The sequence below is a fragment of the Ranitomeya variabilis genome, chromosome 3 (assembly GCF_051348905.1).
Source record: "Ranitomeya variabilis isolate aRanVar5 chromosome 3, aRanVar5.hap1, whole genome shotgun sequence".
Taxonomy (NCBI): domain Eukaryota; kingdom Metazoa; phylum Chordata; class Amphibia; order Anura; family Dendrobatidae; genus Ranitomeya; species Ranitomeya variabilis.
In genome coordinates, this window is record NC_135234.1 from 555,201,493 (window position 1) to 555,489,850 (window position 288,358).

Below are 288,358 nucleotides of genomic sequence, written 5' to 3' on the forward strand. Positions count from 1 at the left end.
ATATATATATATATACATACTTATGTATAAACACTTATATGTGTTTTGTGTGTGTAAACATTATATTTGAACATCGTATGTAATGATATTATGGTCTTCAATGGAGAATGAAAAAGAAGAGGTTGAACAAGGAACTGACATCTCATTTTTTAAAAAGTAATATATCTTTATTTATCTTACAAATCCGCATATAAAGCCACATGAAAAACCGCATGAAAATCCGTATCAAATTTGCATAAAAAACTCATCAAATCCGCACAAAATTTCAGCTGCGTATTCTGCAACGAGAGTCAGAAACTGTGCAGATTTCCACAAGCAAATCTGTAACGTGCGCACATAGCCTTAGCGAAGTTATTGACACCAGTTTGTTGTTAAGGGTATGTTCACTCTGGGTGTTTTTATTGTGTTTTTTTCAGCAGCAAAAACTGACTTCTTGACAGGAAAGACACTGCAGCAAAACAGCAGGTTTAGGTGCGTTTTTGTTGCATTTTTCAATGTGTTTTTTTGCGGTTTTGGTGCATTTTTTGGGTGCATTCTTTGGCTTACTTGTGTCTCTTTTTGCATGCTAATAAAGTTGAGTTGCTGTCCATGACTTTTCTTCAGCAAAATGCTGCAAATAGTGATATCTGTGCAATTTGCTGCATTTTTTTTCTAGAAGACAGAAGGGGGAAATGGGTAAAAAAAAACAAAATAACGACCATGATGTCCTCAACTTATAATAAAATATAAATAATCTTTATAAGATACAGTACAGAAAACAGGTGAGGACACAGTGCCACATTAAGTACAAACCTCCGCATAAACGCATGACTGCACCAGGGGACCATGGCTGCCTATATTTCAATAAAGTTATCAAAACCATTCCCTCCCTAATAAGGGGGTATAGAAAAATAGTGAAAAATAAGTAAATTACGTATTGTAATAAATTATTATATCTACACCTGTGTGGCATATGGAATCTAACAAAATTCTAAATTAGACAAACAAATTGCTTATAGTATAAGAGACCCAGTGCCACTAAAGGCAGAAATTCTAACCACAGGGGAATGAATGTTATTACCTTTAGATAGAAAGCAGCCATCCAGGTTCCCGGGGTCTGTGTGCCCACCCCGATGCACGTTTCGGAATCACTCCTTATTCAGGGGGATATTTATTCTCCTTTCTACCTGTAGTAATAACTCTGTAGTTGGTAGCTTTGCTTATTAAAGTCGTGATTTTGCTTATTCATTGCATTTTTTTTCTGCAGCAAACCCTGATTTCTTGGCAGGAAAAAGAAGCTGCACCAAAAACACAGGTTTAGGTAAATTTTTGGTGCATTTTTCATTGCGGTTTGGTTGCGGTTTTTATGTGCATTTTTGAGCTAACTTGAGTCTCTTTGTACATGCTAATAAAGTTGAGTTGCTGTCCATGACTTGTCTTCAGCAAAAGGCTGCAAATAATGATACCAGGGTTTTGGCTGCGTTTTTTATCGCTAATTTTCAGCTGCTTTTTAGGGTATGTTCACACTGGGCATAAGTAACAGCAACGGAGCCAGTCAGCTGATACACCGTGGGGGCGATTAGCTCCTGTCAGTGTATCACCTGTCGGGTAGAGCGGTCACATCTCCCGATGTGACTGTTCTACACGTGAGATCGCTGAGGTACAATCTGGATAACCTTGCACTATGACAGACAGGGAGTATAAGTTTGGTTTATTATTGTTCGTTATTTCTATGAGACGAAGGCGTCGGGTATTTGGTGTGCGGTCAGTATAATGTGTTTTTGTTTGTATGTGAATATGTATGTATTGTGTGGATAATGAATATGTATGTAATTTTACTTTTTTTAACAGTGAGCATAGGTGCTGGCCGATTATACTACTCTCCCATAAGTGGCACCTGATGTCACTTTCATCAGTGACACCAGAGACAACCCGATGTGAGCAGTAGTCTCATCGTCCCAGGCGCCGACAGATTATACTACTCTCCCATCAGCGGCACCTGCTACACCACACATAGCCCTATGGGAGCAGTAGTCTCATCGGGCCAAGCCTGCTTCACTGCTGCCGGTCACAGTCAGCTGCGGAATCATGCTGACATTTGCCAGCATGATCCCACAGCGCTGTGACAGACAGTACCGGCAGTAGCGTTACCGCACACAAAGACACCCGCACACTCCTGCAGACACATGCACACACAGACAGACACCCGCACGCACACACAGACACCCGCACGCACACACAGACACCCACACACAGCCGCACACACATGCAGACACCTGCACGAAGCCGCACACACAGACCCAGCATGTGATGAGCATGGCAGTGCCAGGTCTCAAATAGACCTGATGATGCTGTGCGGCCAGCCAGTCACTGTAATGCCACAACCAACATGGCTGCAGCATTACAGTGTGTGGCAGACAATCCCTGCATGTTCATTGGCTCTCTAAAGAGCACCAAACATGCAGGGCGGGGACCCGAGCTCCAGCCGAGCAACCACTTTAAAGGGAACCTGTCACCTGAATTTGGCGGGACCAGTTTTGGGTCATATGGGCGGGGTTTTCGGGTGTTTGATTCACCTTTTCCTTACCCGCTGGCTGCATGCTGGCCGCAATATTGGATTGAAGTTCATTCTCTGTCCTCCGGAGTACATGCCAGCGCATGGCAATATTGCCTTGCGCAGGCGTGTACTCCGGAGGAGAAAGAATGAACTTAAATCCAATATTGCGGCCAGCATGCAGCCAGCGTGTAAGGAAAGGGTGAATCAAACACCCCAAAACCCCGCCCATATAACCCAAAACTGGTCCCGCCAAATTCAGGTAACAGGTTCCCTTTAATTCATGGCGCGCTCTGAGCATCGCGAGCACCGAATAGTGGCAAGCATGCTCACTTATCACTAGTCCTCACGCTTGCGAGTCCTAAAAAAATCCTTCAAAAATACTGCTGAAAAAGGGCAGCACCACTTACCTGCCCAGGTCTCTGACCAAATGAACTACAGGATGCAGCCAACCCATGTAGCAAAGATGTTGCAAAACACAGGTGCAAAATACTAAATAGACAGCCACTCACAAACTACCAGTTCATGGAAGGTGTGACTTCTTAGTATACAGCCCAGGCAGCCTCGACCAATCAGAGACGCGGGATTTCCAGGACAGACAGACAGACAATAAACCCTTAGACAATTATATATATAGATATATGTACCTATACTATGTGTATACAGTTATTTTATCTATTCTATTTTAACCTGTCAGTGTGATTTTACATTACAGCTCCCTGAATTGCCAGCTTTTCTAAAGGACACCGGTACACATTTCTCAAAAATCACACTGATGGTCCATGTGTTCTTCATGTTTTTCTCGCACCCATAGACTTGTATTGGTGAGTCACGGCCGATATATGGTGTAAATCGCAGCATGCTGCAATTTCACTCACACATATAATACGGATGAGAAAAAAATGGATAACGGGAGCTACCCCATAGATTAACATTGGGCCGAGTGCTATGCGATTTATTCTCACGTAGCACTCATCCGTATTCCTCTCTAGTGTGACTCCGGCCTCAGAAGTAAATTCAGAATACTGTGTATGCAAGCTAGAGCCTGTATTGTGGTCAGTCTGTCAGGCCTGAAACCCATGTCAGGAACATGTGAAAGCCTCATTTTAGTTGGAAGCAGACTCCTCAAATGAAAGAGCCAGGAGTGCCATTGAAGAATCTGCACAAGCCTACACTCTTCTTCTGGAAACTACACAACCAGACAGAATGTTTTTTCTCATGGTTTTAAGTAACAATGGATAAATTACTGAATATGTCCCAGAGAGTGTTGAGGTACTGTATGTGGAGTGTATTTCTCATGTGACAGGCAGTGCTACAGAGCTCAGGTAAAGGTCTTAGCGTGGCATTGACCATGTTCCAATATGTGTAAGGATGTGACCTGAATAGATCTGTGGGGCATATTAACCCAGTCTCTTAGACGTGCTTAAAATATACAGAAATTGTCCAATACGCCATCAGCATTTTTTTGTAAGGACCCAAGTTATAAAAATGGAAACAACAGTTTAATAAAGAGACACAAGTCTAATTTAGGAGCCTGTTAAAGTCAGAATTGGTATTTGTCCAGCATCAGGCAATGTAAATTGCTAACGAATATGTATGCCCTATCTAACTAACAATTTGTGAAAAGTCGTATACCGTATATACTCGAGTATAAGCCAACCCGAATATAAGCCGACCCCCCTAATTTTGCCACAAAAAACTGGGAAAACTTATTGACTCGAGTATAAGCCTAGGGTGGAAAATGCAGCAGCTACCGGTGAATTTCAAAAATAAAAATAGATGCTCCATACCATTCATTATTGCCCCATAGATGCTCCATATAAAGCTGTGCCATATATAATGCTCCATACCATTGATTATTGCCCCATATATTATCCATATATAGCTGTGCCATATATACAATGCTCTGCACCATTCATTATGGCCCTACAGATGCTCCATATAAAGCTGTGCCATATATGCTCTGCACTGTCCATTATTGCCCCATAGATGCTCCTTATAAAGCTGTGCCATATATGCTCTGCACCGTTCATTGCCCCATAGATGCTCCTTATAAATCTGTGCCCTATATGCTCTGCACCGTTCAGTTTGGCCCCATAGATGCTCATTATAAATCTGTGCCCTATATGCTCTGCACCGTTCAGTTTGGCCCTATAGATGCTCCTTATAAATCTGTGCCCTATATGCTCTGCACCGTTCAGTTTGGCCCCATAGATGCTCATTATAAATCTGTGCCCTATATGCTCTGCACCGTTCAGTTTGGCCCCATAGATGCGCCACATAAATCTGTGCCATATATAACGCTGCTGCTGCAATAAAAATAATAAAACACATACTCACCTTTCTTGCTTGCAGCTCCCCAGCGTCCGGTCCCGGCGTCTCTCTGCACTGACTGATCAGGCAGAGGGCGCCGCACACACTATATGCGTCATCGCGCCCTCTGACCTGCACAGTCAGAGCGGAGAGACGCCGGGAAGATGGAGCGGCGTGTGGATCGTGGACAGGTGAATATGCGATACTTACCTGCTCCCGGCGTCCCGCTCCTTCCCCCGGACAGCTGGTCTCCGGTGCCGCAGCTCTTCCTCTGTCAGCGGTCACCGGCACCGTGCTGATTAGAGAAATGAATAGGCGGCTCTGCCCCTATGGGAGTGGAGTCCATATTCATTTCTCTAATGAGCGGTCCCACGTGACCGCTGTACAGGGGAAGAGCTGTGGCACCCGGAGACAGTGTGACGGGCAGGGGGAGCGTCAGGATCGCCGGGACTAGATAAGTATGCCTCAGCGCCCTCTCCCCCGCACCCGCCGACCCTGCCACAGACCGTGACTCGAGTATAAGCCGAGAGGGGCACTTTCAGCCCAAAAATTTGGGCTGAAAATCTCGGCTTATACTCGAGTATATACGGTATGCTGACAAGGGACAACTGAACGCTATGCTGGGACAACAAACTGAACGTGGTTGCTGACTGTTGTGTCTGTGCAACTGCAGGTTGTGGACAGGAGACCTCAGCGCCTCCTTCCTTGTCAGCAGAGTGGGAAAGACGTAACACAGGGGAAAGGTCAGTGGTTTCACTCTCAGTCACATATTTTATAAAAAAAAACAACAACTCATGAAATAGGCCAGGACAGAAATGATGGTACCCTTAACTTAATATTTTGTTGCACAATCTTTTGAGGCAATCACTGCAATTAAACAATTCCTGTAACTGTCAGTGAGATTTGTGCACCACTTGACAGGTATTTTGGCCCACTCCTCAAGAGCAAACTGCTTCAGTTGTCTCATTTTTTAAGCTTACCTTTTCCAGACGTCATGTTTCAGCTCTTTCCAAAGATGCTCAATAGGATTTAGGTCAGGGATCATAGAAGGCCACTTCAGAATAGTGCAATGTTTTCCTATTAGCCATTCTTCGGTGTTTTTAGCTGTGTTTTTTTAAGTCTTTATAGACCCATGAATTGCAACTGAGACCAAGTTTTCTTACACTGGGCAGCACATTCCTCTCTAGAATCCCTTGATAGTCTTGAGATTTCATTGTACCCTGCACAGATTCCAGACACCCTTTGCCATATGCAGCAAAGCAGCCCCAGAACAAATTCCAGTCTGGGTTTTTTATGATTTTTTTTTAACAATGGTGTCCTCCTTGGTCGTCTCCCATGAAGTCCACTTTGGCTCAGACAACGATGGATGGTGCAATCTGACACTGATGTTCTTGAGCTTGAAGTTCACCTTTAATCTGTTTAGAAGTTTTTTTCTGGACACTTTTGTTACCATTTGTATTATCCGTCTCTTTGATTTGTCATCAATTTTCCACCTGAGGCCTCATCCAGGGAGGCTGGCTACAGTCACATGGATCTTAAATTCTTAATAATAAGTGCAACTGTAGTCACAAGAACATCAAACTCCTTGGAGATGGTCTTATAACTTTTACCTTTAACATGTTTGTCTATAATTTTCTTTCTAATCTCCTGAGTAGTGTTGAGCATTCCGAAACCGCAAATATCGGGTATCGGCCGATATTCTCGGTATCGGAATTCCGATACCGAGTTCCGATACTTTCAGTATATCGGATACCGGAATCGGAAGTTCCCATAATTCAAAGAGCCAGAATTCAGCCAATGAGGAATCATTAGAAGTGTGGGCACATCCTGTTCTGCGTGTTAGGCATGTAACTACTGGCATGGCTGTGATTGGCTGCTGAAATGATGTCATGATGCACTATAAAAGTCGCCGCTGCCATTTTGGGTTCACTCTGCTGTGAATTCAGTTAGGGACAGGACGCTGTGTTCTGACTTAGGGCCAGTTTAGAGATAGCGATTTGCTTCATTGTGCTTTACCCAGGCTAATTTAGCAACCGCTGTGTGAGAACCTTGTTGTTGCCTTGCAGCGCTGTTCACGGCTGTCTGCAAGGTCTCTGTGTGAGTGCAGCTCACTCTGTAGTCTGGTCTGCAGCCACCACTGGTTGTAGTCAGCTCAGGGTGCGTCACTGCCTCATACTGTTCCATTGTCCTTTTTTTCAATTAGTGCTGCCTGCTGCACATTTTTTCAAATTTATCCTATTAGTGGCTTTCCATCCGTATCCTGTTAGATTGTGGAAAAACACTATATAGGAGTACATAGAGGAGCTTATTTCTGCTGAGGATGATGAAGAAGAAAGTGTGGGAGAAGTCAAAAAGAAGGTGAAGAGCAAGGAAGTAGTGAAACATAAATATCTGACAAAACATAAAAAATCTTAACATAGTAAATATCTTTGTAACTCCGAACGTCTTAAAAAAATTATCCCTGCTATTCCATTTGATTTGCCTAAACCTCTATGCCTTTAATGTTTCCTCCACCTCCCCCAATACATCCTACATTATTCTTAGTTGTTTTCCTTCATGTAGAATTAACCTACAAGGAAAAAAAGGGTTTATTTTAATTCCAATATTTTTGTCCCATTGACTTGCATTGGTATCGGGGATTGGTATTGGCGATATCCGATATTTTTTGAATATCGGCCGATCCAATCCGATACCGATACTTCTGGATATCGGAAGGTATCGCTTAACAGTACTCCTGAGACAACTCTTTCCTCTGCTTCCTCTGGTCCATGTTGAGTGTGATACACACCATGTCACCAAACAGCACAGTGAGTATCTGTAGCCCTATATACAGGCCCACACACTGATTCCAAGATTGTAGACACCTTTGAGGCTAGTTAGTGGACACACCTTGAGTTAACATGTCCCTTTTGTCACATTATTTTCAAGGGTTCCATCATTTCTGTCCAGGCCTTTTTCATGAGATTTTTTTAAATTTCGTGGAAGCATGGTTGAAAGAGCAATGTCTGACTTTCATTTGTTCATTTTCATAGATTTTTAATTTATTATTACTTTTGTCAGATTGAAGTTATTTCAGTGACAACTGTTGGTTTTTCTGCCACTAACCCCTCCATTAAGTGAGGTGTACCATCAATTTTGCGCACGTGTGTATAAGATAAAAAATTGTCCAACAAGTTGTTGTCCCATTTGAGGAATTTACAAGAAGGAAATCATTTTTTTCAAAACACATAGGTTTGCCTTCTGTTTTGTGCTTCTGCACAAAGAACCATTGTGATGTCACATAACACTGTGTCTGGAAACTCTAGTGTAGAACCCATGGACAGTCTAATTTTGTTCTTCACATGGGAATAAAACTTGACAGACTCTCACATTTTTTATTCTATCTGCTTCCTGACAGTAAGGAGACAAAAGACACTGAACTGACCATCGATTACAAAATATTAAACTGTTGCAATCAGAAACACAGGCTGGAGTATATACAACCTTGAGATTAATTGAAATAACTCTTGGAGATTTATTGCAAAACACAGGATTATACCACACTGTAATGTTATTTATTTACAAATTATATCACTAATGCACCATTTGTTATCCCAAATGTATAAACAACAATTTTATAATTAGTTGATTGTTTTGCATTTGGTAGATTAATGCTTGATATTATGCAGCATTAATGATTCTACTGACAGCAGTGCCCAGTATGGTTTTGCTTGATGTCATTATGCCACTCTACCTCCATCTCAGACTATACTGAATTATTATAATATTATTATAATATAAAAAAAATCAACAAGTTGTCTAAAGAACAATGAAAATGAGAATACATAAGGTTTCCTTACTACTGTTGTCTCTATGTTGTATATGACTGAAATACTTATCTAGAGTTCTGAACACAGTCCATTTTTTAGTTTCTAAATTATGGCAATTTTTTCTACTGGATAATTAAGTAAAACACAGACTTGTAGATTTATTAACCCCTTCCCGACATCGGACGTACTATACCGTCCGATGTCGGGTCCCCTCCTTTGATGTGCGCTCCGGCGGTGAGCGCATATCAAAGTCGCGACATGTCAGCTGTTTTTTACAGCTGACATGTGCGCGCAATAGCGGCAGGTGAAATCGCGATCAACCGCCGCTATTAACTAGTTAAATGCCGCTGTCAAACGCAGACAGCGGCATTTAACTACCGCATCCGGCCGGGCAACCGGAAATGAGCGCATCGCTGACCCCCGTCAAATGATCGGGGGTCGGCGATGAGTCAGAAAGGTAACCATAGAGGTCCTTGAGACCTCTATTGTTACTGATCGCCGGTGGCTGTGAGCGCCCCCCTGTGGTCGGCGCTCACAGCACACCTGCATTTTAGCTACATAACAGCGATCTGATGATCGCTGTTATGTAGCAGAGCCGATCGGGCTGTGCCTGCTTCTAGCCTCCCGTGGAGGCTATTGAAGCATGGCAAAAGTAAAAAAAAAAAGTTTAAAAAAATTAAAAAAAAAAAAATATATAAAAAAGTTTAAATCACCCCCCTTTCGCCCCAATCAAAATAAATCAATAAAAAAAAATCAAATCTACACATATTTGGTATCGCCGCGTTCAGAATCGCCCGATCTATCAATAAAAAAAAGCATTAACCTGATCGCAAAACGGCGTAATGAGAAAAAAAATCGAGACGCCAGAATTACGTTTTTTTGGTCGCCACGACATTGCATTAAAATGCAATAACGGGCGATCAAAAGAACGTATCTGCACCTAAATGCTATTATTAAAAACGCCAGCTCGGCACGCAAAAAATAAGCCCTCACCTGACCCCAGATCACTAAAAATGGAGACGCTACGGGTATCGGAAAATGGCGCAATTTTATTTATTTATTTTTTTGCAAAGTTTGGAATTTTTTTTCACCACTTAGGTAAAACATAACCTAGACATGTGAGGTGTCTTTGAACTCATACTGACCTGGAGAATCATAATGGCAGGTCAGTTTTAGCATTTAGTGAACCTAGCAAAAAAACAAACAAAAAACAAGTGTGGGATTGCACTTTTTTTGCAATTTCACCGCACTTGGAATTTTTTTCTTGTTTTCTAGTACATGCCATGGTAAAACCAATGATGTCATTCAAAAGTACAACTCGTCCCGCAAAAAATAAGCTTTCACATGGCCAAATTGACGGAAAAATAAAAAAGTTATGGCTCTGGGAAGGAGGGGAGTGAAAAACGAAAATGGAAAAACGAAAAATCCCACGGTCATGAAGGGGTTAATAATGATGGAATTGCATAAGATGTATCTTTATTTAGAAAATTGTCCTATGTGACATTTATAATTAATCTGAAATAACAGAGTGACTGACAATCATGTTTAGTAAACAGCACATTGTGTTCCTCTTATTAATTATACACGTAAGTATATAAGTGGTAGAATTCATTTTTTTGCTTGTAATGCGGCACCACGTTTGCAGTCGGCCTGTTTTATTAAGCAAAACTTAACCTGTGTATAAAAATTCTGTTAATGTACATCATGAAACAAAACTCAGCTTTATTATTTTATTTTCTCCAGGGATTACTGAATGAAAATCAGCATTTCAGGGCTAAAGATTAATTTAAATCATTCATGAACTCGCTGATGAATATTGGGTCTTTAAAGAGAACTACTGTGGATCTTAAATACAATTCTTTAATTGTGGTTACTAATTTCTGGCTAGGAGCTTATCAGTTTTTGAGATTACCTTAGGCAAATAGCAGTAATTGCTTTGAAATAATTTATCTTAAAGATTTTAAAAGTCACTTGAAGGTTAAACAAAAATGGTAATATAGTGTTTCTTGTCTACCAGCTACTAACATTATCACTCTGCACAAAGTTAAAAGGTGTCTAGAGATTCTGCTAAAACTGAAATCCTCTGCATCTCCTGGGAATGTTTTTATGGATCTGAGCTGCCATGTAAGCATGTACACAGCAGTATGAGGTTTAAATATATATTGAAACATATTGCTAAGTTTATATCTTTAATTTCATATAGATATTATTTTTATCATTTAATTTTTTATTTTCTTTCCATCCATATTAGATGATATTGAACAGTCACTCACAACCTTATCACCACTCAAAATCCCATATTATTTTTTCTTTATTTCTTGATGTATACCTACTCAAAATCACATTCACTTCTGTTTCCTAGTTAACCCTAATCAGCTTACAAGGATCTCCATGGTTGGAGGAAAACCTGAGAAAAATGCAAGTCAAAGGATGCAAATACAGGAAAGTAAATCATCTTCATAGTATTCTACTCTTCTCATTTTTCCATACAAACACTCTTGGGCTCCTTCTATAAACTCCGAGCTTTATTTACCATACTTCCATACATTTTTTCTTGGATTTAGGTCAGGTAATTGGCTGAGTCATTACCAACTTTAAATTATTTTTCTGAAATCAATTGAGAGTTTCCTTACCCGTGTTTTTTGGATCATTGTCTTGCTGAACTGTCCACTCTCATTTCATCTTCATCATCCTAGAAGACGGCAGCAGATTTTTATAAAGAATATCTCAGTACATTTGTCCATTAATCCTTTCTTCAAATATCTAAAATTTTCCAGTGTCATATGCTAAAAAACAGCCAAAAATCATTACGTACCCAGCTTCAATCTTCACTGTTGTGATGGTGTTTTTGGGATGGTCTGCAGTGCATATTGGCATCCAAGCACAGCGTGTATTATGGCATACAAAGAGTTTAATTTTGGTCTCATATGACCTGACTATATTCTCCCAATATTTAACAGGCTTGTCCTTGGCTCTTGGACAACTCTTCTGATTTTTTTTACTCCTTTGTCTTAAATCTTACAGGGGACACCTATAGAATGATGGCCCCAGAACTCACTGGAACCTTAAGTAATGTAGAAATTCTTCTGTAACCAATGCCATCAGTATGTTTTGCAACAATAAGGTTTAGTAGATCTTGAGACAGTTCACTGGTTTAAGATTTTTTTGTGTGGCAGCTTGTTAAAGAGACACATTTTTAAAGGGAATCAGTTGAACCAGTTGATATTATTTTTCCGAAGTTGCAGTGTCATGCTGTGACCATAGGAATGCAGGGAAGAGAGACCCTATGCTGTCATTAACCTAGAGAAGCCCTAGTCTATCCCTAACCCTTTGGTTAATCTTAAAGGTGGAGATGCCCGATTCTCCTACCTCTCTGTGCTGTTACAAAATCCTATGCAGCTCCCACCCTCCCACCAGGGAGGAAAGTGGCAGGAGTAAAACGGTTTTCACAGGCTGGACAGACAAAGGAAAACCAAGGTACAATCAAATGAAAGGAACACAGGATAAAATGTAAAGGGAAGATGGGAACACAGAAAAGCAACACAAAAGAATGTCAAGAAAGGGAAGGAAGAGGTATTCATAACAAACAGCATGCGACAATCACAAAGAAACAAGAGAGACTCTCCAGACGACCTTTGCTAATGCAACCAAGAAAATAAAGAAGATTATTTTGCTCCCATAGAGGGAAGACAGGCACTGGTTTATATAATTGAAGGGTGTGGTTCCAATAAGAGATGAGTGAACATGTTTGTAAAACTTTCACCAATCTCAAACGCTGCACAAATGTAGCACATTCGGATTTGTGTTCGCTTTCAGGAGCATTTTTACTCAAAGTCGGCAAAAGTCGGGTATATCATCGCCTTTCCACTAATGATTTTGAATGACTTTGGCTAGGATAGTGGTGCTGTAAAATGAGGGTGGGACGGGATTATGTGTTTGATGAGGGGAGCAGGTGTGGAGAAGTTAGAGAAGTGTCTGAAGAGATTACAGGAGCTTTTTTTTCCTTATACTTAACTTTATGGTGTTGATTCCAGAAACCAATCAATATGCATAAACCATCCACAACATCATGACACGAATATAGATGAGCGGTGTTCGAGTCGAACTGTTCGCCAGTTTCAAATTCGAGCTGTTTTGGGCGGTGTTCGAGTCGTTCGACGAACCCGAACAATTTGCTTAAAATTCGTCTGTTCGAGTCTCTGTTCAATAACTGTTCGTTCACCAAAAGCCCAGCTTCACTTGCACATTAAAACTGTTTATCATTGTTAATGGACTGTTTCAGTGTATAGTGGGCGGGGGGGGGGGTCGGGGGATAGATCTGTGCTGAAATAACGCCGATCTCCATTTTTTTTTCTTTCCCGCATTTACAGAGGGGCGGTGCAGTCTCTCAGCCTATCAGCAGTGCGCACACACACAGCAATGTGCATGTGATGCACACAAGCAAGGGCATGTGTCATTGGCTGTGTATCTCACATGTTCTTGCCCTTTAAGAACCAGCCATTTGCCCCGTCATCACCATTTCCTCACTGCTGCAGCTTAGTGTTAGACAGCACTGCTGCTGCTGTGGGCGCTATACAGTCAAAGATTCTTTTTTTGCCAGCGAATTATCTGAGAGATAGGCTTAGGGAGTCGGGAGTTGGGACTAGTTATAATATCAGCCCTTTTCAGGGTAGGTTACAGCAGTTCATAGCACTGTTTGCCAGGAAGGTCTGAGCCAGTGCTGTGCAAGTGTTAGTCACAGCATTTGGTGTAATCTAGCACAGCCAATCCTTTTGGGCTAGTAGCATTGTCTCATAGTCATCTGAGTAGCCCGCCTGTGAAGCTAGCTACACTGCCTGTATATCTCAACTTTTACTGCATCAAACCCAGTAAATCATTTTGGGGTTTTGGGCTTAAGGTACCTTCACACTAAACGATATCGCTAGCGATCCGTGACGTTGCAGCATCCTGGCTAGCGATATCATTTAGTTTGACACGCAGCAGCGATCAGGATCCTGCTGTGATATCGCTGTTCGTTGAATAAAGTTCAGAACTTTATTTGGTCGTCAGACCGGCGTTTATCGTCAGGTTTGACACCAAAAGCAACGATACCAGCGATGTTTTATGCTGGTAACCAGGGTAAATATCGGGTTACTAAGCGCAGGGCCGCGCTTAGTAACCCGATGTTTACCCTGGTTACCAGCGTAAAAGTAAAAAAAACAAACAGTACATACTCACCTGCGCGTCCCCTGCCGTCCGCTTCCTGCACTGTCAGCGCCGGCCCTAAAGTGAAAGTAAAAGCACAGCGGTGACGTCACCGCTCTGCTGTTAGGGCCGGCGCTCACACAGTGTAGGAAGCGGACGCCGGGGGACGCGCAGGTGAGTATGTACTGTTTGTTTTTTTTTTACTTTTACGATGGTAAAGCGGCCCTGCGCTTAGCAACCCGATGTTTACCCTGGTTACCCGGGGACCTCGGCATCGTTGGTCGCTGGAGAGTGGTCTGTGTGACAGCTCTCCAGCGATCAAACAGCGATGCTGCAGCGATCGGCATCGTTGTCGCTATCGCTGCAGCGTCGCTTAATGTGAAGGTACCTTTAGTAGCAGTGTTTGCACGTCAGCAGAGTAGCCCGCCTGTGAAACAAACTGTACCGCCTGTGTATCTCAATTTTTACTGCATCTAATTCAGTTAATAGTTTAGCACCTAGGAGCAGTGTTTGCCCATCAGCAGAGTAGCCCGCCTGTGAAACTAACTATACCGCCTGTGTATCTCAATTTTTACTGCATCTAATCCAGTTAATAGTTTTGGGGTTTTGGGCTTAGTAGCAGTGTTTGCACGTCAGCAGTGTAGCCCGCCTGTGAAACTAACTACACCGCCTGTGTATCTCTATTTTCACTGCATCTAATCCAGTTAGCAGTTTTGGGCCTAGGAGCAGTGTCTGCATGTCTGCAGAGTAGCTCGCCTGTCAAACAAACTATACTGCCTATGTATCTCAATTTTTACTGCATCTAATCCAGTTAATATTTTTGGGCCTAGGAGCAGTGTCTGCACGTCAGCAGAGTAGCCCGCCTGTGAAACAAACTATACCGCCTGTGTATCTCAATTTTTACTGCATCTAATCCAGTTAATAGTTTTGGGGTTTTGGGCTTAGTAGCAGTGTTTGCACGTCAGCAGAGTAGCCCGCCTGTTAAAGTAACTACACCGCCTGTGTATCTCAATTTTGACTGCATCTGATCCAGTTAATAGTTTTGGAGCTAGGAGCAGTGTCTGCACGTCAGCAGAGTAGCCTGCCTGTGAAACAAGCTATACCGCCTGTGTATCTCAATTTTAACTGCATCTAATCCAGTTAATAGTTTGGGCCTAGTACCACAGTTTGGCCACTCAGTTCTGCTCGATTTTCATCCATCGGTTGTTGTGCCAACAACTACAGATACAGAGTTGCCAATTAGTTAAGCACTAAAAAGAGTGGCAAAAGGCCTGCTGCTGGTGGAATGGGGAATAGGTGTGTTGGAAAGGGAAAAAAAGGTTGTGTCCGTGGGGTAGGTGGAAAAGCAACAGTAACATCTGCAGAAGAAAGATCATCTTCCAGCCAAAGTAAGATACATGAACAACATCCAATAGTGGACTTGCCACCTCCAAATATACTAAATATATCAAAAATACACCCAAATGATAAAAGGTGAAGAAAAAGAGGCATAAACAATTATATTAAGACATGATATTTTTATTAAACAAAAACAAATTGTAAAAACACAAGACAAGGAAATTCAAGGAAAATACTGATGGAACATAATCAGAAGAAAAAAGGAGGAAACAACTGCATGGCACTATATAACCCTTTAAGAGATTTAATTACATTTATGGGAACCAGCCCTATATATAAATATAAACATAAAGTGGAACGTGCACACTAGGAAGTTTATGACTGAAAAAATCACATCACTATGATGTCAATAGCACCCAATGACTAGCCTGCAGCTTAGTATATATCAGGTTATAAGCTGCACAATGTCTAATGCTATAGTAATACTGTGTTCAAAAAAGTATTATTAATTTAGTTTTATGTGGTTATGACTAGGGTTGAGCGACTTTCATTTTTTTAAGATCGAGTAGGGTTTTGGGAAACCCGATTTTGTCCAGAGTCGAGTCGAGTGCAGTCGGCCGATTATCGCTAAAAGTCGGGGATCGACCGAAACACGAAACCCAATGCAAGTCAATGGGGAAGCATAGTCGGCAGTGAGTGGAGGCCAGGAAAACACCTACAGTGCCCATTTTAATGCCAAAAACATCCATTCTTGTTTCTGAAGCTTGTCAATCTTAATTAACTTTATAATAATAGTTGGGCATAGGGAATTGGGGGTCATTTGGCAAAAGTTGTGGGGGGAGTAGGGCCGGCTCAAGTTTTTCGTGGGCCCAGGAAATGCGGACTACGTCACGGCGGTGTTGCAGGGAAAGGTAAGTATTTAAAAGTTGCAAGTGCTGTGATCCTGAGCAAGCAGGGGGGGGGCCCACTCGTTCGCATTGCCACTGGCACAGGGCCCCTCAAAGTACGGCGGTGTGTTTGCATGGCGGGGGCGCCTCCCACCAGCAGCGACACTTTTGCGTACTCTGAGGGGCCCTGTGCCAGTGACGTCGCCAACGAGTATGCCCCCCCACCTGATGAAGGAACCTGCACTTTCATCTGCACCTTCCTCTTTGTCCCTGTGTAAGGTGGTATAACATGCGGGAAGGGGAACCTTACTTTCAGCAGGGACAGATTCTGGCTGTGTAGAGTACAAGGGGAATGTAGTGGTCTAGGTCAATGTACCAGCAGACTCATTTAGCAGTGGCTGGGCAATGGGCAGGATGAGGAGGAAACAGATATAGGGCCAAAGAATAAAGTAGGCTACATGCAGTTCAAAATTGGTAACAGGACTAAACAGGCGGCATTGCTTTGTTCAGTGGAGTAGCAAACCCAAGAGCAGCAGACACTGTTTCAAGGGCCTAACCACACTAGTAGGCCAAATGCAGTTTAATATCTGATAGTATAGGGCGAAAGCCAGAATGTGGAAGCTCAGCTTTGTTCAGTTGAGGACAACACCAGGGAGGGGCAGACACCTTTAGTAGGCCGGAAAAGCCTATTGCATTTTTTAAAATGGTAATTTGGAGCAGAAGGTTGAAGCTCAGCTTTATTTAGTTGAGGGCAACACCAGGGAGGGGCAGAAGCCGTTAGTAGGCCCTAACCACCTTTTTTTTTTTTAAAACCACATAATGAGAGCCGGAAGGTTGAAGCTCAGCTTTATTTAGTTGAGGACAACACCAGGGAGGGGCAGAAGCCGTTAGTAGGCCCTAACCACCATTTTTTTTTTTAAAACCACATAATGAGAGCCGGAAGGTTGAAGCTCAGCTTTATTTAGTTGAGGACAACACCAGGGAGGGGCAGAAGCCGTTAGTAGGCCCTAACCACCATTTTTTTTTTTAAAACCACATAATGAGAGCCGGAAGGTTGAAGCTCAGCTTTATTTAGTTGAGGACAACACCAGGGAGGGGCAGAAGCCGTTAGTAGGCCCTAACCACCATTTTTTTTTTTTAAACCACATAATGAGAGCCGGAAGGTTGAAGCTCAGCTTTATTTAGTTGAGGACAACACCAGGCAGGGGCACACAGACAGACTCCTTTAGTAGGCCTGAAAAGCCTATTGCATTTTTCAAAATGGTAATTTGGAGCAGAAGGTTGAAGCTCAGCTTTATTTAGTTGAGGGCAACACCAGGGAGGGGCAGAAGCCGTTAGTAGGCCCTAACCAAAGTTGAAGGCCAAATGCAGTTTAATTTCTGATACTATAGGCCGAAAGCCAGAAGGTGGAAGTTCCGATTTAGACAGTGGAGGACAATTTGAATTAGGGACTGCAGACAGACTTAGTAGGCTGTCCCCTGTGGACCATGCATCCACCACATTAACCCATTGCGCCGTAATGGACACGTAATCTTCCGTGGCCATGCCTACAGGTCCATGCGTCTGTTGTCAGGTGCACCTTTGTACTCACAGATTGCCAGAGTGCATGGACAATGCGGTCTTCTACATGCTGGTGGAGGGTTGGGATGGCTTTTCTCGCAAAAGAAGTGTCGACTGGTTAGCTTGTAGCGTGGTACAGCGTAGTCCATCATGGCCTTATTAATAGTAAATAAAATATATAACTAGGCTCTATGAACTTTTAAATAGGTTCCAGGGGTACACGGGCAGCATTGGTGTGGTCAGTGGAGGAGTATTGCAAGTAGGGGCTGCAGACAGGCTATCAAAGGCCTAAAATAACAAACAGTAGGCAGTCATGGCAGTTTTACATCGGTTACATGGATACACAGGCAGGCACTCCAGGCAGCATTGTGGTCAGTGGAGGAGTATTGCAAGTAGGGGCCGCAGACAGGCTATCAAAGGCCTAAAATAACAAACAATAGGCTCATGGCAGTTTTACAGCGGTTACATGGATACACGGGCAGGCAGCTTGGTGGTGGTGAGTGGAGGAGTATTTAAAGTAGGGACCGCAGACAGGCTATCAAAGGCCTAACATAACAAACAATAGGCTCATGGCAGTTTCACAGCGGTTACATGGATACACGGGCAGGCAGCTTGGTGGTCAGTGGAGGAGTATTTAAAGTAGGGACCGCAGACAGGCTATCAAAGGCCTAAAATAACAAACAATAGGCTCATGGCAGTTTTACAGCGGTTACATGGATACACAGGCAGCTTGGTGGTGAGTGGAGGAGTATTTAAAGTAGGGACCGCAGACAGGCTATCAAAGGCCTAAAATAACAAACAATAGGCTCATGGCAGTTTTACAGCGGTTACATGGATACACAGGCAGCTTGGTGGTGAGTGGAGGAGTATTTAAAGTAGAGACCGCAGACAGGCTATCAAAGGCCTAAAATAACAAACAATAGGCTCATGGCAGTTTCACAGCGGTTACATGGATACACGGGCAGGCAGCTTGGTGGTGGTGAGTGGAGGAGTATTTAAAGTAGGGACCGCAGACAGGCTTCAAAGGCCTAACATAAGAAAATGGGCTGGCTGTAGGCACTTTATAATTGGTTCCAGGGGTACACGGGCAGCAGTGGTCTGGTCAGTGGAGGAGTATTTAAAGTAGGGACCGCAGACAGGCTTCAAAGGCCTAACATAAGAAAATGGGCTGGCTGTAGGCACTTTATAATTGGTTCCAGGGGTACACGGGCAGCAGTGGTCTGGTCAGTGGAGGAGTATTTAAAGTAGGGACCGCAGACAGGCTATCAAAGGCCTAACATAACAAACAATAGGCTCATGGCAGTTTCACAGCGGTTACATGGATACACGGGCAGGCAGCTTGGTGGTGAGTGGAGGAGTATTTAAAGTAGGGACCGCACACAGGCTATCAAAGGCCTAAAATAACAAACAATAGGCTCATGGCAGTTTCACAGCGGTTACATGGATACACGGGCAGGCAGCTTGGTGGTGGTGAGTGGAGGAGTATTTAAAGTAGGGACCGCAGACAGGCTTCAAAGGCCTAACATAAGAAAATGGGCTGGCTGTAGGCACTTTATAATTGGTTCCAGGGGTACACGGGCAGCAGTGGTCTGGTCAGTGGAGGAGTATTTAAAGTAGGGACCGCAGACAGGCTTCAAAGGCCTAACATAAGAAAATGGGCTGGCTGTAGGCACTTTATAATTGGTTCCAGGGGTACACGGGCAGCAGTGGTCTGGTCAGTGGAGGAGTATTTAAAGTAGGGACCGCAGACAGGCTATCAAAGGCCTAACATAACAAACAATAGGCTCATGGCAGTTTCACAGCGGTTACATGGATACACGGGCAGGCAGCTTGGTGGTCAGTGGAGGAGTATTTAAAGTAGGGACCGCAGACAGGCTATCAAAGGCCTAAAATAACAAACAATAGGCTCATGGCAGTTTTACAGCGGTTACATGGATACACAGGCAGCTTGGTGGTGAGTGGAGGAGTATTTAAAGTAGGGACCGCAGACAGGCTATCAAAGGCCTAAAATAACAAACAATAGGCTCATGGCAGTTTCACAGCGGTTACATGGATACACGGGCAGGCAGCTTGGTGGTGGTGAGTGGAGGAGTATTTAAAGTAGGGACCGCAGACAGGCTTCAAAGGCCTAACATAAGAAAATGGGCTGGCTGTAGGCACTTTATAATTGGTTCCAGGGGTACACGGGCAGCAGTGGTCTGGTCAGTGGAGGAGTATTTAAAGTAGGGACCGCAGACAGGCTTCAAAGGCCTAACATAAGAAAATGGGCTGGCTGTAGGCACTTTATAATTGGTTCCAGGGGTACACGGGCAGCAGTGGTCTGGTCAGTGGAGGAGTATTTAAAGTAGGGACCGCAGACAGGCTTCAAAGGCCTAACATAAGAAAATGGGCTGGCTGTAGGCACTTTATAATTGGTTCCAGGGGTACACGGGCAGCAGTGGTCTGGTCAGTGGAGGAGTATTTAAAGTAGGGACCGCAGACAGGCTATCAAAGGCCTAACATAACAAACAATAGGCTCATGGCAGTTTCACAGCGGTTACATGGATACACGGGCAGGCAGCTTGGTGGTGAGTGGAGGAGTATTTAAAGTAGGGACCGCACACAGGCTATCAAAGGCCTAAAATAACAAACAATAGGCTCATGGCAGTTTCACAGCGGTTACATGGATACACGGGCAGGCAGCTTGGTGGTGGTGAGTGGAGGAGTATTTAAAGTAGGGACCGCAGACAGGCTTCAAAGGCCTAACATAAGAAAATGGGCTGGCTGTAGGCACTTTATAATTGGTTCCAGGGGTACACGGGCAGCAGTGGTCTGGTCAGTGGAGGAGTATTTAAAGTAGGGACCGCAGACAGGCTTCAAAGGCCTAACATAAGAAAATGGGCTGGCTGTAGGCACTTTATAATTGGTTCCAGGGGTACACGGGCAGCAGTGGTCTGGTCAGTGGAGGAGTATTTAAAGTAGGGACCGCAGACAGGCTATCAAAGGCCTAACATAACAAACAATAGGCTCATGGCAGTTTCACAGCGGTTACATGGATACACGGGCAGGCAGCTTGGTGGTCAGTGGAGGAGTATTTAAAGTAGGGACCGCAGACAGGCTATCAAAGGCCTAAAATAACAAACAATAGGCTCATGGCAGTTTTACAGCGGTTACATGGATACACAGGCAGCTTGGTGGTGAGTGGAGGAGTATTTAAAGTAGGGACCGCAGACAGGCTATCAAAGGCCTAAAATAACAAACAATAGGCTCATGGCAGTTTCACAGCGGTTACATGGATACACGGGCAGGCAGCTTGGTGGTGGTGAGTGGAGGAGTATTTAAAGTAGGGACCGCAGACAGGCTTCAAAGGCCTAACATAAGAAAATGGGCTGGCTGTAGGCACTTTATAATTGGTTCCAGGGGTACACGGGCAGCAGTGGTCTGGTCAGTGGAGGAGTATTTAAAGTAGGGACCGCAGACAGGCTTCAAAGGCCTAACATAAGAAAATGGGCTGGCTGTAGGCACTTTATAATTGGTTCCAGGGGTACACGGGCAGCAGTGGTCTGGTCAGTGGAGGAGTATTTAAAGTAGGGACCGCAGACAGGCTTCAAAGGCCTAACATAAGAAAATGGGCTGGCTGTAGGCACTTTATAATTGGTTCCAGGGGTACACGGGCAGCAGTGGTCTGGTCAGTGGAGGAGTATTTAAAGTAGGGACCGCAGACAGGCTATCAAAGGCCTAACATAACAAACAATAGGCTCATGGCAGTTTCACAGCGGTTACATGGATACACGGGCAGGCAGCTTGGTGGTCAGTGGAGGAGTATTTAAAGTAGGGACCGCAGACAGGCTATCAAAGGCCTAAAATAACAAACAATAGGCTCATGGCAGTTTTACAGCGGTTACATGGATACACAGGCAGCTTGGTGGTGAGTGGAGGAGTATTTAAAGTAGGGACCGCAGACAGGCTATCAAAGGCCTAAAATAACAAACAATAGGCTCATGGCAGTTTCACAGCGGTTACATGGATACACGGGCAGGCAGCTTGGTGGTGGTGAGTGGAGGAGTATTTAAAGTAGGGACCGCAGACAGGCTTCAAAGGCCTAACATAAGAAAATGGGCTGGCTGTAGGCACTTTATAATTGGTTCCAGGGGTACACGGGCAGCAGTGGTCTGGTCAGTGGAGGAGTATTTAAAGTAGGGACCGCAGACAGGCTTCAAAGGCCTAACATAAGAAAATGGGCTGGCTGTAGGCACTTTATAATTGGTTCCAGGGGTACACGGGCAGCAGTGGTCTGGTCAGTGGAGGAGTATTTAAAGTAGGGACCGCAGACAGGCTATCAAAGGCCTAACATAACAAACAATAGGCTCATGGCAGTTTCACAGCGGTTACATGGATACACGGGCAGGCAGCTTGGTGGTGAGTGGAGGAGTATTTAAAGTAGGGACCGCACACAGGCTATCAAAGGCCTAAAATAACAAACAATAGGCTCATGGCAGTTTCACAGCGGTTACATGGATACACGGGCAGGCAGCTTGGTGGTGGTGAGTGGAGGAGTATTTAAAGTAGGGACCGCAGACAGGCTTCAAAGGCCTAACATAAGAAAATGGGCTGGCTGTAGGCACTTTATAATTGGTTCCAGGGGTACACGGGCAGCAGTGGTCTGGTCAGTGGAGGAGTATTTAAAGTAGGGACCGCAGACAGGCTTCAAAGGCCTAACATAAGAAAATGGGCTGGCTGTAGGCACTTTATAATTGGTTCCAGGGGTACACGGGCAGCAGTGGTCTGGTCAGTGGAGGAGTATTTAAAGTAGGGACCGCAGACAGGCTATCAAAGGCCTAACATAACAAACAATAGGCTCATGGCAGTTTCACAGCGGTTACATGGATACACGGGCAGGCAGCTTGGTGGTCAGTGGAGGAGTATTTAAAGTAGGGACCGCAAACAGGCTATCAAAGGCCTAAAATAACAAACAATAGGCTCATGGCAGTTTTACAGCGGTTACATGGATACACAGGCAGCTTGGTGGTGAGTGGAGGAGTAGTGCAAGGAGTGTCTGTCCCAGTACTCCCAAAATATAAATAGATGTTAATGTCTCGCAAAACAACCAAAACAAAAAAAAAAGGTGGCATACTTAGGTACAGGGGTGGGCTCATCTACTGAGTTTCTGACATAGTAATTTGGCAGTAACTATTTAATGGTGCCAATATAGGACACAGACACAGACTACTTTAAGTTGCATCATAGATGTCTACAAATTTGTATTGTCAGTGCCAGACATTGAATGATGTCAGCGAATAGACTAAAGATTGGTGGAGCTGTGCGACATAATTTTGCACGTGGTAGAGCACATTTTGAGCTGGGGTAGGGGGGAACTCTCTTGAGGCCGGCGGGACCGCCCCAGGGCCCCTCATGTTACAACGGTGTGTCTGACGTTGGGTGCGCACCACCACCGCCAGAGACACTACATTGTACTATGAGGGACCCAGTAGCAATGCCGTCAACCAAAAGCGAGCACACCCACCTCTTCAGACAAACAGCAGTCTCACGGGTGCTTGCGCCAAGTCGCGATACCACGGCCCCGTGTGGGGAGTTTTGCCATTTAGGGAGGTGTAAACATGTCGTATGCTGTACAATCAGCTGCAGCAAATTAGACATTAGAAAAGTAATTCACAGGCAAGAGCTTTTCATAGGAAAGCTAGGTGTCGGCCGGGCAAGGTGGGGCAAAAGATTTCGAAATCCAGTTGTGGTTCATTTTAATGAATGTTAGATCGTCAACATTTTGGGTAGCCAGACGAGTCCTTTTTTCGGTTAATATTGAACCTGCAGCACTGAATACTCTTTCTGATAGGACACTTGCTGCCGGGCAAGCAAGCTCCTGCAATGCATATTCTGCCAATTCTGGCCAGGTGTCTAATTTGGAGGCCCAGTAATCAAATGGGAATGACGGTTGAGGGAGAACATCGATAAGGGATGAAAAATAGTTAGTAACCATACTGGACATATGTTGTCTCCTGTCACTTTCAATTGATGCAGCAGTACCTGTCCTGTCTGCGGTCATAGCAAAATCACTCCACAACCTGGTCAGAAAACCCCTCTGTCCAACGCCACTTCTGATGTGTGCACCCCTAACACTCCTAGTCTGCTGCCCCCTGGAGCTTGTGTGAGAACGATCACGTGCGCTGTGTGCTGGGAATGCCTGAAGCAAACGGTCAACAAGAGTTGATTGTTTGGTTGCTAATATTAGTTCCAAGTTCTCATGTGGCATAATATTTTGCAATTTGCCTTTATAGCGTGGATCAAGGAGGCAGGCCAACCAGTAATCGTCATCGTTCATCATTTTCGTAATGCGTGTGTCCCTTTTTAGGATACGTAAGGCATAATCCGCCATGTGGGCCAAAGTTCCAGTTGTCAAATCTCCGGTTGTGATTGGTTGAGGGGCAGTTGCAGGCAAATCTACGTCACTTGTGTCCCTCAAAAAACCAGAACCCGGCCGTGACACGCAACCAATTTCCTGTGCCCCCGTGAAAGTTTCCGCATTAAAAATATACTCATCCCCATCATCCTCCTCGTCCTCCACCTCCTCTTCGCCCGCTACCTCGTCCTGTACACTGCCCTGACCAGACAATGGCTGACTGTCATCAAGGCTTCCCTCTTCCTCTGGTGCAGACGCCTGCTCCTTTATGTGCGTCAAACTTTGCATCAGCAGACGCATTAGGGGGATGCTCATGCTTATTACGGCGTTGTCTGCACTAACCAGCCGTGTGCATTCCTCAAAACACTGAAGGACTTGACACATGTCTTGTATCTTCGACCACTGCACACCTGACAACTCCATGTCTGCCATCCTACTGCCTGCCCGTGTATCCTCCCACAAATAAATAACAGCACGCCTCTGTTCGCACAGTCTCTGAAGCATGTGCAGTGTTGAGTTCCACCTTGTTGCAACGTCTATGATTAGGCGATGCTGGGGAAGGTTCAAAGACCGCTGATAGGTCTGCATACGGCTGGCGTGTACAGGCGAACGTCGGATATGTGAGCAAAGTGCACGCACTTTGAGGAGCAGGTCGGAGAACCCAGGATAAGTTTTCAATAAGCACTGCACCACCAGGTTTAAGGTGTGAGCCAGGCAAGGAATGTGTTTCAGTTGGGAAAGGGAGATGGCAGCCATGAAATTCCTTCCGTTATCACTCACTACCTTGCCTGCCTCAAGATCTACTGTGCCCAGCCACGACTGCGTTTCTTGTTGCAAGAACTCGGACAGAACTTCCGCGGTGTGTCTGTTGTCGCCCAAACACTTCATAGCCAATACAGCCTGCTGACGCTTGGCAGTAGCTGGCCCATAATGGGACAACTGGTGTGCAACAGTGTCATCTGCCGATGGAGTGGTTGGCCGACTGCGTTCTGTGGAAGAGCTGTAGCTTCTGCAGGAGGACGAGGAGGAGGAGGAGGGGGTGCGAACGCCTACAGCCAACTGTTTCCTAGACCGTGGGCTAGGCACAACTGTCCCTAAATTGATGTCGCCTGTGGACCCTGCATCCACCACATTCACCCAGTGTGCCGTGATGGACACATAACGTCCCTGGCCATGCCTACTGGTCCATGCATCTGTAGTCAGGTGCACCTTTGTACTCACAGATTGCCTGAGTGCATGGACGATGCGCTGTTTAACATGCTGGTGCAGGGCTGGGATGGCTTTTCTGGAAAAAAAGTGTCGACTAGGTAGCTCGTATCGTGGTTCAGCGTACTCCATCAGGGCTTTAAAAGCTTCGCTTTCAACTAAACGGTAGGGCATCATCTCTAACGAGATTAGTCTAGCTATGTGGGCGTTAAAACCCTGTGTACGCGGATGCGAGGATAAGTACTTCCTTTTTCTAACCAGAGTCTCATGTAGGGTGAGCTGGACTGGAGAGCAGGAGATCGTGGAACTTTCGGGTGTGCCGGTGTACATGGCAGACTGAGAGACGGTTGGAGACGGTATTGTTTCCGCCGGTGCCCTAGATGCAATATTTCCTCCTACTAAACTGGTGATTCCCTGACCCTGACTGCTTTTGGCTGGCAAAGAAACCTGCACAGATACTGCCGGTGGTGCGGAAAATGGTGGCCTTACAGTGACGGAAGGGATGTTGCGTTGCTGACTAGCTTCATTGGCCGAGGGTGCTACAACCTTAAGGGACGTTTGGTAGTTAGTCCAGGCTTGAAAATGCATGGTGGTTAAGTGTCTATGCATGCAACTAGTATTTAGACTTTTCAGATTCTGACCTCTGCTTAAGCTAGTTGAACATTTTTGACAGATGACTTTGCGCTGATCAGTTGGATGTTGTTTAAAAAAATGCCAGACTGCACTCTTCCTAGACTCGGATCCCTTTTCAGGGATTGCAGACTGAGCTTTAACCGGATGGCCACGCTGTCCTCCAACAGGTTTTGGCTTTGACACGCGTTTTGGGCCAGATACGGGCCCGGCAGATGGAACCTGTTGCGATGTTGATGCCTGCTGCGGCCCCTCCTCCACCTCCGCTTCTGAACTACTGCCGCCTGCACCCTGTTCCCCCAATGGCTGCCAATCAGGGTCAATAACTGGGTCATCTATTACCTCCTCTTCGAGCTCGTGTGCAACTTCGTCTGTGTCACTGTGTCGGTCGGTGGTATAGCGTTCGTGGCGGGGCAACATAGTCTCATCAGGGTCTGATTGTGGATCTGTACCCTGAGAGGGCAATGTGGTGGTCTGAGTAAAAGGAGCAGCATAGTACTCTGGCTGTGGCTGTGCATCAGTGCACTCCATGTCAGAATCTACTTGTAATGGGCATGGCCTGTTAAATGTTTCACTTTCTAAGCCAGGGACGGTATGTGTAAAGAGCTCCATGGAGTGACCCGTTGTGTCGCCTGCTGCATCCTTCTCTCTTGTTGTAGTTTTTGCTGAGGAGGACAAGGAAGCGACTTGTCCCTGACCGTGAACATCCACAAGCGACGCGCTGCTTTTACATTTACCAGTTTCGGAAGAGGAGGCAAAAGAGCTAGAGGCTGAGTCTGCAATGTAAGCCAAAACTTGCTGTTGCTGCTCAGCCTTTAAAAGCGGTTTTCCTACTCCCAGAAAAGAGAGCGTTCGAGGCCTTGTGTAGCCTGACGACGAAACTGGCTCCACAGCTCCAGACTTAGGTGGAATATTTTTATCCCCACGACCACCTGATGCTCCACTACCACTACCATCATTACCAGCTGACAATGAACGCCCACGACGACCTCTTGCACCAGACTTCCTCATTGTTTTAAAATCTTAACCAAAGTAACTTTATTTGTTGCTGTCAAACAACTTACACGGTGAGCTATAACTTCAGTATGATTTCAATATCCCTTAACAGGTTGGTGAGACCACAAGGAAAATCAGGCACAATGTTACACACTCTGTTTTCTGTGACACCAAATCACAGAGATGACACACACGCAGGACTGTCACTCAAGCACTAATGTCAATATTAATCTCCCACCTAATTTATTTTTTTTTTTTTCTCTGTGAGACTTTAGAAACCAAATAATATTTAAAAAAAAAACAAAAAAACAAGGCTTTCTATGGCCCACTGAATGAGAGATGGCACGCACAGGAGTGGCACACAAGCCCTGACTGAGGCCAATATTTTTCTCCCACTGATTGATGTAGTGTTTTTGTGTTGAGGTTGATTTTAAAACACAAATGAAGGAAAAAAATAAAAAGGCTTTCTATGGCCCACAATTAGAGAGAGAGGTGGCACACCCAGGAGTCAAGACTGGCACACAAGCTGAAATGGCAATATTACTCTCCCACTGTTTTTTTATGTATTTTTTTTTTATTTTCAGGGAGACTTTAGAAACCAAATAATATTAAAAAAAAAACAAAAAAACAAGGCTTTCTATGGCCCACTGAATGAGAGGGACAGAGGTGGCACACCCAGGAGTCAAGACTGGCACACAAGCTGAAATGGCAATATTACTCTCCCACTGTTTTTTTATGTATTTTTTTTTTATTTTCAGGGAGACTTTAGAAACCAAATAATATTAAAAAAAAAACAAAAAAACAAGGCTTTCTATGGCCCACTGAATGAGAGGGACAGAGGTGGCACACCCAGGAGTCAAGACTGGCACACAAGCTGAAATGGCAATATTACTCTCCCACTGTTTTTTTATGTATTTTTTTTTTATTTTCAGGGAGACTTTAGAAACCAAATAATATTAAAAAAAAAAAAAAAACAAGGCTTTCTATGGCCCACTGAATGAGAGGGACAGAGGTGGCACACCCAGGAGTCAAGACTGGCACACAAGCTGAAAGGGCAATATTACTCTCCCACTGTTTTTTTATGTTTTTTTTTTTTTTATTTTCAGGGAGACTTTAGAAACCAAATAATATTAAAAAAAAAACAAAAAAACAAGGCTTTCTATGGCCCACTGAATGAGAGGGACAGAGGTGGCACACCCAGGAGTCAAGACTGGCACACAAGCTGAAATGGCAATATTACTCTCCCACTGTTTTTTTATGTATTTTTTTTTTTTATTTTCAGGGAGACTTTAGAAACCAAATAATATTAAAAAAACCAAAAAATAAATAGGCTTTCTATGGCCCACTGAATGAAAGGGAGAGAGGTGGCACACCCAGGAGTCAAGACTGGCACACAAGCTGAAAGGGCAATATTACTCTCCCACTGTTTTTTTATGTATTTTTTTTTTTTATTTTCAGGGAGACTTTAGAAACCAAATAATATTAAAAAAACCAAAAAATAAATAGGCTTTCTATGGCCCACAATTAGAGAGAGAGGTGGCACACCCAGGAGTCAAGACTGGCACACAAGCTGAAATGGCAATATTACTCTCCCACTGTTTTTTTATGTATTTTTTTTTTATTTTCAGGGAGACTTTAGAAACCAAATAATATTAAAAAAAAAACAAAAAAACAAGGCTTTCTATGGCCCACTGAATGAGAGGGACAGAGGTGGCACACCCAGGAGTCAAGACTGGCACACAAGCTGAAATGGCAATATTACTCTCCCACTGTTTTTTTATGTATTTTTTTTTTATTTTCAGGGAGACTTTAGAAACCAAATAATATTAAAAAAAAAAAAAAAAACAAGGCTTTCTATGGCCCACTGAATGAGAGGGACAGAGGTGGCACACCCAGGAGTCAAGACTGGCACACAAGCTGAAAGGGCAATATTACTCTCCCACTGTTTTTTTATGTTTTTTTTTTTTTTATTTTCAGGGAGACTTTAGAAACCAAATAATATTAAAAAAAAAAAAAAAAAACAAGGCTTTCTATGGCCCACTGAATGAGAGGGACAGAGGTGGCACACCCAGGAGTCAAGACTGGCACACAAGCTGAAATGGCAATATTACTCTCCCACTGTTTTTTTATGTATTTTTTTTTTTTATTTTCAGGGAGACTTTAGAAACCAAATAATATTAAAAAAACCAAAAAATAAATAGGCTTTCTATGGCCCACTGAATGAAAGGGAGAGAGGTGGCACACCCAGGAGTCAAGACTGGCACACAAGCTGAAAGGGCAATATTACTCTCCCACTGTTTTTTTATGTATTTTTTTTTTTTATTTTCAGGGAGACTTTAGAAACCAAATAATATTAAAAAAACCAAAAAATAAATAGGCTTTCTATGGCCCACAATTAGAGAGAGAGGTGGCACACCCAGGAGTCAAGACTGGCACACAAGCTGAAATGGCAATATTACTCTCCCACTGTTTTTTTATGTATTTTTTTTTTATTTTCAGGGAGACTTTAGAAACCAAATAATATTAAAAAAAAAACAAAAAAACAAGGCTTTCTATGGCCCACTGAATGAGAGGGACAGAGGTGGCACACCCAGGAGTCAAGACTGGCACACAAGCTGAAATGGCAATATTACTCTCCCACTGTTTTTTTATGTATTTTTTTTTTATTTTCAGGGAGACTTTAGAAACCAAATAATATTAAAAAAAAAAAAAAAAACAAGGCTTTCTATGGCCCACTGAATGAGAGGGACAGAGGTGGCACACCCAGGAGTCAAGACTGGCACACAAGCTGAAAGGGCAATATTACTCTCCCACTGTTTTTTTATGTTTTTTTTTTTTTTATTTTCAGGGAGACTTTAGAAACCAAATAATATTAAAAAAAAAAAAAAAAACAAGGCTTTCTATGGCCCACTGAATGAGAGGGACAGAGGTGGCACACCCAGGAGTCAAGACTGGCACACAAGCTGAAATGGCAATATTACTCTCCCACTGTTTTTTTATGTATTTTTTTTTTTTATTTTCAGGGAGACTTTAGAAACCAAATAATATTAAAAAAACCAAAAAATAAATAGGCTTTCTATGGCCCACTGAATGAAAGGGAGAGAGGTGGCACACCCAGGAGTCAAGACTGGCACACAAGCTGAAAGGGCAATATTACTCTCCCACTGTTTTTTTATGTATTTTTTTTTTTTATTTTCAGGGAGACTTTAGAAACCAAATAATATTAAAAAAACCAAAAAATAAATAGGCTTTCTATGGCCCACTGAATGAAAGGGAGAGAGGTGGCACACCCAGGAGTCAAGACTGGCACACAAGCTGAAAGGGCAATATTACTCTCCCACTGTTTTTTTATGTATTTTTTGTTTTTTCAGGGAGACTTTAGAAACCCAATAATATTTAAAAAAAAAAATAAATAGGCTTTCTATGGCCCACTGAATGAGAGGGAGAGAGGTGGCACACCCAGGAGTCAAGACTGGCACACAAGCTGAAAGGGCAATATTACTCTCCCACTGTTTTTTTATGGTTTTTTTTTTTTTTCAGGGAGACTTTAGAAACCAAATAATATTAAAAAAAAAAAAAAAAAAAAAAATAGGCTTGCTATAGCCCACTGAATGAGAGATAGCACACACAGCAGTGGCACACAAGCCCTGACTGAGGCCAATATTTTTCTCCCACTGATTGATGTAGTGTTTTTGTGTTGAGGTAGATTTTAGAACACAAATCACGGAAAAAATAAATAGGCTTTCTATGGCCCACTCAGTGAGAGATGGCACACACAGGGATGGCACTGTAGCAGAAATGCCAATCTTAATCTCCCACAAAAAAAAAAACAAAAAAAAAAAAAAAACTGTCCTACAATTACTATCTCCCTGCAGTAATGTAAGCCAGGTATGGCAGGCAGCAATAGGAGTGGACTGATGCACAAATTAAATAAAAAGTGTGGACAAACAGAAAAGATAGCTGTGCAGAAAGGAAGGAACAAGAGGATATGTGCTTTGAAAAAAGCAGTTGGTTTCCACAGTGGCGTACACACAGCAATACAGCTATCACGGAGCCTTCTAGGGCAGCCCAATGAGCTACAGCGCTGAGGGGAAAAAAAAAAAAAAATAGCTTCCACAGTCCCTGCACACCGAAGGTGGTGTTGGACAGTGGAAATCGCTGCAGCACAAGCGGTTTGGTGGTTAGTGGACCCTGCCTAACGCTCTCCCTGCTTCTGATGAAGCGGCAGCAACCTGTCCCTAAGCTCAGATCAGCAGCAGTAAGATGGCGGTCGGCGGGAACGCCCCTTTATAGCCCCTGTGACGCCGCAGACAGCAAGCCAATCACTGCAATGCCCTTCTCTAAGATGGTGGGGACCAGGATCTATGTCATCACGCTGCCCACACTCTGCGTTCACCTTCATTGGCTGAGAAATGGCGCTTTTCGCGTCATTGAAACGCGACTTTGGCGCGAAAGTCGCGTACCGCATGGCCGACAAGCACAGGGGTCGGATCGGGTTTCATGAGACGCCGACTTAGCCAAAAGTCGGCGACTTTTGAAAATGATCGACCCGTTTCGCTCAACCCTAGTTATGACAGTAATCCAACCTATCATAACATAGAATGCTGATATACCTGCACCATATAGGCTAAACTAAAAGTGCCCAGTGCAGGGATAATATACAAATCTAATAGTGGATAGCAGCAATTTAGAAAAAGTGCTAAGTGCTGCGTTAATGCGATAATTTAAACAGAGTCAATACCATAATGGTCTTAAAAATCTTTTTTCCAAAAATCAAAGTGTCAATGTGCCGGTACCACATCATATCACCCAAAGGTGTCTAGTGCACGAGGTAGTTAACAAGTAAAGTAAATTGTAACAGCAGAGAACCTATGTACTCCCATATATATGCGCCTTTTCTCTGTATGCCCATCAGTGACCCCGACAGCGCCGTTTCGCTATAATAGCTTCTTCAAATGGGGGCAATAGCCCTTCCATTTGACCAGATACTGAAGTTTCCTTCTCGAGATACGAGAATCTAAAATCTTCTCCACCACAAACTCCAATTCTCCCTCGACCAACACCGGAGCAGGAGGGTCAACGGAAGGAACCATAGGCACCACATATCTCTGCAACAACGACCTATGGAACACATTATGGAAGGCAAAAGAAGCTGGAAGGTCCAAACGAAATGACACAGGATTGAGGATTTCAGAAATCTTATAAGGCCCAATAAAACGAGGCTTAAACTTAGGAGAAGAAACCTTCATAGGAACATAACGAGATGACAGCCAAACCAGATCCCCAACACGAAGTCGAGGACCAACACGGCGACGGCGGTTAGCGAAACGTTGAGCCTTCTCCTGTGACAATGTCAAATTGTCCACTACATGAGTCCAAATTTGCTGCAACCTGTCCACCACAGAATCCACACCAGGACAGTCCGAAGGCTCAACCTGCCCTGAAGAGAAACGAGGATGGAAACCAGAATTACAATAAAAAGGTGAAACCAAAGTAGCCGAACTGGCCCGATTATTAAGGGCGAACTCAGCCAATGGCAAGAAGGTCACCCAATCATCCTGATCAGCAGAAACAAAGCATCTCAGATAGGTCTCCAAAGTCTGATTGGTTCGCTTAGTTTGGCCATTTGTCTGAGGATGGAAAGCAGAAGAAAAAGACAAATCAATGCCCATCTTAGCACAAAAGGACCGCCAAAACCTCAAAACAAACTGGGAACCTCTGTCCGACACAATGTTCTCCGGAATGCCATGCAAACGAACCACATGCTGGAAAAACAACAGAACCAAATCAGAGGATGAAGGCAACTTAGGCAAGGGTACCATATGGACCATCTTAGAGAAGCGATCACAAACCACCCAGATGACCGACATCCTTTGAGAGACAGGGAGATCTGAAATAAAATCCATGGAAACATGCGTCCAGGGCCTCTTCGGGACCGGCAAGGGCAAAAGTAACCCACTGGCACGAGAACAGCAGGGCTTCGCCTGAGCACAAGTCCCACAGGACTGCACAAAAGCACGCACATCCCGGGACAAGGAAGGCCACCAAAAGGACCTAGCCACCAAATCTCTGGTACCAAAAATTCCAGGATGACCAGCCAACACCGAACAATGAACCTCCGAGATAACCCTACTAGTCCATCTATCAGGGACAAACAGTCCCTCTGCAGGACAGCGGTCAGGTCTATCCACCTGAAACTCCTGCAGAACCCGCCGCAAATCAGGGAAGATGACAGACAAAATCACCCCCTCTTTGAGAATACCAGCCGGCTCAGAAACTCCCGGAGAATCAGGCACAAAACTCCTTGAAAGGGCATCAGCCTTCACATTCTTAGAACCCGGAAGGTATGAAACCACGAAATCGAAACGGGAGAAAAACAGTGACCATCGAGCCTGTCTAGGGTTCAACCGCTTAGCAGACTCGAGATAAGTCAAATTCTTGTGATCCGTCAAGACCACCACGCGATGCTTGGTGCCCTCAAGCCAATGTCGCCACTCCTCGAATTCCCACTTCATGGCCAACAGCTCCCGATTGCCAACATCATAATTACGCTCAGCGTGCAAAAACTTTCTAGAAAAGAAAGCACATGGCTTCATCACAGAGCCATCAGAACTTCTCTGAGACAAAACAGCCCCTGCTCCAATCTCAGACGCATCAACCTCGAGCTGAAAAGGGAGCGAAACATCTGGCTGACACAACACAGGAGCCGAAGAAAAACAACGTTTCAGCTCCTGAAACGCCTCAACGGCCGCAGAGGACCAATTGACCACATCCGCACCTTTCTTGGTCAAATTAGTCAGTGGTTTGACAACACTAGAAAAATTAGCGATAAAGCGACGGTAAAAATTCGCAAAGCCCAGGAATTTCTGAAGGCTCTTTACAGATGTAGGCTGAGTCCAATCATAAATGGCCTGGACTTTAACTGGATCCATCTCGATAGTAGAAGGGGAAAAAATGAAGCCCAAAAAGGAAACCTTCTGAACTCCGAAGAGACACTTAGACCCCTTCACAAACAAAGAATTAGCACGAAGGACTTGGAACACCATTCTGACCTGCTACACATGAGACTCCCAATCATCCGAAAAGACCAAGATATCATCCAAATATACTATCATGAATCTATCCAGATACTTTCGGAAGATGTCATGCATAAAGGACTGGAATACAGATGGCGCATTAGAAAGCCCGAATGGCATCACCAGATACTCAAAATGGCCCTCGGGCATATTAAATGCGGTTTTCCATTCATCGCCCCACTTAATACGCACAAGATTATAAGCTCCTCGAAGATCTATCTTGGTAAACCAACTAGCCCCCTTAATCCGAGCAAACAAATCAGACAATAGAGGCAAAGGGTACTGAACTTTGACCGTGATTTTATTAAGAAGGCGGTAATCTATACAAGGTCTCAGAGAACCATCCTTCTTGACCACAAAAAAGAACCCTGCTCCCAACGGTGACGATGATGGGCGAATATGCCCTTTCTCCAAGGACTCCTTTATATAGCTCCGCATAGCGGCGTGTTCTGGCACCCATAAATTGAAAAGTCGGCCTTTAGGAAACTTACTACCAGGAATCAAATTAATAGCACAATCACAATCCCTATGAGGAGGCAGGGCACTGGGCTTGGGCTCATCAAATACATCCTGGTAATCCGACAAAAACTCAGGTACTTCAGAAGGAGTGGAAGAAGAAATTGACAACGCTGGAACATCACCATGGGCCCCTTGACAACCCCAACTGGACACAGACATATATTTCCAGTCCAATACTGGATTATGGACCTGTAGCCATGGCAAACCCAACACGACCACATCATGCAAATTATGCAACACCAAAAAGTGAATATCTTCCCGATGTGCAGGAGCCATGCACATGGTCAACTGGGTCCAGTACTGAGGCTTATTCTTGGCCAAAGGCGTAGCATCAAATCCCCTTAATGGAATAGGATGCTGCAAGGGCTCCAAGAAAAACCCACAGCGCCTGGCATACTCTAAGTCCATCAAATTCAGGGCTGCGCCTGAATCCACAAACGCCATAACAGAGTAGGATGACAAAGAGCAAATAAAAGTAACGGACAGAAGAAATTTAGGCTGTATAGTACCAATGGTGACAGACCTAGCGGACTGCTTAGTGCGCTTAGGACAATCAGAGATAGCATGAGTGGAGTCACCACAGTAAAAACACAGCCCATTCTGACGTCTGTGCTCTTGCCGTTCAGTTCTGGTCAAAGTCCTATCACATTGCATAGGCTCAGGCCTCTGCTCAGAGGACACAGCCATATGGTGCACAACTTTCCGCTCCGGCAAACGCCGATCGATCTGCATAGCCAAGGACATTGATCCATTCAGACCAGCAGGCGTGGGGAACCCCACCATAACATCCTTAAGGCCCTCAGAAAGACCCTTTCTGAAAATCGCTGCCAGAGCACACTCATTCCATTGAGTAAGCACAGACCACTTTCTAAACTTCTGACAATACATTTCAGCATCATCCTTACCCTGACGTCTGCCTGATCCACAGAATTTGGTTCGTCATAGAGCAATCCAAGCGCCAGAAAAAACGCATCTACATTAAGCAATGCAGGATCTCCTGGCGCAAGGGAGAATGCCCAGTCTTGAGGGTCACCACGCAACAAGGAAATAATGATTTTTACTTGCTGACTAGAGTCACCAGAGGAGCGAGGTTTCAGGGCAAGAAACAGTTTACAATTATTAAACAATAAGAGATATGGCGCTACAGGTGACTAAAAGCTGACCGTATCTACAGTCCTGTTAAAAATATATAAATATATAAACACAACTTCCCTGCATGCGTGTTAAACCTATTCCTGGCTGCGTCAATCCAGCCTCCGTATACTAGCGCAATATTAAACAATAGTCGGTACTAATGGCATAAAATCACCTACTGTGTGTGAGACCTTGATCAGCTCGGCCGCCTGCTGGAGATTCAGATATCCGGTTTACACGCATAGATGTGCGTTCAGATTTGAGGTAATTCCTGTCCACATGAGGAGTGGTTGTGTCGATATCAGCGTTAGCCAAGGTAGATGGCTACGGGTGCTAGCGGCGAAGGTAACAAGCTACGTGTATGTAACAGAGACGTCCCGGCCGGTGGCGTCCCTGGATACACGTGAAGGAAAGGCTGACACTGCAAAGCAGTGAGTGACGTCACTAGCCTATGGAGGCTTGTTGGAGCCAATTCTAACCTACGCGTTTCAAAGTGTCACGCACTTCTTCATCAGGGTTACCGCTCACTGTCTTCAACCGCATATATAGGCACCTTGCTTACACCCCGCTGTGTGTTACCACTCCCATGAGATTAAATGCCTATCGATCACAGGTTACCCCACAGTATATGAACACACAGTGGATCGCTATGTTCCGGTATTTATAGGCAATTGTTTGCTAGAATATTAATTTGACCTATTCTTGTGTGGATATAATATCACCCCAGTTATTTCTATGTGTGGAAAATAATTTTAAAAGACTATGTCGTACCAAAATTAAAACTTGACTTTTATTAAGACCATATAAAACCATATGTAAATATACAAAGTAGAACCTAACAGTTTTGATATTGTTAAAAACTAATATAACTATATGCCTATGGCATTACAGTGTCTTACATCTTAGGCTAATATATAAAAAAATTTTCCTTTTAAAAACATTTATTGATTAATAACTCACTGGTTGGGAAACCATAAAATTATACCCGTACTGTAGGCTAGTTCTTATCAACAAAGTACGGCTATATATAAATAAAATTAGGTGGGCTATAGATGTATGGTAATTAACCCTACATGGCCAATATATTTAGGGATACAGAAAGAATGAGGGGCATTCCCACTATGTGTCGATTCCTGTTACTAAAGTGCGGCAATACAGCAACAGAATAGGGCTATACATCGAATAGTTATCCCTAAATAGTCAATACACTTAGGGGTTAGAATGCAAATATTTCTAGTTCAGAATTTAAGCCTTTCGGTTTAAGACTGTCTAGTGTGTAAATCCACTGGGATTCTACTCTAGACATGGTTTTTATAAAGTCGCCCCCCCTTTTGTTTGGATGTACAACCTGAATGCCATAGAATATAATACCTTTTGGGGATTGCCCATGTGTCTCCTTAAAATGTCGTGAGAGGGGATGCCCTAGAAAACCCTTCTTAATATTTTTAAAATGTTCCTGTATGCGTATCTTTAATTGCCTTTTAGTGCGCCCCACATACATCTTATTGCAAGGGCATTGGATTATATAGATCACCCCAGTGGTATGGCAGGATATATTATCCTTAATGGGGAATTCTTTCATGCCATCCATGTCTTGAAATATTGATTTTTTAACCTTCCTAAAGGTGGTTTGTGTACATCCATAACACCCACCGCATGGTACAAATCCCCCTTGGGGAGTATTCCCAACGGGGTTCCCATTCATCACCCCTGTAAGTGTCATTTTTGTAGTAGGGGCTATTAGATGACCCAAAGACTGAGCTTTTTTGTACACAAATCTAGGATTTTTTGGAAGTAATTCCCCTATTACCTTATCATTTTGCAGGACTGGCCAATGTTTGTGTATAATGTTAACAAATTTATGGTGCCCTGTATGAAATTGCGTGATAAAGGGTAAATTCCGAATCTGCTCGGCTATGGGGTCCTCTTTGGACTCGGTGAATTTATTCTTGCTTTGTAGTAGGGAGTTTCTTGGTACATTAATTATTTCGTTACGGGCTTTCGTTAATAGTAGTTCAGGATACCCTTTTTCTAGGAATTGCTCCGTCAGATACTCGGCTTCCTCATTAAAATCAGCCAGATTAGTGCAATTACGGCGTATTCTGGTGTATTGGCTCTTCGGGATATTAGTTAACCAGACTGGTAAATGGCAACTGGTTATATCAATGAAGCTATTGGAGTCGACCTCCTTATGGTAGCATTTCGTGTATAATTGATCTTGCTCTATAAAAATATTTAAATCCAGAAAATTTACATTACTAGTGCTGATGTTAGCGGTAAATTCCAGGCCATAACAATTATTGTTCAGCCCTGAAATGAATGTATTTAAATTTTCATGTGACCCCTCCCACACAAAGAAGATGTCGTATATAAAGCGACGCCAGACGACTAGGCCTGGAAGTAATAGCCCATCTCTATAGATGTTTAGATCTTCCCACCTCCCCACATACATGTTTGCGTAACTGGGCGCAAAACGCGTACCCATCGCGGTGCCCCACGTTTGGATGTAGTATTGATCCTCGTATAGGAAATAATTATGATGCAGAATAAATTGAATGCATTCAAGGATAAACTGAATCTGCGTTTCCATATGCATCCCCAGATTTCGGAGGAAGTACTCCGCTGCCTGACATCCCTTTTCGTGATTGATGACTGTATATAATGACTTGATATCCATTGTGCCCATTATATAATTATGTTTCCACTTAATTGCTCCCAGACATTCCAAAGTATGCCCCGTGTCTTTCAGATATGCTGGGATTAATTTCATGCATTTCTGTAAATGCACATCAACATATCTGGATAAATTGGTTGTTAGACTGTTAATTCCAGATATGATCGGTCGACCCGGGGGATTGGTGAGATTCTTGTGGAGTTTCGGTATGTGATAAAAAATTGCTCTACTTGGGTTTTTGTTAACAATATACGCGTACTCTTTTTTGTCTAAAATTCCTTTAAATTTGCCCTTTTGGGCCAGGAGATCTAATTTCCTGACAAAATGGCTAGTAGGATCATAGCTCAATTGTTTATAGGTGATATCATCACCCAATAAACGCATAGATTCCTGATGGTACATCATATGACTAAGTATTACAATCCCCCCGCCCTTATCAGCGGGTCGCACGACAATGTCATTATTGGATTGCAGATCTTTTATTGCTCCTCGTTCCTCATTCAATTTATTCTGCATCATAATTATTTCCTATACGAGGATCAATACTACATCCAAACGTGGGGCACCGCGATGGGTACGCGTTTTGCGCCCAGTTACGCAAACATGTATGTGGGGAGGTGGGAAGATCTAAACATCTATAGAGATGGGCTATTACTTCCAGGCCTAGTCATCTGGCGTCGCTTTATAGACGACATCTTCTTTGTGTGGGAGGGGTCACATGAAAATTTAAATACATTCATTTCAGGGCTGAACAATAATTGTTATGGCCTGGAATTTACCGCTAACATCAGCACTAGTAATGTAAATTTTCTGGATTTAAATATTTTTATAGAGCAAGATCAATTATACACGAAATGCTACCATAAGGAGGTCGACTCCAATAGCTTCATTGATATAACCAGTTGCCATTTACCAGTCTGGTTAACTAATATCCCGAAGAGCCAATACACCAGAATACGCCGTAATTGCACTAATCTGGCTGATTTTAATGAGGAAGCCGAGTATCTGACGGAGCAATTCCTAGAAAAAGGGTATCCTGAACTACTATTAACGAAAGCCCGTAACGAAATAATTAATGTACCAAGAAACTCCCTACTACAAAGCAAGAATAAATTCACCGAGTCCAAAGAGGACCCCATAGCCGAGCAGATTCGGAATTTACCCTTTATCACGCAATTTCATACAGGGCACCATAAATTTGTTAACATTATACACAAACATTGGCCAGTCCTGCAAAATGATAAGGTAATAGGGGAATTACTTCCAAAAAATCCTAGATTTGTGTACAAAAAAGCTCAGTCTTTGGGTCATCTAATAGCCCCTACTACAAAAATGACACTTACAGGGGTGATGAATGGGAACCCCGTTGGGAATACTCCCCAAGGGGGATTTGTACCATGCGGTGGGTGTTATGGATGTACACAAACCACCTTTAGGAAGGTTAAAAAATCAATATTTCAAGACATGGATGGCATGAAAGAATTCCCCATTAAGGATAATATATCCTGCCATACCACTGGGGTGATCTATATAATCCAATGCCCTTGCAATAAGATGTATGTGGGGCGCACTAAAAGGCAATTAAAGATACGTATACAGGAACATTTTAAAAATATTAAGAAGGGTTTTCTAGGGCATCCCCTCTCACGACATTTTAAGGAGACACATGGGCAATCCCCAAAAGGTATTATATTCTATGGCATTCAGGTTGTACACCCAAACAAAAGGGGGGGCGACTTTATAAAAACCATGTCTAGAGTAGAATCCCAGTGGATTTACACACTAGACAGTCTTAAACCGAAAGGCTTAAATTCTGAACTAGAAATATTTGCATTCTAGCCCCTAAGTGTATTGACTATTTAGGGATAACTATTCGATGTATAGCCCTATTCTGTTGCTGTATTGCCGCACTTTAGTAACAGGAATCGACACATAGTGGGAATGCCCCTCATTCTTTCTGTATCCCTAAATATATTGGCCATGTAGGGTTAATTACCATACATCTATAGCCCACCTAATTTTATTTATATATAGCCGTACTTTGTTGATAAGAACTAGCCTACAGTACGGGTATAATTTTATGGTTTCCCAACCGGTGAGTTATTAATCAATAAATGTTTTTAAAAGGAAAAATTTTTTATATATTAGCCTAAGATGTAAGACACTGTAATGCCATAGGCATATAGTTATATTAGTTTTTAACAATATCAAAACTGTTAGGTTCTACTTTGTATATTTACATATGGTTTTATATGGTCTTAATAAAAGTCAAGTTTTAATTTTGGTACGACATAGTCTTTTAAAATTATTTTCCACACATAGAAATAACTGGGGTGATATTATATCCACACAAGAATAGGTCAAATTAATATTCTAGCAAACAATTGCCTATAAATACCGGAACATAGCGATCCACTGTGTGTTCATATACTGTGGGGTAACCTGTGATCGATAGGCATTTAATCTCATGGGAGTGGTAACACACAGCGGGGTGTAAGCAAGGTGCCTATATATGCGGTTGAAGACAGTGAGCGGTAACCCTGATGAAGAAGTGCGTGACACTTTGAAACGCGTAGGTTAGAATTGGCTCCAACAAGCCTCCATAGGCTAGTGACGTCACTCACTGCTTTGCAGTGTCAGCCTTTCCTTCACGTGTATCCAGGGACGCCACCGGCCGGGACGTCTCTGTTACATACACGTAGCTTGTTACCTTCGCCGCTAGCACCCGTAGCCATCTACCTTGGCTAACGCTGATATCGACACAACCACTCCTCATGTGGACAGGAATTACCTCAAATCTGAACGCACATCTATGCGTGTAAACCGGATATCTGAATCTCCAGCAGGCGGCCGAGCTGATCAAGGTCTCACACACAGTAGGTGATTTTATGCCATTAGTACCGACTATTGTTTAATATTGCGCTAGTATACGGAGGCTGGATTGACGCAGCCAGGAATAGGTTTAACACGCATGCAGGGAAGTTGTGTTTATATATTTATATATTTTTAACAGGACTGTAGATACGGTCAGCTTTTAGTCACCTGTAGCGCCATATCTCTTATTGTTTAATACTGTTTTTTCTATGATCGGATTGGGCACATAATCCGTTTGTGATATTGGCAGCACTTGTGAAGCATAAAATAGCAGTTATAGCGCCAGTGTATATATCTTTTAACGAGTTTACAATTATTCTTGAAATTCAGAAACTTTGATCTATCCCCAGAAAACAAATCAGGAATTGGGATTCTAGGCTCTAACATAGTATTCTGAACTATATAATCCTGAATGCCTTGTACCCTCACAGTGAGATTATCCACACAAGAGGACAGACCTTGAATGTCCATATCTACACCTGAGTCCTGAACCACCCAGAGGTTTAGGGGAAAAAAAGACTAAACACACTGCAGAGAAAAAAAAAATGGTCTCAGAACCTCTCTTATCCCTCTATTGAGATGCATTAACATTTTTTGGCCAGTTGTACTGTTATGGCTGGACCTGGTGGTTAGGAGCACCGGGAATGACCTGATAGTCAAAACTGCAAAATAGAGCGAGCTCTGGGAAGTGGGAGCTCTGCTGACCGCAGCCCTAATCTATTATCACACACACTAGAATTAGCCGTGGATCGTACCTGACTCTGCCTAGACGACTCTTCACAGCCTGAGAGGTAACTACCCCTAAAGAGAAATATAGCCTCACCTTGCCTCAGAGAAATTCCCCAAAGGAAAAGAGCAGCCCCCCACATATATTGACTGTGAGTTAAGAGAAAGGCACAAACATAGGAATGAGACAGGTTTCAGCAAAGGAGGCCCGACTTACTAAATAGACAGAAGATAGATAAAGGGATCTTTGTGGTCAGCACAAAAAAACTACAAAAGCCACGCAGAGTGAGCAAGAAACCCCCCGCGCCGACTCACGGCGCGGTAGGTGCCACTCTGCAACCCAGAGCTTCCAGCTAGCGAGACAATATCATGATAGCCAGCTGGACAAAACTTAGCAAGTACTAAGAAATATATTCAGCACACAAATGAACAACAAATGAGCTTAACAGGGACTTAGCTTCTGCTAAAGTAGACAGGTTATCAGGAGATCCAAGTGAGATCTGAACCAGTACAGATACATTGACAACTGGCATCAGGTAACGATCTGAGCAGAGTTAAATAGAGGAACCAGCCCAGTCTTAAACGATGCAGCTGAGGAAGCCACCTCCAGACCAGCAGCTCCACTTTCAGCCACCAGAGGGAACCCACGGACAGAACTCACAGAAATACCATTCCTGACCACAGGAGGGAGTTCGAGAACAGAGTTCACAACACAACCCCTAGTCCGCCAGTCCATGAGGTCAGCAGAGGAGGTGGAGGAGGATGCTAATGACGAGTCTGATGACGAGGTAACGGTGCGCCTTCCTGGACATAGACGGAGTACTGGAAGCACGTCATTAACTGCATCCTCAACCCCAACTGTGGCTCAGACCAGAAGTCGTGGTGGCTCTTCAGGTCACACAGGCTCTAAGCCTTGCAGAGCCTGGGCATTTTTTGACATTGCAAAGGATGACCCAACTCATGTTGTCTGTAAGATTTGTCAACAAAATCTCAGTAGAGGCCAAAAAATCACTAGCTTGAGTACTTCATGCATGAATCGTCACATGGATATGAGGCATAAGTTGCAGTGGGAAGCTCACTATGCTACAATGTGGCCTAGTGGGCCGGGTCAACCACCGTCTGCCCCATCAAGTGCATCCGCATCCTCTTCATCCTCTGTGACTGTGGGGAAAGCAGTCGCACTTGGTTTTGGATGCAGACTTTCCACCTCTTTACCCGCAACAGCCTGTGTGATTGGCAGGTCATCAGGAAATTTGCAAGTGGAAACACCTGCTGGTGTTGAGCGCTCTCCGACATAGACACCACATTTTGATCAAGGCAACATAACATCTCCGCCTGCACCTTCCTCACAGACCAGCAGTTTGCTGGGGACACCCTATTCAACTCCGTCTAAGCACAGCTGCCAGCCCTCAGTCCCTCAGATGTGGACAAGTAAAAGACCATTTCCTCCTAGCCATGACAAAGCTAAGAGGTTGAATTTTTCCATCTGCAAGCTGTTAGCTACAGAAATGCTGCCTTTCCACCTGGTGGACACAGAGGATTTTTGAGACCTTATGTCCATTGCAGTGCTCCAGTACCAGATGCCAAGTCGCCACTACCTCTCAAAGAAAGCTGTGCCTGCGCTACACCAGCATGTCACACAAAACATTACCACTTCCTTGAGAAACTCTGTGTGTGACAGGGTGCATTTCACCACAGACGCTTGGATGAGTAGACATGGACAGGGGCGTTACATGTCGGTGACTGGGCACTGGGTAACTACGGCGACATCAGGAGAAGGGGCTGCTGCCCAAGTCTTGCCGTCCCCACGTGTTGCTCATCGATTCTCTGCATCTAGAAGTTCCTCCACTGCTTCTGCCTCCTCAACCTCCTCTCAGGCCTCCATCTGCACCCAAAGCCTGTCTGGTAATGCCACCCGCGTTGTATCTGGGGAGAAGGAATCCTGCACACCTCCTCACTATGCTGTCACCAGGGCTCAACGGCATCAGGCAGTGTTTACATTGAAATGTCTGGGAAATGTGAGTCACACAGCTGAGGAGTTGTGGTCAGCTCTGGAGACCGAGTTCCATCAATGGTTGTCTCCACTCAACCTGCAGCCAGGGAAGGCTGTGTGCGACAATGCTGCAAAACTGGGTGCGGCCCTTCGCCGGGGCAATGTCACACACATGCCTTGTATGGCTCACATTTTGAACCTGGTTGTCCAGCAATTTTTATCCCACTATCTTGGACTAGATGGGCTTTGGCAGAGGGCACGGTCACTGTGTGCTCACTTCCGCCGTTCGCATCCCACAGCTCAACGACTTGCATCCCTACAGAAGTCGTTGGGCCTGCCAGTTCACCGGCTGAAATGCGATGTGCCCACATGGTGGAATTCAACTCTGCACATGTTGCAGCGACTGTGGCAGTAACAATCAGCCCTGGTGCAATACGTTATGACGTATGTTATAGACCTGGTGGTTAGGTGCACCTGGAATGACCTGATGGTTAAACTAGAAGACAGGACGAGCTCTGGGAAGTGGGAACTCTGCTGACCGCAAATCCTAATCCTATAACAAACACACTAGAAATAGCTGTGGAGCGCACCTAACTCTCCCTAGACGCCTATTCACAGCCTAAGAGCTAACTACCCCTAAAGATAGGAAAATATGCCTTACCTTGCCTCAGAGAAATTCCCCAAAGGTAAAGGCAGCCCCCCACATATATTAACTGTGAGTTAAGAGGAAAGTCACAAACACAGGGATGAAACAAGTTTCAGCAAAGGAGGCCAGACTTACTAGATAGACTGAGGATAGGACAAGGATCTATGCGGTCAGCACAAAAAACTACAAAAAGCCATGCAGAGTGTGCAAAAAGACCCCCGCACCGACTCACGGTGCGGAGGTGCCACTCTGCAACCCAGAGCTTCCAGCTAGCAAGGCAATATCATGTTATCAAGCTGGACTAGAACTTAGCAAGTACTAAGAAATATATTCAGTACAAAATGAACAACAAAATGAACTAGCAGGGACTTAGCTTCGCTGGAGTAGACAAGTCATCAGAAAGATCCGAGAGAGATCTGAACCAGTGCTAATACATTGACAGCTGGCATGGAGTAACGATCTGTGGAGTTAAATAGAGAAGCCAGCCTAGCCGCAAATGAGGGCAGCTGAGGGAGCAACCTCAGAACCAGCAGTTCCACTTACAGCCACCAGAGGGAGTCCACGGACAGAACTCGCCGAAGTATCATTCATGACCACAGGAGGGAGTTCAAGAATGGAATTCACAACAGTACCCCCCCTTGAGGAGGGGTCACCGAACCCTCACCAGAGCCCCCAGGCTGATCAGGACGAGCCAAATGAATGGCACGAACCAAATCGGCCGCATGGACATCGGAGGCAAAAACCCAGGAATTATCCTCCTGACCATAGCCCTTCCATTTGACCAGGTACTGAAGTTTCCGTCTCGAAATACGAGAATCTAAAATCTTCTCCACCACATACTCCAACTTCCCCTCGACCAACTCCGGAGCAGGAGGGTCAACAGAGGGAACCATAGGCGCCACATATCTCCGCAACAACGACCTATGGAACACATTATGGATGGCAAAAGAAGCTGGAAGGGCCAAACGAAACGACACAGGATTGAGAATTTCAGAAATCTTATAAGGACCAATGAAACAAGGCTTAAACTTAGGAGAAGAAACCTTCATAGGGACATGACGAGACGACAACCAAACCAAATCCCCAACACGAAGTCGGGGACCAACACAGCGACGGCGGTTGGCAAAATGTTGAGCCTTCTCCTGGGACAATGTCAAATTGTCCACTACATGAGTCCAAATTTGCTGCAACCTGTCCACCACAGAATCCACACCAGGACAGTCCGAAGGCTCAACCTGCCCTGAAGAAAAACGAGGATGAAAACCAGAATTACAAAAAAAAGGCGAAACCAAAGTAGCCGAACTGGCCCGATTATTAAGGGCGAACTCAGCCAATGGCAAGAAGGTCACCCAATCATCCTGATCAGCAGAAACAAAGCATCTCAGATAGGTCTCCAAAGTCTGATTAGTTCGTTCGGTTTGGCCATTTGTCTGAGGATGGAAAGCCAAAGAGAAAGACAAATCAATGCCCTTCTTAGCACAAAAGGACCGCCAAAACCTTGAAACAAACTGGGAACCTCTGTCCGACACGATGTTCTCCGGAATGCCATGCAAACGAACCACATGCTGGAAAAATAGTGGAACCAAATCAGAGGAGGAAGGTAACTTAGGCAAGGGTACCAAATGGACCATCTTAGAGAAGCGATCACAAACCACCCAGATGACCGACATCCTTTGAGAGACAGGGAGATCTGAAATAAAATCCATGGAAACATGCGTCCAAGGCCTTTTCGGGACTGGAAAGGGCAAAAGTAACCCACTGGCATGAGAACAGCAGGGCTTGGCCCGAGCACAAGTCCCACAAGACTGCACAAAAGAAGGCACATCCCGTGACAAGGAAGGCCACCAAAAGGACCTAGCCACCAAATCTCTGGTACCAAAAATCCCAGGATGACCAGCCAACACCGAACAATGAACCTCAGAGATAACCCTACTAGTTCATCTATCAGGGACAAACAGTTTTTCTGCTGGACAACGGTCAGGTCTATCAGCCTGAAACTCCTGCAGCGCCCACCGCAAATCAGGTGAGATGGCAGACAGAATTACCCCCTCTTGGAGAATACCAGCCGGCTCAGGAACTCCCGGGGAATCAGGCACAAAACTCCTTGAAAGGGCATCGGCCTTCACATTCTTAGAACCCGGAAGGTACGAAACCACAAAATTGAAACGGGAGAAAAACAGCTACCATCGAGCCTGTCTAGGATTCAACCGCTTAGCAGACTCGAGATAAGTCAGATTTTTGTGATCCGTTAAGACCACTACGCGATGCTTGGCTCCCTCAAGCCAATGTCGCCACTCCTCGAAGGCCCACTTCATAGCCAACAACTCCCGATTGCCAACATCATAATTACACTCAGCAGGCGAAAACTTTCTAGAAAAGAAAGCACATGGCTTCATCACAGAGCCATCAGAAGATCTTTGAGACAAAACAGCCCCTGCTCCAATCTCAGAAGCATCAACCTCGACCTGAAAAGATAGCGAAACATCTGGCTGACACAACACAGGGGCCGAAGAGAACCGACGTTTCAACTCCCGAAAAGCCTCAATGGCCGCAGAGGACCAATTCACCACATCAGCACCTTTCTTGGTCAAATCAGTCAACGGTTTAACAACACTAGAAAAATTAGCGATGAAGCGACGGTAAAAATTAGCAAAGCCCAAGAATTTCTGAAGGCTCTTCACAGATGTAGGCTGAGTCCAATCATAAATGGCCTGAACTTTAACAGGATCCATCTCGATAGTAGAAGGGGAAAAAATGAAACCCAAAAATGAAATCTTCTGAACTCCGAAGAGACATTTAGATCCCTTCACAAACAAAGAATTAGCACGAAGAACCTGGAACACCATTCTGACCTGCTTCACATGAGACTCCCAATCATCCGAAAAGACCAAAATATCATCCAAATATACAATAATGAATCTATCCAAATACTTTCGGAAGATGTCATGCATAAAGGACTGAAACACAGATGGAGCATTAGAAAGCCCGAATGGCATCACCAGGTACTCAAAATGGCCCTCGGGCGTATTAAATGCTGTTTTCCATTCATTGCCCTGTTTAATACGCACAAGATTATACGCCCCTCAAAGATCTATCTTGGTGAACCAACTAGCCCCCTTAATCCGAGCAAACAAATCAGACAGTAGAGGCAAAGGGTACTGAAATTTGACCGTGATTTTATTGAGAAGGCAGTAATCTATACAAGGTCTCAGAGAACCATCCTTCTTGGCCACAAAAAAGAACCCTGCTCCCAACGGTGATGACGACGGGCGAATATGCCCTTTCTCCAAGGACTCCTTTATATAACTCCGCATAGCGGCGTGTTCCGGCACAGATAAATTGAAAAGTCGTCCCTCAGGAAATTTACTACCAGGAATCAAATTAATAGCACAATCACAATCCCTATGAGGAGGTAGGGCACTGGATTTGGGCTCATCGAATACATATCGGTAATCCGACAAAAACTCAGGGACTTCAGGAGGAGTAGAAGGAGAAATTGACAACAACGGAACGTCACCATGTACCCCCTGACAACCCCAACTGGACACAGACATTGATTTCCAATCCAATACTGGATTATGGACCTGTAGCCATGGCAAACCCAACACGACCACATCATGCAAATTATGCAACACCAAAAAGCGAACATCTTCCTGATGTGCAGGAGCCATGCACATGATCAACTGAGTCCAGTACTGAGGCTTATTCTTGGCCAAAGGCGTAGCATCAATTCCCCTTAATGGAATAGGATACTGCAAGGGCTCCAAGAAAAAACCACAGCGCCTGGCAAACTCCAAGTCCATCAAATTCAGGGCAGCGCCTGAGTCCACAAATGCCATAACAGAGTAGGACGACAAAGAGCAAATCAGAGTAACGGACAAAAGAAATTTAGGCTGTACAGTACCAATGGTGACGAACCTAGCGAACCGCTTAGTGCGCTTAGGACAATCAGAGATAGCATGAGTGGGGTCACCACAGTAAAAACACAGCCCATTCTGACGTCTGTGTTCTTGCCGTTCAGCTCTGGTCAAAGTCCTATCACATTGCATAGGCTCAGGCCTCTGCTCAGAGGACACCGCCAAATGGCGCACAACCTTGCGTTCACGCAAGCGCCGATCGATCTGAATGGCCAAGGACAATGATTCATTCAGACCAGCAGGCGTGGGAAACCCCACCATAACATCCTTAAGGGCTTCAGAAAGACCTTTTCTGAAAATTGCTGCAAGGGCACACTCATTCCATTAAGTAAGCACAGACCACTTTCTAAACTTCTGGCAATATACCTCCGCTTCATCCTGACCTTGACACAAAGCTAGCAAGATTTTCTCTGCCTGATCCACAGAGTTAGGTTCGTCATAAAGCAATCCAAGCGCCAGAAAAAACGCATCTACATTAAGCAATGCAGGATCTCCTGGCGCAAGGGAGAATGCCCAGTCCTGTGGGTCGCCACGTAACAAAGAAATAATGATTTTTACTTGCTGAATGGGGTCACCAGAGGAGCGGGGTTTCAAAGAAAGAAACAGTTTACAATTATTTTTGAAATTCAGAAATTTAGATCTATCTCCAAAAAACAAATCAGGAATTGGAATTCTAGGCTCTAACATAGGATTCTGAACTACATAATCTTGAATGCTTTGTACCCTCGCAGTGAGGTGATCAACACAAGAGGACAGACCTTGAATGTCCATATCTACACCTGAGTCCTGAACCACCCAGAGGTTAAGGGGAAAAGAAAGACAAAACACACTGCAGAGAAAAAAATGGTCTCAGAACTTCTCTTATCCCTCTATTGAGATGCATTAACACTTTGCGGGCCAGCTGTACTGTTATGGACCTGGTGGTTAGGTGCACCTGGAATGACCTGATGGTTAAAATAGAAGACAGGACGAGCTCTGGGAAGTGGGAACTCTGCTGACCGCAAATCCTAATCCTATAACACACACACTAGAAATAGCTGTGGAGCGTACCTAACTCTCCCTAGACGCCTCTTCACAGCCTAAGAGCTAACTACCCCTAAAGATAGGAAAATAAGCCTTACCTTGCCTCAGAGAAATTCCCCAAAGGTAAAGGCAGCCCCCCACATATATTAACTGTGAGTTAAGAGGAAAGTCACAAACACAGGGATGAAACAGGTTTCAGCAAAGGAGGCCAGACTTACTAGATAGACTGAGGATAGGAAAGGGATCTATGCGGTCAGCACAAAAAACTACAAAAAGCCACGCAGAGTGTGCAAAAAGACCCCCGCACCGACTCACGGTGCGGAGGTGCCACTCTGCAACCCAGAGCTTCCAGCTAGCAAGGCAATATCATGTTAGCAAGCTGGACTAGAACTTAGCAAGTACTAAGAAATATATTCAGTACAAAATGAACAACAAAATGAACTAGCAGGGACTTAGCTTCGCTGGAGTAGACAGGTCATCAGAAAGATCCGAGAGATCTGAACCAGTGCTAATACATTGACAGCTGGCATGGAGTAACGATCTGAGTGGAGTTAAATAGAGAAGCCAGCCTAGCTGCAAACGAGGGCAGCTGAGGGAGCAACCTCAGAACCAGCAGTTCCACTCACAGCCACCAGAGGGAGTACACGGACAGAACTCACCGAAGTATCATTCATGACCACAGGAGGGAGTTCAAGAACGGAATTCACAACAGACGTATAGCCTGGGCCAAGGAGATCAAGAGGTGGGGCAAATCACGCTGCAGGATTGGTCTCAGATCAGGGACCTATGCACCCTTCTGCACAGTTTTGAAATAGCAACAAAGATGTTTAGTGCTGACGATGCCATTATCAGCATGACCATTCCGGTGATTTACATGCTTGAGCACAACTTACACAGTGTCCGGAGTCAGGTGGTTTAACAAGAGGAGGAGGAGAAACAGAAGGAATCATATGTGGAAGGGATCATATCTCCAAGGTCAAGAATGGCAGCACCCAGGCGGCTGGCATTGGAGGCTGCGGGAGAGGGATTACCGAGGGCGCATGGTAGCAGCTAAACTGTTGAGGAAAGTGCAGGAGGCGAGGAAGAAGTGGAGGACGAACTGGCGCTGGGCATGGAAGACTCATCAGATGAGGGAGACCTTGATCAAATTTATGTTGTGCGAGGTTGGGGGGAGAGGGCAGACAAAGGAAGCATGATTCTCACTGCGCCACCACCAAGACAACAAGGACTTCGTCCTCCTGGATGCGCAAGACACATGAGTGTCTTCTTGCTGCACTACCTGCAACATGACCCTCGGATTGTCAGAATCCGAAGTAATGCCAACTACTGGGTTGCCACACTCTTAGATCCCTGGTACAAAAGCAAATTTGGTGAAATAATTCCTGCCATAGAAAGGATTCACGCATGCAGGAGTATCAGCAGAGACTGTTACAGAATCTATCATCTGCTTTTCCACAAAACACCAGTGCTGCACGTAGTCAATCTCTGAGTTCTAACTTGCCAACCATGGGACTATCGAGTCATCACTCTAACCGTAACAGTAACATCGTATCTGGTGGTAACAGCAATTTTTTCCAATCATTTCAAGATTTTTTTAGACCATCCTTTGCAAGGCCACAGGAGACAAGAAGTCTGACGCACAGCCAACGCCTAGAGAGGATAGTACAAGAGTATCTCCAAGTTAACATCAATGCCATGACTGTGGAACTGGACCCTTGCTCATTTTGGGCTTCCAATCTTGAAAAATGGCCTGAGCTCGCCACTCACACCTTGGAGATCTTGTCGTTCCCAGCAGCCAGCGTTCTCTCTGAACGTGTGTTCAGCGCTGCTGGTAACATTTGCTGGCGAAATTGATGCCACTTAAGTGGTGTCTGCAGCTGAAAAAATGGAGACTCTTTTATTTAGTCCCCTTGCTGAGATTTACATGACGTTGCCATCGTCAGTTCCAGGTGGGTAGGGTCGTCTGCAGAGTTGTTTACTCATACTATGGCCTGGGATTCAGAGGTCTGCTCCAAAGCTTCAGTGTCTGCTAGTCAGCAGAGTAGACGAGCCAACCACCGCCTGTTTACCTAAGTACTATTTTTAATGGCATCTGGCCCAGGAAATCGTCTTGGGCCTAGTAGAATTTGGTGCAACTCAGCAGCGTACCCCACCCATGAAGCAAGCTACACCGCCTGTTTACCTAACTACTATTTTGCAACGGCATCTAGCCCGGGAAATCCTTTTGGGCATAGTAGAATTTAGTGCTACCCAGAAGCGTACCCCATCCATGAAGCAAGCTACACCGCCTGTTTACCTAAGTACTATTTTGTAATGGCATCTAGCCCTGGAAATCATTTTGGGACTAGTAGAATTTAGTGCTACTCAGCAGCGTACCCCACCCATGAAGCAAGCTACACCACCTGTTTACTTAAGTACTATTTTGTAACGGCATCTAGCCCTGGAAATTCTTTTGGGCCTAGTAGAATTTAGTGCTACTCAGCAGCGTACCCCACCCATGAAGCAAGCTACACCGCCTGTTTACCTAAGTACTATTTTTAATGGCATCTAGCCCAGGAAATCCTTTTGGGCCTAGTAGAATTTTGTGCTACTCAGCAGTGTACCCCACCCATGAAGCAAGCTACACCGCCTGTTTACCTAACTACTATATTGTAACGGCATCTAGCCCTGCCAATCCTTTTGGGCCTAGTAGAATTTTGTGCTACTCAGCAGCGTACCCCACCCATGAAGCAAGCTACACCACCTGTTTAACTAAGTACTATTTTGTAACAACGGCATCTAACCCGGGAAATCATTTTGGGCCTAGTAGAATTTAGTGCTACTCAGCAGCGTACCCCACCCATGAAGCAAGCTACAGCGCCTGTTTACCTAAGTACTATTTTGTAACGGCACCTAGCCCAGAAAATCCTTTTGGGCCTAGTAGAATTTAGTGCTACTCAGCAGCATACCCCACACATGAAGCAAGCTACACCGCCTGTTTACCTAAGTACTATTTTGTAATGGCATCTAGCCCTGGAAATCCTTTTGGGCCTAGTAGAATTTAGTGCTACTCAGCAGCGTACCCCACCCATGAAGCAAGCTACACCGCCTGTTTAACTAAGTACTATTTTGTAACGTCATCTAGCCCAGGAAATCCTTTTGGGCCTAGTAAAATTTAGTGCTAATCAGCAGCATACCCAACCCATGAAGCAAGCTACACTGCCTGTTTACCTAAGTACTATTTTGTAATGTCATCTAGCCCTGGAAATCCTTTTGGGCCTAGTAGAATTTAGTGCTACTCAGCAGCGTACCCCACCCATGAAGCAAGCTACAATGGCTGTTTACGTAAGTACTATTTTTGTAACGGCATCTAGCCCTGGAAATCCTTTTGGGCCTAGTAGAATTTAGTGCTACTCAGCAGCGTACCTAACCCATGAAGCAAGCTACACTGCCTGTTTACCTAAGTACTATTTTTTAACGGCATCTAGCCCAGGAAATCCTTTTGGGCCTAGTAGAATTTAGTGCTACTCAGCAGCGTACCCCACCCATGAATCAAGCTACACCGCCTGTTTACCTAAGTACATTTTTGTAAAGGCATCTAGCCTGGGAAATCCTTTTGGGCCTAGTAGAATTTAGTGCTACTCAGCAGCGTACCCCACCCATGAAGCAAGCTACACCGCATGTTTACCTAACTACTATTTTGTAACGGCATCTAGCCCTGGAAATCCTTTTGGGCCTAGTAGAATTTAGTGCTTCTCAGCAGCGTACCCCACCCATGAAGCAAGCTACACCAGCTGTTTACGTAAGTACTATTTTGTAACGGCATCTAGCCCAGGAAATCCTTTTGGGCCTAGTAGAATTTAGTGATACTCAGCAGCGTACCCCACCCATGAAGCAAGCTACACTGCCTGTTTACCTAAGTGCTATTTTTTAACGGCATCTAGCCCACAAAATCCTTTTGGGCCTAGTAGAATTTTGTGCTACTCAGCAGTGTACCCCTCCCATGAAGCAAGCTACACCGTCTGTTTACCTAAATACTATTTTGTAATGGCATCTGGCCCAGGAAATCCTTTTGGGCCCAGTAGAATTTAGTGCTACTCAGCAGCGTACCCCACCCATGAAGCAAGCTACACCACCTGTTTACCTAACTACTACATTGTAATGGCATCTAGCCCTGGAAATCCTTTTGGGCCTAGTAGAATTTAGTGCTACTCAGCAGCGTACCCCACCCATGAAGCAAGCTACACTGCCTGTTTACCTAAGAACTATTTTTTAACAGGATCTAGCCCACGAAATCCTTTTGGGCCTAGTAGAATTTAGTGCTACTCAGCAGCGTACCCCACCCATGAAGCAAGCTACACCGCCTGTTTACCTAAGAACTAATTTTTAACGGCATCTAGCCCAGGAAATCCTTTTGGGCATAGTAGAATTTAGTGCTACTCAGCAGCGTACCCCACCCATGAAGCAAGCTACACTGCCTGTTTACCTAAGTATTATTTCGTAACGGCATCTAGCCCTGGAAATCCTTTTGGGCCTAGTAGAATTTAGTGCTACTTAGCAGCATACACCACCCATGAAGCAAGCTACACAGCCTGTTTACCAAACTACTATCTTGTAATGGCATATGGCCCAGGAAATCCTTTTGGGCCTAGTAAAATTTAGTGCAACTCAGCAGCGTACCCCACCCATGAAGCAAGCTGCACCACCTGTTTGCCTAAGTACTATTTTGTAACGGCATCTAGCCCTGGAAATCCTTTTGGGCCTAGTAGAATTTAGTGCTACTCAGCAGCGTACCCCACCCATGAAGCAAGCTACACTGCCTGTTTACCTAAGTGCTATTTTTTAACGGCATCTAGCCCAGGAAATCCTTTTGGGCCTAGTAGAATTTTGTGCTACTCAGCAGTGTACCCCTCCCATGAAGCAAGCTACACCGTCTGTTTACCTAACTACTATTTTGTATTGGCATCTGGCCCAGGAAATCCTTTTGGGCCTAGTAGAATTTAGTGCTACTCAGCAGCGTACCCCACCCATGAAGCAAGCTACACTGCCTGTTTAACTAAGTACTATTTTGTAATGGCATCTAGACCTGGAAATCCTTTTGGGCCTAGTAGAATTTAGTGCTACTCAGCAGCGTACCCCACTCATGAAGCAAGCTACACCGCCTGTTTACCTAAATACTATTTTGTAATGTCATCTAGCCCAGGAAATCCTTTTGGGCCTAGTAAAATTTATTGCTACTCAGCAGCATACCCAACCCATGAAGCAAGCTACACCGCCTGTTTACCTAAGTACTATTTTGTAATGGCATCTAGCCCTGGAAATCCTTTTGGGCCTAGTAGAATTTAGTGCTACTCAGCAGCGTACCCCACCCATGAAGCAAGCTACAATCCCTGTTTACCTAAGTATTATTTTGTAACGGCATCTAGCCCTTGAAATCCTTTTGGGCCTAGTAGAATTTAGTGCTACTTAGCAGAATACCCCACCCACGAAGCAAGCTACACCGCCTGTTTACCTAACTACTATTTTGTAACGGCATCTAGCCCAGGAAATCCTTTTGGGCCTAGTAGAATTTAGTGCTACTCAGCAGCATACCCCACCCATGAAGCAAGCTACACCGCCTGTTTACCTAACTACTATTTTGTAACAGCATCTTGCTCAGAAAATCCTTTTGGGCCTAGTAAAATTTAGTGCTACTCAGCAGCGTACCCCACCCATGAAGCAAGCTACACCACCTGTTTACCTAAGTACTATTTTATAATGGCATCTAGCCCTGGAAATCCTTTTGGGCCTAGTAGAGTTGAGTGCTACTCAGCAGCGTACCCCACCCATGAAGCAAGCTACACCACCTGTTTACCTAAGTACTATTTTGTAACGGCATCTAGCCCTGGAAATCCTTTTGGGCCTAGTAGAATTTAGTGCTACTCAGCATCGTACCCCACCCATGAAGCAAGCTACACTGCCTGTTTACCTAAGTACTATTTTGTAATGGCATCTAGCCCTGGGAATCCTTTTGGGCCTAGTAGAATTTAGTGCTACTCAGCAGCATACCCCACTCATGAAGCAAGCTGCACCACCTGTTTACCTAAATACTATTTTTTAACGGCATCTAGCCCAGGAAATCCTTTTGGGCCTAGTAGAATTTAGTGCTACTCAGCAGCGTACCCCACCCATGAATCAAGCTACACCGCCTGATTACCTAAGTACATTTTTGTAAAGGCATCTAGCCTGGGAAATCCTTTTGGGCCTAGTAGAATTTAGTGCTACTCAGCAGCGTACCCCACCCATGAAGCAAGCTACACCGCATGTTTACCTAACTACTATTTTGTAACGGCATCTAGCCCTGGAAATCTTTTTGGGCCTAGTAGAATTTAGTGCTTCTCAGCAGCGTACCCCACCCGTGAAGCAAGCTACACCAGCTGTTTACGTAAGTACTATTTTGTAACGGCATCTAGCCCAGGAAATCCTTTTGGGCCTAGTAGAATTTAGTGATACTCAGCAGCGTACCCCACCCATGAAGCAAGCTACACTGCCTGTTTACCTAAGTGCTATTTTTTAACGGCATCTAGCCCACAAAATCCTTTTGGGCCTAGTAGAATTTTGTGCTACTCAGCAGTGTACCCCTCCCATGAAGCAAGCTACACCGTCTGTTTACCTAAATACTATTTTGTAATGGCATCTGGCCCAGGAAATCCTTTTGGGCCCAGTAGAATTTAGTGCTACTCAGCAGCGTACCCCACCCATGAAGCAAGCTACACTGCCTGTTTAACTAAGTACTATTTTGTAATGGCATCTAGACCTGGAAATCCTTTTGGGCCTAGTAGAATTTAGTGCTACTCAGCAGCGTACCCCACCCATGAAGCAAGCTACACTGCCTGTTTACCTAAGTGCTATTTTTTAACGGCATCTAGCCCAGGAAATCCTTTTGGGCCTAGTAGAATTTTGTGCTACTCAGCAGTGTACCCCTCCCATGAAGCAAGCTACACCGTCTGTTTACCTAACTACTATTTTGTATTGGCATCTGGCCCAGGAAAATCCTTTTGGGCCTAGTAGAATTTAGTGCTACTCAGCAGCGTACCCCACCCATGAAGCAAGCTACACTGCCTGTTTAACTAAGTACTATTTTGTAATGGCATCTAGACCTGGAAATCCTTTTGGGCCTAGTAGAATTTAGTGCTACTCAGCAGCGTACCCCACTCATGAAGCAAGCTACACCGCCTGTTTACCTAAATACTATTTTGTAATGTCATCTAGCCCAGGAAATCCTTTTGGGCCTAGTAAAATTTATTGCTACTCAGCAGCATACCCAACCCATGAAGCAAGCTACACCGCCTGTTTACCTAAGTACTATTTTGTAATGGCATCTAGCCCTGGAAATCCTTTTGGGCCTAGTAGAATTTAGTGCTACTCAGCAGCGTACCCCACCCATGAAGCAAGCTACAATCCCTGTTTACCTAAGTATTATTTTGTAACGGCATCTAGCCCTTGAAATCCTTTTGGGCCTAGTAGAATTTAGTGCTACTTAGCAGAATACCCCACCCATGAAGCAAGCTACACCGCCTGTTTACCTAACTACTATTTTGTAACGGCATCTAGCCCAGGAAATCCTTTTGGGCCTAGTAGAATTTAGTGCTACTCAGCAGCATACCCCACCCATGAAGCAAGCTACACCGCCTGTTTACCTAACTACTATTTTGTAACAGCATCATGCTCAGAAAATCCTTTTGGGCCTAGTAAAATTTAGTGCTACTCAGCAGCGTACCCCACCCATGAAGCAAGCTACACCACCTGTTTACCTAAGTACTATTTTATAATGGCATCTAGCCCTGGAAATCCTTTTGGGCCTAGTAGAGTTGAGTGCTACTCAGCAGCGTACCCCACCCATGAAGCAAGCTACACCACCTGTTTACCTAAGTACTATTTTGTAACGGCATCTAGCCCTGGAAATCCTTTTGGGCCTAGTAGAATTTAGTGCTACTCAGCATCGTACCCCACCCATGAAGCAAGCTACACTGCCTGTTTACCTAAGTACTATTTTGTAATGGCATCTAGCCCTGGGAATCCTTTTGGGCCTAGTAGAATTTAGTGCTACTCAGCAGCATACCCCACTCATGAAGCAAGCTGCACCACCTGTTTACCTAAATACTATTTTTTAACGGCATCTAGCCCAGGAAATCCTTTTGGGCCTAGTAGAATTTAGTGCTACTCAGCAGCGTACCCCACCCATGAATCAAGCTACACCGCCTGATTACCTAAGTACATTTTTGTAAAGGCATCTAGCCTGGGAAATCCTTTTGGGCCTAGTAGAATTTAGTGCTACTCAGCAGCGTACCCCACCCATGAAGCAAGCTACACCGCATGTTTACCTAACTACTATTTTGTAACGGCATCTAGCCCTGGAAATCCTTTTGGGCCTAGTAGAATTTAGTGCTTCTCAGCAGCGTACCCCACCCGTGAAGCAAGCTACACCAGCTGTTTACGTAAGTACTATTTTGTAACGGCATCTAGCCCAGGAAATCCTTTTGGGCCTAGTAGAATTTAGTGATACTCAGCAGCGTACCCCACCCATGAAGCAAGCTACACTGCCTGTTTACCTAAGTGCTATTTTTTAACGGCATCTAGCCCACAAAATCCTTTTGGGCCTAGTAGAATTTTGTGCTACTCAGCAGTGTACCCCTCCCATGAAGCAAGCTACACCGTCTGTTTACCTAAATACTATTTTGTAATGGCATCTGGCCCAGGAAATCCTTTTGGGCCCAGTAGAATTTAGTGCTACTCAGCAGCGTACCCCACCCATGAAGCAAGCTACACCACCTGTTTACCTAACTACTACATTGTAATGGCATCTAGCCCTGGAAATCCTTTTGGGCCTAGTAGAATTTAGTGCTACTCAGCAGCGTACCCCACCCATGAAGCAAGCTACACTGCCTGTTTACCTAAGAACTATTTTTTAACAGGATCTAGCCCACGAAATCCTTTTGGGCCTAGTAGAATTTAGTGCTACTCAGCAGCGTACCCCACCCATGAAGCAAGCTACACCGCCTGTTTACCTAAGAACTAATTTTTAACGGCATCTAGCCCAGGAAATCCTTTTGGGCATAGTAGAATTTAGTGCTACTCAGCAGCGTACCCCACCCATGAAGCAAGCTACACTGCCTGTTTACCTAAGTATTATTTCGTAACGGCATCTAGCCCTGGAAATCCTTTTGGGCCTAGTAGAATTTAGTGCTACTTAGCAGCATACACCACCCATGAAGCAAGCTACACAGCCTGTTTACCAAACTACTATCTTGTAACGGCATATGGCCCAGGAAATCCTTTTGGGCCTAGTAAAATTTAGTGCAACTCAGCAGCGTACCCCACCCATGAAGCAAGCTGCACCACCTGTTTGCCTAAGTACTATTTTGTAACGGCATCTAGCCCTGGAAATCCTTTTGGGCCTAGTAGAATTTAGTGCTACTCAGCAGCGTACCCCACCCATGAAGCAAGCTACACTGCCTGTTTACCTAAGTGCTATTTTTTAACGGCATCTAGCCCAGGAAATCCTTTTGGGCCTAGTAGAATTTTGTGCTACTCAGCAGTGTACCCCTCCCATGAAGCAAGCTACACCGTCTGTTTACCTAACTACTATTTTGTATTGGCATCTGGCCCAGGAAATCCTTTTGGGCCTAGTAGAATTTAGTGCTACTCAGCAGCGTACCCCACCCATGAAGCAAGCTACACTGCCTGTTTAACTAAGTACTATTTTGTAATGGCATCTAGACCTGGAAATCCTTTTGGGCCTAGTAGAATTTAGTGCTACTCAGCAGCGTACCCCACTCATGAAGCAAGCTACACCGCCTGTTTACCTAAATACTATTTTGTAATGTCATCTAGCCCAGGAAATCCTTTTGGGCCTAGTAAAATTTATTGCTACTCAGCAGCATACCCAACCCATGAAGCAAGCTACACCGCCTGTTTACCTAAGTACTATTTTGTAATGGCATCTAGCCCTGGAAATCCTTTTGGGCCTAGTAGAATTTAGTGCTACTCAGCAGCGTACCCCACCCATGAAGCAAGCTACAATCCCTGTTTACCTAAGTATTATTTTGTAACGGCATCTAGCCCTGGAAATCCTTTTGGGCCTAGTAGAATTTAGTGCTACTTAGCAGAATACCCCACCCATGAAGCAAGCTACACCGCCTGTTTACCTAACTACTATTTTGTAACGGCATCTAGCCCAGGAAATCCTTTTGGGCCTAGTAGAATTTAGTGCTACTCAGCAGCATACCCCACCCATGAAGCAAGCTACACCGCCTGTTTACCTAACTACTATTTTGTAACGGCATCTGGCTCAGAAAATCCTTTTGGGCCTAGTAAAATTTAGTGCTACTCAGCAGCGTACCCCACCCATGAAGCAAGCTACACCACCTGTTTACCTAAGTACTATTTTGTAATGGCATCTAGCCCTGGAAATTCTTTTGGGCCTAGTAGAATTGAGTGCTACTCAGCAGCGTACCCCACCCATGAAGCAAGCTACACCACCTGTTTACCTAAGTACTATTTTGTAACGGCATCTAGCCCTGGAAATCCTTTTGGGCCTAGTAGAATTTAGTGCTACTCAGCATCCTACCCCACCCATGAAGCAAGCTACACTGCCTGTTTACCTAAGTACTATTTTGTAATGGCATCTAGCCCTGGGAATCCTTTTGGGCCTAGTAGAATTTAGTGCTACTCAGCAGCATACCCCACTCATGAAGCAAGCTACACCACCTGTTTACCTAAATACTATTTTGTAACATCATCTAGCCCAGGAAATCCTTTTGGGCCTAGTAAAATTTATTGCTACTCAGCAGCATACCCAACCCATGAAGCAAGCTACACCGCCTGTTTACCTAAGTACTATTTTGTAATGGCATCTAGCCCTGGAAATCCTTTTGGGCCTAGTAGAATTTAGTGCTACTAAGCAGCGTACCCCACCCATGAAGCAAGCTACACCGCCTGTTTACCTAAGTACTATTTTGTAACGGCATCTAGCCCTGGAAATCCTTTTGGTAGTAGTAGATTTTAGTGCTACTCAGCAGCGTACCCCACCCATGAAGCAAGCTACACTGCTTGTTTACCTAAGTACTATTTTTTAACGGCATCTAGCCCAGGTAATCCTTTTGGGCCTAGTAGAATTTAGTGCTACTCAGCAGCGTACCCCACCCATGAAGCAAGCTACACCGCCTGTTTACCTTACTACTATTTTGTAACGGCAGCTGGCCCAGGAAATCCTTTTGGGCCTAGTAGCAATTTCTGCTACTCAGCAGAGTACCCCACCCATGAAGCAAGCTACATCGCCTTCTTTCTTTTTCAATCTAACCCCTCGGCTCTGGGGTGTCCACTCTCCCTCCAGATCTCTCCTTCTCACAGGTGGACTACTGCGTGTTTTCACACTGTGGCAAATCTTTTGGGCCCAGGCATAAGAAGTCATCGAGGTAATGGATAATATGTGCCGCCTTACAAACGTCCATGACGACACATTTGAGGAAGCAACTAAACACCTCAAATAGTGAGCAGGATATGGAGCACCCCATGGGCAAACAGCGATCTATGTAGTATGCTCCTTCACAGAAGCAGCCCAATGGGAGGACACTATTCGTAGCCACAGGTAGTAACCGGAACGCCCCCTCAATGTCTCTTTTGGCCATTAGGGTGCCCCTTACCAACTTCTTGACCCGCCTAATTGTACTGTACTTTGTTCTGTGTCGATGTTGTCGTTTACTGACCTGCCCCTTGGATATGACAAATGGTGGATTAGTCTGAATGTATTGGATTCATTTTTTGGCACAACTCCCAATGGGGTTACCACTACATCTTCTAAGGAAAGTGTTCTGAATGGACCCGCCGCCATTCTACCTAAAGATATTTCTTTTTTAATTTTTTTTGTCAAGACATCTGGGTGTTGGTAGAGTGCGTTTAGATTTTTACTCCAGCCTTTCTTTATTTTAGAAGGGCATGACATGCCTATATCTGTGTCTCCTCCTCCTATTACTCCTCCACCTCTTTTCTTTTCACATGACTATATGTAGTTGTGACTTTTACATGTGTTTGTTGTGTCTTCTGAGCAGTTTGTCAGCTTTTGGACACCTTTAAAGGTGTTTTCTATGTGTTTTCCATGTGTTTGTGTTTGCCTGCCATTGGTTTCAATGGGGTTCGATGGTGTTCATCGAACGTTCAACGAACAGTTCGTCTAACATCTCCCTGTTCGACAAACCGAACCGAACCCGAACACTAGGGAGGTGGCTCATCTCTAGACACGAGATCTTCTGTGATTGGCTGCCAAAGTCACATGTCCCTGGCCATATAAAAAGCTGACTTGTTTTGCTGGTGCCATTTGCTCAGTGTCACAGTGCAGAGAGGTCGCTCTTGTGTGAGTGCTGGTGCTGCTGAAAGTGAACTTGTCCTGTGTGAAATCGATCTTGCAGTTTTGAAGTAGATTGTGCAAAAACAGTGTGATAGTCAATGGAAGACCAATTAGCTACTCCAAATCTTTTGTGCTAAAATTGTGTTTCAGTGGCAAACCAGAAAGCCAGATTTCCACTTAAAAATCATTATTACTAATAATAGGTTGCAGCCACGAGTCCCAATTAGCAACTCCAAAATGTTTGTACTAAAACCGTGTTTTAAAGTCAAACCAGAAGGCCAGATTTCAACTAAAAAATTATTAGGCCTCTAATCTATTCTAAACTCTGCTGTCCAACTAATCCACCTGTCCCCCTGCTATTCCCCGGCCTGTCCCCTCTGTCAATTCCTGCACTAGCTCCACATTACCCAAAGACTCCAGTACAAAACCCTAACCATGGCATACAAAGTCATCCACAACCTGTATCCTCCATACATCTGTGACCTCATCTCCCAGTACTTACCTGCACGCAACCTCCGATCCTCACAAGATCTCCTGTCTACCCCCCTCTTATCTCCTCTTCCCACAATCACATACAAGAATTCTCCCGTGCATCACCCCTACTCTGGAACTCTCTTCTACACATATCAGACTTTCGACTACCATGGAAACCTTCAAAAAGAACCTGAAGACCTATCTCTTTCGACAAACCTACAACCTGCAGTAACTTCTGATCCACTAAACCACTGCACAACAATTTCTGCCCTCACCTATTGTATCCTCACCCATCCATTGTAGATTGTGAGCCCTCGCGGGCAGGGTCCTCTCTCTTTCTGTGACAATCGTGACTTGTATTATTTAAGATTACTATATTTGTTTTTATTATGCATACCCCTCCTTACATGTAAAGTGCCATGGAATAAATGGAGCTATAATAATAAATAATAGCATAGTGGTGCAGCCACAAGGCCCAATTAGCTACTCCAAATCATTTGTGATAAAACTGTGTTTCACTGGCAAATGAGAAGGCCAGGTTTCCACTTAAAATTCGTTAGGCCTAATATAGTGCTCCAGCCATAAAGCCCAATTAACTGCTCCAAATCGTTTGTGCTAAAACTGTGTCTCAGTGGCAAATCAGAAGGCCATATTTTGTTAGGAAATGCATTGTTCTTCAGACACACTATCTAAGAAAATAAATAGTGATTGTTCATTTAGTGACAGGTGACTGGCAGCTGTGTGCCTAAGGTTTTGAAACAGCAGGGTACAAGAGGGGGAGGTTACTTACAACATGAGTGAGAAAAAGCAAGGTTGTGGTGGAAGGGGGAATAGGCTTGGTGTTCAATGTTCACTCCCCCTGATGAAGGCACGCCGCTGAAATGCGCATAGGGGTTGCGGCATCGCCATTAGAGTGTTGGTAAGTTATTAGTGTTATTATGCTTGTATTCCACTGCATGTACTTCTTTGTTTAGGTGCTGGAGAGTTATGGACCTCAACAACTGGGGCCTTTCTTGGCTTTTAACAGGCATTATTTAATATTAGTAATTTGTCATGTAATCTTATCCCCATATTATATGTTCCACATACGCTATTATTTTTCATGTATTGGGAATCTTTGGATCTCAGTACTGGGGGCTTTGGTTTGATACACATGATGGCACTATTTAGCCTGTAATTGATTTGTATCTCTGTTATCTATGATCCATGCCTTGTTTGATTGTACTGCAGTTTCGTGTGATTACTCTGCCCACTCTATGGTGATGCCTTTTTCTGTTTTCTTGGCTCTCCTAAGCACTGTTGGCTGTTTTTAACCTGTATCATTGTTTTTTTTACAATTTAATAAAGTTTTCTACTATTGTTCTGATATACGCGTTCAGTTTTATGTTTATATGCATTTTGCGTAGAACATGTTTCCATCCTTTTTTTGATTTGGATACAACTACTTTTTTCCTTGGTTAGTTCTTTAAAATTATTGTGTTATATACTTTTGTGTATCCTTCAGCAGGAATAACTATTGGTTATTGGTGTTCAATGTGTACATGGGTTAGGTGTTATGTAAATGTGAATGAAAGCTAAATTGAACAAACACCGTCTGGTTCTATCCAAAGACCACTGACCACATCTGTTACTGGCCAGCCTTCTCAACTCCTCTTCTTTTGCAGCCAAACAGTGGTAAACCTTGTAGATGAGGCTCAGAAAAAGCATGTGCTACAGTGGATGGCTAGCGCTGCATCAAATGGCTTCTACTCTTCTTCCTCCAACTTAACATCACACACAGTAAAATCATCATGATGTGGCACCCCAATCACCCTTGTTTTACCCCATGTCAAAAATTTCCAAATGCCCAACTGACTCTGGGGAACCTCAAATTAGTTATTATGAAGAGCTGTTCATAAACTTCAGTCCATGGGCATCAGAGGTCTGCTCCAAAGAATCAAAGGAGGAAAGCATCTGCACCAATGCCCAATATATTTTTATGTTAGATCCAGGGCTGGACAAAGTAAGTTCTGAGCTCAATCCAGACCCTCATCACCAGATGTTAAGCATCAAGGATGGAGGTGATCCTGATGAGACTCAGATATCAGAAGCGCATGCGGAATCTACTAAGGTATCAGGGCAGGAAGAGAAAGAGGGTGACTCTCAGGGTGAGGAGTGTGAAAACAGAGAGGATGACGATGAGGTTGTTGTAGATCCCACTTGGTGTGAACCCAGAGTTACACATCTGAGTAGCTCAGCAGATGAGGTGGAGGAGGAGGAAGATGAGGGGGCTATGTTGCGGCTTCCAACCCAGACACAAAGTAATGTAACCCGACAAGCATTGCATCCTCAGCCCAACTTTGGCTGTGGCCAGCATTGGTCACGAGTGTGCAGTTTGCAGAGACAACAAAGTTTGCCTAGTCTGTGAATTTTTGAGCCTGCAAAGGGTGACCCTACACTTGTTATCTGTCAAATTTGCAAAAAAAACTCAGTAGAGGCAGAAATTGCAATAGATTGACAATGACATACATGAACCACCACATGAGCGATCAACATGCCTTAGTGTGGGAATCTCACTGTGCTAAAATGCTGACTAGGAGGCGTCTCTAACCACAGGCTGTCCCATCAAGCCCGTCTGTTGCTTCTTCCTCCTCTGTCATAATTCCAAATTTTCTCACACAGGTCTACGGCCACAGAAACTGCAATTGTTTATCCATCACAGTCGGGGTGAGTGATAGCTGAGCAGCTGTTATGGAAGTAGACATGACTCCTGCTTTTGTATTACCTAGCACAATACATTTTTATCAATCAATTCACCATAAGATCTCCACCTCCACCTCACTCAAAGTTTAGTAATTTGTCCTATTCTCTGTACTCCGCCCTCTCTCAGCACAGCAGCCAGCTCACTGTCCTGCAATTTTGGTCACATAAAAGAATGTTTCTTCCTACACATGGCAAAGCTAAGAGCTTGAACTTCACCATCTCCAATCTGTTGGCCACAGAAATGCTGTCTCTCAGCCATCACATTCCCCCCAGTACCAGTTGCCCAGTCGCCATTACTGCTCTAAGAAGGCTATGACTGCATGTAGCCAACAACATCACCCATTACCTCAAATAATCTATGTCTGCCAGGGTGCATTTCACCACTGAAACCTGGATGAGCAAACATGGGCAAGGGTATTACATCTCGCTTACTGGACACTGGGTGACTCTGGTGGCTGTGGGGGCAGGCAGTCAAGGGGCTGCTCCACAAGTCTATGAATTCCCAAGGCTTGCTGGACAAACCTCTGTATCTAACACTTCTTCCACTGCTTCTGTATCCTACATCTCATCTAGGGCATTCACATGTGCTCTCAACCTCTCCCTTAATCAGACACGTGTTCCAACAGTGCATATAGAATCTCCTCCATCTCAGTACTAAACAGCCAGGGCTCATCGCTATCAGCCAATGTTTAAATTAATATGCCTTGGAGATTGCAGTCACACAGCTCAAGAGTTGTGGACAGGTATCCTGCCCGAGTTAGAGCAATGGCTGTGTCCACTAAACCTGGAGCCATGGAAGACCATGTACGATAACCGTGAAAGCCAGGCAGCAGCCCTATGCCGTGGCAACCTCACATATGTGCCTTGCATGGCTCACATCCTCAAACTGGTGGTACAGCAATTTCTCCACCACTATCCCAGCCTGGATAAGCTGCTGCAGAAAGCACAGTCATTGTGTGTTCACTTCCGATGATCGCACCCTGCAGGTCATCAACTTGCATCACTACAGAAGTCTTTTGAACTACTGGTCAACCATTTGATTAGTGATGTTCCACATGGTGGATTTCCACTCTGCACATGTTGCAGTGGCTGTGTCTTCAATTGCCTTAAGGGCCCACTAGACAATACACTATATACACAATAGTTATACATTTACAGTGGTCAGATATGCAAGTACAGATGAAGTACAAAAGATATAAGCAGATGAATCATGTAAATTATTTGTTTTATGTTAGACCATGTGTGCTAGGATGCATGGGGCCATGGGCTGTCAGCTGGTTCCATTTCCTCCAAGCACGTTACTCAACATGGTCCCCTTTAGGAAGTGAACAGCAAGCATGAAAAGGAGAGAGAGCATATGGCCAGCTTATCCCCCTTCTTTGGGTGTTTGTAGCTAAAACTCCAAAAAACTATGAAATATCATATCTTCTCAATGGAGAGACAGACTGTGGCAGTTCTGGCACCATTGGATCTGGCCGGGCCGCAGCTATATCTGGAGACCAAACATGGCTTTGCTATGTGTCTCCTTCTAGCCATTCTGCATATATCCCCCCACCGGGGTGCTAGAATGGATCTAGACCCTAAAATGCGTTCAGCCCGTTTCCGAGATCTAAAAAATGAAACCGGTGTGTGGCTAGAATGTATGATAACTCCATATTCTCCTTAAATCTCCTTATGAAATCCTATCTGACATCGATAAAGCAGTTACACAGCTTGAACTCAACAGGAGGTCATCCTATATGAGCCTGGACACTAGCTATGGTGTTGGGGGTGTTAGTTTTTATTTCAAGGCTGGTGAGGCTGGACCACCTGCTGAGCCAGATTTTCTATTACAGCTACTCATGCTGAAGGAGGGTTGTAAGCTGCCAATAAAACCTTCTTTATTTTTCATACAGACACGGTTTTTTTGTTTTAAGATTTTTCAACATTTTATTGTTTGTTTTTCTGCTTAGACCTACTATGGGACCGTAACATTCATCGGTTGATTACTGGTATAATACCCTGCAATATTTAAGCACTGTGGGGACGTAGACCTGCCAGATTGATACTGATGGGAGGAATGTTAGACCCTGCTTATGGCAAGGTCTATCATGTCAAGACAATTAACCCCTTCATGACCCAGCCTATTTTGGCCTTAATGACCTTGCCATTTTTTGCAATTCTGACCAGTGTCCCTTTATGAGGTAATAACTCAGGAATGCTTCAACGGATCCTTGCGGTTCTGAGATTGTTTTTTCGTGACATATTGGGATTCATGTTAGTGGTAAATTTAGGTCGATAATTTCTGAGTTTATTTGTGAAAAAAACGGAAATTTGGCGAAAATTTTGAAAATTTCGCAATTTTCACATTTTGAATTTTTATTCTGTTAAACCAGAGAGTTATGTGACACAAAATAGTTAATAAATAACATTTCCCACATGTCTACTTTACATCAGCACAATTTTGGAAATAATTTTTTTTTTTGCTAGGAAGTTATAAGGGTTAAAATTTGACCAGTGATTTCTCATTTTTACAACAAAATTTACAAAACCATTTTTTTTAGGGACCACCTCACATTTGAAGTCATTTTGAGGGTTCTATATGGATGAAAATACCCAAAAGTGACACCATTCTAAAAACTGCACCCCTCAAGGTGCTCAAAACCACATTCAAGAAGTTTATTAACCCTTCAAGTGTTTCACAACAGCAGAAGCAACATGGAAGGAAAAAGTGAACATTTAACTTTTTAGTCACAAAAATGATCTTTTAGCAACAATTTTTTTATTTTCCCAAGGGTAAAAGGAGAAACTGGACCACAAAAGTTGTTGTCCAATTTGTCCTGAGTACGTTGATACCTCATATGTGGGGGTAAACCACTGTTTGTGGGCACGGCAGGGCTCGGAAGCGAAGGAGCGCCATTTGACTTTTTCAATGAAAAATTGGCTCCAATCTTTAGCGGACACCATGTCGCGTTTGGAGAGCCCCCGTGTGCCTAAACATTGGAGCTCCCCCACAAGTGACCCCAGTTTGGAAACTAGACGCCCCAAGGAACTTATCTAGATGCATAGTGAGCACTTTAATCCCCCAGGTGCTTCACAAATTGATCCGTAAAAATGAAAAAGTACTTTTTTTTCACAAAAAATTTTTTTAGCCTCAATTTTTTCCTTTTCACATGGGCAACAGGATAAAATGGATCCTAAAATTTGTTGGGCAATTTCTCCTGAGTACGCCGATACCTCATATGTGGGGGTAAACCACTGTTTGGGTGCACGGCAAGGCTCGGAAGGGAAGGCGCGCCATTTGACTTTTTGAATGAAAAATTATCTCCATCGTTAGCGGACACCATGTCGCGTTTGGAGAGACCCTGTGTGCCTAAACATTGAAGCTCCCCCACATGTGACCCAATTTTGGAAACTAGACCCCCCAAGGAACTTATCTAGATGCATAGTGAGCACTTTAAACTCTCAGGTGCTTGACAAATTGATCCGTAAAAAATGAAAAAGTACTTTTTTTTCACAAAAAAATTTTTTTAGCCTCAATTTTTTCATTTTCACATGGGCAACAGGATAAAATGGATCCTAAAATTTGTTGGGCAATTTCTCTTGAGTACGCCGATACCTCATATGTGGGGGTAAACCACTGTTTGGGTGCACGGCAAGGCTTGGAAGGGAAGGCGCGCCATTTGACTTTTTCAATGGAAAATTAGCTCCAATCGTTAGTGGACACCATGTTGCGTTCGGAGAGCCCCTGTGTGCCTAAACATTAGAGCTCCCCTACAAGTGACCCCATTTTGGAAACTAGACCCCCCAAGGAACTAATCTAGATGTATAGTGAGCACTTAAAACCCCCAGGTGCTTCACAGAAGTTTATAACGCAGAGCCATGAAAATAAAAAAATATTTTTCTTTCCTCAAAAATGATTTTTAGCCCGGAGTTTTTTATTTTCCCAAGGATAATAGGAGAAATTGGTCCACAAATGTTGTTGTCCAGTTTGTCCTGAGTACGATGATACCCCATATGTGGGGGTAAACCACTGTTTGGGCGCACGGCAGGGCTCGGAAGGGAAGGCACGCCATTTGGCTTTTTGAATGGAAAATTAGCTCCAATCATTAGCGGACACCATGTCGCGTTTGGAGAGCCCCTGTGTGCCTAAACATTGGAGCTCCCACACAAGTGACCCCATTTTGGAAACTAGACCTCCCAAGGAACTAATCTAGATGTGTGGTGAGCACTTTGAACCCTCAAGTGCTTCACAGAAGTTTATAACGCAGAGCCATGAAAATATAAAATTATTTTTCTTTCCTCAAAAATATTTTTTTAGCCCAGAATTTTTTAATTTTCCCAAGGGTAACAGGAAAAATTTGACCCCAAAAGTTGTTGTCCAGTTTCTCCTGAGTACGCTGATACCCCATATGTGGGGGTAAACCACTGTTTGGGCACATGGCGGGGCTCGGAAGGGAAGTAGTGACGATTTGGAATGCAGACTTTGATGGAATGGTCTGCGGGAATCATGTTATGTTTGCAGAGCCCCTAATGTGCCTAAACAGTAGAAACCCCCCACAAGTGACCCCATTTTGGAAACTAGACCCCCCAAGGAACTTATCTAGATGTGTGGTGAGCACGTTCAACCCCCAAGTGCTTCACAGAAGTTTACAACGCAGAGCCGTGAAAATAAAAAATCATTTTTCTTTCCTCAAAAAAGATGTTTTAGCAAGCAATTGTTTATTTTCACAAGGGTAACAGGAGAAATTGGACCACAATATTTGTTGCCCAGTTTGTTGTGAGTACGCTGGTACCCCATATGTGGGGGTAAACCACTGTTTGGGCGCACGTCAGGGCTCGGAAGGGAACTAGTGACATTTGAAATGCAGACTTTGATGGAATGGTCTGCGGGCGTCACATTGCATTTGCAGAGCCCCTGATGTGCCTAAACAGTAGAAACACCCCACAAGTGACCCCATTTTGGAAACTAGACCCCAAAAGGATCTTATCTAGATGTGTGGTGAGCACTTTCAACCCCCAAGTGTTTCACATAAGTTTATAACGTAGAGCCGTGAAAATAAAAAATAATTGTTCTTTCCTCAAAATTATGTTTTAGCAAGTAATTTTTTATTTTTGCAAGGGTAACAGGAGAAATTGGACCCCAATAGTTGTTGCCCAGTTTGTCCTGAGTACGCTGGTATCCCATATGTGGGGGTAAACCACTGTTTGGGCGCACGTCGGGGCTTGGAAGGGAGGGCGCACCATTTGACTTTTTGAACGCAAGATTGGCTGGAATCATTGGTGGCGCCATGTTGCGTTTGGAGACCCCTGATGTGCCTAAACAGTGGAAACCCCTCAATTCTAACTTCAACACTAACCCCAACACACCCCTAACCCTAATCCCAACTGTAGCCATAACCCTAACCACAACCCTAACCCCAACACACCCGTAACCCTAAATTCAACCCTAATCCTAACCCTAATCCCAACCCTACCCACAACTATAACCCCAACACAACCCTAACCCTATCCTTAACCCTAACCACAAGCCTAATCTTAACCCTATTTCCAACCCTAGCCCTAATTCCAACCCTAAGGGTACCGTCTCACATAACGATTTACCAACGATCACGACCAGCTATACGACCTGGCCGTGATCGTTGGAAAGTCATTGTGTGGTCGCTGGGGAGCTGTCACACAGACTGCTCTCCATCGACCAACGATGCCAAGGTCCCGGGTAACCAGGGTAAACATCGGGTTACTAAGCGCAGGGCCGCACTTAGTAACCCAATGTTTACCGTGGTTACCAGCGTAAAAGTAAAAAAAAAAAACGTACATACTCACATTTTGGTGTCCTTCAGGTCCCTTGCCGTCTGCTTCCCGCTCTGACTGAGTGCCGCCGTACAGTGAGAGCAGAGCGCAGCGGTGACGTCACTGCTGTGCTGTGCTCTCACTTTCCGGCCGGCAGACAGTCAGAGCGGGAAGCAGACGGCAAGGGACCTGAAGGACACCGAAATGTGAGTATGTACGTTTTTTTTTTTTACTTTTACACTGGTAACCACGGTAAACATCGGGTTACTAAGCGCGGCCCTGCGCTTAGTAACCCGATGTTTACCCTGGTTACAAGTGAACGCATCGCTGGATAGCTGTCACACACAACGATCCAGCGATGACAGCGGGAGATCCAGCGACGAAAGAAAGTTCCAAACGATCTGCTACGACGTACGATTCTCAGCAGGGTCCCTGATCGCTGCTGCGTGTCAGACACAGCGATATCGTATGGATATCCCTGGAACGTCACAGATCGTACCGTCGTAGCGATCAAAGTGCCACTGTGAGACAGTACCCTAACTCTAATTCCAACCCTAACCCTAAGGCTATGTGCCCACTTTGCGGATTCGTGTGAGATTTTTCCGCACCATTTTTGAAAAATCCGCAGGTAAAAGGCACTGCGTTTTACCTACAGATTTACAGCGGATTTTTAGTGTTTTTTTGTGCGGATTTCACCTGCGGATTCCTATTGAGGAACAGGTGTAAAACGCTGCGGAATCCGCACAAAATTGACATGCTGCGGAAAATACAACACAGCATTTCCGCACGGTATTTTCCGCACCATGGGCACAGCGGATTTGGTTTTCCATAGGTGTATATGGTACTGTAAACCTGATGGAAAACTGCTACGAATTCGCAGCGGCCAATCCGCTGCGGATCCGCGGCCAATCCGCTGCGGATCCGCGGCCGATCCGCTGCGGATCCGCGGCCGATCCGCTGCGGATTCGCGGCCGATCCGCTGCGGATCCGCGGCCGATCCGCTGCGGATCCGCGGCAATCCGCTGCGGATTCGCAGCCAAATCCGCACTGTGTGCACATGCCCTAACCCTACCCCTAACCCTAACCCTACCCCTAATTCTAACCCTAATTCTAACCCTAGTTCTAACCCTAACCCTAGCAGAAAAAAAAAAAATATATTTTATTTATTTTTATTATTGTCCCTATGGGGTTGATAAAGGGGGGTCATTTACTTTTTTTTCATTTTGATCACTGCGATAGGCTATATCGCAGTGATCAAAATACTTCTGAAATGAATCTGCCAGCCGGCAGACTCTGCGGGCGCAGTGCGCATGCGCCCGCCATATTGGAAAATGGCGGCGCCCATGGAGAAGCCGGACGGACATCGGGAGGCCCGGTAAGTATGAAGGGGGGGTGATCGGATCACGGGGGGGGGACCGAAGCACAGGGGGGGGGGACCGGAGCACAGGGAGGGGGCACCGGAGCACGGGGGGAGCGGACAGGAGGACGGAGGAGCGGACAGAACGAATTAGGGGGGCGGACCGCGCACCGGAGCACTGGGGGGGCGATCGGTGGGGTGGGGTGGGGGCAGATTAGGTTTTCCAGCCATGGCCGATGATATTGCAGCATCGGCCATGGCTGGATTGTAATATTTCACCATTTTTTTGGGTGAAATATTACAAATCGCTCTGATTGGCAGTTTCACTTTCAACAGCCAATCAGAGCGATCGTAGCCATGGGGGGGTGAAGCCACCCCCCCTGGGCTGAAGCACCACTCCCCCTGTCTCTGCAGATCGGGTGAAATCGGAGTTAACCCCTTCACCCGATCTGCAGGGACGCGATCATTCTGTGACACAGCATATGCGTCACAGGTCGGGAAGGCACCGACTTTCATGACGCATACGCTGTGTCACAGGTCGGGAAGGGGTTAACCAACTTTGAGGTCAATATTTAGCCTGGGGTCAGTATGGCAACTATTGGCCCGATTGCAAAATCAGTGAGCTGTACAGCAGTTTGCAGGTACCCACGCCCCCTGCATCATACATGAATGTCGGGAAGGGGTTATTGTAGTCCTCATTTTTTTTTCCTTTGCATAGATAATGCTACCATACCATCAATACTTCGGCAGGAAGGTTTTTTTTTTAATTACAATAGCTACATCACTGGAAATACAATGTGAAGCAGCATCACTCAGGATACATGGAAACTCCAAATCATGAAGCTGAATCACACAGGAAACACTGAAACTGTCAATTTTGGAATTGTATTTGTTCGGTATTGAGCTTTGCAAAGCTCATAGCCTAATGAACAGATTGAAGACAAATAGATATGTAAACACAAATGAGGTAAAGTTGTCTGCCACCACTATAAAATTAGTAATGATAGCCATGTAATTTCAAAATATATGTTTGCATAATAAGAGGTTTAATTTGCTTTGTGTGATAGATTTAGCACGTTGTATACCAAATCTTTAAAGGAGTTGTCCATGACTAGCATATTGATTTTATATTGACTAATATATTGACTAATTGTGAAGACACAGCATTGTATCTTAATTAACCAGGAGACAGTTTTGAGCAAACCAAGAATAATACAATGATATCTGTATGTTGTCATTTGAATTTAAGTGTTTATTTCTGGTTGGTCAAGAAAACAGACTTTTGTTTGTGTAAGCCAGAAATATTGACTTGCATTGTGCAGTTACCCTTGATCACTAGTGATGTTTGCTGTGTGCTAATTATGCATTGCGTTATGGAGCCAGTTTGTTGACTTTGAAAGCAGAAAGGGAAAAACTTTGCAAATAGTTTAAATAATCAAGTAATGCTACTTGATCTCATCTCCATTCTTACCTTTACCCATACTGAATGAGCGACACTTGTTAAGTCTAAAAATAGGTTACATGCCTCTGTAAAAAGAGACTGAGAGAGAGGGACAGACAGAGATTCTGCCAAGACATCTGTACATCCAAGGACCAGAGACAGGACAGCAACCAATTAATCATGGCAACATCATGAGGGATACGGATCTATCACTCTACAGGGAGAAACTTAGGGGTTTTTGGACCCGGTTGGAAGAATACTGATCTGTTCCATTGATCATTGCTGAACCAGGGATATGTTTGGAGAAGCCAGGTTGTGATCCTCATATCAACTGGCCTTCACCTTGCATGGACTCAATGGACTATCATCTTCCTATGCTTGTTGTTACCTCCTCTCTGTGTGCGTGCCACAGATGGAGTAACCAATCCTGGAAGATGAAGCCAGGTTGTGATCCTCTGATCAGTAGGATGACTCTCACATAATTCATTAATATATGAACAGTGGCAGTCCGACATCTTAACCCCTTTACCCCCGAGGGTGGTTTGCACGTTAATGACCTGGCCAATTTTTACAATTTTGACCATGGTTGCTTTATGAGGTTATAAGCCTGGAATGCTTCAACGGATCCCAGTAATTCTGAGAAAGTTTTTTTTCATGACATATTGTACTTCATGATAGTGGTAAAATTTCTCCTGTAGGACTTGCGTTTATTTGTGAAAAAAACTAAAATTTGGTGAAAATTTGAAAATTGCACAATTTTCTAATTTTTAGTTTTAATGCCCTTAAATGACTGAGATATGTCACACAATATAGATAATTAATACACTTCCCACATGTCTACTTTACATCAGCACAATTTTGGAACACATTTTTTTTTCTTAAGAAGTGATAAGGGATAAAAATTGACCAGCAATTTTCCAACAAAATTTACAAAATCATTTTTTTAGGGACCACATCACATTTGAAGTCACTTTGAGGGGTCTGCATGAAAGAAGATACCCAAAGATGATACCATTCTAAAAACTGCTCCCCTCAAGGTGTTCAAAACCACATTCAAGAAGCTTATTAACCCTTCAGGTGCTTCACAGGAATTTTTGAAAAAAAAATAACATTTAAGATTTTTTCACAAAAATTGACTTCAGATCCAATTTTTTTATTTTGACAAAGGTAACAGGAAAAAATCGAACCCAAAATTTGTTGTGTAATTTCTCCAGAGCATGATGATTCCCCATATGAGGGAGAAAACCACTGTTTCAGCGCATGGCAGAGCTCAGAAGTGAAGGAGCCCCATTTCACTTTTTGAATGCAAAATTTGCTGGAACAATTGGCGGACGCCATGTTGTGTTTGGAGAGCCTCTGAGGTACCTAAACTTAAAATTCCTCACAATTGTCATCATTTTGGAAACTAAATCCCTCAGGGAACTGATCTAGGTGTGTGGTGAGCACCTTGAACCCTTAGATACTTCACAGAAGTTTATAATGTTGAGCAGTAAATTTACAAAACAATTAATTTTCCCCACAAATGTTTTCAGCACAAAGTATTGCATTTTCATAACGGTAACAGGAGAAATTGCACCATACAATTTGTTGTGCTATTTCTCCTGAGTACGCCTATACTCAATATGAAGGGAAAAATACTATTTGGGAGCACATCAGGGCTCGGAAGGGAAGGAACGTCATTTGACTTTTTGAATGTAAAAGTCCCTGGAATCATTAGCAGACATCATGTCCCATTTGGAGAGCCCTTGATGTGCCTAAACAGTGGAAACACACACAAGTGACCGCAATTTGGAAACTAGACCCCTCAAGGAATGAATTTAGATGCATAGTAAGCACCTTGAACCCCAAGGTGCTTCACATCAGTTTATAACGTTAAGCTGTGAAAATTATACCTTCCATTTCCCCCAGTTCCCATTGGGGAATTATTTGTCAGCTCATGCACTCCATTACAAGTCTCAGAGACTCACACCCCTACATTGGACCTACTTCTTAACTCGGTTTCCTGCAATGTCTCTTCCTTACCTGCCACTAGATGACCAGGGTTAACGTGCTCTGCACTGTTATAGGCCACTGAATTTTGGGCAAGGGGGGCTGTGAAGGCACTGGTTTATTAAATAAGATACCCCCATTGGGGAATTGTTTGTCAGCTCATGCACTCCATTACAAGTCTCAGAGACCCACACCCCTACATTGGGCCTACTTCTTAACTCGGTTTCCTTCAAAGTCTCTTCCTTATCTCCGACTACATGACCTGGGTGAATGTGTTCTTTACTGTTATAGGCCGATGAATGTTGGGCAAGAGGCGCTGTGATGGCAATAGTATGTTTTTTTTAAAAAGGTACCCCAATTGAGGAATTGTTTGTCAGCTCATGCACTCCATTACAAGTCTCAGAGACCCACACCCCTACATTGGGCCTACTTCTTAACTTGGCTTCCTGCAAAGTCTCTTCCTTATCTCCGACTACTTACCTTATATCTGACTTACTTACCTGGCTGAACGTGTTCTGTACTGTTATAGGCCGGTGAATGATGGGCAAGAGGAGCTGTGATGGCAATAGTATATTTTTTTAGAAAGGTACCTCCCATTGGTGAAACCACATCCTTGTTGGAAAAGACCTCAGAATTATAACATTTGTGTACCTTAAAGAGCTCACTTGAAAAGCTCCTTTTTGTGTTGTCTGGTTGCTCACATTGGACACAATACACTTCATATAAACTTTATAAAGCAATGCTGTTAGTTTGGCTCAGTAGTTCATTACAAATATTTCTTTGTCCACTATATTAGATTCTCTCCTTGAGAGCCATAACTTTGACTGCATCAAATGGTAAGAGTTCAATACAAAAAAGTGATGGGTGATTGCTTGTAGATGCAGATGACTTAATCAATTTTGGCTGAGGTAGCGTGTATGAGGGAGACTGCATGTTCCTTCTTTCTTTCTAGGATAGTAAACAGGAATAATAATAAATGCTCTTTTTATCTGTAAAGTAATTATTTGAAAGGATGTCAGATCATCACACATCGTCACAGTTATTAATTAGAGCATCTTCACATTCTTGCAGTTCTCACTTTTATTTCTGGAATACGTAGTAGCAACTATGTTTGATATTACTTACATATCGATAATGGTCAAGAAGATTATCATGATTATCCAGAGTACTCAATGTGTTAAGCTTAAGTTTTTATAGAAAGGATGAATATAGATATGATTGCTGTTATTAGAGTAGTGTGAATATACAGTACAAATCTCAATTTTGAATCCAGATTGAAATATACCTAATGCATTCAGACAATTACATAGCTGCATTTCTTGTAAAACATTTACAGATATGACACACAATGCTTATAGTGACACAATCCTGAGAAATGTTTGTTTATTCACTTCAAAAACAGTTCTAAGCTTCTATATGTCTGTTGTTTGGCATTGTAAAACATTAAGGTATACTGAACCTCTGCCTGGGTTGGTTTTATCTAAATCCTTGTGGCTTTTATTTTCTAAGGGTTTATGGCCCCTCGTCTGATGACTCCATGATATCTCAGTTTCATCCAACCTTAAAAGCTGGCCGCTTGAAGGGCTGGGTGAAACTAGAGTTGCCTTAATTGTTTGACTATGTTAAACTTGGTAACTTTTGACTGTTGTATATGAACTGCTGACTTGTAAAGCTATGCACAATATATTTGCGATATTTAAATAAATGTTATTAATTATTATTAGTAAATTGAAGATGATGACCTTCAAGGTCTTAGCTTTGCCATGTGTAGGAAGAAAAAATCTTTTAAGTGAGCACAACTGCACTAATGAGGGCTCACGGCTGTGCTGACTCAGGGTGGAGTAGGGTGAACACAACAAGCTGCTGGACTGTGAAAGAGGTGCAGGCGGAGATGTTGCGGTGGATTGAGAAAGATGAAGTGTGCTTGGTATGCAAGATCAGTGAAAAACAGCAGGCATGTCCAATTTCACATCAGGCCACAGGCTCTCAGTTACCCCAACTGTAGGGGTAAACAAGAATAGGTTCTGCGGCTGGAGACCTGTTTGACAACACTTGCCACGGTGAGGGAAGAGGAAGAATGAAAAGATGCAGTTGATGGGATACTGGTTTAAAAAAAAGACCCAAGCTAGGCAACTGCAGGACCATGAACGCTGCTGTCCACTGTCAGAGTTGGGGCTATGGATGCATTGGTTGTTGTGGTTGCATAACTCTGTGTCTACTGTTGTGAAATTGGATTTTGGGCTCCCCCGGTGGCCACTGGTGGAATTGAACTGGTGTGCATCATCCTCTCTGTTCACCTGTTTCCATCAGGATGTGGGAGTCGCTATTTAGCCTTGCTCCTCTGTCACTTCCATGCCGGTCAACATTGTAATCAGAAGCCTTTCTGTGCATGTTCCTGCTGCTAGACAACTCCCAGCTAAGTTGGACTTTAGTCCTTGTTTGTTTTTGCATTTTGTTCCAGTTCACAGCTGTAGTTTCGTTTCTGTGTCTGGAAAGCTCTTGTGATCTGAAATTGCCACTCTGATGTTATGAGTTAATACTAGAGTCTTAAAGTAATTTCAGGATGTGTTTTGATAGGGTTTTCAGCTGACCATGAAAGTGCCCTTTCTGTCTTCCTGCTATCTAGTAAGCGGACCTCAATTTTGCTAAACCTATTTTCATACTACGTTTGTCATTTCATCTAAAATCACCGCCAATATTTGTGGGGGCCTCTGTCTGCCTTTCGGGGAAATTTCTCTAGAGGTGAGCCAGGACTATATTTTCCTCTGCCAGGATTAGTTAGTCCTCCGGCCGGCGCTGGGCGTCTTGGGATAAAACGCAGGCTACGCTACCCGGCTACTGTTAGTTGTGCAGCAGGTTTAGTTCATGGTCAGTTTAGTTTCCATCCTTCCAAGAGCTAGTTCTTATGTTTGCTGGGCTATGTTCTCTTGCCATTGAGAACCATAACAGTTTGACCGGACACAAAGGGTTAAATTAACTGACAGAGAAAGGAGAGAAAAGAGAAGTCTGCTGAAGATTTTTTTTTTTTTTTTCAGTTCTGAGTGTGCTTGTAATTGAATCTCTTGCAAGTCTGCCTATATTGCAGCCTTTCTCTCTCTCTCTCCTTCTAATCCTGGAATGGCTCTGTGTTCACCTGTTTAAAATGGATATTCAGAGTTTAGCTGCAGGTTTGAATAATCTCACCACGAAAGTTCAAAATTTACAAGATTTTGTTGTTCATGTTCCTATATCTGAACCTAGAATTCCTTTGCCTGAATTTTTCTCGGGGAATAGATCTTGCTTTCAAAATTTCAAAAATAATTGCAAGTTGTTTTTGTCCGTGAAATCTCGCTCTGCTGGAGATCCTGCTCAGCAGGTCAGGATTGTGATTTCCTTGCTCCGGGGCGACCCTCAGGATTGGGCTTTTGCATTGGCTCCAGGGGATCCTGCGTTGCTCAATGTGGATGCGTTTTTTCTGGCCTTGGGGTTGCTTTATGAGGAACCTCAGTTAGAACTTCAGGCGGAAAAGGCCTTGATGTCCCTATCTCAGGGGCAAGACGAAGCTGAAATATACTGCCAGAAATTCCGTAAATGGGCTGTGCTTACTCAGTGGAATGAGTGCGCCCTGGCGGCGAATTTCAGAGAGGGTCTCTCTGATGCCATTAAGGATGTTATGGTGGGGTTCCCTGTGCCTGCGGGTCTGAATGAGTCCATGACAATGGCTATCCAGATCGATAGGCGTCTGCGGGAGCGCAAACCTGTGCACCATTTGGCGGTGTCTACTGAGAAGACGCCAGAGAATATGCAATGTGATAGAATTCTGTCCAGAAGTGAACGGCAGAATTTTAGACGAAAAAATGGGTTGTGCTTCTATTGCGGTGATTCAACTCATGTTATATCAGCATGCTCTAAGCGTACTAAGAAGCTTGATAAGTCTGTTTCAATTGGCACTTTACAGTCTAAGTTTATTCTATCTGTGACCCTGATTTGTTCTTTATCATCTATTACCGCGGATGCCTATGTCGACTCTGGCGCCGCTTTGAGTCTTATGGATTGGTCCTTTGCCAAACGCTGTGGGTATGATTTGGAGCCTCTTGAAACTCCTATACCCCTGAAGGGGATTGACTCCACCCCATTGGCTAGCAATAAACCACAATACTGGACACAAGTAACTATGCGGATTAATCCGGATCACCAGGAGATTATTCGCTTTCTTGTGCTGTATAACCTACATGATGTGTTGGTGCTTGGATTGCCATGGCTGCAATCTCATAACCCAGTCCTTGACTGGAAAGCTATGTCTGTGTTAAGCTGGGGATGTAAGGGGACGCATGGGGACGTACCTGTGGTTTCCATTTCATCATCTATTCCCTCTGAGATTCCTGAATTCTTGACTGAATATCGTGACGTTTTTGAAGAACCTAAGCTTGGTTCATTACCTCCGCACCGGGAGTGCGATTGTGCCATAGATTTGATTCCGGGTAGTAAATACCCTAAGGGTCGTTTGTTTAATCTGTCTGTGCCTGAACATGCTGCTATGTGAGAATATATAAAGGAGTCCTTGGAAAAGGGACATATTCGTCCTTCGTCATCTCCCTTAGGAGCCGGTTTTTTCTTTGTGGCTAAGAAAGATGGCTCTTTGAGGCCGTGCATTGATTATCGGCTTTTGAATAAAATCACGGTTAAATATCAATATCCGTTGCCACTGCTGACTGATTTGTTTGCTCGCATAAAGGGGGCCAAGTGGTTCTCTAAGATAGATCTCCGTGGGGCGTATAATTTGGTGCGAATTAAGCAGGGGGATGAGTGGAAAACCGCATTTAATACGCCCGAGGGCCACTTTGAGTATTTGGTGATGCCTTTTGGTCTTTCAAATGCCCCTTCAGTCTTTCAGTCCTTTATGCATGACATTTTCCGTGATTATTTGGATAAATTTATGATTGTGTATCTGGATGATATTTTGATTTTTTCGGATGACTGGGACTCTCATGTCCAGCAGGTCAGGAGGGTTTTTCAGGTTTTGCGGTCTAATTCCTTGTGTGTGAAGGGTTCTAAGTGCGTTTTTGGGGTTCAAAAGATTTCCTTTTTGGGATATATTTTTTCCCCCTCTTCCATCGAGATGGATCCTGTCAAGGTTCAGGCTATTTGTGATTGGACGCAACCCTCTTCTCTTAAGAGTCTTCAGAAATTTTTTTGCTAACTTTTATCGTCGATTTATTGCTGGTTTTTCTGATGTTGTTAAACCATTGACTGATTTGACTAAGAAGGGTGCTGATGTTGCTGATTGGTCCCCTGCTGCTGTGGAGGCCTTTCGGGAGCTTAAGCGCCGCTTTTCTTCCGCCCCTGTGTTGCGTCAGCCTGATGTTGCTCTTCCTTTTCAGGTTGAGGTCGACGCTTCTGAAATCGGAGCTGGGGCGGTTTTGTCGCAGAGAAGTTCCGATTGCTCCGTGATGAGACCTTGTGCTTTTTTCTCGCGTAAATTTTCGCCCGCCGTGCGGAATTATGATGTTGGGAATCGGGAGCTTTTGGCCATGAAGTGGGCTTTTGAGGAGTGGCGTCATTGGCTTGAGGGGGCTAGACATCAGGTGGTGGTATTGACTGACCACAAAAATCTAATTTATCTTGAGTCCGCCAGACGCCTGAATCCTAGACAGGCGCGCTGGTCGTTGTTTTTCTCTCGGTTTAATTTTGTGGTGTCCTACCTGCCGGGTTCTAAGAATGTTAAGGCGGATGCCCTTTCTAGGAGTTTTGAGCCTGACTCCCCTGGTAATTCTGAACCTACAGGTATCCTTAAGGATGGAGTGATATTGTCTGCCGTTTCTCCAGACCTGCGGCGGGCCTTGCAGGAGTTTCAGGCGGATAGACCTGATCGTTGCCCACCTGGTAGACTGTTTGTTCCTGATGATTGGACCAGTAAAGTCATTTCTGAGGTTCATTCTTCTGCGTTGGCAGGTCATCCTGGAATCTTTGGTACCAGGGATTTGGTGGCAAGGTCCTTCTGGTGGCCTTCCCTGTCTCGAGATGTGCGAGGCTTTGTGCAGTCTTGTGACGTTTGTGCTCGGGCCAAGCCTTGTTGTTCTCGGGCTAGTGGATTGTTGTTGCCCTTGCCTATTCCGAAGAGGCCCTGGACGCACATCTCGATGGATTTTATTTCGGATCTTCCTGTTTCTCAGAAGATGTCTGTCATCTGGGTGGTGTGTGATCGTTTCTCTAAGATGGTCCATTTGGTTCCCCTGCCTAAGTTGCCTTCTTCTTCCGAGTTGGTTCCTCTGTTTTTTCAAAATGTGGTCCGTTTGCATGGTATTCCGGAGAATATCGTTTCTGACAGAGGTACCCAATTCGTGTCTAGATTTTGGCGAGCATTCTGTGCTAGGATGGGCATAGATTTGTCTTTCTCGTCTGCTTTCCATCCTCAGACTAATGGCCAGACCGAGCGGACGAATCAGACCTTGGAGACATATTTGAGGTGTTTTGTGTCTGCAGATCAGGATGATTGGGTTGCTTTTTTGCCTTTAGCGGAGTTTGCCCTCAATAATCGGGCCAGCTCTGCCACCTTGGTGTCTCCCTTTTTCTGTAATTCGGGGTTTCATCCTCGATTTTCTTCTGGTCAGGTGGAATCTTCGGATTGTCCTGGAGTGGATGCTGTGGTGGAGAGGTTGCATCAGATTTGGGGGCAGGTAGTGGACAATTTGAAGTTGTCCCAGGAGAAGACTCAGCTTTTTGCCAACCGCCGGCGTCGGGTTGGTCCTCGGCTTTGTGTTGGGGACTTGGTGTGGTTGTCTTCTCGTTTTGTCCCTATGAGGGTTTCTTCTCCTAAGTTTAAGCCTCGGTTCATCGGCCCGTACAAGATATTGGAGATTCTTAACCCTGTGTCCTTCCGTTTGGACCTCCCTGCATCTTTTTCTATTCATAATGTTTTTCATCGGTCATTATTGCGCAGGTATGAGGTACCGGTTGTGCCTTCCGTTGAGCCTCCTGCTCCGGTGTTGGTTGAGGGCGAGTTGGAGTACGTTGTGGAAAAAATCTTGGACTCCCGTGTTTCCAGACGGAAACTCCAGTATCTGGTCAAATGGAAGGGATACGGTCAGGAGGATAATTCTTGGGTGACTGCCTCTGATGTTCATGCCTCCGATTTGGTCCGTGCCTTTCATAGGGCTCATCCTGATCACCCTGGTGGTTCTGGTGAGGGTTCGGTGCCCCCTCCTTGAGGGGGGGGTACTGTTGTGAAATTGGATTTTGGGCTCCCCCGGTGGCCACTGGTGGAATTGAACTGGTGTGCATCATCCTCTCTGTTCACCTGTTTCCATCAGGATGTGGGAGTCGCTATTTAGCCTTGCTCCTCTGTCACTTCCATGCCGGTCAACATTGTAATCAGAAGCCTTTCTGTACATGTTCCTGCTGCTAGACAACTCCCAGCTAAGTTGGACTTTAGTCCTTGTTTGTTTTTGCATTTTGTTCCAGTTCACAGCTGTAGTTTCGTTTCTGTGTCTGGAAAGCTCTTGTGATCTGAAATTGCCACTCTGATGTTATGAGTTAATACTAGAGTCTTAAAGTAATTTCAGGATGTGTTTTGATAGGGTTTTCAGCTGACCATGAAAGTGCCCTTTCTGTCTTCCTGCTATCTAGTAAGCGGACCTCAATTTTGCTAAACCTATTTTCATACTACGTTTGTCATTTCATCTAAAATCACCGCCAATATTTGGGGGCCTCTGTCTGCCTTTCGGGGAAATTTCTCTAGAGGTGAGCCAGGACTATATTTTCCTCTGCCAGGATTAGTTAGTCCTCCGGCCGGCGCTGGGCGTCTAGGGATAAAACGCAGGCTACGCTACCCGACTACTGTTAGTTGTGCGGCAGGTTTAGTTCATGGTCAGTTTAGTTTCCATCCTTCCAAGAGCTAGTTCTTATGTTTGCTGGGCTATGTTCTCTTGCCATTGAGAACCATAACAGTCTACGTAAAGTCCTCGTCTTCCTCTGCTGAGCTGCTCAGCTGCATGCCTCTGGGTTTACACCAAGTGTGATCTACGACCTCATCATCATCCTCTCTGCTGCTCCCCCACTCCTCGCCCTGAGGGGCACCCTCTTCCTCTTCCTGCCCTGACAGCTGGCGCCTCAAGTATCTGAGTCTCATCATAAATGGATTACCTTCACCCAATGGGGTTAATGATTTGGATTCTTCTCAAACCTAACTTTGGATCAAACTAAGAAAAATTGTCCATCGGTGCAGATGATTTCCTCATCTTGACTCTGACTCTGTGAATCTTTAGAGTTCACTTCTGATGCCCATGGCATACAATGTGTTAATGGATCTGCAGACTCAGCCATCTGTGCGTCCCAACAGTCAAGTGCATGGTTGGAGATTTGTTATTTGGGGGAAAATAAAGATAATTGGGGTACCACCATTGAGAACTGTACTGTGTGTGATGTCAAGGTGGAGGAAGAGGAGCAGAAACCACTTTATGCAGCGCTTGCCAACTACTGGAGCACATGTTCTTTCTAACCCTTGTCTACAAGGCATACCATTGTATGGCTGCCAAAGAAAGAGAGTGGAGTTGCCCGTCCAGTAACAGTAGTTGTAAAAATGCTGCTCAATTGCTCACTATTCCACTGAAACTACCCTGACTAAAGACACCAATGACCTACTAACCTAGCATCTGCCTTTGGCAAAGTGGACCATTCCCTCTTACTACAGACTTTCTGATCTGTTGACATTACAGACTTGGCTTTTGTTGCATATCCTCATTTAAAACAGACAGAGGACATTCAGTATCTCCCACTCACACACCATATCCTCATCTCGCTCCCTATGTGTCGGGCCATAGCAGCCTGCCCACTGTAGATTTTCAGCTGCAACCTTCTGTAGGTCAGCCATGGAGTAGCACCTGGTGCCATCTCCTTGTCCCTTTCACCTGCTGCCACTTATCTGAGTTGGGATTTATTAGGCCACCTAGTTATGTCCCTCCAGGCTTTCAGAGGGATACGGCGCAGTGGTTCCCCCACCTTGCCCATTGCAGTCTAAATATGCTGGATTGGCTGAAGTGGAAAAGGTGTCAGTCCCCACTATACCAGTTATACTCTATTGCAATTGATGTCACTTAGTGTCTGGTCTACGTGCCGAAACACGTATTGGGATCTGGTGTCAGTCCAGCAGGAGGAGATAATTACAGGTAATTTCTGTCCATTTGTATTAAATTAAATTGCTTCCTCATGTTTTACCTAATGTAGGACCCCTTGCACAGTTTACCCTATATATACACATAGTCATTGTTGGTATTCCTCATTTAATGACAGAAAAACCCACAATGGTCACAGAAATAACTTGAATCTGACAAAAGTAATAATAAACAAAAGATCTATGAAAATGAAAACAAATGAAAGTCAGACATTGCTTTTCAACCATGCTTCCACAGAATTAAAAAAAAAAATAAAACTCACGAAAAAGGCCATAGAAATCCATTTTACACTGGGGTGACCCAAGGTAAACCACATATTCAAAATTTGTCTTTAATCCCAATGTTTCTGATATTAAGATCTATTGCTTGTTTTACTACTCATTTATTTCTGAATTTATTCAATTTAATATGTTAGCAGTAGTGTTGAGCATTCCGATACTGCAAGTATCGGGTATCGGCCGATACTTGCTGTATCGGAATTCCGATACCGAGATCCGATATTTTTGTGATATCGGGTATCGGTATCGAAACAACATTAATATAAAAATGTGTAAAAGAGAGAATTAAAATAAAAAATATTGCTATACTCACCTCTCCGACGCAGCCTGCACCTTACCGAGGGAAGCGGCAGCGTTCTTTGTTTAAAATTCGCGCTTTTCTTTCCTTTACGTGAGTCCCGGCTTGTGATTGGTTGCGTGCCGCCCATGTGACCGGGACGCAACCAATCACAGCAAGCCGTGACGTAATTTCAGGTCCTTCAGGATTTTAAAATTACGTTCCGGCGTTGTGATTGGTTGCGTCGCAGTCACATGGGCGACGCAACCAATCACAGCAAGCCGTGACGTAATTTCAGGTCCTTAAGGATTTTAAAATTACGTCCCGGCTTTGTGATTGGTTGTGTCGCAGTCACATGGGAGACGCAACCAATCACAAGCCGTGACGTCACGGGAGGCTGGACACGCGCGCATTTTAAAATGGGCGCGTGTCCAGCCTCCCGTGACGTCCCGGCTTGTGATTGGTTGCGCCGCGATCAACCAATCACAAGCCGGGAGGCTGGACACGCGCCCATTTTAAAAAGCGCGCGTGTCCAGCCTCCCGTGACGTCACGGCTTGTGATTGGTTAATGGCGGCCATGTTGCCGGGACGCGGACCAATCACAGCAAGCCGTGACGTAATTTCGTCACGGCTTGCTGTGATTGGTCCGCGTCCCGGCAACATGGCGCCGTGACCAATCATAAGCCGGGACGTCACTGGAGGCTGGACACGCGCGCTTTTTAAAAAGTGCGCGTGTCCAGCCTCCCGTGACGTCACGGCTTGTGATTGGTTAGTGGCGGCCATGTTGCCGGGACGCGGACCAATCACAGCAAGCCGTGACGTAATTTCGTCACGGCTTGCTGTGATTGGTCCGCGTCCCGGCAACATGGCCGCCCTGACCAATCACAAGCCGGGACTTCACGTAACCAAGTAAAAGCGCGAATTTTAAACAAACAACGCTGCCGGTTCCCTCGCTGAGGTCCAGGCTGCGTCGGACAGGTGAGTATAGCGATATTTTTTATTTTAATTCTTTCTTTTACACATTTATATGGATCCCAGGGCCTGAAGGAGAGTTTCCTCTCCTTCAGACCCTGGGAACCATCAGGAATACCATCCGATACTTGAGTCCCATTGACTTGTATTGGTATCGGGTATCGGTATCGGATTGGATCCGATACTTTGCCGGTATCGGCCGATACTTTCCGATACCGATACTTTCAAGTATCGGACGGTATCGCTCAACACTAGTTAGCAGCCATATGTTTTTTGTATTTGTAATCATATCTATTAACGCCTTTTAGCATATAATGGCAATTGTAGTTCAGTTAATTAGGGATATCCTGGTCATATTGTGATTGAATTAATATGTGGCTATTATGATCATCAATAACCCACCTTTGAAAGTCACTTTTAATCATTAAGCAATGCTGTATATAAGCCCCCGTTCTGACCTGAAAGAGAAGAAAAATAAGTTTTATTATACTCACCCGGGGGCGGTCCGGTCCGATGGGTGTTGCAGGTCCCGGGTCCAGCGCCTCCCATCTTCATGTTGTCATCCTGCTTGCTTCGTGTCGCACTCTTGCGCAGGCGTACTGGTCTGCCCTTTTGAGGGTAGAGCAAAGTACTGCAGTCCGCAGGCGTGGAGAAAGGTCAAAGAGGCCCAGTGCCTGCGCACTGCAATACTTTGATCTGCCCTCAACAGGGCAATATTGGTGACTAGGTGCAAATTAAATTTGATAAAAAATAATCATCCAACTTGGCAAATTCAGATTTCAAAAGACTTGATCATATCTACAAGCCAGTAACTGTAAATGTGATAGAACTAAACCAACTTCTTCCACAGTTACATGATCAAGTTAATTGATTGCACGCCCCTTAGAGGTGCTTTGTATGGTGATGAGCATAAGCATTCTGACCAGGCTAGTCCCATAAAAAGCAATCTGCCCTGTGCATTCTGATACCATTCTAAATTTGTCAGAATTAACTTTTTCAGAAAATTGTGCTGCAATAACTCCTCTGTGTGGAATTGGACAGGATAAGCTATAACTTTATTTGTCCCGCACAAATCAATGAACCTTAGCCACCCGTGATGCTTCTGCTCATATTTTGTGTTCTCTAGGCCACTTCTAGTGGGTAGTAACTACTGTATATTGTGAACATATCAAAAAACCTTTCTTCTTGAAGCTGTAGTCATCTAACCCTTAAAGTTCACACTATTGAAGTTGCTCACATCCTAATATTTGTCAGTTTTTCTTGCGTATTGACTATATACTTGCTGCCTAAAATATTGCATAAAATATCTAATTGAAGGTGTAATTCTCATTAGATAATCTGCCTGTTGATTTAATATTATGGCTGATCGATGCATAGTAACAGCTGTTAATTAGAAATGATGACCTTCCAATTGACTCTTACCCTGTGAAGTTATAACAAATGTTTCCCCACAGAGGCTATACCAGTCTGCACAGCTACACTTACTCTGCAACATACCAACATACCGCTGTCTGGTCCAAGAAACAACTTCAATTAAACCACATTAATGCATTAAACTGAGCAAAACTTATCAAACATACTGAGATATAGTGACCTAAAAACAATACAACATAAAAGGAACACAAGAACATTATCTAATTAACTGGCAATATAGCAATAGGTTTTGTTCTAAGATGTGCACTATAGATTGCAAAAGTCAGAAGTTACAATCATAATAACACATCAACATACTGTATAATAAGCCATATGGTTCAGAGTAACCATGAAAAATGATTATACTTTAATGTAGTTAATAACCCATTTAAGCAGCATTTAGCAAATAATAGAGCAATTAATTTCACAGTCTTCAATGCTACTTTATTATCTTGCAAATGAGTTCTATGACAATATTCAAGCCAGGGGGTCTATGGCGATATAAAATTATTTAATGCATTATTAACAAAACTTAATTTGTAGATCTTAAAAGGAAGTCATATGGTGAATACAATTAATTTAGACAGAAATAATCAGAAACAGGAGACAAGGACTTTTATGCTTGGTTGCTTAATATAAAGTACAAATCAGCTTGCTGGATAGATAGTTAGATGGATATTTTTTTCAAAAAAAGAGGCAGCACTCCATCATTTCAGTGTAAGACGGGCAGGATTTTAATCAACCCACTTGTCTGGGTGATGTTTTGGCTCTGAATGAGCCTTTCTCAAGCCGAAACGTCGTCCAGACAAGTGGGTTGATTAAAATCCTGCCCGTCTAACACTGAAATGATGGAGTGCTGCCTCTTTTTTGAAAAATATATGTGAAGTTGGGATATGCTGGACGGATTCCCTGGGGGCCTTGCACCCGAAAATAAGTAAAATTGCGCTGTTCCTTTTTTATATTACTAGTTAGATAGATTGATAGATAGAGAGATAGAGAGATATAGACATAAATAAGAATAAAAACAGATAGATTGATAGATAAAATATACACATTTCTATCTGTTTTTGTGCATGCGTTAATTAATTTAAATATTGATATAAATGTAATGCATTTTTTTATTTTACTTTTACTGATTGAGACATATTTGCTCGTGTTAAGGTAAAGCACAGATTTTGTATCACAGAAACATAGTTGGAGTGCATATGATATACTGTAATGTGTCTAAAAGAAACTTAAAATTGGATTAATATTGCTTTCTCATGCTTGAAGCATAAAAAGTGCTTAAAGGCAAAAGGAGACCGAGAGCTACATCTAAAAATAAAATGCCCAATGGAAGTACAGATTTTCACAATTCAGATTTGTTTTGTCAGGAATACAGGTCTCTGGAGAATGAAGCAAATAAACTATGTGATTCATTTGTATTTTATAGCATATTAATATTCTTAGAGAAATAACACCTTGGGAAAACATATTTGTGCAATATTTGTCTTCTGGCACTTAATAAAATTTGCAATTTTATATTACTTTATATGGGAAGAATAAAATATTGCAACATTCAGCCTGCTTACAGCCTGCAATAAACACCTGCCACCTCCCCACCACAAGAGCTGCCATGAGCACCCTAACCTACTGTCTCCTTCTCCATTAGCCAGGAGCCTGGAAGCTCAGGGCTCTCTCCCCTCTGTCCCTGCCTCTCATTGTAATTTTAATCAATGTATTTTATATCTGTATTTTGATTGCAACCCCTTTTCATGTACAGCACCATGAAATAAATGGTGGTCTAAAAAGAAATAATAATTATAATAGGAATAAGAATTCATCAAGAAAAATATTTCTGCTCTTGTAACTGTTTGTGATCACTTCCAACACTAATGGATCCTTCCTGTAGTTCCCTGTATAGATTTATATATACGCTGATCTTTCCCTGCAACATTAGAAATACAGACAAAAGGGAATAACATTAATTATCCTGTGACAATATCTGACCTTGAATATATTAGAAAGTAAGTGAGCAGTAAGTTCTTGATGTGTGGGAAGCAGTAAAAAATAGTGATTGAAGGAACTGAGTGACTTTGATAAGGAAAAAAATGCTAGACAACAAGGTAGAGCATATCCAAAAAGACAGGTCTTCTAGAGTGTCTCGATTAGTCTATCATTGGTCCAAAGAAGATGAACAGGTGCCCATGTATACACCTAATTACTGCCAACAGAGACTACAATGGGCATGTGAGCATCAAATCTTGGTTATGGAGCAATGGAAGAAGGTGGCCAGATTTAATATGTCCAGTTTTCTCTTGCATCATGTGTACAGCAATCAATGGCAGTGGAATACATTATTGAAATAGAGAATTTTTATCCTGAAAAATTTGGATCCTGACATTCATGTGGATATTACTTTGATAGTTATCAAATATTAGCTACTTAAATATTTTTGCACACTAAGTACACTACTTCATGGTATCTCAATTTCTTTACTACAGGATGAACTGTGTATATCAATAGGTGGATTTATATATGTTTTTTTATGGCTAAACCTCCAAATAATGGCAGTAGGTGAACAACAATTTATAAACCACTTGGGGGAAGAACAGAAGACACAGAACAGTTGATCTGCTTAAAGGGAAACTATCAGCTAATTGATTTATGCTGCAAAACAGAAGCTAGAAAGAATTTGAGACTGGCTGCACAATCTCAGCCAAGCAGATTTTTCTCTAGAGTGTTCCAGGATTTTAGAGAAAATAATTTCTTCCTGCACTGCTGCAGCTAATTTTCACATCTTTTTTATTGAAAGAGATCTGTCATTGACCTCTTGTAGTGCTTGAGGCAGCCGGAAACTCGCCATGCTATCTTATATGTTGAAATTGAAAACAAGGCACTACTGGCTGATTAGTATTAACTAAGCAGGATCCTATCCTGTAACTTAATAGCTATAAAACTTGGTAAAAAGTGTGATGAAATGATTATTCATTTATTGAATATAGCAATCCAGAAATAGTCAAACATAGATAAATCAGAGCAATATTCAAAGTATACAGCAAGTCACAGGGGCAAATGGCCACTTCAAAGCTGCCACAAAACAACACAAAACTCCAATAGACATACATAGAAAAATTAGAACAAATGAAGTCTGTCTTTGAAGTAAAAACAAAATCATTTTTATTTCTACTTTAAACATCAATTTAAACATTGAATGAAATGTCTTTCACCAGTAGAGATAATCTATAATCTAATGGTAGGAGCGTTACTCTGTCCGAAGCCTTTATAGACTGCGCAAGCGCAGGAGATAGTGGTAGAGATCGTGGTATGCATAAGCATTGAACACATACCTTGATCTCAGGCTCAACAACTTACCTATGAGTTATTGCCGTGAGTAGTGTTGAGCGATACCGTCCGATACTTGAAAGTATCGGTATCGGAAAGTATCGGCCGATACCGGCAAAGTATCGGATCCAATCCGATACCGATACCTGATACCAATACAAGTCAATGGGACTCAAGTATCGGACGGTATTCCTGATGGTTCCCAGGGTCTGAAGGAGAGGAAACTCTCCTTCAGGCCCTGGGAACCATATTAATGTGTAAAAGAAAGAATTAAAATAAAAAATATTGCTATACTCACCTGTCCGACGCAGCCGGGACCTCAGCGAGGGAACCGGCAGCGTTGTTTGTTTAAAATTCGCGCTTTTACTTGGTTACGTGAGGTCCCGGCTTGTGATTGGTCAGGGCGGCCATGTTGCTGGGACGCGGACCAATCACAGCAAGCCATGACGAAATTACGTCACGGCTTGCTGTGATTGGTCCGCGTCCCGGCAACATGGCCGCCATTAACCAATCACAAGCCGTGACGTCACGGGAGGCTGGACATGCGCGTATTTTGAAAAGCGCGCGTGTCCAGCCTCCAGTGACGTCCCGGCTTATGATTGGTCACGGCGCCATGTTGCCGGGACGCGGACCAATCACAGCAAGCCGTGACGAAATTACGTCACGGCTTGCTGTGATTGGTCCGCGTCCCGGCAACATGGCCGCCATTAACCAATCACAAGCCGTGACGTCACGGGAGGCTGGACACGCGCGTATTTTAAAAAGCACGCGTGTCCAGCCTCCAGTGACGTCCCGGCTTGTGATTGGTTAATGGCGGCCATGTTGCCGGGACGTCACTGGAGGCTGGACACGCGCGCTTTTCAAAATACGCGCATGTCCAGCCTCCCGTGACGTCCCGGCTTGTGATTGGTTAATGGCGGCCATGTTGCCGGGACGTCACTGGAGGCTGGACACGCGCGCTTTTCAAAATACGCGCATGTCCAGCCTCCCGTGACGTCCCGGCTTGTGATTGGTTAATGGCGGCCATGTTGCCGGGACGTCACTGGAGGCTGGACACGCGCGCTTTTCAAAATACGCGCATGTCCAGCCTCCCGTGACGTCCCGGCTTGTGATTGGTTAATGGCGGCCATGTTGCCGGGACGTCACTGGAGGCTGGACACGCGCGCTTTTCAAAATACGCGCATGTCCAGCCTCCCGTGACGTCACGGCTTGTGATTGGTTAATGGCGGCCATGTTGCCGGGACGCGGACCAATCACAGCAAGCCGTGACGTAATTTCGTCACGGCTTGCTGTGATTGGTCCGCGTCCCGGCAACATGGCCGCCCTGACCAATCACAAGCCGGGACTTCACGTAACCAAGTAAAAGCGCGAAATTTAAACAAACAACGCTGCCGGTTCCCTCGCTGAGGTCCCGGCTGCGTCGGACAGGTGAGTATAGCGATATTTTTAATTTTAATTCTCTTTTTTGCACATTATTACATTAATGTTGTTGCGATACCCGATACCCGATACCACAAAAGTATCGGATCTCGGTATCGGAAATTCCGATACAGCAAGTATCGGCCGATACCCGATACTTGCAGTATCGGAATGCTCAACACTAGCCGTGAGGTCTCTTCAGGATTGTGGTCCAGGAGGTCGTGATAGAGATCGCAGTATGCAGTAAGCACTGAACGCATACTGCGATCTCCGGCACAACAACTCATCTATGAGGTATTGACCCAGGGTCCCTTCGGGCTGGAGGCCGGGACATTAAAACCTCCGTCAGAAATGGCGCATGCGCATAGTGCACTTCAGGTGCCATTTTGGAAGTTACACATCTGGGCCAGTGACTTTTAACAGAATATATATAGAAAATATGTCAGTTCAGCAATCCAACCACTTTCTAATGAATATACAGTACATACCAAAAGTTTGGACACACCTTCTCATTTAAAGTTTTTCTGTATTTTCATGACTGTGAAAATTGTACATTCACACTGAAGGCATCAAAACTATGAATTAACACATGTGGAATTATATACTTAGCAAAAAAGTGTGAAACAACTGAAGTTATGTCTTATATTCTAGGTTCTTGAAAGTAGCCACCTTTAGCTTTGATGACTGCTTTGCACACTCTTGGCATTCTCTTGATGAGCTTCAAGAGGTAGTCACCGGTCTTCCAACAATCTTGAAGGAGATGCTTAGCACTTGTTGGCCCTTTTGCCTTCACTCTGCAGTCCAGCTCACCCCAAACCATCTCGATTGAGTTCAGGTCTGGTGACTGTGGAGGCCAGGTCATCTGGCATAGCACCCCATCAATCTCCTTTTTGGTCAAATAGCCCTTACACAGCCTGGAGGTGTGTTTGTTGTCATTGTCCTGTTGAAAAATAAATGATGGTCCAACTAAATGCAAACCGGATGGAATAGCATGCCGCTGCAAGATGCTGTGGTAGCCATGCTGGTTCAGTATGCCTTCAATTTTGAATAAATCCCCAACAGGGTCACCAGCAAAGCACCCCCACACCATCACACCTCCTCCTCCATGCTTCACGGTGGGAACCAGGCATGTAGAGTCCATCGGTTCACCTTTTCTGCATCGCACAAAGACACGGTGGTTGGAACCAAAGATCTCAAATTTGGACTCATCAGACCAAAACACATTTTTCCACTGGTCTAATGTCCATTCCTTGTGTTCTTTAGCCCAAACAAGTCTCTTCTGCTTGTTGCTTGTCCTTAGCAGTGGTTTCCTAGCAGCTATTTTACCATGAAGGCCTGCTGCACAAAGTCTCCTCTTGACAGTTGTTGTAGAGATGTGTCTGCTGCTAGAACTCTGTGTGGCATTGACATGGTCTCTAATCTGAGCTGCTGTAAGCCTGCAATTTGAGGCTGGTGACTCGGATAAACTTATCCTCAGAAGCAGAGGTGACTCTTCGTCTTCCTTTCCTGGGGCGGTCCTCATATAAGCCAGTTTCTTTGTAACGCTTGATGGTTTTTGCCACTGCACTTGGGGACACTTTCAATGTTTTCCCAATTTTTCAGACTGACTGACCTTCATTTCTTAAAGTAATGATGGCCACTCATTTTTCTTTACTTAGAATTTGTATTATGGCAAGAAAAAAGCAGCTAACAGTCTATTCAGTAGGATTATCAGCTTTGTATCCACCAGATTTCTGCACAACACAACTGATGGTCCCAACACCATATATAAGGCATGAAATCCCACTTATTAAACCTGACAGGGCACACCTGTGAAGGGAAAATCATTCCCGGTGACTACTTCTTGAAGCTCATCAAGAGAATGCCAAGAGTGTGCAAAGCAGTCATCAAAGCAAAAGGTGGCTACTTTGAAGAACCTAGAATATAAGACATAATTTCAGTTGTTTCACACTTTTTTGTTAAGTATATAATTCCACATGTGTTAATTCATAGTTTTGATGCCTTCAGTGTAAATGTACAATTTTCATAGTCATGAAAATGCAGAAAAATCTTTAAATGAGAAGGCGTGTCCAAACTTTTGGTGTGTACTATACAGTAGATAATAGAAATAGAATGGGGTGGTCTCTGACGAGAGGGAGGCACAGGTGCAGGCTGAACCTGGATCAAGTCCAGTTAGGCCATAAATTTATAGAATAACAGCCGCACTCACAATAAGGATTTTTAAATGCAAAAATTGATTAATTTTATTCACCACAGTGGAAAAACAAGGATTGTTGAGGTAACGTTTTGGTCCGTAATAGGCCTTTGTCAAACCTCGCTGAAAAAACAATAAAGACATGGTACATTAGACATAAGTGTAACATACTGTACAAAAGCTATATACAATCATCACGATGCTGAGCAGATGGAATGAGATCTGATGATAAAAGCAAGAAAGCTGAACTGTACGTGGAATATAATACATTGACATTATATTAGTATTATTAGTATTATCCCAGTCCGAGCTGAAGAGATATATACAAAAATGAGTGCCCCGCACCCGCAGGTAACTTCTCTTGGACGCACGCAACCATGCTTTTTGGGCCACCTCTCCCAGTTTTCCTCATTTTTGTTTATATATCTTCAGCTCGGACTGGGACTGCCTTTCTTCCAAGCTCATCACACCACTCCACATTGTGGCGATAGGTATGTCCTCCATTATCCCTTTATTTTTCTACTCCTTTTCTATATCCTGCTTATCTCTTTCTTCTCCTTCCACAGCTCTACCTAGGAGCCTGTACACCTAAAACTACCAGATTTGTTATCCGATCTTCATGAAACACAGTCTACCCCGTTCACAGTTCAAGCATGTGGCATGCATTGTCTCAAAGCCCGACACGTTACCTGAACGACTGGACGAGATGTCCCACAAATTTATGGCTACGACAGTACCCCAAGAGTTTACTTGACAGAGAGAAAAGGCTGGTCTTAAGTTTATCTCCCAGCCCGAAGACTTAACCCAAACCTGAACGGGTTCTTTTATTCATACTCATCACCCTGTTATGCCTAAGGTATATAACGTGATTCATAAGCCCTGGCCCATGCTGAAACGCTCATAGCCTCACATAAAGGCTTTTTCCAGACCACCTCTTATGCGTAAACGAAGACCTAACAACATTAGAGATAGAGTCGTCAAGGCTGACATAGGTAGCTCCTCTAGAATCTCTAGAATACCTAAACAAACTTTCCTTGGCAGTGAAAGGAGTGGCACATTTCCCTGCATAGGCTGCACATGTTTCTCAAATGTCATTATATCCAGCTCAATTACCCATCCCCACTTTGGCAAACAGTATAAAATCAAGGGATTCTTCACGTGTGATTCGAACAATGTTGTGTACATGATAAAATGTCCCTGTGGCCTGCTTTATGTTGGTGAGATGACACAACTCATCTGTGATAGGATTTCCTCTTATAAATCCACCATACGGTGCAAGAAAATGTGGCTTCCCCTTCCACATCATTTTGCATCTGCCAATCATTCCATCTCCCAACTTTGTTTCCAGGTACTCGAGCAGGTCGATAGACCTCGCAGGGGTGGTAACCATATTAAAATATTGCGAGAACGGGAATCCCACTGGAAATACACTTTGCAATCCCTTACACCTAAAGGCCTTAACCGGGAACTTGACCTAGTTTTCTGAGAGAGGCCCGTGGTCCCTTGGTTTCCTGCTTTATTGAATTATACAGTCTTGGCCTTTTTGAATGTCTGTATATTTCCATGGTTATCCCATATACCTTATTAATTACTTTATTGGCGGTTTATTGTATAACAGGCTGACCTGTTGGTTCTATGTCTTCTAACCTTTTTTCAATCCTTTCAGGCTATCTGACCTTCACTATTTACACCCAACTGGGGTAAGTACCCAGAATCCTCCCTTTTTTTGAATATTGTTTCATTATTTTTTCATTTTTCCTTTTTTATTTTTATTTTTATTTCTTTTCATTTTTTACGTTTTTATTTCATTTTTTTAACTTTTTATTTTTTTTATCTTTTCTGTTCTATTTCCTGTTTTCATTTCAGTTTTTCTAGTTTGTTCATTTTTTGCATTAATTAATTGTATTTTATTTTATTTAATTTTTTACATTATACTTATTTCATTTTTCTTTCCCTCAGTTCATTATTATTTTTTTCATTTTTTACACTTATTGCTGCTTATTTTCGTCTATTATGTTATGCCGCACACTTTCTTTATTAACTTATTATTTTTATTTTTGATTTTAATTTTGTTTTTGATTTTTCTCAACGTAGGACCTTTTATTTGCATGATTATTCAATCCCTCTTATTTTTATTTTTATCGGTATTTTTATTTTCATTTTTCCATTCCTTCTTTTTTTCATATATTTCATTTTTATTATTTTACCATCATTTTCATCATTTTTCATTCATTTCCATTCTCCCCATCTTCATCTTATTTCTCCTTCCCCCATTCTTTCAACTTGCACCCTTCCGTCATCTATCTCTCTGCTTTCTCTTTGTGTTCATCCTTTATTCAGTATTCATCCCTCTGCCATGCAGGGGTCTCCTCCCCCCTCCAGCGCTTCTCGCGCACGCGCCCATGGTATTCTTCTTGCTGACATCCGCTCCCTATCTCCAGTATGCTCTGCACATGCGCGTACATTCGTTACCACGCAGGCACCATACCTGCGTCCCTAGCTGCCCATTGCGCATACTCCCGGTGCGATTCCCCTGTTACCGACTGCGCACGCCTTCTCTTTCCACTTCCTGCCCTGACGCTATAATTCCTCGCTGACCACCAATGCCGACTCACATCACCACAGGGCGCTCATTGCCCCGGACACCCAAAGGTAACTTCTCTGGGACACACGCAAACATGCTTTTTGGGCCACCTCTCCTAATTTTCCTCATTTTTGTATATATTTCTTCAGCTCGGACTGGGACCGCCTTTCTTCCAAACCCATCACACCACTCCACATTGTGGCAATAGGTATGTCCTCCATTATCCCCTTATTTTTCTACTACTTTTCTATATCCTGCTTATCTCTTTCTTCTCCTTCCACAGCTTTACCTAGGAGCCTGTACAGCTATATCTTTCTTCTACTGCGGTTTCTTTTACTGCGGTTTTTCCTCATTATTCCACAACAAGGTCAGTTTATTTGTTTTACATTGCCCCTGTGCATAAATATAATATGGTTTGCTCTTGTTGCATACTGTAGATTATATATTGCCGCCTGTCTGCCCTTACGCCATGCTGTTCCTATGTCTGCAACCTGCAATGCTTTTCATTAACCCTTGCTGGGAATCTTGTTGTATATAGTGTATATATATATGATATGTATATATGTCAATGTATTATATTCCACCAACAGTTCTTTTTTCGCGTTAACATCAGATCTCATTCCATCTGCTCAGCATTGTGATGATTGTATATAGCTTTTGTACAGTATGTTACACTTATATATAATGTCTAATGTACTATGTCTTTATTGTTTTTTTCAGCGAGGTTTGACAAAGGCCTATTATGGGGCCGAAACGTTACCTCAACAATCCTTGCTTCTCCACTGTAGTGAATAAAATTAATCAATTTTTGCATTTAAAAATCCATATTGTGTATACAGTAGATAAAGCACTTCAGGTGCCATTTTGTAAGTCACGCATCTGGGCCAGTGACTAAAAAATAAAAGTTTAACCATATATCATTGTACCATGTTAGCCAGTAGTCATCAACTTTGCAGTTAGCCATTGAAAGGTGCCAACCACTGAGGAATCTGAAATCTAAATATTTTAAGGAAAGTTTACAACCTTATTCATTCCGTAATTTCATGATAATTCCCCCCAAACTCCAGCACGTTTTTTCTCAGGAGGAAACTCAGGCAAAAAAATCAAAAAGGGCTGAAGCTCAAAAGGTTCGTAGAAGTAGAGTTAAAAAACAGGACCTTAAATTGCAGCATGAAGATAATACTGTCAGAAGAAGGGCTGCCCGTCATAACCTCACAAAAAAAGCATCAACAGATGCGCAAAGCTGACGCTGAAAGGCATAGGTCTGCCCAAGAAAGTATGACAGAAGGTTAGCTTCAGCAGCATCACAAAGCCAATGCTGAGACAAAAAGAGTAGCCCGTACTAAACAACCTGCCCGCTGGGGTAAGAACGTAAGATTTCACAACACTGCTTTGCTTGCTGAAAACTTCAATGAAGATGAGATTGAAGCATGCTATCTTGGCCCAATGAACAACAAATGCTCATTTTGTAATGCCAACCATTTCCAAAATGAAATTACTACAAACTGTTGTCATAATGGCACCATCATACTGGAAGAAGTACAAATGCATCCCTATATTACTAATTGCATGAAGATATTGGAACCAAACTCCAAGAATTTTATGGAAAACATAAGATCATACAATGGAGCAAACGCTCTTGCATCAATGGTTGCACAAATTGACCAATCAATTACCAGGCGATCAGGTCCTTTCTGTTACAGAATCCATAGGCAAATTTACCATGCAACATCTGCGTTGCACCCTACCTAAGGTGAATCACCAACATACGCCCAGTTATATACTCTGGCTCAAGTCTTGAATGAAAGAGTGGGAAATCCAGCCAACAGTGGAGGCATTCGTAATGTTATGGAAAATCTACAAAGAATTCTCGAAGATATCAATCCTTTCTCTAGAAAATACAAAAAAATGTTGCAATTTGAACAAGAAGAAATGCTACAAACAAATCTGGAAAACCAAATGCCTATTGAGTATAGCATGAATTTTGTGAGAGAAAAATAAATACTATGCACCCCGGCAGAATCAATGCTCCAATTGGGGAAATTGCTGCCATCTTCCACAGAGCAGATGGTGCACCCCCAGGAAACCGTGACATTACCATTCATCCAAAAAGTGGGATTTTACAAAATATATACAAAATATATCTATCCTGAGTAGACTCCAATGTGCCCCAATGTGCTACCCTTTGCTTTTCCCTTATCGGGACTCTGAGTGGACTACAAAACTAAAAAAACAGTTAGTCGAGGAAATGTGACTCAATTTCAGTGGTATTCATACCACTTTGATATATGTGATGGTACTTTTAACCAGTTCCTTAATGCAGGAAAGCTGACACACCAATTTATGGTTGATGCCTATTGCAAAACTGAGGCAAACCATTTGAATTGGGTGTGCAAAAATCCAAGTACTGTAAGAGCTGAACAATATGACGTCCTTCACCAATTCATAACTAACCACCATTTCATGGACATAGATATCCTGCCTGAAAAAAAAGTCATATTGCCATCAACTTTCAAAGGAAGTCCAAGAAATATGGCACAAAACTACCAAGATGCCATTGCAATGGTCAGGAAATATGTCAAACCAGACCTATTTGTAACAGTAACGTGCAATCCAAAATGGAGGGAAATCAGAGAAAATGTACTTCCCAGTCAGCAACTATGCGACAGGCTGGATTTATTAGCACGAGTATTTAGCATGAAACTAAAATTGCTACATGGAGACTTAACCACATACCACAGATTTGGATGTGTTAATGGTATGGTGTATGTAATTGAGTTCCAAAAAAGAGGGCTCCCTCATTGACACATATTGGTATTTATGGCCCCGGAATACAAAGCCTGGAATAAAGAAAGAATTGATAAAATTGTTTGTGCAGAGCTGTAAAATCCTGCATGATACACAGTCCATTAGGTCCACTTAATCCAAGTGCACCATGTATGGACAATGGGAACTGTACCAAAGGCTTCCGCAAAGATTTCTGTTCTGAAACTAATAGCAATGTAAACAGATACCATAAATACCAATGCTGGGATGATAACAACTTTGTTGCACTTGATGGAAACAGGGTTGATAATAGACGGGTTGCACCTTACAATCCTTATGTTTCCTTAAAATACAATGCCCACAAAAACAATGAGATTTGCAGTTCTACACAAAGTGTAAAATATTTGTTCAAATACATTTACAAAGGACATGATTGTGCAAATATCCAGTTTGTTATTTCTACCACAGAACAAGAAGCTACGGTTGAATGGGATGAAGTAAAAAATTACTTAGAAACTCGATATGTAAGTGCACTTGAAGCATGCTCAAGACTCAGGGAATATAAAATGCACCATCAAACTGATCATGTGGAAAGATTAAATGTCCACCTTGAGGACAAGCATACAATATGCTTCATACCAGGTAAAGAAGCTGAAGCAGTGCAGCAGAAAAACATCAAATGTAAGCTTCTTGCTTGGTTAAAACTGAATCGGGAACATCCTAATGCCCAACAATATTTACAGTATACATTGAAATCCCTGAACATTACACATGGGATGATAAAAATGTTAAATGGAAACCATGTAGCAAAGGTCATAAAAGGTCATAAAACCACAGTTGGCAGAATGTTTAATGTTAGTCCATTAGACAGAGAAAAATACTTTCTCCGAAATCTACTTCTCAATGATAGAAGCACAACATCTTTTTAGGATCTCAGAACAACTGAAGGAAACAGTTTTTCTATTTTCCAAGAAGCATGTATTGCAAGAGGGTTAACTGATGATGACTCTTAATGGGATACTTGCCTAGCAGAAGCTGCCACTTATCAAATGCCAATACAACTTAGACAATTATTTGCATTTATTTGCATTATGTGTGAACCATCTAATGCCGCAGCACTGTTACAAAGGCACAAGAAAAATCTCATGGAAGACTTTACCAGATGTTTTCCTCATTGTTAGGGCTAGCGGAACGCACCAAATAATTAGGAAGATGGTATAAGGTGCGTTCGCAGCCCGGGGTCCACCGTGCTGAGATGGAACCTGCTGCTGAGTAATGACGGACTATATTGCAGTATAATGTGGATACACACATGGGTTAGCTTCACCCGGTATGAAGGAAGCGAACCCTGTTGCGTCACAGGGCCGCAGTGCCGCACAAAGAGCGCAAGCAGAGAGTCACAGAACTTTATCCCAAGACTCAGGGAAAGAGTTCCTCTAGACCTCTTGCGCTCGACACCGCTACTGGGGTGTCAGAGTAAATGGAAAAAATAATTAAATGCAAAAGAGTGTGTGCAGTGACACTCTGGTGGATGCCACTATCCACCCAGACTTGGGTCAGGAAAGCGCTCTATTGGCGCATGGCGCCATACTGGCGGTCACTGCAATAGGATGTATTATCGTGTGTTAGGTGCAGATAGCACAGTCGGGCGCCAGATAGCAAGCATCCACCATTCATGAGTAGTGTTGAGCGATACCGTCCGATACTTGAAAGTATCGGTATCGGAAAGTATCGGCCGATACCGGCAAAGTATCGGATCCAATCCGATACCGATACCCGATACCAATACAAGTCAATGGGACTCATGTATCGGATGGTATTCCTGATGGTTCCCAGGGTCTGAAGGAGAGGAAACTCTCCTTCAGGCCCTGGGAACCATATTAATGTGTAAAATAAAGAATTAAAATAAAAAATATTGCTATACTCACCTCTCCGACGCAGCCTGCACCTTACCGAGGGAAGCGGCAGCGTTCTTTGTTTAAAATTCGCGCTTTTCTTTCCTTACGTGAAGTCCCGGCTTTGTGATTGGTTGCGTCGCAGTCACATGGGCGACGCAACCAATCACAGCAAGCCGTGACGTAATTTCAGGTCCTCGAGGATTTTAAAATTACGTCCCGGCGTTGTGATTGGTTGCGTCGCAGTCACATGGGCGACGCAACCAATCACAGCAAGCCGTGACGTAATTTCAGGTCCTTAAGGATTTTAAAATTACGTCCCGGCTTTGTGATTGGTTGCGTCGCAGTCACATGGGCGACGCAACCAATCACAAGCCGTGACGTCACGGGAGGCTGGACACGCGCGCATTTTAAAATGCGCGCTTGTCCAGCCTCCCGTGACGTCCCGGCTTGTGATTGGTTGCTTCGCGGTCAACCAATCACAAGCCGGGAGGCTGGACACGCGCGCATTTTAAAATGCGCGCTTGTCCAGCCTCCCGTGACGTCCCGGCTTGTGATTGGTTGCTTCGCGGTCAACCAATCACAAGCCGGGAGGCTGGACAACGCGCGCATTTTAAAATGTCTGTAGCCAGCTTCCCTCTCCCATAGAGGCACAATTGCTTACAGCTGCAGTAACAGCATTTCGTAGAGCGTCACTTCACTGCAGAGTAGAACGCAGACCAAACAGGACGCTTATAATCCATGGGCAGTCCGGAAGTAAAAAAGGGTTGTCCATGTTTGAGGACTTTCTTTTTTTTTTTACGTAAATGCATGTTTGCATTTTGGCTTTTTAAAATGCGCGCGTGTCCAGCCTCCCGGCTTGTGATTGGTTGATCGCGACGCAACCAATCACAAGCCGGGACGTCACGGGAGGCTGGACAAGCGCGCATTTTAAAATGCGCGCGTGTCCAGCCTCCCGTGACGTCACGGCTTGTGATTGGTTGCGTCGCCCATGTGACTGCGACGCAACCAATCACAAAGCCGGGACGTAATTTTAAAATCCTTAAGGACCTGAAATTACGTCACGGCTTGCTGTGATTGGTTGCGTCGCCCATGTGACTGCGACGCAACCAATCACAACGCCGGGACGTAATTTTAAAATCCTTGAGGACCTGAAATTATGTCACGGCTTGCTGTGATTGGTTGCGTCGCCCATGTGACTGCGACGCAACCAATCACAAAGCCGGGACTTCACGTAAGGAAAGAAAAGCGCAAATTTTAAACAAAGAACGCTGCCGCTTCCCTCGGTAAGGTGCAGGCTGCGTCGGAGAGGTGAGTATAGCAATATTTTTTATTTTAATTCTCTCTTTTACACATTTTTACATTAATGTTGTTTCGATACCGATACCCGATACCACAAAAGTATCGGAATCCCGGTATCGGAATTCCGATACCGCAAGTATCAGCCGATACCCGATACTTGCGGTATCGGAATGCTCAACACTATTCATGAGCAGTCAAAAACACTAGGAAGGGGGATGAGTAATGAGCGACTTTCACACGTCTACACACACGTTTTCAAGTATACACTAGCGCATGGCTGAGCGGCCATGCAAACCGTTTATAGCAGCTACGGGACTTTCCAGATGGTCCAATAGGAGCCGCAACAGGACCTGAGCATGTGACCCCCAACCTCCAATGGGAGGTCATCCCGTGGGCATGCTCATTATGGGAAAAGCAGGACTTAGTCCCAGAAAGACCTGCTTGCTGCTGATCACTGCTGGCTACAAAGGCAGAGCCTTGAAGGGCAGCAGTAGCCAGTCGCACGGTATCAGCTTGAGCCACACGCTGGGACAAGCTCCACTATTGCTGGAGAAGAATGCGAAACCGCATCAGAGATGGTTCAAGATTCCACCTGTGCAGAAGTGGGAACTGAACACCTAACATTAACTCTCCTACTAGGGCCCCCCTCCTTGGACCTCGCTATGCTCGCAGGCAGCAATGAACTGAGGAGCTCGAATGTGCTCAGCAGGCTCCCAGGACCTGTCCTCTGGGCCATAACCCTTGCAATCTACCAAATAAAATTTTTTACCACTTACCACCTTACACCCCAAGAGAGCCTTCACCTCGTAATCGTCCGTAGATGAACCCGATAAACCAGCAAATGACTTGGAAAACTGGGACATGTTTACGGGCTTTAAGAGGGACACATGAAAGGTGTCGGTGATACCTAGGCGTGGAGGAAGGGTTAGACGGTGGACCACAGGGTTAACCTGTTCCAGGACCTTGAAGGGACCCAAACTTAGTGGGCTCAACTCACAGCCTGATGTTACGGGCGGAGAGCCACACTAAATCGCCAGGAGCAAAGGTTAGAGTGGGGCGCTGATGTGCATCGGCAGGGGAACTCATTCTCTCCTTAAAGGCCCAGATGGCATCCTGAGTGCGGTCCCAAATGTCCTGTGCCTTCACAGCCCAATCTGCCACCCTGGAGTTGGCGGAAGACACGGGCATAGGCACAGGAACCCGCGGATGCTGACCGTAGTTAAGGAGGAAAAGGGTCTGCCCAGTGGAATCGGCTATGGCATTGTTCAGCGCAAACTCCGCCCATGCTAGCAAGGATGCCCAGTCATCCTGCCTGGCTGAAACAAAATGTTGCAGATATGTGACCAAGGTCTGGTTGGCCCTCTCTTCCAACCCTTTCATCTCAGGATTGTATGCTGAAGAGAGATTCAACTCGATGCTGAGTAGACGTCAAAGCTCTCTCCAGAACCGAGACGCAAACTGGGGACCCCGGTCACTGACAATTTTGTCCAGCATACCGTGTAGGCAGAAAATGTGTTTTATAAACAACGCTGCCAAGGCCCGAGCAAAAGGTAGCTGTGGAAGCGGCACCAAGTGCACCATTTTAGAAAAATGGTCGGTGATTACATAAATGATGGTGCAGCCACTGGACTTTGGTAAGCCTACCAGAAAGTCCATCCCGACCATCTCTCAGGGCCTGTCTGCCACCAGGAGGGGATAAAGTAAGTCAGCTGGCCGTTGTCGAGGAGACTTATTCTTGGAGCAGGAGACACATGCCCGAATATAGTCTCTGACGTCACGGGCCATATGCTGCCATCAGTACATCCTTGCCAGAAGCTCAGATGTCCTTTTGGTCCCAAAATGTCCAACCACCGTGGACGAGTGAGCCCAAGAGAGAACCTCCGGTCGCAAATTTGATGGCACAAAAGTCTTGCACGGGGGCACAGACTCTAGCGAAAGAGGAGCCACGGTCCTCAGGCTCTCAAAAGGGACAATAAGCAATAAGCAGAGGTTCCTCCGCTGATGACACTATGGAGCGGGAGAGAGCGTCGGCACGAATATTCTTCTCCCCAGAGAGAAAATGGAGGGTGAAATGGAACCAGGAGAAGAAAAGGGACCATCTTGCCTGGCAAGAATTTAGCCGCTGGGCAGTCTGTATATAGACCAAATTCTTGTGTTCGGTGTAAACTAGGAAGGGAAAGTGAACCCCCTCCAGGAGGTGTCTCCACTCTGAGAAAGCCAACTTCATGGCTAGCAACTCCCTGTCCCCGATGGAATAATCTCTCTCTGCCAGTGTGAAGGTCTTAGAGAAAAAGAAGCAAGGATGCTTCCAACTTTGAGCATCCTTTTGAAAAAGGACTGCTCCATCACTGACAGAAGAGGCATCCACCTCCATTATGAAAGGTTTATCTACATTGGGGCGATGTAGAATGGGAGCGCTAGCAAAGTGGGACTTAATAGAGAGGAAGATCTCGGAGACCTCCTTCGACCACAATTTGTGATTTGCTCCCTTTTTGGTGAGGGCAACCAAGGGAGCTATCAAAGTTGAGAAGTGGGTAATGAACTGGCGATAGTAATTAATGAACCCCATAAAGCGGAGATGATATAGCCAAGGAAAGGCAAAGACTCCTGCTCAAACACACACTTCGCCAACTTGGCGTAGAGGGAGTTTGCCCATAGGAGGTCGAAGACTTTGCAAACATCTTTCCGGTGGGAGTCTATATCTGGGAGTAGATGAGAATATCATCCAGATAGACTACAACCGAGGTGGAGAGCATATCCCGGAAGATATCATTCACAAAGTCTTGGAAAATGGCAGGCGCATTACAAAGCCCGAATGGCATCACCAGGCATTCATAGTGCCTGTTCCTGGTGTTAAATGCCGTCTTCCATTTGTCTCCCTCACAGATGCGAGTCAGGTTGTAAGCACCCCGCAGATCTAGTTTAGTAAAAACTCTTGCTCCCCGAAGCCTATCAAAGAGCTCAGATATCAGGGGCAGTGGGTACTTGTTCTTAACGGTGATGGCATTAAGACCCCTGTAATCTATGCATGGACGTAATTCTCCATTCTTCTTTTGCACGAAGAAGAACCCAGCCCCTGCAGGTATCACTGACTTCCTAATGAATCCTCTTGCTAGATTCTCCTGGATATTCTGAGACATTGCCTCCATCTCTGGGAGAGATAACGGATAGACTCGACCCCGAGGCGGATCAGAACCAGGCAAGAGGTCAATAGGACAGTCATAGGGGCAGTGAGGCGGATGCGTCTCCACAGCCCTTTTGGAGAACACGTCCGCATAGGGCCAATAGTGCTTCGGGAGAGAGGAAAATCTGCGGGTACCTCTGTAGTAGCAACCTGAACGCACTCCCTCTAACATCTACCCTCACAGGATTCACTCCATCCCAAAATTCTGCCTGTGCACCATTCTATATGAGGGGAGTGGTACCGTAACCAAGGCATCCCTAACAGGACCTCATCAATTCCCTCAGGAATGACGAGTAAGGAAATAATCTCCTGATGAGATGGTGATATAGATAGAGTAAATGGGATGGTCTGGTGTATTATCTGTGAGGGCAGTGTCGACCCGTTCACAACTCATACGGTCACAGGTTTGGCGAGCATCACCAGGTGTATTGCATGTCGTTAGGCGAAGGCAGATGACATAAAATTGCCCTCTGTCCCAGAATCCACGCAAAGCTCTACCATATGAGTGGATGGGCCTATGGGAATTGTCCCCTTACAGGGCAGTTTGGAGGAAAACGCCGACGTCTCTAGTGTACCTCCTCCTACTTCCACTAGACCCTGATGTTTTCCTGACCGCTGAGAACATCTGGAGGCAAGATGTCCTGACTGCCAGCAGACATGACAGACCTTGAGTGCATGAGCGGTCCGGAACTTAGAACCCGCTCGTGACACCTCCATGGCCTCATGCGACCCGGGCGCCTGGACCGCAGATTCCCAAGGTTTGGCAAAGGTGGGAGCCAGCCGAAACCTCTGCCTACACTGGGCTCGCTCCAACCTTCGCTTGTTAAAATTAAGGTCTATGCGAGTTGACACTGCTATTAGCTCTTCCAATGTGGTGGGAATCTCCCTTGTGGCCAAAGCATCCTTCACATGGTCAGCCAGCCCCCTCCAATTTACAGGGATGAGGGCTTTATTCAACCACTCCAGCTCAGATGCTAAGGTGCGGAAGTGGACGGCAAAATGGCTGACCAAGGATGAGCCCTGAGTCAATGCCAACAGTTGGAGCGCAGTATCATGGGTGATTTGAGGTCCTAAAAACACCTGTTTCAGAGTGCTCAGGAGCAGCGGAGCACTCTGCACCACATGATCGCCACGCTCCCACAGCGGTGTATCCCACTCCAACGCCCTGTCCGACAGGAGAGACATAATGAATCCCACCTTTGCCTGCTCTGTGGGGAAACGTGCAGACAGTAGCTCGAGGTGTATAGAGCACTGGCTCACGAAACCCCTACAAGAGTTGCTATCACCAGAGTGTTTTTCTGGCAGCGGGAGGCAAGATAAGGTCAGAACAGGGGTGGCAGTGGACAAAGCCATGCTAGCAGCCTGAACAGCTACTGCTGTAACATCCACACATGAGGTTGTGCGCTCGAGAGTCGCCAACCTGCCCTCCAGCTGCTGGATGTAATGCAAGAGTTGCTGTTCGTCCGCCATTACTAGCCAGACCCTGGCGCTAGTGTAATGTTAGGGCTAGCGGAACGCACCAAATAATTAGGAAGATGGTATAAGGTGTGTTCGCAGCCCAGGGTCCACCATGCAGAGATGGAACCTGCTGCTGAGTAATGACGGATTTATATGGCATTATAATGTCAATACACACACGGGTTAGCTTCACCCGGTATGAAGGAAGCAAACCCTGTTGGGTCACAGGGCCGCAGTAACGCACAAAGAGCACAAGCAGAGAGTCACAGAACTCTATCCCAAGACTCAGGGAAAGAGTTCCTCTAGACCTCTTGCGCTCGACACCGCTACTGGGGTGTCAGAATAAGTGGAAACAATAATTAAATGCACAAGAGTGTGTGCAGTGCCGCACACTAACCACCCAGACTTGGGTCAGGAAAGCGCTCTATTAGCGCACGGCGCCATAATGGCGGTCACTGCAATAGGACTCAGTATCATGTGTTAGGTGCAGATAGCACAGTCGGGCACTAGTTAGCAAGCATCCACCATTCGTGAGCAGTCAACAACACTAGGAAGGGGGATAATTAATGAGTGACTTTCACACATCTACACACACACACATTTTCAAGTATACACTAGCGCATGGCCGAGCGGCCATGCAAACCTTTTATAGCAGCAGTTCTACGGGACCTTCCAGATGGTCCAATTGGAGAAGCAACAGGACCTGAGCATGTGACACCCGACCTCCAATGGGAGGTCATCCCATGGGCATGCTCAGTATGGGAAAAGCAGGATTAGTCCCAGAAAGACCTTCTCACTGCTGATCACTGCTGGCTGCAAAGGCAGAGCCTGGAAGGGCAGCAGTAGCCAGTCGCACAGTATCAGCTTGAGCCAGATGCTGGGACCGATGTCTCTGCTGAGCAGGCTCCACAGCGGCAGGAGAAGAATGGGAGACCGCAGCGGAGATGGCTTGGGATTCCCCCTGTGCAGAGGCGGGAACTCGACACCTAACACTCATGTAGAAAATGCCCTCTATATGACATTACATGAAATTGAGTCTGTTATGGACACATGGAAAGTCATTACAAGATTTTGGCCTACAACTTGGCAATACAATGATGCAATCAATTCTGTCAAATATTATGACCCTGTTGTGGAAAAGGATTTGCTTGAGGAGAAATTTGAAATGTTAAACCCAGGACAACGAAAGGCTTTAAAAAAAATCAGCTAAGCTTTTGAGAATCGCAACTTGGAAAAACACCTATTTTTTATTGCCGGACCTCGTTGAAGTGGTAAAACATTCCTGTATAATACAACCATGCATTACGTTCAAAGCAAAAATTAATTAGTCTTGCCATGTACATTCACAGGCATTGCTGCTACCAATTAATGAAACGTTGACATGCAATATTCGTCATGGCAGCAATACTGCCAATGAGTTGAAAAGTGCCAAAGTCATAATCTGGGATAAAGCTTCTATGGCTCCAGCTTGTGCTGTAAATGCAGTTGACACATTCTACAAAGAACTCGAACAATGTCGCCGAAGAACATCAAGGCTTTTCCCAATGGCTTTTAAACCTTGGAGATGGAAATCTTCAAGAACCAGGACTAGAGGAAGGTATCTTTGAAATTCCTTCTGTCTGCATTGAAAATGGATGTATTGTTGATGCTGTCTTTCCTCAAGTCATACAACCAGAAGATGAAAGCATTGCAAACCTTGCAATCCTAACTCCAAAAAAACAACATTCACACGAACTGAATGAAAATGTTCTTAGACAAATTCAGTCTGAATTGAAATGCTAATTGTGCACATGTAATCCCTTTAGAACTTAGCTTTTAATATAGTAATAATAATTATAAAACCCTGACCCAAAGCAAACCTTGGTTTAATACCATAAAAATACAATACCACACTTTAGGTCACCTGTTAAATTACTGTACTATAACCTACTGTTCTCGCCTGCCTTACTGTGGAGGTTGGCACCCTAAGAGACGATTTATTGGCGCCCCCACTCAACGCAGGCTGTCCCTCTCTTCCCTACAATGTCCCTCTAGATGTAGGTGGGAAAACAATATAGCGGAGAACAGTGGTGAAGAAAAATAGGATATTACCAAATATATGCAAACAATAAGGGAATTTTAACAGGTGCCTCCAAATGCTACATTAATGATCTATCATGCTAGTTATCCATATGGCATCCGGTGGCACTGAAGACCACATTATCCCCTCCTGATGAACCGTGCTAACGGGGAAACACGTCGGGGCAATACCAGCACACGCTAAGTCATATTTTATATTGCATATTGGTATATTCTGATCCTTTTGGGTTGGTCCCTTGGTATTGTATATATGACATTGAATGTTCATTATTGACATGGGACAAATACGTCTGTTGGCTGGACTGAATATCCATATTCTATTGGTGTTTAGCTATGTGCTGGATCATTAATGTAGCATTTGGAGGCACCTGTTAAAATTCCCTTATTGTTTGCATATATTTGGTAATATCCTATTTTTCTTCACCACTGTTCTCCGCTATATTGTTTTCCCACCTACATCTAGAGGGACATTGTAGGGAAGAGAGGGACAGCCTGCGTTGAGTGGGGGCGCCAATAAATCGTCTCTTAGGGTGCCAACCTCCACAGTAAGGCAGGCGAGAACAGTAGGTTATAGTACAGTAATTTAACAGGTGACCTAAAGTGTGGTATTGTATTTTTATGGTATTAAACCAAGGTTTGCTTTGGGTCAGGGTTTTATAATTATTATTACTATATTAAAAGCTAAGTTCTAAAGGGATTACATGTGCACAATTGACTTTTGATTAGTCCTAAATTCATTCCTATAATTTTCTTGAATTGAAATGCTACACCAGTATTGATTCCATTCAGCAAGATACTGCAAATGCTGAGGAAGCAGCAAACTATCCAATGGAGTTCTTAAACAGCTTAATGTCTGGTGGTATGCCTCCTCATAGATTAAATTTGAAAGTTGGAGCAGTTGTCATGCTATTAAGAAACCTTAACTCAAAAAGAGATCTTTGCTATGGCACCAGAATGGTTGTGAAGCAAATTATGTCAAAAGTCATTGACTGTGAAATCCTAACTGAATCATTTAAAGGTGCAAGGGTATTCATTGCTAGAGTTATTCTGGCACCAAGCGATCCTGTTATTCCTTTTACTTTAAAATGAAAACAGTTTCCCTTAAGACTTGGTTATGCTATGACCATCAACAAAAGTCAAGGGCAAACACTAGATTCAGTTGGCATATATTTGCCATCTCCAGCTTTCAGCCATGGCCAACTTTATGTTGCCTTTTCAAGGACAAAATCCTTCCAGCAAGTCAAAGTCAAAGTTTTCGCTACTAATCAATAAGGCAACTTAAAGACAGATCACAGAGTTTACACCAAAAATGTTGTTTACAGAGAAGTTTTTGCACAATAGTTTTTCTCTTTAGCTAATAGTTTAATAACATTTAAAATGATATATATAACAGTGAATGTGTCTTTCTGTTCAAAGTCAAAATGGGTGATGCCTGTGCAGTGTGGTGCCTGAGTCAGAACACGTGCATACTGCACTACGATGCCTAGACACAGTGTCTTCAAGAAAATGGCACCAGATATTGTGAGATACGCACACCTTGACTCAGGTGCTATTTTATGGGAGCAGCGCCTCACAAGATGGCAGCAGCACATGCCAGGATGGGGGTGCGGCATGGGAGCAGCACATGACTTAATGGGGGCACAGGATGGAAGCAGCACATTAAAGAATGGGGGCGCAGGATGGGAGCAGCACATGACAGGATGGGGGTGCAGGATGAGAGCAGCATATGACTGGATGTGAGCACCACATGACAGGATGGGGATGCAGGATGGGAGCAGCACATGACAGAATGGGGGTACAGTATGGGAGCAGCACATGACAGAATAGGGGTACAGTATGGGAGCAGCACATGACAGAATGGGGCGCAGGATGGGAGCAGAACATGACAGAATGGGGGCGCAGAATGGGAGCAGCACATGACAACATGGGGGTGCAAGATTGGAGAACCACATGACAGGATGGGGGCACAGGATTGGAGCACCACATGACAGGATTGGGGCGCAGGATGGGAGCACATGACAGGATGAGGGCACAGAAAGAGAGTAGCACATGAGAAGATGAAGGTGCAGAAAACTGGATGAGGGTGCAGGATGGGGGCTGCACATGACAAGATTAGGGTGCAGGATGGAAGCAGCACATATCAGGATGGAGACCATATACCAATATAAATGCTCACCACCCGGACGGAGAACGGGTTCAATAGCTAGTAGTAATATAAAGTTGACAGGTAGTTTGAGAAAGAACTCAGGTATAATGAGTCTGGAATTCAATCCTTCATGAAAAAGTAAAGGACCAGGAGAACCATGTTCATGAGGGATAGATCAAAGTAAAATATGTTTCTACTCCTTTAAGAGGCCATAAGTGTGCTAGCTACCTCAGGAATGATTCTTACCCATATCAGTCCTAGTGTAACACCAGACTGCCAGCACCTACGCATGTTTTGTGTGTGCTTCCTTGGGGAGCCGTGACATGATGTCTGTTGGTAGTATTATATTTGTGCTGATATCAGCTGTTCTTCACCAGGGACACATGCAATGCGAGCAGCTCAAGTTGCATCACCAGATGCTTTGCATCTAATTTGAGGTGTCAGAGAGCCATAGCCATAGCAACCGTGACCCGCAAGCAGCACACATCGGGCGCCAGCGATGATGCTCCAAACTGCAGGCATGCGCACATGTCTGCTGAGAGACAGTAGATCAAGATCACAATCATGATACTAGTAAGTTCAGTCTTGAATCAAAATTAAATATATGGATAAGAAAAAGACTGATTCAAACCATAGAGGACAGCAGAAGAAGTGACAAGTGCATAATAAAGTGATATTCTGCAAAGAAAAGGCAGAGTGGAGGCCACTAGGTATATAGCCATCAGAATACCCTTAACAAGAGTAAAAAATATGTATACATATACCATTTACAAGTGTATAGAATGTGTATACAAATATTACATCACAAATAGCTATTATACTCCTTTATAATGTGCCACATATATAATAAAAAAGCTAACAATTCTAATATGTACAATAATAAGATCAATATTATAAAGCCTCAATAGGCCTATGTCATGAGAGCAAATAATGATTTAACATGCAAGACTAAGAAATATTACTGTAACCATCACAAATATTGCTAACAAAAGTCCGATCACCCACATACTAGTATTGGAGACTAGATCTTTCAAATACGTGATCTAAAAATGAATGAAGAGAATTAGATGGGGATGAAATGTCCACATGTTAAACCAATGATGTAGCAACATTCGACTTGATATCAAGAAGATGCGGCATCAGTGTTATAGAGTCACCTAATAAGACAAATATAACTAAAAGAAGTGAAAGAAAGATTAACAGTTAGATAAAACAAAACCAGACACACTCATATTAAAACCAAATCGAGAAAAATTAGCTTATGGGAATGGAGCAAAACTAAGTTGTTAATTTAATCCTTCTGGCACTATAGTTCCCAGAATCATGATCCATCTACATTCCCTTTGAGCCAATAAACGCTTCATATCCCCTCCTCTTAGTCCAAAGTGGATCCTGTCAATGCCACATATCCTTAGTTTCCTAGGATTGCAGTTGTGCCTATCCCTAAAATGCCTTGGGATCGTTTTTAGAGTTCTCATGTCACTCTCTTCACGGGTGGCTAAGATGTCCCTCATGTGTTCCCGCGTTCTCACATGTAGCTCAAGCAAGGTGAGCCCTATAAAGATCAGCTGGCAGGTGCATTTTCTGCAGTAAATCACATGGATTGTATTACATGTGATATACTCTCTGATCCTGAACTCACGAGAGCCGTCCAATGAAGAGAATGACTTGGTCATCTCATGATTTTTACAAGTTAAATAGTCACAGCAGGGGAAAAAACAGCTTTTAGTTTCACTGCTCTGAAAGTACCCAGAGGTTTTGCCACATAGTGGCTATTGACAAGGATGTCACACAGATTATGACTTCGCCAGCAGTCATCAGAGGCTGTTTGGGAAGATGTTCACATAGTATTGGATTCGTTCTAAGTATTGTCCAGTGTTTTGATATAATTGTTTGCATATCACTCCATTTGTGGCTGTGTGTCAAGATGAACCTGGTCACTAGCTGTTTTGCATTCTTTTTATCAATTTTGTTTTTTGAGGAGTGATAAAGCTGATCAACAGATAGTAGAGAGTTTCTCATAAAACTTTGGTATCTTTTATATCCTCTTTTTATGCACCATCTACTGTATCCACTTTCCAAAAATCTCTCCCCAAGGTCCATAGACTGTCTCTTGAATGAGTCAGCTGAAGTACAGTGGGGCAAAAAAGTATTTAGTCATTCAGCAATAGTGCAAGTTCCACCACTTAAAAAGATGAGAGGCGTCTGTAATTTACATCATAGGTAGACCTCAACTATGGGAGACAAACTGAGAAAAAAAATCCCAGAAAATCACATTGTCTGTTTTTTTATCATTTTATTTGCATATTATGGTGGAAAATAAGTATTTGGTCAGAAACAAAATTTCATCTCAATACTTTGTAAAATATCCTTTGTTGGCAATGACAGAGGCCAAACGTTTTCTGTAAGTCTTCACAAGGTTGCCACACACTGTTGTTGGTATGTTGGCCCATTCCTCCATGCAGATCTCCTCTAGAGCAGTGATGTTTTTGGCTTTTCACTTGGCAACACGGACTTTCAACTCCCTCCCAAGGTTTTCTATAGGGTTGAGATCTGGAGACTGGCTAGGCCACTCCAGGACCTTGAAATGCTTCTTACGAAGCCACTCCTTCGTTGCCCTGGCGGTGTGCTTTGGATCATTGTCATGTTGAAAGACCCAGCCACGTTTCATCTTCAATGCCCTTGCTGATGGAATGAGGTTTGCACTCAAAATCTCATGATACATGGCCCCATTCATTCTTTCATGGACCCGGATCAGTCGTCCTGGCCCCTTTGCAGAGAAACAGCCCCAAAGCATGATGTTTCCACCACCATGCTTTACAGTAGGTATGGTGTTTGATGGATGCAACTCAGTATTCTTTTTCCTCCAAACACGACAAGTTGTGTTTCTACCAAACAGTTCCAGTTTGGTTTCATCAGACCATAGGACATTCTCCCAAAACTCCTCTGGATCATCCAAATGCTCTCTAGCAAACTTCAGACGGGTCCGGACATGTACTGGCTTAAGCAGTGGGACACATCTGGCACTGCAGGATCTGAGTCCATGGTGGCGTAGTGTGTTACTTATGGTAGGCCTTGTTACATTGGTCCCAGCTCTCTGCAGTTCATTCACTAGGTCCCCCCGTGTGGTTCTGGGATTTTTGCTCACCGTTCTTGTGATCATTCTGACCCCACGGGGTGGGATTTTGCGTGGAGCCCCAGATCGAGGGAGATTATCAGTGGTCTTGAATGTCTTCCATTTTCTAATTATTGCTCCCACTGTTGATTTCTTCACTCCAAGCTGGTTGGCTATTGCAGATTCAGTCTTCCCAGCCTGGTGCAGGGCTACAATTTTGTTTCTGGTGTCCTTTGACAGCTCTTTGGTCTTCACCATAGTGGAGTTTGGAGTCAGACTGTTTGAGGGTGTGCACAGGTGTCTTTTTATACTGATAACAAGTTTAAACAGGTGCCATTACTACAGGTAATGAGTGGAGGAAAGAGGAGACTCTTAAAGAAGAAGTTACAGGTCTGGGAGAGCCAGAAATCTTCATTGTTTGTTTCTGACCAAATACTTATTTTCCACCATAATATGCAAATAAAATGATAAAAAAACAGACAATGTGATTTTCTGGATTTTTTTTTCTCAGTTTGTCTCCCATAGTTGAGGTCTACCTATGATGTAAATTACAGACGCCTCTCATCTTTTTAAGTGGTGGAACTTGCACTATTGCTGAATGACTAAATACTTTTTTGCCCCACTGTACATGTCCTCTTCATCCAAAGGAACTGGCCTACAGGGACAGTCCTGATGGTCAATCCCACAAGTACAGATGATGCATGGAACAGTGCATTTACTGAGGTCTCCTTTCTATAGACATCAGTCTGGATTGACTCATCAAACTGTAATTGCAGTCTTATATCCAGAAAGGAGATTTCCTTCGGATAGTAGGAACACATGAGCCTGATGTTGGAGTCATTGCGATTCAGATTGGACATGAAGATCTCCAGATCATCAACTGTCCCCTGCGATATGAAAATAATATTATTAATGAAGTGATACCATCCCAGGATCTGGAAAGCGGCATGGTCGTCCTCAGGGTAATATAATACAGTAGGGGCAATCTCAGTTTGAAATTGTTTGGAGCATATATTCTATGTTATACAGGCTACAACAACACTGAAATATTTCTTTCTTCTGCTGTACTCCTCCTCCTTGTCCTCATCCTCATTACATCCACCACCACTAGAACACCAGGGTGAATGTGTTCTATGCTGCTACAGCCAGTCAGTTTTTTGGCAAGGGTGTCTGTCATGAATCCCAATGGCTAGGGATAGCAAGGGACAAGCAAAGTAATACAAAATATCGGACGAGCTCTAGGGTGATGGAACCTGGGCTGACCGCTGCCCTACGCCTGACAAACGCAACTAGAGATAGCCAGGGAGCGTGCCTACGTTGGTTCTAGACGCCACGCACCAGCCTAAGAGCTAACTAGTACTGCAGAGAAAATAAAGACCTCACTTGCCTCCAGAGGAATGAACCCCAAAAGGTATAGTTGCCCCCCACATGTATTGACGGTGAAATGAGAGGAAGGCACACACATAGAGATGATATATATAGGTTCAGCAAATTGAGGCCCGCTGTAAACTAGAAAGCAGAACGATACAAAAGGGGTCTGAGCGGTCAGCAAAAAACCCTAATCAAAAAACCATCCTGAGATTACAAGAACCCATGTGCCAACTCATGGCACATGGGGAGAACCTCAGTCCACTAGAGCTACCAGCTAGCATAGAGACATAATAAGCAAGCTGGACAAAAAAACCAACAACTGAAAATCAGCACTCAGCTTATCCTGAAAGATCTGGGAGCAGGTAGGCAGGAACAAAACAGAGCAATCTGAATACATTGATAGCCGGCAAGGGAATGACAGAAAGGCCAGGTAAAATAGGAAACACCCAGCCTCTGATGGACAGGTGGAAACCAAAGGCCGCAACCCACCAAAGTCACCCAGTACCAGCAGTAACCACCAGAGGGAGCCCACAAACAGAATCCACAACAGTACCCCCCCCTTGAGGAGGGGTCACCGAACCCTCACGAGAACCCCCAGGGCGATCAGGGTGAGCTCTATGGAAGGCGCGGACCAAATCAGTCGCATGAACATCGGAGGCGACCACCCAGGAATTATCCTCCTGACCATAACCCTTCCACTTAACCAAATACTGGAGTTTGTGTCTGGAAACACGAGAATCCAAGATCTTCTCAACAACATACTCCAATTCTCCCTCCACCAGCACCGGAGCAGGAGGCTCAACCGAAGGAACAACGGGCACCTCATACCTCCGCAACAACGACCGATGGAACACATTATGAATAGCAAACGATGCTGGGAGATCCAAACGAAAAGATACAGGGTTAAGAATCTCCGGGATCCTATAAGGACCGATGAACCGAGGCTTGAACTTAGGAGAAGAGACCTTCATAGGGACAAAACGAGAAGACAACCACACCAAATCCCCAACAAGAAGTCGGGGACCCACGCGGCGATGGCGATTAGCAAACTGCTGAGTCTTCTCCTGAGATAACTTCAAATTGTCCACCACCTGGTTCCAAATCTGATGCAGCCTGTCCACCACCACGTCCACTCCAGGACAATCCGAAGACTCCACCTGACCAGAGGAAAAACGAGGATGAAACCCCGAATTACAAAAAAAAGGAGAGACCAACGTGGCAGAACTAGCCCGATTATTAAGAGCAAATTCGGCCAGTGGCAAAAAAGCAACCCAGTCATCTTGATCAGCAGAAACAAAACACCTCAAATAAGTTTCCAAGGTCTGATTAGTTTGCTCCGTCTGGCCATTCGTCTGAGGATGGAATGCAGACGAGAAAGACAAATCAATGCCCATCTTGGCACAAAACGTCCGCCAAAATCTAGACACAAACTGGGATCCCCTTTCAGAAACGATATTCTCCGGAATCCCATGCAAACGAACCACGTTCTGAAAAAATAAAGGGACCAACTCAGAGGAGGAAGGCAACTTAGGCAAGGGCACCAAATGAACCATCTTAGAAAAGCGGTCACACACAACCCAGATAACGGACATTTTCTGTGAAACCGGGAGATCAGAAATAAAATCCATGGAAATGTGCGTCCAAGGCCTCTTCGGGATGGGCAAGGATAACAACAACCCACTGGTCCGAGAACAGCAAGGCTTAGCTCGAGCACACACTTCACAAGACTGCACAAAGGTACGCACATCCCTAGACAAGGAAGGCCACCAAAAAGACCTGGCCACCAAGTCTCTAGTACCAAATATTCCAGGATGACCAGCCAACACAGAAGAATGGACCTCGGAGATGACTCTACTGGTCCAATCATCCGGAACAAACAGTCTTTCTGGTGGACAACGATCCGGTTTATCCACCTGAAACTCCTGCAATGCACGACGCAAGTCTGGGGATACGGCGGACAATATTACCCCATCCCTAAGGATACCAGTAGGCCCAGAGTCTCCAGGAGAGTCAGGCACAAAACTCCTGGAAAGAGCATCTGCCTTCACATTCTTTGAACCTGGCAGGTATGAAACCACGAAATTGAAACGAGAAAAAAACAACGACCAACGAGCCTGTCTAGGATTCAAACGCCTGGCAGACTCAAGGTAAATGAGATTCTTGTGATCAGTCAAGACCACCACACGATGTTTAGCACCCTCAAGCCAATGACGCCACTCCTCAAATGCCCACTTCATGGCCAAAAGCTCCCGATTACCCACATCATAATTGCGCTCGGCGGGCGAGAATTTTCTAGAGAAGAATGCACATGGCTTCATCACCGAGCCATTAGAACTTCTCTGTGACAAAACCGCCCCCGCTCCAATCTCGGAAGCATCAACCTCAACCTGAAAAGGAAGTGAAACATCTGGTTGACACAACACAGGAGCAGAAGAAAACCGGCGCTTAAGTTCCTGAAAGGCCTCCACGGCTGCAGGAGACCAATCAGCAACATCAGCACCCTTTTTAGTCAAATCAGTCAAAGGTTTAACAATACTGGAAAAATTAGCAATGAACCGACGATAAAAATTAGCAAACCCCAAGAACTTCTGAAGGCTCTTAACAGATGTAGGTTGTGTCCAGTCACAAATCGCCTGAACCTTGACGGGATCCATCTCAATAGTAGAAGGAGAAAAAATGTACCCCAAAAAAGAAATCTTCTGGACTCCGAAGAGACACTTTGAGCCCTTCACAAACAGAGAATTGGCCCGCAGAACCTGAAACACCTTCCTGACCTGTAGAACATGAGACTCCCAGTCATCAGAAAACACCAAAATATCATCCAAATACACAATCATAAACTTATCCAGATATTCACGGAAAATATTGTGCATAAAGGACTGAAAGACTGACGGAGCATTGGAGCGTCCAAAAGGCATTACCAAATACTCAAAATGGCCCTCAGGCGTATTAAATGCGGTTTTCCACTCATCACCCTGTTTTATCCGCACCAGATTATACGCACCGCGAAGATCTATCGTAGTGAACCACCTAGCCCCCTTAATGCGAGCAAACAAATCAGTCAATAATGGCAATGGATACTGATACTTGACTGTAATCTTATTCAGAAGGCGATAATCTATACAAGGCCTCAGGGAACCATCTTTTTTTGCCACGAAAAAAAAACCTGCTCCCAGAGGGGACGAAGATGGACGAATATGTCCCTTTTCCAAGGACTCCTTAATATAATTCCGCATAGCAGTATGCTCTGGCAGTGACAGATTAAATAAACGACCCTTAGGGAACTTACTGCAAGGAATCAATTCTATAGCACAGTCACAATCTCTATGCGGAGGGAGCGAATTGAGCTTAGGCTCCTCAAAAACATCCCTATAGTCAGACAAAAACGCAGGGATCTCAGAAGGAGTAGATGAAGCGATTGAAATCGGAGGTGCATAATCATGAACCCCCTGACATCCCCAGCTTAACACAGACATTGTTTTCCAGTCCAGGACAGGATTATGAGTTTGTAACCATGGCAGACCAAGCACTAGTACATCATGTAAATTATACAGTACAAGGAAGCGAATCACCTCCTGATGAACGGGAGTCATGCGCATGGTCACTTGTGTCCAATACTGCGGTTTATTCATAGCCAATGGTGTAGAGTCAATTCCCTTCAGAGGAATAGGAACTTCTAGAGGTTCCAGACTAAAACCGCAGCGTTTAGCAAATGACCAATCCATAAGACTCAGGGCAGCGCCCGAGTCCACATAGGCATCGACGGAAATGGAAGACAATGAAAAAATCAGAGTCACAGACAAAATGAACTTAGGCTGCAGAGTACCAATGGCAAAAGATTTATCAACCCTTTTTGTGCGTTTAGAGCATGCTGATATAACATGAGCTGAATCACCACAATAAAAACACAATCCATTTTTCCGCCTATAATTTTGCCGTTCACTTCTGGACTGAATTCTATCACATTGCATAGTCTCAGGTGCCTGTTCAAAAGACACCGCCAACTGGTGCACGGGTTTGCGCTCCCGTAAACGCCGATCAATCTGAATGGCCATAGCCATCGACTCATTCAGACCTGTAGGCGTAGGGAACCCCACCATAATATCCTTAATGGCCTCAGAAAGACCATTTCTGAAGTTTGCAGCCAGGGCGCACTCATTCCACTGAGTAAGCACCGACCATTTCCGAAATTTTTGACAATATATTTCCGCTTCATCATACCCCTGAGAGAGGGCTAATAAAGCCTTTTCAGCCTGAATCTCCAGGTTGGGTTCCTCATAGAGCAATCCCAATGCCAGAAAAAACGCATCCACATTGAGCAATGCAGGATCCCCTGGTGCCAATGCAAATGCCCAATTCTGAGGGTCGCCTCGCAGGAAAGATATTACAATCTTGACCTGTTGAGCAGGGTCTCCAGAGGAGCGAGATTTCAAAGAAAGAAACAATTTACAATTGTTCCTGAAATTCAGGAAGGTAGATCTATCTCCAGAAAAGAACTCTGGAATAGGAATTCTAGGTTCAGACATGGGAGTGTGAACAACAAAATCCTGTATGTTTTGAACTTTTGCCGCGAGATTACTCAGGCTGGAAGCCAAACTCTGGACATCCATGTTAAACAGCTAATATCAGAACCATTCAAGGGTTAAGAGGAGGTAAGAAGCAGCTAGACAGCAATTAAGGGCTAGGCAGCAAAACTCTGAAGGAAAAAAAAAAAAAAAAAAAAAAATTCCCTTAAACACTTCTTTTTCTCCTGCTTCAGCCCAAACAATTAACACTTTGTGGGCCGGCTATACTGTCATGAATCCCAATGGCTAGGGATAGCAAGGGACAAGCAAAGTAATACAAAATATCGGACGAGCTCTAGGGTGATGGAACCTGGGCTGACCGCTGCCCTACGCCTGACAAACGCAACTAGAGATAGCCAGGGAGCGTGCCTACGTTGGTTCTAGACGCCACGCACCAGCCTAAGAGCTAACTAGTACTGCAGAGAAAATAAAGACCTCACTTGCCTCCAGAGGAATGAACCCCAAAAGGTATAGTTGCCCCCCACATGTATTGACGGTGAAATGAGAGGAAGGCACACACATAGAGATGATATATATAGGTTCAGCAAATTGAGGCCCGCTGTAAACTAGAAAGCAGAACGATACAAAAGGGGTCTGAGCGGTCAGCAAAAAACCCTAATCAAAAAACCATCCTGAGATTACAAGAACCCATGTGCCAACTCATGGCACATGGGGAGAACCTCAGTCCACTAGAGCTACCAGCTAGCATAGAGACATAATAAGCAAGCTGGACAAAAAAACCAACAACTGAAAATCAGCACTTAGCTTATCCTGAAAGATCTGGGAGCAGGTAGGCAGGAACCAAACAGAGCACATCTGAATACATTGATAGCCGGCAAGGGAATGACAGAAAGGCCAGGTAAAATAGGAAACATCCAGCCTCTGATGGACAGGTGGAAACCAAAGGCCGCAACCCACCAAAGTCACCCAGTACCAGCAGTAACCACCAGAGGGAGCCCACAAACAGAATCCACAACAGGTGTCTATGATCCCCATAAAATGTTTTTAAAAAATGTACCCCCCCAATGTTTGTCAGCCCATACACTTAGTGTATGGGCATTACAAGACAAGGTGACCAGCTCCTTTTAATTTGGCCTATTTTTTAATGTGGCCTTCCTTCATGTCTCATCATCCACAGCCACTAGATCACCAGGGTTAACGTGTTCCGTGCTGCTACAGCCTCTCTTGTTTTTTGCAAGGGTGTTTATGATGCAAGTAATACAAATATTTTCACAGTATGTTGATATGTACCCCACAGGAGAAAATGTTTGTCAGGCCATACACTTAGTGTATGGGCATTTCGAGTCTAGAAGACCCTATCCTTTGTAATGGGACAGTTTTTATGAGGCCCTCCTACATGTTTCTTTCAAGGCCGGATTGGGGTGTGTGCAAATTTGGGTCAAGGTGGCCCTTGCATTCAATACATAAGGAAACAGTATGGCATGACCAACTGAAGAATGTGAAGTGGGTTTTCCTATGGCCATCCAGTACCTAGGGTTCAAAGGCTTATTGGGGTGCATATGACTTGGTAGCAGGGCAGGCCTTGCAGTCAATGCATAAGAAAACAGTATGGGAGTAAAAAATGAATAATGTGAAGTGGATTTTCCTGTGGCCATCCAGTACCTGGGTTCAAAGGCTTATTGAAGTGCATATGACTAGGTAGCAGGGCAGGCCTTGCAGTCAATTCATAAGAAAACAGTATGTGAGTACAAAATTAATAATGTGAAGTGGATTTTCCTGTGTCCATCCAGTATGTGGTTTCAAAGGCTTATCGGGGTGCATATGACTCAGTAGCAGGGCAGGCCTTGCAGTCAATGCAACATTTTTTCAGGAAGCCCTCCTGTACCTCTCGTGAAAGGGGTATTGGGGTGCATCATAATTCTTGGCAGCCCAGTCACTCACTGCATAGGCAATAACAGAATAAACATAGGAGACCCAATGTTTAATAATGGCCCTTTAAGAATATTAATGCCACCTGATGTCCCTATGGGAGGTGGAGCCGCATATTCATCCCTGTAATGAGCGGTACCACGTGACCGCTCATACAGGACAAGCTGCCGTCGCTGAGAGGAGGCATTGCGGGAGCTGGGTGAGTGTTTTCATGCAAACAGGCGGGCGCACAGGGGGTGGGAGGCGGGAGGTGACCCCGAACTTTATTTTTAACAAAAAATATAAAAAACCCATTGATTTTTCATTCTTTCTCTTCAGCGAACGCTGCTGGGGAGAAGGAATGAATGCCGGCTTCAGCACCAAAAGCAGGGGCCAGTGCTTAACTCTAGCGCTGTTTCTCCTGCGGTGGTATGTGCACACGGAGGAGAGTGCACACTGTCCTCCGTGTGCACGTGTGCGGGACGTTTTGCGGACCGTGCTGCCGGAGAAACGTGGACATGTCTCCGTGTTTTGCACACGGAGACACGGTCCACAAAAAATCACTGACATCTGCAGAGACACATTGATTTTAATGTGTCTACGTATGTCAGTGTCTCCGGTACGTGAGGAAACAGTCACCACACGTACCGGAGCCACTGATGTGTGAAACAGGCCATATTAGATAAATCTGCTTTCTTCTCATTCTGGACTTATCATTTATTTTCAAAATTTGCAATTTCCAGGTAAAATCTGTATTCAGTGAAGACAGACTCTTACATTACTGAGATAGGATTTGGCAGTTACCACTGATTAAATTCTATGTAGACCAGGGAGAAGCTACAGGAAGAGCTCCTTTCCCTCTGTCTAAATAGAAATTGATCAGTAGTAACTACTGTACTATCTCCTATTTCCGAAATGTAAAAGTCTGTCTTCACTCAAAAGAGATTTTACCTGGAAATTGAGAATTTGGAAAATAAATGATCAGTTCTGGTAAAGAAACATGCAGATTTCTCTGGCAAAATGTATTTCAATTTTTTTTGTTTTCATGTGAACTATAGATTTATTAAATAAAGAAATGACGGTTACACTTTAAACCAATGTGCTGCTATGCATTGTTAACTGTAATTAAGGCTAGTTTCACACATCCATTTTTTGTGTTCAGGCTAAATCCGGCCAGTTTGTAAAAAAATGGATCCGGCTCAAATTGTGAAAAACTGATGCGCCGGATCTGTTATTTAGCTGGATCCGTCCATCTTTAATGCGCATGGATTTTTGACTTCCTGTTTGAGAGAGAGAGACCAGAATGGAAAATCTGCATGCTTTGTATGGAAAATGCTTTGAAAACCGGATCCAGGCACCGGATTCATTGTTTCACTCCTCCGTTTCATGTGTTTTGGGCCGATTCCGTCACTGTGCGTTTTGTTTCCGCCGGACAAAAAAACGTTGTAGTGAACATTTTCTCCGTCCGCCGGAAACGACTATTTGAATGGATCCGGAAAAAAACGGATGAAACGTCTGGCCATCAGGCACAATCCGGCGCTTGTACAACTCTATGGGAAGAAAACGGATCCGGCGTAAAAAAGAAATGGATCAGATTTTTGCAAAAATTACCAGATTGTGCCTGAAACAAAAAGCCTGATGTGTGAAAGTAGCCTAAGAGGTATGTTTTGCGTTACCCAAAAACTTGATGTATGCTTGTATCTAATCTTCTGTTCATCTCTAAACTCCTGCAATGCTTGGTTCTCTTTGGAGAAATCTGCTTTCTCTCAGAAAACTCCTAGGGTATGTGCACATGTTGCGAATTTTGCTGCGGATCCGCTGCGGATTCACAGCAGTTTTTCATGTGTTTACTGTACCATGTAAACCTATGGAAAACAAAATCTGCAGTGCACATGCTGCGGAAAAAAACACGCGGAAACATGGTGTTGTTTATTCCACAGCATGTCAATTCTTTGTTCAGATTCCGCAGCAGTTTACACCTGCTCCATAATAGGAATCTGCAGGTGTAAAACCGCAGGTGGAACCCGAACAAAATCTGCAAACAAATTGCGGTAAATCCGCGGTAATTCCGCAGGAAATCCGCAGTGCGGTTTACCTGCGAATTTACTAAAATCAGTCCGGAAAAATCCACAGAGTAATCCACAGCATGTGCACATACCCTTATATTGCTTCTTTATAATCGAGTTTCCACTCTCTACATTCTACTAAGGTTGATCTAAGGGTACCGTCACACAGTACCATTTTAATCGCTACGACGGCACGATCCGTGACGTCGCAGCGATCGTATGATTATCGCTCCAGCGTCGTAGACTGCGGTCACACGTTGCAATCACGGCGCTGGAGCGATGCCGAAGTCCCCGGTAACCAGGGTAAACATCGGGTAACTAAGCGCAGGGCCGCGCTTAGTAACCCGATGTTTACCCTGGTTACCAGCGTAAACGTAAAAAAAACAAACAGTACATACTTACATTCCGGTGTCTGTCCCCCGGCTTTCTGCTTCTCTCCACTGTGTAAGCGCCATAGCCGGAAAGCAGAGCGGTGACGTCAGACGTCACCGCTGTGCTCGCTTTCTGGCTGGCCGGCGCTCACACTGCAGAGAAGCTGAGACGCCGGAGGACAGACACCGGAATGTGAGTATGTACTGTTTGTTTTTTTTACGTTTACGCTGGTAACCAGGATAAACATCGGGTTACTAAGCGCGGCCCTGCGCTTAGTTACCCGATGTTTACCCTGGTTACAGGCGAACACATCGCTGGATCGATGTCACACACAACGATCCAGCGATGTCAGCGGGTGATCAAGCGACGATAGAAAGTTCCATACGATCTGCTACGACGTACAATTCTCAGCAGGATCCCTGATCGCTGCTGCGTGTCAGACACTGCGATATCGTAACGATATCGCTAGAACGTCACGAATCGTACCGTCGTAGCGATCAAAATGGTACTGTGTGACAGTACCCTTACTGAAGTCTGTAACTAGTAACTCTTGAGTTTTGTGCAAATATTTTTCCTCTAATTTTTTAAAGAGCTAAAACTTTTAAAATGTTTCTGTTGACATAGATGTATTGGTGCTTGTTATTTATAGGACGATGTAGTTTTGAAAAAAAAAATCACTTTATCATATAAAGCAAAAAAAAAACAGTAAAAGAACCACAATTTTGCCATATTTTTGTGGGTTTCATTTTTTTACAACATTCATTGTGAAGTAAAAATAACTTGACAACATTGTTCTCCAGGTCAGTATGATTACAGCTATATAAATTTGCATAGCTGTTTTTTACATTTTTGTGCTTAAAAATTTCAGAACTTTAGAACAAGTAAATTGCTGTGTCACCATTCTTTGATATCCTTAGCTTTCTATTTTTCCATCGATGGTACTGTGTGAAGGCTTGCCTTTTTGCATTCTCACCTTTAGTTTTGAATGGTATAAATTTGGGATACATATGAAGTTTTAATAACTTTTTATTAATTTTTGTGGGAGATGCAACTACCAAGAAACAATAGTTTTGGCGTTTTGATGTCTTTTTCTTTATGAAGTTTTCCGCATTGGGTAAATAACTTCTGCTTATTTTTTATTATTTTTCATGTTTAAAGTGTAACTGCCATTTCAGGTGGACTTGCAAAAGAATGTCTGTTTCTAACTCTAGCTCCTCCTTCCTACTTCCTTTTCTTATCCCCATCTCTCCCTATAAAACTTTATGAACACCAACTGTCATCTAATATTTCAGTAATGGAAATATCTGTATTCACTAAACATAGATATTGCCTGCAAATTGAGAATATTGAGAATGAATGATCAGTCCAGGGGGGAAAAGAAGCAGGATTCTCTGATCAGTAGTGTTGAGCGATACCGTCCGATACTTGAAAGTATCGGCATCGGATAGTATCGGCCGATACCCGAAAAGTATCGTATATCGCCGATACCGATACCCGATACCAATACAAGTCAATGGGACACCAAGTATCGGAAGGTATCCTGTATGGTTCCCAGGGTCTGAAGGAGAGAAAACTCTCCTTCAGGCCCTGGGATCCATATTATTGTGTAAAATAAAGAATAAAAATACAAAATATTGATATACTCACCTCTCCGACGCAGCCCGATGTAACCGGCAGCTTCCGTTCCTCAGAATGAGTGCTTGAAAGACCTTAGATGACGTTGCGGCCTGTGATTGGTTGCGTGAGCGGTCACGTGACCGCCATGTGACCAATCACAAGCCGCAATGTCATCTAAGGTCTTTCAAGCGCTTGAAAGACCTTAGATGACGTCGCGGCTTGTGATTGGTCGCATGGCGGTCACGTGACCGCTCACGCGACTAATCACAGGCCGCGACGTCATCTAAAGTCTTTCAAGCGCTCATTCTGAGGAACGGAAGCTGCCGGTTACATCGGGCTGCGTCGGAGAGGTGAGTATATCAATATTTTTTATTTTTATTCTTTATTTTACACATTAATATCGATCCCGATACCCGATATCACAAAAGTATCGGATCTCGGTATCGGAATTCCGATACCGCAAATATCGGCCAATACCCGATACTTGCGGTATCGGAATGCTCAATACTACTGATCAGATGTATTACAAACAGTTTTTAATTTTAATACATACTGTTGATTTATAAAAATATAAATGATGGTGGTTACTCTTTAAATGGAACTTGTGTTAAGACTGGCGTAACGCACCAAATATAAAGGAGGATATAGGGTGCGGTTGCAGCCTGGGGTCCACCGTGCAGAGATGACACCTGCTGCTCGGTAATGGCAGACTATATGGCGGTATAATGTGAACTCACAAGGGTTAACTTCAGCCGGTAAGAAAGGAGGCGAACCCTTTTGCTTAACAGGGCTGCAACACCACTGAGTGAACGCCAGTATTAGGTCACAGGACTCTGCCCCAAGGACACAGGGTTAGAGTCCCTCTAGACCACTAGCACTCGGTGCCGCAACTGAGGTGCCAGAGGGAAACCTAAATATAAAGATTTAGCGCACTGAGTGCACACAGCTCCGCTCTGGTGGTCACCACTAACCGCCCTAGCTAGGGACTAGATGTGCACGGCGCCGCACTGGAGGATGCTGCTGAGGTGACGCAGTATAATCGTGCCTTGTGCAGGATGGCACAAACTGGCGCTAGTCAGCTCCAACACCCAAACCACATACAACAACACTAGGGAGGGGATTGATTAGGAGCTTTCACCAGATGTCAAACGCCGACCACTGTTGGTTATAATAGCAGAACCAGGAATGACAGTGGTAACTAGACACACACCATCAGCCTGAGCAAGACGCTGGGACCGACATCTCTGCTGAGCAGACTCCTCTGGAGCTAGGGAAAAATGGGAGACCGCAGAGGACATGGTGTGAGATTCCTCCTGTGCAGCTTTGAGAACTCGACACCTAACAACTTGTCACGAGAAAAAAATTAACATTCAGATATGGGGTTAATCTGATTGTTATTAAAGTTACTAATCTTCCCGTCACCTGCATTTAGCCTAATGCTGTTGGGAGAAAATGAACTTTATTCCCCCCGGCAGTTTTTCAGTCTCAGTCACAGGAACAGCGCCGGCAAAGGCGCATATTCAGTCACCGCTCTGGCGGCTGTAACTGCCATGACTCACAGCAGGGCCAGGGGCTTGGTTACAGTTGCCACTCTGAATACTCAAGAGCAATGAACTAAACCAGCAATGGCACTGCCTGGTAAATGAAATCCTAATGCTGCCCAAAGGAATAGCATTTTCTCCCCGCAGCGCTCGTCTAGGTGTCGGCGCCGGGCAGATTAGTAACATTATTAACTTGTAGATTTACCCCATATCTGCAGATAATAGCATGTTTTCTGGTGTCAGACTCACTTTAACTGGTATAAAGGGGCTTAATTGAATTTTCATGTTTTTCATTTACTTTTCTATATTTTTAAATACTTTTCTACTTTTCACATTATTTTTTAGATCTCAGAGGGGACTTGAATCTGTGATAAATTGATTACTAATTCTATAAACCGCTACGTCAGTGTTGTAATATCTAGTGTTAATCATGATCATTTCTGATGCACAGGAAGAAGTTGGGCTACACAGGAGTACCACCATAGCTGGGAAGAGGGTCTTCAGCAGACCCTAATTGCCATAGCAACCAATCTACTCATCAACACCATATGATCATGTTGCATGGGGGCCAAAGGCTGTCCACAATGGATGCTTTGGTAGGGCTGTGCAGTTGAAATGCCATTACCAGTGATTGACAGTGTAATTTACTGAGCTAACAGAAGTGATTGCAGCCTACTCTACACACTTTTAGCTGCTACATGATGAATATATCTGTCATGAAGCTTTAAGGGGTTAAAGTGGTAAGCTGTAAGTGTGACTTAACTAACACATGGGCACACATAACTATCACTGCTAAAACAACTCAAAAGGTCCCTTTATAGGAGCCCATGGTACAATGCACTAGAAAACTATTGGCTAAACAGCTGTACTATTTGCTGAAGAGCTCTAAACCTTGACTTCCTAAGAAAAAGGAGGGAAGACAATATAAGTAATTGCAACTTATTTTTTGGGAAAACATAAGAATTGCTCATTTTAATTTAACTTGCCTTATGTTTTCATCCCAAATGCCAGGTGAAGGTCAGGATGCCCACATATACATTATATTATTGGATTCATCTCACGTTAATGGGAATGGAGGTTTTAAGTTCCATCTTATTTACCAATGACATTGAGGGGGTCATTGCTGCCAGCCAAACTGAATTGTTGCTCTATAGTTTTAGAACCCAGTTTATTTTTGTTGGCATTTGCCCTGCTCCTATATGTTTATTTTTGAATAGAAACATAAGGATATTGTGAAGCAATTTGGCAGTCCTGTCATGCTTTGATGGTTGCCAGATCACTCCATTAATCTAAATCAAATTTTCTCCACCCTAGTAAAATAGTGTTGATATTCTAGCATGACAAATGGATTAGCCTGACAATAGTTTCTTCTTAAGAATGGCTTTCCTATTACATGATATGTTTTGCCGTCTTGCCCCTTAATACATATGATGCTGAGGTAAGAGCAGATAGAGACATAATATTTTCAGATATATTCAATGTGCCCTTTTTTGTTGAGATGAAATTATGCATAAAGGCTTCATAAATTAAAATTGCCTGAAACTCTAGATTTGTTCAAGATTTCCAGTTATGTGGATTTTACTTGAAATAAAATGATAATATTTTCCTGGAATATCCGAAGAGCATAAAGAAATAACAGTCTGGCTAGAATATTTGAAATGACTAAGATGTAAAATAATAAAGCTGGAAATGTCACTATGAAAACATACATTCCTGAAAATTTTTCTATGATAAAAAGCTATATTACGTTACAGAAATGTATTTTGTATTTTTCATATAGCAGAAATGAATCTAAATCTATGCAGTATTATTGCCTTTTATTGTATGCCATACATGTATAGACAAAGTAAGTAAAACTAGATTATTTCCCTTTTTTCCTTCTTTTATCAGACATCAAATTACATATTTTCACGTTTCTATAGAAACGCAACATCTGAATCTGTTCCTGATAAGTGCAGTCAGGAGGTCTTTCATTGTTATGGATCATTATTCGGTACAGTCAGCTCTTCAATGAAAGATTCAGCTTTGATTACATACATGTACTACTTGCTTAGTTCTATTCATCTGTGGCCTTGGCAAGTGCTAAAACTACATTTGCTCAGCTAAAATACAAATTATCTAATTATGCCAAATCATTAAATTGATCTAATTCAACTAAATTAAAGTTTTCAGCAACAACAAAAAATGTGTATAAAACAGATATTGCTGATATATTTTGCAATGTAAAATAATCTCAAATACTACTGATGCCATTGATTTCTGTTGAGCTGCAAACTAAAACATAGATACAGCATGTTAGTACAGAAAAATCAGAACGCTGTACAATTTTTTTATGTTTAGTCATTTAATCTGTAAAGCACACAACACTTTAAGATGGACAACAAATATCAGGGTGTGTGATCTTGTTATGAATATAGCAGGATCCCATCTATATTATGCACACTTTGATATTTTGTTTTAGCCTGCGTGCACAAGTTTTGGGGTTGCGTTGGCTAATACGAAGATCAACTTGCCCTTACACAGGAAAACATTTTCAGGTAACAGATCTGCTCTCTTGACAATGTCAAAAGTTCATCTCATGGTCTGGAATCTTCCATTATTTAATTCAAAGTAGCAAATATCTCACTCAAGAATCTTTATTTTTATATAGTGCTGACATATTCCGCAGCGCTTTACACTTTGCACACTTTATCACTGCTGTCCCCGATGGAGCTCACAATCTAAATTCCCTATCAGTATGTCTTTGGAATGTGGGAGGAAACCGGAGTACTTGGAAAAAAATAAGACCTTTCTGACATCTTTCTTACTTTTACAGCCAGATGATGAACTTTTTTCCATTTTATATTTAAAGTTTTACTCATGTAGTGGAAAAAAAAAATATTGACATATCACAAAGCTTGCCTAAAGGCCGCCGTATACATAGTAATGTCAGGCAAAGCAGACAATATCAATGGTGTTGGCTGACAATCTAATGTGCATGGGCACCTCCTGAGGCTATATGCCCACATTGCGGATTCGTGTGCGGATTTTTCCACACCGTTTTTGCAAAATCCGCAGGTAAAACACACAGAAAACACAACAGATAAGCAAGACACAGATGACAATGTTATATATAACACACTGTGGTGGGATTCAGGGGGCTCTTATCAGTTCAGTGACACCGTTTGTAAAAAATAGCAGGTAGTTACCAGAACCGTCAAGAAGCGGTGCTGCAATCCGATTTTCTGGCCAGCAATTTTCATCTAAATTTGCATCTGACGACGTACATTCAGTTGCAATATATTGTGGTACAGAAAGCCACCGGCTTTCTGCAAGGCAATAGTTACCAGCTGCTTGCCAATCACAGGCTGGCAGCTGATGTTGCCAGTGTATGATGTCACTGTCATGTGCCAGTGCGTTCGCACATCAAATAAAGGAGAAGGCACTGCTGGGCAGAGTGCAGTTAAGCAAATTTTTTTTTATTTTTTTGTACTAAAAGCCACAGGATGGGAGCTCATATGAGCTGGATGGGAGTTCATATGGGGACAGGTTGAGAGCCCATATGGGGGCAGGATGGGAGCTCATATGAGGGCAGGATGGGAACTCATATGGAGCAGGATAGGAGCTCATATGGAACAGATCTCCTGTATATAATGGCACTTATGGTGATGTTAGTATCGTGTTTTTTAAATTAATGGTCAGTTTTGTAGTATTCGGTCACTATTTGGTAGTAATATGTGATCTGGTAATGGTGTGGTGGTATTTGTTCCTTGTATGTGCTATTATTCGGTCACTATGTGGTGGTATTATGAGACTCTGTTATGGTGCGGTGGTATTTGTCCCTTGCATATGATATTATTGGTCATTTTACAAATTTTAAAATAAATAAAAATATATCTAAATTCTATTGGATATTTTAACAAATGTTTAATTAGTTACAATAGAGTAGAGTCAGCCAGAAGAGTCTACAGAAGCTGCTGGCTGTGTATGTGATCTGGTGATGGGAACTGTTAATGTGTGATTGGTGGAGACGTGGTGCAGAAGTGGAGTTTTTCCAACAGAGGGCTGTGGGACTGTGGAAGGTTTGAGGGGTGGAGGCGGAGCTGTGGTGGAGCTTGGGCAGAGTCTCAAGGGGGCCACAACAATGTTACCAGTATGGGGCCCCGAAATTCCAAGTGACATCCCTGGCTTTGTCTTACCATGCAGGAACATTGCCTGATCATCCCACAGCTCCTGGGCAGAGGAGGATGAAAAACAGAGCATACAGAGATTACAGCATGGAATCCTAGCTGATTTTTTTTTTGTATGGTGAAAAATGTAACTGCCTGTTTTTAAGCAATGTTTTACATCAAAGAAAGAATCAGCTGTGATCCCCTGCTGTAATGTCTGTATACTCTTGTTCTGACACAATGTCAGACATGCCAGATCACCAGTAAGGCCAAATCAGGAGGTTACGCCCTTCATTTACAAGCGCGCGTAGAGAAAAAGGAAATTGCACACGGATTATGAGCAAAGTCACTTTTATCTGATGAATGCAGCAAGAGGCAGTATTTTAGACCATTTACAACAAATGTAACTCAATGTAATTCATGTAGCCCTCCCCCGTTACCCCGAGTCATACTGACCTTTATTTCTCAGTTACCCAGAACATGCTGTTTGCTGACTATTGAAAACATATAAGATAAGAAGTATACAATCCTTGAAGAGGAGACTAACAAACTACAGTGTCATAAGAATGCATTCTAGCAATTAAAGGCAAAAGGCAATTAAAGGCAAAACATTAACCCTTCTATAACAATTTCCCCCTTTTGTAAATGGTATAACCTCTGCCACAGGGTCAGCTGATGTCCACAAAGGAGCTACTGTCTCATGGGTCTAGTACCCATAAGGGGGCTTTCTACCTGCTTCGCCCATCCACCCTCAGTGTGGACACTCACTTCCCTAGTTAGCAGTGGTTATCCAGGGTCTATTATACACTATGGATGACACAGCCTTAGATTCCTTCCTTAAACATACACTCTTCAATAACTTATGTAATGCATATATTAGCGCTTTTATAGCTACATAAAGCAATAAACGAAACAAAACAATAAAAATTGCATGCAAGTCTGTAAAATACCAAAAGTAATCCATCCCGCTAGGCTGCTAAGCCAATTGGCTGGATTTAAAAAGGAGTCTCTATATTGTATTGACTTGACAAAGGTCTTCGGACCGAAACGTTGCCGCAGGGGGCAGAATAAATATGTGAGCTGCTTTTCACTATCTGGTGTGGCACTGTCCTTTTCTTCAGTTTGGATTTCTATATTGTATTAGTCTCATTAAGAACCTTAAGGAACCTAGAAAATCTGAGTCCAAGTCGCATTGTAAAATGCAGTGTGGTGTTAATACCTTCCTTGACTCCAGGGGTAAGGCTCAGTAAAGCATAGTCCTTGCAGATACTGGGCTGTATGTACAGATCCAACAATCCAGCAGTTTTTGTCCTTCCACATTTTTTATAAGAAAATCATGATGTTGAATTAGTTTGTTGTCCCTACCAACATTTAAAAGTTTATCCAGTGTCTCTGTAGGGTGCAAAAATCCTACCACTGCCAGCAAGGTGATTAGGAGAACAGTCATTCTGCTGGTGGAAAGATCTTTTTGCAGTGACTGGCATGGAACCAGGTGGACTTTCCCTCAAGTTTCACTGAGGTGAATGTGGTCAGCTGGACTTTAAACCGGGCCGTCAAACCGTGGATCTAAGCACCTTCTCACGTGTCTGTGTATGACCACCAATCACCAGGATTCAGCTGATGTATGTCTGCACTCTCACTAGGATCTGGAATGGATGAGAACACATGTTTATTCACCACAGTAAGTCTTTTCTGCAAGGCCTGCACATAGGCTGTCATAGCACCGTGTTGCATTTGTAGCACCTGTGGGAAGAACAGACCAGTCTTTGGGGCACTACCAAACAGGACTTCAAAAGGAGAAGATCTTTCATCAGTTTGTCTGCAGTACGGCAAGCGTAGGGAGATGACCAAGAACTGTCCATAGAATCCATACAAGGTCCAAAGCCAGTTGACACGAGAGTCACCACCTGGCTTATCTGACCATCTCCATGGAACCAGGCGACCAGCCAAACCAGGCTTTCTCCAAACATATCCATGGTTCAGAGATGGTCACTGGATCAGATATGTGTCCTTCCAACTGGAGCCGAAAACCCCTAGGTTGCCTCCTATAGAATCATAAATCAGTGTCCCTCGTGATGGTGTCATGATGAATTGGCTGCAGTCCTTTCTCTTGTCTGTTGAGTGGTATGCAGAATGTCCGGCTGGTAGCTCTGTGCTACTTCCGTCTCCCATAATGTGATCTCTGTGTCTTTTTATACCCAAGGCATGTAAGCTATTTTTAGAATTACCCAAGGTCCTTCAGTCCAACATCAAGATAAGGTGAACAATGGTGATGGGATCAAGTAGCACTATTAGCATATCAGCACACATCAATAAACAAAGCTTAACACACCATATGTACAGTCACTATTACAGACTTACACAGTATGTTAGATAGTATATCAGTTGGCAAGTCTGTCTTCTTGACCCACCAGATATAAACACTTAAATTCATAAGCCAATATACAGATAAAAAGCCAGTTCTTTTGGTTTACAAAAACATGGTTGTCTGGGAAATTAAGGTACAATCTGGTTTCTTCACAGTACACATGTGACATTTTGAGGTGTGAGTGGGGCCATGTGTTGCTTGTGCCATGATTGGGAACAGGGACCTTGGTATATACAATTTATCCTTATTCCCCCATTCGAGTTCAGCTCAGCTCCCATTCTCCCTCAGTGTTCCTTTTCTGTTTGGGCAGCTGGAGGGATTTCAGGACATCAAGGCTCAGTGTGGCTGACTCCCTGCCACCATCCACTGCTCCCTAGTGGAGCAGTTTTGATTTTCATCCTCCACTCTGCAGCAGTCTGAAATAGTGATGAGACAGGAGATGTGTCTTAGACTATGTTAGGCTTCCTTTAGGTTCTGTATACACAGCACCCAATCTGGAGAGGCAGAGCTGCGGAGGAGGGAGTGAGCAGCAGGCAGAATCAGTGATGAGTAGGGTTGAGCGAAACAGATCGGTCATTTTCAAAAGTCGCCGACTGCATCTACCTGGGAAGATCTGGCCAGAGGCTAGTCTCTGGCTATCGTCCATTCCACTTTAAAGTTGATTTAGAAATATTTCTGGCTGTATACGTGCAGCCAGTCTCTGATTCATACTGTTCACAGTTTGGGTATCATGAATAAGCCAAGAAGTTCCCTTTAATAATGTTTAATACTGAATAAAGAGGAATAGGTCTCATACTGTAGAAAACAAATTGTATAATTATGTCCTAAATGTACTAAAGATAATGTACTAAAAAATTCGACAAAACTGCCACTGAAAAAGACTAGTGAATATTAGGGTTGAGCGAAACGGATTGGTCATTTTCATAAGTCGCCGACTTTTGGCAAAGTCGGGTTTCATGAAACCCGATCCGATCCCAGCGTGGGATCGGCCATGCGGTACACGATCTTTGCGCCAAAGTCGTGTTTCATACGACGCTTAAAGCGCCATTTCTCAGCCAATGAAGGTGCACGCAGAGTGTGGGCAGCGTGATGACATAGGTCCTGGTCCCCACCATCTTAGAGAAGGGCAAGGCAGTGATTGGCTTGCTTTCTGCGGCGTCACAGGGGCTATAAAGGGGCATTCCCGCCGACCGCCATCTTACTACTGCTGATCTGAGCATAGGGAGAGGATGCTGCCGCTTCGTCAGAAGCAGGGATAGCGTTAGGCAGGGTAAATTAACCCCAAAACCGCGTGTGCTGTAGCGATTTCCACTGTCCAACACCACCTTTTCTTTGCAGGGACAGTTGGGGTTAGATTTATGTGCAACAGCTCTGTAGCTTATAAGGCTCCCTGATCGCTGCGTTGCTGTGTGTACGCCGCTGTACAAACCAACTGCTTTTTTCAAAGCACAAATCCTGTTGATCCTTCCTTTCTGCACAGCTATCTTGTTTGTTTGTCCACACTTTTGACTTTTGTGTGCAGCACTCCTTTTTATTGCTGCCTGCCATACTTTTCTGAGATTACTGTAGGGAGATAGTAATTGTAGTACAGTCCCTTTTTTTTTTTTTTTTTTTTATATCTCTTCAAGCCACTTTCTGCCACAGAAAATATACTCTAATACAGTGGCCCAGATTTATTCACCAGTCTCCCTGAAAAAAAAAAAAAAGGGGGCAGATTAAAATTGGCAAATCTGCATCAGTGCCAGTCCTGTGTGTGGCATCTGTCTTTGTTTTTCTGCCACAGAAAACCTACTGTGTAACAGTGGGCCTGATTTCTTCACAATACTTCCAGAAAAAATAAAACAAGTGGGAGATTAAGTGTTGTGAATTCCGCTCTTGGGCTCCCTCCAGTGGTTGTAAGTAGCACTTTTGTGAATTCTGCTCTTGGGCTCCCTCCTGTGGTTTTGAGTGGTATAGCTGCTTCTTGGATTTAGCATTAGCAGCTGCTTCCACTGATCTTCTTTCTGCTTGGCTATTTTAGTCTCCTTTATCCCTCAATCAATGCCAGTTGTCAATTGTTCTTGCCTGGAGGCACGGCTCTTGGATTTCCCTGACACTCTGACCCATTCAGCAAAGATAAGTCCTTGTTTGTCCTTTTGCAGTCCACTTGTTGTGGACTTATTGTTCAGCACATTTATGTTTTGTTCATTTGTCCAGCTTATCAGTATTTAGCTTAGCTGGAAGCTCTGGGCTGCAGATTTTGCCCTCCACACCTTTAGTCAGGTGTGGAGATTTTTGCATATCTCTGCAGTGGACTTTTTCTAGTTTTTGTTATGGACCGCACAGTGTTTCTTTCCTTACTGTCTATCTAGCTAGAATTGGCCTCCTTTGCTTAATCTTGTTTCATACTATGTATGTCATTTCCTTCTCCTCTCACAGCCAATATTTGTGGGGGGCTGTCCTATCCTTTGGGGATTTCCTCTGAGGCAAGATAGCTTTCCGTTTTCTACCTTTAGGGGTAGCTAGTTCTCCGGCTGTGACGAGATGTCCAGGGAGTGACAGGAACATTCCACGGCTACTGCTAGTGTTGTGTTAAGATCAGGAACTGCGGTCTGTATAGTTACCACCTGCCCAGAGCTAGTCTCATGTCACTCCTAAATTACCAGTCCATAACAGTACAACTGGCCAAAAATGAGTTGAATGCATCTCAAAAGAAGGAAAAGAAAAAGAGTTCTGAGCCATTTTTTTTTCTTTAGTCTGTTTTGTCTTTTTCCTTCCTCTTAATCTCTGGGTGGATTTGGGCGCGGACATGGATGTTCAGGGTTTGTTTTCTCATGTGGATCAGCTTGCTGCAAGAGTTCAGAGTATCCAAGATTATGTTGTTCAGACTCCAGCCTTAGAGCCTAGAATTCCTACTCTAGATTTGTTTTACGGGGATAGATCTAAGTTTTTGAACTTTAAAAATAATTGCAAATTGTTTTCTGCTCTGAAACCCCGTTCCTCTGGTGACCCCACTCAGCAAGTTAAAATAGTTATTTCTCTGCTGCGTGGTGACCCTCAGGACTGGGCATTCTCCCTTGACTCAGGGGATCCGGCATTGCTTAATGTAGATGCATTTTTTCAATCGCTCGGATTATTGTATGACGAACCTAACTCTGTAGAGCATGCTGAGAAAACACTTTTGGCCCTGTGTCAGGGTCAGGAAGCGACAGAATTGTACTGCCAGAAATTTAGAAAATGGTCTGTGCTCACTAAATGGAATGAGGATGCTCTGGCAGCAATTTTCAGAAAGGGTCTTTCAGAAGCCCTTAAAGATGTTATGGTGGGGTTCCCCACGCCTGTTGGTTTGAGCGAATCTATGTCCCTAGCCATTCAGATTGATCGGCGCCTGCGCGAGCGCAAAGTGGTGCACCATATGGCAGCGTCCTCTGAACAGAGTCCTGAGCCTATGCAATTTGATAGGATTCTGACTAGAGCGGAACAGAGGGGATACAGACGTCAGAATGGGCTGTGTTTTTACTGTGGTGATTCTGCTCATGCTATTTCTGATTGCCCTAAGCATATTAAGAGGGTCGCTAGATCTGTTACCATTAGTACTGTACAGCCTAAGTTTCTCCTGTCTGTGACCCTGATTTGCTCATTGTCATCTTTCTCTGTCATGGCATTTGTGGATTCAGGCGCTGCCCTGAACTTAATGGACTTAGACTTCGCCAGTGTGGTTTTTCTTTGCAGCCTTTGCAGAGCCCTATTCCTTTGAGGGGTATTGATGCTACACCGTTGGCTAAGAATAAATCTCAGTATTGGACTCAGCTGACTATGTGCATGGCTCCAGCACATCAGGAAGATTGTCGTTTTCTGGTGTTGCATAATTTACATGATGTTGTTGTACTGGGTTTTCCTTGGTTACAAGTACACAATCCAGTGTTGGATTGGAAATCGATGTCTGTGACTAGTTGGGGTTGTCAAGGGGTACATAGTGACGTTCCTTTAATGTCAATTTCCTCTTCCCCCTCTTCTGATGTTCCTGAATTTTTGTCAGATTTCCAGGATGTATTCGATGAGCCCAAGTCCAGTTCCCTTCCTCCTCATAGGGACTGTGATTGTGCTATCGACTTGGTTCCTGGCTGTAAGTTCCCTAAGGGCCGACTCTTCAATCTGTCTGTGCCAGAGCATGCCGCTATGTGGAGCTATGTTAAAGAGTCTTTAGAGAAGGGGCATATTCAGCCGTCTTCGTCACCATTGGGAGCAGGATTCTTTTTTGTTGCCAAGAAGGATGGCTACTTGAGACCCTGTATTGATTATTGCCTTCTTAATAAGATCACGGTCAAATTCCAATACCCTTTACCTTTGCTCTCTGATTTGTTTGCTCGGATTAAGGGGGCTAGTTGGTTTACCAAGATTGACCTTCGAGGGGCGTATAATCTTGTTCGTATTAAACAGGGTGACGAATGGAAAACTGCATTTAATAGGCCCGAAGGCCACTTTGAATACCTGGTGATGCCTTTCGGGCTTTCTAATGCTCCTTCTGTATTTCAGTCCTTCATGCATGATATTTTTCGCAATTATCTTGATAAATTCTTGATTGTGTATTTGGATGATATTTTGATTTTTTCCAATGATTGGGAGTCTCACGTGAAGCAGGTCAGGATGGTATTCCAGATCCTTCATGATAATGCTCTATTTGTGAAGGGGTCTAAGTGCCTGTTTGGGGTCCAGAAGGTCTCTTTTTTGGGGTTTATTTTTTCTCCGTCGTCTATAGAAATGGATCCTATTAAGGTCCAAGCCATTCATGACTGGGTTCAACCCACATCTGTGAAGAGCCTTCAGAAATTTTTGGGCTTTGCTAATTTTTATCGCCGTTTCATTGCCAACTTCTCTAGTGTGGTTAAGCCCCTGACCGATTTGACGAAGAAGAGCGCTGATGTGGCAAATTGGTCCTCTGTGGCTCTGGAGGCCTTTCACGAGCTTAAGCGCCGATTTACTTCTGCCCCGGTCTTGCGTCAGCCTGATGTGTCTCTTTCTTTTCAGGTTGAGGTTGACGCTTCTGAGATTGGGTCAGGGGCCGTTTTGTCACAGAGGAACTCTGATGGTTCCTTGATGAAACCATGTGCCTTCTTTTCCCGAAAGTTTTCGCCTGCGGAACGCAATTATGATGTCGGCAATCGGGAGTTGTTGGCGATGAAGTGGGCATTTGAGGAGTGGCGACATTGGCTTGAGGGAGCCAAGCATCGCGTTGTGGTCTTGACCGATCATAAGAATCTGATTTACCTTGAGTCGGCCAAGCGGCTGAACCCTAGACAGGCTTGATGGTCCTTGTTTTTTTCCCATTTTGATTTTGTGGTTTCGTATCTTCCGGGTTCGAAAAATATTAAGGCTGATGCCCTTTCTAGGAGTTTTTTGCCTGATTCTCCTGAGGTCCTTGAACCGGTCGGCATTCTGAAAGAAGGGGTGGTCCTTTCTGCCATTTCCCCTGATTTACGGCGGGTTTTTCAGGAATTTCAGGCTGATAAACCAGACCGCTGTCCTGTGGGGATCTGTTTGTTCCTGATAGATGGACAAGTAAGGTAATTTCTGAGGTCCATTGTTCTGTTTTGGCCGGTCATCCTGGGATTTTTGGTACCAGGGATTTGGTTGCTAGGTCCTTTTGGTGGCCTTCCTTGTCGCGGGATGTGGTTCTTTTGTGCAGTCCTGTGGGACCTGTGCCCGGGTTAAGCCTTGCTGTTCCCGCGCTAGTGGGTTGCTTTCGCCTTTGCCTGTCCCTGAGAGGCCCTGGATGCATATTTCCATACATTTTATTTCGGATCTTCCTGTGTCTCAGAGGATGTCTGTTATCTGGGTGGTTTGTGACCGGTTCTCTAAAATGGTCCATTTGGTATCTTTGTCTAAATTGCCTTCCTCCTCTGATTTGGTTCCGTTGTTTTTTCAGCATGTGGTTCGTTTGCATGGCATTCCGGAGAATATTGTGTCTGACAGAGCTTCCCAGTTTGTTTCCAGGTTTTGGCGGTCCTTTTGTGCTAGGATGGGCATTAATTTGTCTTTTTCTTCGGCGTTCCATCCTCAGACAAATGGCCAAACTGAGCGAACTAATCAAACCTTGGAAACCTATTTGAGATGCTTTGTGTCTGCTGATCAGGATGATTGGGTGGCTTTCTTGCCGTTGGCCGAGTTTGCCCTTAATAATCGGGCCAGTTCGGCTACTTTGGTTTCGCCTTTTTTTTGTAATTTTGGTTTCCATCCTCGTTTTTCTTCAGGGCAGGTTGAGCCTTCTGATTGTCCTGGTGTTGATTCCGTGATGGGCAGGTTACAGCAGATTTGGACTCATGTGGTAGACAATTTGACGTTGTCTCAGGAAAAGGCTCAGCGTTTTGCTAACCGCCGTCGGTGTGTTGGTCCTCGGCTTCGTGTGGGGGATTTAGTCTGGTTATCTTCTTCTCATGTTCCTATGAAGATTTCTTCCCCTAAGTTCAAGCCTCGGTTTATTGGTCCTTATAAGATTTCTGAGATTATCAATCCAGTGTCTTTTCGTTTGGCCCTTCCAGCCTCTTTTGCCATCCACAATGTTTTCCATAGATCGTTGTTGTGGAGATATGTGGTACTTGTGGTTCCCTCTGTTGATCCTCCTGCCCCGGTGTTGGTCGAGGCGGAGTTGGAATACGTGGTTGAAAAAATTTTGGATTCTCATTTTTCGAGGCGGAGGCTTCAGTATCTTGTCAAGTGGAAGGGTTATGGCCAGGAGGATAATTCTTGGGTGGTTGCCTCCGATGTCCATGCCACCGATTTGGTTTGTGCTTTTCACTTGGCTCATCCTGATCGGCGTGGGGCTCTGGTGAGGGTTCGGTGACCCCTCCTCAAGGGGGGGGTACTGTTGTGAATTCCGCTCTTGGGCTCCCTCCGGTGGTTGTAAGTATCACTTTTGTGAATTCTGCTCTTGGGCTCCCTCCTGTGGTTTTGAGTGGTATAGCTGCTTCTTGGATTTAGCATTAGCAGCTGCTTCCACTGATCTTCTTTCTGCTCGGCTATTTTAGTCTCCTTTATCCCTCAATCAATGCCAGTTGTCAATTGTTCTTGCCTGGAGGCACGGCTCTTGGATTTCCCTGACACTCTGACCCGTTCAGCAAAGATAAGTCCTTGCTTGTCCTTTTGCAGTCCACTTGTTGTGGACTTATTGTTCAGCACATTTATGTTTTGTTCATTTGTCCAGCTTATCAGTATTTAGCTTAGCTGGAAGCTCTGGGCTGCAGATTTTGCCCTCCACACCTTTAGTCAGATGTGGAGATTTTTGCATATCTCTGCGGTGGACTTATTCTAGTTTTTGTTATGGACTGCACAGTGTTTCTTTCCTTACTGTCTATCTAGCTAGAATTGGCCTCCTTTGCCTAATCTTGTTTCATACTACGTATGTCATTTCCTTCTCCTCTCACAGCCAATATTTGTGGGGGGCTGTCCTATCCTTTGTGGATTTCCTCTGAGGCAAGATAGCTTTCCGTTTTCTACCTTTAGGGGTAGCTAGTTCTCCGGCTGTGATGAGATGTCCAGGGAGTGACAGGAACATTCCACGGCTACTGCTAGTGTTGTGTTAAGATCAGGAACTTCGGTCTGTATAGTTACCACATGCCCAGAGCTAGTCGCATGTCGCTCCTAAATTACCAGTCCATAACAATTAAGATTGGCAAATCTGAATCAGTGCCAGTCCTGTGTGTGGCATCTGTCTTTGTTTTTCTGCCACAGAAAACCTACTGTATAACAGTGGGCCTGATTTCTTCACAATTCTCCCAGAAAAAATAAAACAAGTGGGAGATTAAGATTGGCAAATCTGCATCAGTGCCAGTCCTGTGTGTGGCATCTGTTATGATCTGGTGACCTTGGAGCCACACGAAAACTTTCTCTGGAGTCGGTGGAACCTGGACTGACCGCAAATCCTGAACTAACACCGCAACTAGAAGTAGCCGTGGGGTGTGCCTAACATACCCTAGACACCTCGACACAGCCGGATGACTAAATACCCCTATAGATGGAAATAGGAATGCTATCTTGCCTCAGAGCAGACCCTCAAAGGATAGGCAGCCCCCCACGAATAATGACTGTGAGTAGGAGAAGAATAGACACACGCAGGTAGAAAACAGGATTTAGCAAAAGAGGCCACTCTAGCTAGATAGGAAAGGATAGGACAGATTACTAGACGGTCAGTATTAAAACCCTCCCAAAAATATCCACAACAGATAATAAAAAAAGTTCCACAATCTAACTAAAGACATGGAATGTATATCTGCCACTCCAGAGAATCCAACAAGACTGAGAAAATACTGACACAGTCTAAGCTGGACAAGAAAACACAAAGAATAGCACTGAATTGTGATGCACACAGCATGTGAGCCACAGGAAAAACAAACCAGACACTTATCTTTGCTGATTTGGCAGAAAGGCAGGAGGAACCAAACAGAGGTCCATCACCTCCCAACAACAATTGATAATTGGCAAGGACTAATGAATCCTGCACACCTAAATACCCCAGTCAGAACTGCAATCAGCAGACACACCTGACCAGGACTGCAACCCAGGGACAACTGCATTACCACCTACTACCACCGGAGGGAACCCAAAAGCAGAATTCACAACAGGCATCTGTCTTTGTTTTTCTGCCACAGAAAACCTACTGTATAACAGTGGGCCTGATTTCTTCACAATTCTCCCAGAAAAAATAAAACAAGTGGGAGATTAAGATTGGCAAATCTGCATCAGTGCCAGTCCTGTGTGTGGCATCTGTCTTTGTTTTTCTGCCACAGAAAACCTACTGTATAACTGTGGGCCTGATTAAATCCCTTGTCTCCCATATTAAAAAAGAGGGACATTTCTATTGCCAGTGTGTGCATCGGCGTCAGTCCTGTTAGTGCCATATCTGCCAGCCTCTTTCTGCCAATCAAACAGTGTAGTGTAATACAGTGGGCTTGATTTTTTCCTGCACTCTCCCACACATAAAGAGGGACATTTCTACTGCCAGTGTGTTCATCTGCGTCCGTCCTGTTAGTGCCATATCTGCCAGCCTCTTTCTGCCAATCAAACAGTGTAGTGTAATACAGTGGGCCTGATTTTTCCCTGCATTCTCCCACACATAAAGAGGGACATTTCTACTGCCAGTGTGTGCATCTGCGTCCGTCCTGTTAGTGCCATATCTGCCAGTCTCTTTCTGCCAGTCAAACAGTGTAGTGTAATACAGTGGCCCTGAGTTTTCCCTGCATTCTCCCACACATAAGGAGGGACATTTCTACTGCCAGTGTGTGCATCTCTGTCCGTCCTGTCAGTGCCATATCTGCCAGCCTCTTTCTGCCAATCAAACAGTGTAGTGTAATACAGTGGGCCTGATTTTTCCCTGCATTCTCCCACACATAAAGAGGGACATTTCTACTGCCAGTGTGTGCATCTGCATCCGTCCTGTTAGTGCCATATCTGCCAGCCTCTTTCTGCCAATCAAACAGTGTAGTGTAATACAGTGGGCCTGATTTTTCCCTGCATTCTCCCACACATAAAGAGGGACATTTCTACTGCCAGTGTGTGCATCTGCGTCAGTCCTGTTAGTGCCATATCTGCCAGCCTGTTTCTGCCAATCAAACAGTGTAGTGTAATACAGTGGGCCTGATTTTTCCCTGCATTCTCCCACACATAAAGAGGGACATTTCTACTGCCAGTGTGTGCATCTGCATCCGTCCTGTTAGTGCCATATCTGCCAGCCTCTTTCTGCCAATCAAACAGTGTAGTGTAATACAGTGGGCCTGATTTTTCCCAGCATTCTCCCACACATAAAGAGGGACATTTCTACTGCCAGTGTGTGCATCTGCATCCGTCCTGTTAGTGCCATATCTGCCAGCCTCTTTCTGCCAATCAAACAGTTTTGTGTAATACAGTGAGCCTGATTTTTCCCTGCATTCTCCAACACATAAAGAGGGACATTTCTACTGCCAGTGTGTGCATCTGCGTCCGTCCTGTTAGTGCCATATCTGCCAGCCTCTTTCTGCCAATCAAACAGTGTATTGTAATACAGTGAGCCTGATTTTTCCCTGCATTCTCCCACACATAAAGAGGGACAGTTCTAATGCCAGTGTGTGCATCTGCATCCGTCCTGTTAGTGCCATATCTGCCAGCCTCTTTCTGCCAATCAAACAGTGTAGTGTAATACATTGGGCCTGATTTTTCCCTGCATTCTCCCACACATAAAGAGGGACATTTCTACTGCCAGTGTGTGCATCTGCGTCCGTCCTGTTAGTGCCATATCTGCCAGCCTCTTTCTGCCAATCAAACAGTGTAGTGTAATACAGTGGGCCTGATTTTTCCCTGCATTCTCCCACACATAAAGAGGGACATTTCTACTGCGAGTGTGTGCATCTGCGTCAGTCCTGTTAGTGCCATATCTGCCAGCCACTTTCTGCCAATCAAACAGTGTAGTGTAATACAGTGAGCCTGATTTTTCCCTGCATTCTCCCACACATAAAGAGGGACAGTTCTAATGCCAGTGTGTGCATCTGCGTCCGTCCTGTTAGTGCCATATCTGCCAGCCTCTTTCTGCCAATCAAACAGTGTAGTGTAATACATTGGGCCTGATTTTTCCCTGCATTCTCCCACACATAAAGAGGGACATTTCTACTGCCAGTGTGTGCATCTGCGTCCGTCCTGTTAGTGCCATATCTGCCAGCCCCTTTCTGCCAATCAAACAGTGTAGTGTAATACAGTGGGCATGATTTTTCCCTGCATTCTCCCACACATAAAGAGGGACATTTCTTCTGCCAGTGTGTGCATCCGCGTCAGTCCTGTTAGTGCCATATCTGCCAGCCACTTTCTGCCAATCAAACAGTGTAGTGTAATACAGTGGGCCTGATTTTTCCCTGCATTCTCCCACACATAAAGAGGGACATTTCTACTGCCAGTGTGTGCATCTGCGTCCGTCCTGTTAGTGCCATGTCTGCCAGCCTCTTTCTGCCAATCAAACAGTGTAGTGTAATACAGTGGGCATGATTTTTCCCTGCATTCTCCCACACATAAAGAGGGACATTTCTTCTGCCAGTGTGTGCATCCGCGTCAGTCCTGTTAGTGCCATATCTGCCGGCCTGTTTCTGCCAATCAAACAAGGTAGTGTAATACAGTGGGCCTGATTTTTCCCTGCATACTCCCACACATAAAGAGGGACTTTTCTGCTGCCAGTGTGTGCATCTGCATCCGTCCTGTTAGTGCCATATCTGCCAGCCTCTTTCTGCCAATCAAACAGTGTAGTGTAATACAGTGGGCCTGATTTTTCCCTGCATTCTCCCACACATAAAGAGGGACATTTCTACTGCCAGTGTGTGCATCTGCGTCAGTCCTGTTAGTGCCATATCTGCCAGCCTCTTTTTGCCAATCAAACAGTGTAGTGTAATACAGTGGGCCTGATTTTTCCCTGCATTCTCCCACACATAAAGAGGGACATTTCTACTGCCAGTGTGTGCATCTGCGTCTGTCCTGTTAGTGCCATATCTGCCAGCTTCTTTCTGCCAATCAAACAGTGTAGTGTAATACAGTGGGCCTGATTTTTCCCTGCATTCTCCCACACATAAAGAGGGACATTTCTACTGCGAGTGTGTGCATCTGCGTCAGTCCTGTTAGTGCCATATCTGCCAGCCACTTTCTGCCAATCAAACAGTGTAGTGTAATACAGTGGGCCTGATTTTTCCCTGCATTCTCCCACACATAAAGAGGGACATTTCTACTGCCAGTGTGTGCATCTGCTTCCGTACTGTTAGTGCCATATCTGCCAGCCTCTTTCTGCCAATCAAACAGTGTAGTGTAATACAGTGGGCATGATTTTTCCCTGCATTCTCCCACACATAAAGAGGGACATTTCTACTGCGAGTGTGTGCATCTGCATCTGTCCTGTTAGTGCCATATCTGCCAGCCACTTTCTGCCAATCAAACAGTGTAGTGTAATACAGTGGGCCTGATTTTTCCCTGCATTCTCCCACACATAAAGAGGGACTTTTCTGCTGCCAGTGTGTGCATCTGCATCCGTCCTGTTAGTGCCATATCTGCCAGCCTCTTTCTGCCAATCAAACAGTGTAGTGTAATACAGTGCGCCTGATTTTTCCCTGCATTCTCCCACACATAAAGAGGGACATTTCTACTGCCAGTGTGTGCATCTGCGTCCGTCCTGTTAGTGCCATATCTGCCAGCCTCTTTCTGCCAATCAAACAGTGTTGTGTAATACAGTGAACCTGATTTTTCCCTGCATTCTCCCACACATAAAGAGGGACATTTCTACTGCCAGTGTGTGCATCTGCGTCCGTCCTGTTAGTGCCATATCTGCCAGCCTCTTTCTGCCAATCAAACAGTGTAGTGTAATGCAGTGGGCCTCATTTTTCCCTGCATTCTCCCACACATAAAGAGGGACATTTCTACTGCCAGTGTGTGCATCTGCGTCCGTCCTGTTAGTGCCATATCTGCCAGCCTCTTTCTGCCAATCAAACAGTGTAGTGTAATACAGTGGGCCTGATTTTTCCCTGCATTCTACCACACATAAAAATGGGAGATTTAAATTCACAACAATTTCACGTACACCTTCTACCTGGTTTTACAGGACCACCTAACGGTTGTTAGCTAGGTTACATTTTTCCAAGAATGAGGAAGTCTAGTGGAAGAGGTCGTGGCCATGGGCGGTCATTGCCAGTTGGTAATGATGGTAGTGGTGGTGGTCGTGGAGCATCAGGTGGTCATGGGAAAAGCAATATAGCCCCTAAGTCTCGAGTTGTTGAGCCAGTATCATTGTCTGGCTACACAAGGCCTCAAAGGCTCCCTTTTCTGGGAGTAGGAAAACCGCTTTTGAAGCCGGAGCAGCAGGAACAAGTATTGGCTTTCATTGCTGACTCTGCCTCTAGCTCTTTCGCCTCCTCCTTGGAAAATGCCAAATGTCAGAGCAGTGCATCATCAGTGGATGCTCCCGGTCAGGAACAACTCGCTTCCTTGTGTCCTTCACCCAGAACAACAGTGAAGGATGCGTCAGGCGACACAACTGGTTACTCAATGGAGCTCTTTACACATGCCGTGCCTGGGTTAGAAAGGGAAATTGTTAACAGGCCATGCCCATTACAAGATGAATCGGACATGGAGTGCACAGATGCACAGCCACAGCCAGATTATTATGCTGTTCCTTTGACTCAGATCAGAACATTTTCCTCGCAGTGTACTGATCCAGAATCTTACCCTGATGAGACTATGGATCTCCGTCACGAACGCTATAGCACTGGCTTACACGGTGACCCAGAGGAAGGTGCACAGAACATAGAAGAGGAGGTCATAGATGACCCAGGTTTTGACCCCGATTGGCAGCCATTGGGGGAACAGGGTGCAGGCGGCAGTAGCTCTGAAGCAGAGGAGGAGGAGCTGCAGCAGGCATCAACATCACAACAGGTTCCATCTGGCAGGCCCATATCTGGCCAAAAACGTGTGGCAAAACTAAAACCAGTTGTAGGACAGCGTGGCCATCCGGTTAAAGTAGCTCAGTGTGCAATGCTTGAAAAGGTATCCGATAGTAGGAAGAGTGCAGTCTGGAATTTATTTAACCAAGATCCCAATGATCAGCGCAAAGTCATCTGTAAGAAATGCTCAAGGACCTTCAGCAGAGGTCAGAATGTTAAAAATCTAAATACAAGTTGCATGCATAGACATTTAACCACCATGCACTTGCAAGCCTGGACAAACTACCAAACGTCCCTTAACGTTGTAGCACCCTCTCACAATGAAGCTAGTCAGCAACGCGACATCCCTTCCCACACTGTAAGCCCACCGTTTACCACACCACCTGCAGGTAATGTGGCGGTTTCGTCGCAAGGCCAAAGCAGTCAGGGAATCACCAGGTTCGTGGTCGGAAAAACTGTATGTAGGGCAACAGCAAGAATACCATCACCAACCCTCTCTCAGTCACCCATGTCCACCGGCACCCCCGCTAGTTTCACCCTAGGCAGCTCTCCAGTCCAGCTCACCCTACATGAGACTCTCGTTAGGAAAAGGAAGTACTCATCCTCGCATCCGCGTACACAGGGTTTGAACGCCCACATTGCTAGACTAATCTCGTTAGAGATGATGCCCTACCGGTTAGTTGAAAGCAAAGCTTTCAAAGCCCTGATGGACTACGCTGTACCACGCTACAAGCTTCCCAGTCGACACTTCTTTTCGAGAAAAGACATCCCAGCCCTCCACCAGCATGTAAAAGACCGCATTATCCATGCGCTCAGGCAATCTGTGAGTAGAAAGGTGCACCTGACAACAGATGCATGGACCAGTAGGCATGGCCAGGGGCATTACGTCTCCATCACGGCACACTGGGTTAATGTGGTGGATGCAGGGTCCACAGGGGACAGTAATATTGGGACAGTTCTGCCTAGCCCACGGTCTAGGAAACAGTTGGCTGTAGGCATTCATCCCCCCTCCTCCTCCTCCTCGTCCTCCAGCAGAAGCGAGAGCTCATCCACAGACCGCAGTCACACAACCACTCCATCCGCAGCTGCCACTGTTGCACACGAGGTGTCCAATTATGGAACAGCTAGTGGCAAGCGTCAGCAGGCTGTATTGGCAATGAAGTGTTTGGGCGACAACAGACACACCGCGGAAGTTCTGTCCAAGTTCTTGCAGCAAGAAACTCAGTCATGCCTGGGCACTGTACATCTTGAGGCAGTCAAGGTAGTGAGTGATAACTGAAGGAATTTTATGGCTGCCATAGCCCTTTCACAACTGAAACACATTCCTTGCCTGGCTCACACCTTAAACCTGGTGGTGCAGTGCTTCCTGAAAAGTTATCCGAGGTTACCCGACCTGCTGCTGAAAGTGCGCAGACTTTGCTCTCACATCTGCCGTTCGCCCGTACACTCCAGCCGTATGCAGAACCATCAGCGGTCTATGAACCTTCCCCAGCATCGCCTAATCATCAACGTTGCAACAAGGTGGAACTCCACACTGCACATTCTTCATAGACTGTGCGAACAGAGGCATGCTGTTATGTATTTGTGGGAGGATACACATACACGGGCAGGCAGTTGGATGGCAGACATGGAGTTGTCAGCTGTGCAGTGGTCGAAGCTCCAAGACCTGTGTCAAGTCCTTCAGTGTTTTGAGGAATGCACACGGCTGGTTAATGCAGACAACGCCGTAATAAGCATGAGCATCCAAGAAACCCTGACAGATGTCATCCCAAGTAGACCCCAGATCACCTTCCGGAGAGTACGCTCTTTGAAAGATCGACTTGTACACAGTCATTACAAAAGAGAATAACAAGCAGGTACCTGGCTTGATAGACGGGTAAATGGCACCTTTAGGTGTGGAAATTGCTCGTTCTGTGATTTTGTAGTACCCGGCAAGAATTTTGCCAGTGCATCTAATGGAAGACAATTTTTCTGCAGGGACTTCTCTAACTGTAAGACCACGGGTGTGGTCTATATGGCCACGTGTGCATGTCCAAAAAATTACATAGGGAAGACCAAGAGAGAGCTGAGGAGGAGGATCGGGGAACACTTGGGTGAAATAAAGAACTGCAGGGATACCCCCATAGCACGTCACATCTGGGAAGTTCATCAGGGTGACAATAGGGTACTCTCCTTCTGTGTCCTTGAGGTGGTTAAGCAAAATGGGAGGAGGGGTGACTGGGACAGGGTGATCCTACAAAAAGAGACCCAGTGGATATTTAGAATGGAGTCAGTCGTCCCTAGGGGACTAAATGAGCGATTAACCTATAGTTGCTTCGTGTGAACTGATCTCGCTGTTTCGGCTTCCCCGTCTCCCTGACATGAGTATAGAGGTTATGCAGACCTAATAGATGGTTTGCAATGTATATTGTAGGAGATCATTTAATGTTGTAACTCCAATCATCTGCCAATTATGGGCTTTAGGACAAGATAACTGCAGATGGGGGTTGGGCTTTACTTATAACGGGGGTATTCAGCTATCATCGTCTGTGAATATGTTCATTTTGGGGTTGGAGAATCTATAACCCCTCTTTTGGGGATTTGGTGTATCGTTTATACTGACTCCCACTATTTATATATAAGCTGGAATCTACAAGGGGTTAGATTCAACCCACAACTATTAGACAGCGGTGCAATTGGGTGCTGGCTTTCAGCATTTGTGCACGTGAGATACGATGTATAAAAGTCTTGGTGCACTTTATTTAATCCTGCCCTCCTGTCATACGGCACGCTGTACAACTTACATTGTTTGCAGGCGTCTAGGCAATGGCGCCTGCGCAGTAGCAGTGATTGAAAAGGAGATAGAAAAAATCCACAACAAAATGGAGTCTATGAGCGCCTGCGCAGTTTGTGAGAGTATGGCAGACCTCTATGGTCTAAAAACGGCGCATGCGCAGTACGAGGACGCCAGCAATGATATGAGAATAATGGCGGCTGTCATGTACAGCGTGAGGACATGGATGGGGGGCAGTTATCCGGACACCTGCACCATTAACTGTACGTTAATCTACAGGTATGAATTAACTCCAGGAGTGTCGCCCCTCGGGCGGGCACTACTTAAGTATGCTCTTGACAGTGTTAACCCTGCACCTGCAACCAGGCACAGCATATCTCCGATGTGGTTGGATCACACGGTTCTTTTTTTCCCATATGCCTCCTGAGGAACCATATCATGGGGGGGAAACGCGTAGAGGCGAGATCTGAGCACAGATAAGTGTATCAGGTTTTTTATTATTGATTTTTCACCATGTGTGTACTCTAAGATAAAATCGATATTGGTAAATATAAGGTTTATAAAGTGAAAAATATCACTGCAAGATCTCACACGTGTGTGCTTTTGGAAAATGGATGTTATTATATCTCCTTGGTCACTCTGCATGTTAGGCCATAAACAGATATGATGGATGGTTTATAAATATTGTGGCTAATTCACTTTGCATTTTCCTTGCTTAAGTCATCATATAAATCATACTTCCACTGTAGCCCACTACTATAGCCCCATAGGCACTTCCCTGTAGCATCTTTAATTTTTTGCAGGGATCTACCTAGGGCTTTAAGGGACAGCCGCCAAGAAGCGGGGGCGCCATTTTGCGCTCAAGAGGGTGCCAACCTCCGCTGTCAGGCAGGGCCGTCCGGGTAGGGACGTGTAAGGGCGTGATAGCCAGTGAAGGAGGCTTAGAGCACACGGTCAGGGGTGCCATACATTACCTTATCTAGCTTTTTATTGAGGCATTTTATAAGTCTTGGTTATTGAGACACTATGGTGAAATATCATTTGGCTTTTTTTGTGTTCGTATGAAGTTGGGCCCTAGGTGTGGGCAATTGTGTTGTGTCCATAATATCCACCCATTAGGGACCCGTAGGGCATATAGGGTCAGCCGCCGAGGAGCCGGGGTGCCACATTGCGTCCAAGAGGGTGCCAACCTCCGCAGATAGGCAGGGAGCACCCTAGGGACGCGTAGATATCAGAGGTTTGTTTGGGTATCCCACCTTTTTGCCCATGAACATATAGGCCAATTTTAAACCCATTCCTATGTAGAAGGGTTTATTTTAGGGGTTGTGTTGGTTTGTTATTCCTAATTTTGAAATAAAGATATTATTAAATTAGTTTTGGTTTAGTTTTCTGTAAGCATGAGCATCCCCCTAATGCGTCTGCTGATGCAAAGTTTGACGCACATAAAGGAGCAGGCGTCTGCAGCCGAGGACGAGGGAAGTCTTGATGACAGTCAGCCATTGTCTGCTCAGGGAAGTCTACCGGACGAGGTGGCGGGGGAAGAGGAGGAGGATGAGGAGGATGATGGGGATGAGTATTTGTTGGATGAGGAAGCTTCTCTGGGGGCAATAGAAAGTGCTGGCGGTGCAAGGCCGGTTTCAGGGTTTTTGAGGGAGACAAGTGACGTTGATTTGCCTGAAAGTGCTCCTCAACCCAGCATATGCACTGACTTGACAACTGGAACATTGGCCCACATGGCGGATTATGCCTTGCGTATCCTCAAAAGGGACCCACGCATTATAAAAATGATGACCGATGACGATTACTGGTTGGCCTGCATCCTTGATCCTCGCTATAAAGGCAAATTGCAAAATATCATGCCACATGAGAACCTGGAACAAATATTGGCAACCAAACAAGCTACTCTTGTAGACCGTTTGATTCAGGCATTCCCAGCACACAGCGCCGGTGATGGTTCTCACACGAGCTGCAGGGGGCAACAGGGCAGAGGTGTTAGAGGTGCACAAATCAGAAGTGGCGTAGGACAGAGGGGTTTTCTGACCAGGTTGTGGAGTGATTTCGCAATGACCGCAGACACGACAGGTACTGCAGCATCAATTCAAAGTGACAGGAGACAACATTTGTCCAGTATGGTTACTAACTATTTTTCCTCCATTACCGATGTTCTCCCTCAACCGTCATTCCCCTTTGATTACTGGGCATCGAAAATAGATACCTGGCCTGAATTGGCCGAATATGCATTGCAGGAGCTTGCTTGCCCAGCAGCTAGTGTGCTATCAGAAAGAGTATTCAGTGCTGCTGGTTCAATACTGACCGAAAAAAGGACTCGTCTGGCTACCCAAAATGTTGATGATCTCACCTTCATTAAAATGAACCACTCATGGATTTCAAATTATTTTGCCCCACCTTTCCCGGCTGACACCTAGCTTTCCTGCAAAAAAGGTCTTCCTTTGGGACTGGTGTTACTGACTGTTCCAATCTCTTACTTTGCAGCTGCTGTTTGTCCAGCATACGACATGTTTACACCTCCCTAAATGGCCTAACTCCCCCCACGGGGCCGTGGTCTCGCCACTTGGCGCAAGCACCCGTCAGAGTGCCATTTGTCTGAAGAGGTGGGTGTGCCCACTTTTGATCGACGGCACTGGCACTGGGTCCCTCATAGTACAATTAAGTGTCTCTGGCGGTGGTGGCGCGCACCCAATGTCAGACACACCGTTGTAACATGAGGGGCCCTGGGCTTGTACCGCCGGCCAGGAGAGAGTTTCCCCCCCAGGTCAAAAAGTGCTCTACCACTTGCAAAATTATCTCTCGCTGCTCCACCACTGTTTAGTCTATGCGCTGAAATCCTTTAATGGCTGGCACAGACAATAACAATTTGTTGACATGTATGATGCTAGTTAAAATAGTCAGGGGCCCTGTCCTACATTTACACCAGTAAATACTTTGCGCCAAATTACAATGACTGAAAGTCAGCATAGGAGCACACTCCTGTACCTAACTATGCCACCCTTTTTTTAAGTTTTGTTTTGTTTTTTTTGGGAGACATTAACATCTATTTAGTTTTTGGGAGTACTTACTGTGTCAGACACTCCTTCCAATTGTCCTCCGCTGATCACACCAATGCTGCCTGTGTAGCCCTGTAGCCAAATTTAAGCTGCATAGAGCCTATTTTATTATTTTAGGCCTAGGAAGTCTGTCTGCGGTCCCTCCTTCCAATTGTCCTCCGCTGACCACACCAATGCTGCCCGTGTACCCCTGTAGCCAAATTTAAGCTGCATAGAGCCTATTTTATTATTTTAGGCCTAGGAAATCTGTCTGCGGTCCCTCCTTCCAATTGTCCTCCGCTGACCACACCAATGCTGCCTGTGTACCCCTGCCACATAATGGAAGCTGCATAGAGCCTATTTTATTATTTTAGGCCTAGGAAGTCTGTCTGCCGTCCCTCCTTCCAATTGTCCTCCGCTGACCACACCAATGCTGCCTGTGTACCCCTGCCACATAATGGAAGCTGCATAGAGCATATTTTATTATTTTAGGCCTAGGAAGTCGGTCTGCGGTCCCTCCTTCCAATTGTCCTCCGCTGACCACACCAATGCTGCCTGTGTACCCCTGCCACATAATGGAAGCTGCAGAGAGCCTATTTTATTACTTTAGGCCTAGGAAGTCTGTCTGCGGTCCCTCCTTCCAATTGTCCTCCGCTGACCACACCAATGCTGCCTGTGTACCCCTGCCACATAATGGAAGCTGCATATAGCCTATTTTATTATTTTAGGCCTAGGAAGTCTGTCTGCGGTTCCTCCTTCCAATTGTCCTCCTCTGACCACACCAATGCTGCCTGTGTACCCCTGCCACATAATGGAAGCTGCATAGAGCCTATTTTATTATTTTAGGCCTAGGAAGTCTGTCTGCGGTCCCTCCTTCCAATTGTCCTCCGCTGACCACACCAATGCTGCCTGTGTACCCCTGCCACATAATGGAAGCTGCATAGAGCCTATTTTATTATTTTAGGCCTAGGAAGTCTGTCTGCGATCCCTCTTTCCAATTGTCCTCCGCTGACCACACCAATGCTGCCTGTGTACCCCTGCCACATAATGGAAGCTGCACAGAGCCTATTTTATTATTTTAGGCCTAGTAAGTCTGTCTGTGGTCCCTCCTTCCAATTGTCCTCCGCTGACCACACCAATGCTGCCTGTGTACCCCTGCCACATAATGGAAGCTGCATAGAGCCTATTTTATTATTTTAGGCCTAGGAAGTCTGTCTGCAGTCCCTCCTTCCAATTGTCCTCCGCTGACCACACCAATGTTGCCTGTGTACCCCTGTAACCAATTTAAAACCGCATAGAGCCAACTTTTTTAGTTAACATATACCACCTTTGTCTGTCTGCGCCACTCAATCACTCTGTCCTCCACTGAAAAAGCTGAGCTTCAACCTTCAGGCTCTCATTAAGTAGTTTTTAATATAAGACAGCAGTTGCCCTACTAGTTTGGTTGGGGCCTAGTAACAGTGTCTGCCACTCCTTCGTGTTCTCCTCCTCCTTGGTGTTCTCCTCCAGGTTTCCTTGTCTGAGCTTCAACCTTCAGGCTCTCATTAAGTAGTTTTTAAAATAAGACAGCAGTTGCCCTACTACTTTGGTTGGGGCCTAGTAACAGTGTCTGCCGCTCCTTGGTGTTCTCCTCCTCCTTGGTGTTCTCCTCCAGGTTTCCTTGTCTGAGCTCCAACCTTCAGGCTCTCATTAAGTAGTTTTTAAAATAAGACAGCAGTTGCCCTACTACTTTGGTTGGGGCCTAGTAACGGTGTCTGCCGCTCCTTGGTGTTCTCCTCCTCCTTGGTGTTCTCCTCCAGGTTTCCTTGTCTGAGCTTCAACCTTCAGGCTCTCATTAAATAGTTGTTTATATAAGACAGCAGTTGCCCTACTTCTTTGGTTGGGGCCTAGTAACGGTGTCTGCCGCTCCTTGGTGTTCTCCTCCAGCTTTCCTTGTCTGAGCTTCAATCTTCAGGCTCTCATTAACTAGTTTTTAATATAAGACAGCAGTTGCCCTTCTACTTTGGTTGGGGCCTAGTAACGGTGTCTGCCGCTCCTTGGTGTTCTCCTCCTCCTTGGTGTTCTCCTCCAGGTTTCCTTGTCTGAGCTTCAACCTTCAGGCTCTCATTAAGTAGTTTTTAATATAAGACAGCAGTTGCCCTACTAGTTTGGTTGGGGCCTAGTAACAGTGTCTGCCGCTCCTTGGTGTTCTCCTCCTCCTTGGTGTTCTCCTCCAGGTTTCCTTGTCTGAGCTTCAACCTTCAGGCTCTCATTAAGTAGTTTTTAATGTAACACTGCAGTTGCCCTACTACTTGGGTTGGGGCCTAGTAACGGTGTCTGCCGCTCCTTGGTGTTCTTCTCCTCCTTGGTGTTCTCCTCCAGGTTTCCTTGTCTGAGCTTCAACCTTCAGGCTCTCATTAAATAGTTGTTTATATAAGACAGCAGTTGCCCTACTACTTTGGTTGGGGCCTAGTAACGGTGTCTGCCGCTCCTTGGTGTTCTCCTCCAGGTTTCCTTGTCTGAGCTTCAACCTTCAGGCTCTCATTAAGTAGTTTTTAATGTAACACTGCAGTTTCTCTACTACTTGGGTTGGGGCCTAGTAACGGTGTCTGCCGCTCCTTTGTGTTCTCCTCCTCCTTGGTGTTCTCCTCCAGGTTTCCTGGTCTGATCTTCAACCTTCAGGTTCTCATTAGGTAGTTTTTAATATAAGACAGCAGTTGCCCTACTAGTTTGGTTGGGGCCTAGTAACAGTGTCTGCCGCTCCTTGGTGTTCTCCTCCTCCTTGGTGTTCTCCTCCAGGTTTCCTTGTCTGAGCTTCAACCTTTAGGCTCTCATTAAGTAGTTTTTAATGTAACACTGCAGTTGCCCTACTACTTGGGTTGGGGCCTAGTAACGGTGTCTGCCACTCCTTGGTGTTCTTCTCCTCCTTGGTGTTCTCCTCCAGGTTTCCTTGTCTGAGCTTCAACCTTCAGGCTCTCATTAAATAGTTGTTTATATAAGACAGCAGTTGCCCTACTACTTTGGTTGGGGCCTAGTAATGATGTCTGCCGCTGCTTGGTGTTCTCCTCCAGGTTTCCTTGTCTGAGCTTCAACCTTCAGGTTCTCATTAAGTAGTTTTTAATATAAGACAGCAGTTGCCCTACTACTTTGGTTGGGGCCTAGTAGCGGTGTCTGCCGCTCCTTGGTGTTCTCCTCCTCCTTGGTGTTCTCCTCCAGGTTTCCTTGTTTGAGCTTCAACCTTCAGGCTCTCATTAAGTAGTTTTTAATGTAACACTGCAGTTGCCCTACTACTTGAGTTGGGGCCTAGTAACGGTGTCTGCCGCTCCTTGGTGTTCTCCTCCTCCTTGGTGTTCTCCTCCAGGTTTCCTTGTCTGAGCTTCAACCTTCAGGCTCTCATTAAGTAGTTTTTAATGTAACATTGCAGTTGCTCTACTACTTGGGTTGGGGCCTAGTAATGGTGTCTGCCGCTCCTTGGTGTTCTCCTCCTCCTTGGTGTTCTCCTCCAGGTTTCCTTGTCTGATCTTCAATATTCTGGCTCTCATTAAGTAGTTGTTTAGATAACACTGCATTAGGCCTACTAGTTTGGTTGGGGCCTTCTAACGGCGTCTGCCGCTCCTGGGTTTCCTCCTGTTTGGTTTTCTTGAGCTTCAACCTTCAGGCTCTCATTAGGTAGTTGTTAATGTAACACTGCAGATGGCCTACTAGTTTGGTTGGGGTCTAGTAACGGTGTCTGCCGCTGCTTGGTGTTCTCCTCCACTGAACAAAGCAGCGCCGCCTGTTTCCTACAGTTACCAATTTAGAACTGCATTTTGCCTAGTTACTTATTTGGGCCTACTCACTGTGTCAGCCTCTCATTACAGTTGTCCTCCACTGAACAAAGCAATGCCGCCTGGTTAGTCCTGTTAAAATTTTGAACTGCATTTAGCCCACTTTATTATTTGGGCCTAGATCAGTGTTTCCTCCTCATCCTGCCCATTGCCCAACCACTGCTAGATGAGTCCACTGGTACATTGACCCAGACCACTACATTCCCCTTGCACTCTACACAACCAGAATCTGACCCTGCTGAAAGTCAGGTTCCTCTTCCCGCATACTATACCACCTTACACGGGGACAAAGAGGAAGGTGCAGGTGAAATTGCAGGTTCCTTCATCAGGTGGGGGGCATACTCGTTGGCGACATCACTGGCACAGGGCTCCTCATAGTACGCAAAAGTATTGCTGCCGGTGGGAGGCGCCTCCACCGTGCAAACACACCGCCGTACTGTGAGGGGCCCTGTGCCAGTGCCAATGCGAACGAGTGGGCCCCCCTGCTTGCTCAGGATCACAGCACTTACAACGTTGAAATACTTACCTCTCCCTGCTCCACCGCCGTGACGTAGTCCACGTTTCCTGGGCCCACTAAAATCTTGAACCAGCCCTACCCCCCACAACTTTAGCCAAATGACCCCCAATTTCCAATGCCTAACTATTATTATAAAGTAAATTAATATTGACAAGCTTCAGTAACAAGAATGGATGTTTTTGCCATTAAAATCGGCAATGTAGGTGTTTTCCTGGCCTCCACTCACTGCCGACTATGCTTCCCCATTGACTTGCATTGGGTTTCATGTTTTGGTCGATCCCTGACTTTTCGCGATAATCGGCCGATTTCACTCGACTCGACTTTTGACAAAGTTGGGTTTCGCAAAACCCAACTCTACCCCAAAAAAGTAAAAGTCGCTCAACCCTAGTGATGGATAGTGAGACTGTATGTGTGTCTCAGACGATGGCCGGGGTCACACTTGCGAGTGCAATTCGAGAATCTCGCGTGAGTCTCTTGCCTCAATACCCAGCACTGCCACTGGTACTTGGGACTGGAGCATTCAGCTGCATAGAATACATGCAGCCGCACACTCCTTTCTTGAATTCCAGGAGCAGTTGCGGGTATTCAGGTGAGAGACTCGCGCAAGTTTCTTGCATTGCACTCGAAAGTGTGACCCCCGCCTGTATTTGAGTTCGTACCGGCTCTGCATGCACAGCAACTAATCTGGAGAGGCAAAGCTGCAGGAGGGACAAAGCAGCCGCTTGAACCAGTGATGAGACAGGTGGTCTGTCTCAGAGTATATCAGGCTTCCTGTGGGCACTGTATAAACCACAACCCATCTGAAGAGGCAGAGCTACAGTAGGTTAGAGTGAGCAGCAGTTAGAACCACTAATGAGGCAGGAGGTGTGTCCCCAACTATATCAAACCTTTTTTTATATATATCTTTTGCATTTTCTGCTTAATGGCCAGCGTGAGCTTGCTCCTATATTTGGCAGGCATACCAAATTATACTCCAGCTCATGTTTTTCCTTTAAGCTTCCGATTTCTGCATTCAGTGCACTCACTGCACATAAGGGTGGGGTCTTCCTTTCTTTGAGCTGGACATTATGTTTATATAGCTTCGATTTGCGTTCTCATTAGCCATATCCAGGACCCAGACCTGTTTGACCCTTATTCAATTTGATGTCACCTTGACACATGGTAAGGTTTAAAGACTAGAGAAAAGGACCATCCTCATTTGGTATGGCCTTTACATTTTTTTTATTAAAAACTGTTTGCTAATCTTTTGTTATTTATATGCACTATTGCTTTTACTTATTTACTTACAAAAGGGTATATATTAATGTTGTTTCTACCTTAAGTTTTGTCTGTTTAATGGCCAGTGTAAACATGCTCCTATATTTTGTATGCATGCCAACTTATTCTCTAGTTCATATTTTTTTTTCCCAGTTGTATCAGACATCTTGTAGGCTCTGTATACAATCTGAGAGAAAGAGCTGCAAGATGAGGGAAATATTAATACAGTCTGAACCAGAGATTAGACAGTAGGTGTGTCTCAGAAAATAGCAGACTCTATATTTGGGCTCATACTCACCTGCGAGAATCTCGGATGAGTCTCGCACGTCAATACTTGGCACTGCACCCGGCATTCAGGAGCGGAGCGTGCGGCTGCATGCATTCCTATTCAGCCGCATGCTCTGATCTGAGTGCTGGCAGCAGCGCCAGGTATTAATATGCGAGACTCATCCGAGTTTCTCGCAAGTGAGTATGAGCCCTAAGTCCTACTCTGTCTAGGAGGATCTGACATGTACAAAGGAAATGCTTGCACACTTTGTATATTCAGTGCTTATCATTTGATATAGCGGTAGTGACATATTCATGATTTGAAATTCACAACAGCTTTAAATCCATACACTGAAAAATATGTGTGCAAGTACTTTGACTTAGATTCACAACAGAATAAAAATAAAATATTACTCATAGTATATATAGTCTTACTGTGCAACTATAACAATTTGTTGTTCCAGGACAGCTAGGTGACAACCCCTGTGGGAGCTGTAATAACAGGAACATTGTTTGTCACTCAGATTTCCCAAAAGCAAATATAACTTAGATATATCTACGTACATCTGACAAAAGAGGACGACTCAAGGATTTTTGTTTAGGAAAGATGCATTTCCTTGTTATCAAGAGTATATATAATTTAGAAGGGAATAAAGACTGTGGTTATTAAATTATGCAGTTGCAAAGACATCAATATTTATAAAAACATTCACATTCTTCCAGTACTATTTTATTCACTTTAAAAATATGTTCTTTTTATCAAAAGTATATATCAAAATGAGCTAGCTATACCTTTTACTATTTACTAACTTTAATAAATTAATATCTTGTCAGCTAAAACTGCGGGAAATTCACACAAAAACATTTTGTGTGACCCTGCTTGTTGTTCTGCCCACACTTTTGATTCTGTCACTGTCTAAACTACAATAATCTTCTGTTTATTGCTGCGAAAATAAGCTACTGGCACTTCTAAAGTTTGAGCTTCATCAATTAAATCCAAAATCTATATTCCACATTGGATGCCGGTAATTATAGAAAAATGTCTACATATAACTGCATTGGCATCAGTGGCGGAATATAATGAAGTAAATCTGGGCAGTAGCCCAGGGCCCAGTGGTGTGAGGGGCCCTGGCAACCGATCAGATTGACTGCCGCCATCAGGGCATTACTGCCCTGACTGGCGTTTGGGCCCAGTGAGCAGAGGGGGCCCACATTGGGCCCCGTCTCATCTGCTCATCGGGCCCCTACCGACGCTGCAGGAGGGAGCTTCGTCGAAGGAGCATGGATAGGTGAGGAGAACTCTTTTTTTTTGTTATTGCAAACGGCAATCTGGGGGGCCTGGGCCAGAATTCTGGACACTGGGGTCAGAGATGCTGGATGCACTGGGGGCAGAGATGCTGGATGCACTGGGGCAATATGCTGGACACACTGGGGGCAATATGCTGGGCACACTGGGGCAGATTGCTAGACACACTGGGGGCAATATGCTGGACACATTGGGGGCAATATGCTGGACACACTGGGGCAGGTTGCTGGACACACTGGGGACAGAATGCTGGACAAACTGGGGGCAATATGCTGGACATACTGGGGCAATATGATGGAGACACTGGGGCAATATGCTGGAGACACTGTGGGCAATATGCTAGACACACTGGGGGCAATATGATGGACACACTTAGGGCAATATGCTGGACACACTGGGGCAGAATGCTGGGCACAGGAAGGCAATATGTTGGGCACACTAGGGGCAATATGCTGGACACACTGGGGGCAATATGTTGGACACACTGAGGGCAATATGCTGGACACGCTGGGGCAGAATACTGGACACAATGGGAGCAATGTGCTGGACACACTGGGGGCAATATGCTGGACACACTGGGGGCAATATGCTGGACACACTGGGGAAGATTGCTGGACACACTGGGGGCAGAATGCTGGACAAACTAGGGGCAATATGCTGGACACACTGGGGCAATATGCTGGAGACAATGTGAGCAATATGCTGGACACACTGGGGGCAATATGCTGGACTCACTGGGGGCAATATGCTGGACATACTGGGGAAGAATGCTGGAGACACTGGGGGCAATATGCTGGAGACAATGGGGCAATATGCTGGAGACACTGGGGGCAATATGCTGGACACACTGGGGGCAGGATGCTTGACACACTGGGGCAGAATGCTGGACACACTGGGGCAGAATGCTGGACACACTGGGGGCAGAATGCTGGACAACAGGGGGCAATATGCTGGAGATGGAGATACTGGGGCAATATGCTGGAGACACTGGGGGCAAAATGCTGGACACACTGGGGGCAGGATGCTGGACACACTGGGGGCAGGATGCTGAACACATTGGGGGGAGATGCTGTACATTGGGGGCAGATATGCTGGACACTGGGGGCAGAGATGCTGGACACTGGGGGCAGAGATGCTGGACACACTGGTGGCAGGACTGGAGACATGGGCAGAATGTAGATAAGGGGCATGATTGGAGACATGGGGCTGAATGAAAGACATGGGGCAGAATTGGAGACAGATCGTGCAGGTTCATGGGGCAGGATAGATACGATTGAGACTGATGGGGCAGGATGGTGAGATCATATGGGGAAGCATAGGAGAACTTATGGCTGGAGCCAGGAATGAGATACACGGGGCCAGGATGGGGGATATTATTATTACCATAGGGGCTAATTAAGTGATATTATTACTGCAGTGATGTATTTATTTTATTTTTTGTGGACACTGTTTTAAATGGGGGGGCGATCCTGTTACTGACACTTTGTCGCCTCTTTTTCTTCATGTGGTGAAATGTAGAAGTTGGGAAAAATTAAGTAATATGTCATTTCCTGCAGAGACGAGTCTTGGCTGAATGAAGTGATGGCGGTCTGTGCTGGATGAAAGATGAAGGACTTCACCTAGAGACGTCACTGGTGAACCAGTGTTACCTATACTCTGACACTATACTCTGTATACTATATACTGAACTGAAGGGTAAATTGACTAGATCAATGGATGTTTGACAGGTTATAGTTTATTTAGTCACCATGACAGCACCACGAGAGAGGGGATCCACCCTTCAGGGACAGGAAACCTACAGACGTAATAAGGGCGGCACATCTCTCCCGCATCAGTTGGTTTCCTGTCCCTGACAGGCGAACCTCTTCAGACAGACTTTGTGAAGAAGGTTGAAGAAAAGAAAACTACCCAGTCCTGGCGGTCCGATGCAGGTAGCGGGTGGGCCCCTACCTCGGACTGTCCACGACGCAGGATGCACCACACAGCAGGGGGACTGCCTTGTGTTAGGTGTCAGCAGAGGGAAGCAGCCTTCAGCATGGCTTGCTTCCTAGTGACCCTTTGCTGCAGGTGCTGGGTAAGTATGTGGTACCAGCTCCTGTCTGTTGGGTCTTTCCATGTCTGCTCGCATCATGCGGGGTGAGCGCTATGGTCCGGACGGTGGATGGCATGTCCAGGTGTCTATAGACACACCGTGGACGCGGCCGGAAGGGGCGTTCCTGTCTCAGACCGGCGGCGCACCCTGATGACGCGGCTGGTGACGCGGTCTGATGATGCAGCCGGGCATGCACAGTAGAGCCATGCCGGGTGATGGCGTATCCCTCTGCATTGACTGTGATACTGGGTGCGGCGGGGCCTGGGGAGGACCTTGTTGTCGGGCGCGGCCTCGGGAGGTGGAGGCCAATCCACACGATGGTACCAAGCAGGTCACTGGAAGATCCTGCTGACTTCCCGTCCAGGGGGCGGTACCGTTTTGGGCATAGATAAGGAAGGAAAGGACAACCATGGAGTGTCTCAGTCCCATTTGTTCAAATGGAGTCGCCGGAGCTGGAAGCACCGCAGCTTGAGAAGCAGCAGCAGCAGCCTCATAGACGAGACCCATGCTACCTCCCAGCAGCGATCTAGTGGCAGTAGTCATGCTGGTTGAGCCAAAGGTGTTCAGAAGTCCAGCAAGTCCTCAGGCGGTAAAACATCACCGGCCAGGAAGGACCCCCTACTGTCTACGGTACCGTGAACTACGCATCTGGGTTCACTTAGAGATCCTCTGCCCCTCTTATGTTCCCTGTCATGATCCCAATGGCAGGGAATTTGTCAACATAACACGGGCAAAAACAGGACGAGCTCTAGGGTGATGGAACCTGAGCTGACCGCGATCCTGAACCTCAACACTCAACTAACAGTAGCCGGGAAACATTCCTGGGGGGCCCCTAGACGTCTCGCGCCAGCCGGAGATCTAGCTTCCCCTATCAGAAGAATAACAGACCTCACTTGCCTCCAGAGAAATATTTCCACAGAAATAGCAGCCCCCCACATATAATGACGGTGAAATGAGAGGAAGGCACAAACGTAGTTATGAAAACAGATTCAGCAAAATGAGGCCCGCTAAAGCTAGATACCAGAGGATACAAAAGGTGAACTGCGCGGTCAGATGAAAAACCCTTCAAAATACCATCCTGAAATTACTTGAACTCATGTGCCAACTCATGGTACATGAGTGGTAATTTCAGCCCACTAGAGCAACCAGCAGCAGAGAATTACATATCTGCAAGCTGGACTAAAAAAACATGAAAGCAATCATGAAACAGGGAAATACAGACTTAGCTTGTCTTGAAGGCCTAGGAGCAGGTAACAGAGACACACACTGATACATTGATAGCCGGCAAGGGAATGACAGGAAAGCCAGGTTAAATAGGAAACACCCAGCCTCTGATGGACAGGTGGAAACCAGAGACCGCAACCCACCAAAGTCACCCAGTACCAGTTGTAACCACCAGAGGGAGCCCAAAAACAGAATCCACAACAGTACCCCCCCCTTGAGGAGGGGTCACCGAACCCTCACGAGAACCCCCAGGGCGATCAGGATGAGCTCCATGGAAGGCGCGGACCAAATCAGTCGCATGAACATCAGAGGCGACCACCCAGGAATTATCCTCCTGACCATAACCCTTCCACTTAACCAAATACTGGAGTTTACGTCTGGAAACACGAGAATCCAAGATCTTCTCAACAACATACTCCAATTCTCCCTCCACCAGCACCGGAGCAGGAGGCTCAACCGAAGGAACAACGGGCACCTCATACCTCCGCAATAACGACCGATGGAACACATTATGAATAGCAAACGATGCTGGGAGATCCAAACGAAAAGATACAGGGTTAAGAATCTCCAAGATCTTATAAGGACCGATGAACCGAGGCTTAAACTTGGGAGAAGAGACCTTCATAGGGACAAAACGAGAAGACAACCACACCAAGTCCCCAACACGAAGTCGGGGACCCACGCGGCGACGACGATTAGCAAACTGCTGAGCCTTCTCCTGAGACAACTTCAAATTGTCCACCACCTGATTCCAAATCTGATGTAGCCTATCCAACACCACGTCCACTCCAGGACAATCCGAAGGCTCCACCTGACCAGAGGAAAAACGAGGATGAAACCCCGAATTACAAAAGAAAGGAGAAACCAAAGTAGCAGAACTAGCCCGATTATTAAGGGCAAATTCGGCCAGTGGCAAAAAGGCAACCCAGTCATCTTGATCAGCAGAAACAAAACACCTTAAATAAGTTTCCAAGGTCTGATTAGTTCGCTCCGTCTGGCCATTCGTCTGAGGATGGAATGCAGACGAGAAAGACAAATTAATGCCCATCTTAGCACAAAACGTCCGCCAAAATCTAGACACAAACTGGGATCCCCTGTCAGAAACGATATTTTCCGGAATCCCATGCAAACGAACCACGTTCTGAAAAAACAAAGGGACCAACTCAGAGGAGGAAGGCAACTTAGGCAAGGGTACCAAATGAACCATCTTAGAAAAGCGGTCACACACAACCTAGATAACGGACATTTTCTGTGAGACAGGGAGATCTGAAATAAAATCCATGGAAATGTGCGTCCGAGGCCTCTTTGGGATAGGCAAGGATAACAACAACCCACTGGCCCGAGAACAGCAAGGCTTAGCCCGAGCACACACTTCACAAGACTGCACAAAGGTGCGCACATCCCTTGACAAGGAAGGCCACCAAAAAGACCTGGCCACCAAGTCTCTAGTACCAAATATTCCAGGATGACCAGCCAACACAGAAGAATGGACCTCGGAGATGACTCTACTGATCTAATCATCCGGAACAAACAGTCTTTCTGGTGGACAACGATCAGGTTTATCCGCCTGAAACTCCTGCAATGCACGTCGCAAGTCTGGGGAGACGGCGGACAATATTACCCCATCCCTAAGGATGCCAGTAGGCCCAGAGTCTCCAGGAGAGTCAGGCACAAAACTCCTGGAAAGAGCATCTGCCTTCACATTCTTTGAACCCGGCAGGTACGAAACCACAAAATTGAAACGAGAAAAAAACAACGACCAACGAGCCTGTCTAGGATTCAGACGCCTGGCAGACTCAAGGTAAATCAGATTTTTGTGATCAGTCAAGACCACCACACGATGTCTAGCACCCTCAAGCCAATGACGCCACTCCTCAAATGCCCACTTCATGGCCAAAAGCTCCCGATTACCCACATCATAATTGCGCTCGGTGGGCGAGAATTTTCTAGAAAAGAACGCACATGGCTTCATCACCGAGCCATCGGAACTTCTCTGTGACAAAACCGCCCCCGCTCCAATCTCGGAAGCATCAACCTCAACCTGAAAAGGAAGTGAAACATCTGGTTGACATAACACAGGAGCAGAAGAAAACCGGCGCTTAAGTTCCTGAAAGGCCTCCACAGCCGCAGGAGACCAATTAGCAACATCAGCACCCTTTTTAGTCAAATCAGTCAAAGGTTTAACAACACTGGAAAAATTAGAAATGAACCGACGATAAAAATTAGCAAAACCCAAGAATTCTGAAGACTCTTAACAGATGTAGGTTGTGTCCAGTCACAAATCGCCTGAACCTTGACGGGATCCATCTCAATAGTAGAAGGAGAAAAAATGTACCCCAAAAAAGAAATCTTCTGGACTCCGAAGAGACATTTTGAGCCCTTCACAAACAGAGAATTGGCCCGCAGGACTTGAAACACCTTCCTGACCTGTAGAACATGAGACTCCCAGTCATCAGAAAACACCAAAATATCATCCAAATACACAATCATAAACTTATCCAGATATTCACGGAAAATATTGTGCATAAAGGACTGAAAGACTGAAGGAGCATTAGAAAGTCCAAAAGGCATTACCAAATACTCAAAAAGGCCCTTAGGCGTATTAAATGCGGTTTTCCACTCATCACCCTGCTTTATCCGCACAAGATTATACGCCCCGCGAAGATCTATCTTAGTGAACCACCTAGCCCCCTTAATGCGAGCAAACAAATCAGTCAATAATGGCAATGGATACTGATATTTGACTGTAATCTTATTCAGAAGGCGATAATCTATACATGGCCTCAGGGAACCATCTTTTTTAGCCACGAAAAAGACACCTGCTCCCAGAGGGGACGAAGATGGACGAATATGTCCCTTTTCCAAGGACTCCTTAATATAATTCCGCATAGCAGTATGCTCTGGCACTGACAGATTAAATAAACGACCCTTAGGGAACTTACTGCCAGGAATTAATTCTATAGCACAGTCACAATCCCTATGAGGAGGGAGCGAATTGAGCTTAGGCTCCTCAAAAACATCCCGATAGTCAGACAAAAACGCAGGGACCTCAGAAGGAGTAGATGAAGCAATTGAAATCAGAGGTGCATCATCATGAACCCCCTGACATCCCCAGCTCAACACAGACATTGTTTTCCAATCCAGGACTGGATTATGAGTTTGTAACCATGGCAGACCAAGCACTAGTACATCATGTAAATTATACAATACAAGGAAGCGAATCACCTCCTGATGAACGGGAGTCATGCGCATGGTCACTTGTGTCCAGTACTGCGGTTTATTCATAGCCAATGGTGTAGAGTCAATTCCCTTCAAAGGAATAGGAACTTCCAGAGGCTCCAGACTAAAACCGCAGCGTTTGGCAAATGACCAATCCATAAGACTCAGGGCAGCGCCCGAATCCACATAGGCATCGACGGAAATGGATGACAGTGAACAAATCAGAGTTACAGACAAAATGAACTTAGACTGCAGAGTACTAATGGCAAAAGATTTATCAACCTTTTTTGTGCGTTTAGAGCATGCTGATATAACATGAGCTGAATCACCACAATAAAAACACAATCCACTTTTCCGCCTATAATTTTGCCGTTCACTTCTGGACTGAATTCTATCACATTGCATAGTCTCAGGTGCCTGTTCAGAAGACACCGCCAACTGGTGCACAGGTTTGCGCTCCCGTAAACGCCGATCAATCTGAATGGCCATAGTCATAGACTCATTCAGACCTGTAGGCGCAGGGAACCCCACCATAATATCCTTAATGGCCTCAGAAAGACCATCTCTGAAGTTTGCAGCCAGGGCGCACTCATTCCACTGAGTAAGCACCGACCATTTCCGAAATTTTTAACAATATACTTCCGCTTCATCATGCCCCTGAGAGAGGGCTAATAAAGCCTTTTCAGCCTGAATCTCCAGGTTAGGTTCCTCATAGAGCAATCCCAGTGCCAGAAAAAACGCATCCACACTGAGCAATACAGGATCCCCTGGTGCCAATGCAAATGCCCAATTCTGAGGGTCGCCCCGCAGGAAAGATATTACAAGCTTGACCTGCTGAGCAGGGTCTCCAGAGGAGCGAGATTTCAAAGAAAGAAACAATTTGCAATTGTTCCTGAAATTCAGGAAGGTAGATCTATCTCCAGAAAAAAACTCTGGAATAGGAATTCTAGGTTCAGACATAGGAGTGTGAACAACAAAATCCTGTATATTTTGAACTTTTGCAGCAAGATTATTCAGGCTGGAAGCCAAACTCTGGACATCCATGTTAAACAGCTAAGGTCAGAGCCATTCAAGGGTTAAGAGGAGGTAAGAAGCAGCTAGACAGCAATTAAGAGCTAGGCAGCAAAACTTTGAGGGAAAAAAAAAAAAAAATTTCCCTTCAACACTTCTTTTTCTCCTGCTTCAGCCCAAACAATTAACACTTTGTGGGCCGGCTATACTGTCATGATCCCAATGGCAGGGAATTTGTCAACATAACACGGGCAAAAACAGGACGAGCTCTAGGGTGATGGAACCTGAGCTGACCGCGATCCTGAACCTCAACACTCAACTAACAGTAGCCGGGGAACGTTCCTGGGGGGCCCCTAGACGTCTCGCGCCAGCCGGAGATCTAGCTTCCCCTATCAGAAGAGTAACAGACCTCACTTGCCTCCAGAGAAATATTTCCACAGAAATAGCAGCCCCCCACATATAGTGACGGTGAAATGAGAGGAAGGCACAAACGTAGTAATGAAAACAGATTCAGCAAAATGAGGCCCGCTAAAGCTAGATAGCAGAGGATACAAAAGGTGAACTGCGCGGTCAGCTGAAAAACCCTTCAAAATACCATCCTGAAATTACTTGAACTCATGTGCCAACTCATGGTACATGAGTGGTAATTTCAGCCCACTAGAGCAACCAGCAGCAGAGAATTACATATCTGCAAGCTGGACTAAAAAAACATGAAAGCAATCATGAAACAGGGAAATACAGACTTAGCTTGTCTTGAAGGCCTAGGAGCAGGTAACAGAGACACACACTGATACATTGATAGCCGGCAAGGGAATGACAGGAAAGCCAGGTTAAATAGGAAACACCCAGCCTCTGATGGACAGGTGGAAACTAGAGACCGCAACCCACCAAAGTCACCCAGTACCAGTTGTAACCACCAGAGGGAGCCAAAAAACAGAATCCACAACAGTTCCCTCTCTCTTTATTAGGGGAGAAAATGTTCCGCCAAGGCTAAACACAGGAATTGTGGCGAGTGTGGGGAACCACTCCCGGATAGTTATGAGAAAAGGGTGTGCAAGCCTTGCATACAGCGCTTAACAGAGGAGTAGGCCCCTGACCTTATGTCTACCTTTAGAGATATGGTTAGACAAGAAATCAGGGGATCTATTAAATCCCCAAAAAAGGGGAAAAAAGTTAGGTCCCCAATGTCGGATTTTAGTTCAGACTCGGGCGAACTAAGCTCAGATTCCTCTCCATCTTCCTCTTCATCCATAGACGCTGAGTTGGGTCACTCCTGCTTACCACTGGATAGAGTTAATTGGCTGGTTAAAGCAGTGAATAATACAATGGGGATTGAGGAACCCTAGTCAGAGTGGTCCATGCAGGACATAATGTTCAAAGGGTTAGATAGAAAAACCCACAGATCTTTTCCGGTAATTAATAAAATAAATGCTTTAATTACAAGAGAGTGGAAGAAACCTGAGAGGAAAGGATCGCTCCCACCAGCGTTTAAGAGGAGGTATCCATTCTAGGAAGAAGCATCATCCTCATGGGATAAGGCCCCGAAGTTAGACGCGGCAGTAGCCAAAGCGTGTAAAAAGTCCTCGCTGCCATTTCAGGATCTGGGCAATCTAAAAGACCCGTTAGACAGGAAAGCTGATGTTTTTCTGAAGGGTACTTGGGAAATGGCGGCGGGATCTTTGAGTCCAGCAATTGCAGCTACTTGTACGGCACGGTCGCTGATGGTGTGGCTTGACCGCCTAGAAGGTCAACTTAAAAACAAAGTTCCTAGGAATGAGATCTTAGCTTCCCTTCCTATAATGCAAGAAGCAGCAGCCTTTCTTTCAGATGCTTCGGCAGACTCGGTGAAATTAGAAGCCAGATCTTCAGCCCCGTCTAATGCGGCCCGCAGGGCTTTATGGATAAAGTGTTGGCCAGGAGATTTGCAGGCCAGTTCAAAATTATGTGGCATTCCCTGTGAGGGGGCGCACTTGCTTGGGCCGATACTGGATGAGCTATTAGAAAAAGCAGGCGATAACAAAAAATGATTTTCCTTCCTAGGAAGAACCTCGTACAGACGGGAATACAATAAAGGATGGTTCAACCGCAGAAGATCAAATAGAGAAAGATCCAGATATGACAGTAACAGGAAAAGAGGTAGAGGGTATATGTTTAATGCCTCTCGGGACTATAAAAAGGGTCAATGACTGTTGGACCAGGTGGGGGGAAGACTTTCAGCCTTCTACCCAGCCTGGTTGAAGATTTCCAATAGCCCATGGGTCCTAAATATTGTTGCAACTGGGCTGAAGTTCGAGTTCCAAAGGATTCCTCACAACAAATTTTGCCTAACACCTATCTGTTCTTCTTTTGCAGAACAATTGGCACTGGAATCAGAAGTCCCGGAACTTCAGCAAAAAGGAGTGCTGATTAATGTACCCATAATACAGAGAGGTAAGGGGTTTTATTCCCCCCTCTTCCTGATTAAAAATCCTGATGGATCCTTCCATACCATCATTAATTTAAAAGGCCTAATTAAATTTTTGCTGATTCCTTCCTTCAAGATGGAGTCTTTAAAGACGGCAATAAAGCTTATGTTTAACAATTGCCTCATGGTTGTCTTAGATTTGAAAGATGCCTATTATCACATCCTGAAACATGCAGACCACCAACAATTTCTTAGAGTGGCAGTTTCAATTAATGGAACAATAGAACACTTCCAATACCAAGCACTTCCCTTTGGTGTCGCGGTGGCACCCCGGGTATTCACTAAAATAATGGTAGAAGTCATGGCGCACCTTCAAGAGCAGGACATCTTAATAATTCGCTATTTAGATGACTTATTAATCATGGGACATTCGGAATCACACTGCACTGACCAATTAGGGAAGGTAACGTCAGTGTTGCAGAAATTGGGTTGGATCATTAATCTTAGAAAATCTCGTTTACAACCCTCTAAAATACAGGAGTTTTTGGGTCTTGTCATAGATTCTAGTGGGCAGGAATGTCGTCTTCCAGATGCAAAGGTGGATAGGATTCAACAATTAGTAACTAGAGTGATTAAAAATCCATCAGTCTCTATAAGAAGAGCAATGTCACTGTTAGGATCACTCACATCATGTATCCCGGCGGTTCTTTGGGCCCAATATCACACCAGAACACTACAGTGGGATGTGTTATGTAACACCCGTCACTTGATGGGACATCTTGACAGCATTTTTTCACTATCCACCAAATCTGTGCAATCTTTACACTGGTGGACGCACATACCAAACTTACGTAGAGGTGTTCCCTGGACAAATGATGTGTCCCGAATAGTAACTACAGATGCTAGCCCCAGGGGATGGGGAGCACACATGGAGAATAGTTGGGTCCAGGGATTGTGGTCTCAATCTGAGCAGAGTTCATTGTCCAACTTGAAGGAATTATTAGTAGAGTTGAGCGACTTTTACTTTTTTCGGATCGAGTCGGGTTTCGCGAAACCCGACTTTCTCAAAAGTCGGGCTGGGTGAAATCGGCTGATTATTGCGTAAAGTCGGGGGCCGACTGCAACACAAAACCCAATGCAAGTCAATTGGGAATCAAAGTCGGCAGTGAGTGGAGGACAGGAAAACACCTACAGTGCCCATTTTAATGCCAAAAACATCAATTCTTATTACTGAAGCTTGTCAATCTTAATTTACTTTATAATAATAGTTACGCATTGAAAACATGGGGTCATTTGGCTAAAGTTGTGGTGGGGTAGAGCTGGCTCAAGATTTTCTTGGGCCCAGGAAACGCGGAATACGTCACGGCGGTGGAGCAGGAAGAGGTAAGTATTTCAACTTTGCAAGTGCTGTGATCCTGAGCAAGCAGGGGGGGCCCACTAGTTGGCACTGGCACAGGGCCCCTCATAGTATGTTACATACGGTGTGTTTGATGGCGGGCGGCGCCTCCCACTGCCAGAGACACTTTTGCATACTATGAGGGGCTCTGTGCCAGTGCCAATGAGTATGCCCCCTCACCTGATGAAGGAACCTGCACTTTCATCTGCACCTTCCTCTTTGTGCCCGTGTAAGGTGGTATAGTATGCGGGAAGGGGGACCTGACTTTCAGCAGGGTCAGATTCTGGCTGTGTAGAGTGCAAGGGGAATGTAGTGGTCTGGGTCAATGTACCAGCAGACTCATCTAGCAGTGGCTGGGCAATGGGCAGGATGAGGAGGAAACAGAGATATACGCCCAAAATAAAAAAGTAGGCTAAAAGCAGTTAAAAATTGGTAACATGAGTACACAGGTGGCATAGCTTTGTTCAGTGGAGGACAACTGTAAGGACTGGCTGACACAGTTACTAGGCCCAAATAAGTAAGTAGGCTAAATGCAGTTCAAAATTTGTAACAGGAGTACACAGGCGGCATAGCTTTGTTCAGTGGAGGACAACTGTAATGGGAGGTAGACACAGTTAGTAGGCCTAAGTAAGTAAGTAGGCTAAATGCAGTTCAAAACTGGTAAAAGGACAAAACAGGCGGCATAGCTTTGTTCAGTGGAGGACAACTGTAATGGGAGGCAGACACAGTTAGTAGGACCAAATAAGTAGGCTAAATGCAGTTCAAAACCGGTAAAAGGACTAAACAGGTGGCATAGCATTGTTCAGTAGAGGACAACTGTAATGGGAGGCAGACACAGTTAGTAGGCCCAAATAAGTAGGCTAAATACAGTTCAAAACTGGTAAAAGGACTAAACAGGCGGCATAGCTTTGTTCCATGGAGGACAACTGTAATGGGAGGCAGACACAGTTAGTAGGCCCAAATAAGTAGGCTGAATGCAGTTCAAAACTGGTAAAAGGACTAAACAGGCGGCATAGCTTTGTTCAGTGGAGGACAACTGTAATGGGAGGTAGACACAGTTAGTAGGCCTCAATAAGTAAGTAGGCTAAATGCAGATCAAAACTGGTAAAAGGACTAAACAGGCGGCATAGCTTTGTTCAGTAGAGGACAACTGTAAGGACTGGCTGACACAGTTACTAGGCCCAAATAAGTAAGTAGGCTAAATGCAGGTCAAAATTGGTAACAGGAGTACACAGGCGGCATAGCTTTGTTCAGTGGAGGACAACTGTAAGGACTGGCTGACATAGTTACTAGGCACAAATAAGTAAGTGGGCTAAAAGCAGTTCAAAATTTGTAACAGGAGTACACAGGCAGCATTGCTTTCTTCAGTAGAGGACAACTGTAAGGACTGGCACAGACAGACACTGGTAGTAGGCCTCAAATAAAAAAGTAGGCTAAATGCAGTTCAAAATTGGTAACAGGAGTACACAGGCAGCATAGCTTTGTTCAGTGGAGGACAACTGTAAGGACTGGCTGACAAAGGTACTAGGCCCAAATAAGTAAGTAGGCTAAATGCAGTTCAAAATTGGTAACAGGAGTACACAGGCGGCATAGCTTTGTTCAGTGGAGGACAACTGTAAGGACTGGCTGACACAGTTACTAGGCCCAAATAAGTAAGTAGGCTAAATGTCTGCCAAAAAAATGTTAATAAATAAACAGGTGGCATATCTAGGTACAGGGGTGCGCTCCTCTGCTGAGTAGCAGACAGTGGTAGTTGGCGCAAAGTATTAACTGGTCTAAATGGAGGCCAGGGCCCCTGTATATTTTTACTATCATCTATTATTTCAACAAATTTGTATTGGCAGTGCCATTGAAGGATTTAACTGCACAGACTACACAGTGGTGGAGCAGGGAGAGGTAAGTTTTGCAAGTGGTAGAGCACTGTTCGAGCAGGGGGGAACACTCTCTTGTGGGCGGCGGTACTGGCACAGGGCCCCTCATATTACGACGGTGTGTCTGACGTTGGTTGTGCACCACCACCATCAGAGACACTTCATTGTACTATGAGGGACCCTGTGCCAGTGCCGTCGCCCAAGAGTGGGCACACCTTCCTGTCCAGGCAAACGGCACTCGCACGGGTGCTTGCGCCAAGTGGTGACCACGGCCCTGTGGGGGGGAGTCAGCCTATTTAGGGAGGTATAAAAATGGCCTATGGTGGACATTCAGCAGCTGCAAATGGAGGAATTTGAGCAGTCAGTGAGAGGAGGCCAAAGCAAGACATTTTTCAGGCAAGCTACGTGTCAGCAGGGGAAGGTGGGGCAAAATAATTTGAAATCCATGATTGGTTCATTTTAATGAAGGTTAGATCATTTCGGGTAGCCAGACGTGTCCTTTTTTCAGTCAGTATTGAACCATCAGCACTGAAGACCCTTTCTGATAGCACACTAGCAGCTGGGCAAGCGAGCCCCTGTAATGCATATTCTGCCAATTCAGGCCAGGTGTCTATTTTAGATGCCCAATAATCAAAGGGGAATGACCAGTGAGGGAGAACATTGATAAGGGAGGAAAAATAGTTCAGAACCATACTGGACAAATGCTGTCTCCTGTCACTTTGAATCGATGCAGCAGTACCTGTCGTGTCTGCGGTCAGTGCGAAATCACTCCACAACCTGGTCATAAAACCCCTCTGTCCAACACCACTTCATATTTGTGCACCTCTAACACCTCTGCCATGTTGCCCCTACAGCTCGTGTGAGAACCATCACAGCCGCTGTGTGCTGGGAATGCCTGAACCAAACGGTCTACAAGAGTTAAATACTAAATAAACAAAGGCACCGCGCCAACTAAATAAATAATGCGTGAGTGTACAAAGTGAGCGTCTACCTGAACACAGCGTGACGCACAACAATGACAAAGTGGATGCCTGTTATTTCCAAAGTTTCCACATAGAATGCATGGCTGCTATTAAGAAAGAAAACACACTTACTGGCTAATGATGTAGCTGTTTGTGAAGGTGAGAGCACGTTTTCAGGAGAGCTACAGTAGTAGGAACAGGATCGCCAGCGGTCACAAAAGTGAAACTAAAAATCCAGTATCCAGAATGGCGATGCCCAGGACAGTGACGTGGGGCGGCACAAACACCCAAGGGCCCTGACGAAGAAGGTCCGTAGACCTTCGAAACGCGTAGGCAAGTGTGGTCCTGTGCGGCATCCGTCCTCTGTTTTTTCTTTTTGGTGACGTCACCTTCACCACGCCCCCCTTTTTCACCGCTCTGTGCACCAGCTTCTCCTGGTCCATGTGTGCCGGCAAGCGGTGTTTCTGACGTGTGCGGCGGGCACACACTCACCAGGGAGGACGCTCCCTTCACTTTTGGGTGTTTGTGCCGCCCCACGTCACTGTCCTGGGCATCGCCATTCTGGATACTGGATTTTTAGTTTCACTTTTGTGACCGCTGGCGATCCTGTTCCTACTACTGTAGCTCTCCTGAAAACGTGCTCTCACCTTCACAAACAGCTACATCATTAGCCAGTAAGTGTGTTTTCTTTCTTAATAGCAGCCATGCATTCTATGTGGAAACTTTGGAAATAACAGGCATCCACTTTGTCATTGTTGTGCGTCACGCTGTGTTCAGGTAGACGCTCACTTTGTACACTCACGCATTATTTATTTAGTTGGCGCGGTGCCTTTGTTTATTTAGTATTTTCCTTTATTATTTGACAGAATTAGCACAGTTACTGTCTAGGTACCTGCAGCCTCCTCCTTCATTCCCCTGGGAGCGCCGGTGTGTGTTTATTTTCTTGTTGGTCTACAAGAGTTGCTTGTTTGGTAGCCAATATTTGCTCAAGGTTCTCATGTGGCATGATATTTTGTAATTTTCCATTATATCATGGATCCAGGAGGCAGGCCAACCAGTAATCATCATTGGTCATCATTTTGATAATGCGGGGGTCCCTTTTTAGGATACGCAAGGCATACTCAGCCATGTGGGCCAATGTTCCAGTTGTCAATTCACTGCTTGTGCTGGGTTGAGGAGCACTTTCTTGCAAATCAGTATCACTTGTGTCCCACAAAAATCCTGTACCTGACCTTGCGACACCACCAGTTTCTATTGCCCCTGAGAAGCATCCTCCTCCCATAAATATTCATCCCTATCATCCTCCTCCTCCTCATCTTCATCCGCCACCTTGTCCAGGAGAGTTCCCTGAGCAGACAATGGCTGACTGTCATCAAGGCTTCCCTTCTCCTCGGCTGCAGATGCCTGCTCCTTAATGTGCATCAAACTTTGCATCAGCAGACGCATTTGTGGGATGCTCATGCTTCTGATGGCGTCGTCTGCACTTACCAGCCGTGTGCATTCCTCAAAACACTGAAGGAATTGACAGAGGTCTTGTAGCTTCGACCACTGCACATCAGACAACTCCATGTCTGCCATCCAAGTGCCTGCCCGTGTATGTGTATCCTCCCACAAATAAATTACAGCACGCCTCTGTTTGCACAGCCTCTGAAGCATGTGCAGTGTGGAGTTCCACCTTGTTGCAACGTCGATTATGAGGCGGTGCTGGGGAAGCGATCGCTGATGGTTCAGCATACGGCTGGAATGTATGGGTGACTGGCGGATGTGCGAGCAAAGTCTTTGCACCTTCAGGAGCAGGGATGGTAACCCCGGATAATTTTTCAGGAAGCACTGCACCACCAGGTTCAAGGTGTGAGCCAGGCAAGGTATGTGTTTCAGTTCTGAAAGGGCTATGGCAGCCATAAAATTCCTTCCGTTATCACTGACTACCTTGCCTGCCTCAAGATGTACACTGCCCAGCTGTGACTGAGTTTCTTGCTGCAAGATTTCGGCCAGTACTTCCGCGGTGTGTCTGTTGTCGCCCAAACACTTCATTTCCAACACAGCCTGCTGACGCTTACTACTAGCTGTTCCATAATGGGATACCTCGTGTGCAACACTGGCAGCTGTGAATGGAGTGGTCGTGCGACTGCGCTCTGTAGATGAGCTTTCGCTTCTGGAGGAGGAGGAGGAGGAGGAGGAGGAGGGGTGGCGAACGCCTACAGCCAACTGTTTCCTAGACCGTGGGCTAGGCAGAACTGTCCCACTATGGCTGTCCCCTGTGGACCCTGCATCCACCACATTAACCCAGTGCGCCGTGATGGACACGTAACGTCCCTGGCCATGCCTACTGGTCCATGCATCTGTTGTGAGGTGCACCTTTCCATTGACTGATTGCCTCAGGGCATGGACAATGCGGACTTTGACATGCTGGTGGAGGGATGCGATGGCTTTTCTCGCAAAGAAGTGCCGACTGGTTAGGTCATAGCGTGGTACTGCATAGGCCATCAGGTCTTTGAAAGCTTCACTTTCAACCAACCGGTAGGGCATCATCTCTAACGAGATTAGTCTAGCAATGGGGGCGTTCAAACCCTGTGTACGTGGATGAGAGGATGAGTACTTCCTTTTCCTAACGAGAGTCTCTTGTAGGGTGAGCTGGACTGGAGAGCTGCATATGGTGGAACTAGCAGGGGTGGTGGTGGACATGGCAGATTGAGAGTGGGTTGGTGATGGTATTCTTGATGTTGGCCTACATACAGTGTTTCCTACCAAGAACCTTGTGATTCCCTGACTGCTTTGGCCTTGCGACGATACCTCCACATTTGCTGCTGGTGGTGTCCTAACCGGTGGGCATACAGTAAGGGAAGCAATGTAGCGTTGCTGACTACCTTCATTCTGAGCGGGTGTACCAATAGTACGGGACATTTGGTAGTTAGTCCAGGCTTGCAAGTGTATTTTGGAGATTCTTCCCTCTGCTAAACATCTTTGAGCATTTCTTACAGATAACTTTTGACTGATCATTCAGATCTTGGTTAAAAAATTGCCACACTGCACTCTTCCTACTATGAATAACATTTTGAGGCATTGCACGCTGTGCTACTTTCACCGGATGGCCACGCTGTCCTAAAACTGTTTTTGTTTTTGACAAACGCTTTTGGCCTGATACGGGCCTGCCAGATGACAGCTGTTGCGATGTAGATGGCTGCTGCAGATCCTCCTCCTCCGCTTCTGAGCTACTGGCAGCGACACCCTCTTCCCCCAATGGCTGCCAATCTGGGTCAACAACTGGGTCATCTATCACCTCCTCTTCAATGTCATGTGCACCTTCCTCTATGTCACCGTGTAAGGTGCTATAGCGTTCGGGTCGTGGCACCATAGTCTCATCAGGGTCAGATTCTGGCTCAGTACACTGCGAGGGCAATGTAGTGATCTGAGTCAATGGAACAGCATAATAATCTAGCTGTGGCTGTGCATCTGTGCACTCCATGTCCGATTCATCTTGTAATGGGCTGTTAACAATTTCCCTTTCTAACCCAGGCACGGTATGTGTAAAGAGCTCCATGGAATAAACTGTAGTGTCACCTGCCGCATCCTTCACTTTTGGTTTGGGTGAAGGACACAAGGAAGCGACTTGTTCCTGACCGAGAGCATCCACTGACAACTCGCTGCTTTTATATTTTGAACTTTCGGAAGAGGAGGCGAAAGAGCTAGAGGCTGAGTCAGCAAGGAAACCCAAAACTTTTTCCTGCTGCTCCGGCTTTAAAAGCGGTTTTCCTACTCCCAGATAAGGGAGCCTTTGAGGCCTTGTGTAGCCAGACAATGACGCTGGCTCAACACCTCGAGACTTAGGTGCTATTTTGATTTTCCCACTACCACCAGATGCACCACTGTTATGACCCCAATGGCGAGGGTCTCAGAGGAACGTGGTAGTCTGCAGAGTACAAAAATCCAGCTCATAGGGCAGTGGTAACTGGGTTGACCATATATCTACTCCTAACGCCAACACTAGAAGTAGCCGGGGATCATTCCTACGTTGATTCTAGATGACACGCGCCAGCTGGAGAATCTAGCTACCCCTAGTAGAGGAAAACAAAGACCTTTCTTGCCTCCAGAGAAGGGGACCCCAAAGCTGGATAGAAGCCCCCCACAAATAATGACGGTTAGGTAAGAGGAAATGACAAACACAGAAATGAACCAGGTTTAGCACAGAGAGGCCCGCTTACTGATAGCAGAATAAAGAAAGGTAACTTATATGGTCAACAAAAACCCTATCAAAATCCACACTGGAAATTCAAGAACCCCCGAACCGTCTAACGGTCCGGGGGGAGAACACCAGCCCCCCTAGAGCTTCCAGCAAAGGTCAGGATATAGATTTGGAACAAGCTGGACAAAAATACAAAACCAAAACAAATAGCAAAAAGCAAAAGGCAGACTTAGCTGATATAACTGGAACCAGGATCAGTAGACAAGAGCACAGCAGACTAGCTCTGATAACTACGTTGCCAGGCATTGAACTGAAGGTCCAGGGAGCTTATATAGCAACACCCCTAACTAACGACCCAGGTGCGGATAAAAGGAATGACAGAAAAACCAGAGTCAAAAAACTAGCAACCACTAGAGGGAGCAAAAAGCAAATTCACAACAGTACCCCCCCCTTAGTGAGGGGTCACCGAACCCTCACCACGACCACCAGGGCGATCAGGATGAGCGGCATGAAAGGCACGAACTAAATCGGCCGCATGAACATCAGAGGCGACCACCCAGGAATTATCCTCCTGACCATAGCCCTTCCACTTGACCAGGTACTGAAGCCTCCGCCTGGAGAGGCGAGAATCCAAGATCTTCTCCACCACGTACTCCAACTCGCCCTCAACCAACACCGGAGCAGGAGGCTCAACAGAAGGAACTACAGGCACAATGTACCGCCGCAACAAGGACCTATGAAATACATTGTGAATAGCAAACGACACAGGAAGATCCAGACGAAAAGATACAGGATTAAGGATTTCCAATATCTTGTAAGGCCCAATAAAACGAGGTTTAAATTTGGGAGAGGAGACCTTCATAGGAACAAAGCGGGAAGAAAGCCATACCAAATCCCCAACGCGTAGTCGGGGACCCACACCGCGGCGGCGGTTGGCAAAGCGCTGAGCCTTCTCCTGTGACAACTTCAAGTTGTCCACCACATGATTCCAGATCTGCTGCAACCTATCCACCACAGAATCCACCCCAGGACAGTCAGAAGGCTCCACATGACCCGAAGAAAAGCGAGGATGGAAACCAGAGTTGCAGAAAAAAGGTGAAACCAAGGTGGCGGAACTAGCCCGATTATTAAGGGCAAACTCAGCCAACGGCAAGAATGTCACCCAATCGTCCTGATCAGCAGAGACAAAACACCTCAAATAAGCCTCCAAAGTCTGATTGGTTCGCTCCGTCTGTCCATTAGTCTGAGGATGGAAAGCAGACGAAAACGACAAATCAATGCCCATCCTACTACAAAAGGATCGCCAGAACCTGGAAACGAACTGGGATCCTCTGTCTGACACAATATTCTCAGGGATGCCGTGCAAACGAACCACGTTCTGGAAAAACACAGGAACCAGATCGGAAGAGGAAGGCAGCTTAGGCAAAGGAACCAAATGGACCATCTTGGAGAAGCGATCACATATCACCCAGATAACGGACATGCCCTGAGATAGCGGAAGATCAGAAATGAAATCCATGGAGATATGTGTCCAAGGTCTCTTCGGGACAGGCAAGGGCAAGAGCAAACCGCTGGCACGAGAACAGCAAGGCTTAGCTCGAGCACAAGTCCCACAGGACTGCACAAATGACCGCACATCCCTTGACAAGGAAGGCCACCAAAAGGACCTGGCCACCAGATCTCTGGTGCCAAAAATTCCCGGGTGACCTGCCAACACCGAGGAATGAACCTCGGAAATGACTCTGCTGGTCCACTTATCTGGGACAAACAGTCTGTCAGGTGGACAAGACTCAGGCCTATCAGCCTGAAATCTCTGCAACACACGTCGCAGATCCGGAGAAATAGCTGACAAGATAACTCCATCTTTAAGAATACCAACAGGATCAGCGACTCCAGGAGCATCAGGCACAAAGCTCCTAGAAAGAGCATCGGCCTTCACATTCTTTGAACCTGGTAAATACGAGACAACAAAATCAAAGCGGGAGAAAAACAATGACCAGCGGGCCTGTCTCGGATTAAGGCGTTTAGCAGACTCGAGATACATCAGATTTTTGTGATCAGTCAAGACCACCACACGATGCTTAGCACCCTCGAGCCAATGACGCCACTCCTCAAATGCCCATTTCATGGCCAAAAACTCCCGATTGCCCACATCATAATTTCGCTCGGCAGGCGAAAACTTCCTAGAGAAAAAGGCACAAGGTTTCATAACAGAGCAACCAGGGCCTCTCTGCGACAAAACGGCCCCTGCCCCAATCTCCGAAGCATCCACCTCAACCTGAAAGGGAAGTGAGACGTCAGGCTGGCACAAAACAGGCGCCGAAGTAAACCGGCGTTTCAACTCCTGGAAAGCCTCCACGGCAGCAGGAGCCCAGTTAGCTACATCGGAGCCCTTCTTGGTCATATCCGTCAAAGGTTTCACAATGCTAGAAAAATTAGCGATAAAACGACGGTAGAAGTTAGCGAAGCCCAAGAACTTCTGAAGACTCTTAACTGAGGAGGGCTGAGTCCAATCAAGAATAGCTCGGACCTTGACTGGGTCCATCTCCACAGCAGAAGGGGAAAAAATGAACCCCAAAAAGGGAACCTTCTGCACACCAAAGAGACACTTTGAGCCCTTGACAAACAAAGAATTTTCACGCAAAATTTTAAAGACCAACCTGACCTGCTCCACATGCGAATCCCAATTATCAGAAAAAACCAAAATATCATCCAGATAAACAATCAAAAATTTATCCAGATACTTCCGGAAAATGTCATGCATAAAGGACTGAAAAACTGAAGGCGCATTGGAGAGCCCAAAAGGCATCACCAAGTACTCAAAATGACCTTCGGGCGTATTGAATGCGGTTTTCCATTCATCACCTTGCTTAATGCGCACAAGGTTGTACGCACCACGAAGGTCTATCTTGGTGAACCACTTGGCACCCTTAATCCGGGCAAACAAGTCAGACAACAGCGGTAAAGGATACTGAAATTTGACAGTGATCTTATTTAAAAGCCGATAATCAATACAAGGTCTCAAAGATCCGTCCTTTTTTGCCACAAAAAAGAATCCCGCACCAAGAGGGGAAGAAGACGGACGAATATGTCCTTTCTCCAGAGACTCCTTGATATATGAACGCATAGCGGTATGTTCAGGTACCGACAGATTAAACAGTCTTCCCTTAGGAAATTTACTGCCTGGGATCAAATCTATAGCACAGTCACAGTCCCTATGAGGAGGCAGTGCACTGGACTCAGACTCACTGAAGACATCCTGATAATCAGACAAATACTCCGGAACTTCCGAAGGCGTAGAAGAAGCAATAGACACAGGCAGGGAATCCCCATGAATACCACGACAGCCCCAACTTGAGACTGACATAGCCTTCCAGTCCAAGACTGGATTATGGGTCTGTAACCATGGCAGCCCTAAAACAACCAAATCATGCATTTTATGTAAAACCAGGAAACGTATCACCTCGCGGTGTTCAGGAGTCATGCACATGGTAACCTGTGTCCAATACTGCGGTTTATTTGCTGCCAATGGTGTAGCATCAATACCCCTAAGAGGAATAGGATTTTCTAATGGTTCAAGAGTAAAACCACAGCGCTTAGCAAATGAGAGATCCATGAGACTCAGGGCAGCACCTGAATCTACAAACGCCATGACAGGATAAGATGACAGTGAGCAAATCAAAGTTACAGACAGAATAAATTTAGGTTGCAAATTACCAACGGTGACAGGACTAACAACCTTAGCTATACGTTTAGAGCATGCTGAGATAACATGTGTAGAATCACCACAGTAGTAGCACAAGCCATTCCGGCGTCTATGAATTTTCCGCTCATTTCTAGTCAGGATTCTATCACATTGCATTAAATCAGGTGTCTGTTCAGACAACACCATGAGGGAATTTGCGGTTTTGCGCTCCCGCAACCGCCGGTCAATTTGAATAGCCAGTGCCATAGTATCATTCAGACCTGTGGGAATGGGAAAACCCACCATAACATTCTTAATGGCTTCAGAAAGGCCATTTCTAAAATTAGCGGCCAGTGCACACTCGTTCCAATGTGTCAGCACGGACCATTTCCGAAATTTTTGGCAATACACTTCAGCCTCGTCCTGCCCCTGAGACATAGCCAGCAAGGCCTTTTCTGCCTGAATCTCAAGATTGGGTTCCTCATAAAGTAAACCGAGCGCCAGAAAAAACGCATCAAGATCAGCCAATGCCGGATCTCCTGGCGCCAGCGAAAAAGCCCAATCCTGAGGGTCGCCCCGTAAGAACGAAATAACAATTTTTACTTGCTGAGCAGAATCTCCAGATGAACAGGGTCTCAGGGACAAAAACAATTTACAATTATTCACGAAATTCCTAAACTTAAACCTGTCTCCGGAAAACAGTTCAGGAATCGGTATTTTAGGTTCTGACCTAGGATTTCTGATAACATAGTCTTGTATGCCCTGCACACGAGTAGCCAGCTGGTCCACACTTGTAATCAAGGTCTGGACATTCATGTCTGCAGCAAGCATAGCCACTCTGAGGTAAAGGGGAAGAAGAAAAAAAAAAAAAAAAAACTCAGAATCTTCTTTCTTATAATCCCTCTTCTGCAATGCATTAAACATTTAATACGGTCCTGGCAAACTGTTATGACCCCAATGGCGAGGGTCTCAGAGGAACGTGGTAGTCTGCAGAGTACAAAAATCCAGCTCATAGGGCAGTGGTAACTGGGTTGACCATATATCTACTCCTAACGCCAACACTAGAAGTAGCCGGGGATCATTCCTACGTTGATTCTAGATGACACGCGCCAGCCGGAGAATCTAGCTACCCCTAGTAGAGGAAAACAAAGACCTTTCTTGCCTCCAGAGAAGGGGACCCCAAAGCTGGATAGAAGCCCCCCACAAATAATGACGGTTAGGTAAGAGGAAATGACAAACACAGAAATGAACCAGGTTTAGCACAGAGAGGCCCGCTTACTGATAGCAGAATAAAGAAAGGTAACTTATATGGTCAACAAAAACCCTATCAAAATCCACACTGGAAATTCAAGAACCCCCGAACCGTCTAACGGTCCGGGGGGAGAACACCAGCCCCCCTAGAGCTTCCAGCAAAGGTCAGGATATAGATTTGGAACAAGCTGGACAAAAATACAAAACCAAAACAAATAGCAAAAAGCAAAAGGCAGACTTAGCTGATATAACTGGAACCAGGATCAGTAGACAAGAGCACAGCAGACTAGCTCTGATAACTACGTTGCCAGGCATTGAACTGAAGGTCCAGGGAGCTTATATAGCAACACCCCTAACTAACGACCCAGGTGCGGATAAAAGGAATGACAGAAAAACCAGAGTCAAAAAACTAGCAACCACTAGAGGGAGCAAAAAGCAAATTCACAACACACCACCACCACCACCACCATCATTACCAGCTGGCAACGACCGCCCACGGCCTCTTCCACCAGACTTCCTCATTTTTGGGAAAATGTAACCAAAATAACAACCGTTATATGGTACTGTAAAACAAGGTAGAAGGTGTATATAAACTTGTTGAGAATTTAAATCTCCCTTTTATGGGGGGGAGACTGCACCAGAACTCAGGCCCAGTGTATTACACTACACAATGTAAGTGGCAGAACGTGGCTGGAAGATATACGACAAACTAACAGAACAAACGTAGATCCACTTAGTGGCAATTTAATTCTTCCTTTTTTTGGGGGGAGACTGCACCAAAACTCAGGCCCAGTGTATTACACTACACAATGTACGTGGCAGAAAGTGCTGGCTGATATACCACAAACTAATAGGACTCTAGTATATCCACTTTGTGAGAATTTGAATCTCACTTTTTTTGGGGGGAGACTGAACCACAACTCAGGCCCAGTGTATTACACTACCCAATGTAAGTGGCAGAACGTGGCTGGAAGATATACGACAAACTAACAGAACTGACGTAGACCCACTTAGTAACAATTTAAATCTCCCTTTTTTAGGGGGGAGACTGCATCAAAACTCAGGCCCAGTGTATTACACTACACAATGTACGTGGCAGAAAGTGGCTGGCTGATATACCACAAACTAATAGGACTCTAGTATATCCACTTTGTGAGAATTTGAATCTCACTTTTTTGGGGGGGAGACTGAACCACAACACAGGCCCAGTGTATTTTACAACGCAATGTGAGTGGCAGCAAGTGGCTGGCTGATACACGAGAGACTAAGGGGACTGAGGTATATCCACTTTGTGAGAATTTGAATCTCACTTTTTTTGGGGGGAGACTGAACCCAAACTCAGGCCCAGTGTATTGTACAACACAATGTAAGTGGCAGAACGTGGCTGGCTGATATACGACAAACTAACAGAACTGACGTATATCCACTTTGTGACAATTTGAATCTCCCTTTCTTGGGGGGGAGACAGCACCACAACTCAGGCCCAGTGTGTAACACAACACAATGTAAGTGGCAGAAAGTGGCTGGAAGATATCTGAAAAAATCCAAGGACTGTAGTACAATTTCAATCTCCCTACAATGATCTCAGGACAAGTATGGCAGCAACAAAAAGGACTGCTGCTCAGAAAAGTATGGACAAATAAACAAGATAACTGCAGAAAGGAGCAACAGGATTTTTGCTTTCAAAAAAGCAGTTGGTTTGCACAGCAGCGGTGCAAACAGCAATGCAGCTATCAGGGAGCCTTATAAGGCAGCCTAATAAGCTACAGAGCTGATGCACAAAGATATAGCCTCCACTGTCCCTGCAAAACAAAGGTGGTGTTGGAAATCGCTACAGCACAAGCGGTTTTGGGGTTAATCTTCCCTCCCTAACTATAGCCCTTCTTCTGACGAAGCTGCAGCAATCTCTCCCTATGCTAAGATCGGCAGAAGTAAGATGGCGGTCAGCGTGCACGCCCCTTTATACCCCCTGTGATGCCGCAGAAAGCAAGCCAATCACAGTCATGCCCTTCTCTAAGATGGTGGGGACCGAGACCTATGTCATCACGCTGCCCACACTCTGTGTCCTCCTTCATTGGCTGAGAAATGGCGCTTCTGGTCATACGAAATGCGACTTTGGCGCAAAGATCACCGACCGCATGGCCGATCCCACACTAGGATCGGGTCGGGTTTCATGAAACCCGACTTTGCCAAAAGTCGGCGATTTTTGAATTTGTCTGATCCGTTTCTCTCAATCCTAATTATTAGTGGTAGAACACGCTTTAAATAATTTCCTTATACCCTTACAGGGTAGACATGATAGATTTTTTTCAGACAACCAGGTGACCATAGCCTATATTAACCATCAAGGAGGTACTCGATCAGGTTCATTAAGGGATGTTGCAGATCGTATTTTTCAGATGGCCGAAAATCATCTATTATCTCTTACGGCTCTTCACATAAGAGGAAAGTTCAATGTCCAGGCCGACTATCTAATCCGCAACAAACTCGGCCAGGGAGATTGGACATTGAATCAGACCATCTTCAATCAGATTGTACAATTATGGGGATATCCAGACATAGACCTTTTCGCAAGCAAGGAAAACAGAAAGCTACATCGGTTCTGCTCCCTAAACCCCAGGGAAAACCCATATGCAGTGGATGCTCTCCTAATCTCGTGGCACTTCAATCTCGCTTATGCCTTTCCCCTTCTAAACTTAATTCCAATAGTTCTGAGGAAAATACGGGAGGACAAAGCGCGGGTAATCATGGTAGCCCCATTCTGGCCCAGAAGGTCATGGTTTCCATGGTTGAGGAAGATGTCCGTTTCCCAGCCTTGGATTCTCCCAGAAATACCAAATCTCCTCTCCCAGGGCCCAGTTCTCGATCCACGAGTCGCCAATTTACATCTAGCAGCGTGGAACTTGAAAGGTCATTACTAAAGGCGAAAGGTTTTTCTCGAAACCTAGTAAATACATTACTAAAGAGTAGAAAAATGTCTACCACAAACATGTCAGAATTTGGAAAAAATTCTTGGAGGTCTCAGGGGCACATATTGGCCAAAAATTTGTATTAATAAAATTTTGGATTTTTTTATAGAGGGGTTTAGAAATGGGTTTAGCCACAAGCACTCTCAGAGTTCAAGTATTGGCTCTGGGGGCGCTGTACAATAGCAAGTTAGCCAACAATCACTGGATATCTAGGTTCTTCAAGGCTGCAACTAGATCCAGGCCAGTTATTAAGCAGAAATTGGTTCCATGGGACCTAAATTTTGTGTTAGCAGCTCTCATGGAAGCACCATTTGAACCTATTGATACTGTCCCGATTAAAATCCTATATTTTAAAATGGCCCTTGTAGTCGCGCTCACATCCGCAAGAAGGGTTAGTGATCTACAAGCCCTATCTAGACAGCCTCCATACATGCAGTTTAGAGAAGATAGAGTTATCTTGAGGCCTTATCCTCTTTACCTTCCGAAAGTAGCTTCAAAATTTCATAGATTACAGGAAGATGTTCTACCTTCGTTCTATTCTAACCCCACTAATGATAAAGAGCGGAAATTCCATTCGCTAGATGTAAGAAGATGTCTTCTTAAATATATTTCGGCTACTAACATTTGGAAGAAGGATAATTCCCTATTTGTATCCTTCCAGGGAGTTAGGAAGGGGCTTAAAGTGTCCAAAAACACATTAGCTAGATGGATCAGGGAGGTAATTTCTCTGGCTTATTCAGCAGGTGGTGTACAGATCCCGGAAGGTATAAAAGCTCACTCCACTCAAGCCATGGCTACTTCCTGGGCAGAGAGTTCAGAGGTGTCGATTGAAGACATTTGTAAGGCGGCCACATGGTCTTCTCCATCTACTTTTCTTAAGCACTATAGACTAGATTTGGGTAGCTCCTCCGGTCTCACGTTTGGAAGAAGGGTGCTTGAGGCAGTTATCCCTCCTTAGTCTATTTTACTTCTCTGAAAGTCTCTTGTGGTGCTGTCATGGCGACTGAATAAATACGTAAGCTCCTTACCAGTAGCGGTGTTTTTCAGGAGCCCATGACAGCACCCTTATATTCCCTACCCTCTCTTCTTGTGTGGGTCAACACCTTCTTTCCGTTAAGTCCTAAGTTTATTCACTGGGTGAATTGTACCATGTTTTAAAATTGTTTATATGCTACTAACCTAGGAGGTCCTCTCATGTTCTGTAAACCAACTGATGCGGGAGAGAGGTGCCAGCCTTTTTTTTTCTGTAGGTTTCCTGTCCCTGAAGGGTGGATCCCCTCTATCGTGGTGCTGTCATGGGCTCCTGAAAAACACCGCTACCGGTAAGTAGCTTACGTATTTCTCACAGCAACTATTTTTCTGGAATAATCTGGTTCAGGTATATGATGACCCCGTCGCATGGCCCCGTCACATGACCCCATCACATGACCCCGTCACATGACCGGGGGGCCCACAGTGTCTGAACAGCCTTGGGCCCTGGCTACCCTTAATCCACCCCTGATTGGCCTATATATTTTTAAACTGAGGATTTTGAACTGAACTGAGATTTCCTAACTAAGGGTTTTAGGCGTCACTCACATAAGCACATAAATTGAATGAGTGCTATCCATAATATCAGGCCAGGGTCACACTACCTCGCATAGCACTCGGGCCAGTGATAATCTATTGGACAGCTCACATCACTGTATTTTTTTTTTCTCAGGAGTATTAGACGTACATGTAAAATCGCAGCATGCTGTGATTGTATGCGTATATCGTCCGAGACTCATCAATGCAAGCCTATGGGTGCGAGAAAAAGTCAGACACCAAATGCACCATCCAGCTAGCTTGCGACAAATAAGCACACATTTTCCTCATTTCCAAATTGAGCAGATTAATTCAATGGGGAAAGTCAGTGAGAAATGTAAAGCCATAGACATGTCATACAGATACATAGGTGCGAGAAAATCGCATTGCAAGTGCATTACACACGGATGACCTTACGGCAAACACTTGTGCGACTCTCCGCAGGGAGACTCGGACCGATTTTCATACACTAAGTGTAATTTTGGCATTTTGTTAAGCACCATGGAAGTAATGGCACTATAATAATAAATAATGATAAAATAATAATACATTTTTTTTAACTGATAGTACTCAGACCAATATTATACTATGGGGCAATGCAAACCTGCATTTTTTTCTACTAACCAAATAAGTCTGTGGAAAAAATCACAGCATTCTTCAAGTTATTCTGCAGATCGGATGTTGTGCACCCATTCAAGACTATGAGTATTTGAAAACCATGGAACTTCACTAGGATATTATCTGAGTGCAGTCTAACATTCGCGGACTCCATCTTCTTCTCACCTATGCTATGATTTTCTCATTCGAGAGAATCAGTTCACAGTAAGCTGACATTCTGATAAAACTGGGATCAGTTTGTTCGGAGTGTCATTGGCATAATCAAGTTGATAAGTGAATCAACAGTCATGTTCAGTGACCATAAATGGGGCGCTGGAGTCAAAACTATTGGACTCAGGGAGTTTGGTGACCCTGATAAGGGCAACGCTCCCCCACCAGTTGATCCCAGGGAAAGACATAGATGTCCGCTGTATCCATAAATAATAGGGTGGGATTTTAGCCTCTTCTAGGACTTATGGCATAAGGTGGTTATATCAAGTGGCTCAGACAGGCACTAGCTCAACCCTGATGAAACTCCATTGCAGTCAGAGGTGGATGAGCTCCCTTGTATCCTGGCTGGTGACGAGGATGAGATGGTCACCAGTGATGCCAAGATTCCTGCACTAGAGTTTCCTGGGGGAAATTTTGGGATTGCTCAAATGTGGGATCTTAACCTAAAACAGGCAGTTGAAAATGTGACTGTGATACATGGAGTTGACAAAGAGACGGGGGCTGACATTAGATTCCCTTACATTGCAGTGAATGAGGTATTGCTTTGTTGGGTCACAAAACAGTGAGGAGAAGTATTAAAACATCTGTTAGTCCTGGGAGCCTAAAGACGGATAGGATAGGAGCCTATAGGATACTAGATGTAGTGCTAAGATGTTAACGGCCATCGGGAGTCCATATTGGTAGCCTGACTTTAAGGAACATTTAAGACATTTAGCAGTAACAGTTCAGCTCATATTAGCCTTGTATTTTCTGTAATTTTCCCAACACCTGGACTCCTTTATCAATCTTTAGTGGGAAAGTGTATGTTTATAGTATCATCCAGTTACTACTTTTGTTATCCATGTTTAGTGAGAAATGTCATGTTTATAGTATGGTAAAATATTTTGGTACCAGGAGAGTCTTTGGCATATTTTATCCGGTGATGTATTTCTCCAATGTTGATTGACATCTGAAGAGTTGGCCACTCTGCCAGAGGGATACTATACCGAACAAATAGAACTTGTTAGGGCTTGTGTAATACTTGGTTATGGAAGCATTTGTTTCTAAGCAAGATATAAGTTGGGGAGACTTCAGCTAAGACAGAAGCCCTGTTAACCTGTGAATTAAAAAGGGGATGACTGTGATGCCACAGTGTGGATCCCAGGAATTTCTCTGTCTTCGCTGTTCTGCTTCTCACAGCTAATGTTCCCAGACAGATGATGTGCTACTTTTGGTGAAGTTTTTCCTGTATAGTGTGCAATGTACGTACTTTAACTTTCTTATTTATATTATGCAAAAGTTTGCACAATAGCATACTATTTCCTATTTTCTGTAATCATTTAATTATTATAATACAATTAATCGCCTTCTTTAAAGCAGTATCCGACCCCTTTGAATACTTGGCAAAACATTTGGTGTCAGAAGTGGGATACGCAGAAGGCTTCAAATTTAAATTTTAGCTAATTTCTGATAATCCAGAATTTTGAGGCCAAATTCTGATAGTCATAAAAAGTGTGTGAAATTGCACAAAACAAGTATTTATTTAAGAAAAAAAGAGGTTGTAAACATATCTGTTATTCCAGGCTGGAAGCAGGCTTCCTACTGTGTTTTGGCCAATGTGTGGTTACTATGTGTTGGATTGCGTGAATCATGGGATAAGTGCATGAAAGACGCTGAACCAGCTGATGTGGTGACATGGTTGCAAATGGTGAAAGTTGAAAGGAACAAGGAATTGAATGCAGTGAGCAGGAGAGGTTCTATTTTATTGCATGCCTATAGACAGCAGCATGAAGAATGTATTCAGCTGTAGAAGTATGTGAGATGCAGAGTGCTCGGACAGTGGCACAATGCCAGAGCAGGATGCTTATGGATAAATGTGATAGGTATCAACATGATGCAGAACAGGCAGCCATATGAGTAGCACAGTGCAAATATAGAAAGAGACGAGGTAAAGTGAATAAGAAAAAGGTAGCTTTGGCCATAGCCAAAGCTGAGGTTCAGTGGGATCCTGATCAATGGGATGGTGATGTGTGGGATTCCACTGATTCTGACCCTGATCAGAAGGATGAGTACTTCAATGAGGAAAGAGAGATTGATCCCCCTACTAACTCAGTGTAAGCGCACCCCATATATTGCAGGCGGATCATAGATACCCCTGTATGTACATAACAGAGAGATGTGATGGAGGATTACAGTCAACAAGAACTTAATGATCTTTATGATCATTTTCTCTAGTCACCTTCCATGACAGCATAGGAGGTTGTCTCCACGCCCTAATGGGGGACAGGAAGCACAAAGAGGTTAAAAGCCCCTCACACCCCCTATTCACCAGTGTCTTTCCTGTGCCCCATGGGGCATGGAGAGGTTTTTACTTTTTCCATATGCTGCATGGCCGACGCTGCAGTGTACCTTTTTTAAAGCCGGCCAGTAGTGGTCTTTGGCTTTGCTCTCTTCCTCCGTTCTGCTCCCATCTCAGTGCTTGTGGTGGATTTGGGACCTTAATGGCCCTCCTGCACTCCCACTGGGAGTAAAGCAGGCCAGAGATCCCCATAGCTGGAGGCCTCCCAGAGCTCTCCGGCTTCCTCTCCCTCAGGGCATGCAGTTTGGCATCCCGGAAGTGATGTCATACTGCACGTGATTCACTTCTGGGCCTTGCGTTCCACTGTGGAACGCATCCACTTCCGGGCCTCCCAGCTCCTGAATGGCATGCAGAGTACACTGAACCAGCTAACACCTGTTCAGGACCCGGAGGGGGAAGAGGGAAAATTGTATGGCACTGAGGGCTGGTTTATTCCTATATAAGCCTGAGGGAAGACAACCCCAGGTAAGTTTAATCCCTGCAGTATGGATGGTGTGTATGCTTCCTGCCCTGCATCTGCAGAGCCCAGCGCTCTATGTAGTATCTAGTAAGTATCTAGTAAGTCTATGGTGAGCGGGGTCCTAGCCAGGGTCCTGGGCAGTGATAGTGGGTCCCTTTTTAGCTATTCTTCTCTCCCCTTCTCTTCCTAGGAAGACAAGTCTGTCCACAAAAACCTGCCTAAGAAGGTCCTTAAGTGTGCCATCTGCAATAAGAAGCTTCCCTCTCGATGGGAGAAGAAGCTATATCTGGAGTGTACAGATAAGGTGGTTAGGACTAGTGATGAGCGAGTGTACTCATTACTCAGGTTTTCTGAGCATGCCTGGGTGCTCTCCGAGTATTTATGGCATGCTCAGACATTATGTTTGTCACCGCAGCTGCATGATTTGCGGCTGCTTAACAGCCTGAATACATGTGGCTATTGCCTGTTTGTTAGGAAATCCCCACATGTATTCAGGCTGTCTAGCAGCTGTAAATCATGCAGCTGCGGCGACTCAAACATAATCTCCAAGCACGCCATAAATACTCGGAGACCACCAGAGCATGCTCAGAAAACCCGATTAACCAGCACACTCTCTCATCAGTAGTTAGGACTGAACATCCCTCGCTCCTGGATGAGATACATACCTTGGTCAGGCAGGAGGTACAATTCTACTTAGCTACCTATACACCTCCACCTCTTTCTCCAGGACCATCTCCTCCTAAGAAGAGAAGACTCCAAATTGAGGACTCTGACTCGGTTTCTGAAGACTCCTATGGCTCAGCTTCAGAAAAATGGGAGGATTCATCATCCCATAAAATATCGGAGGCAAAAAAATATCTTTTCTCCACGGAATACATGGAGGAATTAATTAGTGCAGTCTGTAACACTATGGGCTTGGAGGAGGAACAGGTTCCCCAAACAATCCAAGATTAAATGTTTGGAGGGTTGAGAGCAGGGAGGCAGATTGGGTTCCCATTCCATGAAAACATCATGAACATGATCTCTCAAGAGTGGGAGTCCCTGGAGAAGTGGCCGAGTAACCCCTTCGAACTTAAGCATAGATTTACTCTGGAGGGAGAATCAGTTAGCTGGGATGTTCCTAAAGTGGATATGCAGGTGGCAAGAGTAGCCAAGAGAATTTCACTCCCCTTTGAAGACTCATCCCAACTTAAGGACCCAATGGATAGAAAGGTGGAGAGCCTGCTGAAAAAATCCTGGGAGGCCTCCACCTCCTCCTCAGATCCCGCTTCTGGTGGATGGATCAATTAGAGAATCACATCTCTCAGGGGACCTCAAGAGGGGAGTTGTTGAATTCCCTTCCTTTACTTAAAAAGGAAACTGGATTCTTGGGGAACGCCTCTGCTGAATCGATTTGCATCGCTGCTAGGTTGCTGGTTCAGTCCAACTCTTCTAGAAGGGCTCTGTAGCTAAAATGTGGAGTGGATATGTCATTTCTAAGGTAAAACTCTGCTCCATCCCCTTTAAGGGTGAATATGTCTTCGGAACAGCCCTTGATGAAATGCTGGAGAAGGCCACAAATAGAAAGAAGACTCTTCCTGAGCAGAAGCCTGCAAAGAAGCATTTTTTTGTTCCTCTCTGCTTCAGACCCCTCAAGCCAAGAATAAAGGAAAAACTGGGAGGTGGAGCTAATGTAAGGGGAAAGGCAAGAACATCCTTGTCTTCCAGTAGCAGCATCAGGACAAGCAATGACTCCAATGCCATAGGAGAGAGGCTTTCAAAATTCTTTTATAAATGGCTGGCCATTTCCAGTTGCCAGTGGGTCCTCAATGTTATCAGGGAGGGCCTACTTATAGAGTTCAAATCCTCCCCTCCTCTGGGTCTAAGAGTCACCTCCATACTGTCCCAAGGAGCCCAAGACTTACTGATATCGGGTCTTCAGAATCGGCTAAGATCAATGCCAATCTCGCAAGTACCAGTGGGCGAGTGGGGAAGAGGTCACTACTCCTGCCTCTTTGTTGTGAAAAAACCTTCAGGAGAAAAGCAGAGGTCACCTGACTCTGAAAAAATCTCAGAGTTCAGGAAACAGAGGTCCCTTACCTGTTGAAAAGCATTGTCTGTCCTGGGCTCTATGACCTCTTGCATCCAGCCAGTACCTTGGGCTCAGGCCCACTCCAGGGTCTTACAGGCTCATATTCTCAAGAGCTTGTGCAGAAATCTCAACTCACTGAACAAAAAAGCTCAGACCCCGGGCCAAGTAAAAGCTTCCCTGGCTTGGTGGTTGAGCCCCAAAAATCTGCGTGGGGGTGTAGCCTGGTCCCAATCACTGCTGGTTATGGTAACAACCGATGCTCGCAAGAGAGGCTGGGGTGGAGTAGTGTCCCACACCCTTTTCCAATGACACTGGAGTCCAGAGAGAAGTGCTAGGTGGTCCAACTTCAGAAAGTTGAAGGCTGTGGAGGAGATCCTTCTTGCAGCAGGCAACCTAGTCACTGGTTGTCATTTCATGATGTATTTGGACATCACCACCATAGCCCACCTCAGACATCAGGGAAGTACGAAGTTCAACAGCTTGAAAAGCATATCAAGCTGAATTTTTTTGTTGGGCCGAAAAGCATCTTCTCTCCCTGATGGCCATCCATCTAAAAGGGTCTTCCAACCTTCAAGCAGACTTCCTGAGTCTTCAGGATATACACCTGGGAGAACTGAGCCTGAATCAAGGAATCTTATGGATGCTGGTAGTAAGATGGGGTTTGCCAGAGATTGACTTGTTCACCTGAAGTCAAAATTCACATGTCACACTATTTCTCCCTGAACCCCAGGGACAGGTCCAGGGAAGTAGACACCTTCGCTCAACAGTGGAACTTCCAGTTAGCCTATGCATTTCTTCCAATTCCAATGCTGACAAGGAGCCTTCGGAAGATCAGGTACCAACCATCCTAGTGGCTCCAATGTGGCCAAAAAGGAGCTGGTTCAACCTTGTCATCGATCTGCAGGTGGACAGTCCAATTCAGTTACCACCAGACACCGATCTCTCGCAGGGACCTCTGCATCATCCAAACCCTCAAAAACTGAAGTTAGCTGCTTGGCTACTGAAGCCCAGGTGTTGCGTGCACAGGGGTTTTCGGGCAAAGTAATTACCACCTTACAGATGCAAAGAAAACCTGTCACTAATGCCAGTTACAACAAAGTATGGAAAAAAATTCATCCTGCTGCTTGCCTAATGCACCAGATCCATTCCACCCCAACATCTCACAAATATTGGACTTCTTACAGAGAGGATTAGAATTGGGCCTCAAACTTAGTACCTTGAAGGTCCAGATCTCTGCCCTGAGCTTTATGTTTGATCAGGACATAGCCAACCATCATTGAATTAAAAGGTTCATGGTGTCAGCTGTTAGACTACATCCCAGGAAACAGTATGTTATTCCCTCATGGGTAGTGTTGAGCATTCCGATACCGCAAGTATCGGGTATCGGACGATACCTGCGGTATCGAAATTCCGATACCGAGTTCCGATATTTTTGTGATATTGGAAATCGGAATCGGAAGTTCCCAGTGTATGGTTCCCAGGGTCTGGAGGAGAGGAGACTCTCCTTCAGGCCCTGGGATTCATATTCATGTAAAAAATAAAGAATTAAAATAAAAAATATGGATATACTCACCCCTCCGGCGGCCCCTGGACCTTACCAATGTAACCGGCAGCCTCCGTTCCTAAGAATGAGGAGTTTAGGACCTGCGATGATGTCGCGGCTTGTGATTGGTCGCGTGAGCGGTCACATGAGTGGTCACGCGACCAATCACAAGCCGCGACATCATAGCAGGTCCTTCACTCGCTCATTCTTAGGAAGGGAGGCTGCCGGTTGCAGCGGTTACTACCAGGGCGCGTCAGAGGGTGAGTATATCCCTATTTTTTTATTTTTATTCTTTATTTTACACATGAATATGGATCCCAGGGCCTGAAGGAGAGTTTCCTCTCCTTCAGACCCTGCGAACCATCCAGGATACCTTCCGATACTTGTGTCCCATTGACTTGCATTGGTATCGGGTATCGGTATCGGCGATATCTGATATTTTTCGGATATCGGCCGATACCATCCGATACCGATACCTTTGATTATCGGAAGGTATCGCTCAACACTACTCATGGGATCTAAATATAGTCCTCAAGAGCCTCGCACAATCTTCCTTTTGAACCTTTATCCTCCTGTACTCCCCAGCTTCTTCCTTTCAAAGCAGCCTTCCTAGTAGCTATAACTACAGCAAGATATATAGGGTAACTGCTGTCATTGTCTATAAGGGAACATTATCTAACAATCAGAGACAATTGTATAGTTCTCCATCTTGGTCCGTCCTTTCTGCCCAAAATAGTGTCCAATTTTCACCGTTCACAGGACATCGCCGTCTCCTCCTTTTGTCAGAATCCAACAAATGCATAATGCGTAATTCCATACTCTCAATATTCAGCGTACGATTTTGTACTACTTGGAACAAAATCATGGAGAATTGACCGGAATCTGTTTGTTCATCTATCTGGTCGAAATAGGGGAAAGAAGCTGGCGGAGAGTACCATCGCAAATTGAATCAAGACTCAGAGGGCTATATCTGAAACATATCTAGCCCAGAATATGACACCCCCGCTGTGTTCAAGGCTCATTCTACAGGATCCACTTTGGTCTCCTGAGCTGAAAGAGCTGGAGCATCCACCGACTGCATCTTTACCAAACACTATAGATTGGACTTGTCCAATAGGGATTTAGCCTTTGGCCAAAATGTTCTTCAGGCCGTTGTCCCCAAAAGTGCAGAATTGGTTGGTATTTCTCCTATGCTTTCATGGAAGTTGACTAGAGAAAATAGAATTAGTCTTACTGGTAATTAGGATTCTAGGAACCTTACACGACAGCACTATTTCCCTCCCTATGTTCCTTGGATAATTCCTGGGAGCCTAAATGTAACTGGAGGTGTCAGTTGTAAGTCATTGGTGAATAGGAGGTGGGAGGGGATTTTAACCTCTTTGTGCTTTCTGTCCCCCATTAGGGCATGGAGACAACCTCCTATGCTGTCATGGAAGGTTCCTAGAAACCGAATTATCGGTAAGACTAATTCTATTTTTCTAAAAAAGTCAATGAATCTTTCATCACTTGGGCAGTAAGACTGTGGGAGATAGGGGCCCATGGAGTACGATTAGATGCGGTAGATGGTCTCAAGTTTGTGCAACTGAGACATGAACCTGTAGTGAATCTGCACTGCAGATTCAGTTGCCACATCTGACTTGCAGTATACGGGATGTCATGGCTATGGCATTACAACATAAGTATCCATCTGAAGCAGATTGGCCCCCTAATGAGAAGCCACGGTTTACATTAAGATTGTTCCCAGAGGTTGAAGGAAGAGGTCATGAAAAATGCTATTTCTGCAGGGACCTATGATGACTACATGACAGTCCTTATTAGTGTGTCTGTCAGAAATTGCACAATCAGGGCTGCTCCCCCAGTTTATAAACATATAATGATGACCATAATGGTTAACCAGACTTGGAAGTCTATCTCCAACACCTTAGAGGCAATTGGGGGATTTGGGAGATTGGGGTCCCTGGAATAGTGGTAATTTTGTTTCCGGAGAGCAGCATAGGGAGTCTAAAAACAATAATAATGGCTCCCGCATGGAAAGATGGGATTCCTATAGAGGAATTTGATTGGATTGGTACTGATGAAATGTGGAAATTATACCAAAAGCGAGGGCTTCATAAGAAATCATGAAGTTCACAAAATGAAAAGGTGACAGTGGAAGATTCTGGATCCCTACAGCATGGATGTAGCAGGGCACGGAGGGAGAGAGGGCCCACTACCTCTTCATCCGCAGTGAAACCCACAGTGCCTGGGTTGGAAGATCTTAATGCTGAAGTAAAATCTCTGTTGCAGGAGGTTAAAACACAATGACAGGGGCTGACGTTTTCTACCACAGAGGTTCCCCAGACAAAGGGAGACACGAGGGATTGATTTCCTGGCCGAGCCCTCCATGTGGATAGACACCCTCATATAAATTTGATCATTAATTGGAAAAATAAGAATAGGCAATGTGTAAAAGCCCTAGTAGATATGGAGGCCAAATTGATCTATGGTAGTCCAAAACAATTTAAAGGAAGAAAAGTAATAATAGGTATAGGGGGTAAGCAAAAAAAAAGCAGTACAAACTAAAGTATCATTAAAAATAGGGAATTTGCCCACTGCAATGTACAAAGTGATGATTGTCCCTATTCCAGAGTACATAATTAGCATTGATATACTGAAAGTATCAATTTGGGGTACCTCGCGCAGGAGCAGTTAGACAATTTCAGCTGTCAGTGAAGCCTTATATCGAAGTATCTCAAGTGATGGTTGGGAAAATAAGAATGCTCAAAGGTGATCAGTATGAAGCAGTACAGAATCCGGGGGGGTGGGGGGGGGGCGTCTAGTAGATCAGTGAGATAATTCAGGAATTGTTGGATGCTGGTGTACTTGTGCCTGTGAATACTGAATGGAACAATCCTCTTTGGCCAGTAAAAAAGAGTGATGGTTCATGGAGAATGACTGTGTATTATGGGGAATTGAACAAACACAGACCTCCCCTCACAGCCACAGTACCTGATACCTTCACCTTAATTGAACAAATACAGAAACAAAGGAACCTGGTATGGAGTGAAAGATTTAGCTAATGCTTTCTTCACCATACCAATTGACAAGAAATACAGGAATCAGTTTTCTTTGACATGGAAGGGAGGAAAATATACATTCACACGTCTTCCCCAAGGGTGGATACACAGTCCAACCGTTTGTCACCGGGTAGTGGGAGAACACTTGGATGAGTAGTGTTGAGCGATACCGTCCGATACTTGAAAGTATCGGTATCGGAAAGTATCGGCCGATACCGGCAAAGTATCGGATCTAATCCGATACCGATACCCGATACCAATACAAGTCAATGGGACTCAAGTATCGGACGGTATCCCTGATGGTTCCCAGGGTCTGAAGGAGAGGAAACTCTCCTTCAGGCCCTGGGATCCATATTAATGTGTAAAAGAAAGAATTAAAATAAAAAATATTGCTATACTCACCTCTCCGACGCAGCCTGGACCTCACCGAGGGAACCGGCAGCGTTGTTTGCTTAAAATGCGCGCTTTTACTTCCTTCCGTGACGTCACGGCTTGTGATTGGTCGCGTGCCGCCCATGTGGCCGCGACGCGACCAATCACAGCAAGCCGTGACGTAATTTTCAGGTCCTCAATGCCTAATTCTAGGCATTCATGATTTTAAAATTACGTTCCGGCTTGTGATTGGTCGCGTCGCGGTCACATGGGCGACGCGACCAATCACAAGCCGTGACGTCGCGGGAGGCAGGAGACGCGCGCATTTTAAAAATTACGTCACGGCTTGTGATTGGTTGCGTGCCGCCCATGTGACCGCGACGCGAACAATCACAGCAAGCCGTGACGTAATTTCAGGTCCTGAATGCAGAAATAGGCATCAGGACCTGAAATTACGTCACGGCTTGCTGTGATTGGTCGCGTCGCGGCCACATGGGCGGCACGCGACCAATCACAAGCCATGACGTCACGGAAGGAAGTAAACCCGTGCATTTTAAGCAAACAACGCTGCCGGTTCCCTCGGTGAGGTCCAGGCTGCGTCGGAGAGGTGAGTATAGCAATATTTTTTATTTTAATTCTTTATTTTACACATTAATGTTGTTTCGATACCGATACCCGATACCACAAAAGTATCGGATCTCGGTATCGGAATTCCAATACCCGCAAGTATCGGCCGATACTCGATACTTGCGGTATCGGAATGCTCAACACTATGGATGAGTTTGACCTTCCATCACACATTATTATTATTTATTATTATAGCCCCATTTATTCCATGGCGCTTTACATGTGAGGAGGGGTATACATATTAAAAACAAGTACAATAATCTTGAACAATACAAGTCACAACTGGTACAGGAGGAGAAAGGACCCTGCCCACGCGGGCTCACAGTCTACAAGGGATAGGTGAGGATACAGTAGATGAGGATAGAGCTGGTCGTGCAGTGGTTTGGTTGATCGGTGGTTACTGTGGTTCCATCACACATGCAGATATCTAATTACATTGATGATATTATGGTCCAGGAAGAAACAGAGGAGGAATTAGCCCAGCAGTTAAATGCACTGATTGAACACATGAGGATTAAAGGATGGGAAATCAATCCCAAAAAGATGCAGGGACCTGCACAAATGGTAAAGTTCCTTGGTATCCAAAGGAACAAAGGACACAGGGAAATTGCACCAAAGGCTAGGCAGAAGATTCTTGACTTTGCTGTTCCTTGCCACAAAGTACAAACACAACAGTTCATTGGACTTTTGGGGGGTTTGGAGACACCTTGGCCAAATACTCACGCCTCTCTACAAGGTAACTCCAAAAAAGTATCAGTTTGAATGGAGTGAGGAGCAACAGATCGTATTTGAACGAACAAAAGAAGCAGTGCAAAAGGCATTGGATTTGTGGCCGGTGTTGGAAGATGAACCCGTGGAACTAAATGTGTCAGTACAGGAACAGTATGCTAATTGGAGTTTGTGGCAAAAACAGGGAAGGAACAAAATACCATTAGGGTTTTGAAATAGAAAATTACCTGAAGCAGCTCAGCATTATATTCCTTTTGAATGTCAATTATTGGCATGTTACTGGGCATTAATTGATACTGAGCAATTAACTATGGGACATGAGGTAACAATCAGACCAGAGATCCCAATCTTGCAGTGGATACGCAGCACTCCAAAAACCCACCGCATAGCGTATGCCCAGGAATCATCAGTCCGAATTAATGTGAATCGCTATGAGCTAAGTACTCCATGTCTCTCATCTTACTCCTGATGATCCTCTGAAGAGGGGGGAAGCATGTTGAGTTGTTCAAAGTGGAGTTCTATTTGGGTCTAATCAGAATACATGGTTATGATATATGCTGTATTGTTGGTCAAATTACCTATAAGGGGGGTTTCCTAACAAGTGGTCATGGTGTATTTGGCTGAATATTAATGCCATGATATGGAAATGGCTAACAGACTTTACAACAGAGTTGTTTTTATTTGGAGCACATGAACAGTCCGGTGGTGTTCTAATGTATTGCATTTATTTTGGTGATGGTGTACAATTCACATTGCACAAATATCGTATTGTATTTTAATTAAATTAAATAAAAGTGATTTTTTTTTTACATTTTTTGCAGTATAAGAGTCTACGGTGAGCTAATTTTGAAAATTACTCTTTTCAATTATCTTTTGTGAAACTGTGAAAGTTGATATATTCAGGACCGGGCGACACCAGGAGTGAGTGGGACTACATCATTGCATGAGAAAATAGCTAAAGTTCCTATAGGACTTCAGCAGCAAGAATTACAAAATTCACATAAGGAATCACCGGTATCATAGGGGGATCCTTTTGAACAATTGAGTCCTAAACAGCGAAAACATAATTGGTTTACTAATGGGTCTGCCAGATATTGGGGTAATAATAGATTATGGAAAGCGGTGGGGTACCAGCCAGTCAGCAACAGGATGCTAGTCACCACTGGAGAGGGTAAGAGTAGCCAATATGCAGAACTTTATTGTTACCATTCAGGCTGCGCGTTCCAGCCGCTCGGCTTCCGGGTCCGGGCACTCTGGCTTCTCCTCTTCTGCTGTGATGTCTGCTCCTCCTGCCTCTGCGCGTCCGCGCCGCTATGCTTCCAGGTCTGGGTGCGACCGAGCTCAGTCCTTTCCATCTCTGCTTCTGGTGTCTCGCTCTCCCAGGGGGGTCCAGAGTCTGCGCAGGCGCTCTGGGCTCTTCAGAGGACGCAGGCGCACCTGTTGTGAATCTGCTTTTTGGGCTCCCCTGGTGGTTGCTGGTGGTACTGGTGACTTGTGTGTGCTTTGCTGTCTCAGTTCACCTGCTCCCATCAGTGTTTGGGAGTTTCCTATTTAGCCTTGCTCTCCAGTCATTTCCTTGCCGGTCATCATTGTAACCAGAGCCTTCGGTTGCATGTTCCTGCTACTAGTCTGCTGATCAGCTAAGTGGACTTTGTCCTTTTGTTTTGTATCTTTTGTCCAGTTTGCAGTTTTTGTTATTCTCTGTAGCTGGAAGCTCTTGCGGGCTGAAATTGCCTCTCCTGTGTCATGAGTTGACACAGGAGTCTTAAAGTAATTTCAGGATGGTTTTTTGAAAGGGTTTTCAGTTGACCGTGAAGTCCTCTTTTGTATCCTTCTGCTATCTAGTAAGTGGACCTCTCTTTGCTAAATCTACTTTCATACTGTGTATGTCTTTTCCTCTTAACTCACCGTTATTACATGTGGGGGGCTGCTATCATCTTTTGGGGTATTTCCCTAGAGGTAAGCCAGGTCTGTTCCTTCCTCTACCAGGCGTAGTTAGTCCTCCGGCTGGCGCGTGGCATTTAGGAAGTCGTAGGTATGCTCCCTGGCTACTATTAGTTGTGTGGTAGATTTAGCTCACGGTCAGCTCGAGATTCCATCACCCAGAGCTTGTCTGTTATTTTTGTGTTCTGATGTTTCCCTGCCATTGGGAATCATGACAGTATGACCGGCCAATGTTAAAGTTATTGGCAGAAGAAAGGAGAGAAAAAAGAAGTCTGTAGATTTTTTTATTTTTTTTTCCCCTATGCTTGCTCCATAGTTGGATCAGTTGTATTTCAGCTCTAATTACAGCCTTTGCCTTTCTCTCCTTCTAATCCTTGAATGGCTCTGATCTCACCTGTTTAAAGATGGACCCTCAGAGTTTGGCTGTAGGTTTAAATAATCTTGCTACCAAGGTTCAAAATTTACAAGATTTTGTTATACATACTCCGATGTCTGAACCTAAAATTCCTACACCAGAGGTGTTTTCCGGAGATAGATCTCGGTTCCTGAATTTCAAATATAATTGTAAATTGTTCCTTTCTCTCAGACCTCACTCCTCTGGAGATCCTGTCCAGCAGGTTAAGATTGTAATCTCTTTGCTGCGAGGTGACCCTCAAAATTGGGCATTTTCATTGACACCAGGGGATCCTGCATTGCTCAATGTGGATGCGTTTTTTCTGGCTTTAGGGTTGCTTTATGAGGAACCTAATTTGGAGATTCAAGCTGAAAAAGCTTTGATAGCCCTATCTCAAGGGCAAGATGAAGCTGAGATATACTGCCAAAAATTTCGTAGATGGTCTGTGCTTACTCAGTGGAATGAGTGCGCCCTAGCGGCAAATTTCAGAGAGGGCCTTTCTGATGCCGTTAAAGATGTTATGGTCGGGTTCCCTGCGCCCACAGGTCTGAATGAGTCCATGACAATGGCTATTCAGATTGATCGGCGTTTGCGGGAGCGCAAACCCGTGCACCATTTGGCGGTATCTTCTGAAGAGACGCCAGAGAAAATGCAATGTGACAGAATTCTGTCCAGAAGCGAGCGGCAGAATTATAGGCGTAAAAATGGGTTATGCTTCTATTGTGGTGATTCTGCTCATGTTATATCAGCATGCTCTAAACGTACAAGGAAGGTTGACAAGTCTATTTCAATTGGCACTTTACAGTCTAAATTTATTCTGTCTGTAACCTTGATTTGTTCATTATCAGTTATTACCGTGGATGCCTATGTGGACTCTGGCGCCGCTCTGAGTCTTATGGATTGGTCCTTTGCCAGGCGCTGTGGGTTTGATTTAGAGCCTCTGGAAGTCCCTATACCTCTGAAGGGTATTGATTCTACGCCTTTGGCTTGTAATAAACCACAATTCTGGACGCAAGTGACTATGCGTATGACTCCAGACCATCAGGAGGTGATTCGCTTCCTTGTGTTGTACAATTTGCATGATGTTTTGGTGCTTAGATTACCATGGTTACAATCTCATAACCCAGTCCTTGAGTGGAAAACAATGTCTGTGTTAAGCTGGGGATGTCGGGGGGCTCATGGGGACATACCTTTGGTTTCCATTTCGTCATCTATTCCCTCTGAGATTCCGGCATTTTTGTCTGATTATCGTGATATTTTTGAGGAGCCAAAAATTGGTTCACTCCCTCCCCACAGAGATTGTGATTGCGCCATAGATCTGATTCCTGGCAGTAAATTTCCAAAGGGTCGTTTGTTTAACTTATCTGTACCTGAACATGCTGCTATGCGAGAGTATATTAAGGAGTCCCTGGAAAAGGGACACATTCGTCCTTCTTCATCTCCTTTAGGAGCTGGTTTTTTCTTTGTATCTAAAAAGGATGGCTCTCTGAGGCCTTGTATTGATTATCGACTCCTGAATAAAATTACAGTCAAATATCAGTATCCGTTGCCTTTGCTGACTGATTTGTTTGCTCGCATAAGGGGGGCTAAGTGGTTCTCTAAGATTGATCTTCGTGGGGCGTATAATTTGGTGCGAATTAAGCAGGGGGATGAGTGGAAAACCGCATTTAATACCCCTGAGGGCCATTTTGAGTATTTAGTAATGCCTTTCGGCCTTTCTAATGCACCTTCAGTCTTTCAGTCCTTAATGCATGATATTTTCCGTGAATATTTGGATAAATTTATGATTGTGTATTTGGATGATATTTTGAATTTTTCTGATGACTGGGAGTCTCATGTTCAACAGGTCAGGAGGGTTTTTCAGGTTTTGCGGGAGAATTCTTTGTGTGTAAAGGGTTCAAAGTGTGTTTTTGGGGTTCAAAAGATTTCCTTTTTGGGGTACATTTTTTCCCCTTCTTCTATTGAGATGGACCCTGTCAAGGTTCGGGCTATTTGTGACTGGACGCAGCCTACTTCTCTTAAGAGTCTTCAGAAATTCTTGGGCTTTGCTAATTTTTATCGTCGATTTATAACTGGTTTTTCTGGCATTGCTAAACCTCTGACGGATTTAACCAAAAAGGGTGCTGATGTTGCCAATTGGTCCCCTGCTGCTGTGGAGGCCTTTCGGGAGCTTAAGCGCCGCTTTTTGTCTGCCCCTGTGTTGCGCCAGCCTGATGTTTCTCTTCCCTTTCAGGTTGAGGTCGATGCTTCCGAGATCGGAGCGGGGGCGGTTTTGTCGCAGAAAAGTTCCGACTGCTCAGTGATGAGACCTTGTGCGTTCTTTTCTCGAAAATTTTCGGCCGCCGAGCGAAACTATGATGTTGGTAATCGGGAGTTTTTGGCCATGAAGTGGGCATTTGAGGAGTGGCGTCATTGGCTTGAGGGTGTCAGACATCAGGTGGTAGTTTTGACGGATCACAAGAATCTGATTTATCTAGAGTCTGCCAGGCGCCTGAATCCTAGACAGACACGATGGTCGTTGTTTTTTTCTCGGTTTAATTTTGTGGTTTCATACTTACCGGGTTCTAAAAATGTTAAGGCAGATGCTCTTTCTAGGAGTTTTGAGCCTGACTCTCCTGGGGATTCTGAACCTGCTGGTGTCCTTAAGGATGGGGTGGTTTTGTCTGCTGTCTCCCCAGATCTGCGACGTGCTTTGCAAGAATTTCAGGCGGATAGACCTGATTGTTGTCCGCCTGGTAGACTGTTTGTTCCTGATGATTGGACCAGTAGAGTCATCTCGGAAGTTCATTCTTCTTCGCTGGCAGGTCATCCTGGAATTTTTGGTACCAGAGATTTGGTGGCTAGATCCTTCTGGTGGCCTTTCCTGTCTCGGGATGTGCGTGTTTTTGTGCAGTCTTGTGATGTGTGTGCTCGGGCCAAGCCTTGTTGTTCTAGGGCTAGTGGGTTATTGTTGCCCTTGCCTGTTCCGAAGAGGCCTTGGACGCACATCTCTATGGACTTTATTTCTGATCTCCCTGTTTCTCAGAAGATGTCTGTCATATGGGTGGTGTGTGACCGTTTTTCTAAAATGGTTCATTTGGTACCATTGCCTAAGTTGCCTTCTTCATCTGAGTTGGTCCCTCTATTTTTTCAAAATGTGGTTCGCTTGCATGGTATTCCGGAAAACATCGTTTCTGACAGGGGAACTCAGTTCGTGTCTAGATTTTGGCGGGCATTCTGTGCCAGGTTGGGCATTGATTTGTCTTTTTCGTCTGCATTCCATCCTCAGACTAATGGCCAGACGGAGCGAACTAATCAAATCTTGAAAACTTATTTGAGGTGTTTTGTGTCTGCTGATCAGGATGACTGGGTTGCCTTTTTGCCGTTGGCAGAATTTGCTCTTAATAATCGGGCTAGTTCTGCCACTTTGGTTTCTCCTTTCTTTTGCAATTCAGGGTTTCATCCTCGTTTTTCATCTGGTCAGGTGGAATCTTCGGATTGTCCTGGAGTGGATGCGGTGGTGGATCGGTTGCATCGGATTTGGGGACAAGTGGTGGACAATTTGAAGTTGTCCCAGGAGAGGACTCAGCAGTTTGCTAACCGCCGTCGTCGTGTTGGTCCTCGCCTTTGTGTTGGGGACTTGGTGTGGTTGTCTTCCCGTTTTGTCCCTATGAGGGTTTCTTCTCCTAAGTTTAAGCCTCGGTTCATCGATCCTTATAGGATTTTGGAGATACTTAACCCTGTGTCCTTTCGTTTGGACCTCCCGGCATCTTTCGCTATCCATAATGTATTCCATCGGTCGTTGTTGCGGAGATATGAGGTGCCGGTGGTTCCTTCTACTGAACCTCCTGCTCCTGTGCTGGTGGAGGGTGAATTGGAGTACGTTGTAGAGAAGATCTTGGATTCCCGTATTTCCAGACGGAGACTTCAATATCTGGTTAAATGGAAGGGCTATGGTCAGGAAGATAATTCTTGGGTAACTGCCTCTGATGTTCATGCCTCGGATTTGGTTCGTGCCTTTCATAGGGCTCATCCAGATCACCCTGGCGGTTCTCGTGAGGGTTCGGTGCCCCCTCCTTAAGGGGGGGGGTACTGTTGTGAATCCGCTTTTTGGGCTCCCCTGGTGGTTTCTGGTGGTACTGGTGACTTGTGTGTGCTTTGCTGTCTCAGTTCACCTGCTCCCATCAGTGTTTGGGAGTTTCCTATTTAGCCTTGCTCTCCAGTCATTTCCTTGCCGGTCATCATTGTAACCAGAGCCTTCGGTTGCATGTTCCTGCTACTAGTCTGCTGATCAGCTAAGTGGACTTTGTCCTTTTGTTTTGTATCTTTTGTCCAGTTTGCAGTTTTTGTTATTCTCTGTAGCTGGAAGCTCTTGCGGGCTGAAATTGCCACTCCTGTGTCATGAGTTGACACAGGAGTCTTAAAGTAATTTCAGGATGGTTTTTTGAAAGGGTTTTCAGTTGACCGTGAAGTCCTCTTTTGTATCCTTCTGCTATCTAGTAAGTGGACCTCTCTTTGCTAAATCTACTTTCATACTGTGTATGTCTTTTCCTCTTAACTCACCGTTATTACATGTGGGGGGCTGCTATCATCTTTTGGGGTATTTCCCTAGAGGTAAGCCAGGTCTGTTCCTTCCTCTACCAGGCGTAGTTAGTCCTCCGGCTGGCGCGTGGCATTTAGGAAGTCGTAGGTATGCTCCCTGGCTACTATTAGTTGTGTGGTAGATTTAGCTCACGGTCAGCTCGAGATTCCATCACCCAGAGCTCGTCCGTTATTTTTGTGTTCTGATGTTTCCCTGCCATTGGGAATCATGACACGCACCTTTCCCATTTCTTGCTCCTGTGAACGCCAGGGTCAGTAATTCTCAGCAGCCAATCAGGGTAAGGCCTCTGCTATAAGAGGCAGTACTTCCTGTATTTTGGTGTCTGATTGTCACATAGCTTTGCTTGTGCGTCAAGCCCATACCCTTTCCCTGTGCTCCTAGTCTTGCATTTCGGTACTGTCTGTGTCTGTGTCTTGCTACGTCGAGTTCGTTGTGTCCTAGTAGTCCTTAGTTCCGTATACCCAGCTTCTGTTTTCCTATTACAGTGCTTCCTTAACTCTTCCTTTTCTCCCGCAGCTTTTCTTTGTTCCAGCTCTTCTGCTTCCCGGTCTAACATCTGCCTTCCTGGTCCTCCGTTTGGCACTTCCTTCCAGGTTTTTCAGTTCACTGCTCTCTGTCCTTCCTCGTCCTCTTCTTCCTTTCTGAGCCGTCCCTCTTGGTACTGTCACCATGGTTTAGTGACCTCTGGACTTGCCCCTGATGGTCCCTGTATAGGGGGCGGTTCATCACTAGGTCCGCTCGCCCAGGGGTAGGTCTTTCCATGGTCCAGAGGGTCCACTCTTGTTCCTTCTTCTCTGACCACTACATTTATGCAATCTACAGTGTCTTGAAACAGGAGTAACTGAGTGAAAATTTGTATGCAGATTCATGGTCTGTGGCAAATGGGTTGACTACCTGGTTAGGCCCCTTTCACATATCAGTTTTTTGCTATCAGTTGCAATTAGTGTTGAGCATTCCAATACCGCAAGTATCGGGTATCGGCCAATATTCGCAGTATTGGAATTCCGATACCGAATCCCAATACTTTCAGTATATCGGATACCGGAATCGGAAGTTCCCATAATGCAAAGAGCCAGTTTCATTTAATTCAGCCAATGAGGAATCATTAGAAGTGTGGGCACATCCTGTTCTGCATGTTAGGCATGTAACTACTGGCATGGCTGTGATTGGCTACTGAAATGATGTCATGATGCACTATAAAAGTCGCCACTGCCATTTTGGGTTCACTCTGCTGGGAATTCAGTTAGGGACAGGATGCTGTGTGCTGACTGAGGGCCAGTTTAGAGATAGTGATTTGCTTCATTGTGCTTTACCCAGGCTAATTTAGCAACCGCTGTGTGAGAACCTTGTTTTTGCCTTGCAGCGCTGTTCATGGCTGTCTACAAGGTCTCTGTGTGAGTGCAGCTCACTCTGTAGTCTGGTCTGCAGCCACCGCTGGTTGTAGTCAGCTCAGGGTGCGTCACTGCCTCATACTGTTCCATTGTCATTTTTTCAATTAGTGCTGCCTGCTGCACATTTTTTCAAATGTATCCTATTAGTGGCTTTCCATCCGTATCCTGCTAGATTGTGGAAAAACACTATACAGGAGAACATAGAGGAGCTTTTTTGCTGCTGAGGATGATGAAGAAGTGTGGGAGAAGTTACAAAAAGAAGGTGAAGAGCATGGAAGTAGTGAAACATAAATATCTGACAAAATAATAATAATAATAATAATCAGTTTTATTTATATAGCGCCAACATATTCCGCAGCACTTTTCAATTAAGCGGGGACATGTACAGACAATATATTCAGTACAAGTTAAGACAATTTAAACAGTGACATTAGGCGTGAGGTCCTTGCTCGCAAGCTTACAATCTACAAGGAAATAGGGGGACACAATAGGTGAAAAGTGCTTGTTGTTTCAGGTCTGGCAATTATAATAAATAGGGATTTTCATATAAAGCTGCTTGATCCGGTCATTAGCCCATGTGTTTAAGTGCAATAGTCAAGTATCAAGTGCAGTTATCATGTGCATGGAGAGTGTAGAGACAGATGAATAGTAGGGTGCAGATTAACATGCAGATAGATAAAATGTAAAAAATCTTAACATAGTCAATATCTTTGTAACTCTGAATATCTTAAAAAAAAATAAAATAATTCCTGCTATTCCATTTGATTGGCCTAAACCTCTATGCCTTTAATGTCTCCTCCACCTCCCCCAATACATCCTACATTATTCTTAGAAAGAAAGGGTTTATTTTAATTCCGATATTTTTGTCCCAGTGACTTGCATTGGTATCGGGTATCGGTATAGGCAATATATTTTTTGAATATCAGATGATCCAATCCGATACCGATACTTCTGGATATCGGAAGGTATCGCTCAACACTAGTCGCAATCTGTCGAATTTAAAAAAAAACGAATTCGGCGACTGATGCCGCAGGATCCTTTTTTTTTTCTCATAGACTAGTATTAATGACAGATGCGTCACCGTCCGTCGTTTGCTTGAATGGAAGTGTCATGTCAGAGGCTGTTCAGATCAGGTCGTTCGACAGACAGCGGTAATTCCGCTTTTGACCACTATGCTCTCATTGGCGTCGGCTAGATTTTATCTAGCTGGTCCGGGGTTAATTTACCTGGTGCTCGGATTGGAAGCTGGGCCATGCCCACTGCCTTTAAATAGGACACATTTATGACGATCCGGACAGAATGGCTCTAGCAGAATCTAAGATGCGCACTATTTGCCAGGGGGAGCGTGTTGCAGAGGATTACTGTTCTGAATTTCGCCGCTGGCCAGTCGACACACAGTGGAATGATCCCGCGCTGTGGAGTAACTTTATTCATGGAGTTTCTGATAGGGTTAAAAAAGCCCTCATGATGTACGAGACTCCTGCTTCACTAGATTCCGCTATGAGTCTTGTTGTCCGCATTGATCGCCGTTTGCGTCAGGGGGATCATGAGACGCCGCCTGTGGGTGAAGGTTTAGGTTCACGTGAGTTTGCTGCAGGTGAGCCCATGGAACCTAATCCAGTCGCAGGGGTATCACATGTTAAGAATCGAGCCCCTGTACTCAGGAAGCAGGGAGCCTGTTTTTACTGCGGTAAAACTGGTCATTTTATTAATATCTGTCCTCTGCTGTCAAAGAAAAATGCAACGGCGGAAAACTTCTAAGCTCAGAGGGTGTGGAGGAGTCCAGTTTGAGCTTATGTATATCCTCCATGATGGTTTCTCAGTGCATGCTCCCTGCCAAAGTTGTTGTCACTGGCAGAGAGCTGCCAATCACTGTTTTTGTGGATAGTGGTTCTGCCACAAATCTCATTGATGAGGAGTTTGCGCGCAATGCTGGTTTTAGGATCGAAAAACTGCCTCATCCTATCCGCGTGGTCACCATCAATTCTGCTCCTCTCCCACAGGGGGAGATTACTGAGTTTGTGGCTGAGGTTAAACTCCACATTGGGGTTCTTCATTTTGAGCAGGTTACAAGTAAGGTGCTCAAGAGTCTTCCGACACAATTGGTTCTGGGTTTTCCATGGTTGTCTACACACAACCCGGTTATTGACTGGAAAACTCAGGACATAATTCAGTGGAGTGGAGTGATTTCTGTCAGGAGAATTGCTTGGCCACATGTGTTTCTGCTGTGACTCCAAGCGTTCCTGAGTCACTTCTGGATTTTGTGGATGTGTTCTCTGAGAAGGGTTGTTCAGAGTTGCCACCACATCGCTCCTATGACTGTTCTATCAGGTTTAAACCAGGGGCCAAGTTGCCTAAAGCAAGGATGTTTAACATCTCCGGTCCGGAGAGACAAGCGCTAAAGGATTACTTTGCTGAAAGTTTGAGCAAAGGGCACATCAGGCCTTCATCCTCACCAGTGGCAGCAGGGTTCTTCTTCGTTAAGAAGAAAGATGGTGGACTACGGCCGTGTCTGGATTTCAGGGAGTTAAACCAGATTACAGTTCGTGATCCATACCCTATGCCATTGATACCGGATTTGTTCAACCAGGTGGCAGGTGCTAAGTGGTTTACCAAGCTTGACCTCAGGGGGCGTACAACCTCATAAGAGTCCGTCAAGGTGATGAGTGGAAGACGGCTTTTAATACCCCTGAGGGTCATTTTGAAAATTTGGTGATGCCATTTGGGTTGACAAATGCACCTGCAGTGTTTCAACATTTCATAAATGATGTGTTCTCGCATGTTTTGGGGAAATTTGTTATTGTGTACCTAGATGACATCCTCATATATTCTTGCGACCGTGATACTCATTTAGATCATGTCAGGCAGGTGTTACAGCTTCTCAGAGAGAATAAGCTATGCAAAACTGCAGAAATGTGTATTTTTGGTACAGGAGTTGCCTTTCTTGGGCTATTGGGAACGGCCTGATAACCTAAAAGCACTTCAGCGGTTCCTTGGGTTTTCCAACTACGATAGGAAGTATATCAAGGATTTTTCTATCATTGCTAAACCGCTAACTGACATGACTAAAAAGGGTACCAATTTCTCAGTTTGGCCTGAGGCTGCTGTGTGCGCATTTGAATCTCTTAAAAACAGGTTTGTTTCGGCTCCCATTCTGGTGCAGCCAGATGTATCAAAACCTATTGTTGTAGAAGTCGATGCGTCTGAGGTTGTTGTGGGGGTGGTGTTGTCACAAGGCTCATCCTTGAGTGGTTTGCGTCCGTGAACCTATTTTTCCAAGAAACTGTCGCCCGCCGAACGTAACTACGATATCGGCAACAGAGAGTTGTTGGCAATCAAATTGGCCTTTGAGGAATGGCGACACTTCTTGGAGGGGTCGATTCATCAGGTTACTGTTATTACCGGCCATAAGAATTTGCTTTAATTGGAGTCTGCCAAGCATCTGTCTCCCAGGCAGGCTCGCTGGGCATTGATTTTCACCCGGTTCAACTTTGTTGTCACTTACAAACCTGGTTCTAAAAACACTAAGGCGGATGCTTTGTCCAGGTGTTTTCTGGGGGGGAGAGCCTCGGGAAGATCCAGTACTCATCCTCCAAAAGGGTGTTGTGGTTTCGGCTCTCACTACCGAGGTTGAGGCTGAGATTGCCGAGGCCCAGGAGGAGGTACCATCTGAGCTTCCCATCAACAAAACGTTTGTACCGCTTCATCTCCGCTTAAAGGTTTTGGCGGAGCATCATGATGCTGTCCTGGCTGGCCATCCAGGGGTTAGGGGTACCTTGGAGTTGGTGTCACGTCGGTTTTGGTGGCCCAAAATCTGACATGACGTGGTCTCATACGTGTCAGCTTGCACCACGTGCGCTAGGACTAAGACGCCCCGCTCCCGTCCTGTTGGCACACTACTTCCTCTCGAGGTAACTAGTAAGCCATGGACGGAAATCTCCATGGATTTTATCACTGACTTGCCCTCCTCAGCTGGGAACATGGTCATCTTGGTGATTATTGATCGGTTCTCAAAAATGTTGCACTTTGTGTCTTTGCCTTCGTTGCCTAACGCTAAGACTTTGGCTCAGGTATTTGTGCAGGAAGTGGTCAGACTTCATGGGGTTCCATCTTACATCGTTTCTGATAGGGGGTCTCAATTTGTGGCAACATTTTGGAAAGCATTTTGTTCACGGCTGGGGATCAAGTTGTCTCATTCTTCGGCGTTTCATCCTCTGTCAAATGGTCAGACTGAGCGTATGAAACAAAATTTGGAACAGTACTTTTGCTGCTTTGTTTCGGATAACCAGGAGGAGTGGTCGAAGTTTCTTCCTTTGGCTGAGTTTGCCATCAATAATCACCGCCAGGAGTCATCTGGGGAGTCTCCGTTTTTTTGTGTTTACGGGCTTCATCCTCAATTTTGTACTTTGAGTCAGGGGGGCTCTTCCGGGGTCCCGGAGGAAGACCAGTTAGGAGCACAATTATCATCAGTCTGGAGGAGAGTTAAACAGCGCCTGTTGAGTGTGGGTGCTAGGTACAAACGTGTGGCTGACAGTAGGCGTGTGCCAGGTCCGGACCTGAGTGTGGATGACTGGGTGTGGTTATCCACAAAAAACATAAGACTCAAAATACCATCCCTTAAATTGGGTCCATGGTTTATTGGTCCATTTAGGGTCACCGCTGTCATTAACCCAGTAGCGTACCGATTGGAGCTTACTACGGTGTATAAGATACACAACGTGTTCCACAGGTCTCTTTTAAAGAAGGTGGTGGGTCCCGTGGACGCGGCGCCTATGCCACCTCCAGTCTTGGTGGATGGCAATTTGGAATTTGAAGTCTCCAAGGTGGTTGACTCTCGTGTAGTGCGCCGCACTTTACAGTACTTGGTACACTGGCGTGGTTATGGGCCTGAGGAGAGGTCCTGGGTACCAGCCTTGGACGTTCATGCGGATCGGCTGGTCAGATTTCTTCACCGCCGCCATCCGGACAAGCCGGGTCCTATAAGCCGTGAGGGCCCTGGGGTCCCTCGTAGAAGGCGAGGTACTGTCATGTCGGACGCTGTTCAGACCAGGTCATTCGACAGACAGCGGTAATTCCGCTTTTGACCACTATGCGCTCATTGGCATTGGCTAGATTTTATCTAGCTGGTCCGGGGTTAATTTACCTGGTGCTCGGTTGGAAGCTGGGCCATGCCCACTGCCTTTAAATAGCTCTCCTGAACATTGGGCATCGCCGATTATAGCTTCTGTCTTGTGCGTGGTTATCTCGGTCTGGAGTGGTGAGCTAGTAGTTGGAGTATCGTTGCTGGTGGTGTATTTCCCTTTGTCTTATTTGCTCCTTCCTATATTTGTATTTGTTTTGCCCTTTGCATTTATAGTGTATTCCTGAGTGACTGCGGCGTGGTGCTTATTTTTCCGTTATCCTTGTCTGTGCTAACTGTGGGTATTGGAGTGTGGACTCTTCACTGGGTGGTGGTTTCAGCCTAGGGTTGAAACAGGAGATAGGGCGAGGGTGGAGGCCCAGACATGCACACCATCAGTGTAAACTCTGGGAGAGGGTCAGTCAGGGTTTACCTAGTCTGAGGGAAATCGCAGGGGCCCGGGTTATTAGCTCTTTCCTGCCTAGGTCTCCCTTGACAGGAAGCCAATGGGCACAGGATCCATCAAATGACTCAATTTTAGCTGAGCATACTCCAATTTATTTAGGATGCAATTAGCCAGATCCGCTAGTCGATTGGCCAAAAAAACCCGAATCCGATGCATCAGTTTTTCACAGTCTGCGACGGATCCGTCGAGCCAACAGATTGTGACTGACGGGAAAAAACTGATGTGTGAAAGGGGCCTTACCAACTTGAGCTCAGAATGATTGGAAAATATACAGCAAAGGTATGTGGGGGAATGAACTCTGGCAAGATATTTGGACGATTGTGCAAAGAATTAAAATGACTGTATTTCATACTGACGCTCATTGTGCTTCAGATAACCTGGAAAGACTCTTCAATTCAATAGCGGATAAACATTCCAAAATATTGGTTGCTAATGCCAGTGAAGAGCCTGACTCAGCTGCAAAGCTAATTGTATTGGCTCAATGGGCACACCAGAAATGTGGACACCTCAGAGAAAAAGCTACTGATCAATGGGCACAAACCAGAGGGGTGTCCCTCAGGTTAGATGTGATCAAGGAAACAATTATGAAATGTCCAGCGTATCAACATTCACATCAGAGACCTATTCCCCATGTGGGTAGGGGTCATATAGCCCTAAGACAAATTTGGCAGGTGGATTACATTAGTCCCATTCCACAAGATGGAGGATGTGTGTATGTATGCACAGCTGTGGAAACCATAGTATTATACTATGGAATTCTATACTACAGATTCTGAGTGACAATGGTGGTCACTTCAGAAACAGGAAGGTTGTAGATTTTTGAGTGGATCTTTAATATTCCATATTATCCCCAAGCTACCGGATTGGCAGAGAGGATGAATGAGTTATTGAGTCATTCAAAGAACAATTGAAGAAATTGAGAGTTGGAACTTACAAAAGGTGGAGAAAACCTTTAAATTTAAGCCCTTAATATTCTTAACAGGTCAACTGGAGAACAGGAAACACCATTAATGAGGATTATTACCCCCAATTTACAGATAATGCCCTTGGAAGCTTCTACCACAGAACATACAGTTCTCTATTGGGAATTGGAGCCAGGAGCTATAGGAGCCTATAGGGTCACTCCACAAGCTGCAGGATATGATCTACATTTCCATGAGGAAATCAGACTATAGAAAGGAGTTGCAAAGGCAATCAGAACTGCTATAGGATTACAAATGCCTCCTGAGCATTTTGGTCTTATAGCACCAAAGTCAGGCTTGTCCTTAAAGGGAATTTAAGTGATGGGAGGAGTAATATATCAGGACTATCAAGATGAAATTAAGGTACACCTGCTGAATAGAGGGGCTAGTGACTTGTTGATTCAAAAAGGAGATAGGGTAGCTCAATTGTTGATTTTGTCTATCCAGAAAATGAAGATGATTAATGGAAAAATAATAATCATAAGGGAACAGCCCCCATAGTAATAACAGATAGAGGAGATAAAGGTTTTGGCTCCACTCATTCTTTAAATGATGGAGCAAATATTTGGGTAAAACAACCTGGAGATAAAGGCCTCCAGACCCAGCAGAGGTGATTGCTAGAGGGTAGTGGTTGAGTGATACCTTCCGATATTCAAAAATATCGGGATCGGATTGTATCGGCTGATATCCAAAAAATATCGGATATCTCCGATACCGATACCCGATACCAATGCAAGTCAATGGGACACAAATATCAGAATGAAAATAAGCCCTTTCTTTCCTTGTACATCCTGTTCCGGAGGGGGGAAGAGTGTGGGTGGTGTGTGTGTGGAGACTGCGTGTCTGTGTGGGACCGTGGGGGGTCTGTGCAGGCCTGTCGGGGGTCTGTACGGCCTCTTGGGGGTCTGTGCGGCCTGCCGGGGATCTGTGCAGCCTGCCGGGGGTCTGTACGGGCCTCTTGAGGGTCTGTGTGGCCCGCTGGGGGTCTGTGTGGCCTGCTGGGGGAGTGTACGGGCCTCTCGGGGGTCTGTGCGGCCTGCCGGGGGTCTGTATAGGCCTCATGGGGGTATGTGCGGCATGCTGGGGGGTCTGTAGTGCCTCTCAGGGGTCTGTGTGGCCTGCCGGGGGTCTGTGTGGCCTGCCAGGGGTCTGTACGGGCCTCTCGTGGGTCTGTACGGGCCTCTCGGGGGTCTGTGTGGCCTCCCGGGGTCTGTGCGGCCTGCCGGGGGTCTGTATGGGCCTCTAGGGGGTCTGTGCGACCTGCCAGGGGTCTTTATGTTTGTGTGCAGGCATCGTCCGATGGGACAACAAGTCCCTTCGGGCTATGCCTGCTGCAATGGCAGTGATTGACACATTAGCCAATGATGGGACGGTAGTAGTCCCATCATCTGGCTAATGTGTTGAATGAAAAAAAAATACTACATACAACATACTACATACATACAACATACAAACTACATACATACAACATACATACAACTTACATACATAAAACATACATACAACATACTACATACATACTACATGCATACATACTACATACATGCTATATACATACTACATACATACTACATACAACATACTGCATACATACAACATGCATACATACAACATACAACATACTACATATATACAACATACATACATAAAAAATACATACAACATACTACATACATACGACATGCATACATACTTCATACAACATACATGCTACATACATACTACATACTACATACTTCATACATACAACATGCATACATACAACATACTACATACATACTAAATACATGCATACATACAACATACATACAACATACATACAACATACATACTACATACATACAAAATACTACATACATATTACATACATGCAACATACATACTACATGCATACAACATACATACTACATACATACAACATACATACAACATACATACAACATACATACAACATACATACTATATACATATTACATACTACATACACACTACATACATAATACATAGATACTACATACATACATACTACATACTACATACATACTACATACATACATACTACATACATACATATTACATACATACTACATACATACTGCATACATACTACATACATACAACATACTACATACATACTACATACATACTACATGCATACAACATACTACATACATACTACATACAATACATTCATACATTACATACAATACTTACATACAGACATACAGTACATATAACATAGATTACATACTCACCATCACTTGTCATTTTGATCCCCAAAGCCAGTGTCATCTGTAAAAAAGATAAAAATAACAAACAACCAATATACTCCCTGTCCGCAGAAATCCACGAGTGTCCCACGATGATCTCCCGTGAAGAACGGCAGCATCAGCTGATGCTACCGCTCTCTAGGGGCTCCAGGAATACAATAACGGGAGAAAGGTATCCTTCCGCACTGTATTCCTCTGCCACTGTAAAAAAAATAGTCCTGGTCTCACTTTTGGCATTGCTGTGTGAGAAAGTTTCCCACGCAGCAATTGTCATAAAGTGAGACTTTGAACTCTAGTAACCTCTCAGTGATGCACTGCAGGAGCCACTGTCTCCTGTCAGTGTGTCACTGAAGGTCCTATAGAGCAGTGACATCACCCAATGTCACTGTTCTATAGGGGAGATCGTCGTGGGACACTCGTTATTAAATGGACTACGGCGGACGGGTAGTATACGGTTTATTATTTTATGTTTTTTGCAGGCGCTGAAGTATGGTAAGAATGGTTAAATGAAGAATATTAAAATACTTTTTTCCTAATGTGTGTGTGTTTTATTAACCCTTTACTAGTATTGGATTAATAATGGATAGGCGTCTTATTGACACCTCTCCATTATTAACCCGGCTTAATGTCACCTTACAATAGCAAGGTGACATTAACCCCTTATTACCCCATATCCCACCTCTACAAGGGAGTGGGAAGAGAGGGGCTAAGTGCCGGAATTGGCGCATCTTACAGATGCGCAATTTCTGGGGTGGCTGCAGACTGGTATTTGTAGCCGGGGGGTGCCAATATCCATGGCCCCTCTCTAGGCTATGAATATCAGCCTGCGTTTTTTACCCATAAACTTGTATTAGCGACGGATTGCGATGGATGGCCACATGTCGCATCCGTCGTGCAACAGATCCATTTTGGCGGACCGTCGGCATGAAAAAATTTTGGCCGCGTATGCGCGGCCGAAACTCTGCCCCCTCCTCCCCGGACTTCAGAATGGGCAGCGGGTGCATTGAAAAACTGCATCCGCTGCCCACGTCGGGCAGCTGATGCTGCTGTTCTTCACGGGAGATCGTCGTGGGACACTTGTGGATTTCTGCGGACAGGGACTATATTGGTTGTTTGTTATTTTAATCTTTTTTACAGATGACACTGGCTTTGGGGATGAAAATGACAAGTGTTGGTGAGTATGTAATCTATGTTATATGTACTGTATGTCTGTATGTATATATTGTAAGTAATGTATGAATGTATTGTATGTAGTATGTATGTAGTATGTTGTATGTATGTAGTATGTAGTATGTATGTAGTAGGTATGTCGTATGTATGTTGTATGTATGTAGTGTGTTGTTTGTATATGGTATGTAGTATGTATGTAGTATGTTGTATGTATGTAGTATGTATGTAGTATGTATTTAGTATGTATGTTGTATGTATGCAGTATGTATGTAGTATGTATGTTGTATGCAGTATGTATGTATGTTGTATGTATGTTGTATGTATGATGTATGTTGTATGTATGTATGTTGTATGTATGTTGTCTGAATGTTGTATGTGTGTTGTATGTATGTATGTAGTTTGTAGTATGTTGTATGTATGTAGTATGTTGTATGTATGTAGTATGTATGTAGTATGTATGTTGTATGTATGTAGCATGTTGTATGTATGTTGTATGTAGTATGTAGCATTTTTTCTTTTTTTACATTCAACACATTAGCCAGGTGATGGGACTACTACTGTCCCATCATTGGCTAATATGTCAATCACTGCCGTTGTAGCAGGCATAGCCCGATGAGAAAGTCGGGTTTCGTGAAACCCGACCCGATTCTATAAAAATAAAAGTCGCTCAACCCTAACCAAAATGACCGTGTTCCCAGCTGAGGGAGGCAAATCCGTGATGAAATCCATGGAGATTTCCGTCCATGGCTTACTAGGTACCTCCAGAGGAAGTAGTGTGCCAACAGGACGGGAGCGGGGCGTCTTCGCCCTAGCGCACATGGTGCAAGCTGACACATATGAGACCACGTCCTGTCGGATTTTGGGCCACCAAAACCGACGTGACACCAACTCCAAGTTACCTCTAACCCCTGGGTGGCCAGCCAGGACAGTATCATGATGCTCCGCCAACACCTTTAGGCGGAGATGAAGCGGTACAAAAGATTTGTTGATGGGAAGCTCAGATGGTACCTCCTCCTGAGCCTCGGCAATCTCAGCCTCAACCTCGGTAGTGAGGGCTGAAACCACAACACCCTTTGGAGAATGGGTACTGGGTCTTCCCGAGGTTCTCCCCCCGGAAAACACCTGGACAGAGCATCCGCCTTAGTCTTTTTAGACCCTGGTCTGTAAGTGACAACAAAGTTGAACCGCGTGAAAAACAATGCCCAGCGAGCCTGCCTGGGAGACAGACACTTGGCAGACTCCAAATACAGCAGATTCTTATGGTCGGTAATAACAGTGACCTGATGTACCGACCCCTCCAAGAAGTGTCGCCATTCCTCAAAGGCCAACTTAATAGCCAACAACTCCCTGTTGCCGATATCGTAGTTACGTTCAGCGGACGACAGTTTTTTGGAGAAATAGGCGCACGGACGCAAACCACTCAAGGATGAGCCTTGAGATAGTACCGCCCCCACACCAACCTCAGACGCATCGACTTCCACGACAAAGGGTTTAGATATGTCTGGCTGCACAAGAATGGGGGCTGAAACAAAACTGTTCTTGAGAAATTCAAATGCGCAAACAGCAGCCTCAGGCCAAACGGAGAAATTGGTACCCTTTTTAGTCATGTCAGTTAGCGGTTTAGCAATGATAGAAAAATCCTTGATAAATTTCCTATAGTAGTTAGAAAACCCAAGGAACCGCTGAAGTGCTTTCAGGTTATCAGGACGTTCCCAATGCAGCACCACTTGCACCTTAGCGGTGTCCATTTTAAAACCAGAAGCAGACACAATATAACCCAAGAACGGCAACTCTTGAGCAAAAAATACACATTTCTCAAGTTTAGCATACAGCTCATTCTCTCTGAGAAGCTGTAACACCTGCCTGACATGATCTAAATGAGCATCATGGTCACAAGAATATATGAGGATGTCATCTAGGTACACGATAACGCATTTCCCCAAAACATGCGAGAACACATCATTGATGAAATGTTGGAACACAGCAGGTGCGTTAGTTAACCCAAAAGGCATCACCAAATTTTCAAAATGACCCTCAGGGGTATTAAAAGCCGTCTTCCACTCATCACCTTGACGGACTCTGATGAGCTTGTACGCCTCCTGAGGTCAAGCTTGGTAAACGACTTAGCACCTGCCACCTGGTTGAACAAGTCAGGTATCAGTGGCATAGGGTATGGATCACGAACCGTAATCTGGTTCAACTCCCTGAAATCCAAACACGGGCATAATCCGCCATCTTTCTTCTTCACGAAGAAGAACCCTGCTGCCACCGACGAGGATGACGGCCTGATGTGCCCTTTGCTCAAACTTTCAGAAATGTAATCCTTGAGCGCTTGTCTCTCTGGACCGGAGATGTTGAACATCCTTGCTTTAGGCAACTTGGCCCCTGGTTTAAACCTGATAGAACAGTCATAGGAGCGGTGTGGCGGCAACTCTGAACAACTCTTCTCAGAGAACACATCCGCATAATCCTGAAGTGACTCAGGAACGCTTGAAGTCACAGCGGACACACATGTGGCCAGGCAATTCTCCTGACAGAAATCACTCCACTGAATTATGTCCTGAGTTTTCCAGTCAATCACCGGGTTGTGTGTAGACAACCATGGAAAACCCAGAACCAATTGTGCCGGAAGACTCGAGCACCTTACATGTGACCTGCTGAAATGAAGAACCCCAATGTGGAGTTTAACCTCAGCCATGAACTCAGTAATCTCCGCCTGTGGAAGAGGAGCAGAATTGATGGTGACCACACGGATAGGATGAGGCAGTTTTTCAATCTTAAAAACAGCAGTGCGCGCATACTCCTCATCAATGAGGTTTGTGGCGGAACCACTATCCACAAAAATAGTGATTGGTATCTCTCTGCCAGCGACAACAACTTTGGCAGGGAGCATGCACTGAGAAATCATCATGGAGGATATACATAAGCTCAGACTGGACTTCTCCACACCCTCTGAGCTCAGAAGTTTTCCACGTTGTGCTTCTCTTTAACAGCAGTGGACAGATATTAATAAAATGACCAGTTTTACCACAGAAAAAACAGGCTCCCTGCTTCCTGAGTACAGGGGTATGATTCTTAACATGTGACACCCCTGCGATTTGCATAGATTCCGTGGGCTTACCTGCAGCAACCTCACGTGAACCTAAACCTTCACCCACAGGCGGCGTCTCATGATTCCCCTGACGCAAACGGCGATCAATGCGGACAACAAGACTCATAGCGGAATCTAGTGAAGCAGGAGTCTCGTACATCAGGAGGGCTTTTTTTAACCCTATTAGAAACTCCATGAATAAAGTGACTCCGCAATGCTGGCTCATTCCACTGAGTGTCAACCGCTTAGCGGTGAAATTCAGAACAGTAATCCTCTGCAACACGCTCCCCCTGGCAAATAGTGTGTAACTTAGATTCTGCTAGAGCCATTCTGTCTGGATTGTCGTAAATGTGTCCTAGAGCAGAAAAGAAACCCTCCACTGAGTTAAATGCAGCAGAATCAGACAGCAACGAAAATGCTCATGCTTGGGGATCCCCGCTTAATAATGACAACACCAGGCCCCCACGTTGAGCCTCATTACCAGAGGAGATCGGGCGCATACGGAAATACAGTTTGCAAGCTTCACGAAAAGAAACAAATTTACTGCGTTCCCCAGCAAATTTTTCAGGCAAAGGAAACTTGGGCTCATTAACTCCTCCTGTCGCTCCAGCCTGTATAATAGATACTGCTAGTCCCTGTTGCTGCACTGCTCCCCTCAACTCAGTGATCTGTAGGGACAGCGCCTCCAACTGGCGGGTTATGGAAGTCATGGGATCCATGACAAAACACAGAGAAGAAAAAAAAAAGGAACCCCTTTTTTTTTGTTAGGCCAATTATAATGTCATGGGGATACAAGGAGGGCGAGAGCTAATAACCCGGGCCCCTGCAATTTCCCTCAGACTAGGGAAACCCTGTCTGACCCTCTACCTGAAGTTTACACTGAAGGTGTGCATGTTCAGGCCTCCACCCTCACCCTGACTCCTGATTCAGCCCTAGACTGAATACCACCACCCACCACCCAGTGAATGCAATAGACCAATACCCACAGTTATAACAAACAAGGATAAAGGAAAATATACACCACGCCGCAGTCCATCAGGAATACACTATAACGGTGCAGGGCAAAATAAATACAAATATAGGAAGGAGTAAATAAGACAAGGAAAATACACCACCAGCAACGATTCTCCAAAAAACAGCTCTCTGTTGTGAATTTGGTTTTTGGGCTCCCCCGGTGGTCACTGGTGGTACTGGACTTGTGTGCTTCACTTTCTCTGTTCACCTGTTTCCATCAGGATATGGGAGTATCCTATTTAGCCTTGCTGCTCAGTTATTCTAGTGCCAGCCATCAATGTAACCAGAGCCTTTCTGTTGCATGTTCCTGCTTCTAGACTACTATCAGCTAAGTTGGACTCTTAGTCCTAAGTTTGTTTGCATTTTTGTTCCAGTTCACAGTTATGTTATGTTTCTGTAGCTGGAAGCTCTTGTGGGCCGAAATTACCACTCCGGTGTCATGAGTTGACACATGAGTCTTAAAGTAATTTCTGGATGGTATTTTAATAGGGTTTTCAGCTGACCGTGAAGTTCCCTATTGTATCTTCTTACTATCTAGTAAGCGGACCTCGCTTTGCTGAACCTACCTTCATACTGCGTATGTCTTTTCCTCTGAACTCACCGTTAATATATGTGGGGGGCTTCTGTCTCCTTTTTGGGGGAATTTCCCTAGAGGTAAGCCAGGTCTGTTTTTTCCTCTAATAGGGTTAGTTAGTTCTCCGGCTGGCGCTGGGCGTCTAGGGATAAAACGTAGGTACGTCACCCGGCCACTGTTAGTTGTGTGATAGGTTTAGCTCACGGTCAGCTCGAGATTCCATCACCCAAGAGCTAGTCTGTTATTTAAGTTCTCTGACGTTCCCTTGCCATTGGGAACCATGACAGTATGGCCGGCCATAGGTTAAAACCGTTGGCAGAAGAAAGGAGAGAAAAAGAAGTCTGCAGATTTTTTTTTTATTTTTTTTTTTTCTTCTGAGCTTGCTCTATAGTTTACTCAGTTGCATTTCTGCTCTAATTGCAGCCTTTGCCTCTCTCTCTCCTTCTAATCCTTGAATGGCTCTGATCTCACCTGAGTAAAATGGATCCTCAGAGTTCGGCTACAGGTTTGAATAATCTTGCTACGAAGGTTCAAAATTTACAGGATTTTGTTATTCATGCTCCTATATCTGAACCTAGAATTCCTATACCAGAATTTTTCTCCGGGGATAGATCTCGTTTCCTGAATTTCAAAAATAATTGTAAATTATTTCTTTCCCTGAGATCTCGCTCTGCTGGAGATCCCGCACAGCAGGTTAGGATAGTAATTTCCTTGCTGCGGGGTGACCCTCAAGACTGGGCATTTGCATTGGCACCCGGGGATCCTGCGTTGCTCAATGTGGATGCGTTTTTTCTGGCTTTGGGGTTGCTTTATGAGGAACCTAACTTAGAGATTCAGGCTGAAAAAGCCTTGATGGCCCTATCTCAAGGGCAAGATGAAGCTGAAATATACTGCCAAAAATTTCGTAAATGGTCTGTGCTTACTCAGTGGAATGAGTGCGCCCTGGCGGCGAATTTCAGAGAGGGTCTCTCTGATGCCATTAAAGATGTTATGGTGGGGTTCCCTGCACCTACAGGTCTGAATGAGTCCATGACAATGGCTATTCAGATTGATCGGCGTTTGCGGGAGCGCAAACCTGTGCACCATTTGGCGGTGTCTTCTGAGAAGGCTCCAGAAAATATGCAATGTGATAGAATTCTGTCCAGAAGCGAACGGCAGAATTTTAGGCGAAAAAATGGGTTGTGCTTCTATTGTGGTGATTCAACTCATGTTATATCAGCATGCTCTAAACGTACAAAAAAGGTTGATAAGTCTATTTCAATTGGCACTTTACAGTCTAAGTTCATTTTGTCTGTGACCTTGATTTGTTCATTATCGTCAATTACCGCGGATGCCCATGTCGACTCTGGCGCCGCTTTGAGTCTCATGGATTGGTCCTTTGCCAGGCGCTGTGGGTTTGATCTAGAGCCTCTGGAAGTTCCTATACCTCTGAAGGGTATTGACTCTACACCATTGGCTAGTAATAAACCACAATACTGGACACAAGTGACTATGCGTATGAATCCAGACCATCAGGAGACGATTCGCTTCCTTGTGTTGTACAATCTACATGATGTTTTGGTGCTCGGATTGCCATGGTTACAATCTCATAACCCAGTTCTTGACTGGAAAGCAATGTCTGTGTTAAGCTGGGGATGTCAGGGGGCTCATGGGGACGCACCTTTGGTTTCCATTTCATCATCTATTCCCTCTGAGATTCCGGAATTTTTATCTGATTATCGTGATGTTTTTGAGGAGCCTAAGCTTGGTTCACTACCTCCTCACAGAGATTGCGATTGTACCATAGATCTGATTCCGGGCAGTAAATTTCCAAAGGGTCGTTTATTTAATCTATCTGTACCTGAACATGCTGCTATGCGAGAATATATTAAGGAGTCCCTGGAAAAGGGACATATTCGTCCTTCTTCATCTCCCTTAGGAGCCGGTTTTTTCTTTGTATCTAAAAAAGATGGCTCTTTGAGGCCGTGTATTGATTATCGACTCTTGAATAAAATTACAGTCAGATATCAGTATCCTCTGCCACTGCTGACTGATTTGTTTGCTCGAATAAAAGGGGCTAAGTGGTTCTCTAAGATTGATCTCCGTGGGGCGTATAATTTCGTGCGAATTAAGCAGGGGGATGAGTGGAAAACCGCATTTAATACGCCCGAGGGCCATTTTGAGTATTTAGTAATGCCTTTTGGTCTTTCAAATGCCCCTTCAGTCTTTCAGTCCTTTATGCATGACATTTTCCGGGAATATTTGGATAAATTCATGATCGTGTATCTGGATGATATTTTGATTTTTTCGGATGACTGGGATTCTCATGTCCAACAGGTCAGGAGGGTTTTTCAGGTTTTGCGGGCTAATTCCTTGTGTGTGAAGGGTTCTAAGTGTATTTTTGGGGTTCAAAAGATTTCTTTTTTGGGGTACATTTTTTCCCCCTCTTCCATTGAGATGGATCCTGTCAAGGTTCGGGCTATTTGTGATTGGACGCAACCTTCTTCGCTTAAGAGTCTTCAGAAATTTTTGGGCTTTGCTAATTTTTATCGTCGATTTATAACTGTTTTTTCTGATGTTGCTAAACCTTTGACTGATTTGACCAAAAAGGGTGCTGATGTTGCTGATTGGTCCCCTGCTGCTGTGGAGGCCTTTCGGGAGCTTAAGCGCCGCTTTTCTTCCGCCCCTGTGTTGCGTCAGCCTGATGTTACTCTTCCTTTTCAGGTTGAGGTCGATGCTTCCGAGATCGGAGCTGGGGCGGTCTTGTCGCAGAAAAGTTCCGATTGCTCCGTGATGAGACCTTGTGCGTTCTTTTCTCGAAAATTTTCGCCCGCCGAGCGAAATTATGATGTTGGTAATCGGGAGCTTTTGGCTATGAAGTGGGCTTTTGAGGAGTGGCGTCATTGGCTTGAGGGGGCTAGACATCAGGTGGTGGTATTGACCGATCACAAGAATTTGATTTATCTTGAGTCTGCCAGGCGCCTGAATCCTAGACAGGCGCGCTGGTCGTTGTTTTTCTCTCGGTTTAATTTTGTGGTCTCATACTTACCAGGTTCTAAAAATGTGAAGGCGGATGCCCTTTCTAGGAGTTTTGAGCCTGATTTCCCTGGTGATTCTGAACCTACAGGTATCCTTAAGGATGGGGTGATATTATCTGCTGTTTCCCCAGACCTGCGACGGGCTTTGCAGGAGTTTCAGGCGGATAGACCTGATCGTTGCCCGCCTGGTAGACTGTTTGTTCCTGATGATTGGACCAGTAGAGTCATCTTGGAGGTTCATTCTTCTGCATTGGCAGGACATCCCGGGATCTTTGGTACCAGGGATTTGGTGGCTAGGTCCTTCTGGTGGCCTTCTCTGTCTCGAGATGTACAAGTTTTTGTGCAGTCTTGTGATGTTTGTGCTCGGGCCAAACCTTGTTGTTCTCGGGCTAGCGGATTGTTGTTATCTTTGCCTATTCCAAAGAGGCCTTGGACTCACATCTCTATGGATTTTATTTCTGATCTCCCTGTTTCTCAGAAAATGTCTGTCATCTGGGTGGTGTGTGACCGTTTTTCAAAGATGGTTCATTTGGTGCCCTTGCCTAAGTTGCCGTCCTCTTCCGAGTTGGTTCCTCTGTTTTTTCAAAATGTGGTTCGCTTGCATGGTATTCCGGAGAATATCGTTTCTGACAGGGGGACCCAGTTCGTGTCTAGATTTTGGCGGGCGTTCTGTGCTAGGATGGGCATTGATTTGTCTTTTTCGTCTGCGTTCCATCCTCAGACTAATGGCCAGACTGAGCGAACTAATCAGACCTTGGAGACTTATTTGAGGTGTTTTGTGTCTGCGGATCAGGATGACTGGGTTGCCTTTTTGCCGTTGGCGGAGTTTGCCCTCAATAATCGGGCTAGTTCTGCCACTTTGGTTTCTCCTTTCTTTTGCAATTCGGGGTTTCATCCTCGCTTTTCTTCTGGTCAGGTGGAGTCTTCGGATTGTCCTGGAGTGGATACTGTGGTGGATAGGTTGCATCGGATTTGGGGACAGGTGGTGGACAATTTGGAGTTGTCCCAGGAGAAGACTCGGCATTTTGCTAACCGCCGTCGTCGTGTTGGTCCTCGTCTTCGTGTTGGGGACTTGGTGTGGTTGTCTTCTCGTTTTGTCCCTATGAGGGTTTCTTCTCCTAAGTTTAAGCCTCGGTTCATCGGCCCGTATAAGATTTTGGAGATTCTTAACCCTGTGTCCTTTCGATTGGACCTCCCGGCATCTTTTTCTATCCATAATGTCTTCCATCGGTCATTATTGCGCAGGTATGAGGTACCGGTTGTGCCTTCCGTTGAGCCTCCCGCTCCGGTGTTGGTTGAGGGTGAATTGGAGTACGTTGTGGAGAAGATCTTGGACTCCCGTGTTTCCAGACGGAAACTTCAGTATCTGGTCAAGTGGAAGGGCTACGGTCAGGAGGATAATTCTTGGGTGACAGCCTCTGATGTTCATGCCTCTGATTTGGTCCGTGCCTTTCATAGGGCTCATCCTGATCGCCCTGGTGGTTCTTGTGAGGGTTCGGTGCCCCCTCCTTGAGGGGGGGGTACTGTTGTGAATTTGGTTTTTGGGCTCCCCCGGTGGTCACTGGTGGTACTGGACTTGTGTGCTTCACTTTCTCTGTTCACCTGTTTCCATCAGGATATGGGAGTATCCTATTTAGCCTTGCTGCTCAGTTATTCTAGTGCCGGCCATCAATGTAACCAGAGCCTTTCTGTTGCATGTTCCTGCTTCTAGACTACTATCAGCTAAGTTGGACTCTTAGTCCTAAGTTTGTTTGCATTTTTGTTCCAGTTCACAGTTATGTTATGTTTCTGTAGCTGGAAGCTCTTGTGGGCCGAAATTACCACTCCGGTGTCATGAGTTGACACATGAGTCTTAAAGTAATTTCTGGATGGTATTTTAATAGGGTTTTCAGCTGACCGTGAAGTTCCCTATTGTATCTTCTTACTATCTAGTAAGCGGACCTCGCTTTGCTGAACCTACCTTCATACTGCGTATGTCTTTTCCTCTGAACTCACCGTTAATATATGTGGGGGGCTTCTGTCTCCTTTTTGGGGGAATTTCCCTAGAGGTAAGCCAGGTCTGTTTTTTCCTCTAATAGGGTTAGTTAGTTCTCCGGCTGGCGCTGGGCGTCTAGGGATAAAACGTAGGTACGTCACCCGGCCACTGTTAGTTGTGTGATAGGTTTAGTTCACGGTCAGCTCGAGATTCCATCACCCAAGAGCTAGTCTGTTATTTAAGTTCTCTGACGTTCCCTTGCCATTGGGAACCATGACAGCTCTCCACTCCGGACCGAGATAACTACGGATAAGACAGAAGCTATAATCGGCGACGCCCAAAGATCAGGAGAACCATTTAAAGGAAATGGGCATGGCCCAGCTTCCAATCCGAGGATCAGATAAATTAACCCCGGAGCAGCCAGACGAAAACTAGCCGACGCCAATGAGCAAACAGTGGTTAAACGCGGAATTACCGCTGTCTGTCAGACGACCTGGTCTGAACAGTGTCCGACATGACATCATCACAAGATGAAAGGAAGTTTATCAACTAACTGCTGGATAGAAATAACTGGATTGGAGAGAGTTTACTGTGATGTGAAGAGTTAACTTCTCTCCTGGAATGTAACTGCTCCTATCCTAACTTTTAGCTAGAGTGTGCTCTGTCATGGTCTGATGACCAGGCTCCATGGAAGCCAGTTGTACACCATAAAAGATAAAAGCTATTATTGCAGGATAATGACAACAGATAGAAAAGAAAGTCAACTGCAAACTTGCTTATTTTCATGCTGTCTAACTAATTAAAGTAATTTAATATCTGGAGAACACCCCTTTCAGACTGTGGTTTCACTTATTACAACTTTCTTAAGATTAGCTTTTACATATTTTATCAAAATGGTTAAATACATTTTAAAAATGTCTTCGTTATCAAAAGTGTTAACTCTGTCAAAATGAATTTCTTCAATTCCATGAATCATACCTTTTTTAATATTGAAAACCTCATAAAACCTCATGTAGTCAACCAAAACAGAAGAAAGTCATACAAAAGACATTTTAAAAATTGGCTTTATCCCAAATGGCCTTTCTGGCACAAGTAATTGTTAACAGTCTGGAAACTGCATAGCATTGCATGTTGAAAGAACATTCTATCCTTAGGGTATTTTTAATGGTTTGAACTAACATGACCTTTGTTCAGCCTTTGAATCTACTTAATCATGAATCCAAAATAAAGACACTACAGAACTGTTTAAAATATAGTTGTAAATGCTATTAGCTGAGACAAATCTGTTTATAAGCCTCATGTGCATACGAGTGTGGATATTTGTATCTGTGTTTTAATAGTAAATGTAAAAATGAATAAGTGCTGTGTTCATTTGTACTGCATCAAAATTATGCTTCAACATCCTAGTCAGTTATAGACATTGCTTTCCTCATTCTGAAGGAGCTTAATCAATAGGAGATACAATTGAGAGAATAATTAAAAAATAACAAAAGTGCTGTCCAAAAATCAAAATTTTGTTCTGTTCAGTTTCATGTGAAATCAATGGAACAGCAGCATACAATGCATGATTTGAGCTTAATTTACACAGGGAACCCTTGTTCTTCAGATCAGGTCCAAGCAGTCAAGCACTGTAGAATATGTTTTCGCCATATAAAAATAAAGATTATTATTATTAAAAAAAATATTCTTTTTTAACCACAATCAGAAACGTATCTCTTATTGTCTGGATAGAGTTATTTTAAAAATAGTCGAATAGAAAGAGAGTGTACCACTTAAGATAGAGATTAAGGGGAGATAGGAGACATATATTTAGTTAGCAGAGCAGTTCTGGGAAATGGATGTTTTTTTTAGTAAGGTGGTTATGACAGCATGCTTGAAAGAGTAACGAAATATAAAGTTTAAATATTTTAGTTAGGTGGGTAGCTATAGCCCAGGAGAAGTGGAGTAGATGAGAAGGAATAGGATCACTTGTGCAGGTTGTAGGGTGAGAAGTGAACTTGATGAAGTACTGAAGGGATGAGAATATATGCTGTTAGAAGTTTGGGATAAAGCAACCCCTAGCATATTGTCATTTTCGTTTCTTTGAAATAAGAGACAGATTGTCAGCATTGTGGTTGGTGATAGGGGACTTCATATCAAGGCTAAGGAGGAAATAAAAGGTATCATAAATAGTGTTGAGCGATACCTTCCGATATCGGAAAGTATCGGTATCGGATTGGATCGGCCGATATTCAAAAAATATCAGATATCGCCAATACCGATACCGATACCCGATACCAATGCAAGTCAATGGGACCAAAATATCGGAATTAAAATAAACCCTTTCTTTCCTTGTAGGTTCATTCTACATGAAGGAAAACAACTAAGAATAATGTAGGATGTATTGGGGAGGTGGCGGAGACATTAAAGGCATATAGGTTTAGCCCAATCAAATAGAATAGCAGGAATTTTAATTTTTTTTAAGACGTTCGGAGTTACAAAGATATTGACTATGTTAATATTTTTTTTTATTTTGTCAGATGTTGATGTTTCACTACTTCCATGCCCTTCACCTTCTTTTTTACTTCTCCCACACTTTCTTCTTCATCATCCTCAGCAGCAGCATCTTTGACATCAACTTCTTCTTCACCTTATTCATCTTCTTCTTCATCTTCTACCCATTATTTTTTTTGTTACATTCTTCATATTCTTATTAAACTATTATTCTTCATATTCTACTTCTTCATCATATTCTTATTTGTGACAGGCATTCCTGTTGTTGTTATCTATAAAAGTTTGAAGATTACACCTTACGTTCTGCCTGTCACAAAAGAGTAACAACAGGATTTGTCCGAGTTCAGTTAGGCCAGCAAGCTTTTTCCAGAGGCACCACGAGGAGGAACGGACTCACCCCCATACACTGCGTAGTCTTCTTCTGCTTATAATTTAGATATATTTTGCTCTGATGTTTAGTCTTATGCTTAATGTTCTTCTGCTCTTTGTTCTGCTGCCTCTTGTTCTTCTGCTTTTCGCTCTTCCGGGTCGTCGTCTTTAGGGTATTGAACTTGGAAATGTAGCAGAAGGTACAAGAAGTCTGAGAAAATGCTGAGAACCAGCTGATGGAACTTGAACTCGGATGGCTACCCGAAGGTCAAAGAGCCAATGGAACTACTGAGGACCAGCTGACGTTACTGGAACCCGGTTACTAGGCAGGAGGTACCCATGCCAGAAAGCACTACCAAGGACCACCTGACGTTGGTGGAACTCGGATACCCAGAAGGAGGCACCTAAGCCAAAGGCTCTGCCCGGAACCAGCTGATGGTACTGGAACCAGGACAGAGTGGCGAGTGTTTTTCTCTGTGCAGCCAGCAGTTCCGAGCACCAACTGGCGGTGTTAGAGCCCAGGGACAGCAGGAGGAGCTGAATGTAGGCCGAAGTCTGCACTGGAGGCAGCTTATTGTCTGTTGTGTCTGCGTGGCATTTGCAGGACACGTTGCCGGCTACACAGCAGGGGAACAGTTGGCGTTACTGAACCCCACTGACACAGTGGTGAGTGTTTTTCTCTGTGCAGACAGCACTTCCGAGCACCAACTGGCAGTGTTAGAGCCCAGGTACAGCAGGAATAGCAGAGTGTAGGCCGAAACGTGCACTGTAGGCAGCTTAGTGTCTGTTGTGTCTGTGTGGCATTTGCAGGACAAGTTGCTGGCTACACAGCAGGGGAACAGCTGACATTACTGAACCCCACTGACACAGTGGCGAGTGTTTTTCTCTGTGCAGCCGGCACTTCCGAGCACCAACTGGCGGTCTTAGAGCCCAGGGACAGCAGGACGAGCAGAGTGTAGGCCGAAGCCTGCACTGGAGGCAGCTTAGTGTCTGTTGTGTCTGCGTGGCATTTGCAGGACACATTGCTGGCTACACAGCAGGGGAACAGCTGGCGTTACTGAACCCCACTAACACAGTGGCGAGTGTTTTTCTCTGTGCAGCCAGCACTTCCGAGCACCAACTGGCAGTGTTAGAGCCCAGGGAATCAAGGAGGAGCAGAGTGTAGGCCGAAGCCTGCACTGGAGGTAGCTTAGTGTCTGTTGTGTCTGAGTGGTGTTTGCAGGACACGTTGCTGGCTACACAGCAGGGGAACAGCTGGCGTTACTGAACCCCACTGACACAGTGGCGAGTGTTTTTCTCTGTGCAGCCAACACTTCCGAGCATGAACTGGCGGTGTTAGAGCCCAGGGAATCAAGGAGGAGCAGAGGAGCAGAGTGTAGGCTGAAGCCTGCACTGGAGGCAGCTTAGTGTCTGTTGTGTCTGCGTGGTGTTTGCAGGACACGTTGCTGGCTACACAGCAGGGGAATAGCTGGCGTTACTGAACCCCACTGACACAGTGGCGAGTATTTTTCTCTGTGCAGCCAGCACTTCTGAGCACCAACTGGCAGTGTTAGAGCCCAGGGAATCAAGGAGGAGCAGAGGAGCAGAGTGTAGGCCGAAGCCTGCACTGGAGGCAGCTTAGTGTCTGTTGTGTCTGCGTGGCATTTGCAGGACACATTGCCGGCTACACAGCAGGGGAACAGCTGGCATTACTGAACCCCACTGACACAGTGGCGAGTGTTTTTCTCTGTGCAGCCAGCACTTCCGAGCACCAACTGGCGGTGTTAGAGCCCAGGGACAGCAGGAGGAGCAGAGCATAGGCTGAGGCCTAATTGGAGCAAGTTGAAAGGTAACCTTTAACCCCCCCAGGCGTTTGTAGCTGAAAGAGCCAACTTGTGTAGCACTAATGCTGCAAAAGGAAAAGGTGTCTCTTTTAATCATGCTCCTTGCAAATGCAGAACTAAACACTTACAAAATGTGTCCCCTGATACAGTGAAACCGTCCCGGAGGTGGGACTTTCCTTCATAATGGGACACAGCACAGCCGTTATTCCTACCCCCTTGGTGCCATGCGCCGCCTCCTCCGCGTTGCTTGAATCTGTCCTGGAGCCTGCACTGTTATTTTCAACTTTGGCCATGCGCAGTTTGTGCTGCCCATCTTCTGACATCATTTGGTGTCAGGCGGACTGGGCCTGTGCGGCCGTGTTGCCCGTGAACCCGCCTCGCAGTGTCGTCTAATGTAATCACACTGCGGGCCTTGGATCCATGGGCATGCGCAGTGCATATCTTTGCCTCTCATTCACCTCAGGCTCTCACTCACCTCCTTTCGGCTTCATCAGACTGTGCGGCGTCACGGCCGTGGCATGCTAGTAGGGATCAGCTGATGGCGCACAGTCTGAAGAAGGCAGAGGGAGATGAGTGAGAGCCTGAGGTGAAGATACGCACTGCGCATGCCCATGGATCCCAGGCCCGCAGTATGATTAAATCAGAAGAGACTGCGAGGTGGGATCTAGGGCAGCGCGGTCGCACAGGCCCAGTCCACCTGACACCAAATGATGTCAGAAGACGGGCAGCGCTAACTGCTCAAGGCCTAGTTTGAACAAAACAGTGCAGGCTACGGGACAGATTCAAACAATGCTAAGGAGGCGGCGCACGGCACCAAGGGGGTAGGGATGACGGCTGTGCTGCGTCCCATTATGAAGGAAAGTCCCACCTCCGGGACGGTTTTACGGTATCAGGGGACGCATTTTATAAGTGTTAAGTTCAAGGTGTGCAAGGAGCAAAACTAAAAGAGCTACCTTTTCCTTGTGCAATATTACTACTGCACAAGGTGGCTCTTTCAGTAACAAACACCTTGGGGGGACAGGTTCCCTTACATGTCAGTTGTTGTGTCAGCGTGGCGGTCGCAGGACACATTGCCGGATACACAGCTGGGGATCAGCTGACGTTACTGAACCCCAATAACACGGCAGCAAGTGTTGACTGTGCAGACGGCACTTCTGAGCATCAACTGGCGGTGTTGGAGCCCAGGGATTACAGTTCAGGTGGTAGAAACATGAACGCAACAGGAGACCTGGATACTGTAGCCAACCAATTATTTAATCTGGAAGAGGAGTGGCAAATTCCTGCGAGATCCAGGCCTTGTTCATTTTCAGAAAAGTAAGCCGGTCAATGTTATCGGAGAATAGTCGCATGCGACGGTCTGTTAGTACACCACCTACGGCACTAAAGATGCGTTCCGATAATACACTAGCAGCAGGGCAAGCCAGCACCTCCAATGCATACTGGCTTAGCTCTGGCCATGTATCCAGCGTAGAGACCCAAAATTTGAAGCGGGAAGAGCCATCTGGGAGTACAGTAAGAGGGCAAGACATGTAGTCTGTCACCATCTGCCTCCTGCTGACTGGAGCCATCTGTGATGGTGTAGACATGTGTGGCGGGCTAACAAATCTGTGCCAAAGTTGGGCCATACTGGTCTTGCCTTGTGCTGAGGCACTGCTTCTGCTCCCTCTTTGTGCAGAGCTTCCTCCACTGCCTCGACGCACTGAGCTGCTTTGTAAAGCACTAGCAGCACTGCTCTCAGTTGGACTGGAGAAGATGATGGAATTCAACAGTATGTCTTGGTACTCCCGCATTTTACGCTCCCGGTTCAACGGTGTTATGAGGCTTTGTAAGTTGTCCTGGTAGCGAGGATCTAGGAGGGTGTACACCCAATAATCAGCAGTGTTGAGAATGTGGGCAATGCGGCGGTGGGGACAGTCATGCTGACTAGTGCATCTTCTACACTCGCCATCCGCGTAGAATCATCGAAGGAATGCAAAACCTGGCAGACGTCCTTCATAGTGGCCCACTCAGTGGTTGTGAAGTCTGAATGGCACGGAGTGCGATTTCTTTGTGCCTGATGCAGCTGGTACTCCATTACTACTGGCTGCTGCTCACACAACCGCTCCAACATATGTAATGTAGAATTCCACCTGGTGGGTAGGTCACATATGATGCGATGTTCTGGAAGGTGCAATCGGCGCTGCAGAGCTGCAATGCGCGATCTTGCCATGCTGGAACGCTGCAAGTGAGCACACTCTAGGCGGACCTTGTGCAGCAGTGCATCAAGATCTGGATAGTCCCTCAAAAAACTCTGCACGACCAAGTTGAGCACATGTGCCAGACATGGAATGTGAGTGAGGTTGCCTAGGGCAATAGCTGCCAACAGATTTCGGCCATTGTCACACACTACCATGCCAGGCTGGAGATTCGCTGGCACAATCCACACGTCGCTCTCCTGCTTGATGGCATTCCAGAGCTCCTGTGCTGTGTGGCTTCGATTACCCAAAGGAATTAATTTCAAGACGGCCTGTTGACATTTGGCCACAGCTGTGCTCATGTCGGTCGTAACAGGTAAATGTTCACAGGTCCATGTGGAGGTGGACTGTGATGGCTCCTGCAGCGATGATTCTGAGGAATTTGTGTATGAGGAGGAGTCAATGCGTACAGACTGGATTCCTGCAATCCTCGGAGTTAGCAGAACACGTCCTGCACCACTCGCACGATCTGAACCCGGCTCAACAACATTAACCCAATGGGCAGTGAGGGAAAGGTATCGTCCCTGTCCATGGTGACTGGTGCACGCATTGGTGGTGAGGTGGACCTTGCTACTGACGGCATTCAGTAGCACGTGTTTTATGTGTCCCTCCACATGCTTGTGCAGGGCAGGGACAGCTTGCCTGCTGAAATAAAAGTGGCTGGGCACATTGTATTGTGGGACTGCCAATGCCATCAAGTTACGGAAGCTGTCAGTCTCCACCAGCCTGAATGACAGCATATCAAGGAGACAGTAGTTTTGCAATGCCAGCATTCAGAGCCTGTGCTCGGGGGTGGTTTCCCGAGAAAAGCCACCTTTTCTCCCATGCCTGTGCTACCGATGGCTGTAGACTGGGCTGGGAGTGTGAGGATGACTGGGAACGTGGTGCTGTGTGTGGAATTACACTGGGTCTGTGGACAACAGTGCCAGAGGTTCTTCTATTGTGATCCTGTGAGGAAGCCGAACCAGCTATGTCTGAGCTGAAGGAAGAGGCAACAACACGAGCTGAAGAGGTGGTAGGTGCCGCTGTTGATTGACCTAGGTCTTCAGTGTGTTTTTGTAACTCCACCACGTGCTTGGTCCGCACATGTTTCCACATATTTGTGGTATTGATGTTGTTGACATTTTTCCCTCTTTTGACTTTCTGATGACACACCTTGCATTTAGCATTGCAAATGTCATCTGCAACTGTGTCAAAAAAGGACCAGGCACTGCAAGTCTTGGGAGCGCCTGTTTTGGCTTTTGGAAGAGGCATGCTCCTAACGGGTGCCGAAGTGGAGGCTACAGAAACTGCAGTCTTCCCCCTCCCTCTCCCTCTTTGGCCCGTTCGGGGAATCTCTTCCTCAGAGCTGCTCCCACCACCTTCCTGTACCTCACGCCACGATGGGTCAAGGATGGGTCACCCTCTGCCACCAACTGCTTCTCCTGGGTAGTCTTGGCAGCACAGTACGCACCAGAAAGTGGCACCTGAGTCTCATCATCAGATGTGTACTGCGGTGTGGTGACCGGAGGCACTGGCCCACCTTCAGAGTCAGAGAGACAAAGCTGTTGGGCATCACTGCATACTGCCTCTTCTTCCATTTCTCCAATGCTGCTTGGATGGCCCCCTGTTTCCAAGCCAAGAGATACAGAGAACAGAAGTAGAGATGACTCCTGTCCTGGGCTCTCTGACTGCCTGGGCAATTTGGCAGGTGGTGAAGAGACATATGGGTGCTCTCCATTGCTCTGTGCCTGAGAGGATGTGGCACTAATTGAAGTCGATGCATTAGCTGCCATCCATCTGACAACGGCTTCAATTTGTTCTTCACGCAGCAGCGGTGTACGGCGATCTCCTACAAAGCTGCGCATGAAGGACTGTTCCCTGCTGAAACTGGGTGATGATGAGTCACCAGTGCCCGCAGCAGACACAGAATCCCACGTCCTCTCCCTGCTCCGCGCCCACACCCACGTGCCTTACTCCCTGCCTTCTTCATCTTGGTTGACTGATAAAGATAAGCAGAAAAGTACTAAGGGCTTAGTGTGCTTATTCCTGAACAGCTCCTAACAGGTATAAGAAACACTAATTTGCTAAAGTGTGGACTAGACTTTAATATGAGCTAATGTGGCCTACACAACTGTAAAGTGGTGTGTTTGGTGAACTTTTTTAATTTTATTTTTTGCAGAACTGACTACAGAGTGAGCTGCACTCACACACAGACCGTGCAGACAGCCGTGAATGGCGCTGCAAGGCCAAAACAAGCTCCTCTATGTAATCCTATATAGTGTTTTTTCCACAATCTAGCAGGATACGGAGGGAAAGCCACTAATAGGATAAATTTGAAAAAATGTGCAGCATGCTGCACTAATTGAGAAAGAGACAATGGAATGGTATGAGGCAGTCACGCACCCTGAGCTGACTACAACCGGCTGTGGCTGCAGACAGACTACACAGCGATGTGCACTCACACAGAGACCGTGCAGACAGCCGTAAACGGCGCTGCAAGGCCAAAAAAAGCTGCTCTATGTAATCCTATGTAGTGTTTTTCCACAATTTTGCTGGATACGGATGGAAAGCCACTAATAGGAAATATTTGAAAAAATGACAGCAGGCTGCACTAATTGCAAAAAAGGACAATGGATTGAATGGTATGAGGCAGTCACGCACCCTGAGCTGACAGCAACCAGCTGTGGCTGCACCCCAGAGCATCATAAAAGTTATAAAAAAAACCAAAAAAAACCCCCTTAGGCTGGGGTCACACTTGGCGTAAGACAATACGCCACGTATTATACGTCCGTACTACGACCGTAATATGGAGAAATGTTCCCAAAATATTGATCCGTAGTCAGGGTGTGTCAGCGTATTTTGCGCATGGCATCCTCCGTATGTAATCCGTATGGCATCCGTACTGCGAGATTTTCGCGCAGGCTTGCAAAACCGACATCTAATGGATTTATGTGCTCAAATGTTCGGGAAAACATATATACAGTATATATATATATATATGTATATAGTATGTCATTGAGACACATATATATATATATATATTCTGTATTTAGATTTCATTCAGCGCGATATCTGTGAACAGCCGGTAATTCAATTGCCGGCTTTTCAATTCTCCTGCACAAACCCGACATGATATGAGACATGGTTTACATATAGTAAACCATCTCATATCCCCATTTTTTTTGCATACTCCACACTACTAATGTTAGTAGTGTGTATGTGCAAAATTTCAGCGCTGTAGCTGCTAAAATAAATGGTTAAATGGCGGAAAAAATTGGCCTGGGCTCCCGCGCAATTTTCTCCGCCAGAATGGTAAAGCCAGTGACTGACGGCAGATATTAATAGCCAGGAGAGGGTCCATGGTTATTGGCCCCCCCGTGGCTAAAAACATCTGCCCCCAGCCACCCCAGAAAAAGCACATCTGGAAGATGCGCCTATTCTGGCACTTGGCCACTCTCTTCCCACTCCCTGTAGCCGTGGGATATGGGGTAATGAAGGGTTAATGCCACCTTGCTATTGTAATAATGGAGAAGCATCAATTATGACACCTATCCATTATTAATCCAATTGTTTGAAAGGGTTAAAAAACACACACAAACATGATTTAAAAGTATTTTAATGAAATAAACACAGCGGTTGTTTTAATAATTTATTGCTCTCTCAATCCATTTGCAGGCCCTCGCTTGGCAAAATATTAAACGCACAAGATACATACCTTCTGATGTCCTATCACGTCCAACGAGGTAATCCATCTGAAGGGGTTAACTAATATTACAGGCACGAGCTGCGATAAACCACTCGCTCGTGCTTGTAATCCACGGGTGCTGAAAGGAAAGCTGGATCTGTACTTACATTGAGTCGCGGTGATGCGCCCCTGCTGGATGTTCTCATGAACTGCAGCCTGGGAACTTTTTCCCACGCTCCAGGTCATATGAGGACATCCACCAGGGGGCGCATCACCGCGACTGAAGGAAATGTAGGTCAATGACCTACATTTCATTCATTCGCCGGGGAATTACAAGCAAGAGCACACAGCTGCATTAGCAGGGCTCCTGCCTGTAAAATATTTTAACCCCTTCAGATGGATTACCTCGTGGGACGTGACGGTTCAGCTGAGGGTATGTATCTTGTGCGTTTATTATTTTGCCAAGCGAGGGCCTGCAAATGGATTGAGAGAGCAATAAATTATTAAAACAACCGCTGTGTTTATTTCATTAAAATACTTTTAAATCATGTGTGTGTGTGTTTTTTAACCCTTTCAAACAATTGGATTAATAATGGATAGGTGTCATAATTGACGCTTCTCCATTATTAATCTGGCTTAATGTCACCTTACAATAGCAAGGTGGCATTAACCCTTCATTACCCCATATCCCACGGCTACAGGGAGTGGGAAGAGAGTGGCCAAGTGCCAGAATAGGCGCATCTTCCAGATGTGCCTTTTCTGGGGTGGCTGGGGGCAGATGTTTTTAGCCACGGGGGGCCAATAACCATGGACCCTCTCCTGGCTATTAATATCTGCCGTCAGTCACTGGCTTTACCATTCTGGCGGAGAAAATTGCGCGGGAGCCCACGCCAATTTTTTTCCGCCATTTAACCCTTTATTTTAGCAGCTACAGCGCTGAAATTTTGCACATACACACTACTAACATTAGTAGTGTGGAATATGCAAAAAAAATGGGGATATGAGATGGTTTACTATATGTAAACCATGTCTCATATCCTGTCGGGTTTGTGCAGGAGAAATGAAAAGCCGGCAATTGAATTACCGACTTTTCACTAACACCGCTGCGTATTTCTCGCAAGTCACACTGCTGGTCCGTGTGGAATCTGTATTTTTCTCGCCCCCATAGACTTTCATTGGCGATTTTTTTGCGCAATACACTGATAAACGCAGCATGCTGCGATTTTCTATGCCCATACAACGCCGTATGTTACGGATCCGAAATATACGCCTGATAGGACTAGACCCATTGAGAATCATTGTGCCGTATGTAATGCGAGTTTTACGGACGTAGTTTCTGCGCTCTTACATCCGTAAAACACGCATGTGTGACCCCGGCCTCATAGCCACCTCATCGGTCAATGAGTGTTGAGCTGTGAAGTGAGCATAAGTTTTTTTTAACCTTTTGATGAAACTTTACGGTTCAGAAAAATAGTGGTCAGCAGCAGCCAGTATGCTCAGTCTGGGCAATAGCAAATTACAAAAAAATTGTATTTTGGCAAATGCAGATTTTTGTAAAATTTCAGCAGTATTCAATTCCACTGTAATAAATAAGCTCATCTCTACTTCTAAATCATGAAGCAAGTTTTGAGAAAATATGAATGATTTAAGTCAAAACTTGAGCAAATGGGAAGAGGACAAAATCTGAACTCCAGGAGTCCAGAGGGAAGGCAATAATAACAATCAGAGTAGTGAATCCAAGAGTTAATTGAATACTTCACCTATGGGTGAAATAGAAGCATAGTTCTGAACTTTACCTAGTCATAATGCAATTTATCAATCAAAAATAGCATAACTAGGTAATATTAACAAAACAATAACTTGTGATGGCTAGAGATCAGTATGATGAGCGAGGTGTATGGTCAGAGGAGCGTCAATGTGTTCATTTTTTTTTCTTTTTCTTTACTAACTTAATGTGTGTACATTCCGGCAGCCAATTAGGGTGCAGAAACCATTCATGTCATGTCAAGTCTTCTGTGATTGGGTGCTAAAGTCAAATTTCCCTATCCATTTAAAAAGTGGACATCTTGTTTTGCTGGTGTCATTTTCTCACTGTAAGGCTGGAGTCACGCTAAACGTATGAAAAATCGGACTGAGTTTCCCTGCCGAGAGTCACACAAGTGTAATGCAAGTGTGATGCCAGTACAATCTGATTTTTCACACCTTGCATCCAATTTACATTCAAATGCAGTGCAATTGCAAACCCTTGCAGTGAGATTTTTCAATGGGCCTTTACATAGAGCAATTCTCTAAACCACTTACACATCATTTTCAAAGGAAATGTTCTTCAAAAAAATAAAATAAATAAATAAATATATTGCCTTGAGAATGTATTCGGCCCCCAGGAACTTTTCAACCTTTTCAACCTTATCATGCTTCAAACATAAAGATACCAAATGTAAATTTTTGGTGAAGAATCAAAAACAAGTGGAGCACAGTTGTGAACTTGAACGAAATTTATTGGTTATTTTAAATTTTTGTGGAAATTCAAAAACTGAAAAATGGGGCATGCAATATTACTCAGACCTTTTAACTTAATACTTTGTTGCGCCACCTTTTACTGCGATTACAGCTGCAAATCACTTGGGGTTTGTCTCTATCAGTTTTGTACACCGAGAGACTGAAATTCTTGCCCATTCTTCCTTGGCAAACAGCTCGAGCTTAGTGAGGTTTGGTGGAGATCGTTTGTGAACAGCAGTTTTCAGCTCTTTCCACAGATTCTCGATTGGATTGAGGTCTGGACTTTGACTTAGCCATTCTAACACCTGGATTTGTTTATTTGTGAACCATTCCATTGTAGATTTTGCTTTATGTTTGGGATCATTTTCTTGTTGGAAGATAAATCTCCATCCCAGTCTAAGTTCATTTGCAAACTCCAACAGGTTTTCTTCAAGAATGGTCCTGTATTTGGCTCCATCCATCTTCCCATCAATTTTAACCATCTTCCCTGTCCCTGCTGGAGAAAAGCAGGCCCAAACCATAATGCTGCCACCACCATGTTTGACAGTGGGGATAGTGTATTCAGGGTGATGATCTGTGCTGCTTTTACGCCAAACATATGATTTGGCATTGTTGGCAAAAAGTTCAAGTTTCATCTGACCAGAGTACCTTCTTTCACATGTTTGGTGTGTCTCCCAGGTGGCTTGTTGCAAACTTTAAACAACACTTGTTATGGATATCTTTGATAAATGGCTTTCTTCTTCTATAAAGGCCAGATTTGTGCAGTGTACGACTTATTGTTGTCCTATGGACAGGCTATCCCACCTCAGCTGTAGATCTCTGCAGTTCATTCAGAGTGATCATGGGCTTCTTGGCTGCATCTCTGATAAGTCTTCCCCTTGTTTGAGATGAAAGTTTAGAGGAACGGCCGGGTTTTGGTAGATTTGCAGTGGTATGATTCTCCTTCCATTTCAATATGATTGCTTGCACAGTGCTCCTTGGGATGTTTAAAGTTATGGAAATCATTTTGTATCCAAATCCAGCTTTAAACTTATCCACAGCAGTATCACGTACCTGCCTGTTGTGGTCCTTGGTCTTCATGATGCTCTATGTGCTTCAAACAGAACCCTGAGACTATTAAAGAGCAGGTGCATTTATACGGAGACTTGATTACACACAGGTGTAATTTAAAATAAACCCATAAATTTCGTTCAACTTCACAATTGTGTTCCACTTGTTTAAATTTGGTATCTTTATGTTTGAAGCTTGATATGTGGGAAAAGGTTGAAAAGTTCCAGGGAGTCGAATACTTTCGCAAGGCACTGTATATAGATAGAAGAAAAGCCGGCAATTCAGCAGCCACATAGGGTAAAATCGCAGCTGGAGCCAACAACCTAGAATAGATAGATTACATACAGTAAATACACATAGAATAGGTAGATATACAGATGTCAGTGCCAAATACATTTAGTACAGTGTGTGTGCAGCTTACTGTACATGTATTTAATTAATAAAAGATTATTTTTCGGAAAAAAATAGTGTGGGCTCCTGCGCAATGTTCTTAACCAGCAGAGGGAAAGCCGATGGCTGGGGGCCAATGTTTATAGCCTGGGAAGGGGGTAATACCCATGGAGCTTCCCAGACTATTAATTTCAGCTCATAACTGTATACTTAGCCTTTACTGGCTTTTAAAATGGGGGACCCTAAAAAAATGATATAGGGCCCCCCTGTAATAAATAACGAGCAAAGGCTATGCAGAAAGCTGCGGTCTGATATTAATAGCTTATTAAGGGGCCATGGATACTGCCCCCTCCTAGGCTAGAAACATCAGCTCTCAGCCACCGCAGAAAAGGCACATCTCTAAGATGTATCAATTCTGGCACTTAGCCTTGCTTTTCCCAATTGCCCTGTAGCAGTGGCAATTGGGGTGATAGTTGGGGGATTAAAGTCACCTTTGTATTTTCAGGTGATATCAAGCCTTAAGGTTAGTAATGGAGAAACATCAATAAGATGCCACCATTATTAACCCCATAGTCACAAACACCCAGAAAAAAAGTCATTTAATTGAAAGAATGACACAGACTTCTTTAATAATCTTAATTGAACCATACTTATGCCCTTGCCCATTCCAACGATGTCCTCATCATCTGAAAAAGAGTTATAAAAACAAACAACAATATGCCTCAACTTTCTATAGAGATGCTGCTAATCCATTTGTCCCACAATGGGCCCAGCTCTCCTACATCTAGATGGCAGGTTGTATGATGCGAACATGCAGCTTGCCATCCAGCAGACACACTGAGCACCGTGTGCTCAGTGTCTCTCTGTGAAATCCTATTACCTATCTGATAGCACCGTGAGCGTGAGAAAGTTCTCCTGCTCGCGGTGCCATCACACAGGTCTTGCGAGTTCATAGAAAATGAACCCCAATGAACTATGAGGCATCAGGGCTCCCAGCAAAGAAGGCTTGCCCAGATCTCATGCATGAACTATGGCTGACTCCTGCTGTGCATTTAGCAAATTTCTACTGTGGATCAATTGATGTCACTTTTAATGTTGTCTGCCCCTAATTTTAGCTGTTGGGAAGTTTTTTTGTCACCCGTTAAGATGTTGTGTATATGCTTTGGTTTTGCCTCCCATTGAATTTAATGAGGTTGGCGTACGTTCATCGAACTGTTCGGCCAATGCGTTTGGTGAACATCGGGATGTTTGGTGAACCAAACCGAACCATGGAAGATTCACTCATTTCTAGTGATGGCATGGATAAACTGTAGATTCAAACAGGGCATCATGAGTGCATACAGGGTTACAAACCTGACCTCTGATTGATCAATTGATTATCACCTCCGATTGGCTGACAGGCTGACTGAAAATGTCATTTTTAGCCCTGATACTAATGTTGGCTTCATCACCTCCACTAGCACTAACAGCAATAGCAAGCAAGGGGATGTGTACATCTGAAATTATATTGTCCAAAATGTAAATATGAATATAAGGAAATGGAAAAATCATTTTGCTGTATTTCTAAATTAAATACAGAACATAAAATATTAGGAAGGTCAGTCACTTACATGTTTTCAGTGGGATTAGCTGATTCAAGTGAAATATCTGCTACACCATATATATTTTAATTCTAAGTGGTTGACTGACTTGCTGATAACATCACACATTTTCTCTAGTCAGTTCCAATTGATATCACAATTACCAAATATTCACTATGTACAGCGGCTAGAATATGCTTAGTTCATTCTCTAGAACTTTTGATAGTGTGCAGATTTATTGCTGAGAACCTATAAGAGTGAGTAGTATCCTCGTTCTAGAATGTCTTAAATCCTTAAAATCCTTAATATATTGAATAAATGTAATGTTTTAAAATAGATGAGTGAATTTATTTGAGTTGAATTTAGTTCTATTGATTATACAAAACATCTGCATTTTTGAGAATACTGATTTATATAATTCCACTTAGGCTGGAGTCACACTACTATATAATATGGACGACTGCTATGCTATAAAAAAAAATTGCATAGCACTCGGATCAATGTTAATCTATGGGGCAGCTCCCATAATTTTTTTCTCGGCCACATTATACGTGTGAATAAAATCGCAGCATGTGATTTGCACCATATATCAGCCGAGACTAACCAATGAAAGTCTATGGGTGAAAGAAACTCGCACACCACACAGACCATCAGTGTGACTTGCGAGAACTATGCACCGGTGTCCTTTAGAAAAGCCGGCAATTCTATGAGGTGTACAGTAAAATCACACTGACAGGTTAAAATAAAATAGATAAAATAAATGTATGTATACACATAGTAAAGGTATATATCATAAGCATGGGAAAGTTTCTGAACTGGTTCCCACTCTGTCAAGTTCACTGTGGGTCAGGCTACCTCTGATGTCACTGAGGCTGTGCAGACTCCCTGCCTGACCCGCGGTGAACTTGCCAAACTGGGAAAATGTTCAGAAACTTTCCCACGCTAATGAGTTCATGTCTGATCAGGAGGGAAGGCTACGAAGGCAGCTTTTCATTCATTACTCAGTGGTTTACAGTCAGCGTGGTAGCATTAGCACCGCTCCTGGCTGTAAATTATTTAACCCCTTGAGATGGATTGCAGCGTGGGACTTGACTGTATGGCAGACAGGTATGGGATATTGTTGCTTTTTTATTTTTGATTTTTTACAGGAGAACAAGGGCTTCGATTGGATTAAGAGTGTAATAAAAATGGCAACAATGTGTTTAATTATTTCATTAAAAGACTTTATTCTTAATGTGCATGTTTTTTTAACCCTTTCATATTATTGGATCAATAATGGATAGGTGTCTTATTGACACATTTTCATTATTAATCAGGCTTAATGTCACCTTACAATAGCAAGTAGCAAGGTGACATTAACCCCTTATTACCCCATATGCCGCCGCTACAGAGCAATGGGAAGAGAGAGGCTAGGTGTCGGAATAGGCTCATCTTACAGATGCACCTTTTCTGGGGTGGCGGCTGGGGGCAAAAAGTTTTTAGCCAGGGAGGCAATAACCATGGTGCCTCTCTGGGCTATTAAGATCTGTCCTCAGTCACTGGCTTTTCCTCTCTGGCAAAGAAAATTGTGCTGGAACCCACACCAGTTTTTTTTCCCATGAATTAATCCTTTAATTTAACACCTACAGCTCCAAAATTTTACACACACAAACTACTAATATTATTAGTCATATAAAATATAACGGATATGCAACTGTTTACTGTATGTAAACCATGTCTCATATCCAGTAAGGTTCTGTAATGACTTTACAGATGCCGAAAATTGAATTATCGGCTATTCTGCTATCTAGCTCTGTATGAAATAACTAAATATATATATATATATATATATATATATATATATATATATACAGTATATATATTCTGACTCACTGACGGATGACATACAGATCACTGTTCAGGGAAAAGTTCTGCTATTCTCGTCCGCATAAAATGGACCGTTAAATGTGACTCCAGCCTCAGTGTGGATTTAGCATAGTAGTGGCCAGCTGGCTGACAATGTTCTAAACCATAGACGCTGGAAAAAAAATTATACTCATCTCACTACTCATTTTTCCAACCACTCTGCTACTCTCTGCCTCGTCTTTTCCTCTAAGAGATAGGACCGTCCTAATTACGGCTGCCCAAGGCGGGATGTCTTTCATATTTTATTAGATGAAACAAACATGTTAACTAAATACCGTACATTATTTTCATGCGCTATGCTGTTTATTATTTAATACAAGGTATTCAATCATTTTGTTTCTAGCTTTGTTTTTTTTTCTGTTTAGTGGCCTGTGTGAACTTGTTCTTACATGCTGCATGCACACCAGTTTATATCCCATTTCATAGATTTAATTGTATGAAGGTGTGGCCTGCCTTTGTATTGAGCTGGGTATTATTTATGTGGTCTCCCTCGGCCATGCATCCTCTAGTTGGTTGTAGTCCCTCTGACCTTATCTACATGCACATCACTTTACAAATGGTAAGGTTTTAATATTTGAGTTAAGACCATCCAAATTACAGTTGCCATGATGAGGCAGGATAACTTGCACATTTTATTTAGCAAAAAACATGTTAACTAAATACCGTACATTATTTTCATGCACTATGCTATTTATTTCTTTACTGCATGGTATTTAATCATTATTTTTCTGTCTCTGTTTTTTTCTCATTTTTTTTCCTCATTGCATGTTGTGCCTCCAACTGTTTTAACACTCTAAGGCCTGTCCCACACGTCCAGATAATTCCGGTAGCGGAAACAATCGGTACCGGAATTATCCGTGTCCGTGTGCCCCTACGTTTCTGGTGTACATCAGTGTGGCACACTTGCGGCACACGTGTGCCGCCCGTGTGCCCACTGGGTACCACACGCACCGTGCTGGGTACCACACGTACCAGCATCTGGTGCTGAAGCCGCGATTCATATCTTCCCTGCAGCAGCGTTTGCTGCATAGAATATATGAATAATAGTGTTTAAAAGAAAGATCTATCTGTCCGCCGCCCTCCCACCCCCTGTGCGCCCCCCGCTGTTCTGAAAATACTCACCCGCTTCCCTTGTTGGCTGTCGCTGCTTCCTGTCCTGGCTGCACCTTCTCCTGTATGCGGTCACGTGGGGCCGCTCATTTACAGTCATGAATAGGCGGCTCCACCCCTATGGGAGGTGGAGCCACATATTCATGACTGTAATCGGCGGCCCCACGTGACCGCATACAGTAGAAGGAGCGGCCAGGAAAGGACACTGCGAGGGAGGCGGGTGAGTATTTTCAGAACAGCAGGGGGGCGCACAGGGGGTGGGAGGGCGGCGGACAGATAGATCTTTCTTTTAAAGACTATTATTCATATCTTCTATGCAGCAAATGCTGCTGCACAGAAGATATGAATCGCGGCTTCAGCACCATGTGAGGGGGACAGCGCTTACTGTAGCGCTGTCTCCTGCACGCCACACGGAGAACGTCCGTGTGAGGTACGTGTTTTACACGGACCCATTGACTTTAATGGGTCCGTGTAATACGTGTGCTCCCACGAACACTGACATGTCTCCGTGTTTGGCACACGGAGACACGGTCCGCAAAAAATCAATGACATCTGCACAGATGCATTGATTTTAATGGGTCTACGTGTGTCAGTGGCTCCGGTACGTGAGGAAACTGTCACCTCACGCACCAGAGCCACTGACGTGTGAAACCGGCCTAAGATGGGGCTTCTGGCTGAAACCAAGCCTCAGAGAACATTGTGCGTTGTCCATCATGCCCATGTAATGTGCAGTGACCACAGAGGCCTTCTTCGTAGCTTGAAGACCAGTCCTACAGTGAATAGGTCAAAGCTGCGAAAGCAAAAATAAAAATACTTGGTGATGGGCAGCACTACTAATGGCCTCTTTGCTCTGCCATTGTAGCTCTGGCCAGATCACACCAGGCCTCAGGGGTTACTGAGCATCACATTTTTATGAAATCATGATATACAGTGATCCCCGAGGCATGGTCATAGCAGAAATTCTATGCCTATAGTGAACAGTCCATTTTATATGTCAAGCAATGGGGAGAAGAGGTGGCTTGGGGCCTGAATGGCAGAAGGTGAGGGAGCCAAACAGGTTAGCAATGAGGTGAGTGAAAATTTGTTTTTTTTTGTTTACATTTTAGGAGGCCTTATATGTCACAATTCATATACTGACTACATGTCGCATGTTGCCTAAGACCTAGTCAAGGCCTCGAGATATGCATGTTGAAATACAGGATGTATATTGTGACATCATGACATGTACCATTACATTGTGCTGTCATGAAATCTGAAAATTACTCTGCGCCAGAAGCCTCAGCACCTAATTAAAATTGTGCAAATAGACGCAAGAGGCTGAGTTGAGCACCAGACAGCAAGCTACGGTTGCAGGGTTGCAGCATAGGTAAGCGGCAAGGTGAATATTTTTTATTCATTGCCACATGTTTGTTATGTTTTATGTGTGAAGAAACTCTGATGAATAGCAAGAAATATTCAATTTACATCAAATAACATCAATGCAAATAAAATGTCCCTGCAAAATTCCAGCAATCTACGAAATTTGAATCTCTGCAAGTTTGCTCATACATGATAGGCTTACACAAGACATGGAAAAAAAATGAAGCTCAGATATTTTGTTAATCATATCCTAAAAAGTGTTTATCATTTGTTTTTCACATTTTATATTTTTCTTATATTATAATTGTGAAGAGTATATATTTTTTTATCTAGTTAATAAATATAGTACATGAAATGTTAAGCTTGGTATATTTTTTCCATCAGTACCAAATCCTGCATCATTTTCTCATTAAAACCAGAGGAAAGATAATATCGTTATATTGCCCGGAACCAGTTTTATTCCACTTCACTTCTTAGGGCTGTCCCACACGTCCAGATAATTCCGGTACCGGAATAAATCGGTACCGGAGTTATCCGTGTCCGTGTGCCTGGGAACTCACGGAGGCCATACGTGCGGCACACGTGTGCCGCCCGTATGGCGAGTGGGTACCACACGGAGCGTGTGGTACCCACTCTGCATGGTGCTGAAGCTGCGATTCATATCATCCCTGCAGCAACGTTTGCTGTAGAGAAAATATGAAGAATAGTGTTTAAAATAAAGATCTATGTGTCCGCCGCCCCCCCACCCCCTGTGCGCCCCCCTGCTGGTCAGAAAATACTTACCCGGGTCCCCCGTCGGCTGTCGCTCCTTCCTGGTCTGGCCGCGGCTTCTCCTGCATGCGGTCACGTGGGCCCGATCATTTACAGTCATGAATATGTGGCTCCACCTCCCATAGGGGCGGAGCCGACTATTCATGATTGTAAATGATCGGCCCCACGTGACCGCATACAGTAGGAGGCGCAGCCAGACCAGGAAGGAGCGAGGGAGCGGGTAAGTATTTTCTGACCAGCGGGGGGGCGCACAGGGGGTGGGGGGGCGGCGGACACATGGATCTTTATTTTTAACACTATTCTTCATATTTTCTCCATAGCAAACGCTGCTACAGGGAAGATATGAATACCGGCTTCAGCACCATGTGGGGGGACAGCGCTTACTGTAGCGCTGTCTCCTGCACGCACACGGACCCCAGACGGAGAATGTCCGTGTGAGGTCCGTGTTTTACGCGGACCCATTGACTCTATTGGGTCCGTGTAAAACGTGCGCTCCCACGAACACTGACATGTCTCCGTGTTTGGCACACGGAGACACGGTCCGCAAAAAATCAATGACATCTGAACAGATGCATTGATTTTTATGTGTCTACGTGTGTCAGTGTCTCCGGTACGTGAGGAAACTGTCACCTCACGTACCGGAGCCACTGACGTGTGAAACCGGCCTTACCTTGCTTATGGCTTATGTCAAGGTATTTAATTATGACAACTAAATATTCAGCTGTTACCTGTTTATAGCAGATGTTTTATAACTTTAAGGGTATGTGCACACGTCCGGATTTCTTGCAGAAATTTCCTGAAGAAAACCGGAAATTTTCTGCAAGAAATCCGCATTTTTTTTTGCGTTTTTTTTTCTGTTTTTTTCTCTGTTTTTTTAGCATTCTGCAAGCGTAATTAGCTTGCAGAATGCTAAAGTTTTCCAAGCGATCTGTAGCATCGCTTGGAAAACTGACTGACAAGTTGGTCACACTTGTCAAACATACTGTTTGACAAGTGTGACCAACTTTTTACTATAGATGCTGCTTATGCAGCATCTATAGTAAAAGATAGAATGTTTAAAAATAATAAAAAAAATTTAAAAATGGTTATACTCACCCTCTGCAGACAGCCAATCTCCTCAGCGGCGTCCGTTCCTATAGATGCCGGTGTGGTCCAGGACCTTCGATGACGTCGTGGCTTATGATTGGTCGCGTGAGTCACATGAGCGGTCACGTGACCAATCACAAGACAGCGACGTCATCACAGGTCCTGAACCACACCATCTATAGGAACGGAAGAGAGAGCATGCATACCAATTATATGGTGGCCAGTCCGTGGAGGAGAGTCTCCTCTCCTCCACCCTGGGTACCAACCGCACATAATCTGCTTACTTCCCGCATGGTGGGCATAGCCCCGTGCGGGAAGTAAGCAGATCAATGCACTCCTAGGTGTGCGGAATCCCCGCAATTCCGCATTTTTAATGAACATGTTGCTTTTTTTTCCGCGATGCGATTTTTTCACGGAAAAAAATGCAACATTTGCACAAAAAATGCGGAATACCCTGTAAATAATAGGAGGCATATGTAAGCGTTTTTTTCGCGTTTTTATCATGTTTTTATAGCGAAAAAACGCAAAAAAAACGTGAAAAATCCTGAACGTGTGCACATGGCCTAACCCCTTTGTCCCGAAGCCTGTTTTCACCTTCCTGACCAGGCTAATTTTTACAATTCTGACCAATGTCAATTTATGAGATATTAACTCTGTAACGCTTCAACGAATCTTGGTGATTCTGAAATTGTTTCTTCATGACATATTGTACTTTATGACAGTGGTAAAATTTCTTTGATATGACTTGCGTTTATTTGTGAGAAAAACAGAAATTTGGCTAAAATATTGAACATTTTCAAACTTTTATTTTTATGCCCTTAAATCAGAGTGTCAAATTGCACAAAATAGTTAATAATAAACATTTCACACATGTCTACTTTACATTTATTATTTACATCATTCCTCATGCGGTATATGTGATTAGGCAACTTTATTCTTGGGGTCATTGCGATTACAGCAATACCAGATTTATATCGGGTTTTTATGTTTGGCCGCTGTCACACACTAAAAGATGATTTTTATGGTGAAAACTCGTTTTTGCATCACCATATTTTGAAAGCTATAATTTTTCATATTTCGGCATACAAAGTCATGTGATGGCTTGCTTTTTGCGGGAAGAGTTGATGTTTTTATTGGTACCATTTTTGGACACATGACATTTTTTGATCGCTTTCTATTCTGATTTTTGGGAGATGGAATGAACAAAAACAGCAACTCATTTTATTTTATACCATTCCAAATGTGGTAAAATTGGTAAGACCGCTTTATTCTTCAGGTAAGTACGATTACAGTGATACCTCATTTATATTTTTTTAATGTTTTGGTGCTTTTACATAAAACAATTTTATACAAAAACTTATTTTTGCATCTTTTTATTTTGAGCGCTATAACTTTTTTTTTATTTTTCTGCTGATGAAGCTGTTTGGCAGCTTTTTTTTGCAGGTCAAACAGACGTTTTCAGCGGTACCATTTTTTTTACATCTATCTTTTTGATCGCATTTTATGGCACTTTTTGTTCTGCGGTATGATGCTATATAAATATATATATTTTTTACTTTCTTTACATTGTCCCAGGATGGGACATTACTTTATAACATCAGATCGCTGATGTTCCGCAGGCCTATATCCGTGTCCAGTTCTAGTATATGTGTCTGTTCCTGTCTGAACTCTGGTCTATGTCCATTTCTGTCCCTTCTTTGTTTGTTTGCCATTCCCACTCTGCTGTGTGTACCTCTGCATTCCCTCTCTGCTCTGCTTGCCACTACCAGTGCCTCTGCACCTCTCTGCTCCGCTCACCACAATCTGTGGCTCTGGGCATGCCTGCTCCACTTGCCACAACCCGTAGTTCTGTGCTTCTCTGCTCCGCTCACCACAACCCGTGGCTCCGTGCTTCTCTACTGTGCTCGCCACAACCTTCTGGCTCTTGGGTCTGCTCTTGGCTCCACCTCCAGCGGGGTCCGCTCTTGGCTCCCCCTCCAGTGGATCAGCTCTTTGCTCTGCCTCCTCCTCCTCTGCTCTTGGCTCCGGCTCTATCTTCTCTGCTCTTTGTTCTGCCTCCTCCTTCTTTGCTCTTGGTTCTGCCTCCTCCTTCTCTGCTCTTAGCTCCGCCTCCTCCTTCTCTGTTCTTGGCTCTGCCTCCTACATTTCTGCTCTTGGCTCTGCCTCCTATGGTTCTGCTTTGCATCCGCTCTTGCGGTATTGCACTACCTCCATTCTGTAACTTGCCATACAGGTCTCTACCTGTTTCCTTATATTCACCAGTCCGAATAGGTCCCTACCTGTTCCCATATACCCCCCAGTCTGAACAGCTTCTTACCTGTTTTCATACACCTTCCTGTATACCAGTTCCTACCTGTCCTACCAGAGTATCAGCCCTGTCCGCCTGTTCTGCCAGAGTGCCAGCCGTGCCTTCCTGCCTGCCAGAGTCTCAGTCGTGCCCGTCTGTCCGCCAGTGTCACTGCCGTACCCGTCTGCCTGCCAGTGTCACAACTGTGCCTGCCTGCCTGTATCCTGTCCCCCGGTGGGATCAGCAGCCACAGCCAGACATCACCCTGGAGTGGTACCTGTTAGCTACCTGCCGCACAAGTCAGACCTCACCACCAGAAGCTCCAGGGAACACCTAGGAAGCTAATTAGTTATGCCCCTTCCAGGGTAGTCTGGTCAGTGGTCCAGAGGGGCCTCTCCCCCAGTGCCCACGCCAACCAGTCTGGGCTCGATGTTAAAGAGTGTTTTTTTGTTTACTTTTTGCTACACACTGATTGTTACACTTGTACTTCTCGGGTCAGTATGGCCCGATAACATTTTATAAGTGTTCAGCAGGTCACTAATTAATTATTTCAGCATGCAAAATGTAATTGTTTCCTGTGTACTTTATCTCATTATTCAAAAGGCTGAAGGTTTCACTGTTATCAGTGAGCAAGTACTCATCCAGTCATTTATCTTTGAATTCTGTGAGAGAGGACACAAGTAGGTTCACTTTCAATCCTGAGAGAGAAGACACTGGATTCTGTGAGAGAAGACACTGAGCTGTGAATACACATCTTTACAGGTACGCAGCATATAAGCTATGCATTTCTTCTCTAATTATGAAATTCTGTTCTTTAGATTGCATATTGTAAAGCCATTTTTTTATTACTATTTCATGATGTAAGCTAATGTGTGCACATCTAAAGGTACCTTTAGGCTTGTGTAGACGGAATGTTTGTCTAGGAGGTGGTGTATTCCCACTGCTGTGATGCATTGATGAGCATTGAGTACAGATATGAACAGGGTCTCTTTTAGAGCCCCATCACACACACACAGATGCACCCTGCGATTGTGATGCTACAAAGTCAGAAACACGAGGCTCCAGCATCACAAGCGTAGCGGTCACACTGCACTTTCTTCATTGCTGGGAGAGCTATGGGGTCCTTAATGTAGTATATAAGCTCTTTTTGTTGTGAAACCGTTATATATTTTTTTCCCTTTTATAATTTATTTATATAGTTTTTTTTTATTTCATAATGTTGACTCTACCCCGTGCAAGTTGTGGCTGTGCATAACTTCCAGATTTGGATACAAAAATTTCAAAAACGTCTATTGACTAACGCTGAATTGGAAGAGCTTGTCAACACCTCTGATTCAGAAGATGCTATCCCACAGTAAAAATGGGTCTGAAGAAGAGGACCACATGAGTGACGGGGAAAACAATACTGAAAATTCTCCTTCTGAAGTGGAATATGAAGAGGAACGTGATACCCAGACAACTAGTCGGATGCAAGAAATCCATTCTAAAAACAAGGATGTAATTTGGAACTTGGAGCCTAGTCATGCTGGGAGATTGTCCTATGAAAATATCATAAAAGCTACTCCTGGTCCTACTAGCTACTCTATATCAAGAATATCTGATATAGGATCAGCATTCACACTGTTCCTAAATATGACTATCCTAAATATTATAATACAAATGACAAACATTGAGGGACATTGAGTTTATGATGCTAAATGGAACAGATTAGATGTGACAGCTCTAAATGCTTATATTGGTTTACTTTCAGCAGAAGTATGGAAATCTTATGGTGAATCCACTAAAGGTTTGTGGAATTCCAAAATCGGTCGCCACATATTTAGAGCTACAGTGTCTCTTGAAAGGTTTCATGAGATTTCTAGAGGTACTACGGTCTGATAATACAGATTGAAATGAAAGAAGAGCTAAAGATAAACTAGCCCATATTAGAAATGTTTGGAATAAATGATTTTAGACTATACATGCAGAGTAAGCTAGCAAAGTAAAGCATCAAGACATGGACACTTTGTGACAGCAAAAGTTCATATGTTGTAAATGCTCAAGTGTATACAGGAAGAAACCCTGGAGAAAGAGCTGAAAAAAATCAGGGTATGCGATTTGTTCTCAATTTGACTCATGGACTAAATTGACAAAATGTCACATGTGACAACTTTTTCACATCCTACCAACTGGGCGAGATGTTGCAAAAATGACAACTTACCATGCTGGGTACTATAAGGAAAAACAAGCCAGAACTGCTGCAAGGTATCCTTAGTAAAAGAGATGTGTATAGTTCTACTTTTTACTTTACTGGAAATACAACAGTTGTGTCTTACATTCCCCCCAAAAATAAATATGTAATTCTAATGAGTACAATGCACCATGACAATGCAATAAGCAAACGAGAAGACAGAAAGCCGAACATGATATTAGATTATAATGCCACAAAAGGGGCAGTTGATACACTAGATCAAGCAATATTATCATACACATGCAAATGCAAAACTAATCGTTGGCCAATGATAATATTTTACAACATTCTGGATGTTTCTGCATACAACAGATTTGTTTTATGGAGATAAATCGACCCCAATTGGAATGGAAATAAGCTGCATAAAATAAGAATTTTTATTGAAGAATTAGGAAAATCCCTAGTTAGGCTGTATATTGAAGCCAGAAAAGTAAACACCAGAAGTGAAGGAGCAGCAGCCATTGTGAAGAGTGTCCAGCAGCATGCTCAATAAAGAGACTCCACGGCCTCCACAGCACAACTACCAGCCAAAAAAGGAAGAGATGTAACTTCTGTCTATCTTCTTGTGACAATAAAACAAATCTGACATGTGCTGGGTGTGCAAAATATCTATGTAAAGGACATGTGTTGTATTATTGTGTTCAATGTAAAAATGCTTGAACATGTTCAATCTTTTTATAGAGAAAAAAGAAAAACTGAAGTTTTCATTATTTTTCATTTGTTTTATAAAATATGTTAACACAAAGTTATATTTAATTAGATTTCATGTTATAGTAATAGAAATCTATAGCATGTTTGTTATTTGTGTACGGAATGCTATAAAGCGAATATAAGTGCAAACAGCCCGTGTAACCTTTTTCTGAAAAAATAATTAAGTTTTAATTTAATTTTTCATTTGTTTATGATCAACCATGTTCGCATACAGCTAAATAATGAAATATGTATTCAAATAAGACACAGGAGCTAAAATCAACATTTTAATAGGTCGTGTCATATTGACCTGAAACAGTACAAGTGTATATTAGTAAATTAGTAAATGCGAACAGAACAGTAGGGTTAAAGGCTGCCGGCGCCATCTTGCACACATTGCAGCCACAAACAGCGTAGGGAGAGAGTAGTTTCAGTGTAGGGAGAGTGATAGGAGCTTAAAGTAAGCATTATTCTCTCCAAAGTGCTAAAGATTGTCAAGATTAGTTGTTTGTTATGTGGGGATTTAGTAGGGAGAGATTTAATAGCAGGCACCTGGGTATTCTCATCATTGCAAGTATACAGTATGTAGCAGATCTTTGCTATTATCCACTGTGTTGTATAGTAGTTAGTATTAGGAACAGACTGTGGGATTAGGGTGAAATAGGGTGGGTGTCATCCACTACCAAAATATAAAAATTAGCTATTTGTAGAGGGAAATAATATTAGGTAGTAAACGTATATACAAAACCATTTTTGTGAGCTACATAATATTATATTCCTGTGTAGCAACCTGTATTTTTTTTGCTGCAAAATTATTTTTCTCAGCAGCAGCTAATAGTAACATCCATTTTAAAATCTAATTGCTAAATAATATTCATTGTCTACTGCTTAAATGCCTATTGTTTGTCTAGCAGTTGTGCGATTGGCGCAAAATCTCTTTGAGCTACGGAAACTTCACTATTTACCATAAATTTCCAAGAGTCTGCTGTTGGCGTGTCTCGTAAATGCGATGTAAAAAAAATCCCTCAAAAAGTATGTTTAAAAAATAGCATATCTTTATCTAGCAGTTGTTTGTCTGGCGTAATCCGGGTATAGATCATTTTACATTACAATTTAGCAGGGGTAAAAATCTTCATTAGTCCACATTTGGAGTGTGTCAGCAAGGTGATCTAAACAAAAATTATAGTTTTCTATTGGTTTAAAAAATAGCGTATCTTTATCTAGCAGTTGTGCAACTGGCCTAAAACAGAGATACTCAAACATGACTATTTACCTGTAATTCACGAAAGTCTGCTGTTGCTGTGAATGATCAAGCTGCGATCTCTAAAAAAAGAGATACAAGGACACTGCCAACCTGAGCACCACCAGGATGCAAAAGCATATGGCAACCAAGCACCTCAGTAGATGGGCGGAGCGCCTGGGTACAAAATCTGTGTCTGAGGGTGAAACCTCTGCCCTTTCCTCTGTGTTACGGACTTCGGAATTTGCTAACAATGAAACAGATGCTGATCATCCGACCCACAACCAGCGGTTTCACACACACAACAGTCAGAAAGTCCATTTCATCGTCTCAGCTCAGCGTTCAGTTGTCCCTGCACTAAACGTTTACTAGAAAGCAGAAATATCGACCCACCCACAGGGCCAATTGCTAAACACCCACATTGACCAATTGCCAGCCTTGGAAATGTTGCCATTTCGACTTGTGGGAACTGAGTCTTTCTGCAACCTCTTGATGGTGGCAGCTCCAAAGTTCTCGATTCCCAGCCTACACTATTTTTTCACAATGGGCCATCCTGGGTTACATAATCATGTGTTACACAATATCAGCCATGCTCTGGCCAACGCAGTCACAGGGAAGGTTCACCTAACCACAGACACATGGACAAGTTCTTGTGAAAAGGGACAATACATTTCCCTGATGGCACACTGGGTTAACCTGGTGGAGTCTGGGATTGAGTCAGAGGGTGAGATATTACACATCTTACCAACACCAAGTATAGCAGGCCCAACTTCCATCAGGGTTTCAGTCTCCTTATATTCCAATTCCTGTCTTTTCTCTTCCTCATCCTCACCCTGATCCTCAGTGGAACTAGCCTCCCTCCACATCACTCCCCAGATGAGAGGTCTGAAGCACTGCTTTGGCAAAGCAGCAGCCCACTCTGCTGTAGCTCATCTGATTAGTTGATAATGATCACAACTAGAGATGAGCAAATATTTCAATGTTCTGTACGATTCGGCTCATGATTGCCAAATTTGCAATATTCGCCAATTTAATCATTGATTAAATTACCGAATATAGCCGAATATACACAGCACAAAAGCTGGTGTTTCCCTTGCTGTGTGACTAGTGACTCTGATTGGTGGCAAAATCATTCCTGCTGGTCAGAGAGCTGCGGTTCTCACGCTCTCAGAAGACAGCGTGAGCGCTCAGCTGTGATTGGAGTCATAGCTCTCGTCAAGCCAGGTTTCCATAATGCCTACCACATCATATTCAGTGACCGTCATAAGAGTCTACAGTTCATCCATTTTGTTTGCAAGACTTCTTGCATGTGCCAGCAGACATTTAACATCATTAGCACATGTGTTAATCTTTTTCAGCTCCCTGCTTTCCTGAAATATCCCAGCCCCCCCAATCCTCATTTACTTCTACTGCCTCCCTCTCTCTGTCTATCTATCTTGGCACCATCCAGGTTGAAAACTATTAATCTCTTGGACATTGATTACGGCGTGGGACAAAATGACAGACAGGTATCGTGTATTGTTGTTTTTTATTTTAGTTTTATTACAGGAGAATGAGGGCTTTGGTGGAATTAGGCATTAAGTCAGTATAACTGTTTGTTATTTTTTTAAATAAAATGGAAAACTGTGTTTAGTTTTATTTCTAATAATATATTTTATTCTGGCTGTGTCTTTATTTACCATTTAACTATAGGATTAGCAATGGATAGGTGTCTTATAGACACCTCTCAATTAGTAATTCATGGGCTAGATGTCAACTGAAAATACAATGGTGACATCCACCCCACAAGTATGAACCCCACTTGCCACCGCTACAAGACAAGTGGGAAGAGTTGGGCAAAGCACCAGAGGTGGTGCACCTAATTGATGTGCCTTTTCTGGGTGGCTGTGGCTGCTATTTTTAGGCTGGGGGGCAATATCCATTGCCCCTTACCAGCTTGGGAATACCAGCCCTCAGCTGTTTGCTTTAGCAAGGCTGGTTGTCAAAAATGGTGGGGACCTTATGCCATTTTGAAAAAAAATATTTATTTAAATAATTTAACCCCTTACTGACCTTGGACGGGATAGTAAGTCCGAGGTCAGCTCCCCTGCTTTGATGCAGGGCTCCGCGGTGAGCCCGCATCAAAGCCGGGACATGTCAGCTGTTTTGAACAGCTGACATGTGCCCGCAATAGCGGCGGGTGAAATCGCGATTCACCCGCCGCTATTAACTAGTTAAATGCCGCTGTCAAACGCAGACAGCGGCATTTAACTACCGCATCCGGCCGGGCGACCGGAAATGATGACATCACCGACCCCCGTCACATGATCGGAGGTCAGCGATGCTTCTGAATAGTAACCATAGAGGTCCTTGAGATCTCTATGGTTACTGATCGCCGGTAGCTGTGAGCGACACCCTGTGGTCGGCGCTCACAGCACACCTGCAATTCTGCTGCATAGCAGCGAACATGAGATCGCTGCTGTGTAGCAGAGGCGATCAGGATGTGCCTGCTTCTAGCCTCCTATGGAGGCTATAGAAGCATGGCAAAACTAAAAAAAAAAAGTTAAAAAATGTGAAAAAAATTAAAAAAATATAAAAGTTTAAATCACCCCCCTTTCGCCCCATTCAAAATAAATCAATAAAAAAAAAATCAAACCTACACATATTTGGTATCGCCACGTTCAGAATTGCCCAATCTATCAATAAAAAAAGCATTAACCTGATCGCTAAACGGCGTAGCGGGAAAAAAATTCGAAAAGCCAGAATTACGTTTTTTTGGTTGCCGTGACATTGCATTAAAATGCAATAACGAGCGATCAAAAGAATGTATCTGCACCAAAATGCTATCATTAAAAACGCCAGCTCAGCACACAAAAAATAAGCCCTCAACCGACCCCAGATCATGAAAAATGGAGACGCTACGAGTATCGGAATATGGCACAATTTTTTTTTTTCTTAGCAAAGTTTGGAATTTTTTTCCCGTTTTCTAGTACACGACATGGTAAAACCAATGGTGTCATTCAAAAGTACAACTCATCCCGCAAATAACAAGCCCTCACATGGCCAAGTTGACAGAAAAATTAAAAAGTTATGGCTAGAGATGTCCTCATGCCAAATTTTTAACCCCTTCATGACCTTGGGATTTTTCGTTTTTCCGTGTTCGTTTTTCACTCCCCTCCTACCCGGAGGGGAGTGAAAAACGAACCCGGAAAAATGAAAAATCCCAAGGTCATGAAGGGGTTAAAAATTCGGCATGAGGACATCTCTATTCTTGTTAAACAGCCTTGTTGAAGCTGATAGCTGAGGGTTGCAGCCCCCAGCTGTGAGATTTGCCTGGCTGGTTATCAAAAATACACGGGAACACGCACAGGATTTTTTTTATTAATTATTTATTTACAGTGCAGGAGCGGCTGATGAAGGCTAGCATCACATTACTATAGAATACAGGTGAGTGCTGTGTGAGAAAACATTGCATAACACTTGGCCCAGGGTTAGGGTAGGTTCACACTGAGCATTTTTGCTGCATTTTTTTGCTTTTTTATGCTAATTTTCAGCTGCTTTTTACAGTACCAGCAAAGCCTATACGATTTCAGACATCTCATGCACACACTGTTTTTTCTGTCATCATGATTTTGTACTTTGCAGCATTTTTTTACATAGAGCATCGTCTTTTTCAGCATTTTTGCACTCATTGACTTGAATGGTGAAAAAACATATGCACTGCAGAAAAGTCAAGGACAGCAGGATGTGACCTCACAGTTAGCTCCGCTACATCTAGATGGCAAGCTGCTTGATGCGCCCATACAGCCTGTCATCCAGCAGAGTGGACTTGAACCCCATTCACTTGAATGGGGGCACAACAGTACAGTGTTTGACATGCTGTCATATACAGGACAGCGCAGTAAACACCGCTTCTGATCGGCGGGGAAACGGTCAGCTGATGGAACAACCGCTCCCATCATCCGACACCTGCTGCCGCTAATAATAGTGAGAGCAGGAGCAGATGATGGGGGTATTCATCAGCCGCTCCTGCGCTGTAAATAAATACTTTGAAAAAAAACCTGCATGGGTTCCCTCTTATTTTTGATAACAAGCCAGGCAAAACTAACAGCTGAGGGCTGCAACCCTCGGCTGTCTGCTTTTGCAAGGTTGGTTATCAAGAATAGAGAGGTCCCCATGCTGTTTTTTAAACTATTTAAATAAATAATTTAAAAAAACGGTGTGGGGTAACCCCCATTTTTGGCAACCAGCCTTGCTAAAGCTGACAGCTGAGGGCTGGTTTTCACAGGCTGGATATTAACCACCCAGCCTAAAAAATAGCAGCAAACAGTTGTCCAGAAAAGGTACATCTTTTAGATGTGCATTTCTGGTGATTTGTCTGGCTCTTCCCACTTGCCCTGTAGCGGTGGCAAGTTGGGTTCATATTTGTAGGGTTGATGTCATCTTTGTATTCTCAGGTGACATCAAGCCCACGGCTTAGTAATGGAGAAGTTTCTATAATAAACCTATCCATTACTAATCCTATAGTTACTTGGTAAATAAAGACACAGCTGGAATAGTCCTTTAATTAGAAAAAATGACACAGACTCCTTTAATAATCTTAAGAAAATCATACATACAACCTCGCCTAATTCCACCGAAGCCCTTGTTGTCCTGTTTTAAAACTAAAATATAAAACAGCAATATACCATGCCTTTCTGTCCCATGCCGTAATCCATGTCTGGGGGAGAAATAATTTTCAACCTGAAAGGTGCCAAGATGGACCGTCCAGGCTGAGAACCACTGGTGAATGAGCTGCTGCGACCACAGCCTCAGTGACTAGTGGTGAAGTCACAGAGGCTGCATTCCCAGCCAGGCTGAACTGCAGTGACCTCGGTGATATCCCCGCTAGTACCATGAGAAACTCGCACGGTGCAGAGGCAAGTTCACTGCAGTTGAAATTCACTGCTGTGAATTTCTCACAGTTAAATCGCCTCTGCACCGTCCAACTTTCTCTTTCATCCCACTGCTCTGTCTATTAAAAGGTTCGCTGCAGAATCTGAAAGAGGAAGCATTGAATGCCGAGCAGGTGGCTTTGGAGCAAGATTGTACAGTTGCTGATATCACACAGTCTAGTGTCACACAGTATTCTCAGGCCACATTGGGTGATGACAAGGAACAGGATGAGGAGAATGAGGAGTACCAGGAGTTTTATCTCTGTGTTCCCAATCCAAGTTTCATGCCTGTCCAGCATGGATGGCCTGAAGAGGAGGAGAAGGAGGCTATGTGTTGTAAGGAGTAGAAAATGGTTAGTATTCTTCCTGGTGAGGACAGTAAATGTTTGACTGTAGTTTGCCACGCATGGTAGAGTTCATGTCCAGATGCCTTTCACAAGACTCTCATGTGAATACATTTGCCCACCAAAAATACTGGCTGGGCACCTTTCTTGACCCCCGGTACAAGGAGCATTTTGCTTTTCTAATGTCAGATACAGGCATGCCATATTCAGTGCATGCATGCCAGAGGGCCATAGTGGAAGCCTTGCTCAAAAGATTACCCTTAGACAATGCTGGTGGCAGAGGTACCAGCTCTTTTCACCCACAAGGGATGCAGGGAAGGGCCAGGCACACCACATGCAACTCAGGAAGGGAGGGAATGTCCACCAACTCATTTTCTAGTCTAGACCATCCCATCAGCAGGGGCTATCTGTGGGTGTAACTATGATGAGGAGGAAGAAGTTGACCAAGATGGTGAAGTACAACTTAAGTGACCATACCAGCATCCTTTCTGATTTTTCAGTGACCTTTATCTATTGCTTGTCCAAGCTGCACACTTTTCCCGATATCATCTTGTACTCCTTCGGCGGTGCTGCCATGGGCTGCACTTAGGACACGCACTGGCAAAGACTTTATGGGTAAGACCTGCACTTCTTTACGGGAGGTTCTTGTTGATACATTTATATTTGCTGGTACTTTAGGAATGCCTCTATTGGGAATATAGAGTCCATTATCCCCTGCTCCTGCTACTTGCACTATGCATGTTTTAAAATGGAATTTATTAGCATAGGTTTGCAGGGTGAGTCTCTTTGTATACATATCTGCAGGCCAATCCATTTTTGCTACCTGTAGTGTTGCTTGTCCTTCACACATGAGTTCTGGATGTACTTTGTCTTTTGTTGTCCGTCTACCTCTGTATTTATATATTTAGTAAATAAAATATTTTGTATATTTCTACCCACATGAGTTTTGGATTGTTTGCTCCGTGAGTTATTTGTAGGATCTACATATTAGAACATGGCCATTGCCATGCTAAGGTCTTTACCTGAACTCTGTAGCACTCTCACCTGAGTAATACACTCCACAGACCTCGTCATTCTCTGGGACATATCCTGTAATCACTCCATTGTTGATCAAAACCATGCAAGATATATATTCTGTCTGCTTGTGCAGTTTCCAGAAGAAGTGCATAGACATGTTAAGATTGGTCAATGGCACTCCAGTCTCTTTCCCTTGAGGAGGCTGCTTCCAAATAAAGTGAGACTTGTACATGTTCCTGACATGGGTTCCAGGCTTTAAAGACTGACACTAGAGGCCCACGCTTGCAAACACTGTATTCCAAATTTAATTCAAATGCTTTTGGTGTCTGGTAGAATCCAATTTCCTGACATTAACCATACAGCTCCCCAAACTCCTGTATTATATTCACCTTACAGAGTCTTCACCCACTATGAGAGTTGTTCCACTGGAATCTGGTGGCAAAGATGAACTGTTGAGCTTACAAAATGCAGGTTTCACAGCACCTGCTGGCACTCTGAAAATGTGAAGTGAGGGCCTCATAATGATATTGTGGTGGACATGGCGGTGTTGATGGTGGACGAAGCCCAAAATTCAAATGGGCATGTTTGAAATGTGATTGTAAATGGATGGGGATTATGCATTCCACTATCTTGCTAGCTATTTGGCATGATGGAGAGACCTCCTAAATGTAGGATTGAGAACCCTCACAAATGTTAAAGGAAAAAACAAGAACCAAAATGCTCTGTGTGAACATATGCTAAAGGGGAGGTATATGTATATATATATATATATATATATATATATATATATATATATATATATTTTTTTTTTTATATATATATATATATTTCACGTTATATACATGTAATTATGAAAAAAAAATGTTTCTTAGCATTTTTCCATTAAAAAAAATTTGTTTGGTATGTCTTTTTAAAAATCCATATAACTGTCACAATACTTTGACATTATTCCCAGATAGCATATGTGAGTCAGAAAGGCATGCAGGCATTTTCTCCATGCTGTTCCCATTTATTTTTAGCTATTTCCCATCAATTTCATTTTTTTTCCATTACCCCAGACTTCTTTGTTGGGTCCAGCTGAAAAATATTCAGCTTTCCCATTGACTTGAATTGGATTCATTATTCGGTACAAATACATGGATATTAGAAATTATTTGTGCCGATTTTTCCTGAATCTGAATACTTCACTATTCGCTCATCACTAATCTTGACATGTCCTTTATTGTTGTGCAACACACAACACTGAAATGTATTTAATGTCATGAAGTTTATAGACAATAAAGCTTGTTTTTCACAAATGTGACAACTTTTTCCATAACAGGCATACTATAATTAGTCATTAGCATACTCTGTATAATTCATGAATCAGTTTCTTCAAAACACCACATCATTCTTAATTTTTACTACGTTATTATTTTGTTTGGTCCTACTTGTTTTTTTTTACTTAGCATTTGTTTTAATATATTCTTTATATTTTCAGTTAGTCTAGTTTTCATTTTTTCTGTATTTTATAATAAGTTTGGAGTTGCAGTTATCTCTATTTATAGTGCTTTGGAACAAAGCACTATACTGCTATTCCATCGTGGATAACTTCTTCTTATTCTTATTATAGTGCTTTGGAACAAAGCACTATACTGTTATTCCACCGTGGTAAACTTCTTCTTATTCTTATTATTCAGTCCGCACGTAATGCGGCCCGAACCGCTAAACTCACAGACTCCAGTGAGGTGTCATTTCGAAGCCAGCGTTCCTGAGAGGTGTGCTAAGTATTTTTCGTGCCGATCGGATTTGTAGTTTTTGCGCAATTTGTGTTTGAAAAAAGTCTTTCAATGCGTTTCAATGGAGAAATTTTCCTATACGTTTATAATGGGCTGGTTTCTGAGGCAATTTCTAAAAATAACTGCCACCTGGCTGATTAGCTCATTGATATGCGCAGTCAGACACAGTTACTATGCCAACGCCTATGAAATCTACATCAGCTCACCAGGTCACAAGTTTTGTCAGATAATATCAGCTCTTAAAGTGACAGTACAGCACAATTCCAAACCACTATCTGTAGTCTTATAATTATTAGATGGTGGCCCGATTCTAACTCATCGGGTATTCTAGAATATGCATGTCCACGTAGTATATTGCACAGCCACGCAGTATACAGTGCAGAGCCGCGCAGTACACAGCGCAGAGCCGCGCAGTACACAGCGCAGAGCCGCGCAGTACACAGCGCAGAGCCGCGCAGTACACAGCGCAGAGCCGCGCAGTACACAGCGCAGAGCCATGCAGTACACAGCGCAGAGCCGCACAGTATAAAGAGCAGAGCCCCGCAGTACACAGCGCAGAGCCGCGCAGTACACAGCGCAGAGCCGCGCAGTACACAGCGCAGAGCCATGCAGTACACAGCGCAAAGCCGCGCAGTATAAAGCGCAGAGCCGCGCAGTACACAGCGCAGAGCCGCGCAGTATAAAGCGCAGAGCCGCGCAGTACACAGCGCAGAGCCGCGCAGTATAAAGCGGAGAGCCGCGCAGTACACAGCGCAGAGCCGAGCAGTACACAGCGCAGAGCCGCGCAGTAGACAGCGCAGAGCCGTGCAGTACAGAGCGCAGAGCCGCACAGTATAAAGCGCAGAGCCGCGCAGTATACCGCGCAGAGCCGCGCAGTACACAGCACAGAGCCGTGCAGTACACAGCGCAGAGCCATGCAGTACACAGCGCAAAGCCGCGCAGTATAAAGCGCAGAGCCGCGCAGTACACAGCGCAGAGCCGCGCAGTACACAGCGCAGAGCCGCGCAGTATAAAGCGGAGAGCCGCGCAGTACACAGCGCAGAGCCGAGCAGTACACAGCGCAGAGCCGCGCAGTAGACAGCGCAGAGCCGTGCAGTACACAGCGCAGAGCCGCGCAGTATAAAGCGCAGAGCCGTGCAGTACACAGCGCAGAGCCGCGCAGTACACAGCGCAGAGCCGCGCAGTACACAGTGCAAAGCCGCGCAGTATAAAGCGCAGAGCCGCGCAGTACACAGCGCAGAGCCGCGCAGTACACAGCGCAGAGCCGCGCAGTACACAGCGCAGAGCCGCGCAGTACACAGCGCAGAGCCGCGCAGTACACAGCGGAGAGCCGCGCAGTACACAGCGCAGAGCCGAGCAGTACACAGCGCAGAGCCGCGCAGTACACAGCGCAGAGCCGCGCAGTACACAGCGCAGAGCCGCGCAGTACACAGCGCAGAGCCGCGCAGTACACAGCGCAGAGCCGCGCAGTACACAGCGCAGAGCCGCACAGTATAAAGCGCAGAGCCGCGCAGTACACAGCGCAGAGCCGCGCAGTACACAGCGCAGAGCCGCGCAGTACACAGTGCAGAGCCGCACAGTACACAGCACAGAGCCGCGCAGTACACAGCGCAGAGCCACCCAGTATATAGCGCAGAGCCGCGCAGTACACAGCGTAGAGCCAAGCAGTATGCAGCGCAGAGCCGCGCAGTATACAGCGCTGAGCCGCGTAGTATACAGCGCAGAGCCCCGCAGTATACAGTGCAGAGCCCCGCAGTATACAGCGCAGAGCCGTGCAGTACACAGTGCAGAGCCGCGCAGTACACAGCGCAGAGCCGCGCAGTATACAGCGCAGACACGCGCAGTACACAGCACGGACACACGCAGTACACAGCGCAGAGCCGCGCAGTACACAGCGCAGAGCCGCGTAGTATACAGCGAAGAGCCACGCAGTATATAGCGCAGAGCCGCGCAGTACAAAGCGCAGAGCTGCGCAGTATACAGCACAGAGCCGCGCAGTATACAGCGCAGAGCCATGCAGTATACAGCACAGAGCCACGCAGTATACAGCGCAGAGCCACGTAGTTATACTGCCCAGTCACGTAGTATATTGTCCAGTCACATAGTATACTGCATATCCCTGTTAAAAAAAAAAAAGAATTAAAATAAAAAAGTTACATACTCACCTCCTGGAGCGGCCGGTATCTGATGGTTGTTGCACCTCCTAGAGCGGCCGGTACACGATGCTTGTTGCACCTGGAGTGGCCGGTACCCGATGCTTGTTGCGCGCTCCGGTCCCAAGAGTGCATTGCGGTCTCACGAGATGATGACGTAGCGGCGTTGTGAGACAGAAAGACGGAAGTGCCCTTAGACAATTAGATAGTAGATTACCCCGCTCACCAATTCGGAACCCGAGAGGCCCGGCCCACCAAATCGGACCCCGAGGGGCCCGGCCCACCAAATCGGACCCAGAGTGACCCCGCCCCCTAAATCAGACCCAGAGTGACCCCGCCCACCAAATCGGACCCAGAGTGGCTCCGCCCACCAAATCGGACCCAGAGTGACCCCTTCCACCAAATCAGACCCAGAGTGACCCCTTCCACCAAATCGGACCCAGAGTGACCCCTTCCACCAAATCGGGCCCAGAGTGACCCCGCCCACCAAATCGGACCCAGAGTGACCCCACCCACCAAATCGGACCCTGAGGTGCCCAGCCCACCAAATCAGACCCTGAGGTGCCCAGCCCACCAAATCGGACCGAGTGACCCCACCCACCAAATTGGTCCCTAAGGTGCCCCGCCCACCAAATCGGACCCAGAGTGGCTCCGCCCACCGAATCGGACCCAGAGTGGCCGCGCCCACAGAATCGGACCAAAAGTGACCCCGCCCACCGAATCAGACCTAGATTTACCCCGCCCACAAAATCAGACCCAGATTGACCCAACCCACCAAATCGGACCGCCTGAGGGGCACCCAAGTGTCAAAGTCTTGCAGGGGCAGCCCGGGCACCATTCCAAAGCACTATCTGTAGTTCCTTCAGGAAATACCCATCTAGTTCTTATTATTATTCAGTCCGCACGTAATGCGGCCCGAACCGCTTCACTCACAGACTCCAGTGAGGTGTCATTTCGAAGCCAGCGTCCCCAAGAGGTGTGCTAAGTATTTTTCGTGTCGATCGGATTTGTAGTTTTGGCGCAATTTGCGTTTGAAAATGTTTTTTCCCCTCATTGTAATGCATTTCAATAGGGAAATTTTCCCATAGGATATAATGGCCGGGTTTCTGAGGCAATTTGAAATGTACCTGCCACCTGCCACCTGGCTGATTAGCTCATTGATATGCGCAGTCAGGCCCAGTTACTATGCCAACGCCTGCGAACTGTACATGACCACACCAGCACAGTTTTGCCAGATAATATCAGCTCTTAAAGTGATAGCACAGCACAATTTCAAAGCACTATCTGTAGTGTTATTACAATTATTGCCCCGCTCACCAAATCGGACCCAGAGTGGCGCCGCCCACCAAATCGGACCCAGAATGGCGCCGCCCGCCAAATCGGACCCAGAGTGGCGCCGCCCGCCAAATCGGACCCAGAGTGGCGCCGCCCGCCAAATCGGACCCAGAGTGGCGCCGCCCGCCAAATCGGACCCAGAGTGGCGCCGCCCGCCAAATCGGACCCAGAGTGGCGCCGCCCACCAAATCGGACCCAGAGTGGCGCCGAACGCCAAATCGGACCCAGAGTGGCGCCGCCCGCCAAATGGGACCCAGAGTGGCGCCGCCCGCCAAATGGGACCCAGAGTGGCGCCGAACGCCAAATCGGACCCAGAGTGGCGCCGCCCGCCAAATCGGACCCAGAGTGGCGCCGCCCGCCAAATCGGACCCAGAGTGGCGCCGCCCGCCAAATCGGACCCAGTGTGGCGCCGCCCGCCAAATCGGACCCAGAGTGGCGCCGCCCGCAAAATCGGACCCAGAGTGGCGCCGCCCGCAAAATCGGACCCAGAGTGGCGCCGCCCGCAAAATCGGACCCAGAGTGGCGCCGCCCGCAAAATCGGACCCAGAGTGGCGCCGCCCGCCGAATCGGACCCAGAGTGGCGCCGCCCGCCGAATCGGACCCAGAGTGGCGCCGCCCGCCGAATCGGACCCAGACAGGCGCCGCACGCCAAATCGGACCCAGAGTGGCGCCGCCCGCCGAATCGGACCCAGAGTGGCGCCGCCCGCAAAATCGGACCCAGAGTGGCGCCGCCCGCAAAATCGGACCCAGAGTGGCGCCGCCCGCAAAATCGGACCCAGAGTGGCGCCGCCCGCAAAATCGGACCCAGAGTGGCGCCGCCCGCCGAATCGGACCCAGAGTGGCGCCGCCCGCCGAATCGGACCCAGAGTGGCGCCGCCCGCCGAATCGGACCCAGACAGGCGCCGCACGCCAAATCGGACCCAGAGTGGCGCCGCCCGCCGAATCGGACCCAGAGTGGCGCCGCCCGCCGAATCGGACCCAGAGTGGCGCCGCCCGCCGAATCGGACCCAGAGTGGCGCCGCCCGCCGAATCGGACCCAGAGTGGTGCCGCCCGCCAAATCGGACCCAGAGTGGCGCCGCCCGCCAAATCGGACCCAGAGTGGCGCCGCCCGCCAAATCGGACCCAGAGTGGCGCCGCCCGCCAAATGGGACCCAGAGTGGCGCCGAACGCCAAATGGGACCCAGAGTGGCGCCGCCCGCCAAATGGGACCCAGAGTGGCGCCGCCCGCCAAATGGAACCCAGAGTGGCGCCGCCCGCCAAATCGGACCCAGAGTGGCGCCGCCCGCCAAATCGGACCCAGTGTGGCGCCGCCCACCAAATCGGACCCAGAGTGGCGCCGCCCGCCAAATCGGACCCAGAGTGACGCCGCCCGCCAAATCGGACCCAGAGTGGCGCCGCCCGCCAAATCGGACCCAGAGTGGCGCCGCCCGCCAAATCGGACCCAGAGTGGCGCCGAACGCCAAATCGGACCCAGAGTGGCGCTGCCCGCCAAATCGGACCCAGAGTGGCGCCGAACGCCAAATCGGACCCAGAGTGGCGCCGCCCGCCAAATCGGACCCAGAGTGGCGCCGCCCGCCAAATCGGACCCAGAGTGGCGCCGCCCGCCAAATCGGACCCAGTGTGGCGCCGCCCGCCAAATCGGACCCAGAGTGGCGCCGCCTGCCAAATCGGACCCAGAGTGGCGCCGCCCCCCAAATCGGACCCAGAGTGGCCCCGCCCACCAAATCGGACCCAGAGTGACACCGCCTACCAAATCGGACCCAGAGTGGTCTCAACCCTGAGGGGCTACAACTACCAAACCAGCGCCTGAGGGGCACCCAAGTGTGAAAGTCTTGCAGGGGCAGCCCGGGCACCATTCCAAAGCACTATCTGTAGTTCCTTCAGGAAATACCCATCTATTTATCTCTGTTATCAGCCATTCCCCTGTCCTGCTGTCAGTCTATTCTCTGTTATCAGCCATTCTCTTATCCTGCTGTCAGTCAGAGTGACCCGGCCCACCAAATCGGACCCAGAGTGACCCGGCCCACCAAATCGGACCCAGAGTGACCCGGCCCACCAAATCGGACCCAGAGTGACCCGGCCCACCAAATCGGACCCAGAGTGACCCGGCCCACCAAATCGGACCCAGAGTGACCCGGCCCACCAAATCGGACCCAGAGTGACCCGGGCCACCAAATCGGACCCAGAGTGACCCGGGCCACCAAATCGGACCCAGAGTGACCCGGGCCACCAAATCAGACCCAGAGTGACCCGGGCCACCAAATCGGACCAAGCGTGCCCCGGGCCACCAAATCGGACCCAGAGTGACCCGGGCCACCAAATCGGACCCAGAGTGCCCCGGGCCACCAAATCGGACCCAGGCCACCAAATTGGACCCAGAGTGACCCGGGCCGCCAAATCGGACCCAGAGTGACCCGGGCCACCAAATCGGACCCAGAGTGACCCGGACCACTAAATCGGACCCAGAGTGGCCCCGCCCACCAAATCCTCAACTACCAAACCAGCGTCTGAGGGGCACCCAAGTGTGAAAGTCTTGCAGGGGCAGCCCGGGCACCATTCCAAAGCACTATCTGTAGTTCCTTCAGGAAATACCCATCTAGTTATTTTGTTATTATCAAGTATAATCCCATGTTTTTGCCTAATATTTGCTGGCTCTTTTTTCCCATTCTGTCCTGGGCCATATATATTTGCTTGTGAGATTTTATTAATCCTGATTGATGATCATGGAAATCAGGGTGAGGGCACAGGTTCAGCAGCTGGATATAGTAAAATAACTTGGCACACACGTGATCTGATGCTTGGTGAGATTTAATAAGAGGAGAGTACATACAGACGTTTCGGTCATAGACCTTCTTCAATGTACTGGACAAAAATGATAAAATAAAATAAATAAGGTATATACAATAAATACAGTTGATTCATGGTCACATACAGAATCCAGTGAATACATAGTGCAACTGCTCAAAAATCTGCGGCATGTTAGATATGCTATTTACTTCCGTAGTGCAGTTGTTATGAAGGAACGTGCCGATATACATGCACAAGTGGTGTCCGAAGGTTTATTATCTCGTGACCCTACACGTGAAGGTAGTGATCTAATTGCATATAGGGGTAGCAGGGAAAGAAAAGACCTACCCTCTCTCAGGATAGATAGTCTGATAAGCCGTTTTTTAGGGGTAAGGTACCTGTAAATGTATATATTGTGTCTCAGAGTGGTGACTCCTATAATGGCGCACTATACCATGATGAAAAAAGGTTGACATACCCAATTCCAGGTTGTGAGTCAGTCTGGCACTATAGGGGGAGGAAGCACATGTTGCTACATAAGTCCTGGGGTGACCTCCTAAAAGGTTCTGCGTATATGTGAAGTGCTCCGCTTACCTAAAGATGATCGCATCCGGACGCGGTATCCACCGCTCGTCCTTAGTGTAAGGAGGATGTGGCGTGCGTGACGTATAAATGCGCGCTCAGAGACGCGAAACCGGAAGTGTCCAACCGGAAGTGACGCCGTGGTGTGGGCATGGTTGCAGATGCATTCCACCGCTGATGGTGTAGGTGGGGCTGTGCGTTCCACTGCGGGCATGCGCACCGTGGTAGTGCTTGAAGATCTGAGATACAGGATCCGCCCATCCTGGCTAATGTGAAGGCGTACTCGTACATAGACGGTGACAGTGTGATCATACTTTGTGACCATAGGCTGTGAGGTAACCGGAGTGATTCATAGGTTGTGAGATTTAGTTGAGGTGATGTCACAATCCCGATAAACTTAATAAAGTCGATTCTGTGAACAAAGATAATGGTGTTAGAAATGAAGGTCACAGTTGCATATTATAATATACAAGATGGTATTGTGGACATGGCATTGAAAGTCCTCGAGATGCATAACCCACTTCATGCATCTCGAGGACTTTCAATGCCATGTCCACAATACCATCTTGTATATTATAATATGCAACTGTGACCTTCATTTCTAACACCATTATCTTTGTTCACAGAATCGACTTTATTAAGTTTATCGGGATTGTGACATCACCTCAACTAAATCTCACAACCTATGAATCACTCCGGTTACCTCACAGCCTATGGTCACAAAGTATGATCACACTGTCACCGTCTATGTACGAGTACGCCTTCACATTAGCCAGGATGGGCGGATCCTGTATCTCAGATCTTCAAGCACTACCACGGTGCGCATGCCCGCAGTGGAACGCACAGCCCCACCTACACCATCAGCGGTGGAACGCATCCGCAACCATGCCCACACCACGGCGTCACTTCCGGTTGGACACTTCCGGTTTCGCGTCTCTGAGCGCGCATTTATACATCACGCACGCCACATCCTCCTTACACTAAGGACGAGCGGTGGATACCGCGTCCGGATGCGATCATCTTTAGGTAAGCGGAGCACTTCACATATACGCAGAACCTTTTAGGAGGTCACCCCAGGACTTATGTAGCAACATGTGCTTCCTCCCCCTATAGTGCCAGACTGACTCACAACCTGGAATTGGGTATGTCAACCTTTTTTCATCATGGTATAGTGCGCCATTATAGGAGTCACCACTCTGAGACACAATATATACATTTACAGGTACCTTACCCCTAAAAAACGGCTTATCAGACTATCTATCCTGAGAGAGGGTAGGTCTTTTCTTTCCCTGCTACCCCTATATGCAATTAGATCACTACCTTCACGTGTAGGGTCACGAGATAATAAACCTTCGGACACCACTTGTGCATGTATATCGGCACGTTCCTTCATAACAACTGCACTACGGAAGTAAATAGCATATCTAACATGCCGCAGATTTTTGAGCAGTTGCACTATGTATTCACTGGATTCTGTATGTGACCATGAATCAACTGTATTTATTGTATATACCTTATTTATTTTATTTTATCATTTTTGTCCAGTACATTGAAGAAGGTCTATGACCGAAACGTCTGTATGTACTCTCCTCTTATTAAATCTCACCAAGCATCAGATCACGTGTGTGCCAAGTTATTTTACTAGTTTACATGGTTTGGGCACCTACTTGCGCACCACCCTATATAGTAGTGCCTACGGTCAATCTTTCACAGCAGCTGGATATAACATATATACTGCTCAAAAAATAAAGGGAACACTTCAACAACAGAATACAACCCCTGGCAAAAAATATGGAATCACCGGCCTTGGAGGATGTTCATTCAGTTGTTTAATTTTGTAGAAAAAAAGCCGATCACAGACATGGCACAAAACTACAGTAATTTCAAATGACAACTTTCTGGCTTTAATAAACACTAAAAGAAATCAAGAACAAAAAATGTTGTAGTCAGTAGGGTTGAGCGAAACGGGTCGATCATTTTCAAAAGTCGCCGACTTTTGGCTAAGTCGGCGTCTCATGAAACCCGATCCGACCCCTGTGCTTGTCGGCCATGCGGTACGCGACTTTCGCGCCAAAGTCGCGTTTCAATGACGCGAAAAGCGCCATTTCTCAGCCAATGAAGGTGAACGCAGAGTGTGGGCAGCGTGATGACATAGATCCTGGTCCCCACCATCTTAGAGAAGGGCATTGCAGTGATTGGCTTGCTGTCTGCGGCGTCACAGGGGCTATAAAGGGGCGTTCCCGCCGACCGCCATCTTACTGCTGCTGATCTGAGCTTAGGGACAGGTTGCTGCCGCTTCATCAGAAGCAGGGAGAGCGTTAGGCAGGGTCCACTAACCACCAAACCGCTTGTGCTGCAGCGATTTCCACTGTCCAACACCACCTTCGGTGTGCAGGGACTGTGGAAGCTATTTTTTTTTTTTTTTCCCCTCAGCGCTGTAGCTCATTGGGCTGCCCTAGAAGGCTCCGTGATAGCTGTATTGCTGTGTGTACGCCACTGTGGAAACCAACTGCTTTTTTCAAAGCACATATCCTCTTGTTCCTTCCTTTCTGCACAGCTATCTTTTCTGTTTTTCCACACTTTTTATTTAATTTGTGCATCAGTCCACTCCTATTGCTGCCTGCCATACCTGGCTTACATTACTGCAGGGAGATAGTAATTGTAGGACAGTTTTTTTTTTTTTTTTTTTTTTTTTTTTTTGTGGGAGATTAAGATTGGCATTTCTGCTACAGTGCCATCCCTGTGTGTGCCATCTCTCACTGAGTGGGCCATAGAAAGCCTATTTATTTTTTCCGTGATTTGTGTTCTAAAATCTACCTCAACACAAAAACAGTACATCAATCAGTGGGAGAAAAATATTGGCCTCAGTCAGGGCTTGTGTGCCACTGCTGTGTGTGCTATCTCTCATTCAGTGGGCTATAGCAAGCCTATTTTTTTTTTTTTTTTTTAATATTATTTGGTTTCTAATTCTCCCTGAAAAAAAAAAAAAAAACCTAAAAAAACAGTGGGAGAATAATATTGCCCTTTCAGCTTGTGTGCCAGTCTTGACTCCTGGGTGTGCCACCTCTCTCCCTCTCATTCAGTGGGCCATAGAAAGCCTATTTATTTTTTTTTTTAAATATTATTGGGTTTCTAAAGTCTCCCTGAAAAAACAAAAAATACATAAAAAAACAGTGGGAGAGTAATATTGCCCTTTCAGCTTGTGTGCCAGTCTTGACTCCTGGGTGTGCCACCTCTCTCCCTTTCATTCAGTGGGCCATAGAAAGCCTATTTATTTTTTCCGTGATTTGTGTTCTAAAATCTACCTCAACACAAAAACACTACATCAATCAGTGGGAGAAAAATATTGGCCTCAGTCAGGGCTTGTGTGCCACTGCTGTGTGTGCTATCTCTCATTCAGTGGGCTATAGCAAGCCTATTTTTTTTTTTTTTTTTTTTTTTTAATATTATTTGGTTTCTAAAGTCTCCCTGAAAAAAAACAAAAACCATAAAAAAACAGTGGGAGAGTAATATTGCCCTTTCAGCTTGTGTGCCAGTCTTGACTCCTGGGTGTGCCACCTCTCTCCCTTTCATTCAGTGGGCCATAGAAAGCCTATTTATTTTTTGGTTTTTTTAATATTATTTGGTTTCTAAAGTCTCCCTGAAAATAAAAAAAAAAAATACATAAAAAAACAGTGGGAGAGTAATATTGCCATTTCAGCTTGTGTGCCAGTCTTGACTCCTGGGTGTGCCACCTCTCTCCCTCTCATTCAGTGGGCCATAGAAAGCCTTGTTTTTTTGTTTTTTTTTAATATTATTTGGTTTCTAAAGTCTCCCTGAAAATAAAAAAAAAAAACATAAAAAAACAGTGGGAGAGTAATATTGCCATTTCAGCTTGTGTGCCAGTCTTGACTCCTGGGTGTGCCACCTCTCTCTCTAATTGTGGGCCATAGAAAGCCTATTTATTTTTTGGTTTTTTTAATATTATTTGGTTTCTAAAGTCTCCCTGAAAATAAAAAAAAAAAATACATAAAAAAACAGTGGGAGAGTAATATTGCCCTTTCAGCTTGTGTGCCAGTCTTGACTCCTGGGTGTGCCACCTCTCTCCCTTTCATTCAGTGGGCCATAGAAAGCCTATTTATTTTTTGGTTTTTTTAATATTATTTGGTTTCTAAAGTCTCCCTGAAAATAAAAAAAAAAAATACATAAAAAAACAGTGGGAGAGTAATATTGCCATTTCAGCTTGTGTGCCAGTCTTGACTCCTGGGTGTGCCACCTCTCTCCCTCTCATTCAGTGGGCCATAGAAAGCCTTGTTTTTTTGTTTTTTTTTTAATATTATTTGGTTTCTAAAGTCTCCCTGAAAATAAAAAAAAAAAACATAAAAAAACAGTGGGAGAGTAATATTGCCATTTCAGCTTGTGTGCCAGTCTTGACTCCTGGGTGTGCCACCTCTCTCTCTAATTGTGGGCCATAGAAAGCCTATTTATTTTTTGGTTTTTTTAATATTATTTGGTTTCTAAAGTCTCCCTGAAAATAAAAAAAAAAAATACATAAAAAAACAGTGGGAGAGTAATATTGCCCTTTCAGCTTGTGTGCCAGTCTTGACTCCTGGGTGTGCCACCTCTCTCCCTTTCATTCAGTGGGCCATAGAAAGCCTATTTATTTTTTGTTTTTTTTAATATTATTTGGTTTCTAAAGTCTCCCTGAAAATAAAAAAAAAAAATACATAAAAAAACAGTGGGAGAGTAATATTGCCATTTCAGCTTGTGTGCCAGTCTTGACTCCTGGGTGTGCCACCTCTGTCCCTCTCATTCAGTGGGCCATAGAAAGCCTTGTTTTTTTTTTTTTTTTTAAATATTATTTGGTTTCTAAAGTCTCCCTGAAAATAAAAAAAAAATACATAAAAAAACAGTGGGAGAGTAATATTGCCATTTCAGCTTGTGTGCCAGTCTTGACTCCTGGGTGTGCCACCTCTCTCTCTAATTGTGGGCCATAGAAAGCCTTTTTATTTTTTTCCTTCATTTGTGTTTTAAAATCAACCTCAACACAAAAACACTACATCAATCAGTGGGAGAAAAATATTGGCCTCAGTCAGGGCTTGTGTGCCACTCCTGTGCGTGCCATCTCTCATTCAGTGGGCCATAGAAAGCCTTGTTTTTTTGTTTTTTTTTTAAATATTATTTGGTTTCTAAAGTCTCACAGAGAAAAAAAAAAAAATAAATTAGGTGGGAGATTAATATTGACATTAGTGCTTGAGTGACAGTCCTGCGTGTGTGTCATCTCTGTGATTTGGTGTCACAGAAAACAGAGTGTGTAACATTGTGCCTGATTTTCCTTGTGGTCTCACCAACCTGTTAAGGGATATTGAAATCATACTGAAGTTATAGCTCACCGTGTAAGTTGTTTGACAGCAAAAAATAAAGTTAGTTTGGTTACGATTTTTAAACAATGAGGAAGTCTGGTGCAAGAGGTCGTCGTGGGCGTTCATTGTCAGCTGGTAATGATGGTAGTGGTAGTGGAGCATCAGGTGGTCGTGGGGATAAAAATATTCCACCTAAGTCTGGAGCTGTGGAGCCAGTTTCGTCGTCAGGCTACACAAGGCCTCGAACGCTCTCTTTTCTGGGAGTAGGAAAACCGCTTTTAAAGGCTGAGCAGCAACAGCAAGTTTTGGCTTACATTGCAGACTCAGCCTCTAGCTCTTTTGCCTCCTCTTCCGAAACTGGTAAATGTAAAAGCAGCGCGTCGCTTGTGGATGTTCACGGTCAGGGACAAGTCGCTTCCTTGTCCTCCTCAGCAAAAACTACAACAAGAGAGAAGGATGCAGCAGGCGACACAACGGGTCACTCCATGGAGCTCTTTACACATACCGTCCCTGGCTTAGAAAGTGAAACATTTAACAGGCCATGCCCATTACAAGTAGATTCTGACATGGAGTGCACTGATGCACAGCCACAGCCAGAGTACTATGCTGCTCCTTTGACTCAGACCACCACATTGCCCTCTCAGGGTACAGATCCACAATCAGACCCTGATGAGACTATGTTGCCCCGCCACGAACGCTATACCACCGACCGACACAGTGACACAGACGAAGTTGCACACGAGCTCGAAGAGGAGGTAATAGATGACCCAGTTATTGACCCCGATTGGCAGCCATTGGGGGAACAGGGTGCAGGCGGCAGTAGTTCAGAAGCGGAGGTGGAGGAGGGGCCGCAGCAGGCATCAACATCGCAACAGGTTCCATCTGCCGGGCCCGTATCTGGCCCAAAACGCGTGTCAAAGCCAAAACCTGTTGGAGGACAGCGTGGCCATCCGGTTAAAGCTCAGTCTGCAATCCCTGAAAAGGGATCCGAGTCTAGGAAGAGTGCAGTCTGGCATTTTTTTAAACAACATCCAACTGATCAGCGCAAAGTCATCTGTCAAAAATGTTCAACTAGCTTAAGCAGAGGTCAGAATCTGAAAAGTCTAAATACTAGTTGCATGCATAGACACTTAACCACCATGCATTTTCAAGCCTGGACTAACTACCAAACGTCCCTTAAGGTTGTAGCACCCTCGGCCAATGAAGCTAGTCAGCAACGCAACATCCCTTCCGTCACTGTAAGGCCACCATTTTCCGCACCACCGGCAGTATCTGTGCAGGTTTCTTTGCCAGCCAAAAGCAGTCAGGGTCAGGGAATCACCAGTTTAGTAGGAGGAAATATTGCATCTAGGGCACCGGCGGAAACAATACCGTCTCCAACCGTCTCTCAGTCTGCCATGTACACCGGCACACCCGAAAGTTCCACGATCTCCTGCTCTCCAGTCCAGCTCACCCTACATGAGACTCTGGTTAGAAAAAGGAAGTACTTATCCTCGCATCCGCGTACACAGGGTTTTAACGCCCACATAGCTAGACTAATCTCGTTAGAGATGATGCCCTACCGTTTAGTTGAAAGCGAAGCTTTTAAAGCCCTGATGGAGTACGCTGAACCACGATACGAGCTACCTAGTCGACACTTTTTTTCCAGAAAAGCCATCCCAGCCCTGCACCAGCATGTTAAACAGCGCATCGTCCATGCACTTAGGCAATCTGTGAGTACAAAGGTGCACCTGACTACAGATGCATGGACCAGTAGGCATGGCCAGGGACGTTATGTGTCCATCACGGCACACTGGGTGAATGTGGTGGATGCAGGGTCCACAGGCGACATCAATTTAGGGACAGTTGTGCCTAGCCCACGGTCTAGGAAACAGTTGGCTGTAGGCGTTCGCACCCCCTCCTCCTCCTCCTCGTCCTCCTGCAGAAGCTACAGCTCTTCCACAGAACGCAGTCGGCCAACCACTCCATCGGCAGATGACACTGTTGCACACCAGTTGTCCCATTATGGGCCAGCTACTGCCAAGCGTCAGCAGGCTGTATTGGCTATGAAGTGTTTGGGCGACAACAGACACACCGCGGAAGTTCTGTCCGAGTTCTTGCAACAAGAAACGCAGTCGTGGCTGGGCACAGTAGATCTTGAGGCAGGCAAGGTAGTGAGTGATAACGGAAGGAATTTCATGGCTGCCATCTCCCTTTCCCAACTGAAACACATTCCTTGCCTGGCTCACACCTTAAACCTGGTGGTGCAGTGCTTATTGAAAACTTATCCTGGGTTCTCCGACCTGCTCCTCAAAGTGCGTGCACTTTGCTCACATATCCGACGTTCGCCTGTACACGCCAGCCGTATGCAGACCTATCAGCGGTCTTTGAACCTTCCCCAGCATCGCCTAATCATAGACGTTGCAACAAGGTGGAACTCAACACTGCACATGCTTCAGAGACTGTGCGAACAGAGGCGTGCTGTTATTTATTTGTGGGAGGATACACGGGCAGGCAGTAGGATGGCAGACATGGAGTTGTCAGGTGTGCAGTGGTCGAAGATACAAGACATGTGTCAAGTCCTTCAGTGTTTTGAGGAATGCACACGGCTGGTTAGTGCAGACAACGCCGTAATAAGCATGAGCATCCCCCTAATGCGTCTGCTGATGCAAAGTTTGACGCACATAAAGGAGCAGGCGTCTGCACCAGAGGAAGAGGGAAGCCTTGATGACAGTCAGCCATTGTCTGGTCAGGGCAGTGTACAGGACGAGGTAGCGGGCGAAGAGGAGGTGGAGGACGAGGAGGATGATGGGGATGAGTATATTTTTAATGCGGAAACTTTCACGGGGGCACAGGAAATTGGTTGCGTGTCACGGCCGGGTTCTGGTTTTTTGAGGGACACAAGTGACGTAGATTTGCCTGCAACTGCCCCTCAACCAATCACAACCGGAGATTTGACAACTGGAACTTTGGCCCACATGGCGGATTATGCCTTACGTATCCTAAAAAGGGACACACGCATTACGAAAATGATGAACGATGACGATTACTGGTTGGCCTGCCTCCTTGATCCACGCTATAAAGGCAAATTGCAAAATATTATGCCACATGAGAACTTGGAACTAATATTAGCAACCAAACAATCAACTCTTGTTGACCGTTTGCTTCAGGCATTCCCAGCACACAGCGCACGTGATCGTTCTCACACAAGCTCCAGGGGGCAGCAGACTAGGAGTGTTAGGGGTGCACACATCAGAAGTGGCGTTGGACAGAGGGGTTTTCTGACCAGGTTGTGGAGTGATTTTGCTATGACCGCAGACAGGACAGGTACTGCTGCATCAATTGAAAGTGACAGGAGACAACATTTGTCCAGTATGGTTACTAACTATTTTTCATCCCTTATCGATGTTCTCCCTCAACCGTCATTCCCATTTGATTACTGGGCCTCCAAATTAGACACCTGGCCAGAATTGGCAGAATATGCATTGCAGGAGCTTGCTTGCCCGGCAGCAAGTGTCCTATCAGAAAGAGTATTCAGTGCTGCAGGTTCAATATTAACCGAAAAAAGGACTCGTCTGGCTACCCAAAATGTTGACGATCTAACATTCATTAAAATGAACCACAACTGGATTTCGAAATCTTTTGCCCCACCTTGCCCGGCCGACACCTAGCTTTCCTATGAAAAGCTCTTGCCTGTGAATTACTTTTCTAATGTCTAATTTGCTGCAGCTGATTGTACAGCATACGACATGTTTACACCTCCCTAAATGGCAAAACTCCCCACACGGGGCCGTGGTATCGCGACTTGGCGCAAGCACCCGTGAGACTGCTGTTTGTCTGAAGAGGTGGGTGTGCTCGCTTTTGGTTGACGGCATTGCTACTGGGTCCCTCATAGTACAATGTAGTGTCTCTGGCGGTGGTGGTGCGCACCCAACGTCAGACACACCGTTGTAACATGAGGGGCCCTGGGGCGGTCCCGCCGGCCTCAAGAGAGTTCCCCCCTACCCCAGCTCAAAATGTGCTCTACCACGTGCAAAATTATGTCGCACAGCTCCACCAATCTTTAGTCTATTCGCTGACATCATTCAATGTCTGGCACTGACAATACAAATTTGTAGACATCTATGATGCAACTTAAAGTAGTCTGTGTCTGTGTCCTATATTGGCACCATTAAATAGTTACTGCCAAATTACAATGTCAGAAACTCAGTAGATGAGCCCACCCCTGTACCTAAGTATGCCACCTTTTTTTTTTGTTTTGGTTGTTTTGCGAGACATTAACATCTATTTATATTTTGGGAGTACTGGGACAGACACTCCTTGCACTACTCCTCCACTCACCACCAAGCTGCCTGTGTATCCATGTAACCGCTGTAAAACTGCCATGAGCCTATTGTTTGTTATTTTAGGCCTTTGATAGCCTGTCTGCGGTCCCTACTTTAAATACTCCTCCACTCACCACCAAGCTGCCTGCCCGTGTATCCATGTAACCGCTGTGAAACTGCCATCATGAGCCTATTGTTTGTTATGTTAGGCCTTTGATAGCCTGTCTGCGGTCCCTACTTTAAATACTCCTCCACTGACCAGACCACTGCTGCCCGTGTACCCCTGGAACCAATTATAAAGTGCCTACAGCCAGCCCATTTTCTTATGTTAGGCCTTTGATAGCCTGTCTGCGGTCCCTACTTTAAATACTCCTCCACTCACCACCAAGCTGCCTGCCCGTGTATCCATGTAACCGCTGTGAAACTGCCATCATGAGCCTATTGTTTGTTATGTTAGGCCTTTGATAGCCTGTCTGCGGTCCCTACTTTAAATACTCCTCCACTGACCAGACCACTGCTGCCCGTGTACCCCTGGAACCAATTATAAAGTGCCTACAGCCAGCCCATTTTCTTATGTTAGGCCTTTGAAGCCTGTCTGCGGTCCCTACTTTAAATACTCCTCCACTCACCACCACCAAGCTGCCTGCCCGTGTATCCATGTAACCGCTGTGAAACTGCCATGAGCCTATTGTTTGTTATTTTAGGCCTTTGATAGCCTGTGTGCGGTCCCTACTTTAAATACTCCTCCACTCACCACCAAGCTGCCTGCCCGTGTATCCATGTAACCGCTGTGAAACTGCCATGAGCCTATTGTTTGTTATTTTAGGCCTTTGATAGCCTGTGTGCGGTCCCTACTTTAAATACTCCTCCACTCACCACCAAGCTGCCTGCCCGTGTATCCATGTAACCGCTGTGAAACTGCCATGAGCCTATTGTTTGTTATGTTAGGCCTTTGATAGCCTGTCTGCGGTCCCTACTTTAAATACTCCTCCACTGACCAGACCACTGCTGCCCGTGTACCCCTGGAACCAATTATAAAGTGCCTACAGCCAGCCCATTTTCTTATGTTAGGCCTTTGAAGCCTGTCTGCGGTCCCTACTTTAAATACTCCTCCACTGACCAGACCACTGCTGCCCGTGTACCCCTGGAACCAATTATAAAGTGCCTACAGCCAGCCCATTTTCTTATGTTAGGCCTTTGAAGCCTGTCTGCGGTCCCTACTTTAAATACTCCTCCACTCACCACCACCAAGCTGCCTGCCCGTGTATCCATGTAACCGCTGTGAAACTGCCATGAGCCTATTGTTTGTTATTTTAGGCCTTTGATAGCCTGTGTGCGGTCCCTACTTTAAATACTCCTCCACTCACCACCAAGCTGCCTGCCCGTGTATCCATGTAACCGCTGTGAAACTGCCATGAGCCTATTGTTTGTTATTTTAGGCCTTTGATAGCCTGTGTGCGGTCCCTACTTTAAATACTCCTCCACTGACCAGACCACTGCTGCCCGTGTACCCCTGGAACCAATTATAAAGTGCCTACAGCCAGCCCATTTTCTTATGTTAGGCCTTTGAAGCCTGTCTGCGGTCCCTACTTTAAATACTCCTCCACTCACCACCACCAAGCTGCCTGCCCGTGTATCCATGTAACCGCTGTGAAACTGCCATGAGCCTATTGTTTGTTATTTTAGGCCTTTGATAGCCTGTGTGCGGTCCCTACTTTAAATACTCCTCCACTCACCACCAAGCTGCCTGCCCGTGTATCCATGTAACCGCTGTGAAACTGCCATGAGCCTATTGTTTGTTATTTTAGGCCTTTGATAGCCTGTGTGCGGTCCCTACTTTAAATACTCCTCCACTCACCACCAAGCTGCCTGCCCGTGTATCCATGTAACCGCTGTGAAACTGCCATCATGAGCCTATTGTTTGTTATGTTAGGCCTTTGATAGCCTGTCTGCGGTCCCTACTTTAAATACTCCTCCACTGACCAGACCACTGCTGCCCGTGTACCCCTGGAACCAATTATAAAGTGCCTACAGCCAGCCCATTTTCTTATGTTAGGCCTTTGAAGCCTGTCTGCGGTCCCTACTTTAAATACTCCTCCACTCACCACCACCAAGCTGCCTGCCCGTGTATCCATGTAACCGCTGTGAAACTGCCATGAGCCTATTGTTTGTTATTTTAGGCCTTTGATAGCCTGTGTGCGGTCCCTACTTTAAATACTCCTCCACTCACCACCAAGCTGCCTGCCCGTGTATCCATGTAACCGCTGTGAAACTGCCATGAGCCTATTGTTTGTTATTTTAGGCCTTTGATAGCCTGTGTGCGGTCCCTACTTTAAATACTCCTCCACTGACCAGACCACTGCTGCCCGTGTACCCCTGGAACCAATTATAAAGTGCCTACAGCCAGCCCATTTTCTTATGTTAGGCCTTTGAAGCCTGTCTGCGGTCCCTACTTTAAATACTCCTCCACTGACCAGACCACTGCTGCCCGTGTACCCCTGGAACCAATTATAAAGTGCCTACAGCCAGCCCATTTTCTTATGTTAGGCCTTTGAAGCCTGTCTGCGGTCCCTACTTTAAATACTCCTCCACTGACCAGACCACTGCTGCCCGTGTACCCCTGGAACCAATTATAAAGTGCCTACAGCCAGCCCATTTTCTTATGTTAGGCCTTTGAAGCCTGTCTGCGGTCCCTACTTTAAATACTCCTCCACTCACCACCACCAAGCTGCCTGCCCGTCTATCCATGTAACCGCTGTAAAACTGCAATGAGCCTATTGTTTGTTATTTTAGGCCTTTGATAGCCTGTCTGCGGCCCCTACTTGCAATACTCCTCCACTGACCACAATGCTGCCTGGAGTGCCTGCCTGTGTATCCATGTAACCGATGTAAAACTGCCATGACTGCCTACTGTTTGTTATTTTAGGCCTTTGATAGCCTGTCTGCAGCCCCTACTTGCAATACTCCTCCACTGACCACACCAATGCTGCCCGTGTACCCCTGGAACCTATTTAAAAGTTCATAGAGCCTAGTTATATATTTTATTTACTATTAATAAGGCCATGATGGACTACGCTGTACCACGCTACAAGCTAACCAGTCGACACTTCTTTTGCGAGAAAAGCCATCCCAACCCTCCACCAGCATGTAGAAGACCGCATTGTCCATGCACTCTGGCAATCTGTGAGTACAAAGGTGCACCTGACAACAGACGCATGGACCTGTAGGCATGGCCACGGAAGATTACGTGTCCATTACGGCGCAATGGGTTAATGTGGTGGATGCATGGTCCACAGGGGACAGCCTACTAAGTCTGTCTGCAGTCCCTAATTCAAATTGTGCTCCACTGTCTAAATCGGAACTTCCACCTTCTGGCTTTCGGCCTATAGTATCAGAAATTAAACTGCATTTGGCCTTCAACTTTGGTTAGGGCCTACTAACGGCTTCTGCCCCTCCCTGGTGTTGCCCTCAACTAAATAAAGCTGAGCTTCAACCTTCTGCTCCAAATTACCATTTTGAAAAATGCAATAGGCTTTTCAGGCCTACTAAAGGAGTCTGTCTGTGTGCCCCTCCCTGGTGTTGTCCTCAACTAAATAAAGCTGAGCTTCAACCTTCCGGCTCTCATTATGTGGTTTTAAAAAAAAAAAAGGTGGTTAGGGCCTACTAACGGCTTCTGCCCCTCCCTGGTGTTGTCCTCAACTAAATAAAGCTGAGCTTCAACCTTCCGGCTCTCATTATGTGGTTTTAAAAAAAAAAATGGTGGTTAGGGCCTACTAACGGCTTCTGCCCCTCCCTGGTGTTGTCCTCAACTAAATAAAGCTGAGCTTCAACCTTCCGGCTCTCATTATGTGGTTTTAAAAAAAAAAAAGGTGGTTAGGGCCTACTAACGGCTTCTGCCCCTCCCTGGTGTTGTCCTCAACTAAATAAAGCTGAGCTTCAACCTTCCGGCTCTCATTATGTGGTTTTAAAAAAAAAAAAGGTGGTTAGGGCCTACTAACGGCTTCTGCCCCTCCCTGGTGTTGTCCTCAACTAAATAAAGCTGAGCTTCAACCTTCCGGCTCTCATTATGTGGTTTTAAAAAAAAAAAAGGTGGTTAGGGCCTACTAACGGCTTCTGCCCCTCCCTGGTGTTGTCCTCAACTAAATAAAGCTGAGCTTCAACCTTCCGGCTCTCATTATGTGGTTTTAAAAAAAAAAAAGGTGGTTAGGGCCTACTAACGGCTTCTGCCCCTCCCTGGTGTTGTCCTCAACTAAATAAAGCTGAGCTTCAACCTTCCGGCTCTCATTATGTGGTTTTAAAAAAAAAAAAGGTGGTTAGGGCCTACTAACGGCTTCTGCCCCTCCCTGGTGTTGTCCTCAACTAAATAAAGCTGAGCTTCAACCTTCCGGCTCTCATTATGTGGTTTTAAAAAAAAAAAAGGTGGTTAGGGCCTACTAACGGCTTCTGCCCCTCCCTGGTGTTGTCCTCAACTAAATAAAGCTGAGCTTCAACCTTCCGGCTCTCATTATGTGGTTTTAAAAAAAAAAAGGTGGTTAGGGCCTACTAACGGCTTCTGCCCCTCCCTGGTGTTGTCCTCAACTAAATAAAGCTGAGCTTCAACCTTCCGGCTCTCATTATGTGGTTTTAAAAAAAAAAAATGGTGGTTAGGGCCTACTAACGGCTTCTGCCCCTCCCTGGTGTTGTCCTCAACTAAATAAAGCTGAGCTTCAACCTTCCGGCTCTCATTAAGTGGTTTTAAAAAAAAAATGGTGGTTAGGGCCTACTAACGGCTTCTGCCCCTCCCTGGTGTTGCCCTCAACTAAATAAAGCTGAGCTTCAACCTTCTGCTCCAAATTACCATTTTAAAAAATGCAATAGGCTTTTCCGGCCTACTAAAGGTGTCTGCCCCTCCCTGGTGTTGTCCTCAACTGAACAAAGCTGAGCTTCCACATTCTGGCTTTCGCCCTATACTATCAGATATTAAACTGCATTTGGCCTACTAGTGTGGTTAGGCCCTTGAAACAGTGTCTGCTGCTCTTGGGTTTGCTACTCCACTGAATAAAGCAATGCCGCCTGTTTAGTCCTGTTACCAATTTTGAACTGCATGTAGCCTACTTTATTCTTTGGCCCTATATCTGTTTCCTCCTCATCCTGCCCATTGCCCAGCCACTGCTAAATGAGTCTGCTGGTACATTGACCGAGACCACTACATTCCCCTTGTACTCTACACAGCCAGAATCTGTCCCTGCTGAAAGTAAGGTTCCCCTTCCCGCATGTTATACCACCTTACACAGGGACAAAGAGGAAGGTGCAGATGAAAGTGCAGGTTCCTTCATCAGGTGGGGGGGCATACTCGTTGGCGACGTCACTGGCACAGGGCCCCTCAGAGTACGCAAAAGTGTCGCTGCTGGTGGGAGGCGCCCCCGCCATGCAAACACACCGCCGTACTTTGAGGGGCCCTGTGCCAGTGGCAATGCGAACGAGTGGGCCCCCCCCCTGCTTGCTCAGGATCACAGCACTTGCAACTTTTAAATAATTACCTTTCCCTGCAACACCGCCGTGACGTAGTCCGCATTTCCTGGGCCCACGAAAAACTTGAGCCGGCCCTACTCCCCCCACAACTTTTGCCAAATGACCCCCAATTCCCTATGCCCAACTATTATTATAAAGTTAATTAAGATTGACAAGCTTCAGAAACAAGAATGGATGTTTTTGGCATTAAAATGGGCACTGTAGGTGTTTTCCTGGCCTCCACTCACTGCCGACTATGCTTCCCCATTGACTTGCAT